Source organism: Podarcis raffonei, chromosome 8 (genome assembly GCF_027172205.1).
Source record: "Podarcis raffonei isolate rPodRaf1 chromosome 8, rPodRaf1.pri, whole genome shotgun sequence".
NCBI classification, from domain to species: domain Eukaryota; kingdom Metazoa; phylum Chordata; class Lepidosauria; order Squamata; family Lacertidae; genus Podarcis; species Podarcis raffonei.
Genome location: NC_070609.1, coordinates 161353 through 434257, shown reverse-complemented (window position 1 = coordinate 434257; position 272905 = coordinate 161353). Strand labels below are relative to the sequence as shown.

Genomic DNA, 272905 nt, shown 5'->3' with positions numbered 1-272905 from the left:
GAGAAGGGCAATGACAGGCCTAGACAGCATCTTGAGAAGTAGAGACGTCACCTTGCCAACAAAGGTCCGTATAGTTAAAGCCATGGTTTTCCCAGTAGTGATGTATGGAAGTGAGAGCTGGACCATAAAGAAGGCTGATCGCCGAAGAATTGATGCTTTTGAATTATGGTGCTGGAGAAGACTCTTGAGAGTCCCATGGACTGCAAGAAGATCAAACGCATCCATTCTTAATGAAATCAGCCCTGAGTGCTCACTGGAAGGACAGATCGTGAAGCTGAGGCTCCAGTACTTTGGCCACCTCATGAGAAGAGAAGACTCCCTGGAGAAGACACTGATGCTGGGAAAGATGGAGGGCACAAGGAGAAGGGGGCGACAGAGGATGAGATGGTTGGATAGTGTTCTCGAAGCCACAAACATGAGTCTGACCAAACTGCGGGAGGTAGTGGAGGACAGAGGTGCCTGGCGTGCTCTGGTCCATGGGGTCACGAAGAGTCGGACACGACTAAACGACTAAACAACAACAACAACAACATTAGAAATACCTTGACAGAAAATTATGAAATTCTGGTGAGGTTTCACAAGTTAACTGTTTATATTTGGACAACTTTTCTGCTCTACTTGACTGGAAGGAGAAAAAAATAATCATTTCCCTAATAACAATTTATTTAACTAAAACAATAGCATTATAGCATGTGTATCCACGTTTGTTAACTGATGTGGTTAAACTTTTTTTTAAAAAAACCCCAACAACTTAGACGGAGTTTTAGCACCCATGAAAAACTTAAAACAAATCCTTATTTCCTGATGAATCTTTGGACTATAATGGAACTTAAATAGAAAACTACCTTTAGAAAGATTTTCCCTCCCAAAGCATTTTATTTTAAAAATCTGATTTAAATTTTTAAAAATCCTATTTTTTTTTATTTTTTAAAGAAATCATTGATTTCCATCCACCCTGGCCTAGCTCCTTCTGACTGTGGGGAGCAGAGCATAAGAGCCACGGGGGCCGGCAGCCAGCAAGACCCGTCTCCCCCCACTCCCCGTGATGCCAAGGCCACCAGGCTTCCATGCCAACACTAAAAGGCTGGCGGAGACCTGGATTTGGCAGCGGGTTGGTCTAGATGACCCCTGGGTATCCCTGCCAACTCTACAAGTCTCTGATTCTATGAAGCTGCTCAGGGCCCTTGGGACGCACCAAGCCCCCCAAAAAAATGGCCTTTTGGACAGCCCCCCCTTTTCCAAGTGTCAGGGTAGGATCCGGAAAACCAAAGTTCAAATCCCCCCCCCAGCCAGAAAGCTCATGGGGTGCGACTTTGGTCCAGTCGCCGCCTCTGGCCCAACCCACCTCCTGGGCCGTGTGAAGATTCCACGAAGACCAAATTCAAGATCCCTCCTCCACCTTTGAGGCTCACAGGGGGCGACTGGGGGGCTCACTCTCTCAGCCTACCTAACCCCCTCGGAGGGTCGTCACAGGGATTAAATTGGGGGGGGGGACACACCCACCTCCAGCTCCTTGGAGAAAAAGGCAAGGAATAAGTTAATAAAAATAAATGTGATCCCTGAATGTGGCTTCCTATTTGTGTGTCTGAAGAATCTACTCTCCGCACCCCCCCACCCACCCCCTTTGAATAATTGCACAACATTTCCATGGAGGGAAGTGGCCAGGATTCCACCAGGGAAGGGCTGGGGAAATTCCTACAGAGACTCTCCAGCCTCCTTCCCTTCCGCCCTTCTTTCCCAGAATTGCAGCCGCTCCTCGCTTTGGAGCCCAACTCACTCCCACCAGCTCTGGCCACCCGGGGAGGGGGGGAGAATAATAATAATAATAATAATAATAATAATAATAATAATAATAATAATAATAATAATAATATATAATATATTATGTATACCCAGCCACTCTGGGCAGCTTCCAACAAAATATTAAAATACAATAGTCTGCCACACATTAAAGGCTTCCCTAAATAGGGCTGCCTTCAGATGCCTTCTAAAGGGAAGGGGAGAACTCTCCTCTTGGGACATTGGGGGGGGTCTGCCCCGATCCCTGCATTCCTGGCCCAGCAGAAAGGCAGCTGCGCCCATTTCCCAGGCCAGTTGAATGTTGCCAGGGAGGAGAAGGAGCAAAATCCTCCTCGTTTGGAGGGGAAATGCTTACGATAATATTTTGTTCTCTTGTTCATTATGCCAGTTTAAATGTGCATTTCATATTTGACTTCACTTAGCAATTTTTTTAAAAAAAAAGTTTAAGGTTTTTTTTTTTTGTTAACTTTGTGTCAAATATGTACAGTCAGGGACTTCCGGCGAGGCAGATGGCGGCTGCAAGAGCAGAAAAGATCTCCTGAAGCCAGCCAGAGTAAAAGGCTCTGTCTGGCCGATTCCCGGGCTCCCAGGACTTCTGCTGCCAACACTGCCAACGGAGAGGAATCGGGGGTGCCCGGGGCGTCTTTCAAAGGAGCCAAACCCCCCCCCACGACCTTGATTGAGCCGGAAAGGCACCCGACCCCCCCCCCCAACAGCCGAGAGGAGCTCCAAATCCAGGAAGACAGTGGAGCTAACGCAGAGAGGGAGAAAAAGAAAAGGGGGAAAGAAGAAGAAAAAGAAAGGAAAGGGAGCCCTAACTTTACTTTAACGCTGCTGCCCCCATCTCTGCCGACAAAGAAGAGGGGAGGTAGGTGAGCACGGGAAGGCAAAAGAGGCTCCGAAAAAACACGTGGCTGAGCCGACTGGAGCCTACCCCTTCATGCAAAGCCGCATGACAAAGGAGATCGCAGAAAGGAAGAAACTACCCCCTTCTTTTCTCCTTTCTTTTTTTAAAAAAAAATATCCTTTTTTTTACCCCTTCCTACCCCTCTCCCTTTCCCCCCTTTTTTTAAAAAAGAAATTATTTTTTATTCCCCCCCCCATATACCTACTTTTATCATTTTTCTTTTTACAAGAGGGGCCACTGCTGCTGCAGCCACCCTTTATTTGAATCTTTATTTTTATTGCTATCTTTTCTACACACTATTTAAAGACACACTTCTCCACACACACACACCCTCAATTTAAACCTCATTTTATTTTCACCTCAAACTCCCCTCTTAAGAATTAAAATGGCAGTACCCAGAAAACAGCCCTGAACCATCACAGGCCATTTCCTGGGACTGCCACTTCGCCCCAGACTTTCCACTCTCTTTTACCTATCCTGTTTTACCTATACTTTACTCATTTTTTTAAAAAAATAAAAAGCTCTATCTATCTATCTAAAGACAACACCTCTTTTTTTTACCTTTAATTCTCATTTTTATCTTTTACCTGTACATTTTGAAGTTGCTTCAGGTTGAGGGTTTTCGGGTTGCGCTCCACGGCGACCTGGAAGTAATGGAATGCATTACTTCCGGATTTCGCCGCTCGCACATGCGCAGATGGTAAAAATGACGTCATGCACATGCGCAGAAGTGGCAAATCGTGACCTGCGCACGTGCAGATGCAGGTTGTGTTCTGCTCAGGATGCAAACAGGGCTCCGGAACGGATCCCGTTCACATCCAGAGGTACCACTGTATTCTGTAGCTGACCTCCTTTGCCATATTTTGAAATCTTTAAAGATAATATTTTAGATTTCTGTTAGTTATGTTGTTTTGACTGTATACTCTATACAGTGGTACCTCGGGTTAAGAACTTAATTCGTTCCGGAGGTCCGTTCTTAACCTGAAACTGTTCTTAACCTGAAGCACCACTTTAGCTAATGGGACCTCCTGCTGCTGCCGGAGCACGATTTCTGTTCTCATCCTGAAGCAAAGTTCTTAACCCAAGGCACTATTTCTGGGTTAGCGGAGTCTGTAACCTGAAGCGTATGTAACCCGAAGTACCACTGTATTTGACTTTCTTTGGAAATGTTTGATTCTGGATTGTTTCATTGAGGTTTCAATATGCTGCAAACCGCTTTGAGACCCTGAAAGCCCAGAGAGCCGCTGCTGCTGCTGCCAGGAAGTGGGGCAGAGGGTCAGGCTGGCCATGCAGAGAGGAGGACAGGCGCATGCAAGGGGCGAGAAGAGGGAGCAGCCAGGAGGTGGCGCTGCAGAGCCAGTGCAGGGAGACAGAGAGGTCCTTGCGCCCCATGCCAGGGCCGCCCCGCAGGGAGGGCGCCCGCTAGAGCCCGCTGGGGGGCAGCTTACAGAAACGCACCCGCTGGAAACCAGTGATCTCCACCGCGCCGGACGCAGCCGCCGGGTCCTGCTCCATGGCAGCGCCTGGGGGGGGGGGAGAATAAAAAGGGCTTCAGTCCCCGAGGGAGAGGCAGGTCTGGCAGAGAGGGGTGGGCAGGGGGGGTCCTTCCTTGCCCCTCGCAGCACCTGGCTCTCCAGGCTCCTGGGCAGCCACGACTTGGGGGTCCTCCTCCTCTTCCTTCTCCTCTCTCGCCACAGCCGGGGGGGCCGCTATGGGGCCAGGAGGGGCCGCCCCTTCTGCTTGAGGGGAGCCCTGCTCAGCTGGAGGGTCTGGGGGCTTCATCCCTGCAGAAAGAGAAGGAAGATGGTATAGCTGCACAAGGTGGGGGGGGGGAGACAGAGGATTCCCCACCCCCCTCAGTTACTTTATGCGCTGGGAGGACCCAAACCGAGTTCTGACCAGGGTGGATAAAAACCAGTGATTTAAAAACAAAACAAAAAAATCTGATTTTTTAAATTTAATTTTGATTTTTAAAATTTTAAATGGATTTTTAAAATAAAATGCTTCTGGAGGAAAAATCTTTCTAAAGATAATTTTCTTTTTAAGACAAAAAAATTTTTTCCTTCCAGTAGCACCTTAAAGACCAACTAAGTTAGTTCTTGGTATGAGCTTTCGTGTGCATGCACACTTCTTCAGATACACTTTTTAAGTTTAACACTTTTCTTTTTAAGTTCCATTTAAGTCCAAAGGCTATTCAATAGGATATAAGGATTTGCTTTAATTTCTCATGTGCGCTAAAACTCGGCCTAAGTTGTTTTTAAACCACATCAGTTAACAAACATGCTATAATGTTATTGCTTCAATTGTTATTAAGGAAATGATTATCTTTCTCCCTCCAATCATCTACAGTCATACCTCGGGTTACAGACGCTTTGGGTTGCGTGTTTTCGGGTTGCGCACAGCGCTGAACCCTGGAGTACCAGAAAAGGTTATTTCCGGGTTTTGGAGCTTTAAAAATGCGCAGAGCCGTCGAATCGCAGCCCATGCGTGCGCAGATGCAGTGCTGCAAGTTGCAAACGTGCCTCCCGCACAGATCACATTCGCAACCCAAGCGTCTACTGTACAGTAGAAAAGCTGTCCAGATATAAACATTTAACTTATTAAACCTCACAATTTCATAATTATCTATCAAGGTATTTCTAATAGTAGAACCAAATCAGTCATTTTTTATATAACTGTAAAAACTACTCTGAAAATTTGTTATTCCAAAAGTGAAACCTTCCTCTGGTTGTAAATATTAAAATTAAACAAGCAAGAATAAGTCTTTCTGTAAAAAAAATGATTTAAATCGAGTCTTACTGACTAGTGATTCAGATTGTGATTTAAATGGTTTAAATCAAATCCACCCTGGTTCTGACCCATGGAAACAGCAGCGCTTGGGACCCAGGACCCCTGAACCGGACCCCCCACCCCACCCCGCTTGGCTCCTCACCTGCCGTGGGGGGCGGCGCCTCCCCAGGGGCGGCCAGGGGGTTCTTGAGGGGGTTTGCCCGGGGCGAGCTCAGCTCCATCTCCTCTCCCCAGTCGGAGACGGGGCAGTAGCCCTCGGCTGGCGAGAAGGGGGTGAGTGGCTTCCCCTCTGCGCTGGGGGTCTCTGCCTGGGGGGCAGGCATGGTCAGAGACAGCTGTCCGTTTCGCCCCGGGGGCCGGGGGGCCAAGGCAGGCCCTTCCTCCTCCTCCTCCTCCTCCGGCTGGCTGCCGCTGCCTTGGGCCTCCTCCTCCTCTCCCTCGCTGACGTCCTCCCACTGGTCTTCCTCCTCCTCTTCCTCCTTCTCCCCGGCGCTGGGGGAGGCGGGGGCCCCCGCCTGCGGAAGAAGAAGAAGGACAAAGCCGGGGGTCAGCGGGTGAAGGCCCGGCGCTTCAAAGAACCACCCGAGAGAGGCACGGAAGGCAGGACCTGAACCCATGGCTTCAAATTTGTAAAGCACAGAATTGCAGAGCTGGAAAGCGACCCCCAGAGGTCATCCATTCCAACCCCCTACAACGCAGGAAGCTTCACTAAAGCATTCAGGGCAGAAATGGCAAGATTCTGATTCAACATTAGAAAGAACTTTCTGAGGGTAACAGCTGATGGCGGTGGAAGGGGAAACCCAGCCAGGTGGGCAGGCTACAAATAGTAAATTATTATTATTTTATTATTACTATTGGACTCTTTGCTTCATTGGAGGCTTTTAAGTGGAGGTTGGACGGCCATCAGCCACGGATGCTTCAGCTGATACTCCTGCCTTGCAGGGGGTGGACTAGACGGCACCTTGGGGTCCCTCCCAGCCCCGACAGCCTATCATTCCCTGGTCCTGTGCTGCTTAGTGGCAGCAACTACGATTGAGAGATGTCCTTCTCGCTTTAGGACAGTGGTTCTCAAGTCTTCTCGATGGAAGAGTCGAGGGCAAGCAGAGAAACATTTATGCGTTTCAGTGCAGTGTAGTCTACAGTCCGACCTTGGAAGTCAAACAGAATCTGTTCCGGAAGTCCATTCAACTTCCAAAACATTTGGAAACCAAAGCGCGGCTTCTGATTGGCTGCAGGAAGCTCCTGCAGCCAATCAGAAGGCCAGTCAGACGTTCAGCTTCCAAAAAGAGTTTGCAAACCGGAAGAGTCACTTCTGGGTTTTTGCGGCGCTCAGGAGCCAAAACGTTCAGGAACTAAGCTGTTTGGAAACCAAGGTATGACTATATACTATAAAAACATTTTTTTTGTATTTCCAAGACATGGATAGCCATTTTTTCAAAATGCATCAAGTGATATTATTATTATTATTATTATTATTATTATTATTAATCTGAGGACAATTCTAGTTGTCTTTCCTGATGTATTTCTTATTAAAAGGTTGGTGTGGCACAATCGTGGAACATTGCGTTCAGCGCCAACCTTGTGGATATGAGCACTGCAAGTGTATTGCGAGGGGTCAGGCTGTTAGTATTCCTGCTCCACGATTGCAGTCATGGGATTGTTGTCTATCACATGACAGTGCATGTTTTGACTCCACAGTGTGGGAAGTGACAGAGACAGGATGTTTGTGTTCCTGTGTTCCATGAAGTGGGACTCTTGTCCTTTGTTCTTTTTCTCTTTGCTGTCTGATGCTAGAGAGAGAGGGAGCCATGTTGCAGTGCTCCATGTATGTTTATATGTAGATAAAGTAGATTAGCCAACATGCTGAGTTGCTGAGGTCTGTCACGCAAGCTGCGCAAACTCTGCAGATCCCTAAGTGTGCCGGTGTCTGATGGCATCGGTTGCTGTGACGTTCGGGCAGAAGAAAGCTTTTGAAGCTCCCGAACGATCAACCAGGAGGGAGGGAACATGCCAGTCGGGCATGCCAGGGTCCTACTCGAGTGTAGGCTGAGCTCCTGACACAGACTAGATGGCACTTGGGACCCCAAATCTAGAATCCTATGGTTCTTCAGGTGTGATTCTTGCCTGGCGGTGGGGGGGGGGCTGGACTAGATGACACCCTGGGTGCCCCTCCCAACTCTTAAGATTCCTTCGGATTCTTATTCTGAAAGGGGGGCCCAGAGAAAAGAGTTTGAGACCCACTCTTTAGGGGAAGCCGGTGGAAGACCAAGACCCCACCCCCCAAAAACCCCTCCCCTCCCATCTGACCTGCTGGGCGGCAGCCCTGCCTGCCTCCTGCTGCTCCGGGGCTCGATCCGCCGCCGGCGCCGGCTGCTCCTCCTGCTCCTCCCAGCGATCGTCATGCATGCTGCGGGGAGAGAGACCCGCAGTTGAGACTCGCCCCGATAGCTGAACCAGGACGGAGGTGCCACCCCCACCCCCCAGGGGGAGAATCAGGGGGTCGGGGGTCTGCCCCACTGATCTCCGCAGAGGCCAGCCTCACCTGTAGGGCTTGGGGGGTCCTGCTCCCCCTCCTCCTCGCCTGCCCCCTCCTCCGCGGCCACGGCCCTTCCTGCGTCGCTCCGGCTGCGGCTCGGCCAGGAACTGCCCGAAAGTGGGGGGCTTGGGGGGCCGCCTGGGCTCATCTGTGGGGAAGAGGAAGGGAGGAAGGAATCAGGAGGGCAGAGGACTGCCTCCGAAAAGCTGGTTACTTTTTTCTCCTGCCAGCAAATGGTTAAAGAACAGCAGCCTCTGATTGGCCGTGGTTCCCGGAGGGACGGCTTAAAAGGAGAGGCTTTGGAGAGAGAGAGAGTCAGTTGAGTGCAGGTGGGTGAGGAGTCAGGCTGAAATATAAAGTGTAAAGGTAAAGGGACCCCTGGCCATTAGGTCCAGTCATGGCCGACTCTGGGATTGTGGCGCTCATCTCACTTTACTGGCCAAGGGAGCCGGCGTACAGCTTCCGGGTCATGTGGCCAGCAGGACTAAGCCGCTTCTGGCGAACCAGAGCAGCGCACGGAAATGCCGTTTCCCTTCCCACCGGAGCGGTACCTATTTATCTACTTGCACTTTGACGTGCTTTCACAGTGCTAGGTTGGCAGGATATATATAAAGTGTGATTTACCATAAATCAGGGGTCGGCAAGGCTTACTGAGCATGAGCCAGTACACTCCTGCGGAGATTCTCCATGGGCCAGACCAGGGCAGCACCAGAAATCACTTCTGCGCACGCCCAGACGCCGGCAATTGCGCACAGAAGCGGTTTCCGGTGCTGCAAACATGAGCAGATGCGATTTCCGGCGTCTGGGCTTGCGCAGAAGTGATTTCTGGGGCCGTGGAAGGAAGCCCCTGTGCCGTGCTGTACCGGTTTAGCGCAGCGCGCAGGGACTTGCTGAGCAGGTGGCTCGGTTTGGGGATGGCTCATGGGCCGGCTAAGCGACCCTCATGGGCCTAAGGTTGCCGACCTCTGCCATAAATAAAGAGGTCTTAAAAGGATTAAGGGACACTGGAGTGGAAGTTTCCCTCATACACTCCAAGCTGCTACAAAAAGAGATGGCCTAACAGTCCAAGCTTCAAAATGCCAGTTTGCTATGAGGCAAGTCAAATATTTCGGTCCCGTCCCAAGGGGTGGAAATCTACAACCTGATTGGAGCAAGGCAAAGGTCCTTCAAGAGGGGCCTGGACCCTCCACAGAAAGAGAAAGAAGAGCTTTTCTGGGGGGACAGGGATATTGTCCTCCATTTATTCCTCCTTTTAGCCCCCATGCTGCTCCTTGACATGACTGGGAGAAGAAAGACCAGCCAGACCTCCAAGAAAAGGAAGCGGAAGGAGACATCTGTCCTGAAGCAGAGCGGACTGTCCAGCAGGTCCTTAAGGAGGCAGAGGGGACAAGGGGGCCCAGGGAGGAGCTCTAAGAAGGGGGCCAAACACTCTAAATCAGGCTTCATTTAGGTACATTTTTCCTACTGAGTTCCTATTGCCACTGCATAAGACGCACCTGACCATAAGACGCACCTAGTTTTTAGAGGAGGAAAACAAGGGGGAAAATATTCTGAACGAAACAGTGGATGTATGATTTTTGTGGTTCATGCTGTGGCCACAGACATGTGATCTGACAGTGAGTTTGGGGTAGTCAAGTGCAAAAATCCTGAGGATCCATGGGCTTTTACCTCCTCCCTCCCAGGCAGCCTCCTTCATCTCTAGAGTCCCTTATCTCCCTCCCGATTGCTTCAACACCCACTTCCCTCTTTAAAAAAAAAAGAGCATGATCTGCTTTTCACCCCTGGACAATTCAGCTCTAGGGACCACGCATTTGCTCCATAAGACACACAAACATTTCGCCATACTATTTAGGAGGAAAAAAGTGCGTCTTGTGGAGCAAAAAATACGGTGTTTCCTGCTTCTGGCAAAATTAATCACGTGGGGGGGAGCGGGGCTGCAGAAAATGAGCTGCTTGGCGGGTGCGCAACTCCCCCAACGCTGTTGCATCCGTCGCATGCTCCCATCCACAGTGGCTGCTCCCTCTGACAACCCCCAAGAATGGAACTGCTGGGCCGATGGCGAGCCTGCCAAGCAAGAGGGCTCTGGGTGCCCACTCTGGCACACGTGCCGTGGGTTCACCACCACTGCCATAGACTATTACTGAAAGCACCTCAGGAGCAGGATTTGTTAAAGGGGTGGGGGGTAACTGAAGGAAGGTTTTCCCAGCAGTGATGTATGGAAGTAAGAGCTGGACCATCAAGAAGGCTGATCGCCAGAGAATGGATGCTTTTGAATTATAGTGCTGGAGGAGACTCTTGAGAGTCCCATGGACTGCAAGAAGATCAAACCGATCCATTCTGAAGGAAATCAGCCCTGAGTGCTCACTGGAAGGACAGATCCTGAAGCTGAGGCTCCAAGACTTTGGCCACCTCCTGAGAAGAGAAGACTCCCTGGAGAAGACCCTGATGCTGGGAAAGATGGAGGGCACAAGGAGAAGGGGACGGCAGAGGACGAGATGGTGGGACAGTGTTCTCGAAGCTATGAACATGAGTCTGACCAAACTGCGGGAGGCAGTGGAAGACAGGAGTGGCTGGCATGCTCTGGTCCAGGGGGCCACAAAGAGTCGGACACAACTAAACGACTAAACAAACTGAAGGAAAGTGCCATCTGAGAAAGGAACCAAACTAGAAAGCCAAAACCTCTGAAAACGACTTGAAGTGAACTAGCGTATTATTATATATTGAAGTGAGAGTGGGCAGGTCGGCTTGAGCGGTGACTGAGACACCTGAGCTCGTCACAGGGGTCTGCGCCCAGGAGCCCACCCAGAGGGTCTCCCCAAAGCCCCTTACCATGCCTTCCGCCGCTTGGACCGCTGGGCTTGGCACCCTCTTTAAACCTGGGAAAGGGAAAGGAGGACAGTGAGGAAGATCAGCCAGGGGTTGGGCTGGATGACCCTTGGGGGTCCCAATTCTACGATCCTGTGATTCCAGGAGGCTGCTCAGAACCCTTGGAAGGCACAAAACCCCTCCAAAAAGTGGGTTCTGCCCAGCCCAGCCCCCCACTTCCAAGAGGAGATGGCCAGAAACCCCCTTTGCCTTCTGCAATGTTTCATTGCTGATTTTTTATTAGGGATGATTTTATTGCTTTGTAAACTGCTTTGAAGTTTCGTTTTTTAAATATAATTTCATGAAACAGGTAAATAAAGGGCCCCCTCCCCCTCTATTTCCTGCTCTGCAAGTAAGTGGAGCCCAGGGTCACCCAGTCCCCTCCCCCCCCAGGAAAGCCCCAAGGCCCCCCGCCTCCTCCTCCCGCACCCCCTGCCCCTCTGACTCACGCGGCCTCCATCTTCTGGGCGTCCCACTCGCGGCGCCACTCCCCCGTGGGCTGGCGGTGCCTGGCCAGGCGCTCCTGGTCAATCTGCTCCCGCTCCTGCTTCCACCGGACGTACTCTGCGCGCTCCCGGCCCGTCATGGAGAGCGTCATGTCCATGGGGGACGCAACCGGAACCCCCCGGCGCCGGGCGCCACCGCGACCCTGCCAGGGAGAGCCAGTTCTCAAGCCGAGGTCAGACCCCTGCGCTGCCGGGACCCCCACTCTAAAGATCTATGATTCTAGACGGAGGGAGGGAGGTCAGGTACCCAGGGCAAAGAGGAGCAGGCAGGTGGAGGGACCCCTTGCTGCAAGGATGCAGCCCCCAAAACCAGGAAAGCTGCAAAGGGGGGATCTGGGGCACCAAGGCCAAGGAAGGGAGGAGCCCCACAGAGGGCCAGGGGGCCACACGGCACACCCACATCCCTGGGGCAGAAACGTATCTTCTCCGCCTGCCAGAAGCTCCTTTCCTTCTGGGATGGTGTTCCGTATTGGGGAACCTTGATTCTCAAAATTAATCCGTTCCAGGAGTCCGTTCGACTCCCAAAACTATTCGAAAACCAAGGCGCGGCTTCTGATTGGCTGCAGGAGCTTCCTGCACTCAAGCAGAAGCCACGCCGGACGTTTGACCTCCGAAAAATGTTCGGAAACCAGAACACTTACCGTATTTTCCCGTGTATAACACGCCTCCATGTATAAGACGCCCCCTATTTTGGGGGACTCCACATTGAGAAAATGGTGGGAGACCGTATCTGTGTATAAGATGAGCCACAATTTTGAATATTTTTTTTCCAATTAAAAAAACCTAGTCTTATACACAGAAAAGTACAGTACGTCCAGGTTTTCGGCATTTGGGAGCCAAAGCATACGAGTACCAAGGCGTTTGAGAACCAAGTTACAACTGTACATAGTATCCTTAATGTTAAGACTTATTGCGTATAGGTGACTGTAAGTTTAAGCTAAGTCTGCTGCAACTGAACAGGGCCAATCCTGAATGGATGGGATTTGTGCCCATTCTGCAAAGCTCTGCTGGACGAAACGCAATGGCCTCTGGTCTATTTTGGGGGAATCCTGCAACGTGTTTAAGTTGTTACTCTGCCAACTCCACTGGATCTACCCTGGATCAGCAGCAGAATTGGGCGACGTACCGGGGGCGACCACTGCTTGCCCTGCTCCATGCCCGTCTTGACCTTCTCAAAGTCGGCGCCCCCCCAGTTGCGGACGTGGCGCCGGCTGCCCTCCCGCCGGTCCGTCTCGGCAAAGGCGCCGCTGCGCCGCGGGTCGTCCAGGAAGTTCCGGATGGGATTCTTCTCCTGGGCACCGTCCTGCTGGGAGGAGAGAGGGGGGAGACCCCCAGGTCCAGGCCAGGCCAGAGGCTCTTGCCCCATACGGACCCCACTTCCCAGCAGCACAAGCCCCCTCCCCGCCCCCCAGACTCACCCGCTGGCTGCGTTCGTACTCCGCAATCTTTTCCATCTCCTCATTCATCTTCTCAATGTTTTGCCGGCGACGCTCTTCCCACTCCTGCCGAGAAAGAGGGGCTCAGGGGGGGGGTCCGGTCTCCCCGCTTCCCACCCCCCCCTAGGCCCCAGACCCCTCACCTTGGATCTCCGGTCAGGCCCGGCGTCGCCAGCGGGGGCCCCCCGGCCCCTCGCCCTCTGTCCGCGGGCCCCTCGCCCTCCCCCTCGCCTGCTGGCCCCTGGGCCGTCCGGGCCGGCCCCTTCCCATCGGGGCTGCTCCGGGGGTCCCTCAGCTCGTGGGGAGCGGGGGCCTGGGTAGGGGGTGCCTCGGACGGAGCCCCGGGGGGTGCCTGGGCCGGGGCGGAAGGGCTTCCTGTCGCTGCTGACCAGGCGCTTCTCCTGCGGGGAGACAGAAGTGGGAAATGGGTGAGAGGGGAGCCCCTGTTGCCCCCCTCCCCAGCCACGCCCCCCACCCTTCTGCCTCTCCCCCCTGCACAGCACCCACCTCTGGGGACAGCAAGACCTGCACCGTCAGGGTGGGGGTGTCCAGCTCCCCCCGCCGGCGTTCTGGGCCCTCCCCCTCTGCAGAGCGGGGGTGGCAATGATGGACCCCCGTCACGGCAATGCCCTCCTGCTCAGCCTTCTTTCGGTCTTCTTCTATCTCCTGGGGGGGAGGAGAGAAGAGTGCGTCAGGTGGGGAGGCAGGCAGCCCACCCCCCCAAGAAATCACAGGCCTCTCAGGGGACCCCCCCCCCCGCTGCATCTTCGGGGCAATTAATTCCAACGGCAGAGAAGGGGAGTCTTTGGGGAAGGGGCTGCCTTGGAAGACTCTCCTTCCTGCCAGGGGTTCTTGAACTGTGTTCCCTGCACTGCAGGGGGTTGGGCTAGATGACCGCCGGATCCCTCCATGATCTTGGAAGGTGGTGGACGCCCCTTCTCAGGAAGCCTTGGAGCAGAGGGGCCCTGGCCCCCGTCCCCAGGGATTCCTGAGGCGCAATGTGAGAGGTTTTACTTTCTTGGACTCCATGATCACTGCAGATGGGGACAGCAGTCACGAAATTAAGATGCCTGCTTCTTGGGAGAAAAGCAATGACAAACCTAGACAGCATCTTAAAAAGCAGAGACATCATCTTGCCAACAAAGGTCCGTATAGTAAAAGCTGTGGTTTTCCCAGTACAGTGGTGCCTCGGGTTAAGAACTTACCGTATTTTTTGCTCTATAAGACTCACCTTTTCCCTCCTAAAAAGTAAGGGGAAATGTGTGTGCGTCTTATGGAGCGAATGCAGGCTGCGCAGCTATCCCAGAAGCCGGAACAGCAAGAGGGACTGCTGCTTTCACTGCGCAGCGATCCCTCTTGCTGTTCTGGCTTTTGGGATTCAGAATATTTTTTTTCTTGTTTTCCTCCTCCAAAAACTAGGTGCGTCTTGTGGTCTGGTGCGTCTTATAGAGCGGAAAATATGTTAAGTGTTAGCAAGCCTGGGACAGAACCACGTGTCACTCCATCATGCCACTTCTTTTCAGGGTGGTGTGATGTTGATTAGTGGTCTTTCGGGACAGTCCATTAGGATTGCCATATCTTGAAGAGCAAAAAAGAGGCCCGAGTGGCACAGTGGTACCTCGGGTTAAGAACTTAATTCGTTCCAGAGGTCTGTTCTTAACCTGAAACTGTTCTTAACCTGACGCACCACTTTAGCTAATGGGGCCTCCTGCTGCTGCCAAACCGCTGCCATGCAATTTCTGTTCTCATCCTGAAGCAAAGTTCTTAACCGGAGGTACTATTTCTGGGTTAACAGAGTCTGTAACCTGAAGCGTCTATAACCCGAGGTACCACTGTAGTGATGTATGGAAGTGAGAGCTGGACCATCAAGAAGGCTGAACGCCGAAGAATGGATGCTTTTGAATTCTGGTGCTGGAGGAGACTCTTGAGAGTCCCATGGACTGCAAGAAGATCAAACGTATCCATTCTGAAGGAAATCAGCCCTGAGTGCTCACTGGAAGGACAGATCCTGAAGCTGAGGCTCCAATACTTTGGCCACCTCAGGAGAAGAGAAGACTCCCTGGAAAAGACCCTGATGTTGGGAAAGATGGAGGGCACAAGGAGAAGGGGACGACAGAGGACGTGATGGTGGGACCGTGTTCTTGAAGCTACGAACATGAGTTTGACCAAACTGCGGGAGGCAGTGGAAGACAGGAGGGCCTGGCGTGCTCTGGTCCAGGGGGCCACGAAGAGGCGGACACGACTCAACAACAGCAGCTGTGCCATGGCAGGAGGTTGGCTAGAGGACCCCTGGGTGCCCCTTCCAGCTCTGTATGCCTGGCCGCCCCTGGCAAGGTCACACGTAGCAAAGGCGCCCGGGCCTCGCTAAGCCGCTTAGCCGGGCGACGCCTCTTCCTCCCCCCCGGATCAGCCGCCCGCGGGACTCTGCGCACGTGCAGAGCGCCGGCTCCCCTGCCCGCCCCGCGCGGCCCACCTGGTAGCGCTTGATGAGCGCCTGGTTCTTGCGCCGCAGGGCCTCGATCCGCTTGTCCAGCTCGGCGTCCTTCTCCTCCTTCGACTTCAGGTCCAAGGAAGCGGACTGGGCGGGGGGGGGAGACAGAGAGATCAGGGGGCTTCTTCTCCGGCTGCGCCCCCGGACCCGGAGCGGGCGCCCCCTCGGGCAGGACCAGGCGACGCGGAGGCGCCCCCGGCCCGGGACAGGCTCCGGTCCGGCCCGCAGGAGCCTCGGCGGCCAAGGCGCCGCTCCCCCCCCCCCGCCGCCGCCCTTCCTCCCCTTACCATTGCGCCCGAAGACGCCGCGTCCGGAGAAGGGACCCAGGCGTCCGGGAAACCCAGGCGTCCGGGCGCTGCCTCCCTCGCCGCCCTCCCCCGCCGGGAGACGCGGAAACTCGGCCGCTCCGCCCTCCCCGCCCCCACGTGGGTCCCTCTTCCGCTTCCTTCCCACGGGCGGGGGGAGGGGCTGGTCACGTGGCTCCCGCCCCACCCCCACCCCATTCCCGGGACAGGCGGTTGCGCAGAAGGGCTGCGCGCGATCCTCCGCGTCCCTTGCGCCCAGGCTCGGAGCTGCTGGTGGGGTGCGGAGAGGGGAGCCCCGCAGCGAGGTTGGGGGGCGGCAGGCGCTGGGTCCGGGCGAGGAGCTTCTCCCTCGGAGCCGCGATTCTGGGACCGGCGCCCGTCCATCCATCGTGGGCGGATCGGGCGCAGAACAATGGCCCGGGGCAGCCTCGGTGGCCTCGCAACCTTAGAATAGGAGAGTCGGAGTGGGACCCGGGGGTCATCCATCCCAACCCCCTGCAAGGCAGAAATCTCAGACTGGGGCGGATGGAGAGTCCGAGGGAGTCAGCGGGGGGAGGAGAGCAGCAGGGCTCCTCCACTGCACCAGTTTGACACCAGAACTGGGCAAACTGGCCATTGTGGGGACAGCCCTTTCGCAATTTCTGCCAGAGTTTTTGTTTGGATTCATTGTAATTGTTCGTGTATTTATTACATTTAAATACCACCCGCCATCCGAAGGTCACACGGTGGCTGTCAACATAATAACATAATAACAAGAAACAATGAATTGCCCCCTCCCCAGTCACATTTAAGAGGCCATAGATTGTTTAATCCAGTGGTGGCCAAGCTTGGCCCTCCAGCTGTTTTGGGACTGCAACTCCCATCATCCCTAGCTAACAGGACCAGTAGTCAGGGATGATGGAAATTGTAGTCCCCAAACAGCTGGAGGGCCGAGTTTGGCCACCACTGGTTAATCAGGTTTTCCTCTTCCCTCCCAGTCCCTTTTTCCTTGTATGCCGTCGTTTCTTTGTGTGGTTGCGCTTTAGATTGTCAGCCCACAATGCAGGGACCTTCTTGTTTTGGCTGCATTTTAAACTGCCCTGGAAGATTTTTCAGCTGAAAAGGAGCAGGGGACAAATGCTCTCAGTAATAAGCATAAGAATAACTGAATTCATCCGAAGTTTGGGGAGGGAGCATGGGGACAAAGAAAGGAGCCAGTGGCTCTCAAAGGGTGTCCCTGTGCTCCACTGGTGTGGCAGGAGAATCCCAGAACAAAGAAACATTTTAAAAAGATTTCAGTGCTGTACAGTCCAGCATCAAAATATTTTCCTTTATTTGCAAAATATGGCCGGGTGTCTTTTCAAAAGGGGAGCAAAAGCACCAAGTGAGACTGAGGACAACCCGAGGTGTGATCCCGATTCAAACACAGCGCTGGGGAAGATCCCTTTATCCTTATATTTGGGGAAAGAATCACGTTCTTGGGTAGCTGCAATGTTCTATAATTTCTGAATGTCCCAGGGATAGAATCATAAAGCAGTTGTTCCTTTTCGTTTTCTTATCAATAAAAAGGTTGGTGTGGCACGAGCAAATTTTTATTCTGAAAGCGTGGCCCAGAGAAGAACAACAATGTCCTAAACCCCAAATTATATATATTTTAGAACCACAATGTCCTAAACCCCCCAAAATACATTTTTAGGCGCCAGGCGAAAACTTTCTTCTTTGACCAGGCCTTGGGCTGATTAATATTCCCCAGCCTTTTAAATGTATTTGTGGGAGGGGGGATTGTTTTGTTGTTTTCCTTTTAACTGTTTACTTGTGTTTGTACCTTGTATTTTACCCTGTCAATCGCCCTGAGATCTGGCGTGTGATAAAGTGTGGCATTTAGGGAAGTTTTTAATGTTTGATGTTTTATCGTGCTTTTAATATTCTGTTAGGAGCCGCCCAGAGTGGCTGCGGTAAATATATTATTATTATTATTATTATTATTATTATTATTATTATTACTATTACTATTACTATTAAAATCAAATAACATTGACAACACTTCCTGGTGAGTCTTGCCTGGTGCTGCCTTTCCAGACCACGAGATGGCAGCATCCGCCAGCAAGGATTCCCCTTGTGCCAGGGCAAGGCGGCTGGCAGAGAGGCTGGCGCAGGCCGCCTTCCTTGGCTGCCCCCTGATCTGCTCCCCCACCAAGAAAGTGCACCTGTGATTTGCCCCCCCCCTATATTCCATGGAGTTCTGGGAAGCGGGAGGGGGCACCTGTGGCACATCAGTAAGCAACATCATTATACAAGAGGCAATGTGGCGCAGTGGTTAGAGCAGTGATGGCCAAACTCAGCCCGCCAGCTGTTTTGGGACTACAATTCCCATCATCCCTGACCACTGGTCCTGCTAGCTAGGGATGATGGGAGTTGTAGGCCCAAAACAGCTGGAGGGCTGAGTTTGGCCATCACTGGGTTAGAGGGTTGGATGAGGACCTGGGAGACCAGGGTTCGAATCCCTGCTTGGCACTCACTGGTTCCAAGAATTTGGGCCTCTCTGCCTGACCTGCCTCACAGGGTTGCTTTATCCTTGGAGGAAAAAGTGGGTTGTGGATTGAGTAGATAAATGTACAGGCAGGATTTGATTTTTGGTGGATTATTGTTCCAACCTTGATGGCAGAAAGTGAAGAGGAATTAAAAAACCTTTTAATGAGGGTGAAAGAAGAGAGCACAAAATATGGTTTGAAGCTCAACATCAAAAAAACGAAGATCATGGCCACTGGTCCCATCACCTCCTGGCAAATAGAAGGGGAAGAAATGGAGGCAGTGAGAGATTTTACTTTCTTGGGCTCCATGATCACTGCAGATGGTGACAGCAGCCACGAAATTAAGAGACGCCTGCTCCTTGGGAGAAGGGCAATGACAGGCCTAGACAGCGTCTTAAAAAGCAGAGACATCACCTTGCCAACAAAGGTCCGTATAGTTCAAGCTCTGGTTTTCCCGGTAGTGATGTATGGAAGTGAGAGCTGGACCATCAAGAAGGCTGATCGCCAAAGAATGGATGCTTTTGAATTCTGGTGCTGGAGAAGACTCTTGAGAGTCCCATGGACTGCAAGAAGATCAAATGCATCCATTCTTAAGGAAATCAGCCCTGAGTGCTCACTGGAAGGACAGATCCTGAAGCTGAGGCTCCAAGACTTTGGCCACCTCATGAGAAGAGAAGACTCCCTGGAAAAGACCCTGATGTTGGGAAAGATGGAGGGCACAAGGAGAAGGGGACGACAGAGGACGAGATGGTGGGACAGTGTTCTGGAAGCTACCAGCATGAGTTGGACCAAACTGCGGGAGGCAGTGGAAGACAGGAGGGCCTGGCGTGCTCCAGTCCAGGGGGTCGCGAAGAGTCGGGCACGACTAAACGACTAAACAACAACAACAAATTGTTCTAAGCTGGGTCTCTGCAAGTTTCCCTCCCTCTGGGACTTTAAGGCAGCTCTGCTGCTCCCCAGTCCTCCAGATAACAAGTCCCGCACCCCCTGCAGCTGGCGTGGTTCCCTCTCCCCCCAGGGACCAGGGCTTGGGTTCCGATTCCTCGCCATGATTTCCCCACAGTGGTCTTTGCAGCAGGCCAGTCGCTGCCTCAGTTTCCCATGTGAGGAATCGCAGGGAAGGAATTGCAGGGTTGTGGGCACACAAAACAGGAGAGGCCAGGCAGTGGGGTTTGATGCCCCAGGCTGTGAATGGGCACCCCCACGCCAAGGGCACCCAGAGAGACTCACAGCAGCCAGAGGGGCACAAGGACCCCTCTTCCCTGGCACCTTGTCTCTCCTGGGGACCAGGCAGGTGCCTCCCCCCCCAGAAGCCCCAGGCAGGGCTGGATGCCAGCCTCCCTCTCCTCTGAACTGCATCTAGCCAGGCTCCTGGGAGAGCAGGGCAGCCTCTGCCAGAAACATGGTTGTTGTATAGCTCTTCTTTTGCTTCATATTTATGTACTTGGGGATTGGGGGGGGGCTTTTTGTCATGTATAATTCATTCTGTGGTTGCCAAATTGTCATTTTTTAATTTATTGACATGCTCTGTGTGTTATATATTTGTATTTCCAATGCTCTGTATTTAGTTGTTTTCAATGTTTGCTGTAAGCAGTTTTGTGTGCAGCTTGGGGTGGGAAAGCGGCATCTAAGTATTAATAATATTTATTAAGTATTTATTAAACTCAATCAATCAAACTTATGAGTAACGGTTGACAGATCTGGGTATGTTTATCCTGGAAAAGAGAAGACAGAGAGGAAGCATGATAGCTATCCTCAAATATCTCAAGGGTTACCACATGGAAGGGGGAGCAAGTTTGTTTTCTCCTGCTGTGGAGACTAGGACTTGAACCCGTGGCTTCAAGTTAATAATAATAATAATTTGCCAAGCAGGGGGAGGGGCCCTTTATTTACCTGTTTCATAAAATAATAATAATAATAATTATTATTATTATTATTATTATTATTATTATTATTATTATTAATTACTTATATCCTGTCCATCTGACTGAGTTTCCCCAACAGAATTAAAACCACGATAAAAAGATCAAACCTTAAAAACTTCCCTAAACAGGGCTGCCTTCAGATGTCTTCTAAAGGTCAGATTTATTTCCTTGGCATCTGCTGGGAGGGCGTTCCTGCCTGGTTACAAAGAAGGAAATTCCAACTCAGCACCAGGAAGTACATAAATATGTAAAAACTTTCTGATAGTAAGAGCTGTTCCGCAGTGGGTCAGCAGGTGGCGCCCTCCCCTTCCTTGGAGGGTTCTCAGCAGAGCTCGGCTGGCCTTGGAGGCTGAAACTGAGATTCCTGCATTGCAGAGAGATGGAGTGGAAGGCCTTCCGCATCCCGTCCACTTCCACGATTCTGTGAAACTGTTGCCAGAATTGTTCTTGTTGCGAATATGCCGCCCATCTGACTGGTTGCCCCAGCCAGTCTGGGCGGCTTGCAGCAAAATATAAAAAGACAATGAAACATTGAACATTAGAAACTTCCCTATCCAGGGCTGCCTTCAGATGGTATCCCTTGAGGGATACAGGGGTACCTCGGTTTTCGAACATCATCTGTTCCGGAATACTGTTTGACTTCCGAAATGTTCCAAAAACAAAGCGTACATTTCCGGAAGCATTTGCGTCCGGAAAACTCCATACGGAAGCTGCGTGGCACATTCGGCTTCCGAAAAGCATTCAATGTTTGATTTCCGAGACATTCGGAAACCGAGGGCCCACTGTACACAGACGAGGCCATTTAGGAGGAGAAGTCCGGCAGCACCTTTGACGCCCTGGGGGACAACGAGGGGGCTGGGCAAGAGGCCGCTTTGGGCTGGCCCACCCATGTGGCAAGTGAGGCAAGCGCCTCAGGCGGCAGAATCCACAGAGACAGCAGATCCCATGTAGACCTTTATTCCTCCCTTGTTCCTGATTTAGGTCTACACTCTCCCCTGGTGAGGAGGGGAGGCATGGTTCTGTGTTTGCTTCACAGAATCATAGTTTTGTAGAGTTGGAAGGGGTCCCCAAGGGTCATCTAGTCCAACCCCCCCTGCAACGCAGGAATCTCAGGTGGCCGTCCAAGCTCTGCTTAGAAACCCCCAAGGAAGGAGAGGCCACAACCTCTTGAGGGAGTCCATTCTGCCATCAAACAGGTCTTGCTTTCAGAAGGTTCTTCCTGATGTTGAGTCGGAATCTCCGTCCTTGTAACTTGAAGCCATGGGTTCGAGTCCTACCCTCCAGAGCAAGAGAAAACAAGCTTCTTCCCTCTTCTATGTGACGGCCCTTGAGATATATGAAGATGGCTCTCATATCTCCTTCTCAGTCTCCTCTTTACAAGGCCAAACATACCCACCTGCTTCAACCGTTCCTCATCAGGCTTGGTTTCCTGACCCTTGATCATCTTGGTCGCCCTCCTCTGCACATGTTCCTCCTTAAATTGTGGCGCCCAGAAGTGGACACAGTGTCCCATGTGTGGTCTGACCAAGGCAGAATAGAGTGGGACTATGACTTCCCTTGATCTGGACACTGGACTTCTGTGGATGCAACTGAGAATAGCATTAGCTTTTTGGGCTGCTGCCTCACCCTGCGGTCTCATGTCCAGCTTGTGGTCCACCAAGACCCAGAGATCTTGTTTCACATGTCCTGCTAGTAAGCCAGGTGTCCCCCATCCTATATTGGTGCTTCAGGTGCCAAACTGTCATGGGCCGTCCCTGCCTTTGGGGGTCCAGGAAAAGGAGCCGTCCCACCTGCAGAGTCCCAGGCCCTGGGAAGAGCCTGGGGCTGAGTCGGAGGGGAGCTTGCTCCCTTAACTGGCCCTCCCCGTCTGAATCTGGCCCCTGAGACTTGCAACCAAGGAGGGTAGGGCTCAACCATCCCAGTGGAGGCTTTTGGTGGCTACAGGCCAGGGGGGGCCCGCTCGCCTCCATGGTCCGGTTGCTCTTGTGCTGGGAAACCCCAGGCAACTGTTCGGCCCTGATCCAGCATGCTCTCCTTGCGCTCTTATGGGCACCTCTGAGCATGTGCAGACTCCCCCCAGCCGCAGCTACCGAGGCCAAGCCGGGCAGGCTCCGGCCCAGCAGCAGCAGCAGCAGCGCCTTCCGCTCATTGGCGCGCGCGCTGGGCTCGGCTGCCCCCGTGGCTGTTGCTGAGCCCCGTGATGTATTTCCCAGGCGCGCGCGCGCTCGTGCTCCGGCCCTGGCCCTCCTCCTCCCCCTCCTCGCGGCGCCTGGCTGGGCTGCCCGGGCCCCAGTGCCCCAGTGCCCCAGACGTGCCCCCGCCAGCCTCCTGGGCACTGGGCTGGGCGCGAGGGCGCCGCCGCCTCCTCCTCCGCCGCGGATGCTGTGATGCTCTGCTGCCTCCGCCAGCCGCGGATGCTGTTTCCATGGCAGTTGCTTTTCCTGCTGGGATGGCGGGCGCTGATTGGCTGCGCCGGCCCGAGTGCAGGAGATGGTTGGAAGGGACGGACCCAAACGCGGCGGCGGCGGCGGCGGCATCGGCTGTTGTTGCGACGGGGCCGAGGCGAGAGGGCGGCGGAGGAGGAGGAGGAGGCGGGAGGGGAAAACGCCTCCCCTCGCTCTCGTGCGATGTGTTTTCCTGGTGCTTTTATTTATTTATTTGGGGGGGGGGCGCGAAACTTAACTTTTGAGTCCTGCCGGCTGCCATCCCTCCATCTGGGTGGGGAGGAGAGGTGAAGCCGGCCAGGGGGGCCGGGGAGGGCAGGGAGAAGGGGGGAATCCCCAGGATGAGGTCAGGGGATTTCCCTCCAGCCCCTCGCGGGGATCCTAATCTCCCAGGGCCAGCCTTGCACCAGCAACCGGGGAGCCGAGGCAGCCGCCCTCGGGGGAGCGAAAGAGGCTCCGGGGCTCACGGCCAGCAGCCCCCTCCTCACTGCCAAGCAGGGCCCCGCGACCCCCGAAAAGCAACCGACGCTTTTGGGGCAGGCGAAGGGGCGGCCCTCGGGCACTCCTGGGCCCAGTGTGGCCGCTGCGCTGGGGAAGAATGGCAGAGCTGAAGAGTTGGGAGGGAGCCCTGCGGTCATCTAGTTGAACCCACTGCAATGCGGGAATCACAGTTCCAGAATCCCTGGCCGATGGTTGAAGGACCTCCCGGGGAAAGGATCTTGCCGCCAGAAAGTTCTCTCCTCCTTCCCCAAAGCCTCGCCAGACAGGCCGAATCCAGCCCGCCGCCCCTGCCTCGACGTGGGGCCTGACGTGCCCTTAGAGGGCAGCTTGGAGGTCACCTCGCCCAACCCCGGCGCAGCCCAGGATTAGGAGGCAGCTCAGGCGCGCAGCTGCGTCCGCACCTGGCCCACGGAGCGCCCTGAACATCTGGGCATCGCCTGCGCCACCAGCCTGCTCCCCCCCCCCAAAGCTGCCCCCGGCGGGCTGAGCTGGGGTGCTGCCTTGGCGCATAGCTGTCAACCTTCCCCTTTTTGGGGGGAAATTCCCTGATTCCAGAGCCTTTCCCGCTGCTATCCCGGATTGTTAGATATCCCGTCGACTGTCCCCGGGACAGGGGAGGCTGCGGATCCCTTCTTTTCGAGGCTGCTGATCCCTTATTTTCAAATCTGAAAGTTGACAGCTATGCCTTGGCGCCCATGGATCATAGCCTCATAGAAGCCGGAAGGGACCCCCAGAGCCATCTAGTCCAGCCCCCCTGCGCCATGCTCCCCTCGGCCGAGCGCTAGCCTGGCTGCTTCGCCCCACCGCTTGTGAAATGGGGCGACGGGGGGGCTACACCGTCGGGGCCTGTTGGGGGGACAGAGGGGGAGAAGGAGCACCGGGCTCCCCACGCAGCAGCCCCACGCAGGGCAACGGAGGCCGGCCGGGGCGCAGCAGGCGTGCCCGGGGAACCCCACCCATCGGGGGCGCGCAAGCCAGGCCGGGCCTCCCCAGGCTGCCTCCCGTGCCCGCGCCCCGTCTCGGCCGCGCCTGCCCGTTGGCCCGCCTGCCCGGCCGGGCCGTGTTGCCGTGGCTCCGCGGCGCGCGTGGCGCTCTTCCTTTGGAAACAGGCGCCTCCTCGGCGCTGAGTGGCTGCGCGCCGCCGCCGCCAACAGCCAATGGGAAGGCAGGGGGGCGGGGGTGTCCAGGCAGCCGAGCGGAACCGGCGGGGGGTTAGACACGCTCCGCTGCCCCTGCTGCAAAACAAACCCGCGCAGGGGGGCTCCTTCCTCGCGAGTAGACGGGGAGCCCCGTGCATTGCGCGGGATCCGGGAGCATTTGGGGTGGGCACGTGGGGGCGTCCCGACCCTCCCCGGGTGAGGAGCCCGACGGCCAGGCAAGGACGTCGCCAGCCTTGCTTGGGGGGCACGAGGGACCCCCCCGAGCGCGCAGGGGAGCCCACAGGCAGCTGGGCTGGAGACCTGGGGTTGGAGAGCTGGAAGGGTCCCCAGGGTCATCCAGCCCAGCCCCCTGCAATGCGCGGGACTGCGAAAGGGTCCAGGGTGCAGGCTGTGGCGCAAAGGGGCGCCCGCCTCTGGCCTTGCTGCCCCTCTTGCGCCCCTTACCCCGAGGGAGAACTGAGGCAGGGAGACGGGGCCCCGCTGGGAAGAGCCAGGGAGTCGGGCCCGGGGAGGAGAGCCCCCTGCCAGGCCTACCCGCCGGAGGAGCAAGGGCAGAGGCGGGCTGGTCCTCGGACGCCCCCTCGGGCCGCCTGGGCCTCATCCAGGCTCAAGGTGGAGCAGGGCGGCCCCCTTCGCAGGGGGCTGTTGCCTGGCTGGAGACAGAGAGGGAGGGAAGGAGAAGGCGGAAAGCGCGTTGCTAAGCAAAGAACTCCCCGTCGATGTTCCGGGGCCGAGAAGCACGCCCGGGACGCCTCTGGAGGTCCAGAATTCCAGGACGTCCTTATTTCATTCGGGGATAAGGAGAGAGGAAGAGACCCGCGGGCTTGACTCGCTCCGAGCTGCGAAGCGGGATGCGCGCAGCCCTGCCCTGCTCTTGCGAGGCCCCCCTGCGTGGCGCTGGATCAGGCCAGTGGCCCACCTCGTACAGCATCCTCTGCTCTCAGTGGCTCAGTGGCTCACTGCCCCTCCCTGCCTAGAGCGAGATAGACTGTCTCTGGGGCTGGTGGAGGGTCCACCAGAGCGAAGGGAACTTGGCAGAGGAGGCTGCCAGCCGCGTGGGCCACCGGGGGGGGGAGGAGGAGGAGGACAAAGGGGTGGCGCGGGGCGGGATCCTGGCAGCAGGTGGGTCCCTCCCCTCCCCGCCATCGCGCGCGGGCCTCTGCAACAGGAGCGTCCTGCGCTGCGCGCGGGGCCATCCGTGCGCTTTTGGCGCTGGCGCGTCCGCCCCGTCGAAGGAGCGCTGCCTGCTGCCCCCCCCCCGCCTCCCTCCTGCCGCCCCCAGGGGTGACATCATCGCGAGGCGGGCATCTGCTGAGTGGCTGTCACTGGGCAAATTCGCCCTGCGCCGCAGCCGCCACAGCGAAGCGTTACTCATGCCCGGCCGAGCGCATGTGCCAGCCCAGCGCCCCCCCCCCGCTCTCGGCGAAGGAGGAATAAACAGCCAGTGATGTCAGCGCGGGAGGGAGAGGGGGGGCAATAGAAACAGCGGCGAAGGCGCTCCGACGGCCCGACGCCTCGCGCTGCCATTGGCCGCGGCCCGCCTGCTCGTCCCGGCGACGGCGCGCTCGTTGGCTCCGCGGCGCTTCGGCTCAGCCAGCCACGCGGCGGGATCCCTCCACCGGAGGGCACGGGGGGGGGGCAGGGGAGGAGCAGCAGCAGGGAAGCGGGAGGGGCGGCGCCACTCCAGCCCCCCCCCGCCCGCCTGGCACTCGGGCCGCCTTGCCCATGCTCACCCGCGGAGATCCAGCTCAGCCAAGCTACTAAGCATGGGGGGCTGGCACTCTTCGCATGCTCAAAGGCGCCCCTGTTCATCCTCATGTTAACAGGTGTCTCCGGGAGGAGCCCGGGCGAGGTCCTCTTCTTGGTGGCGGCAGTGACCTTCCCAGGTGAAGGGGAAACAGCTTCACGGCTGGTCCTGAGTTCTAGGATGATGAGGGAAAAGGATCCCTTTATTCCCATGGACTGTCTCCAAGCCATTCATCATTTTAGGAACTTCCATTGTGCCCATTTGGTCTTCTGATTCCATCTGAAAGACCCCAAACACGAACTGTCCTTCCTTAGCACAGAAGGCCGCCCAGCCCCTTCTCTGAGGTGTCAGTCTCCCTGCCCCACTGACCTCTTCGCTGGGCCCCTTCCTCTGCTGGGGGCCCCCCTGCCTTTCCCCCCTGGTCCCTTTTGCTGCTTGAGTCGGGCTTGTGTCCCCCACCCTAAATCCTCTAGTTTGAGGCTGGGGCTCCCTCAGTTTGGTGGGAGTTTGCACAGCCGGTGGGATTTCAGCCTGTGGAACTCACTCCCACAGGACGGCCACCAGTGCGTGGCTTTCAAAGAGGACTGGGCAAACCATCCAGTGGCTCCAGAGAGCTGTGCTCTTGTCTTCACAGCTGGAGGCAGCCATGCTTCTGAATCCCAGTGGCTGGAAACTGTCAGAAGGGAGAGGAGCTCTTGGTCCATTTGGGGCACCTGGCTGGTCACTGAGAGAACAGGACGCTGGACTAGGCTGCACTTAGGTCCTTAGCTGACAATGGGCAGATAAGCAGCTCTGCTCTGCAAAGAGTGACTTGAAGGCTCCTTCTGCCTCCTGGAATATTCTTCCCTGCTTTGGTCCCTTACAGAAACATGCATCTCTTTGAACCTGGGTCCCGAGCATACGTAGGTGCTGGGTGTGCAGGATGGGGCCTCAGAAGGTGAAGGTAAATGACCCCTGGATGGTTTTGTCCAGTCAAAGGCAACTATGGGGTTGTGGCACTCATCTCGCTTTCAGGCCGAGGGAATTGGATATTTTCCCACAGACAGCTTTCTGGGTCATGTGGCCAGCAGGACTAAACTGCTTCTGGCGCAACAGAACCAGAGCGCTGTTCACCTTCCCACCACAGCAGTACCTATTTATCTACTTGCACTGGCATGCTTTCAAACTGCTAGGTTGGCAGGAGCTGGGACAGAGCAACAGGAGCTCACCCCGTTGCACAGATTTGAACCGCCAACCTTCTGATCGGCAAGCCCAAGAGGCTCAGTGGTTTAGACCCAGCGCCACCAGCATCCCAAGGGCCTCATTATGCCACAATGTCCCCACCCACCATATCTTGGAGTCAGGAAGGACTAATAATAAGAATAAGAATAATGCTGTAGTAATGATGATGATGATGATGATGATGTTACTCTTGTCAGCCTGTTCTGCCATGGGACCTCCATTCAGGCCCCTATTTCACTGTGAGTCAGAATCACAGCGAGGACCTGTGAGTGAGTCCCACCAACATCTTCATACATGACATTCTGCTCCAATGCGCAAGCGGACACACAAGCGCACAGCTTTGTACACCAAAGCCAGGCACCTCCGCCAATGTGTGCATTGGCAGGCCATGGATGACACTCCCTGCCATAGGCCAGGCCAAAAGGTTCAGCTAGAAAACGCCTCCCCTCCTCCCTCCCCTCCCTCCTGCCCAGCTGTGGGGTTGACCCACTGACCCAGAGCCCAGCACGGGGCCCTCTGATGGGGAAGAGGCCCACAGCCCAGCTCCACAAAGGGTCAGCTGCTGGAAATCCCCCGGCCAGCCTCCTTCAACAAAGGCTGCCTGACTCGGCTTGCCAAGGAGGCCTCCTCTCCTCTAAACGCGCCCCCCCCCGCCCCCTTCCAAGCCTTGGGAGTTTGCCTTCTCCTTTCCCAAGAGTCCCAGGCCTTGTCCTGGATTGCTCACCATGGAGGAGAGTGCTCTGGGCGGCTCCCAACAGAATATAAAAAATAGAATGAAACATTAAAAACTTCCCTAAAGAGGGCTGCCTTCAGATGTCTCCTAAAAGTCAGAGAGTTGTTGATTTCCTTGACATCTGCTGGGAGGGCGTTCCACAGGGTGGGCGCCACCACCGAGAAGGCCCTCTGCTCTTCCTCCACAGCCAGAGGCAGCCGTGCTTCTGAATCCTAGTGGCTGGAATCTACGGGAGGGGAGAGGGCCCTAGTGCCGGATCCTGATTGCAGGTTTCCCTTTGGGATATCTGGCCATTCACTGGGAGAGCAGGAGGCTGGACTAGATGGGCCAGTGGCCTGATCCAGCAAACACTTCCAAGACCCTGCATTGCTTTCCCAAAAACAAGTCACGCCAGACAAATGAATCTCATTTTATTTTTGGATAGAGGTACAAGCTTGGTGGATCAGGGGAATGCTGTGGACATAGTGTATCTTGATTTCAGGAGGGCTTTTGACAAAGCTCCCCCAGAGTCTATGATTCTATGACTCAGTAGGGGACCCCTTCTGGTGGAGGAGCTGGTGAGATGTGGTCCGGGCCAGGGAACAGGTCAGTGGATTTGTAACTGCTTGACTGACCAAACCCCAAGGGGAAAGGGCTCTTGTGCTTGGATCCTGCATGTGGGCTTCCCTTTGACAGGATGCAGGACCAGATGGGCCACAGGCCTGATCCAGCAGGCTCTCTGCTTATGCTCTGGTGCCTGGCGGGGGAGGGCATGGGGAGTGACCCTGAGCAAGGCTGATGTCTTGGGAGAAGTGTCCAGCCTCTTTTGGATAAGGTTGCCCCTCGCTTCAAGCAATGGGTGGGTAGCACCTGGGTCCAGACCTTCTGATGTGGCCTGGAGCCCCTTTCCCCCACCCCAGTTGCTTTGCCAGCGGCGCCCTGTCCTGGGGAGCTGTGCCTCTGTCTGACCCTCCGCGCCTGAAGTCCCTGGCAGCTTAGATTACGGCAGCCAGGAACGATCTAGGGGGGGCCGGGTGCTCTGATCTGGCTGGGGGAGCTGCTTGCCAGGCTGCCAGGAGAGAGGTGCCCCCCCTCATTTTTGACCCTGGAACTTCCTGGTTGCACAACATACGGAGGCCTGTTTCCAGTTGTGGCCCTGAAGCGGAGGAAAGCTCTTTTCTCTCGGCGCGCAAAACACTTAAGCCTGTCCGTGTTCCGTGTCCTTTTCTGGCTGGAGCCCCTCCGCATGGCGCTAGTCCGCGGGGAGGCGGGTTCCGCCTGTTTGTTGACTCCGAGGGAGGCGGGGCGGAGGTTTGCCCGCCAAGCGGACCCGGGCCAGCCTCAGTTGCCCGCGCGGGGAATGGGTCGAGCGGGGAGCGCGAGGGAGGGGGCGCCTGCTGCGCGCGGTCCCGCCGTCCGGCCGCGCCCCTCCGGGGATCCCCGGCTCCCGCACAAGCCCGAACTTGCCTCCGGGAGGGGGCGGGGCGCGGTGACGTCAGGGCGGGGGCGGGGCCGGCTCCGGGGAGCGCTGCCACTGCCCGCTCGCCTGGCAGAGAGACTCTGGCCGCCGCCGCCGCCGCCGCTCCACCTCGCCGGGGTCGCTCTCCTGCCTCGCCCGCCGCCGCCGCCCCCGCCGCCGACGGAGCCCCTGCGCTGCCCCGAGACCCCCGACCCGCCCCCGGAGGGTTCATGCAGCTGCAGTAAGTGGGGCGGCGGATGCCCGGGGAGGGACCGTCCCGTCGGGGAAGGCGGGAGGGCGCACGTGGCTGCAGGGGGCGGCAGCCCGGATCGGGGCGGGGCGGGAGGAAGGGAGACGGACCCCCCCCCCGCGAAGCTGGCACGGCGCGGTTTGTTTACAAACACGAGCCCGGCGCGCGGACGCTGCTCCGCCCGCCGCTTCGCCCCCACCGACCGCCCCGTCTCGGCTCGCCCCGCAGACCCCGCCGAGCGCCATGGCCAGACCACTGCAGGACGGGAGCCGCGCCGAGCCGACAGCAGCTGTGTCCGGGAGCCCAGCCTGCCCTGTGGGGGGGGCGCTGGCCCTGCCGCCCCCCCTCTGCCGCGCACCCCTCGCCTCGCCCCCCCGGCTGAACGGCCTCTGCCGCTGCGGGATCGGACACGAGACCTTGCGGATGCGCTCCGGGGCCACGCGAGGTGAGTGCCTGGGGAGGGGGCTGGAGGGGGCGGGGCGCCTGCTGCTGGGCGAGGGGAGGGCGGCGGGACCCCCAAAGCGCCTCTGAGCATGGGCAGAGCTCCTCCCCCAACCCCGGGGTCCCAGCCAGGGCGGTGCTTGTTCCGCAGGAGCTGTCCCGCAAGGAAAGGGCTGGCGCGCCCCCGGGGTGCGGGGCAAGAGGGGCGCGGCTCAGCCCCTCGGTCTCCCAGCCGCAGGTGCCCGCGGAAGAGGGGGCGGATCTTCCGCTCCTCTCCCCACCTGAGCAGTCCTGGGGGTCGGGCACAGCCCAGCCCCTTTCTGCGCCTCCGCCCGTCAAGGACAGACCTTTGTTTTTCCGCGACGGGCGCTCCTCCTTCCGGAGCGCTGCGTCTCCTGGCGGGCAACACGCGGTGGCTGCGAGCACGCGGGAAGGACTCAGGCCAGGCACCCAGATCGGGCGCCCCCCTGTTCTCCGAGGGGCTCCTTTTATTGCTCCCCCACCGAGACCAGACCACTTTCCGCACCCCCAAACTCCCGGGAAGCGTGCGCGCAGGTGGCAGGCATTGGGCGGGGGTCTCGCGGGTACCCCGTTTGCCCCTCAGGCTGCTTTGGTCCCGCCCCACTCGGCCGCACTGCGCGCAGGGGGTGCCCCCCAGCGCCCTGCCCTCTGTGAGCCTGGCGTGGAAACGCTGACTCAGGAAAAAAAATTGCGTGTATTGCGGGGGGAGCAGACTATGGGAGGGGCCGCCCCCAGCTAAGCGCGGCGAGGAGGAGCATCCCTGGCGGAGAGCAGCGAGTGGCAGCCCCCTTGCAACCACTGCCCCCCCCCAGTCTCCCGGGGTGGGGGCTGCAGGGCAAGAGGCAGCTGCAGGCGAGCTCCCCGCGGCGCCGCTCGCCCCAGCCAGCCAGCCAGCCGCCGGGGGGGCCCGTGTCCTGGAATGATCCCTTTTCCCTCCGCAGTTGCCAAGGAGACAGGAAACGGCCCCCTCCCGCCCCTCCTCGGCTTGCTGCTGCCCTCCCCGCCTGGCCGCCCTCATCGCCGCTGCCTTCCTCCCGCAGGCGACCCGCCCGCCGCCGCCCCCCGCCCGGAGGAGCCCCCCGTCCAGCCCCGGAGCCCCGCGCCCGGCCTGGAGAGAGCCATCGGGGCGCGCCTGCGAGTCCTGGGAGACCAGTTCCAGCGCGAGTACGCGCACAGGGTAAGTCGGTGCCGGGGGGGGGGAACCGAGGGGTGTGTGTGTGCCCGGGATGCTGGTGGCACGGGGGGGGGATGCCGGTGGCCCCACCGCCCAGCCCCGTCCTCCGCCGCTGCTTTGCCCAAGGAGCTGGGCAGGCGCCGCCGCCGCCGCTGACTCATCTCCTATAAATAGCGCGGGATGGCAGGCGGGCGGGCACGGGAGCCTGGGCAGGGCAGTGCCCGTCCCTCGGCCGCCTCGTGCCCCGCTCACCTGCGCCCTCTCTCCTCTCCCCGCAGGAGCAGCGCCGGCCGCAGGGCGCCCTCTGGGGCCACGTCTCCCACTTCGTCTTCCAGCTGCTGGGCATCTTGTACAACCTGCCGGCGGAGGGCCTGGCCGGCCTGCGCCCCAACTAGCCGCCTCCTCCGCCTCCTCGTGGTCCTCCTGCTGGCCAGGGGGGAACCCAGCCGGGACTGGAGCCGCCCCCCCGCGCCGCCGGGGGCCGTGAGCCAGGGGGGCGCGCCGGGCTGCTTCCTTCTGCCCCCAGCCCAGCAGTGCCTTAAGGAGAGCTGCTCAGCTGGGACGCCAAGCAAGTTAGCACTATGTCAATACTGTTCAATGGAGCCTGTACAGGGGGGGGGGAGGCGGAGGGGGGGAGACAATTGCACAGGGCCCGGTTTCCTTCTGGGGGGCGGGCCAAGCTGTAAATAGGGGGCGTGGCCGTCTTGTACATAGGGGGCGGGGGGGGGGCTGTACAGCGGAAGCTGCTGTTATGTATATACATCCTGTGGACAATCTAGAACTTGTACAGGAGAACTTGGTGCTGCCTGTAGATACTTGAGGGGGGGGAGGAGGGGGGCCCGGGGTCTGTACTTTGGGGGGGAGGCAGAATTTTGTATGTTTCCTTTTCAATAAAAACTGGACTAAGAAGTTGTATTGTCAAGGCCTACATGTGATTTTTGCTTGTAAACAGAGGACATAGGAAGTGGCTTTGGCCCCCATGGTCAGGCCTGGCAGCAGCGACTCTCCGGAGGGGGGGGGAGCCTTCTCGGTGGAGCTGGGGGGCTTTGAGCCACAACTTGGTAGGTACAACTGGAGAGGGGAAGGCCCCCCCACTGGAGCAGGCCGTGTGGGATATTGGTCAGTGGGGCTGGCTGAGCTGTTGTGATCAAGAGGGCTGCCCCACGGAGCCGGAGTGGGCCAGGCGGTCAGCTCAGGGCCCAGAGGGAGACCAGCCCAGGTCTTTCGAAGCCCCCCCCCGGCAAGCGCCAAGGTGACCTTTCTCCCCAGGAGGAATGCAGAGCTGACCCAAAGGGACCTGCGGCCTGCCTTGGCCAGCCTCCCCTTCGCTTCTTCAAACAGCAGGGTGGGCATTCTGCTGACCCTCTGGCTGCTTGACCACAAAGCAGCCCCACCCTCCCATGATGCTGCGCCAGGAGCAGAGGACCCTGTCGGGAGCCCCTGGCTAGGACCCCCCCCCCGCCCGGCTCTGCCAAGCCACAGAAGAGCACCTGGCCAGGTTAGCGGGGGGGACCACCTTCAGCCCCAACAGCTGCTGGGCACAGGCCATTGCCTGGCCCCCAGACCTCCCGTGCCCAGCCAGGCAAGAACAGTCCAGGGCCCCCTGGGGGGAAACAGGAACAGAGGGCCCCCCCCACTCCTCTCCATTGAAGGACAAATAGGCTCCAGTCAAATGGTACTAAAAAAAGTTTATTAGTGCTAAAGTAACACACACACCCCCATCCATGGCAATGCAGGAAGAGGGGCATCAGCAACAGCCCCCCCATCTCCCAAGGCCAGGGGTGTCACAGAGGGAAGAGCCCCGTGGGGCTGTGGGCAGCTGGTCCAGGACTAGCAAGGCTCAGTTGGGGGTCAGGCACTCCACCATCCCGTTGCCCCTCATGCCGTCAAAGAAGAAGAAGTTGTTGAGGGGCGCATCCCGCTGAGAGAGGGCCTGGAGAAGGGGGGGGGGAGGCAGCGTGAGCAAAGAGGGAGAGCTGGGGGCCTGGAAGACCCATGCTGCCAGGGCCCAGGGGGCAGCCAGGATCCTCCCCACTCTTCTCTCCAGGAACGTCCACAGTTGTGGGGCAGGGGGAAGAGACACCAGATATGGCCTGCAGCTGTGCTGCTTGTGGTGGGGCCGCAAGCAAGAGCCGCCCCCCGCCCCCTGGGGAATCCAGGGCCACGGCCTCACCTTGACCACCTCCTGGCCCAGCACTCCTCCGACCACAGCGCAGACGGGAGCCACTTCGGAGCAGCAGGAGCTGAGAGAGAGAGAGAAAGGGGTGTGTCGGAGGGGGGCCCTGTGGAGACATCTCTTTGCAGAGCCCCCACAGAAGCAGCATGCCAAGGGGAGCGTTTTCGGCAGAGGGCAGCCACAGCCCAATGTAGTCCGGGCAACCCAATCCCGGCCTGGTCTTGTCCGTGGGCATTCCACACAGTCCTGAGGGGGCTGGGCAGGCTGCCCCCCTCCCATGCTCCAGACAGCCTTGCTAAACATAGTCCCCAGCCGCCGCCGCCCCCCCACATTCTTCCTCTCCCAACATTCTCCGTAACCCCTGGTGGGCCGCAGGCAGAGACATGCCAATGTGGTGGGGGGCTCAGAAGCCTCGCCTCGCCTGAGGGGCACAAGAGGGCCTTCCGCTGCTGCCCCCCCAAGGTCACAGAGCTGCCCCCTCCATCCCCACAAGCAGCAGTGCAGCACTGCGGCACCCGGGATTGCCCAGCGACTGAGGCCCTTTCAGGATTAATGGCCTGAACTCGCCCAAGGGAAAGGCACGGCAGCCGCTCCCTCAGCCACGTGGAGCGGAATGGCCAGCGCTCAGAAGAGCCCGGCAGCTGAAGGCAGCACAGGCCGGTCCCTGCTCTGGCCCTGCAGACCCACGTGAGCCTTCAGAGGGTCGGGTCAGCCCTCCCAGAGGAGGAGGAGACCAGTGTGGTCCTGCCAGGGTTGAGCCACCGCCCTTCCCAAAACGCTGGAGGTGGGGCATTGCAGCCCGGGCATTCAAGGTCCCACAACTCGGATGTGCCATGGGGTACACAGGGCCGACTCAGGGGAGCGCTGACGACAAGGCAGCAGCAAAGCCTAGCGGTGGGGGTCCGTCCTCAGGGGTCGTGGCCCCCGGGCAGCCCCTCCTCTGTGGAGCAGGCTCAAGGGGCCGCCACCCACCTGGCAAAGTCATCCGGGAGCAGGTCAGCCGCGACCCCGAGAGAGGCCAGCACGTCAGCGCGCATCTGCAGGAGCACCTCGGCGTCCTCTGAGCAGCTCTGCAGGGAAGGGTCCCGGCCCTTGAGGGTCCGGAACCTCAGGAGCACTGCAAGAGGCGGCGGCAGAAACAGCATCACAACCCGTCGCAGCCGGCAGCGCTTCCCAAACACCCCCAACCCAGACCCCACACCGTGTCTGCTGTTGGGGGCAGGTTCACATCCAAACGACCAAACTCTCCCTTGGCTTGGCTGGGCAATGAGACCCCGTCTCATGGATCCCAGGGACAGCCACCTCCAGAGCCCCCGCCACCCAGACGGGTACGTGGGGGGCAAAGAACATGCAGACGGTCCCGTTTGCGCCCAGTGCCCAGCCCACTTGCTCCCAAAGGCCAAGGCAGCTCCTCCCAGGGCCAGCAGGCAGCCTCTTCCTCCTCCGCAGGGCTGCTCTCTGGAGGCCCCCTTTGCACCCCCGGAAGGAAAGGCCTTTGCACAGACCGCCTCCCGCCTGCAGAGGCTGCGCATGGGTTCAGCCAAGGCAAAGCAAGAGCAATCTGCTTAGCGCTCGGTTGCACGTGGGCCAGAGCCCACAGCTAAGCAGGTCCGCTTCTCCCACCCGATGATGGGGAGGGACAGCAATCCTGTTCAGTTCCTTTAGGGATCTCTCTGGTGCACAGGATCTCGGCAGGATTACTTTCCCTCCCTATCAGCTGATGTGAGTGTGTGTTGGGGGAGGGAAGCATTCCTGCTGCAATGCTGTGGCCGGCCTCCCTCTTAAAGGCGACACAGAGCAGGGCTCTCTCCCCCTTCCAAAGGAGGGGAAGCTGTTTCAAAGGGCTCTTTGCAAAGTCACAGCCCCACCCACCTGCCAAATTTGGCTGGCGGCTGCACCAAGGTCAGACCTGGCCTCAGGCAAAGCCCCACCCAACAGCAAACACAGCCTACTTGGCCCGCCCAATTCCTTTCTTGCCCTGCTGGGAGAGAAGTGAGATCACCCAGCAAGGACAGGTCAGCCAAGCCAGAGCCACAGGGACCAAGGGGCAGCTGATGTCGCAGAAGACTGAATCGGGATTAAATACGACCATCACAGATTGGAGAGCTGGGCCCAAACAGCAGAAGGAATCTCAATAAGGACAAATGTTAGGTTCCGCACTTAGGCAGGAAGAACCAGATGTGCCAATGTAGGATGAGGGACATGTGGCTCACTAGCAGGACATGTGGAAAGGATCCCAGGGTCTTGGTGGACTACAAGCTTCACATGAGTCCACAGTGTCAGGCAGCAGCAAAAAAAGCCCAAATGCTAGAAGTCTAGTGTCCAGATCAAGGGAAGTAATAGTTCCACTCTATTCTGCCTTGATCAGACCACACCTGGAATACAGTTCTGGGCGCCACAATTTAAGGAGGAACATGTGCAGAGGAGGGCGACCTAGGTGATCAAGGGTCAGGAAACCAAGCCTGATGAGGAACGGTTGAGGGTGTTGGGTATGTTTAGCCTGGTAGAGACCGAGATGGAGATATGAGAGCCATCTTCAAATATCTAGAGGGCTGTCCCATGGAAAAGGGAGGAAGCTTGTTTTCTGCTGCTGCTCTGGAAGGTAGGACCTGAACCGATGGAGTCAAATGGCAAGAAAGGACATTCCAACTGAACATCAGGAAGAAAACTCTGGCAGTAAGAGCGGTTTGTCAGTGGAATGAACTCCCTTGGGGGGTTGTGGACTCTCCTTCCTTGCAGGTTTTAAGGCAGAGTTTGGATGACCACCTGCCATGCGTGCTCGAGATGAGATTACTTCATTGCAGGGGGTTGGACTAGATGACCCTCGAGGTCCCCTGCCAGCTGTAAAATCCTACAATTCTGTGATAGCAAAGCCTCACTGGCACCCCAGCAACAGAAACAGAACTCCAGGGTGGCCGGAAGAGGGGACTGGCTAGCCCCACTGCTGTTATCCTAAGTTCTCACAGTCCTCAATTATTATATATATATATATATATACACAGGCAAGAAGCTGGCATCAACACCGACTGGCTCTCTGAGGAAATGGCCCACCTCCTGATGCCCCCTCCCTCATGCTCTGAGCCCAGGAGCCCAATGAAACTGGCACCAACAGCCCACGTAGTCCCCTGTCCAAACATGCCATTGCTGCCCCTCCTCCCAGACCCCTCTCAAACACCGATTAATTCAGAATACCTCCACTTTGTGTAGCTAAACCCCAAGATGCAAGAATCTCATTGCACTGATGCCAAGCATTAGTAGAATAGCAGCAGCAGCAGGAATGGCAGAACAGGAGAGTTGAAAGGGACCCTAAGGGTCATCTAGTCCAACCCCCTGCCACGCAGGAATCCCAGCTGAAGAATCTCTGACAGGAGGGAAGGAGCTGTGTTTGAGAAAAGCCAAGGAAGCAGAGAAGTCGGGGGAAATCTCCCCTGAGGACCTTCCTCTCCTGGTGGGGTTCTTGACAACCCCTCCCTCCCGCTGCCCTGGGACTGTCTCCGCACTCTTCCCAACAGGGGCTGCCTGCGCACACCAGGCCCACACAAAGGCCTTAAAGCTTCCCCCATTGGGGAGGGGGAAACCGTGAGGGCAAAGGAGAAAAATGAGCTTCAGAAGCGACACGGACTGGAGCGAGACCAAGACACAAAGCAGCTCTTTGACTTGTGCAGTGCCCCAAGAACTAGGCCTCTTACCCAGAGCAAGGCTGATCAATAAGGACACACATGAAGCCCCACTGGCTGGAAAGAGGGCTCCCACTTCCTCCGCCTGGGGCGGTGGCAAGGGGCAGAGCGCCTGCTGCTTGAGCCCGGCAGCCTTGCCCTGGCAGGGAACCAGGTGGAGCCGACGGCCGCCCACCCCCCGCAGGCCCCGCTGAAGAGAGCTGGGTCCTTGTGCCACCAAGCAGATTTGTCCCGGGGATGAATGCCGGGCCTGTTCCAGAGACAGCCCCCCAAGCCCCTCTGCCCCCCACCTCGGCTGCACACGGGTAGGACTCTCCTTGGGAGCGCAAGGGGCTCACGTGCCGGCAAGCGGGACACAGCTTCATTGTCTGCTGGGGACCAGGAGTCATGTGGTCCTAAGAGCAGTCAGGTGACCAGCTGCAACACCAACTGCCCTCCTGCTCACACTCCCCCCCCCCATAGACGCTCCCGCTGGTCTCACCTTGAAGAAGGAAGTAATCGGGGGCCGTGCGCTTCAGAGCAGCCTTGGCCTTCTCGCCGCTCCAGTCGACAGTCAAGGCCTCTTTCAGGAGGCAAAACTTCACACACTGGGGGGAGAGGACAGAGAGCCCCACCAGGGTCACGTGTGCAGCTGCCTGGCTTAGCCACAAGGGGATGCCCCTTCCAGCAGCTCAGGGCGGCCCCATTCCCTCTTCCTCCCATTATGGCCGCCATTGTTTTCAGTGTCAAGAGAGCAGGTGCTGCCTTTCTGTTCTCCTTTTTCACAGTTGCTCCTTCTGAACGGCCCGGCTGCCCCACCCAGAGACCCCCACAGCAAAGGGTGGGAGGTTGAGGAACGGCATTTGGGCAGGAAAAGCAGGCTGGACCCCTTGCAAGGCCCCTGCCATGGATGCTGAGTAGCAGCGGGAGGCAGCGGCTGGGAAGAAGGCTCAGAGCCCGGGGCGTGGGGGCGGGACAATGATGCCCGGTCAGAGGGAGAAGAGGAGGCAGACGGGGAGGAGGAGGGTCGCAAGCTGAAGAGGCAACAGGGTTTGGTGAGCAGGGAGAGGCTGTGGCAGAGAGCAGACCAGGATCAGAGGCAGGAGACAGAGATGAGGCAGCTTGCTGGAGAAGCCTGTGGGTCTCTCCCTCCTGCTGTGACCAGCTCCCCTCCCCGCTAGTCTCCTAGAAGCCAAAGAGGCATGAAGAAGGCAGAGCAAAGGCAGGCAAGAAGAAGGGACTCCCCTGTGGGAAGGCAGGGGTCTCCAGTCCTTGAAATTGCCTCACTGGGGCAAGATCTACCGGGAGGAGATCTACCAGGAGGCCTGGCCTCCTGAGCTGTGTTGTCTCTTTGAATAAAGAGAGTGAACTTCACTGGCACTGTGTGAGTTATCGCTGGCTTGATCCTGACACCCCCCCCGGGGCAGGGGGCTGAGGAAAGATGGGGCCTGATCTGACAAGCAGCAAGGAGAGCTGCCTCCTGACGCCACGCTGGGCCAACTCATGACTTACAATGTGCTTCCTGCCTATTCAGGAAGGGGCTGTGGGACTGCTAGGATGCAGACAGAAACCGCCAGGGGGAGCTCAGTTGCACAAAGGCACCACGAATGGGGAGCAGAGCTCTGCAAGAGAGCACCCCAATCTGATCTCTGGAGGCCACGACCTGTGAAGTGGATGAAAGAGGCAAGAAGCAGCCATTGGAGCTCTGAGCTGTGCCTGACACTCTGGCCTCCATCCTCCAATACCTGCGGTGGTATAACCAGGTGAGAACCATGAGGAGGCTGCACATCTGGCAGCCCACACGGAGGCTTGGTTTGAGGAGAGGAGATGGCAGCTGCTTTGCCCCTCTCCAGCCAGGGTTTGGCTTATCTATGCTATCAGAAGCCAGGCTGAGGGCTTGGCTGTCCTTTACAAACCTGGGTCACAGCCCATGGGGAAAAGCAAAGCAGCTGTGATCTCCTCTGTTGGGAGCTTCACTAAGCCATGGTGTCGCTTAAACTAGTAGTCTATAGCTAGCAGCTTGCCATGCTAGCTCAGAACTGGCAGGTTTATGTATCTAAAAGACATAGAACTGGCCAGAAACCTGGTTTCTGCCTCTTCAGTTGTAGAAAGGCTTCAGAAATCCATGGGCGCGGACTGGAGATGGCTTAGATTATGAATGGCCCGGGCACTGAGCGCGGTGTTTGCTAACAGACAACTATCAATGAACCACCAGTTCTTTATTTGTTACAATTAATAACCCATCCTTTCTCTTGGAGGACCCGACAACCACATGCACCCACCATCGCCACCACAGCCCCACCCCCTCACACAGCCCACCACTTCCGGGGGCCTCCCTGCCCCTCCCTAAGGAAGAATCCCAAAATGCTTCCAAGATATCAACCCTAGAAACCTAGCTATATAGGGCAGAGGCAAGTTGACTCAATGGGCCTTCTCTGCTCCAGTCAGGGTCTGCCCAGCCCAGCTGAAGCGCAGAGCTTTCTGCAAGGATCAGTCCTTACAATGCACTTAGGAGCCAGAAGGGCCTTGCTTTTGTCCATATAGTGAGCAACAGGACACAACATCCTTTCCTTTATCGTTTTGCACAGAGGCATTCATCTGAGGCAGAGGCCATGGTCTGCCCAATGCCAGGGCTAGATGGGCTTTCCACATGAGGCTCATTTACCCCCCTGAACTATTCCTTCTCATCTCGGCATCTTTTAATTCAGGGATAGGACAGCTGTGATGCTGAGACTCCGATGGTCAGGAACAAGGGGAATTCTAGTCCAACACCACCTGAAAGCCCACATGGTCCCCGCCCGGCTCTTAGGGGAAGGCTGGGACGGTGAGCTTGTCTGGAGCCCAAGCAAAGAATGAGAAGCACCTGACAGACTGAGAGGGCTGGACTGGGCCAACGGCAGACCTGCCTGAGGGAGAGGGAAGAGGAGGAGAAAAGGCAGACTCAGCTCAGAGGAGTTTTGGGGGTGAAGACCAGGAATGCAGCTATGTGGCCACTGCATAATGTGGCGTGGGGGGGGGGGGGGAGGAAGCAAGGCACAGACCCGCTCCTGCCTCTGTTCCAAATGGCCAGAGAGCTCTCCCAGCACACACCTTCTTCACCAGCGTGGTCTCTGTGAAGTCCAGCTTGGCTTTCTTTGCGTCCGGTCCATCCTCCACTCCCTGGCTGGCTTTGGCAACCTTCGTCTTCTCTCTGCAAGGCACGGAAGCAAATTAACACTGTGCCCCCCTCCCCTCCGGCCAGTGGAGGAGCCCTGCTCCACAGCGGCCTGAGTTTCAACTGGTTCTGAGTTTCAACTGGTTAAGAGTCGGTGCAGCGCTAGAGAGGAACCTGGAGAGTGGGCACAGGATGGCTCTCGGGCTCCCTCCAGTGGCCAAACTCCAGAGAGGTTTCCCCAAGCAGCACCTGACAGGCCTACAGCCCCCCCCCTCCACGAAGGGCACTTCCCAGCCCCCTTCCCAGCTCCCAGGCAGACTCACTCCACAAATTCGTGCTCGCCCAAGTTGGCAAACATGTAGCCATGGTAGCCAAAGACGTCTCCCGCAAAGAACTTGACGCCGTTCTTGTGGCATATTTGGTCGATCTTCACCAGGACTTCCTGGGAGCAGCACGTCACGCAGACCTGGAAGGCGAAAGCCCCGGGGCCAGAGGTCAGCTGCCTGAGCATATTATTCAAATTGTTTATTCAATTTGTATGCTGCTCTTCGTTGAATGATTACAGGGCAGCTTACGACATAAAAACACAAAATGCAGAACATAATATAAAAAAACCCAATAGCCGCTCTGTACAGACACAGTTTAAAAGGCTACAGATTTCATCAGCCCAAAAGAGGAACCCTTTCACCCGGCACCTGGAGGTGTCAGGCGAACCTTCCTGGGGACGGCATTCCACAAACAGGGAGCCACTGCAGAAAAGGCCTCATTCTCATGTCGCCACCCTCCAGACCTCTCATCTAGCTCAGGCTGCCAAGTGGCCTGTGGGACAGAGACTTTCTAAGAAAGGCCAGAAAAGCCTTCATTGTCATCTCCTCTCTCCTACATGCCGGCTGGCCTCTGCTTTAAGACCCCCTCTGACAGCACCAGAGAGGGCAATCTGGGAGCAGAGGCACTGTGAAAATGGTGGCCCAAAGTGTGCCATGGGTGCCCACCGAGGCCACTCACTCGGACTGCCTCGCCTCGCTGGCTTCTCCCGCCAGAACTCACCACGTCAAAGCGGGTGAAGAACTCCTCGGGCTTCTGCTCGACGTTCCCTGGGTCCGCTTTCACGTCCACCATGGGGTTGAGGTCCTGAGCCCGCTCCAGCGAGGCTTCCGCCCTGTTCTTGCCCAGGGACCCCCCAGGGATCAGAAACTGAGCTTGCGTATCTTCCGGCGACACCTGGGAGGGGAGAAGGAAGTAATCAGAGCTGGGCAAAACCCCAGGCCTCCTGGGAGAAACAGCAGCATCAGGACAAATGAACCTCACCCGAAGCCACACAGCAAAAGGTTTCATTTATTTACTGCATCTACGTCCCACCTCTTCCTCTAAGGAGCTCAAAGTGGCGTACATGGTTCTTCCCCTCCTACAACAACCCTGTGAGGTAGGAACTTCTGCCAGGGACTTCTAGCAATTTATCTCTGGAAAGCAGAACCACGGGAGGGAAGCAAGATCTCAGCGTGGTTCATGTGCATGAAAATGCAAGCTAAAAAAGCACGGGAGGGAAGAAGGGGAAGAAGACGAGGGGGTATTGCTGCCCTTTGCTATTATTATATTAAGTAACTGGAGTTTTATGATTTTAACTGCTCTGTGGTCTCTTGATGAAGGGCGGGCCAAAAAGTTAATGAATATTAATAGTAGTAGTACCCACAGGGCCTCCTGTTCCAAGCTCATTTCATTCACTTCTTTAGGTTCAAGGATGCCTAAAAGGTTCCCGTCCCCATTTTATCCTAACAACAACAACACAGTAAAGCAGACAAAGCTAAAGCACAGTGATTGAGCCCAGGCGGCCCCGTGAGCTTCGTGGCTGAGTGAGGGTTTAAAAGTGGGGCTCCCTTGCTGCAGTCCTGGGTTCTGCCATTTATTATCAAATTTGTCTATTGCTCCTCTTCTGTAGATCTCAGGGTGGTTCGTTTACATGAAAATGCAAGCTAAAAAACGCAAAATACGTAACAAAAACAAGAACCAAAACAAGCTAACAACCCCCTCCCCCAACACATGCAAAAGGGTACCAGATGTTAATCAGCCCAAGGCCTGGTGGAAGAAGGTTTTTACCTGGCACCAAAAGGTGTCTTATGAAGGTGCCAAGCGAGCCAGTCCATTACCGAGGGAAGACACCAGTCCAGCACTTCCACTGATGTAGAGAGAAGTAGAGCTACGTGTCATCAGCACATTGCTGACAACGCCAAACCTCTGGATCAGGCTTCCTCAACCTCGGCCCTCCAGTTGTTTTGAGACTACAGTTCCCATCATCCCTGACCATTGGTCCTGCTAGCTAAGGATCATGGGAGTTGTAGGCCAAAAAGACCTGGAGGGCTGAGTTTGAGGAAGCCTACTCTGGATAATCCCACTCAAGAGGGTTCATGTTAAACAGCACAGGGGATAAAATCAAACCCTGAGGAACCCCCCACTGAAGGCTCCACTGGACCAGAGAACACTCCCCCAGCAGCACCCTCTGGGAACAACCATCGAAGCAGGACTGGAACCACCGCAAATAGGTGCCAGCCACCCTCCACTTGGACAGCCGCTCCAGAAGGATTCTTTCTTCTTTGGTGATCCTTCATAGCTGAGCAAGATTGTCTTCCATGAACACAGCTTAACAGTGAGTCCGTAAGTGACAGTGGAGCCAATTCTGGATCCACATGTCCTTCCACAGTGGGAACATTGGTTCCCAGGCAGGAGTTGGTCCCAGTGTGGATTCACCAAGCGTGGCTTCCTCTTCGCACGTTTCTCCCTTGCGTCCTGAGTTCAAGTGTCTTCAAAGCCCAGGACACCTTTGGGAAAGGCTGTTCTCCAACAGGAGCACTTGCAGGCCAGTGTTTCCCAGTTGTCAGTGTTTATGCTACATTTTTAAAGATTTGCCTTGACAGTCTTTAAACCTCTTTTGTTGACCACCAGCATTACGCTTTCCATTTTAAAGTTCGGAATAGAGTAGTAGCTTTGGAAGACGATCATCAGGCATCTGCACATGACCAGTCCAACGAAGCTGATGTTGAAGAATCATTGCTTCGACACTGGTGATCTTTGCTTCTTCCAGTACACTGGCATTAGTTTGCCTGCCTTCGCAAGTGATATGTAAAAATTTTCTGAGACACTGTTGATGGAATCTTTCCAGGAGTTGGAGATGGCATTTACAAGTGGTCTGTGTTTCCCAAGCCACAGTAAAGTGACTGCCTGGGGTGACCCTACTGGGACCACCTGCTCGAGAACTTTACCCAGGAAGGAAAAATGAGTCACTGGTCAGTAGTTACTATGGTATCCCAAAGAATTTCTGCCCCTGACCGTGGAGGCAGAGCGCACACATCCTGGCTAGCAGCCATCAACTGCCTTCTCCTCCATGAATACTTATTGCCTCTATACCAAAGAGCTCCTGGGAGGTACCTTTTATGTCAAGAGCTTATGCAGCACAAAAGAGGAATGGGGGAGGGAGTTGAATTCAGTTCCGCCACATCCAGGTGGAGCTGAGACCCAGAAAAAGCCCCGTCCAATCCAGCTGCACACTCTGGCAAAGCACGTGCCTGGTCTCCCAGCTGCTGCCACTCAATCTGTCCTTAGCGACTGATTTAAGAGCATGGGGTGGGGGGAATCAGTTGAAGCCATGGCAAATGGAGAGCTGGCACATTGTTCTCTGGCAGATCTTCTCTCTCACAGTTCAATGCTGCACAGGAAGTCAACAGGCTCAGTTTTTTGTGCAAACACAGAATGAGGAAACTTCCAGCTGCTGAAAACTCATGCAGCCATCAGAACCACAGGAGCGACTGAGGAGTTAGAACACCTTGAGGACGGCTCAAGAAAGGGAAACGCAGGCTCTCTCTTTGCTGTTTTCTCTGAGGGGACTATATGTGCTGGCTATGTACTTTGGCTCTCCCACCCTGATCCTTGCACACTTCCTTCTCTACAAATTCTTGCTCCTCTTCTGGCTAAGAGGCCCGTTTGCATCCTCATTTCAGCGCGAAGGAGCTCCACCTTGTGGCCCAAAGTCGCAAGCACTGCCGTGTAGTGGGAAAGTTAAGCCTGCTTTCCACACCCAAAACTTACACAGGGGCAGTGCTTCCCCCCCCCCAAAATGTTTAGGGGTACTCTCATTTTGACTCAAGAAAATCACCATTTTATAGTTCAAATCACAAAAAATAAATACGGTAAATGGACAAAAGTACAAAGATTCACAAAATGTTTAGGGGTATGCGTACCCCCAGAAAAAGCACGACAAAGGGGTTACATGCCAGGGGTTTGTGTGCAAAGGCAAAATCATGCAAAGTCAGGAAGACCCCCAGAATGGCCCTGCCACAGGTCCATCCTTACCTTACTGGACTCTGGAAACTGGGAGGCTCCTGCAAGATCTCACAGAGCCCCCCGACATCTTGCAAAAGCACCTCAAGATATTGCAGCAGCCCCTCACAGCCTTCCAGAGGCCTCATGCGACCTTCCCAGAGCCTGACAAACAAGGCGGAGGTCTAAGAAACTCTTTGTGCAGCAGGAGAACCCAGAACAGAAAGATCTTCTGAAACCCTCTGGCGTTACTTATAGGGCTCCAGGAAGGTTGAGAGATCTTGGTTGAGAGGTTGAGAGCCCCTTCTAACTGTCTCGCACCCACCCACCTTCACTCTCCATTTCTTATTTGTTTTCCTGCCACCCATGCAAGGTGCAATCACATAAGTAAATCACAAGTTAAATTGGGGGTCTACTGTACTTATCTAATCAAAATATCTCCCCCTCCAAATGCTTTTTCCCTCATGCCTATTTTGTTGTTGTTACTGATTTCTAAAGTCTTTGAATCTCCAGATTTTTTCAATACTTGATTTACACCTGGTTACAAGCATCTCTCATCGGGGGAGAGTGTATTTCTAGACTGATTTGTGTTGTATTCTGTGTTAGTCGTCCTCAAGAGAAGACCCACTTAAATTAAAGTTCTCGAGCCACAGCCAATGATTTCAGTGGCTCTACTCCAAGAAGGACTAACACCCTCAGGAGAACTAATGTCGGCTGCAGCCCTTCATTGGCAGAAAATACGCACAAGGAAAGGTTGTGGCTGGTGCCACCAGGAAGAGACTGGGCGGGAAATGCCACAGGAGAAACGCCACAGGAGCCCTGAAGACTGAGAGCCAGGGTGGCAGAGTGGTTAGTGTCAGACTAGGACCTGGGAGAGCAGGGTTCAAACCCTCATCTGGTCATGAAGCTTCCTGGGTAACCTTGGGCCACTCACTCACAAGGCCTAACCCACCTCACAGGCAGAGAAGCCAGTAGGAGAACACTTCACTCTCCCAGCACATTCAATACAAGATCTCAAAGCAGCTGTCTTATTACAAAAGAATTTCAGAAACAGACTTGAAAGAGAAGTCGCTGAATTACAACTTATTACTAAATTGAAAGCTATGGAGAGCCCTGGATTCTTGTCTCATTACACGTGCTAAAGCTATTTTTGGTCATCTGCATACTATCCCTTGCTTTTTCCTGTAGGACTAATTGCAGTTTTTACATGAATAGAATCTTTCCTTTTATTTAAAATGCATCTCTGGGCTATTTGTGGGGCATAGGAATTCGTTCTTCTTTCCTTTTTCCAAATATAGTCTGGCCCCCACAGGGTCTGAGGGACAGTGGCCTCAGGGGTCCCAGGCAAGGACATTCCTTTCTTGAGAAAGTCTCCATCTCCCGGCTTGTGACATACAACCCTCTCCTCGCCACATATGCGCTCTCTGTGGGGCTTCCCTTGCGCTTGATCTGGAGGCCGCAGTTGGCGCAGAATGCTGCAGCACGATTGCTGACAAGAGTGAGGCCTTGAGGGAAAAAACACCCCAGTGCTCAGAGATCTGCACTGGCTGCCCATTTGCTACCAGACTGAGTTAAAGGTGTTACGACCAGTATATGAAGCCCTTAAGGACTTGGGACCACTTATTTGTGAGATCACCTTGCCCCCGTGGGCCCACTCAACTGCTTCGATTGAAAGAACTGGCACTCCTACAGGTGCCACATAATACTTGTTCTGCGTTTGTAAGAACTCAGTCATTTAGTGAGGTGGCCCCTACACTTTGGAACTCCCTGCCTATTGACATCAAACCCTCGCTGTATTCTTTTCGGCAACTGCCAAAAATATAATTGTTTAGACAAACCTACCCAGATCTTTGGAAAGTTGAAGTGAGTTTTAATTGGTTTCAATCTATCGTTGTTTTAAACTTTTTGTGTGTTTTAAATGATCGCTGTAATTTTTTGTAGGGTAATTTTTATCATCTTTTCTGTAAACCGCTTTCAGGCCCCCCCCCCCCCAGTAATCAAGCAGTGTTTAAATTTCATGAAATAAATAATTTTATGGACACGCGCTTTTGAGTACAAAGGGGCAAGATCACGTATATCCTATTTCCCTTTCCAGGATCAGGGGACACACAGGGCGGCCACAGGAAGCCCAAGGGAGGAGGCCCCCCAGGACCCGCTCCCGGCCCCTTGGGCAAGACTCACCTGCTGATGGTCGAGCATTGTCAGGGCTTTGACTCCTGCCAGGATTAGGTTCTTGGCCACTTCTGCCCCCAAGCCTTTCATGCCCACCAGCAGCACCCGAGACGCCCGCAGGCTGCAGAATACAAGAGGAAGCCATCAGTGTCCCGGTGCCCATAGCAGGGCCTCCAGGAGGCAGAAAGGAGGCAGTTCAGCCCTCCCCCCCAAAGGCACAAGATGCTGGTCAAAAGGAAGTGGCCCAGGATGGAGATGAAAGGGTTAATCCAAGGCCAGCGGACGGGATCCTTTTGCCAAAGGATCAAATTAACCTGACGGGTTTTGATCTTCAAAGCTCTGAAAAGAGCTATATTACCCCGGGGGTTCTAATGGCAAATTTTATCCCTGCTATTCCTTCTTTTTATTGCAGCTTTTCTCTCCTGTCTTTGCTGTTCTAATCCAAAGAGGTTGCAACGAGAAAATGGCAGTACGTGTTGCTGAGGGTGATATTTATAATTAGAATCATAGAATGGAAGGGTTCCCGGGGGTCATCTAGTCCAACCCCCTGCAATGCAGGAATCTCAGCTGAAGAATCCCTGACAGGTGGTCATTCAAATCTATGCCTAAAATCTTCCAAGTGGCCACTTGCTTACTGGAATAAAGGGGGTTGCCCCTCACTCCCATCTCCTCCCCTCTTGAATTTTCCCAAATGCCAACCTCTAGAGAGGATTATGCAGTGATTTATGATAGCCAGGGAGAATCCTGGTATCACACTCCCCCTTTGACAAGAGGGAGATTAAATGGAATAAACCTCACTGGCAGTTGCCCTGAAGGAGCCACTCCTCACATGGAGACAAGTTGCTCTTTGCGGATGAGGAGCGTCTGGGTGAGAAGAACTGCCATCGGGCCCTTCAGGGTAGCTCTTAGGGCAGGGGTAGGCAAACTAAGGCCTGGGGGCCGGATCCAGCCCAATTGCCTTCTCAATCTGGCCCACGGACGGTCTGGGAATCAGAGTGTTTTTACATGAGTAGCATGTGTCCTTTTATTGAAAATGCACCTTTGGGTTATTTGTGGGGCACAGGAATTAGTTCATTCACACCCCCGTATAGTCTGGCCCCCACAAGGTCTGAGGGATAGTGGACCAGCCCCCTGCTGAAAAAGTTTGCTGGCCCCTGTCTTAAGGCACCAGCTCAGCAAAACCTCCCTTCTATTTTTGAGGCGGGAACTAATTACGACTGAGGCGACCCATCTGCCTCTTGCCCAGGGCGCAAATTGGCTGCTGGCTTAATAAGAGACATTAATTAACAGGCAGAAGAACAAAAGCAAAAAGCTTATCTTAACTATCAATCAACCCCATTGATTGTTGGTATTGCGCTGCAATTATTGGCTAAGCGATGGCAAGAGATCAGAATGAAGAAGGTGCGCAGAATGAGGAAGGAAAAGAGATCAGAGAAATGCCAGGCTGAAGAACCCATAGGACCTGGGGGGAGGGGGAGCACCGATCGAGATGTGCCTGAAAATGAGAGTGGAATGGAAAAGAGGGAGATGGCAGAGGATGGAAGGGAGGACTGGAATGGAGGACTGGAACAGATCAAGGAGGAGAGAAATGGGACCGAGGACAGAAAAACCCATGAAGGAACCTTCTGAGATGGCCAAGCGAGAGCCGGGAGAACAAGGATCTTGTGTGCAAGTGGAGGAAGACTCAGAGGGATAGGCCACCCAGACTCTGGAGAAAGAAGGGGGCATGGAAGGCCCTTCTTCCTAAACACAGAAACTCTGGGACTGGGAGATACGGAATTGGGTATGAACTAATGGACATACAGTAAGTAAAGAGTTAGGGATCATTATCCTAATAAGGGAACCTCTTGGAGATAAAACCGTTATACAGTCAGACCTTGCGTTACTTCCGGGTTTTGCCACTAGTGCCTGTGCAGCTGCTAAATCACGCCACACACAGTGCTTCGAGTTGCAGGCATCTCACGTTATGGACGGGCCTCCGGAATGGATCCTGTCCGTAACATGAGGTACCACTGGACTGGACTGGAGGAGGACTTTTCTGGATATCGAGGGATAATAGCAATGGAAGATCCCCTTTGGGACTTTTCCCACGGAAAGGAAACTGAATGAACTTGAGGTGACTGAAGACGGGGGAAATGTCATCTAACAGACTGAAACCTGCAATGAATGGGGGGAATACTTTGAATAACCTGGATATACCGTATTTTTCCGTATATAAGACTAGGTTTCCCCCTAAAAATAATGTCAAAAATTGGGGGGCGTCTTATACACGGATACATCTTCCCCATTTTCTTAAACTGGAGTCCCCCAAAATAGGGGGCGTCTTATACATGGGACGTCTTATAGACGGAAAAATACGGTATATCGTGGGCAGATGGAGAATCTAAGGTCCCTGCTACTTCTTTCCTTTATCTCTCTTTTTGATTTTTTAAATGCCCCTTTGAATGATATGCAGCTTTTGGCCTTTATGGGGGACTCATTTTATTTTTGCATTTGGTTTTTTTCTTGCCTTCTAGTTTAGGTTGACAGGAAGGGGATGAAGGAGAGACCAAGAGGCAGTGAAGGCTCCCGTCTTTGCCCCCCCCTTTCGTTCCTTTTCTATTTTCTAAGTTTTATTTCTATTGTATTCTATGTTGAAAACTTTCCATAAAAAATTCAGATAAGAATCCCACCCCCGATGCGAAGGCAGGCGGACATTTTGAAGGGGCAGCTCTGAAGAGGGTGGAGAGAGGGGCAAGGGGTGCACTTGTGGGGCAGAGCCAGGAAAGGGGGCAGGGCAGGGTGGATAAAAATCAAGGATTTTAAAAAAATAAATAAAAAATTTCAGATTTTAAAAATTGAATTCAATTTTTTTAAAATTTAAATTGGATTTTAAAAAAATTAAAACTGGATTTTTAAAATAAAATGCTTCTGGAGGAAAAATATCTCTAAAGATAGTTTTCTATTTAGGTTACGTTATAGTCCAAAGGCTGTTCGTCAGGAAATAAGGATTCAAGTTTTTCATGTGTGCTAAAACTCAGTCTAAGAGTTATTTTGTTTTTTTAAATCGTTTAACCACATTAGTTAACAAACATGGATACATATGTTATAATGTTGTTGTTTCAGTTAAATAGTTTAAATTGCTATTAAAGAAATGATTGTTTTTCTCTTTCCAATCAAGTACAGCAGAAAAGTTGTCCAAATATAAACAGTTAACTTATGACACCTCACCATAATTTCATAATTATCTGTCTACATATTTCTAATAGTATCACCAAATCAGGAATTGTTGATATAAATGTAAAAACTACTCTGAAAATTTATGATTCCAAAAAGGAAACCCTCCTCTGGTTGTAAATATTAAGGTGATACCAGCAAGAACGAGTCTTTCTGTAAAAAAAAAAAAGATTTCAATCAAGTCTTACTGACTAGTGATTTAAATTGTGATTTAAATCAATTTGATTTAAGTCAAATGCCAGCCTGCATGAGGGGGCAGCCCTGAGGCCCCGCTGGCCCCCCAAGCCGGCGTCTGAGGGGCCAAGAGGAAGGAGGCCCCGCTCCCTTCAGGCCCCCACCAAATGGCCACGGCAGCTTCTGAGGGAATTTCATATCAAAAAACCAGTAATTGTTGATAAAACTGTAAAAAACTACTCTGAAAATTTATGAGTCCAAAAAGGGAACCTTCCTCTGGTTGTAAATACCAGCAAGAACAAGTCATTCTGTAAAAAAAGAGGATTGAAATCGGGTCTTACTGACTAGTGATTTAAATCAAATCCACCCTGCTTGAAAGCAACCAAGAACCCCTCACAGAAAATGCTGAAATGCAGCTGGGGGGCTGGAAAGGGGGGCTCAGCGGCCCCCTCATAAAAAGGGCTCCCCTTGGAAGGAAGGAAGGGCCCAAGGCCTCACCCCCAGGCCTCTCTGAGGGGAGCCTCCCCCCCCGGCCATTTTGTGGAGCCTGAAGGGAGCGGGGCTTGATTGAAATCATCTTTTTTTACAAAAAGACTCATTCTTGCTGGTATCATCTTAATATTTACAACCAGAGGAAGGTTTCCTTTTTGGAATCATAAATTTTCAGAGTAGTTTTTTACAGTTTTATCAACAATTACTGATTTTTGATATGAAATTCCCTCAGAAGGTGGCCTGGCCATTTTGTGGGGCCTGGAGGCAGAGAGGCCTCCTTCCTGTGGCCCCTCAGATGCCGGCTTGGGGGCCCAGCGGGGCCTCAGGGCTGCCCCCTCATGCAGGCTGGCATTTGATTTTAATAAAATGGATTTAACTCTCAATTTAAATCACTAGTCAGTAGGACTTGATTGAAATCATTTTTTATTTTTTTTATTTTTTTTTACAGAAAGACTCGTTCTTGCTGGTATCATCTTACTATTTACAACCAGAGGAAGGTTTCCTTTTGGGAATCATAAGTTTTCAGAGTAGTTTTTTACAGTTATATCAAAAATTCCTGATTTGGTGATACTATTAGAAATACCTAGACAGGTAATTATGAAATTCTGGTGAGGTTTCATAAGTTAACTGTTGATATTTGGACAACTTTTCTGCTGTACTCAATCGGAAGGAGAAAAAAATAACCATTTCGTTAAAAAAAATGTAAACCATTTATTTAACTAAAACAATAACATTGTAGCATATGTATCCATGTTTGTTAACCGATGTGGTTAAATGACTTTTTTTTATAAAAAACACACTTTAGGCTGAGTTTTAGCACACATGAAAAACTTAAATCCTTATTTCCTAACAAACAGCCTTTGACTATAATGTAACTTAAATAGAAAACTAGAAAGGTTTTCCCTCCAAAAGCGTTTCATTTTTAAAAATCCAATTTAAATTTTTTAAAAATCTGATTTTTTGAAATTTTTCTATATAAAAACCATTCATTTTTATCCAGACTGGTTTAAATGCCAGCCGCTCGCCTGGGGCCCCTCACAGGCCCAACCAGCCCCCCTGGCAGCCATTTTTTGTGGCCCTCGCGCAGGAGGCGGAAGGCTGGGGCCCAGAAGCTTCCATGACCGTTGAGGGGGAGGGGAGGGACCCCCAAAACCAGGGGGCTGCCGCCCCAGAAGGGGCAGGAGAAGCCCAGGGGGGCAGCTGGTGTGGGAAGACCCCCCCATGGCCAGCCCAGCGCTCCTGAGGGGACCCCGGAGGGCAGCCATGACCCCCTTGCTCCGAATGGGGGCCAGAAAAAAGGGGCCTGCCAAGCACCTGCCCCCCAACAGGCCGGCAGCAAGGGAGCTGGCGGGATCCAGGGGGCCCGGCAGCAAGGGCCCCGCTGTCTTGAGGTGGGGCAGCACCACAAACCCCCAAGGCCGGTGTGGGGCAGGCTGGAGCGGCGCGCTGGGAGCCCGCCAACAGGTAAGCCCCCCTGATCTGCTGGGATCTGGGGGTTCTTTGTGGGGTATTTACGCTCCCCCCCATTTTTCATAGCCTGCAGCCCCATGAGACGCCTCCTTGTCAGCGAGAGACGGGGCCTTCTCTGCGGTGGCCCCCATGCTGGGGAAGCCCCAGGAGGCTCAGGCGGGTCCCCTCTCAGCCAGCAGAGGGCCTTGGCCTTGCCTGGCAAGACAACCCTTCCAAAGACGGATGCCCCACTCTCTTTTAAGGGCATAGGAGGGGCCCCGGCGCTGAATCCAGCCCTGTGCCCTCACAGCGGCCAGCGAGATGCCCCCAAACAGGAGCCCCCTGGCAAATGCCGGAGGGAGACCACAGGCAGCACTGGCCATCTCTCTCTGCCAGGGAGGCTGCCACTGAGCCTGGTGGCAGGGAGTTCCACAGTCCCTGTCTGCCTTAGATTTCGATTCGTTTTGAGACCGTGTTTTCGGAGGAGCCACCCGATGTAGCGCTTATGCAACCGCTCTGAGCTCAGTTTTGGCGGGGAGGGCGGGGTATAAACAAACTTTATTATCATGATTTTTTATTATTATGCATTTGGAAGGGGAGGAGCTTTTGTGCCTTTATCCTGTGTTTTGTGTGCTTCTCTTTTCTGCTGTGAGCTGCCCTGGCCTCTGTGGAGGAAGGGCGGCATACGGATTCAATAAATGATTGGCTGGAGTATTGTTCACGGGGGGTTGAGAGAGCTGTTGCTGTTATTGATATTATTGTTGTATTTTTAGTTTTGGATCTTACGATTTACGTTGAATTTGTTTCCATTTGGTTGTGTACTTTTTGATGTGTTTTATTTATTGTTTATGACTTCTGTTATGTCTGTAATGATGTAAATCTTGTCATACTGTAAGCTGCCTTGAGCAGTTTCAACTATGGAAAGGTGGCATACAAACAAAATGATGATGATGATGAAATGACAGGGCGGCAGGAGCTCCTGTGTTTCCCAGACCTTTCACATAAATCGGTGGCTTCCACCCGCTTTGCCCTGATGGCGCAGCTGCACTTGCTTCTCTGCCCTGAATCCTAGGGATGCGCCTGGAGCTTTGTTTTAAGCCGCCATTGGGGAGAAGGAAAAAATGCTCCCAAGGGGGGGGGGGGTTCGCCACAGGACTGGGCAGGGTAATGGGACCATCGAGATGTCCAGCTGTCCTTTGTCAACAACAAATGCTCGCTGTTTTTGGTGTTGAATATATGCTGGATGGTCATTGATGGACCTCATAGGCATCTCAAGCCATTTGCACATCTTGCCCTGCAAGCAGTCCATGCAGAATGTGGGCCCCCTATATATAGAAAGAAGCAAACCAGGGATATTTGAGGGGGCAGGCTAGCGGGGGGGGGCATGACTGACATCATAGCAGGATCCTATACAAAACACTGTTGCTGTTTGTAGGTTTTATTTCATTTGTTTTTATCTTATATTTTGGAAATGTACATCTTTTTTTCCCCTTTAATTTTTTTTGGGGCCCCCAAGAGTGGTGCCCTAAGCTAGAGCTTCTTTAGCTTATACACCTGTGGAACGCCCTCCAATCAGATGTCAAGGCAATAAACAACTATCTTACTTTTAAAAGACATCTGAAGGCTTTCAGGGAATTTTTTAATATTTAATGCTGTACTGTGTTTTTAACATTCGGTTGGGAGCCACCCAAGGTGGCTGGCAAAACCCAGCTAGAGGGGCGGGGTATTAATAATAATAATAATAATAATAATAATAATAATAATGTGTAAATCTGGCACTGCTTCCCCCCAATGGCAAAGCTGCGCTTGCTTTTCTGCCCTGAATCCTAAGCATGCGCCTGAAGCTTTGTTTGAAGGCGCCTCTCCCCGCGACTGACAAGGGCCATCTGGGAGAAGGAAGGTGTGCCACAGGACCAGGCCTTCTCCAAGATGGTCTCCTGCTCCCAGGGAGGAGGGACCTCACTCATTCGGGGCCCTGGAAAGCAAATGGGGTTGGCCAGGAGCGCCAGGGGGCCCAAGCATCCTCCCAAGGGCAGGATTCAGGTTTGATGTGGCCCTCAGCTCCTGAAGCTCATGGGGCCCTTTCTATGTCCAGCTGTCGCTGGTCAACAACAAATTGTCACTGGTTTTTTGTGTTGAACAGATGCTAGATAGTCAGTGATGGACCTCATAGGTATCTCAAGCCATTTGCGCATCACAAAAGATGTATTTTATCAAAGTAATTGTTGAACTGAAATACAATTGAGAAGAAGTACATTAATGGTGAAATACAATTAAGAAAAAGTATAGTAATAGTGAAATAATTATTAAGTTCTAATTTAAAATGTCTGGGGGTCCATGACTTACATCATAGGAGCCTACACAACACAAAACACTGTTACTGGGTGTTGGTTTTATTTAATTTGGTTTTTTAAATCTTATATCTTATGTTAATACTGTATTGTGTTTTTAATGTTCGGCTGGGAAATAAATAATAGATCATCATCATCATCAACTTGTATTTTGGAAATGCACATCCAGTTTTTTTGGGGCCCCCCAGAGAGTGGGGGCTTGTAAGTAAAACCGGCGCTGGGACGGGCCTCGTGCTCCCCGGGAGGAGGCCTCTCCCCCGGCTCGGGGCCCTGGGCAGCAGGCGGGCTTGTCCGGCGGGGAGCGTGGGCGGCCGAAGGGCCCCACCATCCTCGGGGCTCCCGGGCCAAGCGGCGCAGGCAGGCGGGCAGGCGGCCTTACCGTTTCTGCGCCTCGAGGCCCCAGAGGCGGATCTGGCGGTCGTACTGGGCCGCCTCCTCCTCGCTGATGGCGGCGGCGGCGGCGGCGCTGGCTCTGCCGGCCTGGTCCTTCTCCTCCTTCTCCACCATGGCTGAGACTCGCCGCCGCCGCCGCCGCCGGCCCCGCCCTGGCCCCGCCCCCCGCCTTCCGGCCGCGCTCGGGCGTTTCCGCCAGTTGTCGGGCTGGGCCGCCGCCTCGGCCCTGGCGGTGCGTGGGGCGTGTCGGGCGGCGCCGGGCGGCTGCTGCGTGTGCGCGAGCGAGGGCGGCGCCGGGCGAGTGTCGGGCGGGCGGGCGGGCGGGGAGGCGCCGGGCGCCATTTTGTGTGGTGCAGCCTCGGCAGCAGCTCGCCAGCCCGGCAGCAGCCCTCCGTGCGGCCGGCGCCCCGCCAGCCAAGCCCGCCAGCGGAGCGCGGCGCCTCAGGCCCGCCGAGTACAGTGACTGTGCCCCGTCCCGGTGCGCCTCCTCCCGCTCCCCTCTTCCTCCCGCTCCTCGGCGGCCGCCCGGCTGGCTCCCTCGCCCGCTGGCGCCGCCCCGCCAGCCCCGGCCTCCCGCCCGCCCGAGCCCCGGCCGCCCCCCATGGCCGTGGAGAGCCCCGGCGTGCCCCCGCCCAGCAGCCCGCACGCCAGGCCCCCTTCCCCCTCGCCGGCCGCCTCCCTCCTCCACAGCCACCACCACGGCAGCAGCCTGGGCCTCGGCGGCGCCAGCGCCCGGCCGCTCCAACAACACCACCACGGGCCCGGCCCGGACGAAAGGTCCAGTACCCGCCTCTCTCTCTCTCTCTCTTTCTCTCTTCTAGCGGGGGGGGGGGCGGGAGGGGCACGAGCGGGGGGGGGAGTGGGCAGCCAGGCGGGGGAGGGCAGCGCAGGTGGCCCCCTCCCTCCTCGCCCCCCCCCCCACATCCCGACATGGCGGGGAGGCCAGGAGGAAGAGCAGGAGCAGCAGGCCCCAGAGGGGGGAGCGGGCCCGGCCTTTGTGTGCGCCCCCTCCCGGGCCAAGCCGGGCATTTGGACGCCCCGCCACGAGGGACGGGGGGGGGGTGACAGTGTGACAGGCAGATCCTCCTCCATCCATCCTTCCCTCCCCCACTCCCTCGAGGGCAGGTGGGCAGCGCAGGGTCGCCGTGGGTCTACCTTGGCGCGCGCACGTGTGTATGCTCGCACACGGGGCGCGTGCCTCCTTCCCCCCCTCCTTCTCTTCCTCCCTCCCTGTGGAGTTCTCTCTTTCATGTGATGCAGGGGTTGGGTTGGTAAGTAATCTCTTTTATTGAATAATTCAATTTGTACCTTGTTCCTTTCTTTCCCCGCCACAAACAAAAGGCCAGAAGTCAGTAAGCATTTCGTTTAAGGAAACGAGCAGAACGGTGTCCCTTTCTGTTGGGCTGGTTGGTGCCCCTTACCTATGTGACCTTAACTTAGGAAAGTACTCACAAAAGCACACACCATCCTGGAAAGAAAAAGGAGATGTTTCGGATTACTGTATTTTTAAAAAATAGCTCAAGCCCTGCTGTAAGCTTTGCAGGGTGAGGGCCGCCCCCTCCCGCCTCCCCCCCAGCCCAGGGCTATGGAGCTCCAGCTGGGATGCCACCCAGGCACTGTGTCTGCAGACTCCCTCTTCATCCGGCTATCTGGAAAGTGGACACACGCTGCACTTAGTGCAGGTTTGCAAACTTGTTTCCAAAAAGGATAAGCAGTTCCAAAGTGTAACAAATCACAGTCTCCCCAAAGTCATCAAACACTTCCACCCTCTCCCTCATTTGGTAAGCAATAACCATGTACAGTGTAAGCACCTTATTAGCAACCCTTTTCTTCCTGTTTCCATCGTCCTTTTGTTAACTACATGTTCTGTGCAAAGTTCATGTTTGTACCTCACACAAGACAAGTGAATCCAAATAACAGTAACTCTGTGTTGTGTACATTAGACTCCTTATCCCGTAACCCAGCGCTTTCCAAATCCCGCTGCTCCTGTTCTTCATGTAAAACAAGGCCGTACACTGGGTCCCATAGCGAGTGCAGTGTTTTGTCCTGTTTATTCTGATGAAACGGGAAACGGTCTACGAGGGCCACACACTCACTTATGCAAAATAGCATTGGCTTGTGCTTTCCTGCACTACCAAAAAATACTTTTGTACACATGTGCTAGAAAACATCTACAAAACAAGGAAACTACTAAGTTGTCCACTAAAGAACAGTATGAAATTTCTGCTTGGGGTGACAATAATTATAATAGTAGCAATTTATTACTTGTACCCTGACCATCTGAGTTGCCCCAGACACTGGGCAGCAAATGATAGTTTAAAAGCAAATTTCATAGTGAAGTGTTAAGTTTAGAGTTTTTTTTTAAATCACCTTAGCATGCAATGCTAAGCTCCCTGATTCTGATTGGCGGGTAGGCTGGTAGATAGGCTGCCTCTTCCCCAACCTTCATTGGAGGAGAGGAGGTAGAAGATCTACCTGAAGGAGCGTCTCCATCTCCATCATCCAGCCCAGACACGGGTCCAGCTCCAAGTTCCCTTCAAGGTGTGAAGCTACAGTGAGCCAGGCAGAGGGTCTTGTTGGTAGTGGCGCCCTCCCTGTGGAATGCCCTCCCATCACGTCAAACAGATAAACAATTATAGGACTTTCTGAAGGCAGCCCTGTTCAGGAAAGTTTTTAATGGTTCATCTTTTATTGTGTTTTTAATATTTTGTTGGGAGCTGCCCATAGTGGCTGGGGCAACCCAGTCAGATGGGCGGAATAATAGTAGTAATAATAATAATTAATAGTAGTATTGGGCAGAAAGCTACTGTTATTGGGCAGAAAGCTACTGCCAGCAAAGGTCTGAAAAGGAGGGTGTTTGGGGAAAGGGGTGTTGGCAGCTTTGGATGCAAAGCGCTGAGGACCCTGAGCCATTAGGCCTCAACTACCTGTACCTGGCGCTGCAAAATGGTCTCTCCCACCCATTTCTGCCCTGACCACCTCAAGCAGGCAGGGCCTGGGATATGTCCCTAGACCCACCCCTCTCTGGTCGGACTCATCTGCTGCTAGTGCTGCAGTCACACACCCCGGCTCTCTGCGTGGTTTGACAGTATTCACTCAGCGACATTGGTGGCAGAGGTACCACTGCTGTTGGTCTGGTTGAAATTTCCTAGTCAAACTAACAGGAGAAAAGGGTTCCTTTCTCCATCACTGGTCCAGCTCTGGTGGTCAAAAGAGGCGGTTTATCCGCATGTTGGTAGCTCTGGCAGGGACCTTAAAGCACGAATTCGGACAGTAACTGTTACAAAAGCCCACCTTTCTGCCAATTAAAAGCTTGAGCCATTTTATTTCTACTTGTGACTGATCTAGCTTGCAAGCTCTGAGGTGGGCTGAACTTAGGCCTGCTGACCGTGTCCTGGGCAGCCTGAATCCATGTTCAGGGAGTTTGCGGTGGCTGAATGAGGCAGCCAAGGCTTGGCCTGATGTGTTACCAAGAGTTGTGCTACCAGGTCAACAGACCTGCTTCAACTTTGAACATAGATTATTATCTACCTGCTGTGACTTTATATTCCTCAATTCGTAAGAATTTACGTGGCACTTCTGAGTTAAGTGCATTATTTCAGCACTGCCAACAATAAGCCATTGTTGAGGCAGGTCTGGCAGTGCTTTGTAAGATCTGCTGGATTTTTACATTCTTCCTATTGACAAAATTAGGCTGGGAGTCAGAGGGAGAAAGACAGAATAAGGATGTGCACACTTGGAAAGTACGAAGTCCTGGGCGCTGATCCTCTTGCCGTTTTGCTTGATGTTCAGTGGGAAGGGATTAAAATACAAACTCTGTATCAGCATTTTATGCTGGTTACAGTCAACACATTTTTACGGGAAGTGTTCTTGTGCCGTTAGTAGTTGGATGGAAAGGGAGAACTTTTGCAGATGAGAGTTTCTTCTCCTGCCACTGAGGACACCTGCTGAATTTCTGCTTCTCTCCCATTGCTGGCAACGTAGGAGGCCGCCCCCTGTTGAAACTCATGGGCATTCTTGGGTGAATGACGTCAGCTTAGAATGCCGTGAGTCAACAGCGTGACCAGCAAGGAAGATGGGGGAGGAAACATGGCTAATTTCCATTACAGAGCTAGATTGCATATTAACTTCTTTGTGAAATGACCTTTTAAATTAAATATTTGGCAGGTGCATATAGCGCTTCATGCAACCAAGAGTGACTCGCAGAGCAGTTAGTGGTGGTGGTTTTTTACTGTCTTCTGATTTTTTTTTGCCCATGGAACCTTGAAAGCAGTTTTGGTAGTAAGAGCAAAAGGTGGCCAATTCCTTCGGAAGAAGGTGTCCTACATTCTTCCATGGCAGCCTCTCTTGACGAAGGGATCTTTTAATAGCCAGCTCTGCGGGCTCCACTCTCCTCTGAGATATGCCCTTGCGCTTCATTTGGCTCATCAGTCCATAGCACCTGGTTCTGCTGCAGGCTCTTGTTTTGAAAGGTGCAGAAATGATATTGGGCTGAAAGCCGTGCTTTTGGGCAGGTTGAGGTCATTGAAATAATTCCAAAATGTTTAAGTCTCATCTCTCCCCACCCCCTAGCTGGAGGGTGGGTTTTTCAGAGAGGTCCAAGTTAGCTGCCTGCCTGAATTAAAGACGTAGTTTGTCTTGATCTCCTTTGCATATACAGTTATCTCTAGCTTTAAGGAGCTGGCGTTAGGAAATCCTCCACAAGAGTTTCCGGTGTCTTCACCCTGCAGTGTATGCAGGGAACTCCCCCTCCTGCAGGGTTGAGGTTAAGAGTCATGCCCTAGATTATGAGTGTGTGCTTAGGGGTAGGTCCCACTCCTGCCAAATCCCACAGGGCCGGCTCCCACCCCAAGGCGTGTGCGTTGTCGCACCGATGACAGGTCCCATTTCGTTTCGGGAGAGCTGAGCTCCAAGTGTTTGCCTTTTTCCAGATTTCTTAGTGAGCTCCTTCATAGCATTTCCCCAGCATTCCGAGTTCATACTTTGGGTGAAGAAAGGTCATTGTTTCAATCCCCAACTGCATCTCCAAGCAGGGCTGGGAGCAGCCCCGGTCTGAAACCCCAGAGAGCTGTTGCTAGTCAGTGTGGGCAATACAGAGAGAGAGAGAGAGAGAGAGACCACTGGTTTCACTTGGTAGAAGGGAGATGCTCAGAAGATTCATTAAGGTTTTGTGTAATAATGCCAGAGAATGGCGTTTTGCCTGCTGCAGAAAGTGCATTTATACTCTAGTGGGCAGGGACTCGCGTTCCACCTGCTGACTAGAGTTCCCCGTGGCTGGTTAGATTTCCTTAAAATGTCATTGGCCAAGAGTTTTTTGTTGTGGAGTTCCTCACTCCAGGAAACACCCTGGCTTTTTTGAATTCATAGTTCACAGCACCCCAGCTCCTCCCCAGTTTTGCTTTCACAGGAATCATTCACTGGGTAATTACAGTTTGGTGTTCTTTCCAACACCTTTTTCTGCTCCAGTGTGTGAAATGGCCTTTGCTGTGGACCTGCAGCTGGCACAGATTTTAGCTGATGTTGTAGAAGGCTTCCATAATTGCAGCTAAGTTCTACTCAACAATAAATCCTTCCAAATTAATGAACCCAAGTTACACTCATTATCGTTATGGCTGATGTTGGGTCCAACTGTGTTCCCTTGAAGTAGACTCATTAAAATTAAAAAACTTGTTAGTTTGCTGGTTTCAGTGGGCCTACTCTGAGCATGAGTAAAGTTGAGTACAACCCTGGGTTTCAGCAGTCTCCTAGGTAAGCAGCAGTGCTAGAAATTATCCAGGCGCTTTTTGCGACAGGCACGGGTCCAACTGTGACCACGTGGAGATCTCTGGCTGCCAGGTGGGCGACTGACATCTCCGTCTGGCTGGCCCCTCCACCTTTCTTAAGCAGGTCAGGAGCAGAGCTTATTTGCTGCATTTATATCCCACCTCTTTCTCCAAAGAGGACATGGTGAAGTAGGTGGAGGCCGTGGCTGCCCATAGGTCACCCAGTGGGGATTTGAACCCTGATCTCCCAGGTCCTGTACCACACCGGCTTCCTACAGTCCTCATGTTATGGGTCAGCTATATAAATAAATATAGGGCAAGCAAAATGTCTGAAATATTTTTCTTGAAGCTTGAATACGTATGTTTTTTCTGGATTGTTCTATTTGATTTTAATGTGTTGTAAATTGCTTTGCTATTTTTTCTTTAGATTATCAAGTGGTATAGAAATGAAATGAAATAATAACAACAAACTCAATTGGAGGGGTGTGCCTAGACCAGGGGCCTGAAACCTTTAAGACAAAAAGAGCCACTTGGACCCGTTTCCGAAGGAAAAAAAACTGGGAGCCGCAAAACCGGGAATGTGACGTCGGGGCGGTGTGTGACTAGCGCACGCACCGCCCCCATGCGACGTCACAGCCAGTACAGCGCCCGCCACAGTGGGGAGTGTCGGGACGCACAATGCGCCTCCTCCCCTTGCTAGTATCCGCCCCGGAGCTGCGGCAAAGGTGTAAAAGAGCCACATGCGGCTCAGGAGCCGCGGGTTGCAGACCCCTGGCCTAGACATACCATTGTGGCAACCATAACCTAGATTCAAGGTGCCATTGGCAATCGGCTCATGTAGCTGAGTGTCTAACGCTGGTAAGCAGGTCAGGGGAACGATATCAACCCTATTTCATTTTAACATTGTGTTTGTTCAATCCAAAGTTTAGAGACTAAGGTGGTTTTTCCGTGGCTTTCCCATTTCCCACCATCAGGGGGCAGCAGAGACACTGGCCTTGATTTTTGACCAGAAAAGGTCTTGCTATATCTATTAAGTTTCAGACACAAAGTAAGAAGGCAGAAACCATTCTCATATAGAGAACTAACATGTTTCAGTTGCAGTAATTAAATAAGAGCTTGATATTTCTGTGAACGGTCCAGTAAAGCAAAACCACATACCACTTGCTCTGAGGCCCTTCTGTCATGCAGTGTTTCTGTTCCTTAATCAACTTAGAATATTCTCCTAAAATTACCTTTCTGCCTCATTGCCTTAACAGTGTGGCTTCTCTCTTTACGTCTGTGCGCTGGATCCCTGTCATGTTTCATTCAAGGTTACATGTCAGGCTCAGTGGCTTCCCTTTTGTTTCCGTCTGGTCTTTTCTTCACGCTCATCGCCTGCTGCCCTCCTTCAGCACCTGTTCCCACTCCCACTTTTCTGTTCTGTGCCAGGCATCTCCCTGTATATATGCCTGGAGGAGCCCCCCACGCCCCCCGTGGGCCTGTTGAAGCCGGCTCCTTCTCTTGACCGCTCAGAGGTGACCTTTGTCTTGCTGATCTCTGCCATTACGCAGCCTTCTCCTGCCATGGCTTCTTTCCTCAGCCTGGTATTCTTTCTCTGTCTTTGTACTCTTGGCACCAAACACCTGCAGAAGCATGAGCACCCTCCCCACATGGACTTTCCAGGAGAAGCTTCTGTGCTCTTCTGATCCAGGCCTTGGAAGGGTCTGTTGTCTCCTGCAGCAGGTTCTGGTCACGTGATCTGTGAGGTCACACAGGGCGACTGTGATGTAATACTTTGCATGAAGCTCAGCATTCTGCTGCAGAGATAGCAAAGGGACTGGCTCCCGAGGAAAGTCCCCAAGAGCTGTGCTGGGCCTGTCACAAGGCTAGCGTTTCCCCCAGTGTCAACTTGATTCTCTGAAAGCCCTATAGCCACATGGCAACCACGCTGCTTTGCCCTATAGCCACAGTGAACACGTATGGCAAGCTCTACTATGAAGTTGACAGAGCCCTGTAGCTTTTAGTATTAATTACTTTACTCAGAGTTGCTGGTTAATAGCTTTTCACACAGCATTAAGCCACCAAGTTTTAGATCATTTTGACTGCCAGAATAAGGCTACAATCTTAACCACACTTACTAGGGAGTAAGCCCCATTAAACACAGTAGGACTTACTTCTGGGTAAATATGCATGGGATTGCACATGTATGTTGCATGCTGAAGCCCTCATGGCGTTTTCTATTACCAGACTAAGCACGGTCAAGGCGAAAGCAGTGTATTTATGCCCAGGTGGAAGAGGTTTAGGTGAAGGGATCAGTGCTGCCATTGGAAAGTGGATGGCAGAGATGAAGTCCAGCTGCCCTAAAAGTCAAGGCTGTGGCTTCCCTTCTGTGCCCCCCCCAACTTTAGGCTGTCCAAACCCCCCCTCTCCCAAGCATTCATTTGGAGGGATGTGAGGTGTAGGATGCCGTTTTTCTTCTAAGTTATTTTGAGAGTTGGAACAGTCATAACTAGTAAATTGCAGTGCCAGATTTGGCTCTGTTTAGGTCTTGGAAGCCCCTATTGCACGCGCTTCCAGTTGTGGAAGAGCTGCAAATAATTCTGAAGGTTGCTGCCAGCTTTAAACTGTTCCCTGTCTGAGATGCAAACGCTCAGCCTGGAGGTGGTGGCTTTGCCCTGGCACTGCCCTGGCTGGCCACACACCACAGTCAGCACCGCCCCACTGTGTCCTGCTTACAGAGAGGAGGAGGCACCTGAGTGAGGACAGCCGAGGGGCTGAGCTGTGTGCAGGGCCGTGTCGGCTGGCTGGCAGGCTCTGGGGAGAAAGTCAATAGTTTCTGTAGCAGCGGCAGCAGCCCGGCTTCCACCATGTGTGCTGCAGAGGCAATTTGACTAGCAGCAGACTTTTAGTGTCAGGTGGAGGAAGAGAGGCTTCACTGAGGTGAGGCATGAATATACCTGACGAGCAGGCAGCCTTCATCCCCCTCTCTTCCCCCACCGCCCCCTGAGATCAGGAGAACAACCCTGTTTGCTGTACTCAGGTAGCACCAGTAGCTCCCTGCAGGTAATGCTGGCTCACGCCAGAAAGGATGTGAGCTTGTCTCCCCCGGCAGCTCTTCCTTTCGTGAAACACATCGCTTCCTTGAGTGCCTGCTGTTTCTTAGCCCTGGAAGTCAGATAAACCACATCCTTTACCTATTGCCTTCAGTTTACAAGCACACAACATGGACTAGCATAAGACAGGCAAATTGAGGTGGTTCTTTATTTGAAATACATTTTGAGTCAAAATGTAGTGAGTATTCTAGTTTTAAGTGTGTGTGAAGTTTGTGAGTCCAACCTTCCAGCAGAAAAGTGGGCATGGTTGCGATTTCCACATCTGACGCTCTACACTGATATGGGCTTCTTTTCTTAAATGAAGATTACGTCCATTAAAAATGCCATATGGGAAGCCGGCCCCATTGCCAGCTTTGTATCTTGGTCTATAATTTGCTGTATGTCCTTGGGTCTCACTATTGTGCTTGGCTCACGGATACTGACGGAAGCAGCTAAACCGATTGTGGCCTGGAGAGTGCCAGCCGAGAAGTTTTGCTTTCGTAGTGACTGGCTGGCCTGGAGCCTGCAGGGCTTCTGCCTTAGTGGTGGTGGTGCTTGGAGTGGTGGTCTTCAGAGCACCCGCTGACCTTTCCCCACTGCTGGTGCCTCTGCACAAACCGCAGTAGGCAGCCAAGACAAAATAAAAGCCTGTGTGTCATTCCAAGTAGGAGATGAGCCCCTTTAAATGGCTGTTGAAGGGCTCAAGCAGATGTTCAGAAGATGTTGGTTTCGCTTTAGAAATAAGATTCCCACTCAGGAATTTGGTCGCATGTAAGGAAAGCTTATAAGCTGTTGTGGCAGAGGGATGGTGAGCACGACGTATCAGCTGAATCCTCGGTTCTCAGTTCACGCTGGGTCTCACCGCCAGGCTGCCTTGGGTCAGCCCATTATCATCACCCTCCTAGCTGTGTTATGGAGGTGATAAAAATGGAAAATCTTTTTTAGTAAACACTTAATTTATGAAATGAAAGCATGTCATGCATGAACTCCTTTGAGCAGTTTTGGGGACTTGCTTTAGAAATAGGTGCGTTATTTATCCATTCAGCCTTGCAGAAGAGTGCAGGGTTCCTCAACAAATGGTTCTCTGGCATTGGAATGGGGATGGAAGTTGTAGTGACTTTTGTCTTTGGACGGGAAGAAGTGGCACTTCAGCTTTAGGCTCAGCTCTGGGCTTTCTCAGCTCTTCTTGCGTTGCCACTTTGCTGTATTCTTGGGCTGGGGAGGAGTAAATGGGTGACCTTGCGGTGGCAGTGTAAAAAGGCAACGCTTCATTTCTGTGTAGATACCGAGCAGTTGGAATAGCCACGTCTCTTTCTTTTATTTAACTCTGAGGTTTCCAGTCACAAATGTGTTTGCGTAGTCAGATACGTAGCCAGCCACTTGATGGTTGCTTTTGCTGGTGTGTGCATGCATGTGTGTGTTTCTATCCTCTCCCGGAATACAGTCCTAGGGCTGGAGCTGCATTCATTTTTGCACATACTCTGCAGAATAAGGACCTGTTGTGGGAGGAAGCAGGACTGGTTTGGTTCTTTTCCAATGCACTGATCAGGCCTGTGACCTTTGACAGGCAAGCGACATGCGATTTAGCACAGTTTCCTGCTTTGAAACTCCCCTCTGCCCCCTGCCTTGCTCCTTCCACCCAAGTGATTCTGGTTGTGTGTCTTTACAGGGAGGATGGGGAGCTGGAAGAAGGGGAGCTGGAAGATGACGGGGGCGAGGAGCCGCATGACGCTTCAGAGTCCCGAGAGAAGAGTCGGAAGGACAAAAACGAGAAGCATCATAGTGACTCGGATGAAGAGAAGACTCACCGGAGGAAAAGGAAGCGTCGGAAAGAGCGCGAGAAAGAGAAGCGGAGGTCCAAAAAGAAAAGGAAATCGAAGCACAAGGTGGGTGAGGCCAGGCAAGCTTCAAGAATATCAGTTTCAGACCCCTCCTCAACCTTTCCTTTGATGTTTGCCCCGGTCTGGGGTCAGAGAGCTGGGGACGTAAAGGGGAAGCCAAGCACAGACTGCCTCCTGCATTTCTTAACAAGGATCTTGGGGGCCCCAGAGCCTGCTGTGCCAATGGCATGCTGGACTTCAAAAGCGTGGGGGGCCACACAACTGCATGAATGAGATGAGAAGTGATGAACTAGAATCAAAGGTGGCAGAAACGATTGGAGGCTAGAAGAGATCGCTCTTGATTAAAAGCAACTGCTTCTAAGGTGAACAGATGATACGAGGAACCAAAAACAGTTAGACTTGTATGTAGAAATACCAAAGTATCTGAAAAATCATGTAAACTAGAGTGCATGTGCTGGAAGCCCAATTTCAAGTTGCATTTGATGCCTTTGAAAACTGTCTGCTTGCTCCAGGCAAGCAGTATCTTCCAGCTATCTATCATCTGTCTATTTTCAACTGCTACCCATTAGCCAGAGCTTTCAAATCCCTAAAAACCAAGGAGGGTCATTGGCCTATCAGGTTTATAATCTAAAAAGACACAACACAAAAGAAAAGGGTTGGGAGGGAGGAGGAAATAAGCAATCTAATGGCCAGCTGACATGAAAAAGTTAATAGAGAGGAGGCACAAAAAGTTGCTTGTCTCCCTGTTGTGCCGATGGGTGTCCCTGCTTCCCTTGTCTTCTGTTGGCTGTTACAGCCTGATGTAGTGACTGCTGCTTCATAGATAGTTGGAATTCCCTCCTGTGTAGAGAAGTCTGTGCTGAAAACATTAAAGCTCCTTGTAAGCAGTAGCCAGAGCTGGGGGAATGAAAAGAGCACGATCTGGGGAGTAGTCGGTAACAGCCTTGCCCTCCTTTGCAGCGCCATGCCTCTTCAAGTGACGATTTCTCAGACTACAGTGAGGACTCAGACTTCAGCCCCGGCGAGAAGGGGCATCGGAAGTACAGGGAGTACAGCCCTCTCTACTCCTCCTCCGTAAGTGCATTTGGAAGTTCACCGGGAATTGGGCTGGGGCCTCAGTCCCACCCTGCGGCTAGGCAAAGGCTCCCACGCAATGGGCCAGCGGGACTTGTGGCAGAACTGGCAGGTGGCAGTGGAGGCCTCTGTGCCAGAGGGGAAAGCGGGCAGCTGGGTGGTGTCTGCTCCCGGAAAGGTTGGAATGGAGGAGAGCCTCCCCCAATGTGGTGCCCTCTGTACTTTTTGGACTACAGTTCAGCCTCAGCCAGCATGGCCTGTGATCAGGGATGGCCCTCTGGAGAGGCTGGTTTAGAAGATGCACAAGGAGCCCATTTGTACCTAAAGACCCTGTACACGAGAGGACCAGGTGATGTGAGAGACCGCCTTATTCCTGCGGTCTATGGGAGAGTTTCTCCTGCAAGTCCCCAGGATCTCAGCAGCCCTCCTCCACAGGAACTCAGGCCAGGGTTTTTGGTGTGGCTGCCCCTGTGGTGTGGAGCAGCATTTGTGTTGAGAGACGGGCGGCTTTCCCAGTTGGCTCAATGGGTCTTTGCCAGGAGTGCCTACGGCACCTTGTTTCCAACGTATTTGCTGTTTTCATTGTACATCTCCTTGAGATGATGGTGATCAGTTTGTGATGCCTGGTAATAACTCTGTGTGCGTTCGCTTCCAGTCTCATCAGCAGTATTCGTCATCTCACAGCGCCCCCAAAAAGGGATATTCCAAAATGGAAAGCAAGAACTATCCCATGTACGAGGAATATGAGAACGAGGGCTATTGTGACTATGAGGGAGAGGATGACGAGGACATGGGCAAAGAAGACTACGATGACTTCGCAAAGGAGCTGAACCAATACCGGAGGGCCAAGGAGGGGTCACACAGGGGGAGAGGTACACACCTGCCTGTGCTTAGCCCTCATTCCAGATGCTGGGAAAGTGTTTGCTCCCCAGTACAAAAGTGATGCCCATTGTGAAAGTTAGTCAGCATTCAAAGGGATTAAACTTGCCTTTTTAAAAGGCACTTCAGGCTCAGTGCAGATTTTTGTTCTGGGTTCAAACTCAGAAAACAGGTTGGCATCAGGGTTGTGTTCCTGCCTGCTTTTTGTCATCAGGGAGGAGTTGAACTGTCTCTGCCTGTTGGGCTCCCTTGAGGCCAGCTGCATGTTTTGAGTCAGATTGACTTTGGTACCGAAGGTGCATTAGCTCCTTGGTTACTCAGCATCCTCCCCTGGGACTGAGGTCCCTTGCCACAACATGGCTGCTTTCCTTTCCCTTGAGATCTTAGTCATAGAAAGGCAAGACAACATATTCCCCCCCCCCCCGGGTGTGCTGTGTCCTCTGGTCCCCAGAATCATGGAGGCAGCACTGTGCGCCATTGCATGGGAATTTTGCTGTTCCTGATAGACAGATGCAGAATGCTTTGCTGTTCCTGCTTACAGGGAGCCTTGGCAGGAAGCTAGAAGCAGCGTCTCTTTATGCCCCAGAGTCTGATCCGTTTTTGTTTTGTTTGTCTTGTGTCCACAGGGGGTCGTGGGCGAGGCCGAGGCTACCGTGGTCGTGGAAGAGGCGGGATGCGAGGGCGAGGCATGGGCAGAGGCAACCGTGGCAGGGGAAGAGGAGAGCATCTGGAGGAGGAGGAGGAGGAGGAAATGTATGAAGAGGAAATGGAGGTGAGCTGGCACGGTTGGCACTTGCAGCCAGCCCAGCTTCTGCATCTTGAGTGGCATCTAATCAAAACATACACAACTGTATACAATGGAAGTATAATACATACTGAATGTCCCAACGCAATTGGTATCATGACCCAAATTAATATCCACTTGAGGCCTATGTGTACAGTGGCAGAGAACTTGGAAAAAACATATATGCAATCTTGCAAATTGCTTTTCAATATAACCAAGAGTTCAATAGTTCGACTATGTAGTGAATCTTCTAGATAAGATGAAGGACTCTGGCCGACAAGATGCCTGGGTATTGTCTTCATTTCGCATGTCATCTTTGAGTCGGTTCAGACACGTTGCTAAATAATACATGTCATGCTGTTCTTACAATGTACATTGCGGCTGTACATTATTTTGTCCAGTTGCAGAATATCAATTGCATCGGGACATTCAGTGTGTGTTATGTTTTATTATATACAGAGTTGTGTTGGTTTTGGTTAGATTCTATTCTCTGCATTCCTTCATTGCTGGATCCTCCTTGTGTGGCATTTCATGAGCCAAACCCCACTGTGCTGATTTCTCCTCTTTCTGAATGCCAGTACTGCGAAGGAGAAGAGCCTCCAGGGGGAGATGAGTATGACGACTATTCCAAAGAGCTGAACCAGTATCGCAGGAGCAAGGAAGGAAGGGGAAGAGGTAGGTGGGCCAAGACTCCAGTCACCCCTCTGGCCGGCAGGCTGGAGCCCTCACAGGCCTCACTTTCCCCTTTGTTTGCGCTGGCACTGCTGTGATCCAGTTGCCTGTGTGGACCTGAAGGGACGGTGTGTCATCTGTCGCCATTTAAGAAAATGTTGTTGCTTGACTTGTTCCAGGCTTAGGTCGTGGCCGAGGCCGTGGCTCCCGAGGGCGAGGCGGCAAGGGGATGGGCCGAGGAAGAGGCCGGGGGAGAGGAGGCATGGGCAAAGGAGGGGGGATGAATGAAGAGGACGACTACTACGATGACGACATGGGGGTGAGTGACTTCCCTGACCCACGTTCCTTAAGTCTTCCCCTACAGTTTGTGTGCCTGGATCAGCCCCCTTCTGATTCCATGGGGCCAAAAGCCTGATTGGTCGAGATGCAGTTGCAATCAAAATTACTCAACCGCCATTGCAAATCAAGTTTACAGTCGAACCTCGGTTTTTGAACGTAATCCGTTCCGGAAGACCCTTCCATTGAAAAAATAGAGAAATGTGCCTTAGAAGCCGTTTGACTTCTGAGGAGTGTTCGAAAACAGAAGCAATTACTTCCAGGTTTTCTACGTTCTGGTTCCAAATTGTTCAGCTTCCGAGACGTTTGAAATCCGAGGTTCCACTGTATTATCAAAATTTGCAGACTTTCAGCTGTTTGCAATGAGCAAATCAAACAAAAGCATTTGAAATAGCTCAGTGCAGCAGATGCTTCATGGTTCCCCAAATTCAGCTGAAATTGCAACTTATACTGGCTTTTCCAGTCTCACTATTATTCAACCCCCTGTGTAGAACCCCTCACAGCAACACAAATACATCAGGTGTTGTCTCAAGCGCACCTGGTACAACTGATCAAGGGCTCCACCAGTTTCACTAGGTGTGCTTGAACACATGGAATACCTGAGCTGATGGTTGCAGAGTGTCAAATTTGGCTGCATGGTAGAAATACGGCTAAGTCAGGAGAATGGTCCAAGAAGGTAAGAGAAGAGAACATCACCCTTCACAAACAAGGATCAGGATACAAAAAGATAGCAAAGGCACTGCATGTTCCTAGAGACACTGTTGGAAGCATAGTTTGCAAGTTCAGAGTTAAAGGAACAGTGGTTACACAACCTGGATGGGGCAGAAAAAGGAAGCTATTTGCAGCAGCGGCCAGACTTCTGAGAAGGCAGGCTGGGAAAAACCCCTGAGTGACTACAGAATTGTTGCAGCAGGACTGGGTGGCAGCGAGCAATATTTACAGATTGTTTTGTTCTAAAATTATGTAAGCTACTTTCCGAGGCTTTGCATGAATAACATTGGTAAATAAAGTGTCTTGTGATTGCCATAGGATGGAGGCGGAGGCGGGAATTATCGGCGGAACGACCACGATAAATCTCACCAGCAATCAGATAAGAAAGGAAAAGTCATCTGCAAATATTTTGTGGAGGGAAGATGCACCTGGGTAAGTGTTCAGGACCAGCTTTCGTTCCTGGCTGCCTGATGTGGTGACCATGCACTAGGTCTGCAGGCGTATGTGCCATCGGAGTCTGTTGGTGGTGCCCATAATGGCCACATTTGGTGGTTCACCTGCTGGTGGTTGAATCGTGGCGACACGGAAGCTTCCATCTCATTCCATCTCTGTCTCCGATTCCTGTGGCCTCATTTTTGCTCTGATCCTGTCAGGAAAGGGGGACATGAGTATTTGACTAGAATGAGCAGCAGATGAGGTGAAGTGCCTGTTGTGCTCCCCTTCACTGCATTTGGGGTTCATGGCTGATGGGGGCCCCAGGGCATACTTGCCCTGTGTGGAGGACGCAGTGGCTACCTCTTGGGGTTTTTTTTAATATATATACATTTTTTATTTTTTACCAACCACCAAAACACAAACAGTGAAACCCCCCCAGGCGGCTGATACATTGGGTATACAATATTCAATAATATACATATTCAATAATTACATATTCAATAATATTCAATAATAACATATTCAAATTAACCATGCGTATACTTCTATATACCTTAACACTCCTCCTTCCACAAGGTTTATTTAACTTTTAACATTTTAATTGCCCCAATTTGTTCAAACCTACTCAAATAATATTTTCTCAAACAAGTGGCTACCTCTTGAAGGAGGGATAATTGTTTCATCACTATTCTGTTTTGTTGGTTTATTTTGTGTGCCCTTCACAAGATCTCAGTGTGGCTATAAATGTAGAAATGCAATAAAAGAAAAGAAAAATTGGCAGCCAAAGAGTTAAATTATGCACCATTCCCCATCGCCAGAGTCAGACTTGGGTGCTCCACGTTCTCTTGGGAGGAGGGCAGAGCAGTGTGGCCCCATTGCATGTGCCTGGAAGTCTACAAGGCATATGGTGTTCTGTGGCTGGTTGCAGAGGGAGGGCAGCAGTGGGCACCTGTTGCTCTCTAGAATTTGCTGGACTCTGGTTCCCATCAGCCCCGTCCAGCACAGCCGGTGGCCAGGGATGGTGGGAGTTTTAGTCCAACAGTACCTGGAGGGCCATGGGTTCCTGAACTCTGCTGTAGGGGAAGAGATCACCTTGGGCTCTCCATTGACTTGGAGCATATTAGATTTCACCTCTTTTGCAGGCATAATGTTATGCCGCTAGATGCCGGCTAAGTCCCGCTTCTGTCTTGCTGTACCACCAGCTCTGCCCATTTTGGCCTCCTGTGCCAGCAGTTTACTGCTGATGTCACAACAGCACCTGCCCTTCCAGGGTCCGTCACAAAGACCTTGAGTGCTGAGCCCGTCCTTGTAACTTGGGAAGGTGTTCGTGGTTGTACGTTACTCCTGTTGCTGTTCTTTTCAAATGAGAAGTTCTTCTTTTTCCCTCATTGTCTGATTGTGTGAAAAGGTAGCTCATCTCACCTCTGGGGTTGATGGGGGGGTGTGTGTTTCCAGGGATGAACTGCTAAACATCCTTTGTGCTCAGGTGTCACACTGTGCAAAAGTCAGCTCTTTGCACCTTCTGCTTTTTCCTGGCAGGGTGAACACTGCAACTTCAGCCATGACATTGAGCTGCCAAAGAAGCGGGAACTGTGCAAGTTTTACATCACTGGCTACTGCGCCAGAGCCGAAAACTGTCCCTACATGCACGATATCCTTTCTGGTTGCTTCCACGCCGGGGTTTCTTAAATTTGCCTCTGAGTCCTGCATTTTTAGAGGAAAGCTAATATCAAAGGGTAGGTGGGGAGGTTTAATCTGACTCTCCATACTGTGGACAACGGCTAAGCTTCACTCAAAGTTTTTGAGCTGGGCCAGGGTTGCTCTAGGGAGATCAGCCCCGCTTCCTGGGTGTGAGAGCCCTGAGTCTGGGGGTGGGCCTGCTGCAAGCCGAAGCCTGGCCTGGGGTGCGTTAGTTCTCCTGTGCCTTTGCCCTTGGCGTGATTTACTTTCTTTAATGCCTCGCACGGGACTTCCCTTGCAAGCTGTTCCACACGACTGGGAACTGCATCAACGGAGACGACTGCATGTTCTCCCACGAACCTCTCACAGACGAGACGCGGGAGCTTCTGGATAAGGTGAGTGGGCCGGGGGGCTGCTGAGATTTGCTTCCAGCCATGGAAGCCCTTTGCCGAGGGCAGTGCCTTCTCCTTAACAGTTGTGGGGGGCAGGGATGGTTCGGGAGCCATGCAGTCGGCGTGTGGGGATAACGGGAGATGACTCCTGCCTTGCCACCCGAGGCGGCCCCTGCCTTCTTCGCCCACGACCTTCTTTCGCTTGCCCCTTAGATGCTGGCGGACGATGCTGAGGCCGGAGCAGAAGACGAGAAGGAAGTGGAGGAGCTGAAGAAGCAAGGCATCAACCCCTTGCCCAAGCCGCCTCCCGGAGTAGGGCTGCTGCCCACCCCCCCTCGGCCGCCGGGGCCGCCAGCTCCAACGTCGCCCAACGGCCGACCCATGCCTGGCGGGCCACCTGCTCCGCCGCCCCCACCGCCTCCCCTCCCGCCCCCTGGGCCCCCGCAGATGCCGCCTCCGATGCACGAGCCCCTCTCGCCGCAGCAGCTGCAGCAGCAGCAGGACATGTACAAGAAGATCCCCTCCCTCTTTGAGATTGTGGTGAGGCCCACCGGCCAGCTGGCGGAGAAGCTGGGTGTGAGGTACGTACCGGGGATCTGGTGAGGGGCAAGGAAGGGGGGTGCGCCTGGGGCCTCTCCCTCCCTCCTGGTGGCAGCCAGAGTGCTTCAGGTCCAGGCCTGGGAGGGTGGGCTGGCTCCTCTTTCCAGGCCACGCTCCTCCTCTATGTCCTGCTGCCTGGCAGGGAGCCACATGCGGCAGGTTTGGCTTGACCTGCCTCACCCCGTGCTGAAGTGAGCTGCCTCTGAAAAGGCTCCTCTTCCTCCTCGGCCGTTTTCTGACCCTCGCTGTGTTCTTTCCTCTAGGCACCCAGGCATGTCTCCGCCTATGTTCCCTGGGCATCCCGACATGCCCCCAGACATGCCCCCCGACATGCTTCCTGACATGTGCCCTGACATGTGTCCCGACATGCCCATGGGCCCCGGCATGAACCCTGGTGCTCCCATGGGCCCCGGGCCCCCAATGATGCCCTTTGGGCCCGAGGAGATGCCCCCTGGCCCACCAGCACCCGACTTCTATGACGGCTTCTACCCGCATCCAGAAGGCTTGGAGATGGACCCCAACCTGATGGGTGGCCCAGGTACTTGATCCTTCCTCCCTCCCTCCCTCTCTTCCAAAGGAGCCCAGTGGCAAAACAACACCATTCCAGGCATTTAAAAGAAAGCATGTGAAAATAAGTCAACATCTGTGTTTACTCATTTTAAAAAAGCAGTTAAAAATAGGTGAGCGTCAGCAGTGTGGCTAAAGAGAAGCTGTGGGCAGTAGGCCTATCATCATCATCATCATCATCATTAGACACCCCACCTTTTCCCCTTATGGGACTCAAGGCAGCTTCCGTATGAAAACAAGACCGTTGGAATACAACTCCCATCATCCCTGACCACTGGTCATGCTGGCTAGGCATGATGGGAGTTGTACTCCAAGAACATCTGGGGACCCACAGGTTGCTAGAGCATTGAGTCCAATGGGCCCTTTGGCCCCTGCAGCGGCCCAGTGCCCCCAGGGCCACAGTTTGCTGGGAGGCGGCCGCTCCTGGAGGCTCCTCCGTCCCCTGCAGCAGGGCTGTGCTTGCTCTCCCCGCCCTTGTTTCTCACGGCCTCCTTGCCTGCGCTTTCCCTGACAGAGGGCTACGGGAACTACGATGAGATGGACGAGCTGCCCGGGGAAAACATCTTCCCCGACCCTTCCCTGGAGCCAGACCCCTTCTGCGACGGAGGGGTGCCCAGGCTGCAGAAGCCTCCCACCAACGTCCCCAACTTCCTGCCGTCCACGCAGCGGGCTCTGTACCTGCGCATCCAGCACAAGCAGGAGGAGGAGGAGGAGAGGGCTCGGCGGCACGCGGAAGGCTACAAGCCGGATCGGGAGCACGAGGAAGGCAAGTGGCTCCGGCAGCCCCGACTCCAGGCTTGCTTGGAGGGGCAACTCTCGTTCTTGGAGGGAGGGGGCAAGCTGCTCTGGCCGTTCAGCCTGGCTGTCTTGGTGTCCTCCTAGATCAGAGGTTGGGAAGTGGAGCCCCAGGACCCCCTCCCTCCATGGACCACTTTCACAGTTGGGCAAGGCTGCCTACCTGTCAGTCACCTCCTGTCATAGGACGTCAGGTGACTCAGCTACAAATCTGCAGCTTGCAAAGGAAAAACCAGGCACTCACCTAAGTCGTCGTCCCCCCGCCCCACCTTCTGAGTCTTCCTTCTTTGCCAGTGGCAGAATTTGAGACTTTTTGAATTGGATGCTTTTTTCTGCAGGTTTATTTGCCCCGTCCCACCCTGTCACATGACTTGAGGTGATGAGCAGGGGGTGGTGGATGGGGCCAGAGGTTGCCCACCCCTCTCTTAGAGCCCCTCCTCCTGGGGTTCTTGAGCTGCAGCTGTTGAGAAGGAAGTGGTCTCTTCATTTAGGCCGAGGACACAGTCTGCTGCCATTCATGACTGAGTCAGGCATAGTCCAGAGCCCTCACTGACCTCTGAAGCTTGGGTGGTGCATGTCTCAGAGACAGACAGAGAGGCAGACGCCATCCTCTGTAGCTGCTCCTAGTGCTTTGTCAGAACCTAAACAAAGGAAGACCAGTTTGCATTTAATGTTGCCTTAAGCGCTTCGGCCAGGCGAGGTTTGCGTTTTGCAGTTTCAAGTATCTTGTCAGTTATCCCTGATTTGGGGGATACTACAGCCAGGAGTGATACTCCAGCTTTGCCTCGTGACTCATTCTATTGCCCCTTCTCTCTGCTCCCCTCCCCCCCAGGTGATACTGGCAATTGGTACTCCAGCGACGAGGACGATGGCAGCAGCAGCGTCAGCTCCATCCTGAAGACTCTGCGGCAGCAAAGTTCCAGCCGGCCCCATGAAGACGCTCCCAGTGGCGCTGGCCCCGCCTTGGGCAGGAGCGACCCTCGCCTCCAGAAAAGCCAGCCCCCGGGAAGCGGCCGGCCGGCCGACCCTCGCCTCCTGCGTGACCCCAGGCTTTCTCGAGGCGTGGAGCCTTCTGCTCCGCCCGGCGTGGGGGACGCAGGGCCCACAGATCCCAGGCTGGCGCGGCACATTCCCCCCTCTGCCCCTAAAACAGACTCTCTGCATTCCAGCCCCTCCGTTGGGCAGAAGGGTGTTCCGGTTCCGGAAGAGGAGGAAGGGGAGAGAGCTCTGAGGGACAAGCCGGTCACGATTCCCCTGGATCCTCTGCCAAATCACACCCTGAGGGACCCTCGGGGTCAGCTGCAGCAGTTCAGCCACATCAAGAAAGACACTGTCCTGGTCATGCCCGGTTTTGCCCGCATGGTCCTGTGGAGCCCCGAGGACCTCATCCCGCTGCCTGTCCCCAAGCAAGAGTTTGTTCCCGTCCCGGCAGCTCTGCAGGCTCTGCCTGGTCTGGATCCGCGCCTGAACCGGCCTCAGAACTCCACAGGCCTCTCCGACCCCAGGCAGCGGGCAGCAGCCCCAGCAGAAGCCTCGGCCGGCTCTGGCTCCAGCCTCCCGGACTTTGAGCTGCTCTCGAGGATATTGAAGACCGTCAACGCAGCAGGCAGCCCCACCCCGAGCGACAAGCCAAGCGATCCCCGGATGCGCAAAGCCCCTGCTGACCCCAGGCTGCAAAAGGCTTCTGAGCCAGCGCCCTCGGCGCCCTCAAAGCCAACGGAGGCCGCCAGCACGTCGGCAGCTGGCCCTGCTGCCTCCTCGGAGGCAACCCCCAGCATCGCTCCCTACGACCCCCGGCTGCTGACGGCGGGAGGGCTGAGCAGAGGCACCAGCCAGAGCAGCGTCCTGAGCGGGATCAGCCTCTATGACCCAAGGACTCCGGGCTCAGGCGGCAAGGCTGCGGAGCCAGCTGGGGAGGGCAGCAACAGCAAAGGCAGCGCCAGAGGGAAGGAGCCCTTGTTTGTTCGCCGGTCGGCCCTGGACCAGCTGGAAGCGGAGAAGCCCAGCGCAGAACCGTCGACCGACAGGTACAACAGCTACAACCGGCCCCGGCCCAAGGCTGCCGCCGCCACCACCACGGCCACCACTGCCGCCACCACCACCACGCCTGCTGCCACAGAGACTGCCGCACAGCCCGGCATCCACAACCTTCCGGTGCCCCCCGTCTATGGCATGGTGAAGCAGGCGGCCAAGTCCGGGGCAGGCAGCCCCTTTGCTGGAAACAGCCCTGCGCAGGACGGGGACCCGCAGGACGCCGGCTCCTTAAAGGATGTTTTTAAAGGCTTTGACCCCACAGCCTCCCCGTTCTGCCAGTAGTATTAAAGACTTGCCCCTGCAGCCTTGTGCCCGAGAGAAGCAGCAGTGTTCGAAACTTGTTCTCTTCTTTTCCTTTTATTCCATTAATCCACCCCCCCCTCCACCCCAGCCATATAACTTGTATATACATCCTTTGGGTTTTGCTCAGTGCTGTAGCGTGTAATATCCAAGCTGCATTGTAAACAAGTAATCAGAGTATCTTAAGTAGTACTAGCCAGTATTGTCTGATGCCCTGGGCCTTTGTTTGAGGCTCACCTGAAATCATTCATTGTCTTCAAATCCTCTTTGGAAACCTGGGCCAGCAATCCCTCCAGCCCTTAGCCTTCCTTTGCACAGTGGGCTACGTCCGAACCCCTCCTGCTGCTCCTCCTCCTCCTCTTCAGGTGTTCTCTGCGGGGTGGAGGAGAGGCTGGGGAGAGAAAGGTGGTTCTTTCCTGTTGCGTCAAGGGATGATGCTGTCAGCCATGCTGATCTGTAGAATATATGTATCTTCATTTCTTAGCTGTAACAAAATAAGTGTATCATAGCCTTTTTTTAAGAAGGAAAAAAAATCTAGTGCGGTGAAAATTACCATGGAGAAATAACCATGTTGGATTATTTTTGTAATTGTGTTGGATTTTAAGTACTTGTTTGCCATTTCCTGGAGGTTGCTGGATCCAGATCCAGCTGAACTAGAACAGGGCGCTACATCCGGGGTGTTGGGGCAGCCTCTCAAAAAAGTGATGCTTTCTACCAAAACAGAATTTGTAGTATTGAAATTAAATTATTAATATCCCTTTGATTCCACTTGTCTGTCTTCTGCACTTGTCTTAAAAAGCAGGCACTGCCAGGGCTCCCAAACGGCCTGTAGATTATGTAGCTCCTATGAGAACAGGCACTTTCGCAGGCATCTTAGGGAGGTGGAACGGGGCAACTAGAGCAGGCAGGCCAGGCCCAGAGGCTCGGCTGCAGAGCAGGTTCACTTAAAATCCAGACTGAATAACTCAAGATTCCACATGGCTTTAGAAGTGGAAATGTTGCTGCAGGTGGACAGTCCTTTTGGAAGCATCAGAAGAGCAGGTGTCTGGCATTGGTGCTTCAGAAGCAGCTGGTGAGGACCAGGAGCAAGAACCAGAGATTGCAACGTCTGTTCTTGAGAGATCATCACAGTCAACTTGCCTGCGGGCTGTTTTAAAGCCCAGCCAGAATGTCTTCTCAAAGGGAAGAGGAGTTTGGGGCCTGCACTTGCTTCGTAGCCCCCCTGCCCTGCATAGTACTACTGCCTCTCCCCTGCCGGCATCTCACCGTCTTTGTGTTAAAGCACACAAAGCTGTTTGGCCTGATCCTGTCAGCGCCTGCTGCCTCTTGGCAGCCTCCTTCAGGTGGGGCTGCTACTCTTCGTCGTCTTCCTTCTCACTTGTCCTCCATCTGCACTTGAAGGCAGGAGAGAGACTGGATGCTGGCCTGGAAAAAGTATTTCTCAACAGCAAGGGTATTTCGCAGCTACTTGCAGTGTTCTGAAAAAAAGCATGAGCTCTGTCAGCTCGGCAGAGACGAGGTGCTTGTGCCCTTTCTGCACAAGGAACCTACCCAGAAAACGAAGAGGCAGCCGAAGCTTCCCCTCTGCTTTGACTGAGTCCTCGTGACCCAGCGTGGTCAAAGGACGCATCCTGCAACCTTGCTCAGCACACAGCATCCCCAAAGATTTGGAACGGGTCTCTCCCCCTGCGTGGAGGTCATAGTCTTGAGTGGTGAAGGCGGTAAACACCCTGAGCGGAGTGTGTCTTAGCTGAAACTGACTAGCTGTAAGAAGGTCTTCTCTCCCTACCGTGTAGTATATATGTATGAGAAGGTGGTGGGGTGTCTTTCATTCGGAGAAAAAAGTAGGGTTGGGAAAACAGCTTTAAGGCATTTGCATTGCTGGGAACGTTGTGGGTGCTGAACTTGGCAGTGTTTACTTTATAAAGGGCCATCAGGACACCTTGAAAGGTTGGTTGTTCCCCCAGACCTGTGCCGCTGCAAATCCTCCTGTTCCAGGCACATTCATTTAGTGGAGATGTGGCTTGGCTCTTACCCGGGAGCATAAAAGCCACAGTGTATTAGAGGAACTGGTTTAATAATAGGAGGGACGTGTTCCATCTCACTCCAAACTTAAACCAGTTTTCCTTGGTGAAAGCCGAGACTGTTAAGCCAATTGTCCGTTCTACAAACTTAGCAACCATTTCACCGTTCTGACTCTGTGCACAAGCATTGAGGTCTAGCTGCTGTAGGTCCTGCGGGAGGGACAGTGAACTAGAACAAAATTCTCAGCAGCCTCCCCAAACTATCATTTCCAGGGCTCCTTGGTGCAGCTATGGCTCTCAAACTGGTGTAAAGTTTTTGAGTGTAACTTTAACCAGGGAGGTTCTTTGTGAAGTATTCTGTCTTGCGCGCTTATTTAGATAGAGATGCTCAGTGACATTTGTATAAAAAAAGCTGATCTTTTGTAAAAACTGTAAAATCACTTCAATAGACACAAATGGCAAAAAAAATTAATTGATGAAATTGGTCATCTACCAGAGCTTTATAAACATGCTATAAAATGTAAATACTATTTGAAATGGGGTTTGTATATATTGTACCGGTATTTTTACAGTGAATCTTTGGTTGCATGGCTCTCTACTTTCTTTTGTATCACACATTTGTCTTCCAACAATGTCATCCAGACTCAAGTCTCCTATCATTGTACTGCTGACATTAAATGATGCAGTGATTTTAAAGGCTGCTGTTGTTTGGCTCTGGTGTGGAATCCCTTTGTAACAGAAGTGACGCCCCCCCCCCCAGCTGCAGTTTTTCAGCCAGAGGATGCTTGGAAGAGACAGTATGCAGGGGAGGGGAGGGGGCCCAGGACGGTGTGGTGTAAGATAACAGAGAAGGAGGGGGCCATTTGCGAAAGGAAGGTGGCAAGGCTGGCTGGCAAGCTTGGCATCTGCCGTTCTTGGATTTTCCAAACTTCTCCTGAATGACCAGCCCGCCGGTCCTCTGCTCTGAGATTACAGTGACAACCACTTTGCACACATCCTGAACCAGCTGTGTTTTGGGCTGAGGGGCTGCGCTGTGCAATGTCATTGCGCGGGGGGACTGCTACTTGGAGAAAGGAAGCGAATGGGACCTCTTCCAGCCAGACCAGGAGAGGCTGCAGAATGTGGAGCAGGAAGGAGGGCTTTTGTCTAGGCCAAAACTCCCCCCCTCCTGGGCAAACTTGGTTGCTGCTATGGGGGCCAGGGTAGAGCCCCAGCAGCCTGCTGGGGAGAGCCCAGGAGGGTGGGTCTGCAGCCTCCGTCAAGGGCATAGCATCACAGACGTTGGCGTACCTTCGCCTGAGGATCAGAACAGCACCTGCTGGCCTGCCTGGTCCAGGATCCTTTGGGTGTCCTCCTTGGGCTTGCCATCTCCAGCAACTTGTATTCAGACGCATGCTGCCTTTGATACTGGCGGGAGTGCATGACCAAAAGAAGAAGTCATGGTTAGCCTTATTCTCTGTTAATTTGTCTAATCTTTTGAAGCATCCCTGTCGGAGGCACTCGGGACACCTTGCGGTCCCTGGGTTTCCAGGCTGGCTCCTCACAATCTCTCCCTGAGGGCAGGCTGGGCTGACACCAGCAGGTAGTGTAGGGGGCAGTCCTCAGGTGAGGGTGGGCGGGCTTGATCCTGCCCCTTTTGCTTGGATACGTGGCCTGGAAATGGCAGCTTCCCACTCTTCCAGGCACCAGGAATGTCAAGCGTTGAAACTAACCCTCTGCTGCAACTTAGGTCTGGAAAGAGCCGAGCTCAGAAAGGTCCTTGCAAGGTGGAAGAACACGCCGCTCATCTCCCATTGAAGACAGGAAGCTGAAGATGCTGGCCGTGTGGGCAATCTCGCCACCAGCTGCAGACCTCGGTCGCTGCCCTCTCCTCTGATGGTGGCAGCCCAGCCAGCTGCTCTGCTCTTCATCCTCCTAGACGGGTAAGTGCTAGACTTTCCTTCTTGTGTGGAGAGCGTTCCTTGCTGCCTGCGCGCTTGTGTTGGGGCAGCACAAAGCTCTGCAACGCAGGAGTTGATGGACCTGCACCTCCAGAAAGAGGGGAGCAGTCTGGCCTGCCAAGCCCCAGCATCCTGGTCTCACAGGGGCCAGCCAGATGCCTGTGGGAACCTGCAAGCAGGATTCGAGCACCAGAACTCGCACTCTCCCTGCGCTTTCCAGGAATTGTCATTTGGAAGCGCTGCTGCTTCTGACCGCGGAGGCAGAGCTTAGCCATCGTGGCTAGTGGCCTTCGGTAGCCCTCTGAATTTGTGTAAACCTCCTTTGAAACCATCCAAGTTGATGCCTATTGCAGGCAGTGATAGTTTTACATGTGCCCAATTGACACGGGCACACACTGCTCGCCGCGGCCCCCCCAAAAGGGTGGAGCAGCCTTATGCACGCTCCTCCGATGCACATGGGGACCAGGAATGCAACTCCCACAAAAACGGGGAGTTGCCTGGACTGCCTCCTGTGGGAGCCAAATTTCCCAGAGTTATGCGCTGCCTGAATAAGTACTTTTATCTCAGTGGAATCTTCCAACATTCAGCTTCATTGCTGCAGTGGAGGTGGGCCGCCCTGGGTGTCCCAACTGAGAGGGGTGACAAAATGCCAGGGGGTACTCACTGCGGGGCCTGCAGCACACCCAAGCCACCAGGTCTCGCCCCGGCTGGCCCTGCCCCTGGGTGAAGGGCACATGCACTGCCGCAGGCGCCCGATCTGCTTGCTCCGCCGCTGCATTGGTGTCCATGAGGAGCAGTGGAACGGACTCCCTCAGAAGGTGGTGGCCTCGCCTTCCGTGGAGCTTTTTAAGCAGAGGTCAGGTGGCCTCTGTCAGGGATGCTTTAGCTGACGTTCCTGCATTTCAGGGGGTTGGACTGGATGACCCTTGGGGTCCCTTCCAAGTCTGCAACTCTATGATTCTGTGAGTTCTAGCCTTGTGAGAGAGGGAGAAAAGCTCTTCTTTATCCACTTTCTCCATTTTTTTAAACTTCTGTCATTCTGCAGCCTCTTGCTTGCCTTTTCTCCTAGCTGGAAAGTCCCAAATGCTGTCCCCTTTAAAGGGGAGTCACTCTGTTCCCCTGGTCATTTTGGGCTGGGCCTTTGAGTGCCTGTGCTTGCTCTCTCAGCGGGGACACAGTCCATTGACAGGCGACCTTGGGAGCCTTGTGTGTGTGCACTATAAATAGCTGTGAATCGGCTTATGGTGAAAATGGGTCAGGAACTTAGAGGCTTTATTGCCTGGGGCTGATTAGCGCAGGGCAAAGTGTTCTGGCTAATCTGTGTGCGCTGCACTTCCTTGAAAGGGAGGGTGTGGCCTGGCTTTTGGCTGCAGGGGTCAGTGGGTGGAGCTGCCTGCCCAGACCCCTCTGCCCCACGCCAAGAGAGTGGTTAGCACTCTGGCTGCTGGCAAGCCTGTCTCACAGTTCAGGTTGCAGCCTGGTCCATCCAGCTGCCTTTAAGACATTTCAAATCAAAGCATAGTTGCTGCTGATTTCCAGTAGATTGATTGACTGTTAACATCATTCGCATCTGGCTTTTTAAAATGTTTTTCTTCTGGAGCAGCCGGCAAATTGTGGTTAACCGTGGTTAATCCATCACAGGTGAATGCCTGAATTTAATAAATGGTTTAAATAGTTGCCTTTTAAAGTCCCAAAGCAAAGGAGGGAGAGCCCTGGGCAAGACCAGGGGGGGGGCATGGAGGGAGTGGCGCCCCTCCCATCTTTCACTAGTAGAGGCCAGCCTGGGAATGGCTTCAGGAGGAGGGGAGGGGCCCTCACTGGCATGCGGAGTTGCTCTGATAGGACTCTCCGTTGTCCATGGAGGATGTGTGCCTGGGAGCAGCCTGCTCCTGCCTGGGGACGGGGGGTTGTCAGCACAAGACGGGCCTCTCTCTTCACCCCCCAGTCTGCTCCTGCCGCAGGTGGGCTTTCCAGCTCCTGCTTCCTGGCCTTCTGTCCTTGGGTACTGGTCTCTCAGGCCCTCCTGGAGACGGGAGACCCGGCTGGCTGGCAGGCCCAGAGCCAGCATCTCCAGCCAGAAGGCATTTGGGTGGCCGGCCTGGGAGAGGCCCCTGCCCGAGTCCTTGCAGAGCAGCAGCTCCCAGTTCAGGCGGGGAACACTACTGGGCTGTTTCTTTTCCTTGTGCCTGGCATGTAACAAGGTACAAGGGGACAAGTCTCTGCCCCAGGGAGCTAACAGTCACACTTCCATGTTCTCCACACCATTCATCATTTCAGAAGCCTCTTTGCCTGCCTTTTTCTACCCACCGCCAACCCTGAAACCTTTCATCATAGTTGCTCCATCTCCCTGATCATCTGGGTGACCCTTTTCTGAACCTTTTTGCAGCGCTGCAATGTCCCTTTTGAGTTGGGGCAACCAGAGCTCTACACATTATTCCAAATGCAATCACCCCCTGAATTTGCATAATGGCATGATGTTGGCAGGTGTGCTTTCAAAAGTATTCTTTGGGCTAAAGTCTGATTGTTCTGCTTTTTAAAAAATAACCCCAAAGCATTCGGGAGAGATTTGGCCCTCTTGGCTTTCCCTTGCAGCCTCCTTTTTACCAATTTCTTCATCTTTGGGAACTTTCCTCTGTCGGGCTATCTTGGCCATTTCTGACTTAGTATCCATTGAATTGAGCAGCACTGGGGACCGGCTGCTCCCAGCTAGCTGCACAAGGCTGACGTTTCACAGGAGGTCCTGGGCGCAGCTTCAGATTAACCCGCAATCCTCTCACATTGGTTGCTTCTGGGCCACAGTCGTCCGAGGTATCTAAAACCCAACCTCTCTGTTGTGGCTGGAACACGGATGTGCCAGTCGCTCTCTAGGAGAGGGCGGTTGAAGTCACGTTCCACCTCAAGATCTTCATCACCCTGGGTGTTAGGCCTGCTTGGGAGGTGACCGTACTTCCTGGTACTAAATGAATTTGGGGGCCTGCCCTTGGGCCCTGTGGAGCAGCAGTCTGACCACCTGAGATTTGACAGAGTCTTGCCTTGCACTTCCTCTGGAGGGTTCTGCCGGTTCTCTCAGCTCCTAAGTCCACCGTATCCATGCTCTGCTTTCAAGCCAGGCCCTCCAGCGCGCCCACCTTGGAGGCTCCTAGCAGAGAACACCCTCTGCAGTGTCCAAGAGCAGAAGGACAATGGCCAGCAGCCCACCCAGTCCAGCATCCTGCTCTCTCAGACGCGCCAGTCAAAAATGTCCCTCTTTAATCAGGCCTTTGAGGGTTATTGGGTTGTTTCTGTTTTTATTTTGATTATGCATTTTGTGTTTTCACGTTGTGATTTTCCTCCTGCGAAGGGCCCTGAGACCTGCAGGTACAGGGCAGTATACAAATGGAGTAAGTCACAAGTAGTAATAATGGCCAGATGCCCCGAGGGGAATGCTAAGAAAGAGAGGCCCCCCTCCCCTCCTGTGGCTTCGCTGCCTCTCACTGTGGAGGCAGAACAGAGCCATGGTGAGATGGCCTCCATCGCCCTCCGTCTTAAAGCCATCTAGGGCCTTCTCTGCGTGAAGAAGGACTTTTCTGTCCTGAATCGTCCAAAATTCCGCTTCTGCTGGTGTTGGGAGAGCAGGGCCGGACTTAGGTTTGATGTGGCCCTCAGCTCCTGAAGGGAATGGGGCCCTTTCTGTGTCCAGCTGTCCTTTGACAACAACAAATTGTCGCTGGTTTTTGTGTTGAATATATCCTAGATGGTCATTGATGGACCTCATAGGCACCTCAAGCCGTTTGCACATCACAAAATGTGTATTTTATCAAAGTAATTGTTGAACTGAAATACAATTAAGAAGAAGCATATTAATAGTGAAAAACAAGTAAGAACAAGTATATTATTGAAATAGTTTATTGTCACTTGTACAACTTGTATATAGTGAGATTACACAAGCACCCCCCACTCAGCTTTCTTAGTCTTCATTCCCCTCGTTTACTGACGCACACCCACAAAACCCAAAAGTCAGTTGCCCTGTTGTTATCTTTTCATTTAACAGCCTAACAGCCCACGGATAGAAGCTGTTCTTTACACTGTTGGTGCAACTAATAATGCTTCTATATCTTCTGCCTGAGGGCAGGAGATCAAGAAAGTGCTGGCCAGGGTGTGAATAATCATCCCTGAGAATTTCCCTCACTCTCCTGAGGCAACATTCTTCCACTATTCCATCCAGCAGATTCATGGGACAGCCCATAATAGCTTGTTATTAATATTAATTAATTAATATTAATAATATTCCTTACATCATAGGAGTCTACACAAAACACTGTTGCTGGATGTAGGTTTTATTTTATTTGTTGTTACCTTATATTTTGGAAATGTACATCCAGTGTTGTTTTTTCTTTAATTTTTTTGGGGGGGCCTCAATAGAGAGTGGGGCCCTAACCTAGGTAAAGGTAAAGGGACCCCTGACCATGAGGTCCAGTTGTGGCTGACTCTGGGGTTGCGGCGCTCATCTCACTTTATTGGCCGAGGGAGCCGGCGTACAGCTTCCAGGTCATGTGGCCAACATGACTAAGCCACTTCTGGAAAACCAGAGTAGCGCATGGAAACGCCCTTTACCTTCCCGCCAGAGTGGTACCTATTTATCTACTTGCACTTTGACGTGCTTTCGAACTGCTAGGTTGGCAGGAGCAGGGACCAAGCAACGGGAGCTCACCCCATCGTGGGGATTTGAACCGCCAACCTTCTGATCGGCAAGCCCTAGGCTCTGTGGTTTAACCCACAGTGCCACCCGCGTCCCTATAGCCTGTTTAGCTTATACATAAACCCGGCACTGTAGGAGAGAGTGGGAATTTTTTTTCTCCCTCCACTTTCTCTAGGCCCTGCATAACTTTATATACTTCTCCTTTTCTCTCTCTCTCTCTCTCTCTCTCTCTCTCTGGCCTGTGCTTCTTCCGCTGTGGCCCTTTGGCCTCTTGGACCAGCTGCCACATCCTGTCCCTTCCTGCTTCTCCCCAGGGCCATGGGGAGACCAGCTTACTGCCATTGATTTGTGCAGCAAAGGGCTGATGTTTTCTTCTCCCTCCATGTGGACAGAGCCTCTCTGCGCTGGCTGGGCTGGGCTGGGCTGGGCGGAGCGCCTGTCTGCAGCCCCTCCGGGGAGGGGGGGACGAACGAGGCAGCCTAAGCTGGGCTTTGGCTTTGCGTCAGAGGCCGGCTCAGACTCCTCCTTGGACTGGGGCTGGGTGTTCTCACAGGCTCCCTCGTGTAGCGCGGAGCAAGAAGGTGCTGGGCAGCTCCAGGCAAGTGCAGCCCTCGTGGGATGGAGCTGGGAGGGTGGGGAGCCTGCCAAGAAGCAGGGCAGGGCAGCAGGAGAGAGGTGGGGGGGGGACTCAGCCCTGGGTGCAAGGAGGGGAAAGGGGTTGGCAGGCTGCAGGCGGGCAGGAAACAGGAGGGAGGGGGTCCCTTTCACAAGCCCCTTGCAAGGAGGTTTAGCTAGCGGGGGGGGGGGGGGCAGAAACAGCAACCACACCATCTCGTCTGGTCCTTTGACTCTTGACTTCCTGCCCTCTGGATGTTGTTTGCCTCCAACTCCCAGCACCCCCCCCCCCGGCCCCTGTTGGCCCCATGCCGGCCGGGTGGCTGGGAGTTGTCATCCAAAACATCTAGGCGAAAGCAGAGCAGAGGTGGCACATTTTCTGGCCCCCACAGACCCCTGCTGCTCATCTCGGTTCACATGTGGAGATGCTCAGGGCTTGGGCACTCGGTTGTCTCTCTCCCCATCTCTCTCTGGCTCTGCAGGTGAGCCTTGCATGGGGAAGGGGCTCGCTGGAAGTCGTTGCTGCCGGGTGGCCAACTTTGGGCAGGAGTTTGTGGTGAGGTCAGGCTTCCTTTGGCGAATGCACCCTTCCCCACCTGTGTACCCAGAGACTTGCAGGGTGGTGGGTAAGGGGTCAAGCCTTGCCTGCACCCTTGCGGAGGGTTGTTGCTTGGGAGGGGCAGAAACTCCAGGGGGCCCGTCGTTACCCTATTCCTTGTTTAGTGCCACTTGCCAAAGGAGCCAGGGCCTCATCCAGACTTGGGATTTGTCGGGGAGCAGCTATTCAGAGAGCAAGATCAGAAGAAGGGCAGAGGAAACTGATTTCCACGATAAGCCTGTTACATAAGGGAGCAAGTGCCGCTCTGGGGCTGGCCTAGGAGGCATCTCTGAGCGCTGCCCTTGAGCCCTGGCACGGAGGCTGAGGGAGGGGCAGGCCGGCCGGCCGGCTGGCAGAGCCCTGAGACTTCCTCCCCTCCTCCTCCTCCTCCTCCTGAGGGGGGGGCCCTTGGGTGCACTTCTGAGTTGCCCTTTGCAGAGCAGGAGGCTGCAATAGCTGTCCCTCCCGGGAATCTCTGGGGTCTGCCTGGCTCCGGGGGGGAGCAGGGGGCTCTGTGGGGAGCCCTAGGGGAGCAGCCTTGGCATTGGGGTCGAGTGAGGAGAGCTGCTTCTCCCCTGAGCCAGCTGCTGGGCGTGGCAAAGAGGCTCCCTGTGCCCCAGTCACCTGGCAGCAGGTTATTCATGGCTGCTCCTTTCCCTGCTTGTTGACCCCCTTGGACAGGCAGCCCAGTTTTCCTGCTTGGCTGCTGCACTATTGATCTCAGCTGCTGCTGCTGCGGCTGAAGTGCTTTGGGCCAAGCGAGTCCATAAATCATTCCAAACGCATCTGGGATCAGCCGGGGGGTGACCCTGGCCCTGACCTTGGTCTGATGCACCATCCCTCGGGGGTCTCCCTCCAGCTCTTCCCTTGACCTCCTCCTTGGATAACCTTTCAGCCTCTCCGGGGGGGGGGTGAGGGAGAAAGAGGGGGCGGGCGTCCTTGTTTGCCTGCCTGCTCATTTGAGGCATTTCCACACAGCAGTTCATTAACATCCATCCCTCCGTATTTTACGATAACATTTTCAATCCCAAACAGCAATAAGAATCCACAGCAGCTCCTTGCAAGGACAGCAGGCTGCTCACCCAGACTTTTGGGGGGTCGGCGCTCCTTGCCCTCCCGGCCCCTTGAGGGTACGAGGCTGAGGCAAGCAGCTTTTGCTACCTGGCAGAGCAGCCCAGCGGCTGGAGGAGGCAGGACTCTCTGTCCCACTGGGGGAAGGAAGCCCTTCGCCTCCATCCCTGCCAGATCCAGGCCACACCGAAAGGCCAAGCTCGCCCTCCTCTGCCCAGGGCTCCTGCTGCGGCCTCTTGGCCTGAGGAGCCCTCTGGGTACCTGAGGCTGCCTCCAGCCTCAAAGCAGGGCAGGTCATGGCCCTTGGCTGGGCACCAGAGGTTGGGGGGGGGGCTGTGCTTTGGCTGGCTTTCTTCCTCGACTGACTGGCTGGGAGGGGAGCCTTAGAAACCAGCAGCCTCCACTCTCCCCATAGGTAAAGCTAAAGGACCCCTGATGGTTAAGTCCAGTCAAAGGCAACTTATGGGGTGCGGCACTCATTTTGCTTTCAGGCCGAGAGAGCCGGCGTTTGTCCACAGGCAGCTTTCCAGGTCATGTGGCCAGCAGGACTAAACTGCCACTGGCGCACGGAGGACTGTGATGAGTGCCGGAGTGCACGGAAATGCCATGTACCTTTCCGCCACAGCGGTACCTATCTACTTGTGCTGGCATGCTTTCAAACTGCTAGGTTGTCAGGAGCTGGGACAGAGCTCACCCCATCGTGGGGATTCGAACTGCTGACCTTCCAATCAGCAAGCCCAAGAGCTGAGTGGTTTAGACCACAGCGCCACCCACATCCCTACTCTCCCCATAGCAGGGCTCAGCCCCAGATTTTCTGGGGGAAGAGTCATAGAATCATAGAATCCTAGAGTTGGAAGAGACCACAAGGGCCATCGAGTCCAACCCCCTGCCAAGCAGGAAACACCACCAGAGCACTCCTGACATATGGTTGTCAAGCCTCTGCTTAAAGACCTCCAAAGAAGGAGACTCCACCACACTCCTTGGCAGCAAATTCCACTGTCCAACAGCTCTTACTGTCAGGAAGTTCTTCCTAATGTTTAGGTGGAATCTTCTTTCTTGTAGTTTGGATCCATTGCTCCGTGTCCGCTTCTCTGGAGCAGCAGAAAACAACCTTTCTCCCTCCTCTATGTGACATCCTTTTATATATTTGAACATGGCTATCATATCACCCCTTAGCCTCCTCTTCTCCAGGCTAAACATGCCCAGCTCCCTTAGCCGTTCCTCATAAGGCATCGTTTCCAGGCCGTTGACCATTTTGGTTGCCCTCCTCTGGACACGTTCCAGTTTGTCAGTGTCCTTCTTGAACTGTGGTGCCCAGAACTGGACACAGTACTCCAGGTGAGGTCTGACCAGAGCAGAATACAGTGGCACTATTACTTCCCTTGATCTAGATGCTATACTCCTATTGATGCAGCCCAGAATTGCATTGGCTTCTTTAGCTGCCGCGTCACACTGTTGGCTCATGTCAAGTTTGTGGTCAACCAAGACTCCTAGATCCTTTTCACATGTACTGCTCTCAAGCCAGGTGTCACCCATCTTGTATTTGTGCCTCTCATATTTTTTTTTGCCCAAGTGCAATACTTTACATTTCTCCCTGTTAAAGTTCATCTTGTTTGTTTTGGCCCAGTTCTCTAATCTGTCAAGGTCGTTTTGAAGTATGATCCTGTCCTCTGGGGTGTTAGCCACCCCTCCCAGTTTGGTGTCATCTGCAAATTTGATCAGGATGCCCTTGAGTCCATCATCCAAGTCGTTGATAAAGATGTTGAATAAGACCGGGCCCAAGACAGAACCCTGTGGCACCCCACTAGTCACTCTTCTCCAGGATGAAGAGGAACCATTGATGAGCACCCTTTGGGTTCGGTCAGTCAGCCAGTTACAAATCCACTGAGTGGTAGCATAGTCAAGACCGCATTTTACCAGCTTCTTTACAAGAATATCATGGGGCACCTTGTCAAATGCCTTGCTGAAATCAAGGGAGGCTACATCCACTGCATTCCCTTCATCTACCAGGCTTGTAATTCTGTCAAAAAACAAGATCAGGTTAGTCTGACATGACTTATTTTTCAGAAATCCATGCTGACTATTGGTGATCACAGCATTCCTTTCTAGGTGCTCACAGACTGTTTGCTTAGTGATCTGCTCCAGAATCTTCCCTGGTATTGATGTCAGACTGACTGGGCGGTAATTATTTGGGTCCTCTCTTTCCCCCTTTTTGAAAATAGGGACAACATTTGCCCTCCTCCAGTCTGCCGGGACTTCGCCTGTTCTCCAGGAATTCTCAAAGATGACTGCCAGTGGTTCTGAGATCACATCTGCCAGTTCTTTTAATACTCTTGGATGCAGTTCATCTGGCCCTGGAGACTTGAATACATCTAGACTAGCCAAGTATTCTTGTACTATCTCCTTAGTTATTCTGGGCTGTGCCTCCCCTGCCCAGCTCCCCCATGACCCCCAGCAGCTTGCTTTCCACCCCCTCCTTGCCCAGCCTGGGCAGATCGATGTGGCTGCCTAGATTTTGCTGGCAGGGATAGGAGCAGGATGTGGAGCATGGACCCCTGGCCTGCGAATGTCCCCCGGCCAGAAAGGCAGAAGGAAGGGGATGTGTGTGCAGATTGGCACTGGCGAGAGATCCCTACGGCCTCTGCCAGGCTCACCTGTACCTGTTTGCTCCTCCTACAGGTCTCAAAATGCTTCCCAGGGCAGAGGGCGGCTGAGCAGAGGAGCTCTGCGCCCAAGAAAGGTGTCTGGCGCCACGGAGGAGGAGGAAGGGGCACCTGCCAGTCCTGTGAGAAAAGGCCCCTCTTCCAGCCACGTCATCAGCTGCCCTTCCGAGGAGCCTCTTGGGAGAAGTGGCCTTTGACCTGAGGGCGCAGCCAGCCCAGCCGCTGAGGGTCACTCCCTGCGCCCCCCGGAGATGCCAGCCAAGACCCCCATCTACCTGAAGACCTCGACCCCCAAGCGGGGCCGGAAGCTGCGCCTGCGGGACGTGCTCTCCAGCGACATGATCAGCCCCCCGCTGGGCGACTTCCGCCACAGCGCCCACATCGGCCTGGACGGGGAGGGCGACATGTTTGGGGAGCTCTCCTTCCTGCAGGGCAAGTACGACCTGCTGCCCCGCCTGGGCCGCTGCGGGGGCTCCCCGGGGGGCGGCTACCGCACCCTCCTGAAGAGCGCCGTCTCCCTGCCCGCCTTCAGCGGCACCCAGGACCAGGCACCCCCCAAGCCCCCCCGCCTCCACCTGGAGGAGATGCCCAGCGGTGGGGGCCAGGGGCGCTCCATGTCGGTGGGCTGTGCCAGCGCCGCCGAGGGCCTCTCCTTCTCCGCCGCGGCTGCCCCCCACTACGAGCCACTGGCCTCTTCCGTCTCCTTCTCGGCCCCCCCACCAGAAGGCGGCTGTTTTGTGGGGGACAGCGGGTACCACGCCGTGGGCAGCCAGGAGTGCCCCTGTGGGGGAGCAGCCCCCCTGCCTCGCTCGGAGTCCCTGCTGCGCCTGGACCTGGACCTGGGCCCCTCCATCTTGGATGACGTCCTGCGCATCATGGAGGAATACCAGCGGCCTGTGCCCAAAGCCCTGTAGAGCATCCGCCTGCCCACGCGCCCCTCCCCAGCTCCACCGGTGTGGGTGCGGCCTTCCTGCTCAACGTCCCCAGAGGGGCTGGACCTGCGGGGTCCTGGGGTAATGAGGAGAGGCAGCCCCATTTGCCTGCTCAAGGGCCCAGGCAGGCAGCAAGGAGAGGCAGGGGCTTGGCCAGGAGCCGAATTGAGGGGGGTCTTTGCTGAAGGAGAGCGGGGGGCAGCTGGCTGCTGTTGCCTTCTGCAACGCCAGAGGAGAAGCGGCTCCAACCACGCCAGGTCCCACCCAAGGGACGGCAAGGAGGCACCACCTTGCAGCTGCCCCCTCAGGCCACGGCCAAGGTCCACCTGGCCCAGCCACAGGGGCCATGGAGGCACGCAGGACATGAAGGCAACAGCCTTCCCCCCCCCCCCAGCATCTGCTATGTGGAGATAGACTTCCTCTGAATATGGAGGTTCTGCATAGCTATCGTGACTTATGAGCCACTGGACAGACCTCCCCCGTCTCCATGATGGTTTTATTTTGATGGCACCCTGTATTGGGACCCAGAGCGATGTTTTGGGACAGTGGATTCTGTGCATTAAATACTGTCCTCTTGCCTCAAAGGAAAAGTGCTCCGGCCCCCTCGTCGCTTGGGTGGCCCCTTTCTCAGGTCTACAGACGTGCTCAAAGCATTCCAACGTAATAAGATTTGTTTCAGGGCATCATCATAGAATGGTAGAGTTGTAAGGGATCCCCAAGGGTCCTCTAGTCCAGCCCCTTGCAATGCAGGAATCTCAGCTCAGGCTTCCCTGACAGGTGGCCCTCCAGCCTCTGCTTTAAAACCTCTGAGGAAGGAGCGGCCACAACCCCCCAAGGGAGACTGTTCCACTGCGGAGCAGCTCTTGCTGCCAGAAAGCTCTTCCCAGGGTTTAGTCAGAATCTCCTTCCTTGTGACTTGAAGCCTTTGGTTCAGACTCTCCGGAGCAGCAGAAAACAAGCTTGCTCCCTCTTCCATGGGACAGCCCTCTACAGGTGAAACTCGAAAAATTAGAATATCATGGAAAAGATCCTTTATTTCCGTAATTCAACTTGAAAGGTGAAACTAATATATGAGATAGACTCATGACATGCAAAGTGAGATGTGTCGAGCCTTGATTTGTTATCATTGCGATGATCATGGCGTACAGCTGATGAAAACCCCAAATTAACAATCTCAGAAAATTAGAATATTCACGGAAATCAGCAAAAGAAGGATTGCAAATTGAGCAAGATTGGACCTCTGAGAAGTAGAAACCTATCTCGCTTTGCATGGCATGAGTTGATCTCATATATTAGTTTCACCTTTTAAGTTGAATTACTGAAATAAATGAACTTTTCCACGATATTCTAATTTTTCGAGTTTCACCTGTAGATATTTGAAGATGGCTCTCATATCTCCATCTCAGTCTCTTACCAGGCTAAACATACCCACCTGCTTCAACCGTTCCTCATCAGGCTTGGTTTCCTGACCCTTGATCATCTTGGTCGCCCTCCTCTGCACATGTTCCTCCTTTAATTGGGGCGCCCAGAAGTGGACACAGTGTCCCGTGTGTGGTCTGACCAAGGCAGAATAGAGTGGGACTATGACTTCCCTTCATCTGGACACTAGACTTCTAGCATTAGGGGGGGGTTTTGCTGCTGCATCACCCTGTGGACTCATGTTCAGCTTGTGGTCCACCAAGACCCAGAGATCCTTTCCACATGTCCTGCTAGTAAGCCAGGTGTCCCCCATCCTATATTGGTGCACCTGGTTCTTCTTGTCTAAGGTTCTTTACGTTTGTCCCTACTGGAAATCATTCTGTTAGCTTGCACCCAGTTCTCCAATCTGTTAAGGTAATGTTGAATTCTGATCTTGTCTTACCTGGCATTAGCTACCCCTCCCAGTTTGGTGTCTTCTGCAAATTTGATGGGCATCCCCTCAATTCCTTCATCCAAGTCATTTATACAGACATTGAGCAACAATGGGCCCAGGAAGAACTGGGTGGCCCCCCACTCACTTGCCCCAGGATGGCGAGGATCCATATCATACTGGCAGTCTTATTTTTGTCCCTTCCCTAATGCTCCTTAATGCGAAATTAGCCTTGTTCAAAGCTGCTGCACTCGGGGTTTATGCTTTCCCTGAGCTATCCACTGTGACCCCAAGATCTCAGACAGTGATGGTACATGATCTCCCAGGAACCTGTACAATGGGCTTATTTTGCCCCAGTGAGCATCCCTGTCTGGTGTGCCAGACATCCATGCAGCACGGAGCGTCCCTCCCAGTCTGCTTTTATTCCGGTTGCAAATAGTTTGGAGTTACCTGCCACCTTCAGACCGATCATGAATAAAAGATCCCAGTACCAATTTGTGGGGGACCCCACTGGCTGCTTGCATTGCTTCAAAATGTTTTTCTTTTTAAATGCAAATTCCATCAGGTGTTTGGGCTGATAATTAAAGTGGTCTGTAGCAGGTGTGGAAGGAGAAATTAACCCTGGATCCGGAAGTGGGATTTTCCTCAGGCCTGCGTGGAAAAGAGAAAGGGCTAGCTTCTTCCTCTTCCATGCCTGGGCTGATCCCATCTGTTACCCGACGGTCAGGAGGATGTGATTTGCATTTTCAAAAGCCTTTGCATTAGGAAAATTGAAGCGTCTGGCCTTAAGTGTCCCCAGCATCTAGTGACGACCTGCCTCAGAGCCGTCCTTCCCTTGCTTTGTGCAAACCTTCCCTGCACCCCGACACTTGCTTGATTTGGGGTGGGGGGCCTGACACAGTTGAAGGTGCAGAGAGTTTTTTTCTTCCTGAGCCAGAATGGAAGAGGCCTGTGCAGCACCTCCTGCAGCCACCAGGGGGCGGCATCTGCCCACTTATCCAGCAAGGAGGCAGCACATTAACCCTTTCTGTGACAGCCAGGGTCAAGCAGGAGGGTTTGCTGAGCAATCCGCTGCCAGGTTGCAAATTCAGAAATCAGAGAGCGAGTCGGGGAAACCAAGTATGGAAGTGAGGGTGCAAGAGAGAGTGGTCCTGGACAAGTGATACCACTGACCACAGGAATAGCGGGGGAGGGGGAGGGACCCAGTAGCTAATTAAATGCCCCTTACGGGAAACCCACAAGAAACTCCCCTCTGGTTTCCAGCATCTGGGATTCATTAATGCTTCCAGCTGTGTGGTGAGGAACCATCCTTAAATTTGTCTCTTCCTATTTCAAAGCCATCCAAGTCATCGGCCATCATGGTCTCCTTGGGGGGTGTGAATTCCAGCTGCTGCCTGTCAGCCCACACCCCCTTTTCCTAGGCTGGTGCTGGGGGTTAACCCTTTGCCTCCACCCACCCAGAGGTAGCATCCTGGCCTCCAGCTTGCCAGGGCTCTCTTGTGGGCTGCCCCTTCCTGTGGTCGCCCCCTTGGGGCTGGGGCCAATTATGTGACACCCTCCCCAGCCCCAGTGTGCTGGAAGAAGCACAGATCACCAGTGTTGAAGCAATGATTCTTCAACATCAGCTTCGCTGGACTGGTCATGTGGTTCAGATGCCTGATGATTGTCTTCCAAAGCAATTACTCTACTCCGAACTTAAAATTTGAAAGCGTAATGCTGGTGGTCAGCAAAAGAGGTTTAAAGACTGTCTCAAGGCAAACCTTTTAAAATGTAGTATTAACACCAAGAATTGGGAAACACTGGCCTGCGAGCGCTCCAGTTGGAGAACAGCCTTGACCAAAGGTGTCCTGGGCTTTGAAGACACTCGAACTCAGGACGCAAGGGAGAAACGTGCCAAGAGGAAGGCACGCTTGGCAAATCCACACCGTGATCAGCTCCCACCAATGTCCCCACTGTAGAAGGAGGTGGGGATCCAGAATTGGTCTCCACAGTCACTTAAGGACTCACTGTTAAGGCTGTGTTTATGGAAGACAATCTTCCTCGGCTACGAGGGATCGCCCAAGAAGACGTCGCCTGAATCTGCCGGAGGCAGTCCAGAGAGCCCGCCACCGCCATCCTTTGCCTCTTGCCAAATAAGGAGATCAGAGCCAGGCTCCCCAGGGAGACATCACTGGGTGCAACCGGAGCCAAGGCTGGGTGGGGAGCCTGGTGCCTTTCTCCACCCAGGCAAAGAAGGGGCTCACCACCCGCAGCAGCAGAGGGTCAGGCTAGCCTGCACTCCCTGCACAAGGGGGGGGGGCAGAAGAAAGGGCTAAGTTGCCCACTGCCGGTCTCTCCTCCTTCCCTCCCCCCCCCCGGGTGGCCAAGAATCCATTTTTCAGCACTAGCCAAGGGCACAGAATCATGGGCTTCTTGTGGCTCTCGCTGGGCTCCCTGCAAATGCAGGAGTCGTGGCGGAAGCCTCATAGCTGGGGGGCCATCAGAGCTCTGCACAAGTCAAAGTGTTGGTGCTGACCTTGAAAGCCCTAAATGGCCTCAGCCCAGTGTACCTGAAGGAGCGTCTCCATCATCCAGCCCAGACACTGAAGTCCAGCTCCGAGGGCCTTCTGGCGGTTCCCTCCCTGCAAGAAGTGAGGTTACAGGGAACCAGGCAGAGGGCCTTCTCGGTGGTGGCGCCCACACTGTGGAACGCCTTCCCGTCAGATGTCAAGGAAATAAATAACTATCTGACATTTAAAAGACATCTGAAGGCAGCCCTGTTTAGGGAAGCTAATATTTGATGAATTCTTGTATTTTAATATTTTGCTGGAAGCTGCCCAGAGTGACGGGAAACCCAGCCAGATGGGCGGGGTATAAATAATAAATTATTATTATTAAAAGCCACCCCCCTGAAGGAGAGTCTACCACCTTGAAGGTGGGAGGCGAGTTTCTCTCCAGCTGCCTGCGATGCGGCAAGAGGCCTCTGGGCAGAGGGTGGCACAGGTTGGCACAGCAAACCACAGAGCGCCATTGAGGGAGAAGAAGACAATGGGCACGTGTGCTCTTTGGGGAGGGGGGCAGGCAGGAGGGAAGCGGCAAAGGCATGAATGCCCCACTGTATCTCCGCTGGGAGCGAGGACAGGGCCGAGCCAGGGAGGCCGCCGTGGGGTTTTCATTGTTTTTGGAAGGACAGCCTGAAAAGAGTTCATTTCCAGTCATTAAACCTGGTAGTTAAACGGTGTCTGCCGTGCCAGTTGGGTCCGTGGCTGCAAGCTAAGCAGACCATAAAAGGCCCTCCGCCCCCCAGGTCCCTGCTGCGCTGGGGGTTGCCAGAGGAACTGAGGAAAACAAGGCGCTGAGAGGAAATTGTGCAACTATGAAGGCGCATCAGAGAGTGCGGGGAAGCGAATGCCAGTCGAGTGTCCAGATCAAGGGAAGTCCGTTCCCCTCTCTTCTGCCTTGGCCAGGCCACACCTGAAATACCGCGGCCGGTTCTGGGCAACACATTTTAATCTGGGTGATTAAAATAATCCAGGGTCTGGAAACCGAGCCTTATGAGGAAGAGCTGAAGGGCTTGGGGGGGTGTAGCTTGGAGATAGGAGAGCTGTCTTCCAATATCTCAAGCGCTGCCACATGGAAGGAGGAACACGCCTGTTTCTCCCTGCTCTGGAGGGGGGGAACTGAACTGATGAATTTAAGTTACAAGGAGGGAGATTCTAAGAACCAAGAACTTGGTGACAGTAAGAGCTGCTTGACCCCCTCCAGAGGTTGTGGTCTCTCGGAGCTTGCGTTGGCCACCTGCCAGAGATGCCTGCCTTGAAACCAGGGCCCCTTCCAGCTCTGAGTCTATGGGGAAGACAACTGGGGCAGGAGAAGCCTGTTTTAAAGCTCTCTAGGAGGGGACTCCCCCACTGGTGAAAAGGGCAGCCTCCCCACCAAGGGAGGAGGGGTACCTGCTCCCCCTCGCTGCCCAAACCCTGACAGAGCTGGAAATGCAGGAAGAGGCGGCCTGGGAAGGTCAGGAGAGGCCAGCGGAGAAGGCCGCCTTGTTCCCATCCAAAAGGGATGTGCTGCGTGCAGCTGTTTATCCTGAGCTGTAAACAAGATCGGCAGCTGGGAGAGGCTGCGTCCCAGAGACGGCCACTGGGCCCACGCAAGGCTACTACCCCCCAGCCCCAAAGGCCGCCGGAGGCCAGGCTCACAGCCTCCAAAGGGGGAGGGCAGCAGGGGGTCACAGAGGCAGCAGCAGCAGCAGCAGCAGCCATCCTCAGAGCCCAGCCACGCTGGCAATTTTGAGCTGGAGACGAGCCCAAGAGTTTGCCCCTGGCAGAGAGTGGGGCATGGGCAGACTCTGGTTCACAAGAAGCAGAGCTGGAGGCCGGAGCCCCAAAAGAGGCTTCTGGGCACGTGAGGGGGGGCCAGCAGGATCCAAAGCAGCAATTCCCGCATTGCAGGGGGCTGGACTAGATGGCCCTGGGGGGTCCCTTCCAACTCCATGTTTCCCTGATGGCTTTGGGGGCCACAGGCTGCCTATCCCTGCAGCCGATGTCAGTAGCAGGTGTGCGACAGGTACCCCCTCCCCAAAAGAAACCCCACCTCCGCAGCCGAGGCAGCAGCTGACCTGTGAGCCGTTTGAGACAGAGTGCTTTATTGCAGGATAGACGGAAAGCAGACAAGACTGTTCACTGTACAATGGGGAGGGGGTTCAGAGGTGCTGCTGGGGGCGCAGGGGTGCAGCAGCTGGGGGCTGGGGGACGTCCCTGCAGCCAGAGGCAACTGGGGGGAGATGCGCCTCATCCAGACACCATTGGGACCCTACCGTTGCTGCTGCCGGCAGCCTCACCTCTCTATTTCCCCCTCCCCCGTCCTCCCCCAGGAGTCCACCCCTGAGGCTTTCGGCAAAGCCTTCCGCAAGACCAGGCGGCTCTCACACTCGCTCCTCGGGGCTCCCCGGGCCCTGATCCGCTCTCTCCCGGCTGCCGCCGCCTCCGCTGTCGGGGCTGGTCCGGCGGAGGACGTGCTCTGTCCGGAGGCCCCTCAGCTTCCCCAGGAGCTCCTGGATGAAGTCCTGCGACAGGAAGGAAGGAAGGAAGGGGTGAGTCCCGCCTCTCTCCGGCCGGTGGGGAGAGAGGGTCAGAGGTCAAAATGGCCGGCAAGGGAGGGGGAAGCATTCCCAAGGAGAGCCAGGCTGCCAGATCAGACCAGGGGCCCATCCGGTCCAGCATCCTCTTCTCAAAGGGACTAAATATCCGTCTACCTAAACCACAGAGCCTAGGACTTGCCGATCAGAAGGTCGGCGGTTCAAATCCCCGCGACGGGGTGAGCTCCCGTTGCTCGGTCCCTGCTCCTGCCAACCTAGCAGTTTGAAAGCACGTCAAAGTGCAAGTAGATCAATAGATACCGCTCCTGCAGGAAGGTAAACGGCGTTTCCGTGCGCTGCTCTGGTTCGCCAGAAGCGGCTTAGTCCTGCTGGCCACATGACCCGGAAAAACTGCAGACAAACGTCGGCTCCCTCGGCCAGGAAAGCGAGATGAGCGCCGCAACCCCAGAGTCGGCCACGACAGGACCTAATGGTCAGGGGCCCCTTTACCTTTAGGAGTCCAGGTAGACTGCCTGTGGAGCTGGGCGTTCCATAAGGACATCAGAAAAGCCTGGCTGCGGCCAACGCCTCCCCCCATCCAGCGTCCTCTTCTCACAGTGCCCCCCCCGGAAGCTGCCCCCCAGCTCCCTGCCCTGAGAGCAGCCAGGCTGGCTAGCCCTGGGGGGAGGGGCTCCGTGCTTCTCAGCAGAAGGGATCCAGTGGGGGAGGCCGGGGATGCTCTTAGGAGTGACCAGCTGGGATTGGAACGCCAGGAATCCCCGGGAGGATCCAGCAGCCATCCCAGCAGCCACCAGGGGGGGGGGAGGAGGCTGTGTTGTGTATCTGGGTGGGGAGGGCTTTGCGCCAGCGCTGGGAGCTGCATCCCCTCCTCCTCCTCCTCCTCAGACAACCACTCCTGCTGGGAGAGGCTTCATCCGGCAGGTGCTCTGGGGGGCGGCTAATTCCCCTCCCTCCCCTTGCAGGGTAAAAGCCAGAGGGGTCCCTGGGGGTGAAAGAGCAAAGGCACCCACCTCCGTGTCCTTGTGGCAGGACTCCAAGATGCTCTGCAAAGAGAGGAGAATGAGGAACGGCTGGGGGAGCTGCCTTGCATCTCGGCCCCCTTCTCTGACCCTGGAATTTGGGGAGGGGGCAGGAGGAGAATCCCACTTCTCTTTGCTCCCGGTGCAGCTGCAAACCCCACCCCCCAAAAGCCTCCCTCCCTCCCGCCCAGGCCCCCTGCCCCTCGGCCTGCTGCAAACCCATCTCCCCTTGGGTAAACTTCGGGTGCCCTTCCCCTTTAAGCTCTTTGGGTTTCGACTTATTACTATTTGGATTTCTTTCCAGCTGGCGCGGCAACATGGCAGGCGTGCTTATCAATGGCACCAACGGTCTTTACCCCGCGGATCCCTGGCTATTGCACCCAGGCCAGAGGCAGAACCCGCTTGCTCACAAATGCGCAGAGGCTGGAAATCTTGTCATCAGGAGCGCTGGATCCTGCCCACCAGCCTTGGGAGAGGACCGTAAAGAAGCCACCTTATACAGAGTCAGACGATTGGTCCATCTGACCCAATACTGTCTACACTGGCTGGCAGCACCTCTCGCCCAGCCCCACCTGGAAATGCCAGGGACCTTGTGACCTTCCACACTCCGAGATGGCTCTTTCAGGGATCTCATCCAGAGGGGGTTTCCTGCACAAAGCTCCCTCCCTCCAAATTTTGGGCAAAGGAACATGGGGTCCTGCCTCAGCCTGGGTGAGAACGCCGCTCCACCCAGCGCAGTCTCCACGCTCACTTGGGAAAGGCTCTGCAGGGCTGCCAGGCTAGGATGGGTAACCTCTTGCAAGCCACGCAGCTGCCCTGGCACTGAGACAGAGCCCCCCCCCCGACGGCAGCAGCCCCCTGTGCCAACCTGCAGCTTCTTGGCCCGCTCCTCGTCTGCGGCCATCTCCAGCAGATCGTCAATGTTCACCTCGTCCGGCATCTCGGCTTCCTGCAACGAAAGCCAGGGGATCAAGTTGGGCTCTGCGGGACCAAGGAAGCGCCCCAAACCTCAGGAAAGGGATCTTGTGCCCAAGCAAAGCCTCACCAGGGACTAGCCCCTTTGCAGGACTCTGGAATGGGGGGGGGCAGCCACCATTTGTGAAGATCACAAACAGGCTCGCTAGGAGATCCTAAGAACAGAAAATGGGCCAAAGACCCATCTGGTCCAGCAGCCTGTTCGCACAGTGGCCAAGCCGACTCACAAGCGAGACCCGGGTGCAAGAGCAGCTCTCTCCCCTCCAGTGGTTTCCAGCAGCTGGGATTCAGAAGCATCACTGCCTCTGACCAGACAGGCAGAGCGTAGCTGCTGGCCAGAGAGCCCTCCCTGTATGCTCTGCAAAGAGCAGAGACCGGAAGCTCCATCCCATCGCAGTTGACCCCTCTCCCCCTCCCAAATGCCCCCTTTGCCACCCTCCTTCCTGAGTCTGCCCCTGCAGCTTCGTGGAGGTAGAAACTGTCTCTCATGCCTTGTCACGCTGCCGTTTCTGCGGGGATCTACGCTCGGTATTCATCACTCCTGTTATAAAAAAATCTCCAAATGTGTCCGAACTTCAATGTCTAAAACTCCTGGTAGAGAACAAGGATCTGGAGATCACACTCAGGGTGGCCAAATTCTGTGCGACTGCCATAAAACTTAGGGAACAAGTGGTACTACCAAAGTGATTAAGGTTTTAAATGATAATTTTAGGTTATATTTTAGTGATATATATATAACTGCCACTATGTCTGAATTGTCTCTGTTGTACCCAATTGCAATTGTGTTTTGTGTTTTATGATTTTCCTGATATTGTAAGTGACCCGGAACTGGTCTGTGACCGTAATAATAAAATTCATTCATTCACCATGCTTCCTGCAAAGACTTGGCTGGTGGCGCCACTCCCAAACTCCCTCCAGAAGGAGGGAGTGCTGCCCCTCTGCCTTCCTCCAGCCCTGGGCTGCTAAGAGGGGTCTTGCAGAGGGGGCTGGGGAAGGCAGAAGAGACCAGGCCACGCTTGTGCCTTGGCACCCAGCGCACCCAAGGCCCTGTCGCCCACGGAGGAGTGGGTCAGCTTTTATTTGCTTTCATTATCTTCGTTCATGCTGGCTGAAAGGGTCAAAAGCCTTCTGGGGTGGCTTGCAAAGTGGAACCGTGCTACACACACACACACACACACACACACACACACACACACCCCAAACATTAAAATATCCCTGAAAAATAAAAGGGCAAGATCAGTTAAAGGCAGACGACTCCCTCCAGGCCTGTTCAAGACCTGTTTGTCAAGGCGGGAGCCTATTCCGTAAGGATCAGGCATCCTGTAGGGATCGGGCCCTGCCGGGAAAGGCCGCCTCCTTCCTCCTCTGCCGGCCAACCGGACAGACCTGCACTGCAGGGCCTCCTGATCGGAGGCCTGAGCTGTTGACACGCCTGCAGACAGCCCTGGAAGCCAACCCAGCCCATCGGGGCCCCAAAGGGAGATCAGCAGCGCTGCCCACTGGGCTCAGCCAGGGCGGCCGGCAGAGAACCAGCTCTCCCCATCGCTTGCCCCGGGAGCTGCAGCCTCCCAGGGCGTCCTGACCTGAGCAAAGGGGTTCAGGGGGAGGCCTGCAGGCAAGGCGGGGGCAAAGGCTGCTGTGTCCCGGCCCCCACTGCTGTGCGGCTGCAGAATTCGCCGGCCAGCTGAGTCCTGCTCCTCTCGCTGCTACTCCCCTGGGATGCGCCAAGCCAGCCGGGCTGGAAACTTTCCTTTCATGGCAGGGTTGCGGGCGCCTCTTTTATAGATGGGTCTGGCTCCTCTCCGCCCCCCCGCCCCCCCACCTCGCTCCCTCCCAGGCCTCAGGCTGCAGGAATGCATTCTCTTCCTCTCGAAAAGCCACTCTTTCGTGGGACCAGCTGAGGTCTGCCCCCCCCCCCGCAAGCCACCCCAAAGCAGCCCCTTCGTGGGGGGGGGGACAGGAGGAGAAGATCCCCACTGACAAACCGCCCTGTGGGCTTGGGATGAAGGGCAAGATAATAATTCAATTAATAAAGGCAAAGTCAATAGCTCCAGGTCGCCTCCAAGAGCAGCAGATATGGTCTTAATTATTATTGTTGCTCTTATTATTAATCACAGGGGCAGCATCCTTGCGTACTTCCAGGGGGGTCTGGGAAGGGACCCGAGTTCTGATTCAGCCTTTCATTGCTCTGGAATATGGGGAGGCAGAAGCCACGCTGGTGGGGGGGGGGCACCAAGAGCAGGCAGGGGGCCCCTCCAAGAGGAGCTGGACTGAGGTGGGGTGGCAGCAGGGGAGGGAGAGAGAGGGGGTGGGCAAGCAAGACCAGCCCCATGGCGGGTGGGCAGGGGCCTGTGCATGTGGGGTGGGAGGAGCAATGTGGGATCCACATTGTGGGATCCACAGGCCTGGATGAAAGAAGGACCACCAAGGAAGGAAGGATCCAGACTCTCCAGCCAAATCAGAGCAGAAAAGGATTCCCATTAGGAGACGGTGCAGAGAGAGACAGTGTGGCATAGTGGTTGGAGTCGGACCTGGGAGACCAGGGGTCAGAGCCCCACTCAGCCATTAAGTTCACTGGGTGACTTGGGGGACAAATCACTGCATCTCTCAGCCTAGCCTGCCTCACAGGGTTGTTGCAGGGTATATACCCTATGCCTTTTAAAAATGTGTTTTTCTGTTGGGGGGGAATTGGGTTGTTGTTTATATTTTTATTATGTATTTTGTGGTTTTATATCTTGATTTTATTTTGTGAACCTCCCTGAGACCCCTGGGTATAGGGTGGTATATTATTATTATTATTAATAATAATAATAATAATCAATGGGGAGGAGAACCACGCGCCCCACTTTGAGCTCTTTGGAGAAAAAGTTGGGAAATGAATGCAAGGCATAAATAGACAACGCAGACCAGTTTCCTTCGCCAGAATCTGACCGGCTGCCCCATCTTCTTAGGACTGGGCCGGGCTCTCTGGTTCCCCCAGTCCTGCCTGGGGCCTTGGCGGTTCCCTGCCCCTGAGCTGAGACCCTCTCCCCTCATTTCACATCCTGGCACCATATGTCTTGGGCAGTGCCTTAATCCTGCCTGAGGGCAAGTAATCAAGAAAGATCAAGAAAGGGATTTGGCGAGATTAATGGGGATTCTGCCCATCGGAGAGCCACATAGAAATATTGGGGTGGCAGGAGAAGAAAATGGAAGGGGGGCCAGGAGGGAGAAGGGGCTGCAGCCCCCCAGGGGGGCCAGGAGGGAGAAGGGGCTGCAGCCCCCCAGGGGGGCCAGGAGGGAGAAGGGGCTGCAGCCCCCCAGGGGGGCCAGGAGGGAGAAGGGGCTGCAGCCCCCCAGGGGGGCCAGGAGGGAGAAGGGGCTGCAGCCCCCCAGGGGGGCCAGGAGGGAGAAGGGGCTGCAGCCCCCCAGGGGGGCAGGAGGGAGAAGGGGCTGCAGCCCCCCAGGGGGGCCAGGAGGGAGAAGGGGCTGCAGCCCCCCAGGGGGGCCAGGAGGGAGAAGGGGCTGCAGCCCCCCAGGGGGGCCAGGAGGGAGAAGGGGCTGCAGCCCCCCAGGGGGGCAGGAGGGAGAAGGGGCTGCAGCCCCCCAGGGGGGCCAGGAGGGAGAAGGGGCTGCAGCCCCCCAGGGGGGCCAGGAGGGAGAAGGGGCTGCAGCCCCCCAGGGGGGCAGGAGGGAGAAGGGGCTGCAGCCCCCCGGGGGGCCAGGAGGGAGAAGGGGCTGCAGCCGACCTGCTCCAGCTTCAGGGCTGCCACACAGCCGGGCGATGGCATCTGGGGCAGGAGAGGAGCAGGCCTGGCTGGATCACAGATCCCTGGCACAGGAAGAGAAAGGATCACAGACCTGTAGTGTGAAAAGGGACCCCATCTGCTCCCACCCCGGGCAATGCAGGAATCTTTTGCCCAAAGGGGGGCTCAAACCCACGAGCCTCACGCTCTGCCAAGGGAGCTGTGGGGGCAGCTGGGTCAGGGCGAGCAGCTCCATCCTGAGGCTTCCTGGAAACAGCGACTTCCTTCCCGGTGACCTACAAAGAGCCCACGCAGTGGCTGGGAGTTCCGCAGGCTAAATGAGCCCTGCTTCTTCCGTGAGAGGATTCTGCTGCCACTCTCGTCTTCTGAGCTGGGAGCATCTCTTTGGCCCGACCCTAAAGCCTTCCTCCGGGCGTGAGCAGCGGGTTGGGCTCGATGACCCCTGGAGTTCCCTTCCAGCTCCTCGGATGCTAAGCCCACACGCCGCCCCATGCCGGGCCCCTCGCTCTCCGGGGAGGACGGCAGAAGACCCCCGCCTCCAGCCCCTCACCAGATGCGCCTCTTTCCCCAGATGGCAGCCCGGATCCTGCCCCTCCTTCCCCCCCCCTCTGTCGAGGCAGCGCCTGCAAGGGGAGCGGCACCAGCAGCCGCGCCGAGGAACCCGCGGAGTCTCCCCGAGAGGCTTCCGACGGGGCGGGCGGGCGGGCGGGCGTCCCCCCGGCTGGCCTCCCTCGGCCCGCTCACCTGTCCCCGGTAGAGCTCCTCCAGGCGGCCGTCGATCCACTTCTCGGTGTCGAGGCGCCGCTGCAGCTCCCGCCGGTCGTACTTGACGGTGACCCTCGCCTGGCGCCGCTGGATGCCCGGGCTGGGCGTCCTCTCGGCCGCGCGGCCGCCCCCCGGAGACAGCCCGGCCGGGCGCGCCGGCGAAGCCCGTCCCAGGCGCCGCCCCACCCGGTTCGCAGCCATCTGCCCGACGGGGCGCCCGCCGCCCCACCGCGCCTTATAGCGGGCGAGGGGCGGAGGGCGGGGCGGAGGGCGGCGGGGCGCCCCGCCCCACGGCGGGCCCGGACGGGGCGGGCGGCCCCCCAGCGCCACCTCCCGGCCGGCGCCGCCAGGGAGACCCGAAGGCTCAGCGTCCCGTTGCGCGGGGAAGTCTCCAGCCAGATGCCTCGGAGAGGCTGCCCTCTTGGCAGGTAGGCTGCCCTGGACGTGGAGGCTCCATGCACACACACCCCAAATATATATATATGCCTTTCTTCCGTGCATTTGTCTTTCAAGGCTGCCCATCATCTCACGGCGAGGGATTCCTCAAGAGGGAAGGTGCACAAAAGACCTTTTGGCCCCTTTATTCTTTGGGTCCTTCCGAACTGGGAGGCGAGAGTTTGGAGTGATGGGTGCCCAGTCCTTGGGGAGGGGCGGGGGGAGAAGGCGGGGTTGGAGTAGAGGGCAGAGGATGATTTGGGGATGGGGGAGTGGGAAGGCGGTGAGACCGCTCTAGGTCTTGAGCGGGGGTCTCCGTGCTTTGCCCATCCCCACAATTGCTCACAGCAGCTGAGTTCTGCCCTGTGGGAAGCGAAAGAGCGGGGGGGGGCAGCCCGGGAGGTGGGGGCCTCCTCCGGGAGAGGCGTGGGTCTCCCCGACCCACTTCTGAACCAGACAGCTGGGCAGGAAGGAAGGAGGGAAGGGAGGGAGACGCGCAGCTCCTCTGCCTGTTCTCGTCCTTCTTGCCAACGTGACGCCCACGGGCTGCAGATGGGGCTCCTCATCCGGGGAAGGGAGGCCTGTCACAAAATTTCGGGGTGCACAAATAGCAAACACACAGCCCACAGAAAACCAAGCCTTCACCCTTCGGATTTTAGGAAATATTCCCTAAGAAAACTACACTTTTAGCACACAGAAGAATCCCAAACAAGCCATCTTGGCTCTCTTTGTGACTCCAAATATTTCCTTAGAGCCCATTTAGGAGAAGGAAATAAAACTCGCATCCTAAACCTCGCTGCCTTGTGGGATTTTCCAGCAGAAGAAAAAGCTAAGGAATAAAAGCTGCACAAATCTGGAGTGGAGTCCCTGAGACGGTTGGATGGCACCTTGCACTGCGACTACTCTTATTATTATTTATAATATTTTTTATTGAATTTTCAATTTTACATTTCCAAATAAACATTTTACAAACTGAAATATCCAGTGACGTCCTTTCTTCTCTTTCCATGGTTCATTTTACATATCATACATCCCTGATTATTTTACTATAACTATTCAAATCATTTCTTCACTTTTACATCCATCAGAAATAATTTACTCTGTTGATGCTGCCAGCGTTTTGAGCTGCATAGGTATTTTCCATATATTCAATAAACGTTTTCCAATCTTCTTTAAACCTATGTTCTTCTTGCTCTCTTATTCTATATGTTAAATCTGCAAGTTGTGCATATTCTGTCACTTTAAGGTCAGCGGTTCAAAACCCCGTGACGGGGTGAGCTCCCGTTGCTCGGTCCCTGCTCCCGCCAACCTAGCAGTTCGAAAGCATGTCAAAGTGCAAGTAGATAAATAGGTACCACTCCGGCGGGAAGGTAAATGGCATTTCCGTGCGCTGCTCTGGTTCACCAGAAGCGGCTTAGTCCTGCTGGCCCCATGACCCGGAAGCTGTACGCTGGCTCCCTCGGCCAATAAAGCGAGATGAGCGCCGCAACCCCAGAGTCAGCCACGACTGGACCTAATGGTCAGGGGTCCCTTTATCTTTAACTTGTGCTAGCAAGTTCCTTTACTTAGCAGAGTTTACATTCCCCTTTTAAATGCACAGTGGATAACGGGTTGCAAGCTTGTGTAAGCCTCTCACTATTAGGTTCCTGGTAAGTTCCCTTATGTCCCTCTTAAAAGAATAAAAACGCCACAATCGTATGTAAAATATATAAAAAAGGTTTACTCACATTCAGTTCACAGTTGGATCCCTGAAGGCAGACTTAGTTACAAAGGATAAACATGTGGATCTATCCCATGGTGATAATCCCAGTGCCCTCTGTTGGCTGGAAGCTAACAAGGCATCTCTAGCTAAAAACTGCTCCAATGACGGAGGAAGTCAAAGAGAGGGGGGGGGAGCTGTGTGCCTTGTCCTTTTGTCACCTGGACAGGTAAGGTCACGCTCACCTCTAGTCACATGCAAAGGACGTATGTCCCAGCCAGGAGGAAACAGGAAGTTTTCCACTGGCTGGACCAAACATTCCCCTGCATGTCCACTCTAGGAAAACAAGGAATGTTGTACTTGACTGCTTGTACATTGTCTGTCCATATTAACTCTCTTAATTGTGATTGCTTCAATGGGAGATAGCCATAAAGGTGTTTTTCTTTCCAGCATATTTTTATATTTCTCCTAAGAAATATATATTTATATTTTCTTACTAAGAATGTGGTTCATAAAACTCTTGCAGATTTTAGCCTTCCCATACCAGACATGCATGCCAGCCGAATTTTTAATCTTGACCCTCTAAATCTAAGATGTCTGCATTATCCAATACACTCCATTCTTTTAACTAACACAGGCAAGCTGCCTCAAAATACATTTGCAAATCTGGCAGAGCAAAGCCTCCTCTTTCATTTGTATCTATCATACTTTTATGTTTAATTCTTGGCTTTTCCCCGTCAGATAATTTTGAGATATCTTTTTTCCATTCTTTGAAGCAGCTTAAATTATTCACAATTGGGATTGATTGGAATAAAAACAGCATCCAAGGCAATAAATTCATTTTCTACCTAACACGGGAGAGTTTCATTCTTCCCCATATATCCAACTCTTTCTTAATTTCTTTCCACAATTTAATATAATTATTTTCAAACAGGATGAGATTTCTTACTGTCAATCAAATTCCCAAATACCTAACTTTTTTTGCCTATTTTTAGACCAAACATCCTTTCTTTAAAAAATTTCAACTTCTCATCCATGTTTTGAAACAACATTCTGGTTTTATCTGAATTTACTTTAAAACCTGCCACTTCTCTTTGTGATAATGATATAACGTTTGTAAGTTTCCAAGAAGCTCTGTAGGAAGGTTTGGTAGAAATATTGTTTAAATAACATGGTAAGATAAGATATACATAGTGCAATATAAATGAAGAAATGTGAAGATATGTAATAACTACGGAAAATTATCAGACATGTTGATGGAAGTCTAAAAGAAAAAAGACGTGTGATGAATTCCTAATGTTTAATTGTGTTATAAATTTGTTTTTATTGGAAAATTAATAAAAATTATATACAAAAACCCCCCCAAAAAACCTGCCACTTCTCCAAACCTTTTAATTTCTTCTAATGCTTTGGGAACACTTTCCAAAGGTTGTTCTAGTGTCAGCACCACATCATCAGCAAATGTTCTTAATTTATAAACTCCACGTCCCACCTCAAGACATTTAATTTTCCTATTTCTCCTTATATTTCTAATGTCATAATAAACAACAGTGGAGACAGGGGACAGCCTTGTCTCGTTCCTTTTTCTATTTGGCATTTGTCTGAAAAAATATTATTTATTAATATATTTGCAGATTGATCTGCATAGATTGCTTTAATTCCTGCTAGGAAAGAATTTCCTATTTCCATTTTCTCAAAAACCTTGTTCATAAATGACCACGAAATATTGTCAAAAGCTTTCTCTGCATCTAAAATGATCAATGCAGCCTATTTTTCATTTCTTACTTCCAAATGCTCTATTAAATTAATTACATTTCTTGTATTGTCTTTCATTCTGCTAATCTTATTATTTGCACCCAGCCTGATTGGGTTGTACTCCGTACGCCTCCTTCTGGCAACTCCTGCAGCCCAGACGGTGCCCAGGGTCCTGCTCTGCTGTCCTTTGGGCCACGTCCGTGAGGCTGGTGGACCGATCCTTGAACTCGGTACAAGGCAGCTTCCTGCGTTTCCACAGGGAAGGGTCACCACTTACCAGTTCCAAAAGGGGAGCTCCTCTTCTTGGACGTCCAGCCCTGGGAATCAACACAACAGGCAGAAACTCCGAAGGGGCTTTTGGCATTTCCCTGACATTGTGGCGTAATTCTGGCATAATTCCTCTGAACCACAGCCCAAAATCTTTAGGCCCAGCCAACTCCCTCCCTCCCTCTTTCCCGTGGTCCTTCTTATCCTATTGGGGGCAGGGGGCCCTCCAAGCTGAATTTCCCCCTCTCTTCTGTTCAATTGTTCCTTTCATTTGCAAAAGCACTTTGTCCAAAGTGCTTTCCATAGAAGCAAAACACCATCAGAGGAAGGGAGGAGAGGGAGGTGACCAAGAAGAGGAGGACACCAGGATTTCCCCCTGCCCCAAAACAGGACCTTCTAGCGCCAACTGACCCAGGATGCTGACCCCTTGCTGACCCCTTGCTCTAGATACAGTTATTAAGATTTCATGGAGACCTCTTTGCTGTTTGAAGCCACCTGGGAAAGATCTGTATCCCAAAAAGTGCTAGATTTACGTATAAGCTAAACAAGCTACAGTGGTCCCTCTGGTTACAAACTTAATTCATTCTGGAGGTCCGTTCTTAAGCTAAAACAGTTCTTATCCTGAGGCATGCTTTCGCTAATGAGATCTCCGGCTCGCGATTTCCATTCGCATCCTGGGGCAAAGTTCGCAACCAGAAGTAGCTACTTCCGGGTTAGCAGAGCTCGTAACCTGAAGCGTTCATAACTAGAAGTGTTTGTAACCAGAGGTACCACTGTATAGCTTAGGGCCCCACTCTCTTGGGGGCCCCCCCAAAAAAATTAAAGGAAAAAACATTTCTGAAATATAAGATAAAAAACAAATAAAATAAAACCTACAGACAGCAAAAGTGTTTTGTGCTGTGTAGGCTCCTATTTATTATGTGCAAATAGCTTAGGGCCATCAATGACCATCTAGCATATATTCAACACCAAAAACAGTGACAATTTGTTGTTGGCAAAGGACAGCTGGACATAGAAAGGACCCCATTACCTTCAGGAGCTGAGGGCCTCATAAAATCTAAATCTGGCCCTGTTCCCGAAATGTGAAATGTAAATAATCGAAACATCAAAGCCAGGTGCCCTAATGGGAAGTCTGGAAGCAAGACTTTCCCATTACAGCCAGTCAGTCCCCCCCCGCCCCCCCCCCCGCGGATCATGGCAGCTGGCCTTCAGAAGAACTGCTGCCTCCAAGGACCCTGGAGCCAGAGGGAAGCCATCTTGGCTAGCCGTCATTGATAGCCTTCTCTTCCTCCCTGAATTTGTCCCACCCCAGTGGGCTGCCGTCCCTGCATCCTGTGGCAGTGAGTTCTGCAGTTTAATTCCTTTTCCTCAGCCCTGTTGGCATCCAGCTCCAACGTCTGACCCCACTGCCACCTGCGGTTTGGGAGAGGGAGAGCAACGGTCCTCTCCGCTTTCTCCAAACCACGTGGCGGCATTGTATGCTTGTGAAACACGGACCACTTATAAACGCCATCTCCAACTCCTCGAAAGATTTCATCAATGGTTTCTCCGAAAAATTTACACATCACTTGGGAAGACAGGAGAACTAATATCAGTGTACTGGATGAAGCAAAGATCACCAGTGTCGAAGCAATGATTCTTCAACATCAGCTTCGTTGGACTGGTCATGTGCAGATGCCTGATTATTGTCTTCCAAAGCAACTACTCTATTCCGAACTTAAAAATGGAAAGCGTAATGCTGGTGGTCAACAAAAGAGGTTTTAAGAATTTCTCAAGGCAAATCTTAAAAAATGTAGTATAAACACCAACAATTGGGAAACACTGGCCTGCGAGCGCTCCAGTTGGAGAACAGCCTTTCCCAAAGGTGTCCTGGGCTTTGAAGACACTCGAACTCAGGACACAAGGGAGAAACGTGCGAAGAGGGAGGCATGCTTGGCAAATCCACACCGGGATCAACTCCCGCCTGGAAGCCTATGTCTCCCCACCGCGGAAGGACGTGTGGATCCAGAACTGGCCTCCAAAGTCACTTACGGACTCACTGTTAAAACCGTGTTCATGGAAGACAATCTTATTCGGCTAAAGAAGATTGCCAAAGAAGGAGAAGAAAAATCAGACTCACCATAGCCAGACGGGAAACCCACCTCCAAAGTGGAATATGACCCAGGCTGAAAAAATAAACGGACAACCAGCATATAAATGAGGACTGCCATATGCCTGGAATTTCCCGGACACTGGCTCCACAGAGACGCCATAGTCCAGTGGCCTCCAAACTTTTCCAAAGAGGGCCAGATTGGATGAAGTGAAGGGCCATGAGGGCTGACCAAAGGGCCAAGCCAAGTTGTTGAGCTTTTTGTAGGATTGACGTTGTTGAGGATTTTACCCCAGGAAATAAACTGCCACGGGGCCGGATTAAGCCGACCGGCGGGCCGGATCAGGCCCCCCCCAAGGGAACTTTGGACATGCCTGGCAGTCTCTTGCGGACTCACTCTGAAGACCCTGTTGAGGGAAGACCATCTTCCTCCGCCACAAGAAGAAGAAGAAGATGTTCTCTTGCCTTTGTCTCCCTTCCGCCCCGCGGGAGCGCGCCAGCCCCACCGCCGGGATCCCGGAGTGCTGCTTCGGGGGCGCCTTCTTCCGGCGGGGCAACCCCCAACTCCACCTCCGCGGCCGCAGGAGCCGAGGGCGCCGGACACGGGCCGGCAGCAGCCGGAGGGGCGCGGCCCCGCCCAGGTGCAGGTGCGCCGAGGGGCGTGACTGGCCCTCCCTCCCTTGTGACGTGGGGCGCGGCGATTGGCGGCCCTGGCGCGGGGGCGGGGCTCACCTGCGGGGTCCGGGGGCGGCGGGCGCGGCGGGCGCAGTTGGGGCTTCGCAGGCGGCCAGGATGGGGCGCAGCGCGGGGCTGATCCTGATGGCCGCGATGGTGCTGGGCGCCGCCGCTGAGGCGCTGCCAGGTGAGGAGGGGGAATCACAGAAAGAAAGACGGGGGGGGGGTCCTCTCTCTCTCTCTCTCTCTCTCCCCCCCTTCCTGATGTGTTTTTTGGGGGGGCGCCGCCAACTGCCGGCCTCCCTCCCCCCTCCCCCCGGAAGGGGGCGGGCCTTCTCTTCGAGCCCCTCCCCCTCCCCGAGGGACAATGGCTGCCCGATCCCTTGTCTTTTTTGGGGGGGGGGTCCCATCCCTGGCCGGCCCCCCACTCCGCCCTGCTGCTCCTGTGGCTCCATGGGGCCCCGCGGGGCCTGGGAGGGGGTGGCCCCCTTGGGGTGGGGAGACCCCGGGGGGAGGGAGGGGCGCAGGCGGGGCGCGGCTCCCGGCGGCGCAGGTGGGCAGCTTCCCCTCCCCCCCCCGGAGGAGGCGGAGGAGGAGGAAGTGCTCTCTCTGCCCAGGTGTGTTTGCCAAGCCCCCCCCCCGCCCGTGCCCCTTGTTCCCGGTTCAGTCCCTCGGTGCCAGGTGCGAATTCTGCGCGAGGCGTGGGAGGGCTGGGAGGAGAGAGACCCCACTGGGCAGGGGCTGGCTGGCTGGGGGGCGGGTCTGTGCCAGGGGACGGAGCTGCCCCCCTCGCCCTGGGCTGCTCCAGGAGGCTGGCCTGCTGCCCAGATCGTGCCTGCTCTTCAAGTCGAGGAAGTTGTCTGTTTACAATCATAATAATTTAGTATATATACATCTGGCTGGGTTTGCCCCTCGTGGAGGGAGGAGTTGGGTCCCGAGTGTGGGAGCAAAAGCCGGATTGGCAGAGGCAGGGATGGCACAATGGGCCTAGTGTTGTGCCCCCTGGCATTCTTGCCAGTTTGGGCATTACCTGGGACAGCACACCTGTCTGCCTGCAGAACTCCTGGCTGCTTTGGTTTTATTTCCGGAAAGCCTTTTCTTGCCTGCCACCCCGGGATGGGATTTTGAGGCTGTGCTCCCTGGACCCAAGTGGGCAAGATCCCAGAACTGGAAAGTTGGAGGGGACTCCAGAGGTCATCCAGTCCCACCTGCGCCTGGTCCAGAGAGCTCTTTGTTTTCTTAGCGAGGAGAGAGAAACCTCCCTTCCCTGCTTTGTGGGCCAAAGAAAACAGCCTTTCTGGGTCAGGCTCCTCCTCCTGAACTGGCCTGACCGGGTGCAAAGGCAACCTGATCTGCCTGAGCTCCGCAGGGCTGGGCGGCCAGTCTCAAACTGGTTCAGCCTGTTTGTGGTGAGGTCACCGGAGCCGCTCTCCCTGAATCACCGGCCAAGGGGCCTGTCTGGCTCGGAGTTCGAGCTCTGCCCCATGGAGACCAGACTTCCTGGTGGGGAGGGGGCATCCTTCCTTTTTATTATTATTACTATTATTATATTTATTACATTTAAACAAATCCTTATTGTGCTCATTACATATTTGCTCAATCGAGCTTCGACTCCCCCCCATATGGTTGCCATAATTCATTATTACTTCATAGCATTTATACATTTTCCCATTTACGTTTCACTTAATCACAAATTTTAAAATAAATATTAAAAGGTACAAATTCTTAACGTTGCAAGTTTGTCTTCCGACAACCCTGCTAGTGGGGTATTGGTTATTCCTTCCATGTCCTGCTCACCTTCCTTAAACCTGCAAAAGAGCAGAACAGGACTACCCCCTTCTCTTAATTAAAAATAATAATTCTTTTTTTGTGTGTAAAAAAAAATTACAAAAACAAATCCACAATAATAAAAAGGAAAAACTTTTACCATATCCATATATGAGATTCTCTGAATCTTGTGACTTATCCCCTGCATCTCATTACATTCTCCACATTTTTCATTCTCTAAATTGTCCATATTAGGTTTTTTTTTATTGTCCAGCCAGCGTTTTTATTTGATTACAATGGTCTCCTAAGTAAACTATAATTTCTCCCTATTTTTTAAAAAAGTCCTTATCTTCTTGATTCCTGAGCCTCCCAGTCAGTTTTGCCATTTCAGCATAGTTTGGTTTTTTTAAAAAATCTAATTCTTTCAACATAGAACAGCATCACACTGGACGGATAAATAGTGGAATATCCCATCCTAACCCAGAAGGTTAGTCTAAGGCAATACATGCGAATTAGCAACCAAATGATGCAAATTCTTCTCCCCAAACTGCTGTTTGTACAGAAGGCGATAAACAATTTTAAGTTAGCCGAAAAGGTTTTCTGTTGTGAAGGGTGTCCTCTGATTTTCATTTCTTGGCCTTGCCACTTGCATCATGAAGCTGTGAGATTCAGTCACAGAAGAGTCTTTGTGCTTCAGGCCTTGGGCCAATTTCATTTTATGATCTGATTTTTCCACAAGTGCTTTTTTATGGCCAGGCTTTGTTGGGCCAGTTTGCCAGAGAACTTGAGCAGTTCTTGTTTTCATCCGTGAGCTGCCTTGAGTTCCTGGCGGGGGAAATGGTGGAGTACAAATAAATATGTCAATAATAATCCTAAGAGACGCCCCCTAAATTCTCCCAGCATCTCCTAAGAAGAGGACTTGTTAAAGTTTAAGCTGTTAAATTAATATTGTCTCCTTGGAGGTTGAGAGACATTTTGCCCAGTAATTGCTTTTATTTGGGTTCTTTCTCTCCTACATCCCCTTCTTTTAGGACGGACATGTCCGGCTCCCAAGAGACTGCGATCTGCTCCCAGTATAAAAAAACTGGCAGTGATCTCTCCATTGTCCTTGCCAAGAGCTGTTGAGCTTTGGATAGGGGGGGGGGAATGCAAAAAATTGCTGACACCACAGTTCACTGCCCTCCCCCCTCCTCCCCCCATTGTGGGGGTGGGGACATTCTTTTAAATTTTTTTATTTATTTTCAATGCAAAATTACAACAAAATTACAAACATTGAATCCGAAATAAAACAGTACAAACAAGAAAAAAAAGAACACAAAAGAAAAAAAGAACAACAAAAACAAAAACACACACCTACAAATAAAACCATATCATTCTAATCTGGTCATTACATACCTATATGGTGGGGACATTCATTGTCCACTTGATTTAATCCCGAGATCAGTCAGGATCTACCTGTCGAGGGTTGAACATGTCTTCTCTCAGAGGGTAACCCAACTGAGCTGAGCCCCTGGGACAGCTGCCCGGCGTGTAGAAGGAAGACTTCTCCCAGATGTGGCCTCTGTGCAAAAGGACACCCCCCCCGGACTGCTTCGCATGGAGGGAGGAATTGACTCCCCTTGCCTCCCCCCCAGGCAGACTGGGTCCCACCGCAGTCGAGGGCGGCTCTCCTGCAGCCCTCCCTTCCCAGCAGGAGGGTAGCTGTGCCTCTGCCCATGTGAAGAGTTCTGCCAGTGGTTGGGGAAAGTGCCTTTGAGGTTGCTGCTGCTGCTTTGCCACAAAGGGAGGAGGAGAGTTTTGCCTGGAGCGTCACCCTGGGGGCCGGGCTAAGGGAAGGCAGCCTGCGTATGCTCAGAGGCACACTTTCCCTCTCCTTGTGCCGCAGCATCCCCAGCAAAGCCTTGAACTCCGGCTCGCCCTTCTTTTGTTATTGAGCTTTTATCTTTTAATAGCTGGGAATGTTATAAAAACACACACACTGTGAGCCTGAGAAGAGATTAACTCCAAAGGGCCGCCCAGCTCCATATTTAGTTCTGCATTTAACTCCTAAGTTAGAGAGAAAGCAGAAAACTCCAGTAGCATAAACAGGAAGCAGATACTCTGGGTAGCTGTGCAAACTTGGCTTATCTGTGGGAGAAGCAAATGGGAATCGTCCGCCCCAAGAGGTAGTTGAATCCTGTTTAAAAACAGCGGCTTTCCTGTGGAGGCCGTGACTTTGGTTCACGGAAGGCTCCAGAAATGGGTGCCAGTTGGCCAATTGTGTTGGCTGTCAGGTGTCAGTTGGAGATTGGCAGCTGGAGCAGTCAGGGAAAGAGGGAGACAGAAATATCTATCTATCTATCTATCTATCTATCCAGGGCAGGATTTACATATAAGCTAAACAAGCTCTAGTTTAGGGCCCCACTCGGTTGGGGGCCAGAAAAATTTAAAGGGGAAAAAACCTGGATGTACATGTCCAAAATATAGAATTAAAAAAAAAGATTAAACCTACATACAGCAGCAGTGTTGTGTGTTGTGTGGGCTCCTATTTGTTATGTGCAAATGGCTTTAGATACCTCTTAGGTCCATCAATGACCCTGTAGCATCTATTCAACACCAAAAAACAGTGACAATTTGCTGTTGACCAAGGACAGCTGGACATAGAAAGGGCCCCGTTACCTTCAGGAGCTGAGGGCCTCATGAAACCTCAATCTGGCCCTGGGTTCGAGTGCTGGACCAGGACCTGGGAGACCAGGATTGGAATCCGCGCTTCAGCTGGGAAGCTCACAGGGTTCAGCTTTCTTCCCCCCCCCCCAAATAGGGAAGGGCCTGAAAGTTTGGGGAGCGGCTGCTATCATATTCCTTGTAGCGACTCACTGGTTAAATCTGGCTATATCTATCTGTCTGTCTGTCTATCTGTCTATCTATCTGGATTAGCAAAAAGCCTTTTATTCATTAAGTAGATCCCATCAGGAAAAGAACAGAGTCTTGTGTCGCTTTTGAGACCGATGGATTTATCATGCTGTGACCCCCCCTTTGGGGTGCCAGGTCCCACACTCATTTTCCCTTCGCCCCTCTAGGTAGGGCAGGGAGCCCCCCCTCTGCCTGAAACCCAGAGAGGCACTGCTGCCGGTCAGTGCAGGGAGCAAGGCGCACCAATGGCCTGACTCTGCGGGAGGCAGCTTCTGGTGTGGGTGGGGGTCCCGCTTCCCCACGAAAGAGACCCAGGAAAAGCGGCTTCTCTCGCACTGCTGCACCACCAGCTGTGCCATCATCCTGCAGCTCCGACTTTGTGACGTCGCCGTCTGGCGGGGGGAGAGCATTTACGGCCCGTGGGGGAAACACCACAAATTCTCTGGTGGCCCTTTGAGCGCCAGAGGCGGAGCGGAGTTAATTGAAACACCCGAACTCCTGGGAATGTCAGTCTCTGGCGTCTCGCTCAATGCAATGGGGACATCCTCTCCACCGCTCAGGAGCAGCTGCCAGCAGAGTTTGCACCTCTGGGCCTGGAGCTGCCACCCTCCCTAGCGAAGAGGGTGCAGCTGCTTCAGAGCGCCCCCCCCCCCCGGTCTGTGGGGTGCGCATCTTGCCTCCTCTCCCCGGTGCCCCGTTTTGCTGCCGCGGGGTTGGAGTCGAGCCAAGTTCCTGGGCTGGAGAAGGAGGAAGTTTTGTCTCCTTCACTTTGGTTGCTTCAAGGGCAAGTCGGCCAAAGCTGGTTGCAGGCAACTTGCAGCAAAGAACACAAAAATTAAAAATTGTGCCAGCAAGCAAGACACTGCAGTGAATTGCTACGAGAAATACGATAGCAGCCGCTCCCGAAACTTTCAGGCCCTTCCTCATTTGGGGTGGAAATAAAGCTGAACCCAGTGAGCTTCCTGGCTGAAGCGGGGATTCGAATCCTGGTCTCCCAGGTCCTGCTCCAGAACCCTCAGCCTCCCCTCCTTCCCCCTGCCCCTCTGGATATGTCCCCTCCTTGTCGCAATAGCCACTGAGCCTGCTGGCCCCTCTGCTTCCTTCCAGACGACTGCTACCTGCCCAAGGTGGTAGGGCGTTGCCGCGCCGCCTTCCCTCGCTGGTGGTTCAACGCCTCCAGCCAGGCCTGCCAGGAGTTCATCTACGGCGGCTGCCGGGGAAACGCCAACAATTTTGTCTCGGCCGACAAGTGTCGCCAGATCTGCGCTGCAGGTGAGTGGGGGGTGTGGGGTGTTATTTTTTATTAAGTTTTGCATGACATTTAAATTCAAACACACCCATCGCCGCCTCTCCCTTGACTTCCCTCCGCCCTTCCATGGTTACCATTATCAACCCAATTTTCCATCTGCTTCTCTTTTTTGCTCTAGGAATATTATCCATTTTTCCTTTGGGGGGGTATATTACAAGCATTACTCTGACCCTGCTAAAGTTTTTAGTTGTTTACAATTAAAATTAATTGTATTAATTGTTATATGTGTATATATAATTAGATTTCTTACCCACTGGCCACCAAAAGGTCCCAGGGCAGGTTGCAACGATATACGCACAAATGATTGCAAAACATGAAACAAGGATATTAAAAATCAATTTGCAACAATCCGTATGTTTGCCCCTATTTTGGGGGACTCGGTATTAGGAAAATTTCCACTCTACACTATCTATGTATAAGGTGGCCCCCAATTTTCAACATTATTTTATCAGAAAAATGCATAGTCTTATACACAGAAAAGTACAGTCAATAAACCACAACAACTGCGATGATTTGCAAGCCCCCAGGTGGACTGGAGGTCCCTTTTGAGATACCTCTTCAGGCAAGACCCAAATAGAATGGAGGACATTTTTTCCAAAGTCTGCCTGGCACCTCTGGTGAGGTGGACTTTCTGGCTTCATCATCATCATCATAAATAAATATTTTTTTTATTTATACCCTGCCCATCTGGTTGGTTTCCCCAGCCGCTCTGGATGGCTCCCAACAGAATGTTAAAAATACAATAAAATATCACACATTAAAAACAGGGCTGCCTTCAGATGTCTTCTCAAAGTCAGATAGTTGCCTATCTCCTTGACATCTGCTAGGAGGGCGTTCCACAGGGTGGGCGCCACCACTGAGAAGGCCCTCTGCCTGGTTCCCTGCAACCTCACTTCTTGAAGGGAGGGAACCGCCAGACGGCCCTCGGAGCTGGACCCCGGTGCCCTTCATCTTCTCCTGCTTTTCACACATTGGGAGGGGAGCAGACTCGACGTCTCCCCCTTGCCAACCCAGGAGCTTGGGAATATGATCTTCCCCTTTGCTGAAGAGCTGCTGTGTCCTGGCGGTCTCCCCCCGGGCTCAGGGCCCACCTGGGGGGGGGTCTTGACTGCGGCCGCCTGACACTCTCTCTTGGCTTTCAGATGGCGGCCAGGGGGGCACAGAGGGAGAAGCAGCAGCACCCACCAGCAAGGGTAAGGAGATGGGTGAGAAGGTCTCGGGGGGGGGGGGAGGCTGCCTTCCCCCAGGGCCTGGGAGCTCTGTGCCCTGACCCTCCTTGCACAGGGAGACTCATGGCACCCTGCCCCCCCCCCCAGAATGGGTGGCCTTCCTCGCAGGGTCCAGTGTGGGCTCTGAACTCTGGAGGAAGGGAAAGGAGATTGTTAGCCGCTTTGAGACTCCTTAAGGAGAGGGACGTGGGTGGTGCTGTGGGTTAAGCCGATCAGAAGGTCGGCGGTTTGAATCCCCGCGACGGGGTGAGATCCCGCTGCTCAGTCCCTGCTCCTGCCAACCTAGCAGTTCGAAAGCATGTCAAAGTGCAAGTAGATAAATAGGTACCGCTCTGGCGGGAAGCTGCTCTGGTTCGCCAGAGGCGGCTTAGTCCTGCTGGCCACATGACCTGGAAGCTGAACACTGGCTCCCTCGGCCAATAAAGCGAGATGAGCGCCACAACCCCAGAGTCGGCCACGACTGGACCTAACGGTCAGGGCTCCCTTTACCTAAGGGGAGTGGAAGGTGGGATACCAAGTCCAAACTCTTCTTCTGGAATGACTTGCTTTGCCTTCCCTCCCTGACAGCCGCGTCTGGATCCAGCCACCGCCGTCTGCCAGGAGACGACCGAAAGGGCTTCCAAGGTAACTGGGTGGGGCGGGGGTGGCAGCTGAAGGGGGAGAGGTGGCTCCAGCCCCCCACCAGTTCTGGCCTCTCTCCAAGGGCACCTCTGAGTCTCATTTTCCTCTCCCCCCCCCCAGAGTTTTGCGCTGCCCCCCCAGAGGTTGGGCGCTGCCGCGGAGCCTTCCCTCGTTGGCACTTTGACCTGGAGACCCGTACGTGCAAGATGTTCATTTTTGGCGGCTGCGGGGGCAACAAGAACAACTACGACTACGAGGAGCACTGTCTCCAGTGCGCCAGAGATGGGGGTAAGAAGGGGCAGGCTGGGCGCCCAGGCCAGACCCCCCCCAAGGGCTCACATCCTTGCCCCGGGTGGAAGGGCAGATTCCCCCCCTCCCCAAAATCCAAGGAGATTTGGAAAAGTTCCAGAGCCTCCTCACTCCCTTTTTAAAACTTTTATTGATTTGTTAGCCAAGGGGAAAAGGGCAAACTTAACAAAAAGAGAGAAAAGGGAACCGAAAATTTAAACCACGGAAGCATCACGTCATGGAGGGACAAAAGGGCACAGATCCAGCACTGCTCCAGAGTATGTTCCCTTAGCAAAGAGTAAAGATTTATAGAAATAAAAGCCTTCTCCGCCTGGGAGTCTCATCCTAAAGGAGATTAGAGGTTCTCCACCGTCTCAGGTGAGCCAGGTCTTTGTCCTGGTGGCTCTGAATGTGCCTCCGTGTTTGTCGAAGGCGTATCTTGTCATGCCTTGTCACAGAGGAAGAAAACCGGTCCTTCGGGCTCTGCCTTCTCGATCCTATTAGTTCCAGGAGGGCCATTTGCCAAAGCCTTGAATGTGGGCTGGCCGGTTTATTAAGACTCGAGGTTTCCTGGATTTGGCAATGCGGCCCCCGGCTGCTGCTTCGAGGTGTTTTAGAATTCAGCTCCTTCCTTCGCTTCTGCCCTCCAGAGACCTGCCAGGAAGGCCCCGATCCTGTCCTCACCAGGCCTCCATTTGGGCTGGGCTCTGAGGACTCACAACTCCCCATGGCTTCTGCTGGAGCATGGATTGATGGATTGAATTTATATACTGCTCTATACCCAGAGGGCTCAGGGCAGTTTACAGAAAAGATCACAATATATAAAATCAAAATAAGAACAATAACCCAATAATTACCCCCCCCAAAAAAGAGCCACATTTTAAAAGGGTATGGGATGTCGATCAGGTCAACCAAAGGCCTGGTTCAAAATGAACGTTTTTGCCAGGCGCCTAAAGGTGTATAATGAAGGCACCAGGTGAACTTCCCTGGGGAGAACATTCCAGAGATGGGGAGCCACTACAGAGAAGGCCCCGTTCTTGTGTTGCCACCCTCCCCATCTCTCAAGGAGGGCCTCAGAGGATGATCTCAGGGTCCGGGTAGGTTCATATGGAAAGAGCCGGTCCTGGAGGTATTGCGGTCCTGAGCCATTTAAGGCTTTAGAGGTCAAAACCAGCGCATTTGGCCCTTGGCTCCCCAGGACAGGGAGGCAGTGGGTGCCGCCCAGCCCCTTCTCACCCGCTGGCCTTTGTCCTGGAGGAGAGGGCTCTGTGGGGCTCCTGGGCACAAGGCCCTGCTCTGCCCCACAGCCAGAGGAAGGGAAACGCCAGGAGGGGAGAGCGTTGCTCTGGTGCCCGGATCCTGCTTTGGGGTTCTCGATTGGAGCACCCAGTGTTTCCCCCTTGGGCCTGATCCAGCCGCAGGTCTCCCCTTCCATTCTGACACGTCTCCCCACTTTTCAGAGTTAACGGAGGAGCCGTTGGAACCCAAGCAGCACAGCCACCTCTTCCCGGACCCCATGATCCACTCCACCAGAGGTAGGTGCCTGGGGGGGGAGTTGGGGGGGCAGGGGGGGTCGCAGTGCCAGGCCTCTGACTCTCCTGGAAGAGGCCAGGGGCTGCAGTGTTTGTCATTTAAACTCTACTCAATGGTGCTCCAGAGCAGAACTCTGAGATATACCGTATTTTTCGCACCATAGGGCGCACCGGACCATAGGGCGCACCCAGTTTTTAGGGGGGAAATCAAGGGAAAAAATTTTTTTCCCCAGCCCCAAAGAGCAGCGTACAGGCTGCGCACAACCTCTCCTTGCTGGAGGGGTTGCGCCCAGCTATGGAGCAAGCCAAGGCAGCCAGCGGGATGGATCCCGCTGGCTGTTTTGGCTTCCCCTTTAGCCCCGTGCAGCCTCTACTTGCCAGGAGGGGCTGCGTGGGGCTAAAGAATCCATAGCCCCGTGCAGCCTCTCCTTGCCGGAGGGGATGCGCGCAGCTATGGAGCAAACCAAGGCAGCCAGCGGGATGGATCCCGCTCGCTGTTTTGGCTTCCCCTTTAGCCCCGTGCAGCGTCTCCTTGCTGGGAGACGCTGCGCAGGGCTTTTCTGGCTTTACTGGGAGGTGGGGGGATTCACCCACCTCCCGCAAAACCGGCAGAAGCCGCGCAACTCCTTTAAAGAGATCGCGGCTTCTCCTGGTTTTTCTGGGAGGTGGGAGAAGGGACTGATGCGGCCAGTCAGTCCCTTCTCCCTCCTGTGGAAAAGCCCGCAAGAGCGCACGGAGCTTGTGTGCAGCTCTTGGGGGCTTTTCCCGCCTGCCTCCCCCCTGCATTCGCTCCATAGGACGCACACACATTTTCCCTTGCTTTTTAGGAGGGGAAAAGTGCGTCCTATGGTGCGAAAAATACGGTAGTTGGCCTCGGTGAAGATTTGACATTTTCATCCCCAAAAAAGTTTTTGATTTGAGTTTCTACTGAAATGAGGCTTCATTTTAATGTTGTATTTTAATCTTGTTTTTAAGTTGTATTTTAATCAATTGTTTTTATACCTGGTGTTACCCGCCCTGAGCCCAGTCTTGGCTGGGGAGGGCGGGGCATAAATACTACTACTAATAATGATAATAATTATATAGTTAGCAGAGTAGAAACTTAAACACGTTGTAGGATTCCTCAAAAATAGACCAGAGGCAGTTATATTTCAGCCAGCAGAGCTTTACTGCTACTGACGGCAAAGGAGCATAATGGTCACAAATCCAATACAAAAAATAAATAAATCCTTCCTTTGAAGAAAAAGTGTGCATGCACACTTCTTCAGATACCATAGCATGCACACGAAAGCTCATACCAATAACAAACTTAGTTGGTCTCTAAGGTGCTACTGGAAGGAATTTTTTTTTTTATTTTGTTTCAACTATGGCAGACCAACACGGCTACCTACCTGTAACTAGAACAAATACATTCAGGGTTGGCCCTGTCCATAAGAAATCCACTTGCAGCAGGCTTAACTTAAACTTACCATAACTTATAATAAGACTAAACTTTAAGCATACAATGTACAGAACACCAGAAGGAAAAGAGACAGAGAGAGAAAGTGAAACCCAGGCTCACTCCTCCTGGCCTAACCATTATAGTTTGCACGACCTTGACTGAAAGAGATAACAGGACCAGTTTAAACCAGCTGTATTCCTTTTCTGAAGGAAACCCAAACACCAGGAGCTTTCTGCTTGCCTCTTTCAAACAGAGAAGCTTCCTGAACCCTCTTGAATTAAGGAGAATAGGAAAGACCTCGAGACATCAGATCAATACTTTCTGCACTAAGAAATGCAAAGGGACAGTGTTTGGGGAGCCTCTGAAATCCAGAGGAGATTTGCCAGGGGGGCTGGCGAAGCCTTTTCCCTCGGGTCTGTCGCTTGGGGGCATCTGCTCCTAGTTCCCCCCAGCTGGCAGGTTTCCTGGCTCTGCCTCCAGCCTCTCCCAGGAGCTTCCCATTTGGGGAACTGGCCTTAAGAGCGGCGCAGTCAGAAGGGCGTCTCCAAAGGCAGAAATCGCCATGGAAGATGCAACATCTCTTGGTTTCTCCTCCTGGGGGCCAAGAAGTCTCGGCTGCAACCAGTCATAGATGTGTTCTCTGATCTCTTCAAATTCCTCGAACTTTAATCTGTTTCTGTTAATAGATCTCTATATGTAGGCCATTTCACTATTTATTTGTTTTATTGAGGTTGCTTCTATTGGAGACCACCGCCATGGGGCTTTTTGTTCTAATTAATCTTTATGTCCCCCCCCCCACGCTTTGAAGAGTGATATCCTGATAATATGGTTATGAAATCCTTCGTGTATTTTCCCTTTGTTATAGCACAAATAAGCATGTCCTTCCAGATCTAACAGATCTGCATTTTCTAACTTAATCCAATCTCGGATCCAGGTAACGCAGGCAGCTTCATAATAACTTCCCCTGACACTTTAACCCTTTCCCCTCCGCAGCGGTGGTGCTGGCGGTGCTTCTGGCCCTGATGGCGGCTGCCCTGCTGGGCTCCATGGTGCTCTTCCTGGTCAAGATCTGCCGGAAGAACCCGCAGCTGAGCCTGGGGCCGGTCTGGAGCACCCTGGACGACAAGGAGTACCTGATGAGCAACGCCTACACCCTCTGAGCCCCAGGGGCAGGCGGGCTCCCTCTGGCCGGCTGGGGCTCCAGCTGCATGTAAATAATGGAGGCGAGGGGCTCTCCCCCCGCCCTACCCGCCCCCTCTCTGGGGCCAGCTTTGTAGAACACACTTGGATCATAAATCTCCCCCAGGGAGGGGGCTCCTTTCTCATGACGCTGGTTGTCTCTCCAAGTTTGCTAGCCCCTTCTCTTCTAAGCACAGCCGCCGGGAGCAGGAACACGGTCGGGGGGCAGGGGGGGCTATATCTGGGGCCCCACCTCCCCGGAAAGGTTACTTGGAGCATGGGGGAGGCCTGTGCCCCAAACATGGAAGGGAAGGGCGCCTGGGCAAACGCAAGAGCCCCAGGATGCACGGCCTGCCCCTCTCCCCCCATTTATCACAGCCCCCAAGCAGTGCAAGTCGGGGGGGCACCTCCCCAGCCTTGGGATCCACTGCTGTTCCCAGATTCCTGTGGGTCTGGTCTGTGGGAAATGCTCAACGCAGGCGGTGAAGCCCAGTTGTTACAGCAGGTGGTGTGGTTTTTTTTGGGGGGGGGGCACAACGCTGGAGTCCCTGACTCTGTGAAGCTGTGACTCCTCACTGCAGGGTAGAGATGTGAAGGTAGAGAAGGAGAAATTGGCCAGGTGGGGGCCCTCTTATCCCCCCCCCAGTGGTACGAAATTTTGCTTTGTAGGGCAAGGAGCGAAGCATCTCCCACTGAATGTTCATTCCCCTGCCCCAGTCTTCACAGCGCTGCTCCTGGGAGTTGGGGGGGGGAGGTCAAAGTCTCTGTGGGGTCCGGAATGCCCTGCCTCTGCCTGGGCACGGTCTTTGCTGCAGGGAGCGGCCTGTGTTTTTGCGGACTTTGCCGTCTGTTTTATGGCCTCTTGCTGCGAGGGGGTGGAAAGGGACGGCGGCTGCTGTTTCTGCTTCCAGGGAGACTCCAGCCATTTTTCACAGCCCCAGACAGACCCCCCTGGGTGTCCCTGAGCCCCACAAGCCACAGGTGCTGTGCTTGCCCGGAAGGGGGCTGGCCCTGGCCCTGCTCTCCGCAGAAAGACACTCCCCAGGCAGGCAGGATGATCCCCCCTTCAAGGCCGGCTTTGCTTTGGCCCCTTCCGCTCCTCCCTGAGCTGCTCCTGCCTTCTTCAAGGTTTCTGTTTTCCGTGTGTGTCCAACTCTGCTGGCTACGCTCTTTTGTTTTGGATCAATTGAAGTGAGTTCTAGTTCCACGTTTTCCGGAGAGGCCTTTCCTCTCTGTCTGAGCTGCTGCCGCAGCCGCCTTCCCTTCCCTCCACCTGCAGCTTCTCCATCCTGGCCCCTTTCCTGGCCTTCACAGGTGTGCTTTCCAGGTGTCCCTGCCAGAGTCATTGCAGCAGGAGGAGCTTCAGGAGAGGGGGAAAAAAGGAGGCAGGTTTTCAGTTTGGTCCAAGTCCTCCTGTGTGGCCTTGCAATCACCTTCTGAAACTGGCTGCCCTGAACATGTCTGCATCTTCCTGATCTTTGGGGGACCATCCGGCTCCCGCTGCAGGGCTGGCCGGCAGGAGGAACAGGCAGGCCACTTAGCTGAGAGTCGTGAGGCCTGCCTGGCTCCTCCCTGGGAGCTGAGGCTGCTGGACCTCCTCCTTTGGAGAAAACAAGGAACTGACTCCCATTTATTCCCCCCTCCCCCTGATGGGCAACCAGGGCACCTCCCTCTGAGCAAAATCCGACTTGTGTGTAGCATTCAGTGGGTTTTTATACTTTTTTAAAAAATTGAAACTTGATTGCGTCAAATCTTTTGGAATTGTTCTTTTAATTGCCTTTTTAAATCTGGAAGGTCTTTGAATAAAACAGATCAAACTCTTGTGGTGCTTGGAGTCATCTTGTGCTGGACACCCTGTGTGTGTGTGTGTGTGTAGCTTTCAGGGGGGGGGGACCCCTGGCTCTTGAGAGGGAAGGGAAGGCAGAGAGGCAGCAACCCCTGTACCCCACCTGGGGGAAAGCCTAAAAGCCTCGTCTCTCTCTGTATCCCCCTTAAGGACAAAGCCATTGGGGGCAGCTGCCTGGGTACCATTCCTGCTCCAGGCCTGTTCTGTGTGTTCACCTGGGGTGACTTCTGTGGCGGAGAGGGGAGTCTAGCCCAGTAGACCTGAAGGAGCATCTCCACCCCCATTGTTCAGCTCCAAGGGCCTTCTGGCGGTTCCCTCCCTGCGAGAAGTGAGGTTACAGGGAACCAGGCAGAGGGCCTTCTCGTTAGTGGCACCCACCCTGTGGAACGCCCTCCCACCAGATGTCAAGGAAATAGACAACTATCTGACTTTTAGAAGACATCTGAAGGCAGCCCTGTATCGGGGAGTTTTTAATGTTTTATGCATTTATCGTGTTTTTAATATTCTACTGGGAGCCACCCAGAGTGGCTGAGGAAACCTGGCCAGATGGGCTGGGTATAAAATAATAATAATAATAATAATAATAATAATAATAATAATAATAATAATAATAATAATGTTTTTTTATTACCAGGACAAGCCTCTCTGGCCTCTGTCACATTACTCTGCCCAAAGGAGGGACTTGTGAGAACTCTAGCCTTCCCCTGCCCCACACCCACCAAAAGCCCCACTTTCAGGGAAGGCCCCAATTCTGCCACATGCAATTCAAAGCTTTACACTGCAGCTGGTGCAAGGGAACATTTCCTGCTTGGAACAGAAAAGGCCTGGCAGGCCCAGCCGCCTCCTGGCAGGTGTCCAGACCCACAGCTTAGGGGCGGTGGCTGTGTGTGTGTGTTGTGTTTAGTAAGCAGAGGGATCTACTATCTCTCTCTCTCCTCTCTCAGAAACCAGCAGAGGGGAGAACAAAGAGGGTCCACATGCTTCCCTCCTGTGTCATGAATTAACCCTCTCCTGCCTGAGGCTGGACCAAGCAGGAAGCAGCTGCTCTGCAAGTCAACCAGCTGGCCTGTTGCACCACTGGGCGGGGGGGGGGCAGCCCTCAAAGATACAGGCACCCCAACCCCCCAATTAGCAGAGCACGGTAGCATGCAGGGCTGTAGCTGCCCCACTGCACAGAGCGAGCCCAGTTTCTGCTGCCCAGAGGGCAGGGCCCTAAGCAAAGGATTCACCTCACAAGGGAAGATACTACCTCAAAACAGGAGGAAGCGCTGCTGGACAGGTGGGCCTGGGAGGCAGTGTGCTCTTCTTCGTGGAGGGTTTTTAAACAGGTTGGATGGCCCCCTCCCAGGGGTTCTTGGTTCCTGGGGTTAGAGTAGATGACCCTGGGGGTCTCTTCCAGCTCTACAATGTTATGTCAGAGCATCCTATTGCTACAGGAATTCTAAGGTCTTATATATATATATATATATATATATATATATATATATATATAATAAATTTTCATAAATGTACAAGGCAAACCCCGTGTCTGAAATAGTACAGGGGAGCAACCCTGAAACCATTTTGACTCTCCCAAATAGACCTCAAATGTTTCTCTGCAAGGAGGAAGGAAATGGGAAAAGCCTCCCCATTGTCTCTTTGCTCAGAAATCCTGTCTTAAAGGCATATCTGTGTGTGAATAGGGTGAGCCTGTGACCTGGAGTCAGGAACTGCCCAGGTAAAAGCAATCAGTGACCATTATCAGGTAGCCTGGCAGACAGGTTTTCTGCTGTAGACCGCCCTTTCAGTGAAGTATACATGATGTTGTGTGTTTTTTTTGGGGGGGGGCTTGAGCTACAGGGGAGGCAAATTTCAAATCTCTCTATAAGGCCTTGCACACCAATGTTCTGGGTTCCTCTCCTCCCTCCTGCGTGTGGTGAGTGGGGACCCTGTTGCAACAGTTTAATAAAGATCAGGCTTACTAGCTGCTTCGCTTCTCAATATTCTCTGCTTGGCCTCTGTTCTTTTCTCCTACCAATGGGGAACCCACTTAAGGACTCTGTGCGGCCTCTTGTGTCCCCCATAAGGGAAAAAGCAGTTTTTTCTTCTAACACTGTCTAAGCTCGGGACCTCTGGCCAGGCGGGCAGGGGGTGTGCGCGCCCTATGCCCCCCAAGCTCCGGCCTCCGGAGACCCCCCTCCCCGTCCATTGGCCACTTCTGTACTTCTGCGCCCGGAGAAGCCCCTGGCGCCCCCGACGGGGCGGACGTTGCCCCGCCCGGCCGCCCAGGATGACGCTCCCGACGGGGCGGCTCCCTCCCGAGCCAGCGCGCCGGATCCCTCCTCTCCGGGCGGCGCCTGGCCTCGCCTCTCCGCGGAAGCGCCCCGTCGTCGTCGCCCCCCGGAGCAAGGGCGCACCTGGCGCGATGGACTTCGACCTGGCGGCAGGTGAGTCGGGGCGCGCCTGGCCAGACGGCTGGGGTCTCTCCCTTTTTTGTCGGGGTGTCCCCAAGGGCAGGACGCCTGGGTCCCCTCCAGGTGAGGCCCCCTGTCACCCCCTTTCCCTCTCTCATCCGCCCGCAGCGCTGGGTCCCGATCCCCCGAAGCCCGACCCCGTGGCGGAGATGAAGCCGGGCCCGCGCAGCGGCGACGCGCCTGCCCAGCCGTCGGGGGCGCCTCCTGCGGCCGAGGGCGCAGCAAAGAGCCTCGCGGTGAGTTGGGGGGTCCCTCCTCTCCCCCTCCCCGCTTCCAGGGGCCGCGGTCTCGCTGGAGCAACTGGCGGAGACCCCCTTCTCACTCCCGCTTCCCCCTTGCAGGAAGGCGGGCCCCGATCCGCATCCGACTCCAGCAGCAGCTCCTCCTCCTCCTCCAGCGACAGCGACCAGGAGCGCAAGGCAAGAGGCGGGGGCGGGAGGTGGGCGGCGGGAAACCCCCGTCCAGGAGAAAGAGGCCTGACCCCCTCCTCTCGCAGACCCGTGTCGCCTTTGTTCCCCTACCTTCCCAGGAGCCTAGAAGTGCAGCTGGAGACCAGACCTGGGTCTCCCATCATGGCCTCCTGGCTGGCCCTCGTGAGGAGGGGGGCGGGATGGACTAGGTGGCCATGGGCCTCTTCCCGACCTCCCACCCAGGTTAAGATGGCCTCTTTGGCCAGGTTTTGAGAGATTGTGAGGGTCAGGCTTCCTGCCAGTTCTGCGTGCCTTTGGGCGTGGAGATGCTTGGTTGCAAGTCATTCTCAGGTGACAAGCAATAGCTCCCTCCATGTCAGGACTGTGGGCAACGCCTGGCTCCACCCCCATGCTGGGTGCTTTGACCCCTTCGCAAGGCTCATGTGGGGCAAAAGATTCCTGCTGCCAGGGCCCCGTCCAACTCTACCATTCTAGGGCTCCACTCTCTGGGCAATGTAAAAACCTCTGCATGATGCCAACTGGCATTTGATAGTCAGTGGTAGCAGAGCCCCCTTGAAAGCAGTGTCCACAGGCGCTCTTCTCTTCCGTGTCCCCCTCCCCATTTCCTGGCCAGCCCTATCTCATTCCCCCACCCCACCGGGCCTAGGAGGGGACACAGCCTCCCTCAACACACCCGCCCCTGGACTGAGGGCTGGCTCCTGGTCGAAAGGCAAACTTCCCTTGCCTGCTGCAGCTGGTGGGAAATGTAAGTTCTTCTGCCCCCCCCCCCCTGCAGGGACCTGGCACTGGCCGCCAGAAGAAGCTGAAGAAGCCCAAGAAAGAAAAGAAGCCCCATAAGGAGAAAAAGAAGAAGAAAAGCCACTGAGCTCTGTACACCCCAGGACTCCTCACCGCAGACCCGCCCAAGCCCCAGCGGAGCCGTCATGGATAACGAACTAAAGGACTAACGAAAGGGGCTGCTTTCAGATTGTCAAGCATGTTGTGCTCCCTGGTGATGGTTCAGCAGGGGAAGGGCTTTGCATTTTGAAGGTGGGCGCATCAGGGGTCTCGCACTGTATGCGGAGGGGCTTTGTTTTCTTCTGCTGGCAGCAAGAGCACCAATTGGGATGGCTTTGAAAGCCTGGACCAATTCACAGAGGAGGAAGAGAGGGCCAGCCAGGGCTCCTGGCCACAGAGGCAGTCAGTGCTTCTGAATGGCAGGTGCTGGAGACCGCAGGAAGGGAGAAGGCTCTTGTGCTTGGATGCTGCTTGCTGGCTTCTCAAAGGAGGCACCTGAGAACAGGATGCTGGACTTAGATGGACCCCCTTTGGTCTGATCCTGCGGGCTCGGCTTATGTTTTTTCCTACTTTATGCACTATTGGGACAAATAAAGGGAGCTGCCTTTTGTGTTGCACTGGAATGTCTATGGAAGGAAATGGAAGGTCAAACTTCAGCAGAGTAAAAGAATTAAATCCTTTTGGTGGGAAGGAGCTGTGAGGGTGTGTTAGTTGGCAGACCTGGAATGCATCCATCTGGGCCAAAGGAGAGGCGTGAGACTCTGGAGGGGGTGGCTGAGCCGGAGGGGGGCACAGGTGGGCAAAGGAGGATGTTGCTCTGAGCAGATTCAGCCTCGCCTTCTCTCCATGCCAGAGAGGAACCACAATTCAGCCCCAGGCCCCACTGGTGGAACAGGGAGCGTGGCAGGGGGTGAGGAGTTAGTTACAAGGAAGAGGGCGGGAAGGACTGCCATTCTTCTGCAAGGGCCAAGCCCTAGTGCTGCGACCCCCCTGCCCCCAGCCCCTCCTCCCCGCTTTGCACCCAGTGAGCAGTGGCACGGTGTTGCAGGCTGAGCGAGCGACGCAAGCTGCATACTCCGCCAAGAGGAACCACCGCAGCCTGCAAGAGCCTTCTTGCTCCAGAAAGAAAGCCCCACTCCCCCCCCACACGCAGCAGAGAGCGACCCCCAGTGCAGGTTTCATTCTTTATTGGCCTGGCGTTGTGTGTACAGCACCAAAGGCTGTGAAGTTGAACAGGGAAGCAAGCAGCTTGTGGGCTGGGGGGGGGGCAGGCGGGTGTTGGGCAGCTGCTCCAGGAAACCCCCGCAAGAGCCTCTCCCCCCCCCCTGTAGTAATACTGAGTCGCTCGGGAGCAGCAAAACCTGGCGGCACGGGTGGAGAACGCCATGCGCTCTCTGGTGGGGGGCAGTGATGGCAAGGGCTCTGGCCTGCATGCAAAGGGGGTGGGAAAAGGATGCTGCCCCCAGGCAGAGGGAGCTGAGCAGAAGCCTGCTTGGGACCCCGCCGGAGCCCCTCCCCAATCTACAAACCGGCTCCTGCTGCCCCCCCCCCTGAGGTCGCTGAAGCCAGAGCCACAGTGGCTCCCGGCCAGGTCTATGTCCAGCCTGCCACCCAGACCGCAACCAGGAGTGAGGACCCCCGCCCTGCCCCCTTGGCAGACCGGTCCATCAGTAGATGAGGTGAAAGGTCAGCCAGTACATGATGAGTGGCTGCAGGCCGGCCACAGCCATGGTCAGGTACATGCGCAGCTGGTTCTTGGCTCCCCGCACCAGCACCCCCTCGGCCGCTGCCTCCGACAGGATCTTCAGGCGCAGGGTCCTGATCTGGAAAAGACACAGAAAAAGGCGAATCAGGGGCAGAGCGCAGGGAGGGACACGGAGGCCCGGCCTGCCTGGGGCTTCGCCAAGCAGGAGGGAGGGTTCTTGCAACGGGCGCAGTTTTATTTAAAGGCCATCTGTATACTGCTTTTTCACCTCGGAGGGGTTTGCAGTAATAAAGCCATGCAATAAAACCCACCAAAAAAGTTGCAAACTGACAGCAATTGGTTATTCTAGAAAGAAGTATTCTTAGTTGCTGGCATACGACTGGCGGAACAGAAAAGGTTTCAGCGGGTGTTTAAAAGCTGGCACAGAAGGTGCCTCTTGAATCTCCAGTGGCAGAGTGTTCCACAGGACTAGGCGCTAAAGGCCCAGTTCCTTGTTATCAAGTGAGGATCTCCAACTTGGGGAATGGCCAACGACACTCCTGCAGGTGATCTCAGTGACTGAGCTGGGACCAAAGGCTTCAGGGCTCTGCTCAGTGTGGCAGAACCAGCCTCCCTGCCCTAAACCCATTAACCAAGCTGGTAAAAGGCTGCTTTTACTGGAGGCCAAAGCAGAGCCCAAGACGAGGCCTGCTCCTGCTGGGCAAAATGCTCAACAAGCGCAGAAGAATTTGGGAAATGACCCCCCACCACACACTTCCTGGAAGTTCTTACCATGAAGACAAAGATTGTGATGCAGCACCAGCTCAGCAGCAGGTAATAACCCGTCTTCCCAAAGAGGAGCCCAGCCAGGAGGCCGACAATCATCCTGTCACAGGAGGGGAGAAGCGTCAGGCCCAGAACCCAGCTCTTCCCCAGCCCAGAATGAATGAATGAATGAATGAATGAATGAATAATACCCCACGCATTTGGCCAGGCCTCCCCAGCCACTCTGGGAGGCTTCCAACAGGATATTAAAAACAATAAAACACCAAACATTAAGAGGGGCTCAGTCCCGCCCCCGGCTGGAGCAGGCTGCCCTCGCCTCCTGGTTACTCACCCAACGTACTTGTACCCTGAGAAGGCCACCAGGTCAATGGTGGAGAGGTCGGTGTTGACGGTGACCAGGTAGAGGCTGAGCAGAATGGCCAGCACCTCCACAATGAGCCAGGCCAGGGCTGAGCTCGCCTGCAAGCCCAGCAGGTCGGGGGAGAATCTGCAGGGGGCGGGGGAGGGAGAGTATTGAGGGAGGGGCTCCCTGGCCACCCAAACTGGCCAGGCCTCACAGCCCCACACCCTCTCACGCCTCTTCCGTGATTCCAACTAAACTTTCGGGAAATATTCTTGACAGTAAGAGCCTGTCCACAGCGGAACGGACTCCCTCGGAAGGCTCTCCTTCCCTGATTCCTGCACTGCAGGAGGTTGGACTAGATAGAGGACTATTCTAAGGGAACTGTCAGGAGACCCCTTTTCCCCTCTCAGAGCTACGGGGTCCCCAGAGTTCCGAACAACTCTCAGCCTCCTTCACAAGCTACACATCCTGGGATGTTTTGCAGGATGCCATGCCTGTTTGGGCTGAACCGGCCAGGAAACGAGGATGGGGTCCAGGTCTTCCAGGGAAGCTCAGCAGCGTTTGGGGCAGCTCCTTGCCCCACCTTCCCTAGGAATGCCAGCAGAAATGTGACCCCTGAAACCTCTCACCTGTTCTGGGTCCCCAGCGCCAGCCCTGCCACCAGGACATAGGTGATGAACGCCATGACTGCGGAGGGAAAGGGCTCCTTAGCCACGGGAGAGACCGGCGCTCAGCCCTGCCAAAGCAAGGCCTCCACCATTTTCCTCCCGGGGGCATCTCCCCCCAAGCCACCTCAGGGCTGGAGCCACCCCAGGGACCCCCAGAGACCTTGTCGTACCTGGAATGTAGAGGTCGGGAGCATTGACATCAAACCGGGGGGCCACAGGGGTGTCCTGCTGGTACTGCACCTGCCAGTCCTGCCAAAGACAGCCAAGAACCCCCACAGGCTACCAACGGGCTCCCTGCTGCCAAGGGGCCGGGGTGGCACAGGGGAAGGCGCCCTGGCCTGAGCCTCAAAGCCACACCAGGGGGCAGCTTGGAGCAGGCCGATGCCCCACAGTTCCCCCCCTCCCGCCTTAGCCGGGGCCCTTTGCGGCTCACCTGGTGCAGGAAGGGGAAGAGGAGCAGCCCCAGCTTCCTGCCCACATAGACGGTGTCCACAGCAAAGTAGTACTTCAGCTTGGTCACGGGGACAAAGCGGTCGATCTGGGAGGGCAGGAGAAGCAGCAGAAGCAGAGCGTGAGCAGAGAGGAAAGAGGAGCTGCTGAAGGAGCGTCTCCATCCCCATCGTTCAGCCCAGACACTGAGGTCCAGCTCTGAGGGCCTTCTGGTGGTTCCCTCGCTGCAAGAAGCCAAGTTACAGGGAACCAGGCAGAGGGCCTTCTTGGTGGTGGCACCCGCCCTGTGGAACGCCCTCCTATCAGATGTCAAGGAAATAAATGTCTGACTTTTAGAAGACATCTGAAGGCAGCCCTGTTTAGGGAAGCTTTTAATGTTTAATAGGTTATTGTATTTTAGTGTTTTGTTGGAAGTGGCCTGGAGTGGCTGGGGAAACCCAGCCAGATGGGCGGGGTATGAATAAATTATTATTATTATTATTATTTTTACTACTACTACTACTACTACTTCAAGTGTCTCAATGGGATTTCCTTTGTTGTATATCACTGCCTCTCTCTGCCCAGCCTCCCTCACAGGACTGTGGCGAGGACTTAAGTGACGAGGCTGGGAGAACCGCAGCTGCCCCCCTGCACTCCTCAGAGTAAATGCCCTGCAACCATTCATATGGATGCGCGGAGTTGGGATTCCTGCCTGGCAGGGGGCTGGACTAGATGGCCCCCGGGGTCCCTTCCAACTGTAGGTTTTATATTATTTGTTTTTTCTCTTATATTTTGGAAATGTAGGTTTTTTTCCTTTAATTTTTTTGGGGGGCCCTCTTGGGGCCCTAAGCCTTAGCTTGTCCTCTGTTGCGGGAGGGCTTTAAGGAGAGCTCCGGGGGTGGACTAGAGGACCCCTGGGGGTCCCTTCCGCCTGCCTGCTTCTTGGGTTCTGGGCCAAGGGGCGGCTCCCCGGGCCCCCTCCCTCCCCGGGGCCGCACTCACGTTCCTGCCCACGATCTCCTTGCCCTGGCTGGCCAGGCTGCTCCCGTAGGCGGCGGCGAAGCTGGAGACGGGCTGGGCCAGGAAGGCGCCGGCGCTGGTGTCCTCGAAGAGGCGCGGGGGGTCCGCCCCGAGGGCCGGGCTGGAGGCCGAGGGGCCGGGCGGGCGGCGCTTGGTGGCTGCGGGGAGAGAGAGAGGGGGGGGGCGTCAGGGGGCGTCGGGGGGGGCGGGTGGGGGGGGCTGTTGTGTCGCGGGGCCCCCCTCCCCTCGCTCCCACGTGACACCCACGCAGGCGGCCGGGCGGGGCTCCTCCCGGCGCGGCGCCGGCGCGCTCCATGTCGGCGAGGGAAGGAAGAGAAGGCGGGCCGCGCGGCGCAGGCGCACTCCGAGGCCGACCCGCGGCCAATCACCGTGCCCCAATCGCGGGACGCGTAGCCGAGCGCGCGGCCGGCGCCGTGCAGGAAGCGCGGAAGGGAGGGAGGAGAGCGCGCCGTTGCCATGGGGACGAGAGGAAGAGCCAGCGGCTCACGTGACCCGAGAAAAAAGCCGTTTCTGTGAGCGGAATGCGCATGCGCCGGGGGAAAGGCGCGGAAGGAGGGCCTGGCGATCCCAGAAGCCTTTGCGTCTTCCGTCCCAGAAGCCTTTGCTGCGACTTTGGAGTCCTGAGGGGAGTTGGGGGGTGGGAGGCCCTGCGCGGGCCCCGGACCCTGGCAGCCGGGAAGGGCCTGGCTGGAGCCCGGAAGCAGCGGGAGAAGGAAGGCCCCGAGCCCGGGGCTCCAGGGCAGGAGCGCCAGGCGGTGAAGCGCCTCAAGGGCCCCGCCAGGCCGAAGAAGGTGGTGCTGGGGGGGAAGGAGCCCGCTCAGCAGCCCATCTGGCCAGGGGGCGAGTCCCGCGAGGGACCACGAGGTCAGAAAAGGAGGAGGTTCCAGCCAAGTGATTTGGAGCAGAAGAGCGTGACCTTGATTCCCACACGGAGTAAGGAACCCTGAGCATGGAGGGACATCCTCTTTTAAACCTCCTTCCAGAATACACTTCGAGGGGCATCACTGATACATCATCACTACATCGCTAGCATGTCACAAATGGGGAGGGGTACACAAGGGTTAGGGGCGCGGGGGGCGCTGGGGGTTAAACCACAGAGCCTAGGGCTTGCCGATCAGAAGGTCGGCAGTTTGAATCCCTGCGATGGGGTGAGTTCCCGTTGCTCGGTCCCTGCTCCTGCCCACCTAGCAGTTCGAAAGCACGTCAAAGTGCAAGTAGATAAATAGGTACCGCTCCAGCAGGAAGGTAAACAGCGTTTCCGTGCGCTGCTCTGGTTCACCAGAAGCGCCTTAGTCATGCTGGCCACATGACCCGGAAGCTGTCTGCGGACAAATGCCGGCTCCCTCGGCCTATAGAGCGAGATGAGCGCACAACTCCAGAGTCATCCACAACTGGATTTAACGGTCAGGGGTCCTTTACCTTTTTACACAAGGGTTACACAAGTTCAACATGAGGTCCCTTGATCAGACACCTTTCCCAACACCTCTTAAGTCCCCATCACAGAAGGAACAATGAAACTCTTGACATTGTCTGGAGATGGGCTTTCAGAACACCTGCCTTGCTCAACTGCCTCTGCGGATGTCTAGTATTGCCCCCTTGGTCACTCCCTGGGTGGGGGGCCCTGTATGTGCTCTCACGCTTGGGGAATTATGGCGGGATGCCCTCTTCCTGCTGCCCACATGACTTCTTGGTTCATGGAGAGAGGTGGAGCCCAAATTCACCTTTCAGGGTTCAAATGGTATTGGAATGGAGGAAATTGGCAAAGGGGTTGATTTTATATGATTTATACGAAAACTAGGTATCTTCCCTGAGCTGTCAAGTCAAAAGGATACATTCAGGCATAATATTTGTAGCATTGTAACAACTTTAAAGATGTGCCCCCCTCCCATGTCATTTCCGTAACAATGGGAATCCGCAGGCACAGAAGTGTCCCCTGGCGGGCCGAAGAGGCTGCCGCACGCAGCAGTGGGCGTTGTGCAGGGCGAGGGATGCCTTTCAGAGGAAGTCTTTGACACAGGCGAGACGCACCTGTTCCAGAAGAGGCCTGACTGGACCTACGTGGCCAGAGCACAGGAAGCAGCCCCTGGATTCAGAGCAGCGAAGGATTGGGTGACTGCTGCTCTGTGGCAAGGTGGCCGGGCATTTGATCAAGCTGGGCAAGAAGTAGGATGAGAGAGCTGAAAACAATGCCAATATATTTCACATCTGGCAAACCAATACACCCCTTTAGTTTCAGATAGTACGTAAAGGTACCCCTGACCGTTAGGTCCTGTCGCGGACAACTCTAGGGTTGTGGCGCTCGTCTCGCTTTACTGGCTGAGGGAGCCGGCATTTGTCCGCAGACAGCTTCCAGGTCATGTGGCCAGCATGACTAAGCCACTTCTGGTGGGTAAAGGTAAAGGGACCCCTGACCATTAGGTCCAGTTGTGACCGACTCTGGGGTTGCGGCGCTTTATTGGCCAAGGGAGCCGGTGTACAGCTCCTGGGTCATGTGGCCAGCATGACTAAGCCGCTTCTGGCAAACCAGAGTAGCGCACGGAAACGCCGTTTCCCTTCCCACCGGAGTGGTACCTATTTATCTACTTGCACTTTGACGTGCTTTCGAACTGCTAGGTTGGCAGGAGCAGGGAACGAGCAACGGGATTCGAACCGCCGACCTTCTGATCGGCAAGCCCTAGGCTCTGGTTTAACCCACAGCGCCACCTGCGTCTGGTGGGTAGATGAGTCTAAAAAGCCCAGGACATCAATTTTCATGTCCCTCTAGTGGCTATGGTGGCTAAGTTACCAGAAGTAATGTATTTAGTGTTAACTCTGGAAGCGTATACTCAATTCTGATCCAACTAGGCCTCCTGATGTATATTGTGCTCTAGGAAGACAACAAGCTTCCCATGCTCTGCAGAAAGGAGGCTCTGGCTGGGGCCAGTTCGAAGTGGACTTGTTTGCAAGCAAAGCCACTTGTCAATTACTACATTAATTTTTGAGATTTCAAGACCCTCAAGCAGAGGCATGAGATGCCTTAGTGTCCCCGTGGCCTGAAGGCCTCCTCTATGCATTCCCACCTCAATCCATCCTTCCACGGTCCTTCGCAAGATCAGACAGGAAAAGACAGAGGTGGCTCTGCTGCCTTCTTTTTGGCCCTGCCGACTGTGGATGTCAGAGCTTCAGGCCCTCTCATAGAATCATAGAATCATAGAATCATAGAGTTGGAAGAGACCACAAGGGCCATCGAGTCCAACCCCCTGCCAAGCAGGAAACACCATCAGAGCACTCCTGACATATGGTTGTCAAGCCTCTGCTTAAAGACCTCCAAAGAAGGAGACTCCACCACACTCCTTGGCAGCAAATTCCACTGTCAAACAGCTCTTACTGTCAGGAAGTTCTTCCTAATGTTTAGGTGGAATCTTCTTTCTTGTAGTTTGGATCCATTGCTCCGTGTCCGCTTCTCTGGAGCAGCAGAAAACAACCTTTCTCCCTCCTCTATGTGACATCCTTTTATATATTTGAACATGGCTATCATATCACCCCTTAACCTCCTCTTCTCCAGGCTAAACATGCCCAGCTCCCTTAGCCGTTCCTCATAAGGCATCGTTTCCAGGCCTTTGACCATTTTGGTTGCCCTCCTCTGGACACGTTCCAGTTTGTCAGTGTCCTTCTTGAACTGTGGTGCCCAGAACTGGACACAGTACTCCAGGTGAGGTCTGACCAGAGCAGAATACAGTGGCACTATTACTTCCCTTGATCTAGATGCTATACTCCTATTGATGCAGCCCAGAATTGCATTGGCTTTTTTAGCTGCCGCGTCACACTGTTGGCTCATGTCAAGTTTGTGGTCAACCAAGACTCCTAGATCCTTTTCACATGTAGTGCTCTCAAGCCAGGTGTCACCCATCTTGTATTTGTGCCTCTCATTTTTTTTGCCCAAGTGCAATACTTTACATTTCTCCCTGTTAAAATTCATCTTGTTTGTTTTGGCCCAGTTCTCTAATCTGTCAAGGTCGTTTTGAAGTGTGTTCCTGTCCTCTGGGGTGTTAGCCACCCCTCCCAGTTTGGTGTCATCTGCAAATTTGATCAGGATGCCCTTGAGTCCATCATCCAAGTCGTTGATAAAGATGTTGAATAAGACCGGGCCCAAGACAGAACCCTGTGGCACCCCACTAGTCACTCTTCTCCAGGATGAAGAGGAACCATTGATGAGCACCCTTTGGGTTCGGTCAGTCAGCCAGTTACAAATCCACTGAGTGGTAGCATAGTCAAGACCGCATTTTACCAGCTTCTTTACAAGAATATCATGGGGCACCTTGTCAAATGCCTTGCTGAAATCAAGGTAGGCTACATCCACTGCGTTCCCTTCATCTACCAGGCTTGTAATTCTGTCAAAAAACGAGATCAGGTTAGTCTGACATGACTTATTTTTCAGAAATCCATGCTGACTATTGGTGATCACAGCATTCCTTTCCAGGTGCTCACAGACTGTTTGCTTAATGATCTGCTCCAGAATCTTCCCTGGTATTGATGTCAGACTGACTGGGCGGTAATTATTTGGGTCCTCTCTTTTCCCCTTTTTGAAAATAGGGACAACATTTGCCCTCCTCCAGTCTGCCGGGACTTCGCCTGTTCTCCAGGAATTCTCAAAGATGACTGCCAGTGGTTCTGAAATCACATCTGCCAGTTCTTTTAATATTAGTATTATACTAATAATACTTTTAGTAGCTCCTCCCTTCTGGCTGACCACCTGAAAAAGGTTCAGCGGAAAGGTTTACTTTAGAGGCAGCATCAGCGTTCCAGGGCTTTAGGCACAGGGTGCGCCTAGCAGCTACCTAGGATGTCATTGCTCTAGCTGCAAACAGCATGGAGTCCAGGGAGGCGCTTGCCATAAAAGCTCGAGCTTTAAGGAGTTTGGCCAGAATCTGGTGCTGTCGAGCTGGATCTTGGGGAGGAGATTGCAATACATCCTCAAGCTGGAGCACGTGAGGATGCTACGCAGGCAGCTCTCGTAGAGAGGGCCGTTGCATCATGGGTCTTACATAAGGCAAATTCGATTCTCCTATCAGTAGTGTCCAGAAGTTGAGCATTTCCTTCCTTGGGGACCAGATGTCACAATGACAGATTTAAAATTGGTCTGTCTATAGTAGGAGTCTTAATATGTGCCATGATTCAGGATCCAAGTCATATAATTTGTCAGCTAAGGCAGGTGTTTTTTTAGAGTGTATAGGCACATCAAGCTCAGATTTAACTACTGCCTTAAGCACTGAGGGAACCAACAGTTGGCTGGGGTACGGCTATTAGTTCTCCCTCCCTGTGTGGAGTGAGCGGGGGACCCTGTTGCAACAGTTTAATAAAGATCAAGCTTCCTAGCTGCTTTGCTTCTCAGTATTCTCTGGTTGGCCTCTGTTATTTTCTCCTACTGATAGGGAACCCGATAAAGGACTCTATACGGGCTCTTGGATACCCCATAAGGGAAAATGTAATGGTTATATGGGGTTGCTCGTGTGTAAGTTGCCGCCACTCCTGGCTAGGTTGCCTGGTTAAACCTTTTCCTGGCTGGACAGCCCTTCACTTCGTGGCTGTTTCAGTCGCTAGCAGAATCCGTCAGTGGGCGTTTCTTGAACTTCTTCCAGCAAAGAAGTTCTTTGACGCCAAGTCTACGCCTACTTTCCCTGCGCGGAAGTCTTCTGCGCAGGGTGGGTGTGGGTAGCGGAGGACTTGTGCTCTCCCCGCTGGTCTCCGGCGAAGAGTCCTGGAGCCCCCTCTCCGATTCCTCCATCCGCCCCCCTTTATCCCTGGTGTTACGCTGATTTCCTTCCCCAGCCGATGATTCCCCTCTCTCCCTGCTGGGCCCTTCTCCGGCATCGCTTGGGAGCCTTGCCTCCACTACTGGCTCCGATGGCAGTTCCCTGACAGAAAAGGAACAGTTTTTTTCTTATAGCAGTTAATTTATGTAAAGTTTATTTGGAAGTTGCCCCTCCAGCAGACATCATACACCCCCCGACTACCAAACTCAACACAATCACTCCTGCAAATGTCCCCACAAAACACTTCATCACACAATTTTTTCCTATCTCTATTCAAAGGGCCTCTACTGCACATTAACAAATGCAACAATTCACTGATAAATGTATCTGTCTACTGGCTCAATGGGAAAACTTTAGAAAGTCATATAAAATTGCTCTAGTATTGTATTTGCACTGTCCCAACTTTGTTCTGTTCAGGAAAGGAATGGCTACCAAGGGGGGAGCCTGGGATGTGGGCAGCCGTAATCCCCCAAGGCTGAGACCAGGTACTCAGCAGCCTCCTTGCCTGGGTGATAACCGCTGGCCCCTGAGTGCCAGACAGGTAGCCATTCCAGAAACAATAATAAACCCAACCTAAGTTTATTAGGATCTTGGTCAAGACAAAGGGGTATGATTATCTTGACCAGGAGAACAGGAACATGTACATACCTTTTCTTTTACTTAATGGGTATGAGGTGGAGGTCAAGGGAGGGATGGGGAAAAACCTGATGCTCATGTTTCTGCCAGGAGACCCCTCCCAGATTATGACATGGCTGTGATGTATATATGATGTCCGTATGATGCTTCACTAAGGGTGATATGGGTAAAAGGGGAAGCTTATAGAAAAGGGAGCCATCCTTTCGTTGGGGCTTCTTTCTGCTTCTTCCATGCGGTAGGTGGAAGTCCTGTTGCAACAGTTCCTTGAATAAAGACCAGGCCTACAGGCTGCTGTTTTGCTCCAATATTCTTGGCTGATATCTTTGTTTGGCAAATCCAAGTGAGCCAGGAATTTTCCTTTAACAATACCATCGGCCATGGTGTCCTTCTGGAGCGGCTGTCTGAGTTAGGGGTTGGTGGCACTTTTCTGTGGTGGCTCCAGTCCTACTTGGATGGACATTTTTAAGGAAGATGTTTCAGTCCTGTGGAGCAACCCCCAATCAGGGATTGATTTTATCCCCTGTCTACACAAACTCGCTGTGTGGTGTCATCCGGAGCTTGCTGTCAGCAATTTGCTGACAACACACAACTCTACTTCTCCCTTACACCTGCAGGTCAGGCAGGGGAAATGCCGGACCAGTGTCTTGCCTCAGTAATGGACTGGATGAGAGACAACAAACTGAAACTCAGTCCAGATAAGATGGAGGCAGTTAGTTATACGTAGGGCTGCTTCTGACGGTGGTTCAGAATCTTCAGCTGGTGCAGAATTTGGTGGCCTGGTTGCTCACTGGGGCAAGATGGTTGGAAGATATTTCACCATTCATGGCCCAACTTCACTGGCTGCCAATTAGTCTCCAGGCCCAATTCAAAGTGCTGTTTTTGGCCTATAAAGCCTTAAATGGCTCACGACTTCAAGGGCTGCCTCTCCCCATAAGAATTGACCCAGATCCTCCTCCACCAGAGGTCTGGAGGGTGGCAACATGAGAATGGGCCTTTTCTGCAGTGACTCCCCATTTATAGGATGCTCTCCCCAGGAAGGTTCAGCTGCCACTTTCAGGCAGAGGGCCTTCTTGGTGGTGGCGCCCACACTGTGGAACACCCTCCCATCAGATGTCAAGGAAATAAACAACTATCTGACTTTTAGAAGACACCTGAAGGCAGCCCTGCTTAGGGAAGTTTTTAATGACTGATGTTTTATCGCTATTATTGTTGTTGTTGTTGTTGTTAGTAGTAGTAGTAATAATAATAATAATAATAATAATAATAGACACCTTTAGGAGCCAGGCGAAAATGTTCTTCTTCAACAGGCCTTTGTCTGATTTACATCTTACAGCCCTTTTAAATGTGTTTGGGGGAGGTGGGGGTTATATGTGTGTGTTCTTGTTTATATTATGTATTTTGTTTTATTATGTATTTATGTTTTTATCTTGTATTTTTATGTGGTGACCTGCCCCGATATCTACAGATGAAGTTTGGTATTCAAATGAAATGTATGTATGTACATTTATAAGCAAACTGCAAAATATCAAAACTCATTTATCTCCAGAGGAGAGTAGATGTGAGGACGGACCCCCCTCAGACAGTGTTGGGCCTGGTTATTATTATTATTTATTGAATTTATATACCACCCTATACCCGGGGGTCTAGATATTTATATACTGCCCTATACCCTGCCTGGCCAGGGCAAGTGTGATGCTTGTAAGCCAAAGTGCATGACTTGGTCAGAAATCCGGACTTAACTGCTCCCTGAGCCGCCAGCCAGCAGCCTTTGGCCGCCCTTGAGTTCCGCCTGGCTTTGCTGAGCCCTCCCCACCAAGCCTTTCCCCGAGAGCAAGGCTGCTGGAACAAGCCACTCACCTCTTCCCCACTTCCTCTTGTTTACCCAGAAGCTGTTTCCTACCAGGAAAGACAGGAGGGGAAGCCCACTTGCTCCGAGAGCCATGAAGAAAGAGGTGGGGATTTGGGAGCAGCAGGCAGTTCTCTGGGTCAAGCAAGAGAGACGCGTGACATCCCATCATCGCAGGTGAAATCCAGTTCACGTGCCAGAGGGGAGAGAGGAGGAGACGGGATGCCAGGTCCTTCCAGGTGGGGCACGGAGCGTGTCTCATCTGTCGCTCTCTGGGCCCCAGCGACATGCCCAAGGCAACCTCCCGCTCCTGCTGCTCTCACCTGTGGGTGCCTCCTCCTCAGTCCGCCGCCAGAACGGGGTGCAAGCCTCTTGCCAGCTCCAGCTGGTGCCCCTGCGGCACTCTTCCCCAGGGAGAGGTTGGCCCCAGCTCCACCGGTCGGGTTTTCATACCCTCCAGACTTGACTACCGTGACACGCTCAATGTGGGGCTGCCCTTGAAAAGGGTTCAGGAGCTAAAACGTTCTCTGAAATGGCCCATTAGGTACTTTTAAGAGCTGCACTGGTTGCCGATCCATGTCCAGGGTCTGTTTCAGGACCACATGACCCTGTGTAGTAATAATAATAATAATAATAATAATAATAATAATAATAATAATAATTATTATTATTATTATTATTATTATTATTATTAATACGCCACCCATCTGGCTGAGTTTCCCCAGCCGCAGCTCCCAATCGAGTGTTCCAACAATACAGCATTAGATATTAAAAACTTCCCTAAACAGGGCTGCCTTCAGGGCTAAACAGGGCTGCCATCTGAAGGGAGGACGCCACTACCGAGAAGGCCCTCTGCCTGGTTCCCTGTAACCTCACTTCTCGCAATGAGGGAACCACCAGAAGGCCCTTGGCGATGGATCTCAGTGTCCGGGCTGAACAATGGGGGTGGAGACGCTCCTTCAGGTATACAGGACTGAGGCCGTTCATGTATGTCTCCTCCCCGCCCCAGCTCGCCTGGGCATTCTGTTCAATATCTGAAGTCTTGCTAGAGTGCCCTGATGATTAGATGGGTGTGTTAGATTAGAGACATCCCCGTTGCTGAGCAACTCTCCTGCCACCCAGATGCCCACCCCAATGCCCAGCAGACGCCATGCTGCCCTACAGCTCCCTCCCTCCCCTGCCCCTGCCTAGTTACACTACTGGATGGGCGTCTTCTCTGTTGTGGCACCAGCCTTACGCAGTGGAGCCTGGCAGGCAGCCCCGAAACATTTGGGCTTTCAGGTGCCAGGTCCAGCCCAGCTTTTCAGAAAAGTTTGTTAGGGCTGACTGCTGAGGCTTCCATATGATGATGATGATGGCGATGGTTTGGGGATTTTGCATTATTTGTTTTTCTTCCCTTGCTTGGTTTTATGAGTTCCTGCTGGGAGAAAAGCGGATATCATTTTTGCTTTATTTTGATGTTTTCTATAATCCGCCTTGGATACGGCAGAGGTTGTCGGGGGTGTGGAGACTGGATGGAGGGAAGTTTTTCTCCCTCATTCAGAATACATCATTAAGAAGTGCCGAGCACACATTTTAAAAAGAAAATAAAAATAGTATTTCACCCACATTCTCCTTGGCTGCCCTTCCTCAGAAAGCGAAGCAACTCAAGCATCTCTGGGAAATGACCAAAGAGCCCTGTATTTAAGCTGAATCTTGTAGCACCATCAAAGACAGGTAACTAATTGATTATGGTATGAGCTTTCATGGACTGGAACATGCCATAAAAGGTTGGTTAGCATTGAAGGCGTCACAAGGCTCATTTTTGCCGCGACAGATGTTAAACAGCTTCCCTTTTGAAAGGTGAAGTTGTTAAGCGGGTCTTTCACACCAGTGTTCATTTATTAGATTTTTATTCTACCATCTTCCACTGAACTGTACATGGTTCTCCCCTTCTTTTCTTCTACCTCTCCACAACAGCCCTGTGAGGCGGGTTAGGCAGAAAGATGGTGACACTCTCAAGGTCGCCTAACCCAGTGAGCTTCCTGGCTGAGTGGCAATTTGAACCCAGGCCTCTTGGGAGGAACATTTTACCCCTGCACCTCCCTGTCTCTCCACCCCAGTGCCAGAATTGGGGCCTCTTTTAATCTGGCCAGCCTGTTCCTAAACAAGGTGCCTCTTGCTTCTAAGATTATAAACACCATCCAGCAACAGATTCACAGAGTGCAAATGCCCCCGCAGCCCAGTTTCCTGTATTCTGGACCCAGCCTCTGGCAAAAGGCAGAGGGTCCAGACTGGCCCCGATCTGCGTGACTTGCAGGACGGTGCCAGAGCCTGGCTGTGACCCAGTTCAGGGCCCTGAGAAGAACAGGCTGTACTTGTGTTCCTCCGTCAGCTGCCCTCTGTGCCCCCTTGTTGAGCAGTCAGTCTCCCCCTCGGCTAAGTCCTCTCTGTCAATAGACCATGGACTGTCGGACTCACTTCGACCAGAATGGGCTTTGCGAGTTGGAAACGGTTCCTGCCCTGCTGTCCTAGCAAAAGAGGACCCTGGCCATGTCTGGCGGCTGAATTATCTGTTCCTGGCCTCTCCTGCATGGCCAAGGGGCCAGTCACCCCACTCTGCTGGGCCTGCTTATCTCCTGCCTCCGAGGTCCATTGCTGCTCCCCCCCCCTGCTCTGTGCTGCAGTTGAAATGGGACTTTTCCTTCTTGCAATGTGGGGCTCCTGAGCTCAGCAATGTTATAAGGAAAATACTGCTCTCTTTCCCTTATGGGGCATCTAAGAGTCCATATAGAGTCCTTAAGTAGGTTCTCTATGGGCAGGAGAAAATGACAGAGGCCAACCAGAGAATATTGAGAAGCAAAGCAGCTACAGTGAGGGGGGAAAGTATTTGATCCCCTGCTAAATTTGCCCGTTTGCCCTCCGATGAAGAAATGACCAGTCCATCATTTTAATGGTAGGTTTATTGTAGCTGTGAGAGACAGAATAACAACAGAGAAACCCCCAGAAACCCAGAAGACAAAAGTCAGAGATTGATGTGCATTATAATGAGTGAAATAAGTATTTGATCCCCTATCAACCAGCCAGGTGCCTGGCTACCTGATATCTTCACTGTATGTAATGAGCTGAGATTAGAAGCACCCGCTGTAAGGAAGGGGTCTTACCTGTAATCCCAGCTCGTTACAATAGCTGTGCAAAAGACACCTGTCGACAGAAGCAATCAATCCTGCAGATTCCAAAGTGGCCACCGTGACCAAGCCCAAAGAGCTGCCCAAGGATGCCAGGGACAAGACTGTAGACCTGCACAGGGCTGGACTGGGCTACAAGGCTATTGCCAGGCAGCTTGGCGAGAAGGTGACCACAGTTGGTGCAATAATTCGCAAATGGAAGGAACACAAAAGAACTGTCAACCTTGGGCTCCCTGCAAGATCTCGTCTTGTGGAGTTGCAATGATCAGGAGAACGGTGATGAAGCAGCCCAGAGCTACACCGGGGGGGGGGGACTTGTCAATGATCTCGGGGCAGCTGGGACCATAGTCACCAGGAAAACAGTTGGGAACACACTACGCCGTGAAGGACTGAGATGTTGCAGAGCTCGCAAGGTCCCCTGGCTCAAGACAGGCATGTACAGGCCCACCTGCAGTTTGCCAGTGCACATCTGAATGACCCAGAGGAGAACTGGGTGAAAGTTGTGGTCAGATTATTAACTCAACTTGCCATGTTTGGAGGAGGAGGAATGCTGCCTATGACCCCAAGAACAAACATGGAGGGGGACATACTATGTTTTTGGGGGTGTTTTTGCTAAGGGGACAGGATACCTTCACTGCATTGAAGGGACGATGGACAGGACCATGTATCGTCAAATCTTGGGTGAGCACCTCCTTCCCTCAGCCAGGGCATATCATACACAGAAATGCCCTAAAGTCAGGATTTGTGAGCAGAGACAATGGAGAGGCTATCCCATTTCCTTCCTCCTTGCAGAGAAACATTTGAGGTCCATTTGGGAGAGTCAGAATGGTTTCAGGGTTGCTCTCCTGTACTATTTCAGACACGTTTATATGCTTACATATGTGTTTGCCTTGTAAATTTATGAACATTTATTTTCTATATATGAGACCTTAGAATTCCTATAACAGCAGTGTCTACAGGTCTCCCCAGCTGAGCCCTCCTCTTCCTCCCGTCTAGCCTGGAGCAGAAGCGGCAGCAGCCCCCTCCCCTCTGGCACTGCCCCACATATCCTGACCCCGACTCTGACACACAGGCTCCCTCCCCACAAGGCCCAGGGCACCCTCTGCTTCAGCAGAGCACAAGAGGCCTCAGAGAATGGTATCCCTGGCAGCCTCTTCACTCAAGGTGAGGCCAACAACTTCTGAGGGAGAACATTTCACTGCCACACAGATCTTATCATCAGAAAGTCCTTTGTAATGTCCAGTTGGAGTCTCCTTTATTGTCATCTGAAGCCATTGGTTTGGGTCTCCCCCTCCGGAGCAGGAGGAAACAAGCTTGCTCCATCTTCCATGGGGCAGCCCTTCAGGTATTTGAAGATGGCTATCAGAAGACAGAATCAGGCTTCAAAATGACCATAACGGATTGGAGAACTGGACCCAAACGAACAAAATCAGTTTCAGTAGGGACAAATGTCAGGTTCTGCACTTAGGCAGGAAGAACCAGGTGCACAAATATAGGATGGGGGACACCTGGATTACTAGCAGTACATGTGGAAAGGATTGAGGGATCTTGGTGGACCACAAGCTGAACATGAGTCAATGGTGTGAGGCAGCAGCAAAAAAAAGGGAACTGTCTTCTAGGCTGCATCAACAGAAGTCTAGTGTCCAGATCCAGGGAAGCAATAGTCCCACTCTATTCTGCCTTTGTCAGACCACACCTGGAATACTGTGTCCAATTCTGGGCACCACAATTTAAGAAGGATGTGGACAAGTTGGAAGGTGTGCAGAGGAGGGCAACCAAGATGACCAAGGGTCTGGAAACCGAAGGAGATCCCCTGATGTTTATTCAGATGTTTATTATCCCAGCAGGAACTCTCAAAACAAAACCAGTGAAGCAAGAGGAGGTTTGTGCTCATGATGGGATGGCGGCGTTTATATGCCACTCCACTTTCAAATGTTCAGGGCAGGCACCCTACATGTTTTCCTATCAGTCAGTGCTACTGCTGCAGCCCTGTAACCTTCTGTACCACAAATGTGGGTCTGGTATATATCTGCCACTAAGGCACCATTAGGGCATCAGTGACATGCCTCAGAAGACACCCCCTTCCCCAAGTCTGGAGGGGCCGGCAGTGTTACCGGGGAAATTGAAAGGAGGGTGAGAGGCCTCCCCCCCCAGCCTTGCCTCTCCGCATGACCCTACCCCTGCCCAAGAGTGTCAGATAACCATCTCACTCACAATGCCTACCCACCCCAGAGTGGGATGAAGCCTGGACAAGACAAAGGGGTGTTTTTGACAAGACTCAGGTACCAGGGAACTGTAAATACTTTCCTTTGTACTGTGATGGAATATGCATGAAAGACTATATTTGAGTGACAGGGGCATGCCTGGATCTCAGGTTCTACCTGTGACCACACCTTTTCTGTGATGCTTCTGGAAATGTATTATGGGAAACTCTTAAAAACTGATGTAAGTGGGCTTTTGCCTGCTTCGTGTTTGTGGTAGTGGGAAGTCTTGTTGCAACAATAAAGATCAGGCTTCCAGGCCGCTGTTTTGCTTCTGTCTCCTGGCTGAAGTCTCCAAGGTTAGGCAATTGTGGGGTGCTCCAATGACTCCCTTATGCACCAGGGACAGGCAATTCTAGAAAAGACTGGCGGTAGCCCCAAGGGGAAAAGCCCTCCCCATACCAGTGAAAGACACCAGAAAACTCCTCCCTGCAGGAATATCAGCCCTGCTGGGAATACCGACCTGCTGCCCACGCCAAGCCTCCTATTGAGCTCATTCGCAGCCAGTGTGGTGTAGTGGTTAAGAGCAGTAGACTCGTAATCTGGGGAACCGGGTTCCTGTCTCTGCTCCTCCACATGCAGCTGCTGGGTGACCTTGGGCCAGTCACACTTCTCTGAAGTCTCTCAGCCCCACTCACCTCACAGAGTGTTTGTTGTGGGCGAGGAAGGGAAAGGAGAATGTTAGCCGCTTTGAGACTCCTTCGGGCAGTTTGGATATCAAATCCAAACTCTTCTTCTTCTTGTTCTGAAAACGCGCTTCATTCGGGGTGGGATGTGAAAAGGAAAGACTTCATAACTGCACGTGAGAATCTCAAGGCGATCTCTCCGCGCCACTCGCTGCCCTCCTTGCGCGCGGGGGTCGCCGTCGCTTGGGGCCGGAGCAGCTGTTTGGAAGCAGAAGCCGGGTGGGGCTGAGAAAGGCGCTTCCCCCCTGGGTGCTCCGGGGGCAAAGAAGCAGCGTCCCTGAGCATGGGCAGAGCGCCTCCCGACTCGGCTTGGGCTGGCAGGGGCGCGCCGAGGCGCTTCCGCGTGCCGATCCGGGCCCCTCGGGGCGCTGGCTCCCTCCCCTGGGCGGCGCCGGCTGCGGCTGCTGCCAGGTGCGACGGGAGGCGGGCGCGGCTCCGCCCGACGGGAGGGGCTTGGCCGGGCCGCCTAAGAGGCTGGCTCGCCGCGCCGCCGGGACGAGTGGGGTGCGTGGCGGCCTCCACCCGCTGCCAGAGCCGCTTCCCGCAGTGCCCCGCTGCCGGCCAAGCAGGCAGGTGCCCCCGTCGTCGGGGCGGCCATGCGGCGGTGCGCCCTGCTGGCCGCCTTCGCGCTGGGCTACGTGGGCTACCTGCTGCTGGGCGCGCTCATCATCTCGGCGGTGGAGCGGCCCTACGAGAGCCGGCTGCGCGCCGAGCTGCGCGCTCTCAAGGCCGCCTTCCTGCGCGAGAGCCCCTGCCTGCCCGAGCCCGCCCTCGAAAGCTTCCTGGGCGCCGTCCTGAGCGCCAACCGCCACGGCGTGGCTCTGCTCCGCAACGGCTCGGCCGCCCCGTCCAACTGGGACTTCGCCTCCGCCTTCTTCTTCTCCAGCACCTTGATCACCACCGTCGGTGAGTCGCCGGGCGAGACGGGCGGGGACGGGGTGGAGGCGCCTGCTGACCTCCTCTCCGTCCCTTTGCGCCCCGGGAGACTCCAGCGGGGCCCCCAGGCTCCCTTCCCGCGGGGCCCGACGCCAGTCCCCGCTAGGGCGGCCGGTGCGCCGAGCCGCTTTCGCTGCTTTCTTCCAAGGGGAAAGTTCTCTTTGCGCTTATCGCACCGCGCAGCCGTCGGCTTGTTTGCTCAGCTTCCGCAGAATTCAGTGTGACTTACTCCCGAGTAAGCACGCACTGGAATAATGCGCCCTGAAGTGAGTCCTCCTTCCAGCTAAAGGAACCTGGCAGTCTGGGGAGTGGGCGTCCATGCAAGTGCCAGGGCCTGCGGAGGCAGGCTGGCAGGGTGAGGCAGGCTGTGGTCCTGGGCACAGAGTTGTAAGGTTGGAAGGGGCTCCAAAGGGGCATCTAGTCCAACCCTCTGCACTCCAGGAATCGCAGCTAAAGGAGGGGGGGCTGGGGGAGGGCTGACAAGTTTGTTGGGGGGGGTCACCTGCAGGATGGTGATGTGGAACCCCCCCCCCAGCACCTTGACACCCAGACCCCCATCCTGCTCCTGGGAGCTCAGTCCCAGGCGTAGCACCAGCTGTTCCTCCAAGATGTGGCATCTGGGTATCCCTTACAACAACCCTGTGGTGCTGGTCTTACCAAGCCAGCCAATGCCAGGACTATAGCCACGCTGGGGCAGCTGTGGGGCTCAACATGTGGCTTAAGACATGACCCCCCCCCCCCGCCAGCCTCTGCAGCTCGGCTTCCTTGTTCCTGCTTCCTCCAAGAGGCTCTGGTGGCCAGCCTTTGCCGCTCACTGGTTGTTTCTTTTCCAGTGTTTCCTGCAAGTGAGGAGCAAGGAGGAGGTGGGGGTTGCAGAAGTTAACTGCAGCCAGCTGTGGGGCGGGAGAGCCTGGCCCTCTCTGGCCGTGCTCTGCCCAGGACTCGCCTGCCAGCGCAGCTTTCTGATCCAAGTTCCCTACATCCTGTTTTTATCCTGGTGGGTGTGGACACAACAAGGACTGAGTCACTCCCCAGCTGTACAGAAGTCCTGGACTGCAGAGCTAGGCCCAGTTCCTAGAGGGAGGGGGCTGGGGTGACATTTGGGAGGAGAAGCACCCATCTCTTCCAGCACTCTGGGGAAGAAGGCTGCAAGCTGGACCACGCAGGGCGCAGTTGAACTGGGGAACTCCCTCCTGCATGACTTTAAAAGAGGATTAGACAAAAGGGGCCTCTTGGTGGCTCCACAGCTGGAGGCACTGATGATGCATCTGAATCCTAGTTGCTGGACCAAGCCACAGGAGGGGGGAGAGAGGGCTGCTTTCGCACTCGGATCTCATAACCTGCCTCCATCTGCTCAGCCACTGTGAGAGCTGGAGGCTGGACTAGATGGGGACCCCTTTGGCCTGACCCAGCAGGCTCTTCTTCCGTCCTTCTGACCAGCAGTGACCCCACCTGGTTCCCCCAAGCAGCTGGCACTGGGGGCCCTTTCCTGCCTCTGACTGCCGAGGGAGAGACAGGGCCAGCGGAGCTAGGAGCCATCGGTGTTGCCTCTCAGTTGGGGCAGTTGAGTTGGGATCCCTTCCTTGCAGGGGGTGGGACCAGAGGACCCTCGACAGCCTTCAGGCTCTCAGAGGCCAGGGGAAGCTGCAGCCTGCCCTTGGTTCCTGGAGGGGGAAACGCTGAACACCATGGAAAGTGGCAGGCAGCATGTTCTCTGCAGGAAGTCGGGCTCCCTCCCCGCTCTCAGCGCATGCGGTGGCCTCCCTTTGCTCTGCTCAACCGCAACCCTCCAGAGACATTGCCCCATCTCTGTGGGGATGCTGTAGAGCTGGGAAATGGGGAACCTCTCCCGGGCTTTGAGCAACTCCCCTGGGGGGGAGCTGGCCTCATTTTGGCTCCCAAGTGGCTTTAAAAGGTAAAGGGACCCCTGACCATTAGGTCCAGTCGTGGCTGACTCGGGGGTTGCAGCACTCATCTTGCTTTATTGGCCAAGGGAGCCGGCATACAGCTTCCGGGTCATGTGGCCAGCATGACTAAGCCGCTTCTGGCGAACCAGAGCAGCGCACGGAAACGCTGTTTACCTTCCCGCCAGAGCGGTACCTATTTATCTACTTGCACTTTGACGTGCTTTTGAACTGCTAGGGTGGCAGGAGCAGGGACCGAGCAACGGGAGCTCACCCCGTCGCAGGGATTCAAACCGCCGACCTTCCGATTGGCAAGCCCTGGGCTCAGTGGTTTAACCCACAGCGCCAGCTGCGTCCCATTGGCTTTAAAAGAGGATCAGACAAATTCATAGAGGAGGAGGACTGTCAACGGCCAAGATGGCAATTGTCTCTTGGTCTCACTTGCTGGAAACTGCAGGAGGGGAGAGGGCTGCTCTTGTGCCCAAATTCTGCTTTGCAGTTTCCCATGAGGGGCATCTGGTTGGCCTCTGGGAGAGCAGGATGGGCCATGGGTCTGATCCAGCAGCCAGGCTCTTCTTATAGTCTTATGGAACCTCCAGGTCCAGAGGCAGTCTATCTGGATTCCTGGGTTCTTCAGGGTATTTGGCCACTGCAAAAAGATGGGCCATGGGTCTGATCCAGCAGCCAGGCTGCCTCTCCTTAGGTTCTTATTTTTGGATGACTTTAATTTAGGGGGAGAGGCAAAGAAGGGGCGCAGACATGGCAGAGATGATGCCTGGAGAATGTGGGTCAGACTCCCACCCCACATAGAGGTCATCCACCACAGCTGAAAGTTTAGAGATTTGGGGTGAGCAAAAGGAAAGACTTCTTTGCCCTCTGCAGAATTAACGCTGGTCTTTGCTGCTCTGGGATGTCAAGGGGCCCATCAGTTTGGATTAGGCAAATTGATTGGAGGGCAGAACAGGGCTCTCAGTGGCTGAGAAACTGGAGGACGGCTCTGCTCATCTTCTCCTGGGAGGGGCAGGAGAGGCCTCTGCACACCAGTAGCTGAGAAGCACCAGCACTGCTGGGCCTTTGGTCTGATCTGGCTGGGGACCTCAAGGATCATCTAGTCCAACCCTCTGCGGTGCAGGAATTGCAGTTAGAGAATATCTGACAGGTGGCCATCCACCCTCTGCTTCGAAACCGCCAGGGAAGCAGAGCCACTGCTTTCCCCAGAAAACGGCCCTTTTTGTGCCTTGTCAGGGTGAGAAAATTCCTGGTCTTGAAATCCCTGCCATTGAGCTTCTTTTAAGGGCCTCTTGCGATTGGAGCTGGACAAGGAGGCCGGCCAGATGTGCTGCTGCAGCTGCTGCCCCTGCTTAGCCCACGCAAGTAGACTGGCACCCTGCCAGCCCTGCTGGGCTCATGGCTCTCCTCTCTCCCCATCTGAGGTGAGGCAGCGCCACGTCTCGCCTTTAACAGGCGGGGCATTAAAGGAGGGCCATTGCCCAGCCAGGGCATCTCCCCAGTGCGGCTCATCAGGTGGAACTGGCTGCCCATTCACGGGGCGGGGGCTTCCCATTTGGCACAATGTGTGAATTGCTAAGACTGCGCTGTTATAATAATTGGGTTTCCCCAACCACTCTGGGCAGCACCCAACAGATTAAAAACAGAATAAAACATCAAACATTAAAAACTTCCCTAAACAGGGCTGCCTTCAGATGTCTTCTAAACGTCAGATAGTTCTTTATCTCCTTGACATCAGCTGGGAGGGCGTTCCACAGGACAGGGGCCACTGCTGAGAAGGTCCTCTGCCTGCTTCCCTGTAACCTCACTTCTCGCAGTGAGGGAATCCCCAGAAGGCCCTCGGCGCTGGACCTCAGTGTCCAGGGGTGGAACAATGGGGGTGGAGACGCTCCTTCAGGTATACTGGACTGAGGCCGTTTAGGGCTTTCAAGGTCAGCACCAACACTTTGAATTGTGCTCGGAAACATACTGGGAGCCAATGTAGGTCTTTAAAGACCGGTGTTATATGGTCTTGGCGGCCGCCCCCAGTCACCAGTCTAGCTGCTGCATTCTGGATTAGTTGTAGTTTCCGAGTCACCTTCAAAGGTAGCCCCACATAGAGTGCATTGCAGTAGTCTAAGCGGGAGATAACCAGTGCATGCACCACTCTGGCCAGACAGTCTTCGGGCAGGGAGGGTCTCATCCTGCGTACCAGATGGAGCTGGGAGACAGCTGCCCTGGACACAGACTTGACCTGCGCCTCCATGGACAGCTGTGAGTCCAAAATGATTCCCAGGCTGCGCACCTGGTCCTTCAGGACACAGTTGCCCCATTCAGGACCAGGGAGTTCTCCACACCTGTTGTTGGAGGCTGCCTGTCTTCAGCATCACTGGTCAGAAGGATGGGTCACAGGTATTACTTAAAAACTAATAAATTAAGGTGTAGCCCCATTGCAGGTATTTCTTGTGTGATATGTTTGTGTGCATTTCAATGAACTGAATAGAATGAAAGTTTATGAGTCATTTGGGGCAAGGAGGCAAGAGAGGGAGGGTGTATGAACTTCTTAAAGTTGCTGTTTTCACATTATGGTTTTATAGATTATAAATGCCTTATTGATTTAATCGTGTAATATGACTTATGCTGTCATTGTGACCTTTAGCTTGCTTTTTTTAGTTGCTGGTTTGTTAAACAGTGTTTCGTTTATTCGTTGATTCCATTTGTATACTGCCCTTCATCCGTGGATCTCAGGGGTTCACAACAGAACAGTGCAAGATAAAAAAATACATCATAAAAACAAGAGCCCCAAACCCTGCACAAGCCCCTCCCAAAAAGACAGAAGTGGAGTCTAGGCAAGTTCATATGGGAAGAGGCTGTGCTTTACGTTTTCTGGCTTTGTAGATTGTAAGTGTTTTACTGATGATTTGCTAATTATAGGATTTATGCTGTACTTTGAATCATATAATTGTAGAATTGGAAGGGAACCTCAGGGTCATCTAGTCCAACCCCCTTTCAATGCAGGAACCTCAGTTCTTCTCTGCTTGAAAAACCTCCAAGGAAGGAGAGTCTACCACCTTCCCAGGGAGTCCGTTCCCCAGTCCAATGGCTCTTTCTGTCAGTTGCCTAGAGCCCGGTGCTGAGAATGCCCTGGTTGCAGGTTCAATCCCCCTCTGGGACAGCTGCATATTCCTGCGTTGCTGCGGGTTGGGCTGGATGACCGCTGGGGTCCCCCTTCCAAGTCTACAAATTCTGTGATTCTACCAGATTTCTTTTTGAGGGCCTCCTGGATGCCAGCAAACCTTTGGCTCCTCTCCCCCTGGCAGCCTTGGCTCTATTTTCCTTGGCTAAAAATAGCCTCCTGCTTCAGCCGTTTGTTCCTCATATGATCGGCCTTTATCTCGCACATGTCAGTATCCTTTGTGCGCTGCTGGGAGGGGCAGCCTTTGCCAAAGCCCCCGAGCTTTTGCCCTGCTGTTGCTCTGAGAAGAAGCCTCCTCTGGATCATGTGGCCGACCCAAGTCTCGAGGGCAGCGCAGCCTCCCTGGCCCCAAAGTGCCTGTTTACTGCATTTCTAGCTCACCTTTTTCCTCCAGGGAGCTCCAAGTGACATACATATGTCTCCCCCCCCCATCTCATTTAAACCGCACAACGACCCTGTGAGGTAGGTGAGGCTAAGAGGCAGGGACTGGCCCCCAGGGTCGCCCAGTGAGCTTCATGGCTGAGGGGGGCGGGATTTGAACCCAGGTCTTTCCAAGGTCCTAGCTGGGGAAACCCAGCCAGATGGGCGGGGTATCAATAATAATTTTTCATTATTATTATTATTATTATTTATTATGCCTAATGCATATCTGCCTTCTGTGGGGTGGCAAAGATCTGATCTGATCTGCCCAGGTCCTCCCCCAGGACCCCTAGAAGCCCCCCTCAGCCCCCCTCTGCCCTTTCAATGATCCTGTTCAAGGTCAGATATCCAAAGCGCCCTGTTCCCTTTAAATCAGGTATTCCCAAAGTGGGCAGTGGGGTTACCTGGAGGTGGGGTTGCGAAGAGACAAGGGGGCGGCTGAAAGCTGTTGGTTGAATTAATTCAACCGAAGAGTGTCAGTTTTCCCTTGCCTGGGTTGGAGGTTTTTAAGCAGAGGCTGGAGGGCTTCTTTTGAGCTGGGACTCCTGCCTTGCAGGGGGGCTGGACTAGAAGACCCTTGGGGGTCCCTGTGCCCCCTCCTGCCAGCCCTTGCCCTTCTCCCTCCCTCCCTGCAGGCTACGGCTACACCACGCCTCTCTCGGACGCAGGCAAGGCCTTCTGCATCTTCTACGCACTGCTGGGCGTCCCCTTCACCATGCTGGTGCTCACGGCCACCGCCCAGCGCCTGCTGGGCACCTTCACCTCCGGCCCTCTGGAGTACCTGGCGCTGCGCTGGGGCCACAGCCGGCGGGCGCTCTCCTGCGGGCACCTCGTCTTCCTGGCGCTGGTGGTGCTGGCGGCCTTCTTCCTGATCCCGGCCGCCATCTTCAGTGCCCTGGAGGAGTCCTGGAGCTTTCTGGACGCCTTCTACTTCTGCTTCATCTCCCTCTGCACCATCGGCCTGGGCGACTACGTCCCTGGGGAGCAGCCCGGCCAGCGCCTCCGCTCGCTCTACAAGGTCTCCATCACCGGTGAGCAGCTCTGCAGCAGTCGAGGGCAAGGCGGGCAGCGGGGGTGAGCATGGCTGCCTTGAGGTTTGATGAGGCCCTCAGCTCCTGAAGGTCATGGGGCCCTTTCTATGTCCAGCTGTCCTTTGCCAACAACAAATCATCACTGGGTTTTTTGTGTTGAATACAGTCATACCTCGGGTTACAGACGCTTCAGGTTGTGTGTTTTTGGGTTGCGCACCGCTCCGAACCTGGAAGTATCAGAACGGGTTACTTCCAGGTTTCGGCGCTCGCACATGCGCAAAAGCACTAAATAGTGCTTTGTGCATGCGCAGAAGCACCTAATCGCGACTAGCCCATGCACAGACGCGGCACTGCGGGTTGCGAATGTGCCCCCCGCATGGATCACATGCGCAACCCAAGCATCCACTGTATATGCTATATGGTAATTTATGGACTTAATGGGTATCTCATGCCGTTTGCACATGTTGCCCTGCAACCAGTCCATGCAGAATGTCGGCACCCTATATACGTATAGAAAGGAGCAGACCAGGGATATTTGAGGGAGCAGGCGGGGCCCACGACTGCCTAGGAGCTGACACAACACAAAACACGGTTGCTGTGTGTGGGTTTTATTTTACAGTGGTACCTCTGGTTGCGAACAGGATCTGTTCCGGAGGCCTGTTCGCAACATGAAAAAAGTGCAACCTGCAGCAGCGCGTCTGTGCACGTGTGGGTTGTGATTCGCTGCTTCTGCGCATGCGTGTGATGTCATTTTGCACTTCTGCGCGAGTGGCGAAACCCGGAAGTAGCCCTTCCCGGTACTTCCGGGTCGCTACGGGACGTAACCTGGAAAAACATAACATGAAGCGGACGTAACCGGAGGTATGACTGTATTTGTTTTTTATCTTATGTTTTGGAAATGTACATCCAGTTGTTTTTTCCCTTTAAATTTTTTTGAGGCCCCCAAGAGAGTGCGGCCCTAAGCTAGAGCTTGTTGAGCTGATACATAAATCCGGCACAGGGGGTGAGGATAGTTACAACTGCGGGACTCCCTGCTGCAGGAGCTGGCAACAGCCACCGACTTGGATGGCTTTGAAAGAGAACTGGGCCAATTCATGGAGCAGAGCTGGCTCCCCGTCAGGATGGCTTTGCTCTGCCCTCCACCATTGGAGGCAGCCGTGCTTCTGAATATCAGTCGCTGGAAACGGCAGGAGGAGGGAGGGAGGGGCTCACGTTCTGCTTTTCCCACTGAGGCGCCTGGATTCTGGGACAGGTGGGTCCTTGATATAGCAGGTTCTTCTTGCGGAGCCTCCATGCCCAGGGGCAGTCTACCTCTGAAACGGGGAACTACAGGGGAGAGACCGGGGCAAGGTTTTTGCCACAGCATCCAGAAGCTGGTGCTGGTCTTTTTGGGGGAAGGGGGGGGGTCCTCTGAGCTGCTCCAAGCGCCGCAGCCTTGGCTGGAGGAAGCCCCAAAGCGGTGGGTGGGTAGGCCGACGGGCGCTTCTGCCTTGCGCAGCCCTTGTGGGGAGGGGGGGCGCTGGTTCCGCCTGCCCCGCCCTGCTACCCCCTCTTTCTTTCCCCCCCAGTTTACCTCCTGCTGGGGCTGATGGCCATGCTGCTGCTCCTGCAGACCTTCCACCGGCTGGCCGAGCTGCACGGCCTCTCCGACCTGGTCTTGCTCCCCCGGGAGCAGCCCTGCCAGGAAGACCACCAGTGCATCCTGGACGAGCCCCCGCCTCCCCCGGAGCCCCGCCAGGCGGAAAAGACCCCCGTGCAGCCCAGCCCGGGGGGGCAGGCCAACTATTCCTCCATCAACAGATGATCAAGCGGCAGAGAGAGGGGGGCGGGGATTCCCCACAGAGCCCCCTTTCCTGGGGGGTGTGCCTGTTTTACTCCCCCGCCACCCCGTATGCTGAGCCTCTGCCCATGTACAAAGCTTCCTTCTCCTTGGCCCTGTGCTCTTGGTGGGGGGGGGGAGGAGATAGCCCCTCTCTGTGGGCAGGGCCTGAACAAGACCCCGGCTGCTTCCTTTGGGCTTCCAGATTCACATTTCTCGGGTAGTGATTTTATTTGAAAAAGAACAAAGAATGACGTTGGAACTCACGGACACTTGATTCCACACAGGGATACGAGATTCTGCCGCTGGGGGTGGGCCTCTCTCATGTCCCCCACCCAAAGGGCACAGGCTCTGTTGCTACCCCACCCCTTGCCTGAGGCTGCTAGGATTTGCCCCTGAGCAGATTTGACAAGGCCCCTGGGGGGCAATGGGTCGCCCCTCGCCCTGCCCCCCCATGGCTGGAACGGGTTTGCTTTCCACCCTTGCCTCCCCCCACCCCCCCAACCTGCAGAGAGCAGCTGCTGGGTTTTAATTTGAACTACCAAACAGGGGCGTCCACCTTGCAGACCTCATCTCCGGCCAGGACCACCTTTGCAAGAGCTGAGCTGCTGCAGCCACAGCCCTGCTGCTGTCGGAGGGGAAACTGGCCACAAACGAGACTGAAAACGGAGCCAGGGGGAGCATGTTTTGGGGTGGGAGGGAGATGGGGGTCAACTCGCCAATATGAAGTGCCTTTTTTCCTCTTTTGCTTTTAATGTACACTTTAATACTTTGTGGAATGAATGGAGAATATTTAAACGGATGGGTCTGGCTTCTGTGCCCTTCAGGGCAGTTAGCGGACGGGGGGGGGGCAGGTTGGAGTCACACACACAAGCCCCAAAACACACACAAACACAACCCCCTGGCTGATTTGAGAGCAGGAGACTTCACAAGCGACGAAGGGAGAAAGGGCACCCTACAAGTTGCTCTGCAGGCCCTCGTCGCCCCCCAGCCCGGGAACTGGGCTCTTTTCTGCCCCCCCACCTCAAACCACCCCCTGCCCTCCCCCCTCCTTGCCCCACCTCTCTTCCCAAGAGACACCCACTCTGCCACCTTTTGTAGAAAACCTTTATTGTTCTAGTAACAGCAGTGAGGGGGTGGCGATGCCCCGGGAGCACCCATCTTGGGGCGGGCGAGGGGGGCAGCCTAAGCCAGGCAAGCGGGGGCTGGCCCTTGTTGCCTCAGGGGGTGTGGGGGGGTGTCTGGATCTCCTAGGAAGGATGTGGGGCTGGTGGGGGGGGGGTTGAAGCCCTTCTCTGCCAGTTCTGGAAGACCAAAGGGGCACATGCACCCAGTTGGGAATGTATTTTTCCAAAACCAACCCTCGGGGGTTTCTTCTCCCCACCCTCATTACAGCTTTGGGATAGGGTGGGGGGCACTTACCCCACATCCCCGCAGGGGGTGGCGGCCCACCCAGCAAGACATCCTGGTTTTCTTTGGCGAACAGACTGGGTTGCCCAGAGGGCACCAGAGAATTTGGGGCGAGATCTGCAAGGCTCCAGCATCTAAAGGCCCAGGAGGCTGAGGATGTGTGTGGAAAAGAGGGCACAGGGCCTCGCGCAGAGTGCAGAAATAGCCTCCGTGCCCCCCGCCCCCCCAGCTGGCGAGGAAAGTGGCCTGGCCTCTACAAAAGCATCTTCCAAAGCCATAGGAGCAATGGGGCAAATCCAGTGGGGCAGAGTGGAGGCTGTTTAAATTGGGGGGAGGGGACACAAAAAGCTCAGTTTGCTGAATGCCACCCCCCCTTCCCAAGGCAGGTTCTTTTTTGACTACAAGTATTTCCTCAACGATGGGCAATTGAATCCTATTTTGCGACTTCTGTGCTGACGCAGCAGGCCAGTTGGGAGTGGACAAGAGCTGCTTCACGCCCCCCCCCCAATATAAGTGCATTTCCAGGCCGCCTCCTCTGGGTCTCCCTGGGTGAGGAGCCTCCATTTGCTGGGGGGGGGGAGAGGACTTTGTCCCGGGCCGCCCCTCCCCTCCCAGTCTATACAGGTAAATAAATACTTTTCCCCAGCCTCTTCCTCCCCGCTTGCTCAGGCTCGACTGCGGGGGGCAGGGACGCAGCGGGGGGGCTGCCCAGCGGGCACGGTGCCGCGGGGGCACAGGCAGCGGTAGGAGCCCTCCATGTTGAGGCAGCGCCCCCCTGGGCAGAGGTGCTCCGACTCGCCACACTCGTCGACATCTGCGGAAGAGGGAGAGAGAGACGAAAGCTTGGCAAAGGGGCAGAGGCAAGTGGGGAGGCGCAAAAGGGGGTTGGGCTGGATGGCACTTGGGGGTCCCACCCCCAGGCGTGCCAGGATGGCGGGGTGGGGGGCAGACTCACCCAGGCAGGCCATGCGGGCAGGGTCCAGGCGGTAGCCCTCGTGGCAGTCGCAGGTGAATCCATCGCCAACGCGGACGCAGCGCCCGTTCTCGCAGCCGCTCAGGATCCCACACTCCTCGGCCAGGAGATCCCCAAATCCCTCAAAGGGGCCTGGGGAGGGGGGCAAGAGAAATGGGCAAGCGGAAGAGGAAACGTGCCCAAGTCTGGTCTCCTCGCCACTGGAAGGATTTTGTAGAGTTAGGAAAGGGCCGCGCAAAGGATCCGGGGGAAGGAGCACAGCCCATGGCGCTTCCCAGCTTAGGAAAAAGCAGTGCTTTTTTCTGGGGGTACACATACCCCGAAACATTTTGTGAATCTTTGTACTTTTGTCCATTTACTGTACAGTGGTACCTCTGGATACGAACGGGATCCGTTCCGGAGCCCCATTCGCATCCAGAAGCAAACGTAACTAGTGGTGGCACGTCTGCACGCGCGTCGCTTTTTGCCACTTCTGCGCATGACGTCATTTTGAGCATCTGTGCATGTGCTAGTGGCGAAACCTGGAAGTAACGCGCTCCGTTACTTCTGGGTTGCCAAGCAGCGCAACTCGAACACGCTCAACATGAAGCATATTCAACCCGAGATATGACTGTACAGTCATACCTCAAGTTACATCTGCTTCAGGTTGAGCGTTTTCAGGTTGCGTCCCACGGCGACCTGGAAGTACCGGAAAGGCTTACTTCCGGGTTTCGCTGCTAATGCATGCGCAGACGCACAAAATGATGTCACATGCGTGCGCAGAAGCGGCAAATCGCAGCATGCGCAGACGTGTGTTGCATTCTGCTCATGTTGCGAACGGGCCTCCGGAACGGATCCTGTTCGCAATCAGAGGTACCACTGTATTTCTCCTGATTCGGACTACTGTATTTATTTTTCCTGGTTTGGACTATAAAACGGTGAATTTCTAGAGTCAAAATGAGAGTACCCCTAAGCATTTTTTAAGCAAAAAAAAAAAGCACTGGGGAAAAAGGCAAGGGAGTTGTAGATGAACTTAACGCCCAGCCTGGAGAAAGATTTCCTCTCTCCTAACACTAGAACTTGCGGACGTCCCATGAACAGATCCAGGGCAGATTTAGAAAAAAGGGCCAATTCCTTTGGCACAAAGTTAAACTGTGGAACTCCCACCCACTGGAGGCAGCTGCGGCCACAGGTCTGGATGGCTTTCAAAGAGGATTAGACCACATCCACGGTGACAGGTGGCTCTTAGGCATGATGGCTCTGCTCTATCAGAAGCAGTCACTGCTTCTGGTTCCCAGTTGTTGGAAACGCAGGAGGGAAGAGGGGTCTTGGGTGCGGATCCCGCTTGCGGAGGCTTCCCCCTGGGACACCTGGTTGCCCACCGTGTGAAGAGGATCCTGGACTATACAAGCCACAGACCTGATCTACTAGCCAGGCCCTTCTGATGGAACCTCCAGGTGCAGAGGCAGTCTACCTGGGTTCTTAGGGGCACCTGGCCCCTGTGAGAAGAGTTTGGGGGAGACCCTCCACTCACCATAGTCCTCGCTGGCCCTTCCCGGCCGTTCCAGGTAGGAGCTGGAGCCGCTGCGGGGTGGGGGGAGGTGCCATTCAGGCTCGGGGGGGCTGCGGGGCCGGTACACCCCCCGGGGGCTCTCTCCAGGGCCCTCCCGCCTGGCGTCGCCGTAGGGCAGGTCCTCAAAGTCGGTGGCCTCGTAGGGCGAGGGGCCGTACAGGGAGTCGCGGGGGAAGAGGTCGTAGTCCGGCAGGCGGGGGGGTCCGGGGCGCGGCGGGGGGGCAAAGATCTCTGGGCCGTAGGGCAGACCCCCGTACTCAAAGGGCGGCCCCACACCTCCCGGGCGAGGCCCCGCTCCGTAGCCGGTGGGGGGGCGGAGGACGTTGCAGAGGGTCTCAAAGTCATCTGGTTGGGGAGAGAAGGAGATTGTTGGTCAGGGAGGGTCACAAGGCCTCTTCTCTCCCCCCTTCCCAAAGGTCGGGGGGCATCTGCAAGTGGGCCTGGGGGGGCGTTACATGGGATTGGGTCCCAGCCAGGGCCGGATTGAGGTTTGATGAGGCCCTCAGCTCCTGAAGGCAATGGGGCCCTTTCTATGTCCAGCTGTCCTTTGTCAACAACAAATGGTCGCTGGTTTTTCTGTTGAATATACGCTATATGGTCATTGATGGACCTCATAGGTACCTCAAGCCATTTGCCCATCTTGCCCTGCAAGCAGTGCATGCGGAATGTCGGCCCCCTATATATAGAAGGGAGCAAACCAGGGATATTTGAGGGGGCAGGCGAGTAGGCAGGACCCATGACTTACATCCTAGGAGCTGACACAACACTAAACGTGGTTGCTGGATGTAGGTTTTATTTTTTATCTTATATTTTGGAAATGCACATCCAGTCCCCCCCCCCATAAATTTTTGGGTGGCCCCAAGAGAGTGGGGGCCTTAGCTAGAGCTTGTTTTGCTTATATGTAAATCTGGCCCTAGTCCCAGGCCTCCCCCTTGTAGCGCAAAGGAACTCAAAGGGGGAAAGAGGAAGCCTAACACTTGGCAATGTAAGAATTGCAACTAAAGCAGCATTCGAACTCATGACTTTGGACTAAACATTAGGGGTACAGTGGTACCTTGGTTGTCGAACGGCTTGGCTCCCAAACAATTCAGCTCCTGAACGCCACAAACCCAGAAGTGAGTGTTGTGGTTTGCGAACGTTTTTCAGAAGCTGAACGTCTGAGCTGCCTTGGTTTTCAAATGGACTCCCAGAACGGATTCCGTTTGACAACCAAGGTACCACTGCCTTTGGCCCCTGGGAGGCCAGGATGCTGGGCTTGATGGGCCTGATCCAGCAGGACTTCGGCTGCACCGCCTTCCCCCCGCCCCCCGGGTCTTACCTGAGTCCGGGGCTGGGCACAGTGCGCAGTCCATGCTCCAGGCCTCGCCATAGAGGCAGCAGCACTCTGTGTAGGTGACCTGGCGGTCCAGGAGGGGGCGGCTGCAGACCAAGTCGGGCCCCACCTCTTGCCAGCACACGGCCAGGTTGTCATCTGGAAGGCGGGGAGAGCAGGAGAAATGGAGAAACCGCCCCAAGGCGCATCTATGGGGGCCAGGCCCCCTCCCCCCCAGGCCCCAAACCTGCGCGGATCCTGTTCACACGGATCCGGCGGAGTGGTGGAGAAGTAAACATGGAGAGCCCAAATGACCAGATCTGGATCTGGGGCTGAGTTTACAGAACCAAGGAGGCAGATCCTGGAGAAAGTTTGGGATCCGCTGAGCTGGAGCATCAGCCCTCCGCAGGAATCTCACTCGGAATGATCCCTTCCAAAATCCTGAGGGATCAAACCGCAAAAGAACTGGTGAGGCTGAAGATGGCCAAAAAAATTAGCCTCTGGAACCTACCGCCACAAGATTTTGGCCCATAACTTTGGGGAAAGAGGTGAGCCCAGAAGGGGTTGGGACTGCTTCCCCCAGGTCCACGGACTTAGCACCCAGAGTTAAGTACGAGAAATGGAGACCCAGCATACCTGCCCCCCCAGGTGCCCCCTACCTGCAAATGGGACGCAGAGGGGCCCCCAGGCCCTTAACTGCCTTAGATGCAAAGTGGGGAGGGAAGGGGGGTTGTGCATTGCATTAGGGGCACCCCTAAATTGTTCCCCTCACTTGATTCCTGGGTTTTCCCCAAAACCAGGATGAGGAGTTGGGTTGAGCAAAATGCTCCTGATGAATGAATCTGGGATCTCTGGAGAAGGATCACGGAATGGCAGAGTTGGAATCAGGGCCGTCTTAAGCATATCTGGCGACATGGTGCAAAGATCCGTCCAGCGCCCCCCTTTCCCAGAGTTGACCTTTTTTAGGGCTGGAGGAGGCGGGCAGCGGCTGGAGGGCAGCTCCTCTGGCAGGGAGGAGGTGGAGACTGGACGGGGCACCACCTGGCTCAGCTGGCCGCTTCGTGCCCGGTGGCCACAGCAGGCAGCACGAGTGAGGGTGCGTGTGCCACCCCTGCCAAGCATCAGCTGGGTTTTTTTTCCCTTTTAGCCTTCTGGCACGCAGCAGAATTCGCCGACTAGAGGCTAAAAGGGAAAAAACCGAGTTGTGATGGCCTGGGATTCGGACTGGGATGCTGAACCTGAGGGATCCCAGCCTGCACAGGATTCCCCGCCTCCAGAACCAGCTGAGCCAGGGCTGGGGCCTGAGCCTGAAGGGTCCTCACCTGTGCTGGGTCCTCAGGTGCAGGCACCAGCTGAATCTGCTCTGGTTCCTGAGGTGATGGAGGACCCATTGCCTGCAGGTGCTCCACTCTCAGCCCCGTCAGAGGAAGCTGAGGTTGCCTCTGGGTCCGGGAACCCTCCAGCCTCTCCTGAGCTGCAGAGGCTCAGGGCAGAGAGGCGGAGGGAACTAAGTTCCCACAGGAGGAGTGCTTGCCTCCAGGCCAGGAGAGGCGAGTCACCTGTGGACCAGGGCCGCCCTGTGCCTCGGGGCAGATAAAAGCCGGCCAGCCCCAGTCCCAAGTTGCGGGAGCAACATTGTTGGTTGCTAGTTCCTGCCTGGACCCTGTCCTGCTTTCCTGCCTGAGCTCCTGACCCGCCCTGGTTCCCTGCTTGCATGCCTGTTCCTGACTTCACCCGACTCCCTGCCCTCACCCAGCTCCAGCTACTACAGACTGCCTCCACATTGCACCTTTGACCACCGATCAGACTTGGACCACGCCTCTCGGGTATCCCACATGAGCACACGAGCCAACGCTTGGAAGGAGCGGCGCAAGCATCCTCGCTCACTCAGCGCGCTCATTTGGTGTTCCCCAGACTCTCGCCTGGCGCCCTCCAGAACTTGGCGCCCTGCGCCACTAGCCTCTATGAGTAAGATGGGCCTGGCTGGGAGGGCGCCCATGCAGGAATTGAAGGGAGGAAGGGAGTCAGAGGGAGGGCAGGATGGGTCAAGGAGAGAGAAACAGCCGAGGGGGGAAACTGGGAAGCGGGTGGGTGTGGGGAGGGGAGGGGTCTGCCCCATACCTGCGCTTTGGCTGTCGTTGGTCACACAGCGGCGATGCGAAGCGTCCAGCACCAGAGGCGCAGCGCAGGAGCAGTAGTAGGAGCCAATGGTGTTGATGCAGCGCCCCCCCACGCAAGGCTCCGCCTCCTCGTCAAGGCACTCGTCGTTATCTGGGGAGGGACAAGGGGGGGGTCAGAGGAGCGGGGGGGCCCTTCGTTTTGCAGAATCACAGAATTGTAGAGTCGGGAAAAGACGCCAAGGGTCATCCAACTCTGCAATTTAGCTATTTCCTAAAGTTTATATGCTGCTTGATTGTAAAAACAACAGCTAATATAGTTATCAATAATAGTTTAAAAAGTTCAGAAATTTAATAGGCTTAAAACAGATTGAAACCTGCACAGAATTTCTGAACATCTGGGTTAGGCTCAGTGCTTTTTTCTGGGGGGACGCAGACCCCTAAACATTTTGCAAACCTTTGTACTTTTGTCCATTTACTGTATTTATCCCCCTGCCAAATTGAATTATAAAATGGTGATTATCGTGAATCAAAATGAGAGTACCCCAAAACATTTATTTTTTAGGGGAAAAGCATGGGTTCGGCTTCTCTAAATGGGAATGTTTCAAGCAGAGCGAAGGGGGAACGGCCTGATTTCAAGAGGCAAGGAGTTCCAAAGGGTCAAGGTTAATTGATTCCTTGCCAATGTGGGCAGCCTGCGGCTCCTGCAGGAGTACCAGGTCTGCTGATGCAGCTGGTCAGGTGGGCACGTGTGGGTGCGAGGACGGACCTGTTTACCTGTGGGTTCCCTCAGGGGCATAACTGGGGCAGAAGGGGGTTCAGAGGCGGACAGATGCTCTCACCAATGCACTCCAAGTGCTGCGTCTCGTAGTAGTAGCCGTTGGGGCAGTAGCAGGCGTAGCCGGGGACCTTGTTGACGCAGACGCCCCCCTTGCACACCTGGGCGTTGAAGAGGGCACACTCGTCCACATCTGCCCAGGACAAGGAGAGGGTCAGCGAGAGAGAGCCCCCAGGACCAAGGGCACTGCGCCCAGAAACCCCAGTGCCTCCCGGGCGCCAAGGACAGACCCAGGAGGGTGGGCAGGGCACAGGTTCCCCCTGACCAAAGCCCCCCGAGAGCAGCAAATCTCACCTGCGAGGGCAGAGAGGCTTCCGGTGGTGGGGGCAGCAAAGCCGTTGCCGTGAGGACACAGGGCCAGGTACTCAGCTGGGGGGCGGAAGGAAGAGAGGACCCGTCAGCGGCGCCCAAGGACACTCTGCTCCTGCCCCGCTTGCAGAACCCTGCAGAAGCTCACCCACCCACCATAACAGGCAGTGTGGACTAGTGGTTGGAGTGTCAGACTGGGACATGGGTCGGCAAACTAAGGCCCGTGGGCTGGATCAGGCCCATTTGCCTTCTAAATCCGTCCTGCGTGCCGAAATCTCCGTTTGACTGAGCTACTCCTCCAGTCAAGCCTTTGGAAACTCCGAAGATGATTAACGACCTAAGCCTTTGATGAGGCTTCAGGCACGTTCACTCATTGCACAGAGTATCCAAGCGGCAGAAGGACGAGAAATATGAGCTACATTGCTAAGAGTTTTATTTCTAACTACACAGACAGAAAAGAATATACATCCTCTCTCTGTGAAAGGCAGAGAACAACTGGTACAAAGAAACAGTTAACCAGTAACATCAACATCTGTCTCCCGTGAGACAGTCTGGAATGTAAACAGAGTCTTGTGACTCCAAGCACTGCGCAGGGCGGACGGTCTAGGAATCGCCGCCTGGATTGCCAGCACGCGTGTTCTTTCCCTCTCCCTCACAGGGCGGTGGCGCTGGTGCCTCCTCCCTCCCTCCCTCCTCCTGACTTCTCCCCGTCCTGCCTAGAGGAGGAAGGGGCTAGGCTTTGTTGGTGCCAGCCCCTCTCTGGAGCCGTGGTTGGCTGAGCGCCCCCTCAAGCAACCGCCATTTAAAGCAGCCCCCACGTGGAGCCCTTTCGTGCGCTGCTCATCGTCCCTCCATCGCTGTTCATTCCCCCCCCAAATAGTCCAGCCCCCCCAAGGTCTGAAGGACAGTGGACCAGCCCCCTGCTCAAAAGTTTTGAGGACCCCTGGACTAGGACATGGGCGAGACCATGAAGCTCTCCCTGCGTGACCAGGGTCAGTGACTGCGTCAGCCTAGCCTACCTCACAAGGTTGTTGAAATGAGACGAGGGCTTGAATCCCCCCTCAGGCTCTGGGCTCAGTGGACCCTTCCTGGCCTCTGTGGGTTCCTTACCTGTCCCTGGGGTGGGGCAGGCCTGGATGTGGCAGTCGACCCCCCAGCCATGGCCCAGGCTGCAGCAGCACTCCTGGCGCGTGGCGTTCCAGGCCAAGACGTTCTCGCAAGCCTGCGCTGCGTTGGGGTCATAGTAGCATTCTCGCCGGACGCCCTCGCCGGTCCCAGAGGGCCAGGTCTCGGGCCGCGGAGGCTCGGGGCGGCGAGGGAAGGCCGGGGGCCGCGCTGGAAAAGGCAGAAGGGGGGAGAGTTGGAGGAGGTCCGGGAAAGAGCAGCCAGAGTGACTGAGGGGGGAAGCGACTCCCCTATGGAGAAAGGACCCCCCCAGCCCAGCTCCAAGCCTCTCACCGGCTCCTGGCACAGCAACACAGCGCCCGGTCATGGGGTCAAATTCTTCGCCCGCCCGGGGGCAGATGCAGAGGAAGGAGCCCTCCACATTCTCACAGGGAGCAGTGCCACACACTCCTTGCAGCATCTCACACTCGTTCATGTCTGTGGGGGGCAGCAAAGGGGGGGGTGATGGCGGAGGGGCTCACCGGGGACCTGCCCCCACCTGCCCCGTCCCCTCTGCCCCTTGTCCCCACCCGGCAGCATGCCAGGTCCCCTACGGAGGCAGCCCTTTCCCCAGGAGACCTTGGTGGAGAAGGCGGGCATCGCCAACCTCCCTCGCTTGCCCTGGCCACGTACCCAGGCAATGGCGCCCATCCCTGGCGCTCTCGTAGCCCTGGTCACAGATGCACTGGAAGGAGCCGGGCAGGTTGTGGCAGACGGCGTGAGCACCACAGAGGGAGCTGTTCTGGCACTCGTCCACGTCTGGAAAACACCAGGGCAACCCACTCAGCGCTCGCTCTCTCCCTCCACCCACCGTAGAAGTCAAGTACAACATTCCTTGTTTTCCTAGAGTGGACGTGCAGGGGAATGCTTGGACCAGCCAGTCGAAAACTTCCTGTTTCCTCCTGGCCTGGAGCATCCTTCTTCTTGCATGTGACTAGGGGTGGGCGTGACCTTACCTGTCCAGGTAACAAAAGGACAAGTCACACAGCACACCTCTCTCTTTGACTTCCTCCATCGTTGGAACAGTTTTTTAGCTAGAGATGCTCTGTTAGCTTCCAGCCAACAGAGGACACTGGAATTATCCCCATATGGGACAGATCCACATGTATATCCTTTGCAACTAAGTCTGCCTTCAGGGATCTAACCGTGAACTAATGATGTGAGTAAACTTCTTTCATATACTTTACACAAGACTGCTGTTTGTTTATTATTTTAAGAGGGATACAAGGGAACTTATCAGGAATATACAATTCAATAGTGAATTGTATATAATAGTGAGAGGCTCACACGAGCCTCCAACCAGTTATTTGCTGTGTATTTAAAAGGGGAATGTGAAACTCTGCTAAGTTAAGGAACTTGCTAGCGCAAGTTAGGAAAGATGTGAATAAACAATATATCCTCTCCTGCCTCCCTGAACATTCCCATAGCTTGCACCCCTTTGCCAGCCCGACCCAGGGGCAGGAGGCGCCCCCTCCCATCTGATGGGTTTGCCCCTTGTGCCCCCCCCCGTGACTCACCCACACAGTCCCCGGTGGCTGTGGCCTGGTAGCCCGTCTGGCAGCTGGCGACACAGTGGTAGGACCCCGGGGTGTTTTCGCAGCGCTTCTCCCCACAGAGGCTCACGCCATACTCCTGGCATTCGTTGATGTCTGAAGGAAGGCCCCATAAGTCCATGTTGTGGGGCAGGGGAGGAAAGAGAGGAAGGACCACGAAACTGGATGTCAAACATAAGAGCGTCCACAGAGCTTGCTGCATCAGGACAGCAGAGCAGAGAGTCCAGCGTCCTGATCGCAAGGGGTCAATAAATACGACCTGAGAGCAATGGGGACTCTCCCCTCTTGCGCTTTGCAGCAACCGGGACTTGGAGGCAGAGCCATTGTAGCTGAGAGCCATCCATAGGCGTCTCTCCTCCTCCATGGACTTGACTAATCCTTTCTAAAAGCCATCCAGGTCGGTGGCCGTCACTGTGGCAGGGAGTTCCACAGTTCAACTCGGCGAAGAAGGACTTTCTTTCCCCTGCCCTGAACCTTCCAGCATTCAGCTTCATTGGAGTCAAGAGCCTCTCAAGTCAGGAGGAATCTCTTCAGGAAAGAGCTTTTGCTCCCATTATTATTATTATTATTATTATTATTATTATTATTATTATTCTGCCCTATACCCAGAGGTCTCAGGTGGTTCCCAAATAATAATAATAATAATAATAATAATAATAATAATAATAATAATAATTTTTATTTATACCTCGCCCTCCCCGGCCAGAGCTGGGCTCAGGGCAGCTAACACCAGTAAAATCACAGTAAAAACATAATAGGGGGGGAAAGCAATTTAAAATGCAGCCTCGTTTTAAAAGTAGCCCATAGATCAAGACCATAAGGGGAGGGAAACATAAGGGTCAGACTGAGTCCAAACCAAAGGCCAGGCGGAACAGCTCCGTCTTGCAGGCCCTGCGGAAAGATGTCAAGTCCCACAGGGCCCTGGTCTTTTGTGACAGAGCGTTCCACCGAGTTGGGGCCAGTACTGAAAAGGCCCTGGCCCTAGTTGAAACCAATCTAGCCACCTTGTGACTTGGGACCTCCAAGGTGTTGTCATTTGTGGACCTTAAGGTCCTCCGTGGGGCAGACCAGGAGAGGCGGTCCCGTAGGTACGTGGGTCCTAGATCACAATATATAAAATCAAAATAAAAACAATAACCCAATAATAGCGCCCCCAGGCAATAAAGGAGGAGGTGACTCCTTGGCAGCCTCAGAAATCACAGAATCGTAGAGTTGGAGGGGACCCCAAAGGTCCTGTAGTCCACCCCCAGCCGGCAAGGCAAGAATCTCAGCTCAAGCATCCCAGACAGATGTTCCCCCAGTGAAGCCCCAGAGCAAAAGAGAGGCTTCCAGACCCCCCAGACCCCCCTGCTTGGGCCCTGCAGCAGCTCACCAATGCAGTCTCCCGTGGTGCCAGCCTGGTAGCCAGCCTGGCAATCTGCCACGCAGCGGTAAGAGCCGGGTGTGTTCTCACAGCGCTGCGTCCCACAGAGGGCTGTCCCGTACTCCTGGCACTCGTCGATATCTAGGGGAGTAGAAGGTCAGGCCCAGGCCAGGGTTTCCTTGGCCCTCCCCCCCGTCTCCCTCTTGCCCCCCCCGGTGCCCCTCACCTTCACAGGAGGCCTTGTTGGCGCTGCTGCGGGTGCCCGGCGGGCAGTAGCAGTCAAAAGAGCCCTCAGTGTTGGCGCAGTGGCCCCCGGCACACGCTGTGCCCGGTTGGCATTCGTCAATATCTGTGGGGAGGGAGGGAAGGGCGGGTCAGCGTGGCAGGGAGATGCCCGCCCCCCCCTGCCCAGCCCCCAAGGATGAGATCCAAGACAGGAAATTAGCTAAAATGTATAAAATAAGTAATAAAGGTTGGAAATGTAAAGAAAAAGGAAGGAACATGTTATCACATGTGGTGGGAATGTAAAAAAGTGAAAAACTTCTGGGAAATGATATATAACGAGATGAAAAAGATGTCAAAATATACATTTATTAAGAAACCAGAAGCATTTTTTACTTGGCACTGTAGGAGATGATATAAATAGACAGGACTGTAAGTTGGTTTTATACGCCGTGACGGCAGCAAGAATATTATTGGCACAAAAATGGAAGCAGGAAGAATTACCGACGAAAGAAGAATGGAGGATGAAATCGATGGACTATGCAGAGTCAGATAAACTAAGAGGAAGGATTCGAAACCTACGGGACCAGAGATTCTCAGAACTATTTGAAAAGTAATTGTAATGGACAGATTATGCTAATAGGATTGCAAGAATATTGAAATATTGCAAAAATGACTATGAGGAAAATTACTAGTTAATGATAATTAAGAGTAATAGAAAAATTAGGAAATGCAGAATAAGTGATGAAAATGGAAAATCACCAGAGGAGCTGACGGAAGTAAAAAATATTGTATAAGGTAAGAAATTATGTTATATGAATGTTGGAAATGATATGTTAAAAAAACTAATAAATAAATATATATAAAAAAGGAAGAGATCCAAGACGACCGCCTCCCTCCGTCTCCAGGCCACATCTGTGCCAGCCTGCATCCCGCGCCAGGCGGCCCTCGGGGTCCGGGGCTCCTTACCGATGCAGGAGGCCCCGCTGGGGGCGATGGTGAAGCCCTGGGCACACAGGCAAGTGTAGGATCCCTCGGTGTTGAGGCACTCGCCCCGCGGGAAGCAGAAGTCGCCCTCCAGGCACTCGTTGACGTCTGGGGGGCAGAGAAAGAGGCGGGGGCGTTGGGGGTGCTCAGCCGGGGGAGGGAGAGGAGGCTCAGAGGGGGCCGGGGGGCCACCTTCAAACTCCAGAAGGGCTGCCCCATGGAAGTTTCTTTTTGCAAGGAACCCCTAAGGGTCATCCAGCCCAACCCTGTGCCCTGGCAGAGCACACCGGAACACGCTGCCAAGGGAACAAGCAGAGGTGGGCAGGGTCTGCCCCCAGGGGTACCCAGTGCCAAATCCCCCGCCCCACCCCAGTCGCCCACCCCCTGCCCCCCTCACCCATGCAGGACGTCCCCGTGCCCTCTGCGCGGTACCCTCGTCCACACTGGCAGCGGAAGGAGCCCTCCGTGTTGATGCAGCGCCCTTGAGGCCCGCAGGGCGTTCCCGTGGCGCACTCATCCATGTCTGGAAAGGGGCAGACAGGGAGAGTCAGGGGCCCCGTGGGGCTGAGCCCAACCCCAAAGGCCACCCCCCCCCAAGCAAGGCGCCTCCGCTCTCCGCCTCTCACCCAGGCACTGGTTTTCCGTCAGGCTGGCACGGAATCCCGCAGGGCAGAGGCAGCGGTACCCGCCGGGCACGTTCTCGCAGCGCCCAGACCCACAGGGCGGGGGGCTCTGCTGGCATTCATCCACATCTGTTGGGGGGGGGAGAAAGAAGAGACACACACCAGAATTCCACCATGACCATTTTTTTCTTCTTTATATCTCACTTACCCGCCCAGGTGCTCAAGGTGAGTTCTCCCAGTCCCTTCCTTATTCTCCCAACCCCCCCGCGAGGTGGGCCAGGCTGAGCGGCAGCAACTGGCCAGAGGACCCCCCCAGCAGGCTTTGTGGCCGAGCGGAAGGATTCGAACTCCGGTCTCCCAGGTCCCTAGCCAACGCTCAAACCGCTGCCTGCGCCGCACCAAACATCTCCAGAAATCCAGAGCTCTGCGCATGGTCAGGGCGCTCTCGTCTTGCCATCCCCCTGCCCAGCCCTGGAAGCAGTCTCCGGGGAAGGGGGCGGACCTGAACCCCAAGGCAGCGGGGCGTCTCCGCGCTCTCCTTGGCCCTCTTACCTATGCACTGGGTGCCCAGCGGGTGGGGCTGGTAGCCGATGGGGCAGCTGCAGCGGTAGCTCCCAGGGACGTTTTCGCAGCGGCCGGGTTGGCAGATGGTGGGGGTCTCCCGGCACTCGTCCACGTCTGCAAAAGAACAGCGATGGAGGTCTGGGGGCTGCTCTGCGACCGACACTCCCTCCCTCCCAGGGGACTGGGGGCCAGGGTGGTCTGGAAGCCCCCCACTGGGCATGTGGAGGGGGGGTGGGGGGGCTGGGACCAGGGTGGATAAGAATCAATGATTTTTTTAAAAAAATAATAATCAGTTTTTTTGATTTAAATCAGATTTTTAAAAATTTTAATCGGATTTTTAAAAATAAAATGCTTTTGGAGGAAAAATCTTTCTAAACATAGTTTTCTATTTAAGTTACATTATAGTCCAAAGGCTATTCATCAGGAAATAAGGATTTAAGTTTTTCACGTGTGCTAAAACTCAGTCTTAATGTGTGTGGTTTTTTTTAAAAAAAAACCTGTTTAACCACATTAGTTAACATTATGCTATAATGTTATTGTTTTAGTTAAATAAATGGTTGAAATGGTTATTAAGGAAATGATTATTTATCTCCTTCCAATCAAGTACAGCAGAAAAGTTGTCCAGATATAAACAGTTAACTTATGAAAGTTAACCTCACCAGAATTTCATAATTACCTGTCTAGGTATTTCTAATAGTTTAACCAAATCAGGAATTGTTGATATAACTGTAAAAACTACTCTGAAAATTTACGATTCCAAAAAGGAAATATCAAGATGATACCAGCAAGAATGAGTCTTCCTGTATAAAAAAAAAATGATTTCAATCAAGCCTTACTGACTAGTGATTTAAATTGTGATTTAAATCAAATCCACCCTGGCTGGGACCCCCGACTTGCTCTGCCACGGGGCCCCAGGAGGAGGCAGGTTGGGGGAATGTTCAGCAAAAGGGCTCTGTGTCTAGAGCAGTTGCTTGGCATGTAGAAGGCGCCCGGGCTCCCTCGCTGGTGGCAGCATCTACAGGGAGGGTGGCTGCCACTGCTGCCAGCCTGTGTGTGCAATACTGAGGCAGGTGGGCCCAATGGTCTGACCCAGGGCAAGGCAGCTTCCCCCAGGAGGTGGTCTTTGGGGGCCGAGGGCGTGGACCCCAACCTGGCTGCCGCGGGAAGGGGGGCAAGGGGGCACCCTCTCTCACCCAGGCATTCGGTGCCCGTGGGGCCGGGCTGGAAGCCGGAGGGGCAGCTGCACTGGTAGGAGCCGGGCGTGTTCTGGCAGCGGCCGCGGGCGCAGGGCGGGGGGCTCTGGGAGCATTCGTCGACGTCTGGGGGGAGAGAAAGGGGTCACATTCAACTTTCGGCTTGGGAAAGGCTGCGGGAAACTGATTTGAAATTTTCTTTTTTCTTTTTAACTTCATTGTAAAACAATTGACAGACAAAGACCTTGAGGACAACTAAACATTAACTAACAACACATTGCCTAACATCACACACTTTTGACTTCCGATTCACTTCATTGTGCTTTCTACGTATTCTTAACCTTGACGCATTTCCTATTAAATCTGTTACATATCCAGAAATTTTCCTACATTGATAGTTTTCCTTAATATTCAAGATTCAATCTTGACCTGTCAGGAGATTTACATTTTCACAATATTGTTTTAGATATACTTTGTGGGGATTACATCACCTTCCTAATTTTTTGGCTATTAAAATCCTCACCGCTGTGGTTGCGTACATGAAAAGGGTTCTGTGGGTTTTTTTGTATATCAATGTGACAACAAAAAGACTTCAGGGTTTTTTTGAAATGGGAATTTAAAGATCTTTTGGAGTTCATTGTATGTTATGTCCCCAAATTCCTTATCTTTGCACAGCCCCACCACGAAAAGCATTAATTAAGGGGAGGGAGACCCAGAAGGGCAAGAAAATGGGGGAAATGAAACGGGGCCCAAAAGCTTGGTGGGAATGTAAAAAAGTAAAGAATTTCTGGGAAATGATATATAATGAGATGAGAAATAATAATAATAATAATAATAATAATAATAATAATAATAATAAAATAAATTTTATTTATATCCCGCCCTCCCCAGCCGAAGCCGGGCTCAGGGCGGCTAACAACAAGACATTGAAAAAAGACGTTGAAACATACATTTTTTAAAAAACCAGAAGCATTTTTACTTGATATGATAGGTCAGGACATTAATAGGCAAGATGTTAAATTGTTTTTCTATGCAACAACTGCGGCAAGACAATTGTTAGCCCAGAAATGGAAACAAGAAGAAATTCTGATGAAAGAAGAATGGCAGACGAAATTAATGGACTCTGCAGAATTGGACAAAATGACAGGAAGGATTCGAAACCTGCGGGACCAGAGATTGACAGAAGATTGGAAGAAGTATATGAATTATTTGAAGAGCAACTGTAATCAACAAATTACGCTAGCAGGACTACAAGAAGTTTTGTAAAGAGAAATATATGAAGTGTTACAAAGTAGAAAAAGATAGAGATCTTGGTTATGAATTTGAAATGTAATAGGGAAGATAAGAAATGCATACTGAGAGATGAGATTGTGAGATTGGAAAGTTTTCAGACAGGATTGATGGAAGTCAAAAAAATTGAATAAGATGTAAAAGTATGTTTAATTACTGTTGAAAATGAGAGGTTTAAAAACTAATAAAAATTTTATATATATATAGAAACGGGACCCCAAAAGCTGCCCCCTCCACCTGCCCCCCTCCCTTGCTTGGAGGGGCCTCAGTTTCCCCTTCAGCCTCTCCCTTCCTCCCCCCACCCCCCCATTACCTCTGCATTCGAAGCCAGTGGGGCTGGGAACATAGCCGGGGGGGCAGGAGCAGCGGAAGGAGCCAGGGGTGTTTTGGCAGCGCCCGTTGGCACACGGCGGGGGGGTCTTGGCACATTCGTCAATGTCTGGGGAGGAGGAGGAGGAAGAGAGTGTTGCTTTGAGTCTGAGGGGGGCAGCAGTCCATCCCAGCCCCCTCCCCCTTTGCCCCACACCCACCCTGGCACTCGGAGCCGGAGGGGTCCGCCTGGTAGCCGATCCGGCACCTGCAGCTGAAGCTGCCCACCGAGTTCTCGCAGCGCCCGTTGGCACAGGGGCGGGGGCTCCTCCGGCACTCGTCCACATCTGGGGGGGGGAGGGAGAGAAGAGAGGGGGGTGAGGGGGAAGGAAAGCAGTTGTGCCATGGAGACACGCAGCCCAAGCCCCACCCCACATTTCCGCTGCCCCCAATGCCAGATTTACGTATAAGCTAAACAAGCTCTAGCTTGGGGCCCCACTCTCTTGGGGTTCCCCCAAAAATTAAAGGAAAAAACCCTGGATGTACATTTACAAAATATAAGATAAAAAAACAAATAAAATAAAACCTACATACAGCAACAGTGTTTTGTGTTGTGAGGGTCCTATGATGTAAGTCATGGACCCCCAATCATTTTAAGTTAGAACTTAATAATTATTTCACTATTACTATACTTCTTCTAAATTGTGTTTCACCATTAATGTACTTCTTCTTAATTGTATTTCAGTTCAACAATTACTTTGATAAAATACACATTTTGTGATGTGCAAATGGCTTGAGATACCTATGAGGTCCATCAATGACCACAAAGCATATATTCAACACAAAAAACAGCAACCATTTGTTGTGGCCAAAGGACAGCTGGACATAGAAAGGGCCCCATTACCTTCAGGAGCTGAGGGCCACATCAAACCTCAATCCGGCCCTGGCTGCCCCCCTTGGCCAAAGCCACCTGCAAAAGCTGAGCTCTGCAAAACACTCCAGGAGAGGCTACCTCTGAGCATGTACAGCCTGCTTTCCTAAGCTGAGCTTACGGGCCACAGATTTCCCCGAGTGCCACAACGGTGAGCTCCACTTCCTCTGGGGGAGGCAGAAAACGCCTCTGAGGGGCAGCCGCGATGGCTGCTGTGGGGCTCAGTTGGGGCTTGTGGGCCCCTCTGGCACCCAGTTCCTTGGGGCACCTGGCTGGGGGAGGCGGGCACCTTGGGCTCTTCTGAGGCCGCCTTCTGATGCCATGCGCACCCTCAAAGCTTCCTAAGAACAGAAGAGGATCCTGCAGGATCAGGCCCATGGCCTGCCAGCCTCCTGTTCTTGCAGTGGCCAACCAGATGCCTGCTCTGAGAAACCTGCAAGCAGAATTTGAACTCCAGAGCCCCTCTCCCCTGCTCTGGCTTCCGGCAACTGCGATTCAGAAGCATTTCTGCCTGCAACTGTGAAGGAGCCTTCGGTAGCCCTCTCCACCTTCATGAATTTCAAAGCCGTCCAGGTTGGTGGTCTTGTGGAAGGGAGTTCCACAGATTAACAATACACTGCGTCCTTCCTTTTATGCAACCGAATCTCCCTATGCTCAGCTTTGGAAGCTGAACTCTGGGCAAGCGCCTCTGCATCCCCCAAGGGTTGCCTTCTCCCTGCGCCCCCTCAGAGCCTCCTGCTTCTCTTGCCACCCCCCTGCGCCCCTCACCAATGCAGTGGGTGCCCTGAGGACTCAGCCAGAAGCCGCGGTCGCACACACAGGTGTAGCCACCCTGGCGGGGGATGCAGCGCCCGGGACCACACACTTGGGGGCGCCGTTCGCACACGCCCTGCCCAGCGTCTGGTGGGGAGAATAGTAGTAGTAGTAGTAGTAGTAGTAGTAGTAGTAGTAGTAATAATAATAATAATAATATTGCCCCAGCCACTCTGGCCAGTTTCCATAAATTATTAAATTTTATTATCAAATAATATTTAATAAATTATATACACACACCTATATATACATATATATATATAATTTATTAAATAATAATATTAAATATGTTTTCCATTTTAACCATCCAATAAAAATCACATTAAAACATTCCAAATTATAATACAATCAAAAAAGACAAATATTCAGTGCCATATTATATATCTTTTGGGCGACTTCCCGTGCTCTGAAGTTCAGGGAGGGATGATCTAATATCATACTGCATTTCTTCATTAGTCCAGCTTACAGATAATATATAAAAACAATCTCGGAAAGGTAAAATAACCGTGAGACCCAAATAAGGACTAATCTATACTGGTGAGTTATAATGTTTAAATGTGCTGTATAAAAATGTGTCACCAGGGGGCGCTGCACAGCAGTCAATGGGAAATTGCATTGAGAGCTAAATCACGTCCATAAAAACCACTGTAAACAGTTGAAATTGTTAATAGGAGCTTCACACTCGACCGACTGAGCCATCCCAGAGCCTATGAAACGACGGAGTTCTGGCTCCCACATTGAGACGCAATGCCCCCTCCCCCCTGACTTGCCCGCTTTTCCTACCTGGCACAGGTGGGTCAGGAGACTGGGTTGGCACACGCCGGGGAGGCTGGCGCTCCGGCAAGGAGGTGGGCGGGGGGCTCCAGCGCACTGCAAGGCGGGGAGAAAGCTGGCGTGAGGAAGGGAGGGGGCAAGGACCCACCCAATGCCCAGCCCTGCAAGATGAGAGGCAGCACCAGCCCACCTCGTCCCAACGGGCACAGACTCTGCCAGCCTTAGAAAGAAAGAACTGTACAATTGGAAGGGATGCCAAGGGTCCTTGCGGGAGTCGCAGCCGGGGGCTGGTTCTGTGCCAGGCAGCACCGGTAGAACTGCCCGCTCTCTGTCCCCCACTTCCACAAACTGGCATGCCAAGGCTCCCATTTCCCCCAAACATCCAGATCAGAGAAGCCACCCTCACTCTGCCCCGAGAGGGAGAGTCTGTCGTGGGGAGAGGGGCAGAGCAGGAAGGGGGGGCTCTGGCTTCTCCCCAGGGAACATACGGACGGCTGGAGCTGTGGTTGTTGCCAGGGTGGGTCTGGCGGCCGGATCCCGACCCCCTTGCTGGCGACCGACGGGCACCCGGGGCAGGTCCTGGCCGAGGAAGCGGGTGTCGTAACGCAGGTCAGAGGCCGAGTAGTGGTAGCCGGGCCCCGCCGGGCAGATCTCCTTGAACCCGTCTGCCAAAGAGAAGGAGATCAGTGTGAAGAGAGGGGTTTATTTTTTGGGGGGAACCCTCAGCACCCCCCACTCCACTCTGGAGCCTGCTGGGCATTTCCCTGACAGCCTCACCCCACTTAATCCCAGGCTGGGGCTGGTTGCCCTGGGCAAAAGGTCCTCTGCTCTCATGAGCTGAGAGAAAGCTTATAGAATGATGGAATTGGAATGGGACCCTCAGCGGTCATCTAGCCCAACCCGCCATCACACAGCATTCTGTTCCAGCCCAGGCAAAGCTGGCTCCCCTTCCAGCCTTTGCTTCCGCCGTCCGGATGTCTCCCCATCGCCCTCCTCCCTGGGCGCCCTCACCTGAGCCAAAGGGCGGGCATCGCTCGCAGGCATGGCCCCAGGCCTTGCCCACGCGGCTGCAGCAGCAGATCTGCTTGGTGATGTTGCGCAGGATGGGCAGGGAGCAGCCGCCCTCCCTCAGGACGCGGAAGCAGGGGCCCTTGGCCTCCGAGATCACGTGGTGGGCTGCGGGGGGAGAGGGGGGCGTCAAAATCTGCACGTATGTGGTGGACGTGCAGTATAGTTAAAGCCTGCTGGGATATGATATACAACAGGGCTCCACAAACTTTTTCAGCAGGGGGCCGGTCCACCATCCCTCAGACCTTGTAGGGGGCCGGACTATATTTGGGGGGGAATATGAACAAATTCCTATGCCCCACAAATAACCCAGAGATGTGTTTCACCATATTTTTCGCTCCATAAGACGCACCTGACCATAAGACACACCTAGTTTTTAGAGGAGGAAAACAATAAAAAAAAATCTGAACAAAACAGTGGATGTATTTGTGGTTCACGCTGTGGCCACAGACATGTGATATGACGGTGAGTTTGGGGTAGCCCAATGCAAAAATCCTGAGGATGCATGTGGATCCGTGCTTTGTAACCACATATTTACGCCATTGCGGCCTCAGGCAACAGTGGGTGCATGGTTTTTTTGGTGCAAACTGTAGCCATGGACATGCTATGTGATATGATGGAGAATTTGGGGTGACCCAATGCAAAAATCCTGAGGATCTATGTGCTTTTACCTCCCCCTCCCAGGCAGCCTCCTTTATCACTAGCGTCCCTTATCTCCCTCCTGACCGCTTGCTGATCAGAGGCTTTGTTTCAACACCCCCTTCCCTCCTTCCAGGGACCATGCATTCGCACCATAAGGCGCACAGACATCTCCCCTTACTTTTTAGGAGGAAAAAAGTGCTTCTTATGGAGCGAAAAATACAGTAAATAAAAAGACACATTCTACTCATGTAAAGACCATGCTGATTCCCAGACAGTTCCCAGAAGGTGATTAGGCCGGATCCGGCCCCTGGGCCTTAGTTTGCCTACCCATGATATACAGTGAATTGAAAAAAGATCTTTAAATATACTTTTATTAAAAAAAACCCAGAGGCTTTTCTATTGGGTATTGTGGGAGACGAAATTCCAAAAGTAGACTTAAATAAGTTTATGTATGCCACCACGGCTGCAAGGACACCTTTAGCCCCAAAATCTAAGCAGCAGGAACTTTGGAAGAACGGCAGATAAAAATTATTGAATCTGCAAAACTGGCAAAGCTGACAGGAAAAATCCGAAACCAGCGAACTGTTTGAAAAGGACTGGCGTAAATTTATACAACATACTGTATGAAAGAACATTTTAATTTGAGAACGTTTGTTGTTTTGATTTAAAATATTTTGTAATGAAAATTTTTGAAACTGATTTACAGATACTAAAGTAATTTTAAAAAAAAATATATTAAGAAGTTAAATAGGATTATATATCAATGCTAAGAGGATTGTGATTACTTAAGAAAGCTTCAGGGGAGGGAGTCGATGCTCAGTATGAGCAAAGTTGTATATGATGATATGATTTGATATGAATGTGACAAAGGAAAAATATGAAAACTTGTGCATATATATATGTTCTGGTCTCCTCTGCTCAAAAAGGAGGTGGAGATAGCAGCGTCAGAGGAGGTTTTCAGAAAAGGGCAGCCAGAATGAGAAGGGGGCAGCTGGACTCCCCTGCAACAAAAGGCTGCAGCGTTTGGGGCTTCTTAGTTTAGAGGAAAAGCGAGTGAGAGGCGAGAGCGTAGAAGTCTGTAAAATTATGCCCGGCCTGGAGAAAGTGCAGAGCTTTCCCCGCTCACTCTCTCAAAACACCAGAACTGCTGGACATCCCACGATTGGGAAACGCTGTGGGAATTTGCAGGCAAACGTAAGTGCTAGTTGGTGCATGAAGGGGTTAAGACCACAGAGTTAGATTCCTAGATGCAGCTAGGCCACACCCCCTCTTATCCGATGAGGGAGGAAGTGAAGCCTTCTCTTCCTGTTCTCTCTCTCTGGAGCCATGTAACGGCCCAAGGAAGTCCTGTCCAAGCAAGTGCCAAGCTTGTTTGGAGCTATCTTTCTGTATTTCCTACCCAAGCGTTTTCTGCCTCTGTTTTCCTTGCTGCTGCTTGGATAAATGCATGAATCTGACCTTTGGAACATTTTGTAAGTAAAGCATTTTAAACTTGGCTGGACTAGGTGAGCCATTGGCCGGATCCAGCAGGCTCTGCTCATGTAATCAGGAACAGGAGGCGGGTTTGGAGGCCTGCCACCCCCCCACCTCCACCCCCCAATGCCCCACGCTGGTGCCAGGGGTGCCCGACTTACAGATGCAGCTGCTACGAGACGAGTCGAGGATGTACCCCTCGTGGCAGACGCAGGCAAAGCTGCCGCGGGTGTTGGTGCAGTCGCCGTTGTGGCAGAAGCTGCCCTCTGCGCATTCGTCCACATCTGGCCATGGGGGGGGGGAAGAGGGTGTCAGAAAAGGCCAGCGGGGGGGGGGGGTCAGATCCAGGCCTGTCTTGGGAGGAAGCCTGGGAGCCAGGGGGTGGACTTTTTGGGGGCTCTGCCTTGGCCCCTAGAAGGATCCGGGGGTGGAAAAGCCCCCCCCCCACAAACCAAGGGGTCCTTGGCCAGGCCAGCCCCACTCACCAATGCAGGATCCGTTCTGCCGGCGGAAGCCTTTGGGGCAGGCCACTTCGTTCCTCCCCACGGGGCTGGCGTCCCCTTTGAGGAGAGAGCAGGCGGTTGGAGGAGCCCTTTGCTATATCCATGCCCCCCCTCCAAGACCCCCCACCACTGACACTTCCAGGGCTGCACCAAAAGCCACATTAAAGGGGTGTCCCATGCCCCAAAAGGGCAGGAGTTTGGGGCACCCCTCCCCAACCGGCCCAGGAGGGTGCGAGCCACGTCCTCCTTCCCAGCCCCCCCCAAGCCACTACCCCTTCTTCGGAGAGGGTGGGGGCCCAGACGGCAACCTTACCCATGTTGCCATTGGCGCAAGGCAGGCACTCGTGGACCCCCCAGGCCAGGCCGGCCCCCCGGCAGCAGATCTCTCGAGTGCGCAAGCCGGGCAGGGGGGCACTGCACTGAAAGAGGAGGGAGAGAGTCAGTTGGGGGGGTCCTAACCCAGGAACACCCCCCCAGCGTCGCCCAGACCTTGGCTGTTCCAGAGAGGCCCTAAAAGCCCAGTTTTTGATCCGCACCTGTAGGATAAGGCATGGTTTGGCCCATGATATTCCCTCCATAGGGCAGCCCCCCCCCCAGAGCAGAGGGGCTCCCTCCCCCGCAAAGCCACGGCGACCCCCAGGGCGTACACAGTGCCTTCTGCTCACAAGTGTGCAAAACCTTCACGCCTAGGAGCCCGTGTAGTGAGAATGTCAGACTAGGAGAGACGCGGGTTCGAATCCCCCCACTGGTGGGGTGACCTTGGGGTCAGTTTCCCTCTCAGCCTAGCCTACCTTACAGGGCTCTTGTGGGGAATATATGAGGAGGGAGGACCATGAATTTGAGCTCCTTGGTGAGGAAAAAGGCAGGCTGTGATAATGCAATAAAATAAGATAGACCCCATCCTTTTCCCTTCCTTCTTCAAGCCCTAAAGGGGGGGTCACCAAGTGCACCCCTGCCTTGACAGAAGACAAGAGGGGTCCCGTCTTCCTCTCCAGGACAGAACCAAAGAAAATCCTTATTAACGGCACCACAGAGTTAAACTGTGTTCCTGGAATCGGCATAGAGAAGACGACTACGATCTCCCTCTCTCTTTCTGCCTCTCCCTCTCGTCTTTCTTTCTTCTTTCGTTCTTCTCTCTGTGCCCCTCACACCCCCCCCCGTCCAGCCAGTCCAGCTGCTGCCATTTCACAATCGCCTCTTTTGGCACAGACGGCGGCCCCCTCCCTCCCAACACAATCATCTGCGAGTCTCTTGGCCTCCGGTCAACCCAAAGTGCTGAAATCCAGCCATTTCGCTAAAGAGAAACCCCTACCAGGGCTTGCCGGGCCCCCCAACCTCGCCCTGCTGGGGCCGAGGCCTCCAGGCCCCCTTGCTTTGCTCCCGGCGGGGGGGGGGGAGAGAGACCCCCATCAAAAGGGCCCCATAAATTCCCGTTTCTCCCGGCTTTGGAACGGCACCTGCTGCCTCCAGCCAAAGCAGATGAGTCAGCCGGACCTCCTTGCCAAAGAGGCAGCGGGGGGCTCAGCCACTCTCTGCCCCCTCTCCCCCCCCCCGGTCTCCACTTCACATGAATTCACAGCTGTGCTTCCCTTCTGGCAGCACAGAGCTGGACTGCGGAACTCCCTCCCACTGGAGACAGCCATGGCCACTAACTTGGAGGGCTTTGAAAGAGGATTCTAGACCGGGGGGAAGCAACCTTTTTCAGCCGGGGGCCGGACCACCGTCCCTCAGACCATGTGGGGGGCCAGACTAGATTTTTTTTTGGGGGGGATGAACAAATTCCTATGCCCCACAAATAACCCAGAGATACATTTTCAATAAAAGGGCACATTCTACTCATGTAAAAACACACTGATTCCTGGACCGTCCGGGGGCCGGATATAGAAGGCTATTGGGCCACATCTGGCCCACGGGTCTTAGGTTGCCTACCCCTGTTCTAGACAAGCCCATGGATGAGGGGGGCGCGACCCACGGCCAGGACGGCTGTGTTCTTCCCCGCTGCCAGGCCTTTCCTACAGAGGCCGATGTTGACCGCAGAACCTCCATGCCCAGGGACAGTCTACCTCTGAATGCTAGATAATGGGAGAAAGCCCTCGCACTCAGGTCCTGCCTGTGGGCTCCCTATGGGGGCATCTGGTTGGTCACTGTCAGAAGAGGAAGATGGACCAGATGGGCCAATGGCTAGGCTCTCCTTCTGCCAACTTGGGCCCTGGGTTCTGGGTGCCCAGTGCATGCGATGCCATGCCATGAGCTCACGCACCCAGCGCCCTTAGAACCTAAATTCTGGTGGCACCGGAAGTCCGGTTCCCAGTTGTCACAGTTCTCGCCAGGCCTCCGACCGCAGCTCCAAGGTCTTGGTTGGCCTCAGACGTGACTTCCAGGGCTTCACGAGGCGCCGGAGGTCATGTGGGGTCCCTGCGGACTGGGTGCTGAGCAGCCACAACCAAACATTTACGGGGTGCTCGGACCCCCTATAGTTGATGCCCCCTGCTTCTTCCGTTCTTATGGAACCTCCAGGTCCAGAGGCAGTCTATCTGGATCCCTGAGTTCTTTTTTTATGCTTTATTGGTTTTGAAAACTGTACAACAGAAATGATCAAGGAAAGTTGTTATCAAAATAAAAACTCATTGGTTGAGACTTGTTTTGTATATCATTCTGAAATTCAATTTGACATGACCTGAATTTCTAAGTTCTTGGGGGTATTTGGCCCCTGTGAGAATAGAAAGCTGGACTAGGGGGGCTGCTGGCCTGATCCTGAAGTCTCCCCTTATGTTTCTAAGAACGGAGAGCTGCTGGCTTTTTTAAGGAACAGTGGGAGACCCCTGGATTGCACCCATTTACAGAGGGTTTTCTAAGCAGACCCCCTTTTTTTGCCCTAGAGGGCTGAGTTGGAAGTGAGCTGATGGGGTGTTTTTGGTCTTCTGCATGAGCCACAGCTGCCCCCTGCCCCCCTCTCCCCCCCAAGTAGTACCTCTCCTCCGCGAAGCTGCCGGAAGCAGTATCCGAACCCGGCCCCCTCTCCGTAGCCCCCGCTGGGGGTGTCTCGGGGGCTGCTCTGCGCCAGGACGCTGTAGAGGGCCGGGCGGGAGAGGGGGAGGGCGTTGGCTTCCCCCGCCGGCTCCTCACTCACGCGCTCCACCTGGTGGATGGTGACTGAGGCCTCGGGAGGGTGCTCCACGTGGACGCTGGCCAGGGAGGCCACACCTGGGGGGGGGCAGAGAGGGAGGCTGAAGGGCCTTTGAGCCCCAGGAAGAGGGGACAGAGAGGGATCCCCAAAGACCGGGAAGGCAGGCAAGACCCAAACCAAGGGATGTGGGGAATCGTAGAATTGTGGAGCGGGAAGGGAGCCCTGGGGGTCATCCAGCCCACCCCCCACCCAAGCGCTGTGCCCTGTGGCTTGCTGTTGTTTTAGTGACTGGAGTTTAGAAATTACCGTATTTTTCACTCTATAGGGCGCACCGGACTATAGGGCACACCTAGTTTTTAGGGAGGGGATAAAGGAATTTTTTTTTATTCCCGCCCAGCCCCAAAGAGCTCCCGGAGCTTGTGGGGCTGGGGACGGGGGAAGCCCAGCCCCCAGAACAGCTCCAGGAGAGGCGGCGAGATTGCGCGCAACCTCGCCGCTGTTCCCAGAGCTTGCGGCGGTTGGCGCTGCGCTCCCCGGGCTTCAGGCTTCAGGCTGCTATCCGCAAGCCTTCGGAGCGCTCCGACCCCTCTCCCTCTCCAGGCTTCAGCGAAAGCCTGCATTCGCTCCACAGGACGCACACACATTTCCCCTTCATTTTTTGAGGGGGAAAAGTGCGTCCTATAGGGCGAAAAATACGGTACTTATTGTAACTGCTAAGAGTGGATTTCTGTTTCATCTTGAAGTGCTGATATTTAATAGTATTGAGCCTCTTGGACTTGCCGATCAGAAGGTCGGCGGTTTGAATCCCTGCGATGGGGTGAGCTCCTGTTGCTCGGTCCCTGCTCCTGCCTGCCTAGCAGTTCAAAAGCGTACCCAAAAGTGCAGGTAGATAAATAGGTACCACTCTGGCGGGAAGGTAAACGGCGTGCGCCACTCTGGTTCGCCAAAAGCGGCTTAGTCCTGCTGGCCACATGACCCAGAAGCTGTACGCCGGCTCCCTCGGCCAGTAAAGCGAGATGAGCACTGCAACCCCAGAGTCGGCCACGACTGGACCTAATGGTCAGGGGTCCTTTTACCTTTACTTATATTATTTTAATGAATGCAGAATGTTATTTTATTTGCATATTGTATATTGCATTATGCATATTACTGATGTCAGCCGCTCTGAACCCAGCTTTGGCCGGGGAGGGCGGGATATAAATAACATTGATTATTAATCAATGTTATAAATAATTGATGGATTATTAATAATTGATTATTAGTCAATGATATAAATAACATTGATTATTAATCAATGTAATATTATTATGATGATGATGATTCTCCCCTCTCCAACTCCCAGCCAGGGAAGCAAGGCAGAGCCCTACCTGCTGCTTCTGCCCCCCTCCAGCGCCTCTAAGGTAGACTGCTCCTGTCCATGGAGGCTCCACGGAGCCCCCGGCCCTCAAGAGTCCTCTCCCCTGCCAAATTCCTCCTCCTGCTTCATCTGCGCCTCTGAGGCTCCAGCTGCGTCTGGGCGGCTTTGGCTGGGCAGGGAGGAGGAGAGACGACGCGTCCCATTCCTGCCAATATCTCCTCAAATATTTGCAGGCAGGCAGCGTGTCCCTCTGCCTTCCTCCAAGAATTCCAGGCGTCCCTCCAGCAAACATTTATCTCCTCTGTCGCTGGATGTCTGCTCCGTCCCTTCCTGGCTGGCAGAGATCCCTTTTCCAGGAGCTGGGCCCCAAAAGGAGCCCCCTGCCCCACCTTAATGGGATCTCCTGCCAGCGCCAAGCAAGGGAGCCTCTTGCCCCCAGTCGCTGGGAACCACAAGTCGGTCTTGTGTTCGAATCCTGATTGCTGGTTTCCCTTGGGAGCACCTGGTTGGCCACTGTAAGAACGGGAGGTTGGACTGGGGGGCCTGATCCAGCAGCCAGGCCCTTCTGAGGCTCAAATGGAGCCTCCAGGTTCAGGCGCAGTCTATCTCAAATGCTAGGCTCTTTGGCGACTGTGAGAAGAGGAGGCTGGACTAGATGGGCTCTTTTGGGGTTCTTATCCCTGAGCTGTAAGGCGTGGGGGTGTCTCTCCTGCCAACTCAAACCAGAATGGTCTTGGCTGCACTTGACGCAGCATGGCCCTGTGGGCACCCAAGGGTCCTCATAGCAAGGGAAGCCGCGCAGCGCAGGATCCGGCCTCGCACTCGCACCGGCTTCCCAGCTGGGTGTGTTCCCCCTCCCCAACAACCACACTACAGTGGTACCTTGGGTTACAATCGCTTCAACTTACGTTTTTTTCAGGTTACGAACAATTGTAATCCGGACGTAAGTCGTCCAAGCTCTTGGTGGCCTCACCGCTGCCTGGAGGCAAACCCGGACATCGGCGGGGCCTCCGGAGCTCTCTGAGGCCTCCGTGAAGGCCGGGAGCCAAGCCGGTTGTGATTGTGGAAGAGGAGCCTGAGCCCCCTCCAAACAGTGAGTGTGGAAATAAATTTTAATTTTTTAATCTAAAATACTGTCTTATTTATTTTATAGCACTGTGCATTGATTATTGCCTTCATTTTATGGATCAATGGTCTCGTGAAACAGTAAAATTCGTGTTAAATTGCTGTTTCCGGGGGTGTTTTTTCATCGTCTGGAACGGATCAATCCACTTTCCATTACTTTCAATGGGAAAGTCCGCTTCAGGTTAAGAATGCTTCAGGTTAAGTACAGACTTCTGGAACCAATTAAGTACTTAACCTGAGGTTCCACTGTATTTAACTCCGAGATTCCCAAAGGGGGTGGTGCAACCACGAAGGGAGGCAGTGGCGTAGCAAGGGCAGGGGGTACCCGGGGCAGAAAACTTATTTTCACCACACTGAAATTATTAAAAGAAGGAAAAATAAGATACTTATGATCTGGGGGAGGGCGCTAAGAGGCAAGGGGACAGCGGGGGGGGGGGTCCTCTCAGACACCCAAAACTCCCTGCTTTTAATTAGATCTTGCCGAAATATGCAACGAATTGTTCCTGCTTAGAATTTCACGGTGTTCTTTCCTCAACGAGTCGTGCAACGTGCTCTTCTGAATAACTGCTGGAGAAACCCAGCCAGATTGGAGGGGGTAGAAATAATAAAAATTATTCCTAATTATTTCTATTATCGATGCTTTTTTGGGGGGTGGGATTACGAATCGAAGGCGGGCAGGGTGCCCAAAATGACTTAACTGCACCCCGGAACCTCCTGCCCCTTCGGCTTCCCCTTCTCTTACTCCTAGAATTACAGGAGGGGAGGGCGGGAAGGGACCCCCCAAGGCCATCTAGCCCAACCCGCCGCCCTGCCGCCCCTCTCCTGGCCCCCGTCTTACCGTCACGCTCCTCGCGGTGGTTGGCGATGGGGAGGGTATAGGTGGACTTGGCCATGGGCTGGGCCCCCCCCTCGGCCTGGGCGCTGGTCTCGCGGCGGGAGGGTGCCTGCTGTCCGTGGGGCCGAGGGAGGGCTGGGATGTGGCAGAACTTCCCCGTCCAGCTGGGGGGGCAGAGGCACTTGTCCTTCTTGAGGCAGACCCCCCCATTTTGGCAGATGAGGGGGCAGAGGACTGGGGGGCAGAGAGAGAGAGAGAGAGAGATATCAGGTCAGCAGCCAGACCTGCAGACAGAATCCAGGGGGGTGTTTTCCTTTTTCGCCTAGTTGGAAGAGAGTGTTGCCTAGTGGTTAGTGGAGGACTAGGACCTGGTTTGAAATTCTGCCCTCAGTCCTCAGGTGTCTTTGGGGGCCAGCTGCTGCCTCCCAGCCTGGTCTCCCTCGCAGGGTTGTTGTGGGGGTCAAGGGAGGAGGGGAAAAGACAGGGCTATAAATGCAATAAAATAAATGCAGCAATAAAATAAATCCCTCCCCCTTCCCCATCTCTCTCATCCCTCCTCCTTGAGAGGCCTGGAGGAGGTCAACACGAGAACGGGGCCTTCTCTGCAGTGGCTCCTCGTCTGTGGAATGCTCTCCCCAGGGAAGTTCGCCTGGCACCTTCTTTATACACCTTTACGCCTTCCTTTTAAGCATCTTACTGACATCCAACACCCTTTTAGAATGTGGTTCTTTTTTGGGGGGGTATTGTTTTTGGTTTGATTTTATACGTTGTGGTCTTGTTTGTGAACCACTCTCAGACCTCCGGGTACAGGGTGGTGTATAAGTTGAATTTAATAATAATAATAATAATCCCGCCTCCCCTTTAGGTGCAGCTGCTTCCCAGGACAGAGGCCCCCCTGGCTCTTTGGACCCCCCCCCCGCGTGCGCAAAGGCCGACTCTCCGTCCAGGGTGCAGACTCTCCCCTGGGGAGAGAAAAGCCTCTGGGGAGGGGGAAGGAGGAGAGCGCCCCGGGGTCCCTGACTGCTCTCAGCCCTGCCGCTCAGGGGAGGGGGCAGCTGACGACTTTGCACCCCCCCCGGGTCCAGAGGTTGCAGATGCAAAAGAGGAGCTGCTCTGTCCCCAACCCAGGGCTCCCCCCCTCCGGGGGGTGGAGGGTGCCAAGGAAATCGTGTTGGGAGTTTAAGAAAGGTGCCTCACCCAACCACAAAATGCTTTTGGGGTAAGAAAATTTCCCGAGGCTTTCTGCAAATAAGGGTCTCCTTTCCGTAGCCCCCTCCCCCTCCCCAACAGGGAGGCGGCAAAATACCTGGAGGGGGGCTTCCAGGAAGGTTCCGTATCCCAGCGGTAGGCACCTCCACATTGACCAACCCCCCCAAATAAAAGTCTGTACGTGAGATGCCCCATATTGCCCTGCAGAGTCGTAGGAAGGGCAGGTGGTACCCGGTGCAGAAAAATTCTTGTCACCCCCCGTCATTGATTATTCTTTTTTGCCTGCAAAAATGGTTTTGTTATTTCATATTTTCTTACAAAGGAATAATAATAATAATAATAATAATAATAATAATAATAATAATAAAAATAAAAAACTTTTATTTATATCCCACCCTTCCCATCCAAAGTCGGGCTCAGGGCGGCTAACATCAGATGCATAACATTGGTATAAAATCAAACAATAATTAAATCACCTCCTAAAAACATGTCAAAATCAAATCAAAGTCTAATTAGATGGCTTTCCACAGGCTTAGGGTTGGGAACAGTAAGTGCTCCACTGAATTGAAATTTCAGCCTTCGCAACACAGGAAAACGGCCAAGTAAACAGCTATTTTCGTAGAGGAGGGTCAAGATATGAACTGATATGCATGAAATTTCAGATATAGTTATATAATCCCTAGTGTGGTAAGATAAGACCTTTGGAGCAGGCATTTTTAAAAAGAAGATTTATGAACTGCCCTAGCAGGGCAGTAATTGTTCCTTGCTAATTTGTCACCCCCTCCATGATGGCACCCGGGACAGCCCCCCCCCGCCCCCCTTCCTACGCCCCTCTTGCCCTGAAAAAGATTTCCAAAGAGCGCCTTTTAGGGAGGGTTGGAGGTCCATTCCGGAAGCCCCCTTTCCCTAAATTTATAGTATCACCTCTGGGTATCGTGCCTAAAAATGTACCGGGCGAGGTCCGCACAATTCCTAACTTACCCAAAAAGCAGATCAGTAAATGACACAATTCAATCAAGCTTATTAAGGGAGGCGGCAGCCCTGGTGCTCTTACGGCAAAGTGTGATGCTGAATTGGCCTTTCAGCTGCTTCCAGTCCACCCTCATGCCTTCTGGCTGCTGGGCTTAAAGTTTCAGGACCAAGGGTACTTTGCCCATGCTATGCCCATGGCTGTTCCATTGCATGCGGCCCTTTTCAGACTTCAAGCACATTTCTGGAGAGGGCCATGAAAATAAGGTCAGGATCCCATTACATCATGCACTATTTGGATGATTATTTGATAGCCGGGCGGCAGGAGAACCTGGGTTTTTAACACCTCCCCCCAGCGCCGCTGCCTCTGCCACCAGAAATCCCTTTTATTTATGGTGTGCTAATTTTATGGCCACCTTGCAGGAGGCCAAAAACGCTTCCGAGTGGCAGCTGCTGCAAACTGCAAGAGGGGAGAGTTGCTTTTGCTCTCAGCTCCGGCTTGTGGACACCTGCTCAGCCGCTGTGAGGACAGGCTGCCGGACTGGACAAGCCCCCATTGGCCTCATCCAGCAGCCAGGCTCTTCTGATGGAACCTCCAGCTCCAGAGTCAGTCTATCTAGATTCCTGGGTTCTTAGGGAAATTTGGCCACTGGGAGACGAGGATGCCATTGGCCTCATCCAGGGCTCTTGTTAGGTTCTTAAAGTGGGATGTAATTAAAAATAAAATAAACAATGACTTCAATCCTAGACACACCCACCTTGGAAATGGTCCCAGCAGGACGAGAGCTCCTTACCCAAAAGGCCCCCACCTGACTGCTTTGATTTGTGCTTTTAAGAACTCGGTCATTTAGTGGCAGCACTGACCCTTTGGAACTCCCTGCTACTTGAGGCACCTTCACTGGACTCTTTTCGGCACCTGCTAAAAGCACCGTAACCCAGATGCTTAGAAAATTGAGGCAACTTTAATCGGCTTTTGTATTTTAAGTTTTGTACATTTTAAAGCGAACCACGCTTGATTTTTCTCGTTTGATCTTCTTGCAAACTGCTTTGAGGCTTTTAATGTTCTTGTCTTACAGTCAAACGGCACATAAATTTTACGAAATAAATAACAAGGACATTCGCTCCCCGCTGCAACGCAAGAGAGATTCCTGCAGCTCCCTGGGGGCCGAGATGCCCCTTTGCCCCCATTCTTGTGCGAGTCTCTGAGGGGAGACTCTGGAGAAACTTCCTGGCACTCGCTACACGTGGTACCAGCACGGTGACTCCAGTGTCCCGATCCGGTTGCCAAAACTCAGCCTCATCCCGCAAGTCTTCTGCTCAGCTGCCTGGGGTGGGGGGGTGGGAGCTGTGTGTTTGTGTTAGGAAAAGTCTCTGGCTCCCCCCCCCCCGGGTGGGGTCTGGGCTGCCAAGTCAGCAGGAAGTCTCTGCTCTCAGGACACCCCACCTTCCCCTGGGGGGACGGGGCAGGGGGCGCGTGGCCTCCGTCCAGAGCGTGCGGCTTGGCTCGCTTGCCAGAGTCACGGCGAGGTATGTGCTTTTCTAAACACTCGGGGGTGGGACGCATCTGCACAGCAAGATCTGAACTGATTTGGGGGGTGGAGAATATTCAGGAACAGAAGGTTGTCCTTTAACACACAACGCTGCCTGGCACTGTGGGGTCCTGAGCCAGCTCCCTGCTGGGAGCAACGGGACCCCATGCCCACTCGGCCTGCAATGCAGAGCCCCCCCCAATCCCTGGGGCTGGGCGGGAGCCAGATCTCTTGGGGGGGCCACTTGCCCCACATTCCCAGGCGCAATCGAGGCCGGCCAGACAGTCTCGGTTGTTCTTGGCTGCCCTGTGCCCGTCTGGGCGGTGTTGAGAAGGGACAGATCCTGCCAGGCCTTTGAGAGGGCAAGTCTGCAGGCCGGCCAGCTGGGCCGCGGTCAGAGGGAGGGCGAAGTTGGCGTGGGGAGAGGGCAGGGCGGGCACCAGCGACGGAGCAGATGGAGAAAGCAGCGTGGGGGCTTCTCTTGCCAACCGATCCAGAGCAGGCACAGCATAGTCCAGCCCCAAGCTCTCCCTCTTTTTAAAGTCCGAAATGTGCAAGCTTCTGAGCCCCACAGAGTCCTTCAGTGGCAGAACACCATCCTGCACTCCTTGTCCTCTCTGGAAAAGCTGTCAAGGCAGGAAGCAGCCAGCAAGAGGGGTCCTTGGAGAGGGCCACGCGGACACCTTGTCCGACCCCCTCCTGCATGGCAGGACACTCATGCCCCCCCCGCCAGGGTCAGCCTGAGCTGAGGGTAGAGGAAGGGACAGGGTGGTCCCCTCGCCATCCTGCCCTAACCACCTGCTGCCCCTTTGATGGAAAAGACTCCCGCAAGGACTGGGGCTGCTGGTGTTGCCTCTTTCCAAAGTTCTCTGGAACCAAAACAGTCCAAGTAAACGGGTTCAGCAAAGTCCAGGGGGCAGCACCTGAATCAATGGATTCAAACAGCAAGAAAGGAGATTTTAACTAAACAATAGGAAGAGCTTTTGGACAGCAAGAGCTGTGAGATGGAGGAATGGGCTCCCTCGGGAGGGACTCTCTTCATCGGACGCTTTTAAGCAGAGGTTGGGTGGCCCTTGGTCAGGAATCCTCTTCTGTGGCGATCCCTCGTAGCCAAGTAAGATGGTCTTCCACAAAGAGGGTCTTCACAGTGAGTCCGTAAGTGACTGCGGAGGCCAGTTCTGGACCCACACGTCCTTCCACAGTGGGGACATTGGTTTCCGGGCAGGAGTTGATCCTGGTGTGGATTCACCAAGCGTGGCTTCCTCTTCACACGTTTCTCCCTTGCGTCCTGAGTTCGAGTGTCTTCAAAGCCCAGGACACCTTTGGTCAAGGCTGTTCTCCAACTGGAGCGCTTGCAGGCCAGTGTTTCCCAGTTGTCAGTGTTTATACTACATTTTTAAAGATTTGCCTTTGGAGAGTCTTTGAACCTCTTTTGTTGACCACCAGCATTACGCTTTCCATTTTTAAGTTCGGATGCCAGGGATTCTTTAGCTGCAATTCCTGCATTGCAGGGGGCTGGACCAGATGATCTCCGTGGGTCCCTTTCCCACTCTACAATTTTAAGATCCTGAGATTCTATGAAAACTTCCCCTCCTGCTCCACCAGAGGGGGGGTGCGCTTGGACTCTACACGGCCTGATCCCCCACAATGCAGGAGCCACAGGTGGAGCCCCTGTGGCAGACCCCCCCAACTTCTGCTTAGCAACCTTCCCAGGGGGTCCGTCCCCCGTCCAACGGCTCTTGATCTCAGAAAGTCCTTCCTGCTGCCCAGGCGGCTGTATCTCTCCCTCTTTCTCCCGCCTCGCTGGACATATGGAAGCTGTAATTGCAGCCTCGAGCCCAGTTTATATTATCTCCGTGTTTATTTCTCCTTACGTAAAGAAGAAACTGTGTCTATTTATGCTACGTCCTGCAAGATTATTTTGGCATATTTTCCTCGTCATTTTCGTTTTGACCTCCGCCCAGGTCCTGCCTCCGGTATCGGCTTGTCGGTTTTCTCACTCTCAGTTTGTTTCGTTAGCTGCTCCAGCTTTGCACCGGGACACTCGAAACCTTAATCAATGCTATCTTTGGGGGGGTGGCAGGCAGCCTTGACAAAACAGGGGCCTGCACAGCTCTAAGTTGCAAGGGCTGATGGGAATTGTAGTTCAAAACACTGGGGGAGGGGTTTCCAGGTTGGAGGGGGCCCCTTTGGGGCGGGGGCAGAGCACAAGGTCAGAGGAGCCTCCTGGAATCGGGCCCAAGGGGGACCCATCTAGTCCTGTTCTCACAGTGGCCAAATACCCCTAAGAACACAGGAATCCAGGTAGACTGCTTCTGGAGCTGGAGGTTCCATAAGAAGAGCCAGAGTGCTGGATCAGCCCAAGGGGGGGGGGCGCTTCCCACAGTGGCCAACCAGATTCCATTGTGGGAAAGTCGCAAGCAGGATTTGAACCCAAGAGCGCCTCCTCTCCTGTGGTTTTCAGCGACTGGCATTCGGAAGCACTGTTTCCTCCAACCATGGAGGGCAGAGCAGAGCCATTGTGGGCATCAATAGCCTGGTTGGTGGCCACCTCTGTGGCAGGGAGTTCCGTAAGTTAACTGTGCCCTGAGTGAAGAAGGATTCCTGCCCCGGACGCGACTTCCGGCTGCCAAAGGAGGCTGTCCTCTGTCTACTTCTGACAGTCAAAATTTAGACCTGGAGTGACATAAAACTCCCAGGACGCCCACGGCGTACTCCTTCTCAGGCCTGACCCCATGGAGACGCGAGGAAGGGGAGAGGCAGGGGGCAGCCGGCTCAGTCCCTGAGACCCTTTGCTGCCAGCCCCTCCCCACCCCTTTGGGAAACTCAGGGCGACAGGAAGAGGAGGATCGGGGCCAGGACTTGGCCTTCTTGCTCACCAGGAAAGGGCCAAGAAAGGGTGTGAGGAGGAGGAGCAGACTCCCTTGGGCAGCCATTATTAAGAGATTCTTCAGCTGTGATTCCGGCAGTGCGGGGGTCAGACTAGAGGACCCTTGGCTTCCCCCACAACCCTGCAATTCCGCGATGCCATAAGGGGCTTCTGTCCCTCTGCTGGGCTCTGGCATAATGGCAGCCCCACATGCCGTCCACCCGGGATCAGCGCTGCAATCGGCACCCGGGGCAGCGGGGGTGATCCGACCAGGGGGATTTTGCCACCCCCCCTCAGGGATGACGCCCGGAGCAGTCCACCCCCCCATTCCTATGCCCCAGCTGGGGCTGCAGAGAAAGGCTTGCATACTTGCCCTGCGTACCTGAGGGAGCGTCTCCACCCCCATCGTTCTGCCCAGAGGTCCCCCTCCGAGGGTCTTCTGCTGGTTCCCTCCCTGCCAGAAGCGAAGTTACAGGGACCTGGGCAGAGGGCCTTCTTGGTAGTGGCACCCTCCCTTCAGATGCCAAGGAGATAAATTACTCTCCGACTTTTAGAAGACATCTGAAGGCAGCCCTGTATGGGGAATTTTGTTAATCTTTGATGCTTTATTATGCTTTGATATTTGTTGGAAGCCATCCAGCATGGCAAAGGCAACCCAGTCAAATGGCTGGGCGATTATTATTATTATTACTACTATTATTATTAATATCAGCAGCATCATTTGGAGCCCCCACTGTAGAAACAACATGGTAGCCGCAAAACTGCTGCAAGTCTGTGAAGTGCAAGTGCCTTCAGTAGCAGGAGAGATTTTGGGGGGCTGGGCAGGCAGGTCAGGCCTGACCCTCCACAGGCCATAGGGAGGAGCCATAGCTATGGGGCAGAAGGTCCTGGGTCCCATCTCTTGGGTACTGAGAGAAACTCCTCCTCTGCCTGCAACCCTGGCGAGCCCTTTCTGCCAGCCAGGGTCTTCGGAGCTAATGGACGCGCTGGGCGGATTCCTATGTTCCTGGGAGTGCAAGAGCCCCCCCACCCCCGTGGGCTGTGGACTACGTCAATGAGCATGTGGTGCTGCGTCCCGTCCTGGGGGGCCGCTGCCTCCCCCCGCGCAAGGACCAGGCGCTGCTCCGAGGCACGACACGCGGGGAAAGGCCCGCCAGGACACGCCTCGCTCTGCACACCCACCCACGCGCAGCCTGGGGATCATCACAAGCACAACAGGGAGGGGAGGACGGGGAGGCGCCCCCCCAACAGCCCCCGCCCCTCTCCAAGCCCCCAGCGTGCAGGACGCCCCTCTCCAAGCCTGCCCAGGGAAACTGAGGCACAGGGCGGCCTGTCTGCCTGCCTCCTCTGGGGCTGGAGCTCAGCCCCCCTGGCCCCCCGCCAGAGGCAGCTGGGCCCATCTGGCAGAGAGAGGGCTCCGCGCCAGCTGGCCGCCTGCTCTCCCTTCAGCCCCCGAAGGAGCCTCTGCCGGCATCCGGGGGCCGAGAGAAGACCCTCGTGGGGCGCCAGGAAGAGACGGCGCTCGCAGGGTTAACGTGGGTGGGAGGAAAGCAGGCAGGCCCCCCACCAACCCTCAGCGCCTTCTGGGAGGCGGAGAGGACACGACAACGAACCCCCGGCCCCCGAGTCCCTGCCCCCCGTCCTGCAAGGTGTCGCTCAGCAGCCGCTCATATAATTCCCAGGAACATCAGGTTTTCTGGGGGGTGGGATCTGCACCCCCAGGCCCCCTCCCACATGCAGGCCTCCCCTGCAAAGTTTGACCGTAGGAGTGGCAGCTGGAGAATCCCATCTGCCCGCCTGACCGCAGAGGCCATGACCCCCAGACCCATTTGCTGCCTTCCACACTCCAACACCCAGCTGCAGGCGGGGAAGGGGGAGAGGGGAGCGTCCCTGTGCCAGGGCAGCAGCTGGCAGGTGGGCGGGAGGGAGAGGAGCCATGCACTGGGGGGGGACCAGCTAGGGGGGACATCTGGTCAAGTGGCAGGAGGGGGGGAAGCGCAGCCCGTCTCTGTTCCTGGGAAACAGAAACCACATTCCAGGAAGGGGAGGGAAAAAAATGCCCATCGAAAGGACCACATGATGCGAGGGCACCAGGAAGCCCCCCCCATTTCTCTTAGCCCAAATGGGGGGTGGGGTAGCCACAAACCTCAGCAACCAGACCCAGAACCAGGCGAGGGGCAAAGGTGTGCCTGGCACAGCAGAGAGAACCACGCAGGAGGCTGTGACCTGGGCAGGAGCGGGCGCCAAGCACCCAGGGTGGCACATGGGATCCAGGAAGGGCGCTTGATGCAAGAGGCTGCCCGCTTTTCATGCTGCCCGCTGCCCAGGGCAGAGTGCTGCAGCCCCTGCTCTGTGCCAGCCCCCCACAAGCCCCCCTGCTGCCATACTCACAGACACGGAAGCCGGGTCCCCCTTCGGCCGGGCCGGCATCCGCCCCGCTGTACAGGGTGGTGGCATTGCCCCTCTCGCAGTGGTTGGTGCAGCGGCCCTCGCTGCTGCAGTGCACCCGGCAGATCATGGGGGTGAAGAGGACCTTGACCCTCTGGGCACCGGCGGGCAGGTCGTCCCGGCAGAGCAGGAGCAGGAGCAGCAGCAGGGAGACGGCCGGGGGGAAGAAGTGGCGGCTGTGGATCATGGCCCCGCGCGGAAGAGGGCGCCACGGGCGGAGGAGCAGGCAGGGGAGCCGGCGACCCACCGCAGAAGCTGACGGACCCACCAGCTAATTGGAAGCAGTCGGGTGGGCGGTGGGGTGGGGGGGTCTCGGGCGCCAGGCCAAGCACAATGTTTACGAGGGGCGGCTGGGAGCGTTAACTCTTCGCCTGCTCTGCGCAGCCCAGATGGAGCGGCGCTGCCTGGGCTTGGCACCCACCCGGGGGCCGCCCTCCTTGCCTCCGCCCCCCCAAGCCGGGTGCCAGCAGGAAAGCAGCCTCCGCCAAAGTTCCCAGAGCAGCCACATCCCAGCCCCCCCCCACAAAAAGGCGTCCGGCAGCCCTGTCCCTTTCGCAACCCGAACAGCAGCGCCCCCCCTGCGAGGGAGAACCGGCCAGCTCTTGCTCAGCGCTGCACTTGTCAGCTCAGAAGGAGACCCCCCCACAAGAGTCCTGCTCCAACCCACCTCCTGGGGTGAGAGACCTCTTCCCCCTCCCCAAGAGAGGAGGCTCTCTCCTTCTCCGCTCCCCCCTTGCCGAGGATATGAAAGCAGCCCCCCCGACTTCAAATGCACCAAGAGGGGCCCATGCAGCGGTGCCCCCCCATCTTCCTCCAGCTGCTAAATCTACTCAAGCTTTGCCTTGGAGTCTCCCCCCCCCCGCTGGCTCCAGCTGTTCAACGCCCCCCCATAAAAAGACTCCCGGCAAATGCAGCTGGGTGGGGGCGAAGGAGGCAAACATCTGTGCCAAAGGAGCCACGGTGCCCCTAGCTCCCCCCACCCCAAATTCTCTAGCTTCCCAAGTCTTGCGTTGTTCCCCCCCTCCAATGATGGGGCTGCTTGCTTCACAGTTGAAGGAAAAGGAGCTCATCTTCCCCTCCAGGAAGAAAAAAAGAGGTTGTCCAGAGGGTGACAAGGTGGGTGTTCTCCTTCTGGAGGGAGGGGGTGCGTAAAAGGCCTTGCAACCCGCCCCCCCCTCCTGGAGTGGCTGAGCAGAGCACTCCTAGGCAGCAACAGGGGGTGGGGCTTCCGAACAGGCTCCCCAGGGAGGAAGCTGGCTGGGGGGGGGGAGAAGAAAGCAGAGCTGTCCTGCTCCCCCCCCCCCAGCCAGCCAGGCCTCACCCTCCCATCGCAGGCCAGGCTGACGTCATCTGGAAAAACTCAGGCAGAAGGGGGGGGGCAGAACAATTGCCGGATCCGGAGGGGTGGGGACTGCGCTGCACATGGGAACCCGTCTGAAGCTGCCTGGGGCAACGGGGGGGGGGAGGTACCCAGAATAACGTCAGGGCTCTGGCCCTCCCCCTCCGCAATTGCAAGAGGCTCGTTGAAGAAGCGAAGGGGAGCCTCTGGGTCAGGCAAAGGGGAATCCTGAAGTCAGGATTCGAACGCACGAGCAACACTTCCGGCAAGTGGGATTCAGAAGCGTTGCTGCTCCCCGGGGGGGGGGCGGCAGAGCAGAGCCATCCTGGCTAGGAGCCCCCCAAAGCCCTCCTCCTTCTCGCTCTTTCAAAGCTATCCAAGTAACTCACTGTGGCAGGGAGTTCCACAGATTAACTCTGCACGGCGCTGAGGATTTTGCACCCTGAGCAACAGGGCCAGGAAACGCCAGATAGAGCCCACCAGCTTCCACGCTCCCCTCTTCCCCAGAGGAGGAGGCCCCACGCTCTTCCAGGCCCCGATCCTTGCATAGAACAGATGGCCATTCCAGGGCCTCCCCCCCCCCCCGTGCCCAGTACCTTGGGGCCTTGGCGTTGCTGGGGGGCCGTGTCCAGGAGGGCCGTTGCTGTCCCCGCTCGGCCGGGAGGCCAGGTGCTGCGCCAGGATCGTGGCCATCTTCTCAGAGGGGTCCAATGTCTTCCGGCGCCGGAGAACCACATGGAGCTCAGCCAGCCTGGGGGGAACGATCCTGGGGTCAGGGACACACAGGCAGCAAATCCCCACAGAAGTCAGGACCGCCCCGACCTCTCTCTGGCGCCATGACCCCTCCCTCCAAGCCCAGCCCCACAGAAGAAGCAGCCGCTGGATCAGGCCGGGGGCCCATCAGGTCCAGTCTCCCGTTCTCACTGGGGCTGAACGGATGCCCCAAAGGGAAAGCAGAAAGCAGGATTCGAACACAAAGCCTGCGGTCGCCGGCAACTGGCATTCAGAAGTATCGCTGCCTCTGACTGGGGAGGGCAGAGCAGCCTTAGAGAAGTTTGCAAAAAGATGCTTTGCATGGGAAAAAATAATGGAGAGAGTAGACATTTCCTCCCTCTCTCATAAAGCCAGAACCTGTGGAAGCTGAGATTCAGGGAGACAGAACCAAGTTAAACTGTGGAACTCCCTGCCACAGGGACGGCCACACTCCTCGAGGGCTTCCAAAGAGGCTTTGACAAATCCATGGCTGCTGGAAGGATGGCTCTGCACAGCCTCAACCATCAGAAGCCATGGAGGAGAGAGCGCTCCTGTGTTCGAATCCTGCCTCCAAGTTTCCCGCAACGGGCCTCTGGCTGACCAGGGTGAGAAGAGGAGTCTGGACTAGACTCTCTCTCTCTTTTATGTTAAATAATTTTTATTAGTTTTCAATTATTAAAAATCCAATATATGCCACATTGTAGCAATACCATATTACGCCGCCCTTTCTCATGAACATTAAAAAATAACCCAAAAGAAAACATATTTTCCCACCTGCAAACCCCCGGACTCCCCTCCACTCCTTCTTCTGGCTCTTTAAATACACCAAATCATCTTATATTCCAGATCCCTTTACCCAATTTCCCAACTGCTAAACAATTAAACTTGTGATATACTGCACAGATATTTTAAACATTCAAACCACTTTATACTTTGCACATCTCTGTTTCAGACTATTTCCCCTTTCAAAATGATCCTTATTGTTGCTTCTTGCAAGCGTTTAATCCATGTCTGCCGACGTCCCAATTTATTTACAACCGCTGCCCCCTAGACTAGACTCTCTTGACCTTCGCAGCTCTTGCTCCCCACTTCCGTAAAGAGCCCCCAATCTCCCTTCCCGGCCCTTTTCCGACTCTGCAATATCCCTTTTGAGACGAGGCAACCAGAACCGTGCGCAGGATTCGACTGTGGCGCCCTGCAATGCGTGCGATGGGAGGGGGCAGAAAGGGAAGCCCCCCGCCCGCCCGCTCCAACTCACGTCAGAGGCTGCCAGCGGATGGCCATGGGGCGCAGGGGCGCCCGGGGGGCCTGCGGAGTCATCGTGGGGCCGGGGGGCGCGGCTTGTTCGCAGCGGGGGCCGGAGAAGCCTGAGCGGCAGGCACAGCGCTGGGGGGCCCTGCACTGGCCCCCGTTCCGACATCGAGGAAGGCAGACGGCTGGGGAAGATGAGAGAGAGGTCAGAGCAGGTCCATCAGGAGCCCCCTTCTGCCCCCCTTAGCCACCCTATGGCTCCCCACAGTTCCCGGGGGAAGGGGGGCTGCTGGGCATGCAGAGCACCCCACTTTCCACCCCCCCAAGTCTCTCCTGGAGAAGCCAGCATGGGGATGTCTAGATGTTTCTTGCGAAACCCAAAACCTTCAGGGACGGTGGGAGTTCTAGTCCAACAACAGGAGTGGTGGAGTGGTCAGGGTCAGACCAGGACCCGGGAGCCCAGAGTTCGAATCCCCACTCACTGGGTGGCTTTGGGTTTGCCTCTCTCAACCTCACCTGGGTGGGTGTTATTGCGTTGTTTTTATTCTGATTACTGAATTTTTCCGTGTATAAGACGATGCTTTTGGCCAAAGAAAATTAGGCAGAAATTGGGTGTCGTCTATACACAGATAGTGAATGCGGGGGGGGGGGGGCGTGCGATTAAAGGCAGCAGCGACCAGGAGATTGGCAGCGGCAATTGGGCAGGTGATTGGTGGCTGCGTCAAGTGGGTGGGCGGGCTGTTGGTGGCGGCGAGTGGGCAGACAATTGGCGGCTGAGCAAGGTGTAAGATCGGCAGTGGCTCTGGCAAGCGATTGGCAGTGGCGGGCAGGCGGGTGAGCGATTGGCAGACGTCACATCCCCCCCCCACCAGCTTAATTTCCTAATTTTGGGTTTATTTGTTTTTTAAAAAATAGGGGTCGTCTTATACATGGGCGCGTCTTATACATGGAAAAATACGGTATATGTGTTGTGATCTTTTCTGTGAACCACCCTGGGACCTCTGGGCAGTATATAAACTCAATCAATCAATCAATCAATCAATCAATCGCAAGCTACCTCACAGGGTTATTGTGGGGTTTAAATGAGGAGGGAGGGAACTCTGCACGCTCATTTGAGCTCTTGTGGGGGGGGGGAGTGGGCCAGAAATGCAATGCAATAAAATAAAACTAAAGAATCGGGAGGGCATCCTTGGGGTAGACAGCACTGCATGGCATTGTGGGGGGCTGGATGAGCCTCACTTGTCCCCCCCCCCCCCGTCTACAATTCTATGATTCCACGATCTGGATGGACCCTCAGGGCCCGACTCAGATTCCTGCAAAGTGGGGAGGAGAACGCCCACTGGGAGGGCAGCTCCCGACCCCTCTCTTGCCCCACAGGGAGGCAGCCCAGAAGGCAAGGCAGGTGCTGAGAGCTCCCCCCCCCCCCATGGCTTGGAGCCATTTCTGGCTGGCTGCTCTGTGTGCGAATCCCTGTGGCTCCGAGACAAGGGGTCTCCCCCAGGGGAACTGGGGTGCTGCAGCAGAACACCCTCGACCCGTCCCCCAGGGATCAAAGCCTCGCCTGGCGAAGGGCCATTGCAACTGGCAGAGCAGCTGTCCTGCATGCAGAAGGGCTCCACTTCAATGCATGGCAGCGTCTCCTGGGAAAAGCCTGAAGGCCCATTGCTGCCAGCCAGTGTTGGAGATTACAGTGGTACCTTGGTTCCCAAACCCCCAAAACCCCAAAGTGAGTGTTCCAGTTTTCGAACGTTTCGGAAGCCGAACGTCCGATGTGGCTGCTGGCTATTGTTTCTGGGGCGCCTGCACCAATCAGTTTTTGAACATTTTGGAAGTCAAATGGACTTCAGGAATGGATTAAGTTTGGCACTTTTGTTTTTGCTATTTATTTTGCGTTTTTGTTTTTGAGGCTTTTTCGGTTCATTTGATTTTATAACTGTGTGGAACCCAGTTCAGCTACTGATTGATGGATTGTGTGCCTGTGGAAATGGATAAAAGCCCCCCATCCAAACACGGACTATCATTAGCACAGGTAAGGGAAAAAAATAATTTATATGTTTATAATCTACAGTACTGTTTTATTAATTTTATAGTACAGTACATGGATTATTGCTTTCATTTTATGGATCAATGGTCTCGTTAGATGGTAAAATGCATGTTAAATTGCTGCTCTAGGGGTTGTTTTTGAAACTCTGGAACGGATTAATCCATTTTGCATGACTTTCTATGGGAAAGTGCTCCTTGGTTTTGGAACGGATGAAGTTTGAGAACTGAGGTACCATTGTAGTGACCTAGCAGGTTTCCCAGGGAACTCTTGCGCAAAGGCAGCTGCTGCCACCTGCTGGCCAAGCGTGGAACTGCAAGATGCTTTGAAGCCTGGGGAGCAGCGAAGGGGAGATAAACTGAGGCCTCTGAAGACCCTGCTGGGAATGGCAAGGGAACCCTCTCCTCCTCCCTCAACTGGTCCCAGGCTTCCCACAGGGGCACCTGGGCAGCCACTGTGAGAAGAGGGTGCTGGGCTGCACCCAGCAGGTGCTTTAATTATTATTATTATTATTATTATTATTATTATTATTATTATTTATACCCCGCCCTCCCTGGCCAGAGCCGGGCTCAGGGCGTCTAACACCAATAAAATCACAGTAAAAACATAATAGGGGGAAAAGAGGGGGGGGACCCGATTTAAAATACAGGTTAAAACTCAATTTAAAATGCAGCCTCATTTTAAAGTAGCCAATAAATCAAGACCATAAGGGGAGGGTAACATAGGGGTCAGGCCGAGTCCAAACCAAAGGCCAGGCGGAACAGCTCTGTCTTGCAGGCCCTGCGGAAAGATGACAAGTCCCACAGGGCCCTGGTCTCTTGTGACAGAGCGTTCCACCAAGTTGGGGCCACAGCCGAAAAGGCCCTGGCTCTGGTTGAGGCCAGCTTAACCTCTCTGTGACCCGGGACCTCCAAGATGTTTTTGTTTGAAGACCGTAAGGTCCTCCGTGGGGCAGACCAGGAGAGGCGGTCCCGTAAGTACGAGGGTCCTAGGCCATATAGGGCTTTAAAGGTTAAAACCAGCACCTTCAACCTGACCCTGTACTCCACCGGGAGCCAGTGCAGTTGATCAAGCACTGGATGAATGTGATCCTGGGGCGAGGACCCTGTAAGGAGCCTCACCGTGACATTCTGCACCCGCTGGAGTTTCTGGGTCAGCTTCAAGGGCAGCCCCACGTAGAGCGAGTTACAATAATCCAGTCTGGAGGTGACCGTCGCGTGGATCACAGTGGCTAGGTCAGGGCAAGAAAGGTAAGGGACCAAATGCCTGATACGGCGGAGATGGGAAAATGCCACCTTTGCTGTGGCCGCAACCTGCGCCTCCGTGGAAAGGGAGGCCTCAAAGGTAACACCCAAGCTCTTGACAGAGGGCACTGGCACTAATTGTGCCCCCGCAAGAGATGGGAGATGGGACGGATGTTCTTAACGAAGTACAGGTCGTCTCTTCCCGGGAGGCGATTTGCATCCGGCTCTTCCAGCCCTGGCTCTGGTAGATGTCCTCTGCAGAGCCCAGTCTCCTCTCTGCTGCCCAGGCTGCTTCCTAAGAGCATCTCGGCCGGGGGCTGGACTAGATGAGCCCTGGGGTCCCTTCCGACTCCACTGTTCTGTGGTTCTGTGACCAGGAGAGCCCTCCTGCCCAGCCAGCTCCCCCCGTGGCCAGCCAGGGACTGCAATTGCATAGAAACAGAAATGTGGACTTGGAAGGGACCCGGGGTCATGTGCTCCAACTCCCTGCAGGGCAGGAATCTATTTATTTATTCCATTTCTAGACTGCCCTTCATCTGAGCATCACAGGGCAGTTTGCAATATGAGCAAACTCCGTCAGGAAAGCTTATCAATAATAATAATAATAATAATAATAATAATAATAATAATAATAGTAGTAATAATAATAATAATAATATATTTCATTTATACCCCGCCCTCCCCGGCCAGAGCTGGGCTCAGGGCAGCTAACATCAATAAAATTTCAGTAAAAACATAATAAGGAAAAAGGAAAACAAATAATTTAAAATACAGGTTAAAATGCAATTTAAAATGCAGCCTCATTTTAAAAGTCAAAACCGTAAGGGGAGGGAAACACAAGGGTCAGAGTGAGTCCAAACCAAAGGCCAGGCAGAACAGCTCTGCCTTGCAGGCCCTGCGGAAAGATGTCAAGTCCCGCAGGGCCCTGGTCTCTTGGGACAGAGCGTTCCACCAAGTCGGGGCCAGTACTGAGAAGGCCCTGGCCCTAGTTGAGACCAACCTAACCACCTTGCGACGTGGGACCTCCAAGATGTTGTCATTTGTGGACCTTAAGGTCCTCCGCGGGGCAGACCAGGAGAGGCAGTCCCGGAGGTACGTGGGTCCTAGGCCGCATGTGACTCCAATCCCCTTGTGTCTGAAATTTGCCTAAGGCAAATGATGCGCCATGTAAGGAAACAGCAAGCTCCAAAGAAACTGCCCCCCAGAGATGCCCCCCAACCCCGTGGGACCCCTTCCAGTCCTATGATTCCATGAAGATGGCTGAGGTGCAAGTCCCAAGTCCAGGCGGTGGAGAGATGGGCAGCAGTGGGTGCAGGATGAGGCCTGCCTTTCAGGAGCGGGGAGGATCCTTGTCCCTGAAAATCTGCCTCCGTCCTCTCCCTCCCACCCCCTTCCCTCCCCCATACCTTTGGTGCACTTCCCCGTTTTGGGTGCCAGGGACCATCCAGGGCAGCAGACCTCCCCACAGAGGTTGGGCCTGGAGAAAGAGAGAGAGAGAGGCTCTGAAGGAGGAGCCAGGATTGGGTCATGAGAGGAAGGGGGCACGGGGGGGGGTGACTGCTAGCTGCTCCAAAAAGCAGAGGGATTAACTGGGGGTGCAGGAAGAAGGGGGAGGCGGGGGGCCAGGGTCTCCCAACACTTCCACATGTGATCTGTGCCAGAATGACTTTAGCAGACAGTACATGACCTGTATGTGGAGAGGGGAGTTAGCCACTCCCCCCCCACAAAAAAACCTCTTGGGGGGCCTGGAGATGGTGGAGAAACTCAGTCCTGGGGGTGGGGTGTACCCGTAAGAGTTTGGACGTGCCAAAACCATGGCATTTCAGGAGCCAAGCCCAGATCGTGTGGCTTTTGGGTGGGTTTGAGCCCCAGCACCTCTGGCACTGTGGGTTAAACCACAGAGCCTAGGACTTGCTGATCAGAAGGTTGGCGGTTCAAATCCCCACAATGGGGTGAGCTCCCGTTGCTCGGTCCTGCTCCTGCCACCCTAGCAGTTCGAAAGCACGTCAAAGTGCAAGTAGATAAATAGGTACCACTCTGGCGGGAAGGTAAACGGTGTTTCCGTGTGTTGCTCTGGTTCGCCAGAAGCGGCTTAGTCATGCTGGCCACATGACCCAGAAGCTGTACGCCGGCTCCTATGGCCAATAAAGCGAGATGAGTGCCACAACCCCAGAGTCGGCCACGACTGGACCTAACGGTCAGGGGTCCCTTTACCTCTCAATTAAAAATAAATACATTTTGGCCCAGCACCCACTGACCACCACAAGCTGGACTGTCCTGGGAGGATGCAATGGCAGTGCCCCCACGTGACTTCCTGGGATCCCCAGAAGGAGTTACTCCCCCCCACCGCCCCCCCACGGGGCCAAACCTTCCCTTCCCTCCCCGCTTGGGGAAGAGATGTAGCTCCTCAGGAGAGCCTCTCCAGAGACAACCCCCCACGGCCTCTCCAAATGGGGCTGGAGGTGAGCCCTGCCTGCAACCCGGAGGAGCGGCTGCCAGCCAGTGCAGACAGGGCTGAGCTCAATGGACCCAGCAGCCTGACTCAGTCGAAAGCAGCTTCCCACGCCCTCTTCCCACAAGGGAAGGCTAATCCCAGCCGGCCGCGCATGTGACCGGCAGCTGGGTCCACTTCCACAAAGCTTCTGAAGGACAGGGGCTGCTGAACCCCAGCTCCCACCCTCCTGCTGCTGCCTGGCCGTGCTTGCTGGGGCTGAGGGGAGCTGTAGTTCGGCCGGCTCTGGAGAGCCAGAGGTCCAGGTCTGCCTTGGACTCCTGCTCGCCCACCCGGAGGCCCTCCTGCCTGGAAGCTGGGATGATGGTGAGAGGAAAACTCTCTGCATAAGGGATCAGAAGAGGGGGCTGGATCAGGCCAGTGGCCCTTCTGGCCCAGCATCCTCTCCCTCCTGTGGCCTGGCGGCCTCCAGCCCTGGAAGCCGAGCATCCTGGCTGGGAGCCCTCGAGAGCCCTCTCCTCCTCCTGGCAGTCCTCTTTGCCTCCAGTGGGAGGGAGTTCCACAGTTTAACTCTGCGCTGTGTGAAGAAGGACTTTCTTTATCTGTCCGGAATCTCCCAGCCTTCAGCATCCCTGGGTGAGGCTCATCTCGCCCCCACAACATTTCCCTCTTCTGCCTGCCAGGGCCCCATAGGCAAGGCAGGGGGGGTCCTCAGAAGCACCCCACTTCCACGGTTCCTGGAGGGAAGCAGCAGCCATCCTGCCTTGACCAGACGACCCTTTGGGGCCCTTCAGATCCTACGAGGAGCAGCCATTAGTGGTCTGATCCTGTTCTTGCCCTCCAAGCTGCTGGGCGTCTCAACCCATTAAGGATGCTCTGTGAAGAAGGCAGTTTTTGTCTGTTCTGAAACATCCCACATCCCGTTTCCGTGGAAGACCCTGAATGAGGGGGAGGGAGGGAACACGCTCTCTCTCGGCGCACTCTGCACATGTTCAGAAGCGCTCTCTCTCCCCCAGGCTGGTCCTCCAGCAAGGCTGCAAAGGCTGCTGCCCCCCCCCCCCAGCTCCCGTCCGGACACCCACCTCTGTGTCACCCAGACTCCTCTTTCTTCTTCTTCTCTCTCTCCCCCCATCTAATTCCTGACATTCTTGTCCTGACCGGGACTCAAGTTACTAAGTGGATTTGCAGGAGACGGAGATTGTTTCTCTGGAGCTCCATGAAGCAGAGGGAGAGAAGGGGGGGGGACCACAAGGCCCCTTCTTCACTGCTTGGCCTAGGCTTGTCCCCCCCTCACTCCGAGGGGCTATGGGGCAGGCACATCCAGGCACAGCCCCCCTCCACAAAGTGCCTTCGGTGGTCTCCTGCCTGACCTGGGCCAAAAAGGAAGGAGGGCACCTCTGAGCACGTGCAGAGAGCCTCTCCCTCTCGGCTTGGCCTTCTGGGTTTCCACCTGCCCGCAGCCTGCCTGGCAAGAGGAGAGTCTGCCACCAGAGCCTCAGGCAGAGGATGCCAGCGCTGGGCAAAGCTCATGGAAAGAGCTGGTGCCAGCCTCGGAGGGGGAGGGGTCTTTGCTGGGAGATGCAGAACTGGAAGGGGGGAGGAGGGGGTCAGCCCAGCAGCCCGGGGGGGGGCGCTGGCAAGAGGGGTTGTCCAGGTCGCTCCTGCCAAGCTGAGCTCCGCCCGGGTTCCAGGGAGTGGGAGGAGCAGCGACCCACCTGGCAGGGGCGTTGTTGCGCCAGCACGTGAGCCTGGCTGGGCGCTCCAGGCCGGCGCTGACATTTCCAGATGGGGCCTCCAGCCGCCAAAGCCGCCCCCTCCGCCCTGATGAGAAGACCAGGCGCCGGGGGCTGGCCCGAAGGGGCGGGGGTCAGAGCGAGCGGCGAGGGCGCGACGGCGCTGCCAGCGCCACGGGGCAGCCCAGCTCGGCCTCTCCGGGCGGCCGCGGCGCCGGGCACCGCCGGGACGCCCCTCGGGGCTCCCGGGAGAGCCCCTCCAAGCCCCCGGGGGTCCTGGGCGGCGCGCGTCCTGCCTGGGCAGCCCCGTCGGGGAAGGACAGGGCAGGCTGCGGGGCGGGAGGTCCGAGGCGCGGGGTCCCCGACTCACCTGGCCGCCTTGGGGGCGCGGCCCGCGGGACTCTTCCTGCGCTTCTCCAGGGGGGGCGGCCCGACGGCGGGGGTGGGAGCGGCCCGACGGCGCGGCCCGCGGGCTGCGCCCAGCGCCGGCGAGAGGAGCGCGGCGGCGGCGAGGAGGCAGAGCGCGGCCAGTGCCGGCGGCCGCATCCTGCCGTCGACGGCGCGGCTAAGAGGCAGCAGCGGCGGCGCTGGGCTCGGCTCGGCGGCCGCCAATGGGCGCCCAGCCCGGCCCGCCTGCCCCTCCGGCCCCGCAGCCAATAGCCAGCCAACCGGCCGCCGGACGGGGAGGGGCTCCGGCCGCAGCGCAGGTGCCGTCGGGGTGGGCTCGCCGCGGGGAGGGGCGGGACTGGGCGCCCCCAGAGCAAGGCCGCCCCGTCCCTCGCGCCCTGGCCGGCTGGACCGGAGCTTGGCTGGGCGCAGGGAGCCAGAGATGGGCTCTGCCCGGAGGGGGGTCCCTCTCTCCCTCCCTCGGCCGCCGTCTGCAGTGGGGGCTGCTGGATGAGGCCCAAGAGAGGCCCTCCGGCCCAGCATCCTCTTCCCGCAGTGGCCGAGCAGGATCCGAGCATCCCAGAGCCGTCTCCCCTCCAAGGTAGTCAGAAGCACTGCCTGCCTCCGACTGCGGAAGCAGAGCCCAGCCATCCTGGCCGGGAGCCCCCCAAAGCCCTCTCCGCCTCTAGGAATGTGCCCAGTCCCCTTGGGAAGCCCCCAGGTGGGTGGCCCTCCTTGCCTCCAGTGGCAGGGAGTTCCGTAGCTTCGCTCATTTGGACAATGAAACGCGGCCGATTTGCTGCAAGCATCGCTGGAGCAGGAGGCGGCGCGTAAAAGCCAAGCAGGACCCGGGAAGCAAAGGAGGGTCCTGCAGAGGCTGGATCGGGCCCAAGGGGACCCATCTCGTCCAGTATCCTGTCCTCACAGGGGCCAAAATGTGCCCCAGTGGGGAGAAGCCGCCAAGCAGGCGCCGAGCAGCGCAGCCGGAGTCTCCCCACACTCACCGCGGCGAGGAGCTCGGGATCCCTCGCCGCCTCTCCTTCCCTGACTTTGCCTGATCCTCTTCCAAAGTCTCCTCCAAGTCGCTGCCTCCTGCGGAAGGGAGTTCCAGGGTTTAGGAGTGCCGTCCATTTACAGACAGACCTCCAAACCCTGAAAGCGCATGGCTTCTCCCGAAGAACTCTGGGAACTGTAGTTTCCTCTCTACATCCTTAAACAAGACTTCCCAGGATTCTCATGGGCTGCCAGGGGGAGGGGCTGTGGCTCCGCCCCCAACTCTGCCTTGGGCGAAGAAGTCCCTCCCTTTGTCTGCCCTGCTAACCTTCTGCTTCTCTCCGCCTTCTCCATGCCATGTGGGGGGCGGGGGCATGGTGAGAACCAGATGCCAGGCTAGATGGGCCCCCTGTGGCCTGATCCAGAAGGCTCTTCTTGTGGTCTACCTCTCCTTTAAATCAGAACCAGTGAAGGCGGTGAAGGTCCTGTGTGAGTGTCTAGAGGCGGTTGGAGGATGGATGGCGGCCAACAGATTGAGGTTGAATCCTGACCAGACAGAAGTACTGTTTTTGGGGGACTCCCTGGTCCTGAATGGGGTAACTGTGCCCCTGAAGAACCAGGTGTGCAGCCTGGGAGTCATTTTGAACTCACAGCTGTCCATGGAGGCACAGGTCCATGCTGTGTCCAGGGCGGCTGTCTCCCAGCTCCATCTGGTACGCAGGATGAGACCATCTCTTGCTGCAGACTGCCTCGCCAGAGTGGTGCATGCTCTGGTTATCTCCCACTTGGACTACTGCCATGCGCTCTACGTGGGGCTACCTTTGAAGGTGACACGGAAACTGCAACTAATCCAGAATGCGGCAGCCAGACTGGTGACTGAGAGCGGATAACACCGGTCTTGAAAGACCTATATTGGCTCCCACTATCTTTCCAAGCACAATTCAAAGTTGGTGTTGACCTTGAAAGCCCTAAACAGCCTCTGCCCAGTATATCTGAAGGAGCGTCTCCACCCCCGTCGTTCAGCCTGGACACTGGGGTCCATCTCTGGGGGTCTTCTGGCTGTTTCCTCGTTGCAAGAAGCCCAAGCTACAGGGAACCAGGCAGAGGGCCTTCTCAGTAGTGGCACCTGCCCTGTGGAACGTCCTCCCACCAGGTGTCAAGGAGATAAACAACTACCAGACTTTTAGAAGACATCTGAAGGCAGCCCTGTTTAGGGAAGTTTTTAATGACTGATGTTTTAATGTATTTTTAATGACTGATGTTTTAATGTATTTTTAATCTTTTGTTGGAAGCCACCCAAAGTGGCTCGGGAAACCCAGCCAGATGGGCGGGGTATAAGTAATAAATTATTATTATTATGGTCTTCTGTTCTGAAGCTTGCAAGGACCCCCCTGGACACCAGCTGGGCAACTCTGTGCATTGCAGATGGTACTTGGGTGTGTTGGAAGTCCTTTCCGCCCCTGCAGCTCCTGAGAGGGATCCAGGGCTGGGCTGCCTTGAACTTGGCATGTGGCTGCCTTCCTTTCGACTCGTCTTCCTTTCAATACGCTTTGACCTCTAAATCTGGGTTGCAGGCTCAGAATCTCTCATTTTGTGATGCCACTGCAGTTCCGTGACCCCGAGCCCACTGCCTGCCCCCTTGCTGAGGAGTATCTGAAAGGCCCGTGGTGCAGAATCAGGTCTTTCCACAAGGGCCAACATTGATGCTGAAATCCAGCATCTCCTGAGCTCTGCGAGTGCAGCTTTCTCCCGACTGAATTGCAGAGTGTTTGAGGACTGGGACATTTGCAGGAAAACCAAAATGCTTGTTTACTAACCTATTGTACTACCAACCTTACTGTCTGCGTGTGAAACAAGGACATCTCCAACTCCTCGAAAGATTTCATCAATGGTTTCTCCGAAAAAATTTTTACACATCACTTGGGCAGACAGGCAAACTAATACCAGTGTACTGGAAGAAGCAAAGATCACTAGTGTCAAAGCAATGATTCTTCAACAGCAACTTTGTTGGACTGGTCATGTTGTGTGGATGCTTGACGATCGTCTTCCAAAGCAACTACTCTATTCTAGACTTAAAAATTGAATGCATAATGCTGGTGGTCAACAAAAGAGGTTTTAAGATTTTCTCAAGTTAAATCTTGAAAAATGTAGTATAAACATTGACAACTGGGAAACACTGGTGCCTGCGAGCGCTCCAGTTGGAGAACAGTCTTTACCAAAGGTGTCCTGGGCTTTGAAGACACTAAAATTCAGGACGCAAGGGAGAAATGTGCTAAGAGGAAGGCACGCTTTGCAAACCCTCACCAAGATCAGTTCCCGCCCAGAAACCAATGCCCCCCCTGTGGAAGGATGTGTGGGTCCAGAACTGGCCTCCACAGTCACTTATGGACTCATTGCTAAAACTGTGTTCATGGAAGACAATCTTACTCGGCTACGAGGGAGCGCCAAAGAAGAAGAGAAGAAGCAGTCATGGCTTGTGGCAAGGAAGGCCCAAAAAGGAAGCATGGTCCTGCCAGGGAAATTTCCAAGAATCTGCCTTGGGAGCAAGAGGAGTGGAGGGAGAGGGCTCAGCCGCTCCTTGGAGCAGGAAGCTCATTCTGCGAAGGTCAAAGCTGCAGAACCTGGCCTGCCTGCGCCCTCTTTGGAAGGCAATTGTGGGGAAGGTGGCGGCAACAGCTCCAGACCTGCCTGGCTTCCTCTCCCGTTTTTTGCAAGCCAGAGGGCAAATGCCCAGAAGTTGGAGGTGCTGGTCACCCAGGAAGACACGCAGAGGCCTAACCCAGGCACACAAACACACACAAACACACACTCCTTGCGATGGCATCCTTGCGAGGCGAGAGCTGCAGGCAAACACATGGGCAGACCCCGACTTTTACGTCCATAAATATTTCCTTGTGATTATTTCAAACTCGGTTGCATATAAAATTTCACAATTACAACATGGTTGTTAGAAAAGCACAACCCCTCCCTCCCTGCTTGGCACGGTGCTGGAGTCAAGAGCGGCCACCTCTCGCCCCCCCATCACCACCCCCGTAGTGTTGCTGTGGCACAAAGGTGAAGACCCCAGAAGTTGGTCCCAGCAGGAGACTCGCTTGGGAAGAGGAAGAAGACGATTGAGGGGTTTCGAGGGGGGGGGTTGCTGTTTTGTTTTCCTAAAGAAAAGATTCCTGGGTTTGGGCACCTTCCAAAAAGTCTAGGCTACACTGCAGCCCCCCCGCCAGCCCCAGGGCCCCCCTGCAGGGAGTGTGGAAGCGCCAAGGGGGCTGCCCCTCCCAGGGTCTTGTACGGATGGGGGCAATTCCTGTACCAGCCCCTCCCCGGAGAATCCAGGTGGCCGGGGGTGCTATGGCCGAGTTCCCTGCGACACCCACCTCCTACAAATCTCTCCATCTTGCCAGAAATGGGGGAGAAACTTGGCAAGGAAACCAACCCCAGAACAGGGCCCTCTGCCCTCCTGCCAGCTGCTGGGCATTTCCCCTCATCCCTGGGGCACCTGCTCTGCCTTGGAGCCAGTGCCAGGCCTCCTCTGGGCTCCATCCTGCACAGGTCTCCATCTGCCCCATAGGGGGCGCTGTTCCAGGGGCGAAATTTCACCAGGAAGTTTAATAAAGCACTTTGGAGTTAGGGGGTCTGGCTGAGCCCTCCCTGCCCCAAAGCCTCCCCATATCCTGCTCCAGAATGTACTTTGAACGGAGCCTCCAGGGGGAGGGAGCTGTGTGTTAAGGCTGGGGGTGCACAAGGAAGACCATTCCAAAAAAGCCCCCCCCGCACCCCCGTGCACTGAGGGTCTTTCAGGCAGGAGGGGAAGGGTCCCTAGGAAGCTCTGAGGGGTCTGGTGGGGGTGGGCAGCTGGCTTGGCAAGGGGGCACGCTCAGCGCCAGGCTACAGGACCCCAACCTCAGAAGGGGCGCCGGTGGCTGCAGGAGCTGCCCCCCATGGCTGCAGGTGGGGAGGCTCAGGGAGGCTGGTGTCAGATTTGCAGGGGTCAGGGAGGAAGACCCTGGGCAGGAGGCGCTTCTCCCGGCCCCTCCCCCAACCTTCCTCGCCCTCGGTGGCAGTGGGCAGCTTGCAAGGGCAGGTGTTGTAGGGGGAGAGAGAGAGATAATTCCTTGTGCTTCTTGGTGTTCGAGGTGACAGGCATGGGGCACAAAGGCCAGGCAGTCAAGGCCCCCCTCCCCAACTCAGCGTCCGCTGCAAGGGGTGGGGGCGGCAGGGTAGAAGAGGCCTCTGGCAGGCGCTGGCATCGGTGGGCCAAGTGCCCTGGAAAGGGTCACCCTGCATCGTCCCCAGATGTGCCACAGCTGGCAGCCTGGCACGCGTCCAAGGGGGCGTCACACAGAGCTGGCATCACCCAGCCCCACTGGGCGGTCACAATCCCAGCAGCTTCGTGCAGCTGCAAAGCCAAGTCTCGTCGGCAACTTCCTGAAGTCGGCAAAGGCAGGTGGGCAAAGTCCCTCCAGCGCCCGGCTGGCACAGGTCGGCACCAGCCCAGGCGCTTCTGCCCTCTGGCCGCGCACAAGTTCCCATCTCGCTGTGCCCGGGTGGCAGAAGAGGAGGCACTGGGGCTCAGATGGTGGTGTAAATGTAGACAAAGATGATCACGAGGAGGTTCAGGATGGTGCCCACGATGCCCAGCATGGCCAGGACCTTCTCCTCCCGGTCTTCCTTGGACTCCCGCGGGAGCCGGGGGCTGGGGCCGTCACCCGGCCCAGCGGCGCCAGGCACCATCCTCACGTTCAGCTTCTCCACCCGCAGCTTCAGGTCAACCTGCTGGTGAGAGAGAAGGTCAGTCCAGCATGCTGTTTCCCCAGAGATTGGAACCTAGGAATCTAGATAGACTGCCTCTGGACTGGGAGGCTCCCTAAGATCAGGCCAATGGGCCATCTAGTCCAGCATCCTCACAGGACCCAGCCAGATGGCCCAAAGGGAATGAAGGTCATTTCCTTAATGCTTTGGCGGGCATTTTGCTTTGATGTATTTGCTGCCTGCATTGAAATGTAAGTAAACCTTTTAGTTTATCTTACTAAAACGTGTGGTTCATTCTTAGCAACGGAGACAAAGAGGGCAAGGTGAGGAAACCACAAATAAACAGGGATAATTTACTAATTCTTTGCTTCTAGTAAGCTGCAAAAGCACACGTGTTTTTACTCTGCTAAAAGGTCTTCACAGCCTGTTTACTCTCATATTTCTCTCTCACAAACAGAAGAGGTGGTTTACATTTTTAATTTACAAATTTAATCCTCATTCCATCTCCATCACATCTCATCTCCTCTTGCTTGCCTTCTCTTTAGAAGGATCTCCGGGTCTTAGCAGACCACAAGCTCCACGTGAGTCAACAGTGTGATGCAGCAGCAAAAAAGGCGAATGTTATTCTAGGCTGCATCCACAGAAATTGAGGGTCCAGATCAAGGGAAGTAAGAGTCCCCCTCTAGTCTGCCTTGGTCAGACCACACCTGGAATACTGTGTCCAGGTCTGGGCACCACAATTTAAGAAGGATGTTGACAATTTATCCTTATGAAGAACAGTTGAAGGAGTTGGGTGTGTTTAGCTTGGAGAAGAAGACACTGAGTGGAGATATGAGAGCCATCTTCAAATATCTGAAGGGCTGTCACATAGAAGAGGGAACATGCTTGTTTTCTCCTGCTGTGGAGGTCAGGACTCGAACCCATGGCTTCAAGTTACAAGGAAGGAGATTCCAGCTAAACATCAGGAAGAACTTCCTACAGTAAGAGCTGTTTGGCAGCGAAATGGTCTCTTTACTCTCCTTCCTTGGAGATTCTTAAACAGAGGTAGGATGGCCATTCCTGACCTCCACCTCACCCTACCAGATCCAGAAAGGTCATTATTTTACTACAGAAAGCTAAAACACACACACATGGTGCCCCTCTTCAGAATCACGTTCCACCTTCTGGGCCAGTGGAAGGGGGCCGGGAGAGACTTACCACGCACTGCATCAGGACCGGCAGGAGGGGAGTCCCATGAGTGCCTCATGTGGCTCAGCAGGGCCTCTGTTCTCCTCTGGCTCAGTCCAGGCTGGACACAGCTTCTGCTGGAGGCTGGCAAGGCAAGACAGTCCTCCGTTAGGGTCCACCCTGGGCACCAGGACCTCCTCTGAACACACAGCCTTTGCGTCTGCCACCCATTTGGGAAGGAGGCTGGAGGCAAGAAGGTCAAACGAGGATGGGTGGGGCATAGGCCACAGTGGCCGACTATCTGGTACGCAGGATGAGACCCTCCCTGTCTGCAGACTGTCTTGACAGAGTGGTGCATGTAGACCCGAAGGAGCGTCTCCACCCCCATCATTCAGCCCAGACACTGAGGTCCAGCTCTGAGGCCTTCTGGCAGTTCCCCCCCTGCGAGAAGTGAGTTTACAGGGAATCAGACAGAGGGCCTTCTTGGTGGTGGCGCCCGCCCTGTGGAACACCCTCCCATCAGATGTCAAGGAGATAAAAAAACTATCTGACATTTAGAAGACATCTGAAGGCAGCCCTGTTTAGGGAAGTTTTTAATGTCTGATGTTTTAATGTATTTTTAACCTTCTGTTGGAAGCCACCCAGAGTGGCTGGGGAAAATATTATATATAATAATAATAATAATAATAATAATAATAATAATAATAATACGGTATCAGCCTATTTTGGGAAACCCACAAGCCGCAGGATCCAAGCCCAAGAGCCACACTCTCCCTTCTTGTGGTTCCCAGCAGCTGGGGTTCAGAAGCACCTCTGCCTCCACCTGCGGAGTCACAGCAGAGCCTCCATCCTGGCTAGTGGCCAAGCCCTCTCCTCCTCCGTGAATAATAATAACAACAACCATAATAATAGCAGTGAGGGAACCAGCAGAAGATCCTCAGAGCTGGACCTCAGTGTCCGGGCTGAACGATGGGAGTGGAGATGCTCCTTCAGGCCTACTGGGCCTTTGAAGCTGTTTAGAATGTGCCTCTTCTAAAGCCATCCAGGTTGGTGGCCATTCCTGTCTCCAGTGGCAGGGAGTTCCAGAGTTTGGCTCTGCGTTGAGTAAAGAAGGACATTCTTTTCTCTGTCCCGAAACTTCCAACATTCAGCTTCATTGGATGCTGGCAAATCCCAGAGTCAGGAGAGAGGAAGGAAAACCTTTTCCTCTGCACTTTCTTCACACCACACACAACTTTAAAACTCCTGTCGTGTGGCCTCTTTCTCATCCTTCCTGTAAACTATGAAGTCCCAAAGGCTGCAGCCTTGGCTGTTCTTCCTAAGCCCAAGAGGCTGTAACTCAGTGTTTCCCCAAGTGGGAATTCCCTAGGGGGCCCTCAGAGGCCCTTAAGGGGGAAAGCCGGGTGGGGGGTTTGGAGGTGCCAATCACTACCAGAAAAGTTGGCATCCCTGGATCAAGTCCGTCAGTTTTGTTGAAGGAATTAAACAAAATAGCCTGAGTTGGATTTTGAATAAATGTGCAATTAGTTTGTTACTATTTGGGATTTTATGGTGTTATCATCTTCCTTAGGGGGTTATGCAAACCACTATTTTGGTTTTTTTAAAAGAGGGTAGGAGGCAATGAGGATGACCTTTTGGAACCGAAGGGGCAGCAGCCACCCCCCCCCCGAGTTTGGGAACTGCTTGTGTGGCTGTCCAAAACAACACCCACCCACCCTGTGCCCCCCTTTCCCCACCCCACCCCACTTTCTGTTTCCTCCCCTACTTAGGTTCAGATGCCCCACCCACTAGCACTGCCTGCACTGATGGGACATCCTAAACACCCCCCTCCAAAACTGCATTCCAGGGGGGTAAATATACAGTAGGCAACTCACAATTAAAATGAAATTGAAAACACCACTGACAAGTTCAATCAGACACAGTGGCCCTAAAGCTCCCTTCACAGGCAGCTACATGCAGAAAGGGAAGTGGTGGCCCCGGGGCAGGTTGCCTCCTTAGGAGAGGCTACATTCAAGACCTTGAGGAGCCACCACAGAAAAGGCCCCGTTTCTCAGGCCCTGTGTGCCCTACTTCAAACACCAGGACAAGGTGGAGCAGGCTCCCCGGGGGTCTTCTCTAGGGCTGGGCAGTCTCCCTTGAAGCTTTCAGCAGGGGGTTACTGGGGGAAGGGATTGTGGGGGCTGTTAAATCAGTGCATCAGCGAGACAATAATAGCAGAGGTGTGTTTGTGCACAGGGATGGGAGTGCATAAACGCCAACACACACATTTGGCATTTCACAAGCACAATCAAGCAGCATTTAAGTTCCATGAAATAAAATTAATCAATAGAATAAATTTGTGTCTGCTATTCGCTGGGATTCCTGCATTGCAGGGGGCTGGAATGGGAGACTGTTGGGGGATGCCTTCGAACTCTCCAATTCTAGGATCGCATTCTCTGCATTTAGTGCTGCTGCTGCTGCTGCGTGTTGCTCAGCCTCACTCCGTGTGGTGCTGGGAGCACCTACACAACTAGGGTTCAGCCCCGCAGCCTGTTTGGGTGCCCAAGCTGCAATCGCGGCCTCTCCCTCCAACCCACCCTGAGCCTGCCCGTTGTCCTGCCCCTGTGACCGCTGCGAATCCGGCCGGCCTGCGGGTGCGGGGTCCGCTGCCCTCCACGCACCCGTTGCTGCGGCTGTGCCAAGGCTGCCCTCCCGTTGGGCGCGGATGTGCCCTCCCCTGGCAAGAAGAAGGACGTGCAACGGGGAGGCCTTCTGCTGCCCACTCGAGGGCTCCTCCGTCTCCAGTGACACCCACCTGTTTTGCGCGCACACGCGCCTTCCTTCCCTCTGCGGGGCAGAGAAAGCACCCCACACGCACCCCTTTGGTGGTGCTCCAAGGCAGGGGCCCTGGTGCCCTGTGGGTGGCGCGTGGGTGCCCCTGAGGCGCGCGCACCCCTCCTGCCCGTGGCGCCCGGAGGCCCGCGCGTCCGGAGCTGCCCGGGGCCCTTTTCCCCGCATGGCGTGGGCTGGGTGCCGCGGCAAGGCCACGTGAAAACGCACTGTGGCGTCTGCTGGCTCCGCCGGCCATGCTCGGCTCTCCCCACAGCGCCCGTCCCCACGGCTGGCGGGCGGGCGGTCAGGCAGGCAGGCTCTCGCGCGCGGCCGCCGCCGCCTCCCTACCTGCGTGGCGGCGATGGTGGTGGCAATGGTGGCCTCTCCCGACACGTCGCTCCCGGCTTGCCCACAGCCGCCCATGGCACCGGGGACCGGGCTGGTGCCCTCGCCTCCTCCGCGCTGAATCTTCGCCTGGAGGGGGAGGACAGGCGGGGGCTGGCACGGTGCATGGGGCGGGGAGCGGGGCAGGCAGCCTCTCCCCATGCCCGCTGGCCAGCCCCCCAGGCGCTCGCCCTAGCCAGACCCTGGCACCCCCCAGCTGGAAGCTGCTCTCATAGCCCCCCACCGCACCCCAGATGGCAGCCCTCCCCCTGCCACAAAGCACGCTGTAGAAGCACCTAGAATGGCAGCCGCGACGCCTTCGCTTCTCCTCCTCCATCCTTGAATGCCAGCCCCTGCCCTATCCACGCCTGGCAGCGGGAGGGGGGAGCCCAGCTGTGCCCCCTCCAGACTGCTCACTTACCCCAGCCCCAGCAGGTGGCTCCCGCCAGCCCCTCACCGCCTCCTCCGCCTCCTGGTGATGCTGCTTCGGTGTGAACCGGGGGCTCCCCTGCTCGCCCCCCCAACCCGCCACGATCGCTCCTCGCCAGCTGAGCGCCTCTGCATCGGCCGGAGACAGTTGCTAGGCAACCGCCTCCAGGAGTTACATATTGCATCTCCAGCAGGGCCCTCGAGATGGGGGCTGGGGAGTGGGGACACCCCTCTCTTAGAGCTGGGGGGATCTGAGGGGGGGAATACACCCTCGCATCTGGTATGGGGGGAACCCTTGCCCCCCAATTGGGCAGGCGCATCCCTGCGCACAGCTCATCTCCTCGAAGCGGGCGTTGGGGTTGCAACAGGAGAGGGTCTTTGCCCCTGCCGAGAAAGCACCCAGGCGCCAGGTGGGGCTGCGATAAGGGCAGGGCTTGCAGTGCCAACCTTGCCCACTTGCAAGAGAAAGCATCTCCGGCTCAGGCGCTGCGCATTTCCCCTCCCGCCCCCCGCGGCCCTGGATCTCCCCACTGCTTTGGGGTTATAGGGGCACGGAAAAGGGTCTCTCTCCCCGCAGCGGCCTGGCCTGATCCTGGCTGGCCAGCACCACCCAGCCAGCCCATTTCCATCTCTAGCCACCAGGTGGTTTCCAACCTCTGAATCTGGAGGCAGCCTCAGGTGGGAGAGATTCCCCATCCTATGCTGTCGCTCAGGCGCAGATCCGAGGAGGCGCTTTCTAATGCCCCCGTTTGCGCAGCTTCGCCCTCCCTGGAAGAGATCAGGGGCCGCTGAGCAACAGGTAACGTGGCCCTTTCGGCTCTGGAGGCAAAAAAATATGAGTGCGAAGGAGCGGGATAAAAGCGCCATAAATTGTCCGGGAGAGGAGGCGGTGTGAGCTGGAAGGCGGTGAGCGCAGCTGCGTGTTATTCCTGCTGTCGGTTATCTTGCAATCTATGGCCACTGTTTTTATTTGCAGCCGCTCGAGTTATATTTTAAACTGATTGCATGGCTTTGTCATGGCCTTCGGCCAATGCAATAAAATTTATTGGAGGAGCGGGAGCCCTGGCTGCGGGCGAGGCGGTGTCTCTGCTCGGCCTCCACGCTCCGTGGCAGCCGCGCTCCGGAATGCCACCTGCTGTGGGGACCGAGGCTTATTTGCGTTTATTTCATAGAATACATACACCGCTAGATTGCAAAAAAAAGGAAAGGAAAAAAGCTCAAAGCGGTTTACAAAAAGATTAAAAACCGAAATCCATAAGAAGAGGTTTAAACCCCACCAACTCTCTAAGCCTCTGGGTTCGGCTGCTCTAAAGAAGGATGCTCTGAGCAGGTGCGGAGCAGAGTCCAGGGAAAGCGCCTGCCTGACGTCCAGAGGCGGGGAGTTCCGAAGGTTTGGTGCTGCCACACTAAACGAAGGAGTTCTTACAGGGACCCCCGAGGGTCTTCTAGTCCAACCCCTCACAGTGCAGGAATCTATATCTCCGCTCAGTGCGGACGTGGCCATGCGTGGCACTGGTGTCCCGGTTCCGCTGACGGACTGGGCGCGCGGAAGGAAACTGGCCCAGGGGGGCCACTGGCCTCATCCATCAGACTCTGGCTCACACCCCGGGAAGGAGGGCGCTGGCCCCCTCTTGCCCAGCATATGGGAGGGGCGAGGGGGCCGCTGTTCCCCTCCCTACGCCAGGCTCTGGCAGGCAAAGGTAGACTTCCCCTGGGGCTGGAAGCTCTGTCTTGTCGACGTTCCTCCTCCGTCTCCACAGGCACCCAAGGGAGGTGCTGGGGCTTCTGGCGTGCCTTGAAACACCCCCCCCCCCAGGGCGAAACATTCAAACTCGGTCGTCTCCCCCCCCCCCTTATGAGTCCTGCATGGCTGGGGGCTGGACTGCGTGGCGCTTTGTGTCCCAATCAGTGCCGGATTTCCGTATAAGCTAAACAAGCTATAGCACAGGTTCCCGCTCTCTTGGGGGCCCCAAAAATGTAAAGGAGAAAAAAAATTTCCAAAATTTTAAGTTAGAGCTTCATAAATTATTTCACTATTAATATACTTCTTCGTAATTGCATTTCAGTTCAACAATTACTTTGATAAAAACATATTTTGTGATGTGCAAATGGCTTGAGATACCTATTAGGACCAGAAATTGCCACCTAGCATATATTCAATACCCAAAACAGCGACCATTTGTTGTTGTCAAAGGACAGCTGGAGAGAGAAAGGGCCCCATTGCCTTCAGGAGATTAGGGCTTCATCAAACCTAAATCCGGCCCTGCTCAGGCACTCTGCACATGGCCAGGGACTCTGCTGTCCGAGAGAGAGAGAGAGAGGAGGGAGGAGGATTTAAGGCAGCCCAGTTAACCCTGCAGATGCCATTCATGCCCCTCCCTCTCTTACACACGCGGGGGGGGGGGGAGGAATCGCAGAAATTCTGCGAGGAGGGAGCCCTGCGTGTCGGGGTCCGGGGGTGGGCTGCTCTGGAGGCCAGCGGGGCGGAGGCAGAGCCGGAGGCGGCGAGCTCTCTCCCTGCAGCTGCAACCACTGGACCTCGCTGCCCCCAGGCCAGCCGCGGCCATTCTGCCGGAATTACATAAGCCTCCGAGGTGGGGAGGGAGCGGCGCCTAGGGGGTGCAGCAGGGTGGGGACAGGAGCAGCGGCGGCGGCGAGGCTGACTCACAGGCAGGCGCTTACATAAGCCAGTCAGTCTTCTTGGTCCAGGGGGGGGCTGGGAAAAGGGGTCCCCTGCTCGCCCTGGGCTGTGCAGCGCCCCCCCGCCCCGGCTCCAAGGCAGGCGCCCCTCTCGCACGGAAGCGGGGCCGGGGGGGATATGCCGCCCCTTCGCACGCCCCCCCCCCGCATCCTCCAGAGCTCAGCACGCAAAGCAGGCAGGATGGGCAAAGAAGGTCTGGGCTCCCCCAATTGCACTGAAATGTGATGAGAGAGAGCACGGAAGCTGTTTGGGAAGGAAGCCCCCCTCCGAAGACCGTGAGGGGCTCATCTACCCCCGAGCCGTTTCCCCCCTGGCCCACCAGGCGCCCCCTCCTCCTCTCGCAGAGTCCAGCAACTGGCCTGATTGGGAAGCCTCGCCGTGGAGGCAGAGGCTGCCAGGGACCGCCTCCTATCCAGGATTTGATCCAATCCTCTTTCAAAGCCATCCAGCCTGACAGACCTCACTGCCTCCAGTGGGGGAGAGTTCCACAGTTGAACCATGCAAGAGCTCCTGGACTACAATTGTCTATCAAAAGCGTCAGGACTAAAATTATCTATCAAAAACTTCACTCTTGTGGTTTATCACCACAACAGCTACTCACTTTGGGTTTTAGTAAAGCAAACAGTTGAATTTGTCAGCGCCTAAATGATACCAAAAGCGCAAGTAGATAAATAGGTACCGCTCCAGCGGGAAGGTAAATGGTGTTTCCGTGCGCTGCTCTGGTTTGCCAGAAGCGGCTTAGTCATGCTGGCCACATGACCCGGAAGCTGTACGCCGGCTCCCTTGGCCAATAAAGCGAGATGAGCACCACAACCCCAGAGTCGGCCACGACTGGACCTAATCGTCAGGGGTCCCTTTACCTTTAAATGATACCAAGCGTCAGAACAGCTTGGCCACAATCTGGAAATTTTGTCCATGGTGTGGCTATTTTCCACCTTCCCATTTCGACTCTCTGGCACCCTATCTGCATAACTGAGCAATCCTAAAATATAGACGCGCTTTTACTCTTGCAAGATTTAATGTCTTGCCCTCAGCTGTACTGGAGGGACGATTCCACACGAAAAACGCTTATGTCCCTGTCCAAATCGGTGGCACATGCCCTTCTGGCTTGCACTCTTGATAAAGACTTGAGGACTGAGATTATCACCCCTCCTTTATTGTCCATTTTGGGTCGCCAGCCACTGCCCCAGGGTCCTTTCTCTTGGAAGTTCAAGATGAGCAGGTGACAACAAAGGTTGCAAGGTTTTTAGCTGGGGCAATTAGAATAAGATCCACTATTTGACTGCTGCTTCAAAACCCCCAAATGTATTTGATATTACTGACTTTCTATTTCTATTCTTTGTCTATTGTATTGTTGTTCTATTGCTATGGCCGATGGCGGACGCAAATATTCATTCATTCATCATTCACCCATCCCTGCACTGTGTGAAGGAGGCTTCCAGCCTTTTCTCCCTGGACTTCCCTACTTGTGCTCTCTCCCACTCCAAACACCACATTCAGCTCTGAGTGTCCTTCTGCCCCTTTCATCCTGCCCCCCATGTCTAGGACTCGCACATGCCCAGCTCAACATGCTGAAGCCAAGGCCTCCGTGCTTCTGTGACATCACAGCAGCTCCACAGGCGGCCGCGGAGCTTGTTCCTCCATCCCCACTGCACAGGCTGTGAGGTGTAGCGGTTAGTGTGCCAGGCTAGGCCCTTGGGGGACCAGGGTTCAAATCTAGCCCTTCAGCCGAACACCTGGGACCTTGGGGGGCAGCTGCTGTCTGTCTCAGCCTGGCATGCCTCGCAGGGTTGAAGACGGGATTGAAGGAGGAGGGGGAGAGAACCATGTGCGCCCCCTTGGAGGAAAAGGAGTGGGGTGTAATAAAATAAGGATAATAATTTATTACTTATACCCCAGCCACTCTGGGCGCCTCCCAACAGAATATTAAAAACATGATAAAACATCCAACATAAGAATTTCCCTGAACAGGGCTGTCTTCAGAGGTCTTCTAAAAGTCAGATAGTTGTTTATTTCCTTGACATCTGGTGGGAGGGCGCCACCACCGAGAAGGCCCTCTGCCTGCTATGAATGTAACAATAAAGAAGGAGGTATTCTGAAGCTAGAATTCCTTCTTTTTCTTTTATTTCTTCTTCCTTTCTCCAGCCCCCCCAGACACCCACAGAGGCAGCCTTCCACATTTTATTGCATGGCCAGTATCAGACTGATACAAGAAAGAGAGGCATTAATGAGCTTTGGCTTGTCAATGGGGGGGGGGGGCGGGAGGGGGGAGGGAGACAACAGCCACCCCCCACGCCCTGGGCCTTCCCCACGGAGGAGGAGAAGGGTCCTCCAATGGATGCTGCTGCAGACCTGTGCAAAATCCCTCGCTGGGGAGAAAAGCGCCCAGCGCTGGGGGAGAAGGGGGCAAGGAGACCCTGAGAGGACTGGAAGTCACTTGGGGAGAGAGGTGCAAGCGTTTTGGGGGGTGGGCAGGAGGAAGAGGAGGGCTCAGAGGCCAGCCCTGCGCTCCTCCCCACGGCGGCACAGGAGGCCGGAAGCAAAGGCTGCCCCCCCGGCTGCACAGGGGTCTTTGGTCGGAGAGACGCCTCCTTTTGCGGAGGGTCAGAAGGAGGTCTCGCTGAGCCGCACTTTGGACGGGGCCAGCGGGATGGGGGGCTCGCCGGGAGAGGGGCTTGGGCTGGGGGGTCTCGGGGCCGCTGTGGCCCCCCCGCCAGCAGGGCCCCCGGCGCCACGCCTGGCCTTGGCCCCCTGCTGCTCCCTGGGGACCCACCGGGGGTCCGGATGGGCCAGCCCAGAGGAGCGGGCGAGTTCCTGGCAGCGCTCCACAAAGTTCCCGCTCAGGCGCCGGCGGTCCGGGTCTCCGCGCTGCAGGTGGGGGGAGTCCAGGGGGGGCGGGTTCTCGCGTCCGAAGCGGCAGACGGGGGCCGGGGAGCCCCTGGCCGCCTTGTCCCGGGGGCCGTCCGAGTCTTGGCACTGGAGGCTGCTGGGAAAGAAGAAGAAGCAAAGGCAGGTTATGGGGAATGAAAGGAAGGAGACGTTAAAATGGGCCGTTCCCCAAAGACCGGAAGCTCCAAAGAAGAGGACAAAACTATTTTTGTTACTGTATTTTTTGCTCCATAAGACGCACCTGACCATAAGACACACCTAGTTTTTAGAGGAGGAAAACAAGAAAAAAAAATATTCTGAACGAAACAGTGGAGGTATGATTTTTATGGTTCATGCTGTGGCCACAGACATGTGATTTGACGGTGAGTTTGGGGTAGCCCAATGCAAAAATCCTGCATGGATCCATGCTTTGCAACCACATTTTGTGCCATTGCGGCCCCACGAAACAATGGATGCGTGATTTTTTGGTGCAGGCTGTAGCCATGGACATGCTATGTGATCTGATGGAGAATTTGGGGTGACCCAATGCAAAAATCCTGAGGATCCATGGTCTTTTACCTCCCCCTCCCAGGCAGCCTCCTTTATTGCTAGTGTCCCTTATCTCTCTCCCGATCCCACCGATCAGCTGCTTCCTTTCAACACTCCCTTCCCTCTTGTTTGCCCTAGTGTCTTTTCCTTAGCTGGAGCAGTTTTTTTGCTCCTCCTTTTCTTCTAATTTCTCTCCTTATTGCTTTAGTCTTCCTGTTCCCTTTGCAAGTTTGCTGTCTTTACCTCCCGCCTCCCAGGCAGCCTCCTTTATTGCTAGTGTCCCTTATCTCCCTCTGATCTCTTGCCGATCAGCTGCTTAGCGGCTTTGTTTCAACACCCACTTCCCTTTTTCAAAAAAAAAAGAAGCACCAAGGATCCATGGGGCTGCCCCTGAATAAGTCTGGCCCAACCCATAGCTGCGGACATGCCTTGGACCTGGTGTTTACAACTAATCCAGAATGCGGCAGCTAGACTGGTGACTGGGGGCGGCCGCCGAGACCATATAACACCGGTCTTGAAAGACCTACATTGGCTCCCAGTACGTTTCTGAGCACGATTCAAAGTGTTGGTGTTGACCTTTAAAGCCCTAAACGGCCTCGGTCCAGTATATCTGAAGGAGCGTCTCCACCCCCATCATTCTGCCCGGACGCTGAGGTCCAGCGCCGAGGGCCTTCTGGCGGTTCCCTCATTGCGAGAAGCAAAGCTACAGGGAACCAGGCAGAGGGCCTTCTCGGTGGTGGTGCCTGCCATGTGGAACGCCCTTCCAGTAGATGTCAAAGCGATAAACAACTACCTGACATTCAGAAGACATCTTAAGGCAGCCCTGTTCAGGGAAGTTTTTAACGTGTGATATTTTACTGTATTTTTGGTTTCTGTGGAAGCCGCCCAGAGTGGCTGGGGAAACCCAGCCAGATGGGCAGGGTACAAATAATAAATTATTATTATTATTATTATTATTATTATTATTGAGGAATGGAGGCCTTTTGTGGACTATCTTGAAAAAATATTACTGCCAAATGAAATTGCGGACAGGAATTGAGATAAAAGCAGCGGGCGGGGAAATGACAAAATAATTGTAATAAATAATGCCGTAATAAAGATTTGAGTATAAACATGGTGGAAGTGAGGATGGGAAGTCAACTTACGAAATAATATAATTATTTGATTTGAAGGTTATTGTGAAAATATGTGAAAAATTTAATGAACCTTATATAGATATAATCTACACCCATGAAGGCTAGAGTCCCCTGAGGGAGGGCCAGGACGGCGCAAGAAGGGCCTGGCTGCAGGATCAGGCCGGGGGCCCATCTCGCCCAGCCCCCTCTTCTCACAACCAGACACCTCCAAGAGAAACCCCCAAACAGGACCCGAGTGCGAAACTATTCCCCTCATGTTCCCCATTATCTGGTATCCAGAGGTAGACTGTTCCTGGGTGTGGAGGATCTGCTATCCCAATAGGTCTCCATAGGAAGAGCCTGGCAGCTGGATGAGGCCAAGGGGAGCCCATCAGGTCCAGAATCCTATGCCCCCCGTGGCCAGCAAGCGGGGGCACACCAAGGGGGTGGTCAGGCTGGCCAAGGCCACCCAAAGCAAACTGGTTGCGTTTCCTCTCCATGGTCTCTCCTGGCTTCAGAGGCACCAAGACATCTCCTTGCCAAGGGGGCAAGGGGTATGCCTCTGCCAACCAGATGCCCATTAAGGGAAACCTGAACACAGGAGCCCCCTTCCCTCCTGAGGTTTCCAACAACCAGCAGTCAGAAGAGGCCCAGCACAGCCAGCTGCCCTTTGCCCGCTCCCCCTCCATGAATTTGTGCCGCCCTCTTTCGAAGCCACCCAGGCTGGTGGCTGCCACTGCCTCCGTATGCCTTGCTCAGGAAGATGCCACGCGGAGCGAGTGACCCACGGGGGTGCAGCTGCCCTCCACTGCCCCTGGGGAAGAGCCGCTAGCCTGGACTTGTGAGCCCTCGGCAAGGAGGCTGGGCTGGGGGTCGGCTTTCTCCGCCCTCCCTCCACACAGAGTGCCAATCTCTACCTGGTGCTGGCGGTCCAAGGAGTGCTGGCGGGAGCCAAAGGCCTGGCCGGGTGGGCCTCGAGGGAGTGGGAGAGAGCCAAGTCACACTGCTCCAGTTCCTGCAGAAGCTCCTCCTCCGAGAGACCCCCCGCGTCTGAGGAAGGCAGGAAAAAGGAGAGGGGGGGAGAGATGGAAGGAGGACTTTATTGGCCCAGCAAGTGATCAGCCTGACTGTGCCAGGGGCTGGTGTGTGGCACAGCCATTGCAGGAAAGTAACCCTGGGGAGGAGCGGCTGAAGCAGGTGGGGGGGTTTAGCCTGGAAAAGAGGAGACTGAGAGGAGATCCCCACAGAAGAAGGAACGAGCTGGTTTCCTCCTGCTCTGGAGGGGAGGACTCGAACAAGTGGCTTCAGGTCACAGGGAAGGAGAGTCCGGTTCAACATCAGGAGGAACTTTCTGAGGGAATGAGAAGTTTGACGGTGGAACAGGCTCCCTCAGGAGGTGGTGGTCTCTCCTTCCTTGGAGGTTTTTAAGCAGAGGTCGGACGGTCATCTGTCCTGGATGCTTAAGTGGAGATTTCTCCACTGCAGGGGGCAGAACGAGACGACCCTTGCCTTGGGGGTCCCTTCCAACTCTACAACATCCAACTTCGTTGGACTGGTCATGTTGTCTGGATGCCTGATGACCGTCTTCCAAAGCAACTACTCTATTCCGAACTTAAAAATGGAAAGCGTAGTGCTGGTGGTCAACAAAAGAGCTTCAAAGACTCTCTCAAGGCAAATCTTAAAAAAGGTAGTATAAACACCAACATTTGGGAAACACTGGCCTGCGAGCGCTCCAGTTGGAGAACAGCCTTTCCCAAAGGTGTCTTGGGCTTTGAAGACACTCGAACTCAGGACACAAGGGAGAAACGTGCAAAGAGGAAGGAAAGCTTGGCAAATCCACAGAGTGATCAGCTCCCGCCCGGAGACCAATGTCCCCACTGTGGAAGGACGTGGGGATCCAGAATTGGCCACCACAGTCACTTACAGATTCACTGTTAAGGCTGTGTTCATGGAAGACAATCTTACTCAGCTATGAGGGATTGCCAAAGAAGACAATTACATGATTGTGATCTCGGGAGTGTTAGAATTTCACTCCTCCGTTGCTGGATGTGTGATTTTTACATCACACGTCTGTGTTTACTATCTAGGCTTGGAAAGTGTGAGAACGGAAGTCAGTCTTATCTCTCTTCCGCTGTGCTGTCCTTTTGTACTTTTCTTTATTCTCTCACTCGTGGGGAAGCGAGAGGACGCCATGCTTGCTCTGTCTTGTATATGTTGTTTAATAAATCCCTTAGAATTCTACGTTCACTCTCCACGTTTCTTTCTGCTATACTCTGCTGAGTGAGCATGGGCATGTCTTTTGATATGTGTCGCTGGTGCGCACCAGGACTGATTTGTGAATGTCCCAGGCTGTGCTCCATCAGGAAGACGCCCGGAGAGGTCTGTCCCATCCCAGGCGCGGTGGACTCTCCTTGGAAGTTGGGCGGCTGCCTGTCAGGGATTCTAGAGCTGTGCTCCTTGCATTGCAAGGGGTTGGGACAGATGACCCCTGGGGGGCTCTTCAAACTCTACGAGAAAAGCCCCAGCCCAGAGAGGAAGCAAGAGAGGGCCAGAAGTGCCCTGCGCTGCCTGGCAGAACCCGGCCATGGCACCCGGCCTCCAGGCCCCACATGGCTCTTCAGTTGATTCCTCCCCGCGTGACAGGCACCAAGGCAGCACCTGGGCCCTCCTGTGGGGGACGACCAGCCCCGCTGCCCCCGCCCCGCCTGGCTCACCTGCCGGCTGGCCCACCACCTCCATGGCAGTGGTGAGGTCCCACATCTGCAGGCTGCCGTTGGTGTGGCCGGTGAAGAGGTAGCGGCGGGGGCGGGAGCCGATGCGGCTGGAGCCCTCGCACTCCTGCACCGCGAAGGCCGTGATGGGGGACCCGTCGACAGAGCGCACCTCGCAGATCCTGCGGAGGGCAGGGGGGAGAAGAAAGAAGGGGTCAGGGACAAGGGGGCCCATCCAGTCCAGCATCCAAACACCCCTGAGAAGCTGGGAATACATGTAGACTGCTTCTGGACCTGGAGGCTCCATAAGAACAGAGAAAGAGGCTGGCTCATGTAGGCCAGCATCCTGTTTCACAGAGACCAACCAGAGGACCATAATAATAATAATAACAATAATAATTTATACCCCGCTCATTTGGCTGGGTTTCCGCAGCCACACTGGGCAGCTCCCAACCAAACATTAAAATACAATAATTCATCAAACATTAAAAACTTCCCTAAACAGGGCTGCCTTCAGATGTCTTCTAAAAGTCAGATGGTTGCTTATTTCCTCAACATCTGATGGGAGGGCGCTCCACAGGGCAGGCACCACCACCGAGAAGGCCCTCTGCCTGGTTCCCTGTAACTTGGCTTCTCACAGTGAGGGAACCGCCAGAAGGCCCTCGGAGCTGGACCTCAGTGTCCGGACAGAATGATGGAGGTGGAGACGCTCCTTCAGGTATACTGGACCGAGGCCGTTTAGGGCTTTAAAGGTCAGCAACAACACTTTGAATTGTGCTCGGAAACGTACTGGGAGCCAACGTAGGTCTTTCAAGACAGGTGTTATGTTGTCTCAGCTGCTCCCAGTCCCCAGTCTGGCTACCACATTCTGGACTAGTTGCAGTTTCCGGCTCACCTTCAAAGGGAGCCCCACGTAGAGTGCATTGCAGTAGTCCAAGCGGGAGATAACCAGAGCATGCACCACTCTGGCGAGGCAGTCTGCGGGCAGGGAGGGTCTCAACCTGCTTACCAGATGGAGCTGGGAGACAGCTGCCCTGGACACAGAATGGACCTGCACCTCCATGGACAGCTGTGAGTCCAAAATGACTCCCAGGCTGCGCACCTGGTCCTTCAGGGGCACACTTACCCCATTCAGGACCAGGGAGTCCCCCACACCCGCCCGCCTCCTGTTCCCCCAAAACAGTACTCATGGGATCCCCCAGTCTCATGGGATCTGAGCACGAGGACCCCTCTCCCCTCCTGCAGTTTGCAGCAACAGCGATTCAGAAGCATCCCTGCCTCCGACCGTGGAGGGCAGAACAGAGCCGTCCTAGAAAGTGGCCCTCGATAGCCCTCTCCTCCTCGGTGAATCTGTCCAGCCCTCTTCCCAAGCCACCCTGCTTGGTCCCTGCCTCCTGGGGGAGGGAGTTCCGCAGGTTATCTCCGCACTGCTGCTGCACCAAGGAGGGCTTCCCCTGACCCACCTTTTGCCGGTGGAGGAGAGTCGCACGTAGAGCTTGCTGGCGTCTGGCACCACCCTCTGGAGGAAGACTTGCTGGTCGTCCCGCTCCCCAAAGGGGCCTGCAAGAGAGGAGGGAGGGGGGTCACAGGCCTGGCAAGGCAATGGCGGGGAGCTCCCTTCGGGGGGCCCAACCCTCCCTCCCTCCCCCCAGCCAGCCCCCACTTGCCAATGTCGGTGCCGGCGCTGCAGCCCCCGTGCCCGTCCACCGACTCCAGGGCGAGGATCTTGAAGGAGGCCAGCGGAGTGGAGCCGGGCTGCGTGGAGATCATGCCGCGGAAGCGGGTCACGGTCCATGTGCGGACGTGGTTGTTGTCAGCGCAGACTGGGGAGGAGAGAGGAGAGGCCTGGGGGAAGGAGCAGGGGGCGGCAACGTGCGGCCCATGGGCCAGATGTGGTCCACAAAGACCATTTTACTGGCTCCTGAGCTGCCCCCAAACTGAGCCGCCCACTCAGCTGCCCACTCAGCGAGTCCCCCAGGTGCAGGGACTCGCCGAGCGACGCCTGAAATCACATCTGCACATGCGCAGATACCATCACCATCATCATTTTAAATTTGTATACCGCCTTTCTATCTTACAATACTCAAGGTAGTATACAAGCTGAAAAAAACAAAAAATGTACATCTAACAATCTAATGCAATACAAAGATGTGATCATAAAACATAACTTTAAAATAGGCAGCCTACATCAAAAAAGTAACATTCAACAATCAATTAGAATAGTATAAAATAAATATATCAACATATAAAAGTTAAACAGAAATCCACTCAACGGTTACAATAATATCTAAACTATAATCAATAAAACAACGGCAAACTACAGTACGCAAAAGAATACAATACACATTGAGAAGCAGAGGGGGGGCAAGGCAGGTGCAAGGAGGCCTTGCCTGATGGAGTCTCTCCCCTCAGTTCTTCCTCCAGGACCAGCTCCCTTATGAGGACTCCGAGGGCCGGAGGGTGGGGCAAGATACCAAAAGTCACATCTGCGCATGTCCAGACGCCATGAATTGCGCCTGCTCAGGCGCAATTTCCGGAGTCTGGGCATGTGCAGACACGATTTCCAGCGTTGCACTGCGCCAGTCTGGCCCACGGACAATCTCTGTGGGAATGATCCGGCCCCTGGCCGGCAAACCTTGCCAACCCCTGTTTTAGACCCTTCCATCTGCTTGCCTCTTCCTCTCCTTTTCCCTGAGCTAAACAGCCACCTTTCCTCATCCCCTCGACCGTTTCGGCTGCCAGACCCCCCCGGCCGCCCTCTCCCCTCCCCGGTACCTGAGATGAGGTGTCTTTCGGAGAGCATCACCTTGGTGACGGGGCTGCGGTGGACGGCAAAGGTCTGGAAGAGCTGGGGCCCCGAGCTGACCGTCTCCGGGTGCTGGACGATGACGCGGACCGTGCCGGAGCTGGTGCCGTAGGCTATCTCTATCCAGTTGCCGCTGTTGCCTGGGAGACAAGGAAGCGCCCCCGGGGTCACCCAAACTCCATGGCTCGCTGCGGCCCCTGGGCGATGGGGACCCGGAGGGGGATCCCCACCAGGCTGCGACTGGGGGGCTTTGCTGGATGGAGTGGGGCAGGAGCCCAGGTCCTCTCCAGGACACACTGCAGGGAGGCTTGGAGGCCTCTAGAGGAACAGCTCAGGGCGCTGGGGGTGCTTAGCCTGGGAAAGGGGAGACTGAGAGCCATCTTCAAATATCTGAAGGGCTGTACACAGAAGGAGATTGTATCCTCCATCTCCGGAGGGCAGGACTCGAACCTGTGACGAAGGGTATGGTTTGTTTGGGCCTAAAGATGGCTGAAGAACACCGCAAAATGGATACGATGTCTTTGAGCTGTCCGTGTACTGTGTTGTAAAAGCACTAATGGAATGTGGAAGACATCGTGATGTTTTGGCAAAAGCAGTGTGTGCTGGGAACGGTACAAGAACAGCACATACAAGGAGGCATGGAGATGGGCTACACAACATGACCTTCGAGGTATAACAGCAACAACAACAACAACTTCTTATTTATACCCCGCCCATCTGGCTGAGTTTCCCCAGCCACTCTGGGCGGCTCCCAATCAAGTGTTAAAAACAATACAGCATTAAATATTAAAAACTTTCCTAAACAGGGCTGCCTTCAGGTGTCTTTTAAAGATAAGATAGCTGCTTATTTCCTTGACATCTGATGGGAGAATGTTCCACAGGGCAGGCGCCACCACCGAGAAGGCCCTCTGTCTGGTTCTCTGGAACCTCACTTCTCGCAATGAGGGAACCACCAAAAGGCCCTCGGAGCTGGTAAGATAAGAGTTCTGAGATGATGCCAAGGATGTGAGATGCCAAAAACAAGGAGTAAGGAGTTGTGTAATGCCAAGCATCAGATGAACAATGAGGTGTATATATGGCAAAGCTCTCCAGCCTAAGTTGTGTGCCAGACATTTGACAGCGCTGTCGTGTGTGTACTGAACCTGATCAATTCAGAGAAGAGTGAAGAGTGGTGAGTATGAAAGGCGTATGAATGGATGTCTGGCTGAGTCCATATTCCTTGTCTTGACAGGTGAATTACTTATGAATCAATAAAGCAATATTACAGAGAAAATCCAATACTGGTTGTCTGAGGTTGACTTGTGCTTTCCTAGGGTGTACTGGGTCTCATCTACATTAAAGACCTAAACAGATTAAAAGAACCTAATTGGTCATTCCAAACCAACAGATTCAAAAGGCAATAAAGGAGATTCCGGAGTCATGGAACCACAGAATCGCAGAGTTGGAAGGGAACCCCAGGGGCTCCATGGTCCAATCTGACCAAACATTAGGAAGAACTTCCTGACAGCCGGAGCTGTTTGGGAAGGGGAGGTGGTGGCTGCTCCTGCCGTGGAGGTTTTTAAGCAGAGGTTGGATGGGCACCTGTCATACATGATCCAGCTGAGAATCTTGCATTGGAGGGGGTTGGACTAGATGGCCCCCGGGGAGGGCTACATTGCTGAAGCAAGTAGAGGAGAAGGGGGCAGAAGGGCTAGCTGCCCAGACCCCCCTTGCCCAGCTCTGAAGGCAGAGATGGGGGGGCGGGGAGGAGGAGGAGGAGAGCCCCTTACTGCTCTTGGGCGTCAGGTAGACACTGAGTGCGGTGATGGCATCCTCCGAGGGATCGCGATAGAGCTCCGTCACCAGAAGGTCGTTGTCCTTCATGCGCAGTGGGAACTTCTGCACATCTAAGAGGACAATAATAAAAATTTATTATTTATACCTCGCCCATCTGGCTGGGTTTCCCCAGCCACTCTCGGCGGCTTCCAACAAAAAATTAAAAATACATTAAAACATCAGTCATTAAAAACTTCCCTAAACAGGGCTGCCTTCAGGTAATTTCTAAAAGTCAGATAGTTGTTAATTTCTTTGACATCTGATGGGAGAATGTTCCACAGGGCAGGCACCACCACCGAGAAGGCCCTCTGCCTGGTTCCCTGTAACCTCACTTCTCGCAGGGAGGGAACCGCCAGAAGGCCCTCGGAGCTGGACCTCAGTGTCCAGGCTGGATGATGGGGGTGGAGACGCTCCTTCAGATCTACTGGGCCTTTGAGGTTGTTTAGGGCTTGAAAGGTCAGCACCAACACTTTGAATTGTGCCCAGAAACGTACTGGGAGCCAATGTAGGTCTTTCAAGACCGGTGTTATGTGGTCTCAGCAGAGAGGAGAAACCGCATGGAGTTTGGGTGCCCTGTCTGCCTGGCCCTCGTTGGCCCTGGAAAGGGCTGGAGGAGACCTCCGTGCCAAGGAGCCCCCTCCCCATCACTCACCTACATAGTAGATGGACCCGTTGTTGCACCCCAGGAGCAAGAAGGAGCCGGCCGCGTCGTAGCTGTTGATGGGGACCATGTCCTGAGTCTGTGGGGGCCGGAGGGAGGGGGAGAGCGGTCAGAAAAAGAACTGGGAGGCGAAGAGGAGGCAGACGGCAAGCTCATAGCCCTTGCCAAATCTCTGAAGGGCTTGTTTCTTGCTCTCCCGGGGGCAGGACTTGAACCAATGGCTTCCAGTTGCAAGAAAGGAGATTCAGACTAAATCTTAGGACAAACGTTGGGAAGATGCATTTGACAGTGGAACGGACAACCTGGGAAGGGGATGGGCTTGAAACAGAGGTCAAGTGGCCCTCTGTCGTGGGTGTTCTAGCTGCAATCCTTGCATTGCAGAGGGCTGGGCCAGGTGGCCCTCGGCTCCCTTTCCACTCTACAATTCTCTGATTCTATTTTGAGGACAGCAAATGGGGAGCCAGTGGAGGCCCCCCCGCAATGATGCACCTGTGAGGCTGTGGATGAGGTGAGGGAAATGTGGGATGTGATCCATGAGAGGCAGTCAAGTACAACATTCCTTGTAATGCGAGAGAAGACATGCGAGGGAATGTTTGGTCCAGCCACTCAAAACTTCCTGTTTCCTCCTGGCCTGGAGCATCCTAGAGGTGCGCGTGACCTCACCTGTCCAGGCAACAAAAGGACAAGTCACGCAGCACCCTTCCTTCTTCTTGACTTCCTTCTTCGTTTGACCAGCGTCTAGCTAGGACTGCTCTGCTGACTCTCAGCTAGCAGAAGCACTGGGATTATTCCCCTGTATGGTGTAGATCCACATGTACATATTTGTAACTAATACTGCCTTCAGGGATCCAACTGTGAACTGATGTGAGTAAACTTCTCTTATTGACTTTGAATAAGATTGTGGCATCTTTATTCTTCTAAGAGGGATTCAAGGGAACTTACCAGGAACGTGCAATTCAATCTGAGACAGACTGAATTGTATAATAGTGAGAGGCTCACACGAGCCTGCAACCGGCTATCTGCTGTGCATGTAAAAGGGGGAATGTAACTCTGCTAAGTAAAGAAACTTGCTAGCGCAAGTTAGAAAGGATATTAATAAACAATATATCCTCTCCTGCTACCTTGAACATTCCCACAGGAGAAGTCATGGGAAACAATTCACAAAATAAATATATCAATAGACACTTTTGGGGTGGAAAGACTTGACCTGCTTAGGGTTATCCCAGAAACTGCACATGGTACTCAAGAGGAGCCGAGACCCCGAGACCCCCCCCCCACCTACCACCTTTTTCTCCCCTGACCAGATGCTGCCGACAAGCTCTGGAGGCGGCTTCCAGGAGAGGAAGTCTGCAGCCGCAGCCCCTGCCACCCTTCACCCAGAGACCAGGCGCCGGGCCGCGTGCCCACCTGCCAGTGTTTGGTGACTGCGTTCCAGACGCCAATCTTCCCTGTGTGGCTGGTGGCGATGAGCTGGCTGCCCACGAAGAACAGACCCTCCACAGGGACTCCCAGGTGGAAGACACCTAGAGGGAAAGAGAGAGAGTCCGAGGAACATTCCCACTGGATCAGACCAGGAGAAGAGGGCCAAAGGGGCAGTCCCAAAGTGGGGCATGGAAGGCACAAGGGGGGCCTCCCCCCAACCTCCAGAGGCAGGAGGGGGAGCCTTTGGGGCCCCTACAGACCCGCCCAGCCCCCTTTTAAAGGTCTCACGGGAGATCAGTGTTTGTGGGATGTGACGCAACACACAGAGGCACTGCAAGAAGGGAAATTTCGAAGAGACAGGGTTCCCTTTCCTCTCATGTACCAATGAGAGGATGAACACCTTCCTGGTGCCCCCTCTCCAGGCAAAATTGAGGATAAGATAAATCAAACAGAAACCTTTATCCATCTACTTAAAATATATACTCTTATGAAACTGCAGGTTATTACAATAATCATGCCAATGTTCTGATCTGTTTACAATTTATCTGTCTATATTTCCATAAAATTTACAGCATGTTATGGTCTAAATGAAGATGATATTAAAATGATATATCGCTATCCAGCCTTGGAGGGGGGAGACATCTAATCCAGTGGCTATCCCCACATCAGCTGCTAGACCCCAGGACTGGGAGCATGCCAGGGGGCAGCAGGGCTTGGGGGCTGAAACTCCCCGAGGCTGGACCTAAGTGCCCATCGGAGGGGCCATTCCACTTGGCCCTGGGCAGTGCCTGTGAGCTCCCCCAACTGGCGGCTGCCTCTTCCCGCCCTGAAGCGACCCCCGCAGGGGCTGCCAGGCCTCACCAATCTCTGTGCCGTTCCCGTCGGGCTGCAGAGCCCAGAGTAGGATCTCGCTGCAGGAGGCGGCCGCCACCATCTTGTCGCTGTCCCCCAGAGAGCCCCCCAGCACCCGGGCGTTCAGCGCCAACCGCTCAATGACCCAGTCCAGCCGGGGGCTGCAGAAAGCCAGCTGCCAGCCAGACGTCTCTTTCATCCTAGGGGACAGAGAGAGCAGTCAGGAAGCGGGGTGGGGGCCTGGGAAGGAGGGGGCTCTTGGACCCCAGAGCATCCAGCTGAACCTCTGGGCTGGAGAGGCCCAAGAGCAGGGGTCAGCAAACTTTTTCAGCATGGGGCGGTCCACTGTCCCTCAGACCTTGTGGGGGGCCGGACTACATTTTGGGGGAAAAATGAACAAATTCCTATGCCCCACAAATAACCCAGAGATGTGTTTTAAATAAAAGGGCACATTCTACTCAAGTAAAAACACGCTGATACCCGGACCGTCCGTGGGCCAGAATGAGAAGGCGATTGGGCTGGATCTGACCCCCGGGCCTTAGTTTGCCTCCCCATGCCCAAGAGGGCCACTCACCGGTAGCAGACGAAGAACTGAGCAAAGGCCACCGCAATCCAGTTGTGGTGCCCACACACCAGCCGCACCACGCCAGGGTCACCGGTCCCTCCTGGAGGAAAGAGGTGGCCACAAAGAGAGACGCTGAGCAAGGCCCCCTCCCCTTCCTGGCTGTTCCCTTGTGGGACATCCCCCTTCTGGCACCCGGGGCTAGTGGAAAAGGGGAACTGGGATCACCACAGGCCAGCTCCCCAGCCTCGCCTGGTCAGATCCCAGGGGATAAAGATGCCCCATTTGGGATGCATGTGGGATGTGATACATAAGTAGCAGTCAAGTACAACATTCCTTGTTTTGCTAGAGTGGACATGCAAGGGGATGTTTGGACCAGCCAGCTGAAAACTTCCTGTTTCCTCCTGGCTGGAACATCCTTCCTTTGCATGTGACTAGAGGTGGGTGTGACCTTACCTGTCCAGGTAACAAAAGGACAAGGCACGCAGCACACTCTCTCTTTTTGACTTCCTCCATCGTTGGAACAGTTTTTTAGCTAGAGATGCTCTGTTAGCTTACAGCCACCAGAGGACACTGGGATTATCCCCATATGGGATAGATCAACAAAGAGTTTGGAGAAGAGTTTGGATTTGATATTCCACTTTATCAGTACCCGAAGGAGTCTCAAAGCGGCTAACAATCTCCTTTCCTTTCCTCTCCCACAACAAACACTCTGTGGGGTGAGTGGGGCTGAGACTTCAGAAAAGTGTGACTGGCCCAAGGTCACTCAGCAGCTGCAGGTGGAGGAGCGGAAACGCGAACCCGGTTCCCCAGATTACGAGTCTACCGCTCTTAACCACTACACCACACTGCCCCCCACAGGACCATGCCACCCACTCAGGGAACCACTGACCCCGAAAATGGGAACATGGGAGGTGCGCAACTCCCTGGTTGTTGCCCCCGTTTGATAGCAGAGAGGGTCGGGCAAGGGAGACCCCCCCACAGCACCTGAGACCCAGACCCAAACTCCCTCCTGCTGGCAGCCCCTGCCCCTTCTTCCCCCATCTCCCCAGAGTGGCACATACCTGTGGCTGAGGCCCTCTCCTCCAGCAGCCGCCCCAGGAGCCCCGCGTTCCCCAGGTTGGGAGGCATGGTGTTGCTCCGGCGCACGAGGCCCCGCTCCGAGAGGTTCCCCGCGCGGGCCGCCAGCTGTGCTCCCGTGACGCTGTGGCGGTTTCTCCGTTTGGCAGGGAAGACTGGGAAGGAGAGGAGGAGGGGTGAGGGTGGCTGAGCAAGAGGGCGAAGTGGGGGGGGGGGAAGGCAGAGCCACCCCAGCCTTAGTCATGGGGACCGGCACCTCCACCCCCAGCCCAAATTACTGCAGCACGAGGGAGGCCTGGCCAGCATATCCCGCTTTTGGTGCTCAGAGGTCAGCGCTGGTTGCCCATTTGCCACGGGCTGCTCAAGGTGTTAGTATTAGTACGCAAAGCCCTTAACCGCTCAGGACCAGTTTACCTGCAGGATCTCCTCACCCCTCTTGTGCCCACCTGACCACTTAAACTGGCAGAACTGGCACCACTTACAGGTGCCATATAATCCCTGTTCCGTGTTTATAAGAAATCAATCTTTTAGTCTGGCAGGACCTGCACTTTGGAACTCCCTGCCCCTTGACGTCAGGCAGACACTCTTTCGGGCACTTGCTAAAATCAAGCCTGCCCAGGCGCTTAGAAAGTCCATGCAAGTTTTAATCTGCTTTGTATATTTTAAAGCAGGCATGTCCAACAGATCACTGGACGTCTGTGATAGATCACTGGCTCCCCCCCCCCAAAGAAGCTCACTGCCAGTTTTTAATTTTGTGAGTAGGTCGCAGTCTCTTGGGAGTTGGCCAAGTATTGTAGATTTTGCTTGATAACGTTGTTTTATCCTTTGATAAACTGCTTTGAGGGTTACTGATCAATCAAGTGGTGTGCAAATTTTATGGAATAAATAAGTAAACCCAAAGTCCTGCAAAGCCCCCCTCCCTTCCCCAGGTGTGCCCTGCCTCCTACCTGGTGGCGGCAGGTAGCCATTGAAAAGGACACTCCCGCAGGACGAGCGCTCCAGCTCCTCACGTAACTGCAGGCGGCGCACTAGAGACAAGGGAAGCAAGGAAGAGGATCAGATCACCGTGGCCTTTGACCCTGGGGGGCACTGGGGCCCCTTGCCCACCCAGCCCTGCTGCCTCTCTGGAGGTGGCTCAGAGTGCAGCGGGGGTGGGGGGTGGGGCTGGAACAGAAAATTAAACCAGGAAGAGCAGAGACAAATCACCAAAGCGCCAAGTATTTGGGACCACAACATGGTGCAAGCCCCACCCACCCCCAAAATCCAGACTTTGCAAAAACAACAACAAACCAGGTGCTGCCCAGGCAAGTCTGATCCCCCTTTGTGCATACCTAGCGGTGTGATCCCGTAGAACTGCGCTTCGTGCAGGAGCAGTGAAACGTTGGTCCTCCTGGGGGCACAAAGAGAAAGGTCACCAGGGAGCCTCATCCCCCCAAGTCTGCATGGAAGACACCCACCCATCCGCCAAAAGGGCCAGAGGGAAACTGAGGGCTAGGAAGAAAGCTTGAAGCATTCGGAATTTTTTGTTTAGAGAATTGACAAGAAAGAGGTGGCATGACAGAGGCTTATAAGATTAGGCATGGCCTGGAAGAAGTGGGGACAGAGAAATTGTTCTCCATCTCTCCTAACTCTAGAACTCTTGGAGATGCAGTGAAGCTGAAGGCTGGGAGTTTCAGGACAGAGAAAACGAAGTCCTACTTGACGCAGCAGAGTTAAACTGCGGAACTGATGGCCACCAGCCTGGATGGCTTAACAAGAGGAGAGGGCTCAGATTTCACTTGTGGGTTTTCCAAAAGCGGCATCTGTGTTCGGTATCATTCGTCACAAAACAGGAAAAGGGTGCAGGTAACTTTAAGGACATTTTCTATGAATTCTGGGTGTGGTTTTCCAGGCTAATTAGGCACAGCTGGTGATGTGAATGAAGAGAGAAGAAGTTGCAGTTTGCAACTGCCTGAGAAAAAGAACATCCACATGCTTTGTGTTTGTTGTTTGTGTAGCCGTAATAAAACTCTTGTTTGAGTATTTTACATCAGTCTCGTGGTTCTGTCGTCTGCCACCAGGGAAAATTCGCCTCCAATAATCTGGTCAGCCACTGTGAGAAAAGGATGCTGGACCTGATCCGGCACAACCTGCCTCCCAAGGAATCTCAGAAGAAAGTGCTAGAACAGCAGAGCCCCAACACAGACCCCCCTCCAGCCCCCGGCTCCATGCCCAGCCTAGAGAGGCTGCTGAGGTCTTTCTTCCACACCTGATGTCAAGCTCTTTGGTCCGGAGGAAGTTGAGGATGGGGGCAAAGATATCGGGGTCTCGGTCGATGAAGATCTAGGAGGAAAGAGACAGGGGGTGTTTGGCTGCAGACTTGCACCAAGGCAGCTTGCAGTGTGTCCCATAAAGGCCGAGCCAAGGGATTCTCCTGCCATGCAATGCGACTGCAGTCTCATTCTCCCCATTTAGGCAGATGTGATTCCGCAGACGTGCTGGGTGTTCATTTCACTTAATTTCTCACAGCACGGACAGGGAATGTGGGGCCTCCAGACATTAGGAAGAACTTTCTGACGGCAAGAGACATTTGGCAGAGGGACAGACTCCCTGGGAAGGTGGCAGACTCTCCTTAAAGTTCTATATTGGACTCCAGCTCCCACCAGCCCCTTGCTAGGGGGTCAGGGATGATGGGAGCTGCAGTCCAAGAAGGCACCAGGTTATCTACCCCTCCTGCCACCCTCATCCTGCTCTCCAGGAACAGAGCAAGGAAAAGGATCTCAGAGCCACTCACCGCCCCCGTTTCATCCTTCAAGGTGGAGATCCGTCCGCTGAGGAGGCTGCAAGTCAAACAGATGCAGGTGAGGCTGCTGCTGAATCAGGGCAAGCGAGGCTGGAGAGGCAGAGCCACCCTGAAGGCCTGCGCTCAAGGCGGCCCAGGCGGACGAGTCAGGCTGGCTTCCCCTGCCGCCACTGAACATGCGGCCTCTCCTCTCACCATGGAGACCCTTGGCTGCTCAGAGGCAGCTCTGCAGGGCAACCCAGGAAATGGGGCTCTTGGGGGCCGAGCATCCTGAGCCTCCTCCCATCCACAACCCTCCCCCGAAATGCTTGACGAGGCCTCCAAGTCCAGGGGAGAGACGCCCCGCAGCCCAGCCAGCATTCCCTGGGCAGGGGGTCCCAGGCCTTCCCCCTTCCTCAAGGACCAGAGCGGATGGGGCTACTTGGACTACTGCCATGTGCTCTACGTGGGGCAAATACACACAGCACGCAAGAGGACAAGAAATACCTGCAATGGGGCTACACCTTAATTTATTAGTTTTTAAGTAATACCTGTGACCCATCCTTCTGATGCTGAAGACAGGCAGCCTCCAACAACAGGTGTGGGGGACACCCTGGTCCTGAATGGGGCAACTGTGTCCTGAAGGAGCAGGTGCGCAGAGTCATTCTGTACGCACAGCTGTCCATGGAGGCACAGGTCAATTCTGTGTCCAGGGCAGCTGTCTCCCAGCTCCATCTGGTATGCAGGATGAGACCCTCTCTGCCCGCAGACTGTCTCGCCAGAGCGGTGCATGCTCTAGTTATCTCCCACTTGGACTACTGCCATGCGCTCTACATGGGGCTCCCTTTGAAGGTGACCCGGAAACTACAACTAATCCAGAATGTGGCAGCTAGACTGGTGACTGGGGGCGGCCTCCGAGACCATATAACATTGGTCTTGAAAGACCTACATTGGCTCCCAGTATGTTTCTGAGCACAATTCAAAGTGTTGGTGCTGACCTTTAAAGCCCTAAATGGCCTCGGTCCAGTATACCTGAAGGAGCGTCTCCCCCCCATTATTTTGCCCGGACACTGAGATCCAGCTCCGAGGGTCTTCTGGCGGTTCCCTCCCTGCGAGAAGTGAAGTTACAGGGAACCAGACAGAGGGCCTTCTCAGTGGTGGCCCCTGTCCTGTGGAACGCCCTCCCAGCTGATGTCAAGGAGATAAACAACTACCAGACTTTTAGAAGACATGTTTAGGGAAGTTTTTAATGACTGATGTTTTATTCTGTTTTTAATCTGTTGGGTGCTTCCAAGAGTGGCTGGGGAAACCCAGCTGGATGGGCGGGGTATTATAAATAATAATAATAATAATAATAATAATAATAATAATAATAATAATAGCCTGCCCATCTGGCTGGGTTTCCCCAGCCACTCTTATAATTAGGGGTGTAAATGCTCAAAGACGATCGAAGGGGCTCTTCTCCCCCCTCCCCCCCCGGGCACCTGGAAAAGAAGGAATCCGGGATCCAGGTGAGGGTCTGGCGGGAGGTGCTGAACCTGCAGAAAAAGGAGGAGGGGCCGTGAGCGCGGGCGGGCAGAAGGTCCCCGCCACCCCCGGTCCCGGCAGGAAAGCGGCTGCCCTGAGGACTAGCGCCTTGGCTGCCTTTCGAGGGCCTCCCCCCCGTCAAGGGGGCGTGACCCGGCGGTCTCCATGGCGACGCCGCCCCCCCCCGCACTCGCCTCCGGCCGCCCACGTTCAGCTGCACGAGCTCCGCCCCGCCGCCCGCGCGACTCGCCGCCATCGCCCCTCGCCGCCGCCGGAGCCGCCACCGGCTCCCTTCCGGGCTCAGGGCCGCTTCCGCGCGCTGCTCCGCCTCCGCCGCGACGCCATTGGACGCAGGGCAGCTCTAGTCCCGCCTCCCGCCGCATAGTCCCCGCCCTCCTCCAGAACCTATTGGCCGGACCGCGTCCTCGCCGCCGCATTGGCTCCCTGTGGTGGGGGAGCCCGCCCTCCCTCTCTCGCCATTGGCCACGGGCGGACAAGCGGTTGGGTGCGGTTCCTCGGGGCGGAGCCCTTGGCGTAAACAAACGGCGGTCGCCTCCGCTGATAGGCCCGGCTCGCTATTGGCCGCCTCGCTTGGGGCGTCTTTGGCTTCGATTGGGCATCGGGCTCGAGGGCCCGCCTGCTGTGCGTCTTCATTGGGCCTGGAAGACACAATAAGGGCAGACTTTGCTTACAACACTCCCGAAATATCATGGCTGTTCATTGAATTTCTATTCCGTCCTTCGTCGGGAGACCAAATGCCTGGATCATCCAGTTCCCAGTCGGCATGCAGGGGAGGCCAGGGAAAAGAACAGTAATAGTTGTAATGGTTGATTAATAATAATAATAATAATAATAATATATTTATACCCCGCCCACCTGGCTGGGATTCCTCACCACTCTAGCCGAGGGGGGGCAGTAGACTCCCCTGGTGCACATGACTCCCCAGCCCCCCCAAAAGAACCGCAGGAGCTGTAGTTGAATCAGGGTGCCGGGAGTTGTAGCTCTGGTTACGGAAATTACAGGGGGGGGGCACATCTTTAAAGTCGTTACAATGTTACAAATATTTTGCCCGAATGTATCCTTTCAACTTGACAGCTCAGTGAAGATACCTACCTTTTCAAGTTCGTAGAAAATCCACACTTTAAGCGACTCTCCTCATTCCAACGCCATGTTGATCCTTAAATGAGGTGAATTTGGGCTCCGCCTCCGTCCATGAACCAAGAAGCGGGAGGTCACTGCAGGCAGCAGGAACAGGGCCTCCCGCCATCATTCCCCAAGCGAGAGAGCACAGACAGGGCCCCCCCCAGGGAGTGACCAGGGGGCAGCAAGAGACAGTTGAGCAAGTCAGGTGTTCTGAAAGCCCAGCTCCAGCCAAGTCCTGAGGGCAAGGAGGTGTCAAGAGTTTCATTGTCCTTTCAGTGATGGGGACTTAAGAGGTGTTGGGAAAGGGGTCTGATCAAGGGACCTCATGTTGAACTGGTGTAACCCCTGTATGTTGTTGTTGTTGTTGTTGTTTAGTCGTTTAGTGGTGTCCAACTCTTCGTGACCCCCTGGACCAGAGCACGCCAGGCCCTCCTGTCTTCCACTGCCTCCCGCAGTTTGGTCAAACTCATGCTGGCAGCTTCGAGAACACTGTCCCACCATCTCGTCCTCTGTATACCCTTGTCTACCCCTCCCCATTTGTGACATACTAGTGATGTAGTAATGATGTATCAATGATGCCCCTCAAAGTGTATTCTGGGGGAAAGAGGGAAGGTTTAAAAGAGGATGTCCCTCCATGCTCAGGGTTCCTTATTCCCATGGGGAGTAGTTGCGCAGCAATAAAGATCATGGTCTACTGCATGGGTAGGCAAACTAAGGCCTGGGGGCCGGATCAGGCCCTATCACCTTCTAAATCCGGCCCATGGACGTTCCGGGAATCTGTGTGTTTTTACATGAGTAGAATGTGTCCTTTTATTTAAAATGCATATCTGGGTTATTTGTGGGGCATAGAAATTGGTTCATTTTTATTTTTCAAAATATAGTCCGGCCCCCCACAAGGTCTGAGGAACAGTGGACCAGCACCCTGCTGAAAAAGTTTGCTGACCCCTGGTCTACTGACTCCTGTTTTGCTCCAAATTACTTGGCTGGAACTTCCTTCTTTTACTGACCTCATGGACCCGCGGGGGACTTGCACCCTGACCAGCTGGGCTGTTGAGTAGGTTCTCCCCCCCCAATTTTTCCCTTTAAGAGGCAGGAGGAGCAGGAGAGGCCAGGGAGAGCCTAGCAGATCCTCCACCTGGAGAGGATGGGGGGGGGGAGCAGACTCATTTGGTGCACGACTCCCCACCCCCAAAAGAACCGTGGGAGCTGTAGTTGAATCAAGGTGCTGGGAATTGTAGCTCTGAAACTACAGTTCCCCCCAATCCCGAATGCCAGTTTCAGGGGGGTGGCTTGCTCCAGGCTTAGACCACATGCCTGTAACAAGCTTTTGTCATGCTGATAATTTAGAAACTTTCACCACTGCAACTAAACCAAATTTCACTGCCTGTGTTTTATGACCAATGGGAAAGCACATGAATCAGACCTTTGGAGACTTTGTAAGTAAACAATTATTAACTCACTAAATGTGTGGTGTTTTTCTATGCTGTGGAAGAGGGGAACTTTGGAAGGAACTCACAGGGGCATCTCTTAAAGGTCTAACAGCCGATATTTCCACACTTTACCTTGCTGCATGCTTTGTGATTTTAAAGCTTTGCCGGGGTTCTCCCACCAAAGGGGACTTGCTCCAAACTTTGATCTTGCAATCTAGGAATTCTCCTTTGACATACCCATTTCTTCCTTGCCACCAACAGATGGACCAACGGTCAGACTTGGTAAAAGGCAGATTCCTATGTCAAGAATGTAAGCAGAACCTGCTGGATCAGGCCAATGGCCCATGTGGCCAACATCCTGTCCTCCCCATGGCCAAGCACATGTCCAGAATGGGAAACCCACAAGCACGACCCAGACACCAGAACCTTCTCCCCTCCCCTGGTTTCCAGCAATTGGCATTTAGAAGCATTCCTGCCTCCATGAATTTGTCCAATCCTCTTTTAAAGGACCTAGCAGGAAAGAGGCCTGGCAACATAGTGGAGAGGGGCACCCAGAAAATGCAGAGCAATAGCAAGGGATCGAGTCTAGCACAGAGTGTGGGATGTGATATGTAAGTAGCAGTCAAGTACAACATTCCTTGTTTTCCTAGAGTGGACATGCGAGGGGATGTTTGATCCAGCCAGTTGAAAACTTCCTGTTTCCTCCTGGCCTGGAGCATCCTTCCTCTTGCATGTGACTAGAGGTGGGCGTGACCTTACCTGTCCAGGTAACAAAAGGACAAAGGCATGCTGCCACTCTCTTTGACTTCCTCCATCGTTGGAACAGCTTTTAGCTAGATATGCTCTAGCCAACAGAGGACACTGGGATTATCCCTATATGGGATAGATCCACATGTATATCCTTTGTAACTAAGTCTGCCTTCAGGGATCCAACTGTGAACTGATGATGTGAGTAAATGTCTTTTATTGACTTTAAACAAGATTGTGGTGTGTTTATTCTTTTAAGAGGGATATAAGGGGACTTACCAGGAACCTAATGATGAGAGGCTTACACAAGCCTGCAACCAGCTACCCACTCTGCTTTTAAAAGGGGAATGTGAAACTCTGCTAAGTTAAGGAACTTGCTAGCACAAGTTAGGAAGGATATTAATAAACAATGTATCCTCTCCTGCCTCCCTGAACATTCCCACATGGTGGGGGCTGGACTACAACCTTAATCCACTTCAGGGAGCCTAGCCAATGGGCGTTATATAGTCCCAACCACAGAGGGCCACTGGTCCCAACCACAGAGGGCCTGTTCTGCCTCCGCTAGCACATTGCCACAGATGGCCTGTTCTGCCTCCGCTAGCACATTGCCATGGAAGCCTGGCAAAGAAATGGGACCCCAAAAGACAGATTTGGTTGCAGCCAAGGTCTAGGACCACTCCGTTCCCCTTTATTGGACACCAAGGTGGCACAGCTCATGCTTCCCCCATTGGTCAAGGCCGTGGAATGACCAGGATCTGCCCGGGAGCAGAAAGAGAGCTACTAATCTCTGTGCAACTGAACATGGGTGGAGAAGTCTGAGCAGCAGACACCTGCAGCCACGTTGGAAGAAGACCCATCGTGGTGCGTGGGGGATTCGTGGCTTCTCGAGACTGGACGTGGTGGGGACCCACACGACGAGGCAGCAAGCAAGTTGATCGCTGGATCTCATGCAACCAAGATCTAAGCTCTTTTACAAATTGGTCTCTGTTTGAAAAACACAGTTCTTCAGAAAGATTTACAGCCAAACAAAATGAGAGAATGCAAAACCCCAAATGCTCCAGTTTTTTGGTGGTTCTTTTTCTATACAAGACAAAGAAAAAAAAACTTATTTAAAGCAATTACAATATCTTACAGGCTTCTGAACGGTTAGGGGAGGCCGAGGGGGTTGCGGAAGCGTCAACAGATAAAAGTGCACCAGCTCCAGGAGAAGCACCGTGGAGACACACCCGGGGCGAGGGAGGCCGGATCGGGCCCATCTCAGGCTGGAAATGTTACGAGATTGGGAAAAGCTGCCCCAGAACGGTCTGTTCACAGGCATGACGATTAATCTGAGCTCCACCAGGCCTTGGCTCTGAGCACGCCGGCCCCGGACGGATCAAGCATGCGGCTGGACGTGGGCAGGGAGCATCTCTGTGGCTGAGAGATGTTTGGGGACCGGTGCCAGCTGCACTTGAGACTGTCTTCCTCTGGACAAGGGTCACGTTTTAAAGTTTGGGTTTTCAAATCTTCAAGGTCACCAATCATTGCAGCTCAGGATAGAATCATAGAGCTGGGAGGGACCCAAAGGGTCTCCAACCCCCTGAAGAATGTACAAAGCACAGCCCCCAATCTTGGCCCTGGGGCTGGCAAGAGCATCCCCTTTCTCCACCTGGTCTCAAAGCTCGGGCTGGAAATGGAGGCGGGTATTGACTTGTAGGAAGGCGTTTCACACTGGGAGGGGGGCTTAAGGGAGTCGCTGGCCGTCCTGGGAATGGGACACACTGGGCAGGAAGGCCACAGGTCAGTGGTCAAGCACCTGCTGTGGATACAGAGAGCCTGTCTGAAATCTCAAGAGAGCCACGGTCGGTATCCAAAATACGGATGGAGCTAGCTGGACCAGGGGTACGACTTCAGCATCTCCCTGAGCTCCCAGGCGGAAAGGATAGGAGCTGCTGACCCTAACCTGCCCCCCCGAGCTGCACAGCTGGCTTCCAGGACAGATGTTGCCTTTCCGTTTCCTCTCTGCACTGAATGGGAAGAAGAGCTGGAAGCCAGGCAGGCGGACTTGAAATCAAGTCTTCAAGGGGACAAAGAAGGGTCGGGGTGAAACATCCAGCTTGAAAAACCCTCGCCAGGACCGGTCCAGCCTCTGCAGAGTAAAGACCCACAGAAACCTCCCTTCCCTCTCAGGCTGACCTCATCATAGGGAACCCAGGGGTCATCTGGTCCAACCCCTGGCAAGGCAGGAATCGCAAGATAAAGGATCCGAGACGGTCTCTACTCTCCGAGGGCGCAGGCAAAGCGGATGTGCTGTTCTGGGGCAGAGGCTGCCTGATGGAGGCCTCTTGGGGCCTCCGCTCTGGCTGGGGACCAGCTCTCCAAGCCCCCCCCCCCGCACCTCCTGGGGCCGTCTCCAGGTGCAGTTCCTGACTCTGCTGTTTATTGCATAAAAGCACACCTCCGTGCGTGACGGGTGAGCCCCCTCCCCGAGGTGCCCCTCCCCAATAGCAGAAGTCATGATGGCAAGGGATATGGCTTGTTAAGAGCAGTGCCAAAGCGGTGCCCGCGGGCTTCCCCCCCTTGTGCTGCTGATGTGAGTTTGTGCTCCGAAGTCCGGGCGCCGTTTGCGCCTCCTTTGTGGGCTCCTCCTTGGAAGCTGGAGCCTGTTCTGTCTCGGATGCCCCCCCCGAGCCCCAAAGATGAGGCAGCAGGAGCAACAGAGCCCCAGGCAGCTTTGGAAAAGGGGGGAGCAGGCAGCCTCCCCCCCTTGGCCCCTCCACTCTCCGCCTCTCGAGGGACGCAGAGGAGGTTTCTGTCCGGAGGGCATCGAAAGGGCGCGCAGAGAGAGAGGCGCAAAGGCAACTAAGGGGCAGATGGCTTTGCGAGGGAGATGGGAGCAGAGCCAGACACAGATGGGAAAGTGGCCAGGGGCCGACACACACACACAGCACCCCAGACGAGACGTTTTTCCGGGTGGGGGGCAGGGGAGCGGCGTGGGGTCATCTCTGGACTTGAGTAATGCGTCGAATGCAGTTCCTAGGAGTCTGATTGCTGACAAAGCAGGCGGCGAGGCGGACGCAGGCCGGGGGGGTCTGGAGCGATGCCCCCGCAACCGCCCCCCCAACTCTCACAAAAAACTGCCCCCACTAGAGCAAGTTTTGTTGCTGATCGGAAGACAAGAAACTGGAAGGAGAAATTCTTGCAGAGAAAGCAGAAACAGCCAGTCGCCACCTTCGACACACCTCCCTTGAGGGCCGTTGTCAAGCAGTCACTTTGAGCTCCTGGGGAGGGATGGGGGGGGCGAGCTGCCTCTTTCCCCTGGTGGCAGCAAAGGGGGGTGGCCCTGCAAACCCCCTCCACTACCATGGCGCGTGGCCCTCACCTGGCCTGCCTCTGCTTCTGCCTGGCACGGGTCCCATTTGGAGGACATTTTGGAGCGGGGAGCGGGGGGAGAATATGAAAAGGGGGGTTCCCTGGACACAGATTGGACAAAAGCAGAAGATGTGACTCCGTGGTTGACGGGGGCGCTGTTTGTTCCTGGGCACCAGCCATGGGAAAGCAGAGCAGCCTCCTGGGCCCCGCGCATCCGCCAGGGTCACTTGGGTGCCTCTTGGCAGGAGCAAGGGTGGCAGGCTCTGGGGACCCTCTGGGGCACCAGCTCCCCCCCTCTGCGCTGGTGGAGCCTCACCCCCCAGCAATTCACTGTCTCTACAGTCTTGGCTGGTTCAGCAGATACAGAGGGATCAGGCACCCCCCCACCTCGGGGCCCCTGGAGTGCCTTGGCGCCTGGCCGTGGCCCTCCCCAAAGACCCCCAGAGTCTGCCCCAGGAAGCTCTCCTCCTCGCGTAGGCCGAGGGCCACGGGGACCATGGGCCCAGAGTGTCCGGCGGCGCCTCCGTCTCCGGGGGTTCCTCACAGCAGCCTGAGGGCCCTGCGGCCAGAGGGGCAGCCTCATTTCTTGCGGCCCGAGGTACTGGCCCTGCGGTCAGCGTCCCGATGTTTGGGGTTGCCCTCGTCGGTGGAGGAGGTGGTCAGCAAGGCCTGGCTCCAGCGGGCGATCTCGGCGTGCTCCGCGATGGAGGCAGTGAGGGCCTCTAGCCAGGTCTTCAGCTCCTCCTGAAGGAAGGAAGGAAGGAAGGAAGGAAGGAAGGAAGGAAGGAAGAGAGTTAAGGCCAGCAAAACTTGCTAAAATGTATAAGGTGAAAAATAAGGAATGTTGGAAATGTAAAGAAAAAGAGGGAAATTTCTATCATATGTGGTGGACTTGCAGTAAAGTAAAAACCTTCTGGGATCAGATACACAGTGGATGCTCGGGTTGCGAACATGATCCGTGTGGGATGCATGTTAGCAACCCGCAGCGTTTGCAACCTGCGCCTGTGCGTCTGCGCACGTGTGGGTTGCGATTCAGTACTTCTGCGCATAGTGCGATTTAGCGCTTCTGCGCAAGCGCGACCGCCAAAACCCAGAAGTAACCCGTTCTGGTACTTCTGCGTTTTGGTGGTCTGTAACCTGAAAAAATGCAACCTGAAGCAGCTGTAACCCAAGATATCACTGTATCCCGGTTTGCTACCTTATTTTGGATTAAAGGTAAAGGGACCCCTGATCGTTGGGTCCAGTCGCGGACGACTCTAGGATTGTGGCACTCATCTTGCTTTATTGGCCGAGGGAGCCGGCGTACAGCTTCCGGGTCATGTGGCCAGCATGACTAAGCCGCTTCTGGCGAACCAGAGCAGCGCACAGAAACACAGTTTACCTTCCCGCCGGAGCGGTACCTATTTATCTACTTGCACTTTGACGTGCTTTCAAACTGCTAGGTTGGCAGAAGCAGGGACCAAGCAATGGGAGCTCACTCCGGTGCGGGGATTCGAACCGCTGACCTTCTGACTGGCAAGCCCTAGCTCTGTCGTTTAACCCACAGTGCCACCTGCGTCTTGATTTTTTGGATTGGAATGGTTTGTATCGGCCTAAAATGGTTGAAGAACACCACAAAATGGATGCTGTTGAGGAACTATTAATGAACTGTGTTGATCAAAGAGCTAATGGAATGAGCACGTTCTGGCAAAAACAATATGATATGAATGGTACATGCAAGGAGGCGTAAAACTGGCTATAAAACACTAGTCTCAAACAATGCCAGGAGCTACACAACACCAGGTTCAAAGAAGAAGAATCATGAAATGCCAAGAACATGCCAAGGACCAGAAAGTCTGCCAAGATTCAGATAAACAGATGAGATCTGACCTTATTTCATTTGTAAGCCAGGAGGAACATGGCCTGGGACCCCCTTGGCCCATGAATGAATAGGATTGATACAGTGACTAAGGGTATTTGAATCAGTTAATTACATTGCCCTGGTATCACAGGGTCCCTGTTTCATAACCCTGCCTTGTTCTGTCTCTGCTCTGGGACCCCTGGACAGTTAAGTCCAGTCGAATTCCATTTTGGGGTGCAGCGCTCATCTCTGCTTTCAGGCCGAGGGAGCCAGAGTTTGCCCACAGACAAATAATCATATATGGGATACGTATATTGCTGCCAGATCCAGGATTTTGTATGAACTTTTTTTGGAAAAACAAATAAATTTAAAAACACCCTTCTGAGAGAGAACAGAGAGCTCACCTCGTCCTTGGCCTGCAGGAGGAACTCCCCACCTTCGCTAGTCCTGGAAGAGAGGAGAAGCAGCGGTTAGTCCAGAACAGAGGAACAGCCTTGGGCTGGATCCGGCCAGTGGCCCTCCTGCGCTGCACTGCCATTCAGGGGCAACTATGGAACTCCTTGCCACAAGAGACAGCAGTGGCCAGCAGCCTAGATGGCTGTAAAAGAGGATGAGGCAAATTTAGGAAGGAGGAGGAGGAGAGGGCTGTCAATGGCTCCTGGGCACAATGGCTGTGCGCTGAATCTCCGTTGCTGGGAACCACAAGAGGGAAGAGTGCAGTCGTGCCTGGATCCTGTTTGCAGGCTTCCCATGATGGGCCTCTGGTTGGCCCCTGTGAGAACAGGATGCCGGACTACATGGGCCAATGGCCTAATCCTGCAACCAGGCTTTCCTTAAATTCTTATGGAACCTCCAGGTCCAGAGGTAGTCTATCTTGACTCCTAGGTTCTTTGGGTCATTTGATCACTGAGAACAGGATGTTGGGCTCGATGGGCCCGTGTCTTTGGTACTGCTGCCCCCCTTTTTGGATGCTTTACTGGTTGAAAACTTTATAATAGAAATGTACAATAGATGTTATAGGCAAAATGAGAAATAAAAAATAATTATTCATTCTTTAACTAATACTTGCTTTGTACATCCATCTGTGATTAAATTTGACAAGACCTCCGATCTTCCCCTTGCGTTCCCAAATTAAATTCCTTAAATATGCACTTAAACTTTGCTTTCTACATGTTATTTAACTTACTATAGATTTTATTTTACAAAATTATCCTATTTACACACCAAAGCTCAATCAAGACCTGCCAATAGATTGATCTTTTGACAATGTTCTTTTATATAGACTCAGTATAGATATCCCACTCTCTGATAAATTTTTCATCAGCAACGTCTTGTAACCTTGCTGATAATCTTGCCAGTTCAGCGTACTCTCTTATTTTATTTTGCCAGTCTGATTTAGATGGAATATCCTCTCCCTTCCAGTTTTTTCGATTAGAATTCTGGCTGCCACTGTAACATACATAAGACTCTCCTGAACTTTTTGGGGATTTCATTACCCATAATTCCTAGCAGGGGGCTTCAGGTTTCTTAAGGAAGGAGCATTTGCACATTTTCTTCAGCTCGTTATAAATCATTTCCCAAAATTGTCTGATCTTTTCACTGTTCCACCACATGTGGATCCATGTGCCTTCAGCCTCCCTGCATTTCCAAGAAGTGTTTGTCCTAGATCTGAATATTTTGGCTAGCTTAAAAAAAGGTAAAGGACCCCTGACAGTTAAGTTCAGTCGTGAACGATTCTGGGATTGCGGTGCTTATCTTTACTGGCCAAGGGAGCCGGCGTTTGTCTGCAGACAGTTTTTCCGGGTCATGTGGCCAGCATGACTAAGCTGCTTCTGGTGAACCAGAGCAGCGCACGGAAACGCCGTTTACCTTCCCACTAGAGCTGTACCTATTTATCTACTTGCACTTTGACATGCTTTCGAACTGCTAGGTTGGCAGGAGCAGGGACCGAGCAATGGGAGCTCACCCCGTCGCAGGGATTCGAACCGCCGACCTTCTGACTTTCTGATCGGCAAGCCCTAGGCTCAGTGGTCTACACCACAGCTCCATGCGCGTTAAGTTGGGTAGCTTAAGAGGCATTAAATGCCACCTGTAAAGCATTTTCATGCAATTTTCTTTTAAATCATAACATGATGTTAATCTAATGTCTTCCTTCCAAAGTCTCTCCCAACTTCCCATGCAATGTACTGCTGCCTTCTGACCTCCTTGCTGGCCTGGGGAGAGCCTGTACCCCTCGCCTTCATTCCGCACCTTGGTTCCCAGGAGGGGCACCATCTGTGCCCTGCCCCTGGGCACAGCCAGGAGGGGCTCCCTTGGTCTCCAGCTCCTTGCCCACTCCTTGGGCGCCCTCTTTGGAGGGAAGGAGCAGAGCCCCCACCCAGGGCTGTCTTTAGCAGATGGGCGCCCCCAAATTACCACAGATAGTGTTGGGGTGGCCGTAGCTGTGCACTGCCAGCCATCCGGGGGGCGCAACTCTCCCCCATGCCGCTGCAGGAGAGCGATCCCCACAGAGGTTTGGGAGTGAAGTTGCACGCCCACCAGCCTTATGGTTGGCGGGGCACAGCTGGTGGGCGTGCAGGGAAAGGGGAGGCAGCCGCCAATGCCGCGCAGCTCCCCCACTTGCTGGGGCCCCCTGAGAGGCCGGCGCCCTGGCGCGATGCACCCCTAAGCCCTATGGGAAAGATGGCTCTGCCCCCCCCCCATATCCCAGGAAGGAGGCTCACTTGATCCTCAGGACGTTTTTCTTCTTCTTGTAGGCGCTGGCCACCTCGCTGGTGGCGTTGAGGAGGCTGAGGAGGGGCTCGTTGGCGTGGGTGCTGCCCGACTCCCGCCCCTTGGAGTCCTTGTAGAAGCCCAGCTCCCCCTTATTGAGGACGCAGAAGAGGTTGATCCAGGACCTGCCAGAGAGAGAGAGAGAGAGAAAGCCGGCCGGGGTCAGCACCACCCAGGAGCCCCCCACCAAACACAAGTGGGGAGAAGATGTTCGGGGGGAACACCTGCTTGGCATGCAGAAGGTCCCAGGGTTGGAGCCCCTCAAATTCCTATTGCAGACCACCTCTTTCTGTGATGCTTGTGTGATGCTTTTGGGTGATCATTGGCTAAGAGGCCAGGCAATTGCTAAAGTCTTTAAATGAATAAATATTATAATAATACAGTGGCCCCTTGGTTCTCAAACACCCTGGTTCTCAAATGCCGAAAACCCTGAAGCAAGTGTTCTGGTTTTTGAATGATTTCAGAAGCCGAACATCCAATGCAGCTGTCGGCTATTCTTTCCTGGGCGCCTGCACCAATCAGAAGCTGTGCCTTGGTTGCCGAACATTTTGGAAGTCAAATGGACATCCAGAACAGATTAAGTTGGGCACTTTTGCTTTTTGCTCTTTATTTTGCATTTTTGTTCTTGAGGCTTTTCTGGTTAATTTGTTTTTGTGACTGTGTGGAACCCAGTTCAGCTACTGATTGATTGATTGATGTTTTGCATGACTGTGGAAATGGATAAAAGCCCCCCACCCAAACAATGACTATCATCAGCGCAGGTAAGAAAAATAAATTCATGTTAATTTTTATCATCTACAATACTGTCTTATTTATTTTATAGTACAGTACATTGATTTTTGCTTTCATTTTATGGATCAATGATCTTGTTAGACAGTAAAATTCATGTTCATTTGCTGTTTTAGGGGTTGTTTTTAAAAGCCTGGAACGGATTAATCCGTTTTGCATGACTTTCTATGGGAAAGCGTGTCCCGGTTTCGGAATGCTTTGGTTTCGGAATGGACATCTGGAACAGATTAAGTTTGAGAACCAAGGTACCACAATAATAATAATGATGATGATGATGATGATGATGATGATGTTCCTGCCAGCACCCTGGCTGCAGCATTCTTCACCCATTGAAGGCAGAAATCCACCCACCAAAGCCCACGGAAGCCAAGCAGAAGCTCCTGGAACTGGGGCCACGTCTGCCCCCCCCAGCCCAGCTGTGCCCACTTGCTTTGCCCTCCTCAGGGCCCTCGGGACTGGCCCTTTTCAGCAGGGGGACGCGGACCCGCCCCACCCCTTTCCTTTGCCAGTCCTGTGGGCGGGTGGGCAGGGAGGGTGCTGGCAGGAGCGTCCCCCCCCCGCGACTCACCTGTTGGAGGCCTTCTTGTTGGGCCCCTCCAGCTCCAGCTTGCGGAGCAGGTAGCCCTCCTGCTGGACGGTGTGGGTGGGGGGCGGCGGGGGCGGGGCGCTGGTCTGGGCGGGGGCCGAGCGGGACCGGCGCGCCTCCCCTGGCGGAGCGTTGGGGTCCTTGGGCCGGGGCCTCCGGCGCGGCTTGGGGCGGTCTCGGGCGCGGGGGCGGTCGGGGCGGGGCGTCCGGTCAGGCAGCATGTCCAGCCCGTTGGGCAAGCGGGCCGGAGACTCCCTCTCGCGAGGCTGTGGGGGAAGAGAGAGAGAGAGAGATGCTTTGACATCTTCGGGGCCAAGATGGCGGACTCCCAAGGAAGGTCTTGTCACCCAGGCTCCCGCAGATGTGATGTGAACCCAGGAACCCAGGGGTGGCATACCCAGGGGCTGGGTGAAGGGGGGACGGACTCACCGTGGCCGCTGCTGGCGTGGCCGCTGGGCCCGTGGACTCCTTCTCCTGCAGCTGCTCCACGATGTCTGCCAACGTCGCCTTCCTGCGGGTGACCAGGAAGAGTGTCAGAAGGGTGCCCCCCGGGAGATTCAGGAGGGCTGCATCCCGTAGGCATGCCACCCGTAGGCATTCCCTCCATAACACGCACAGACATTTCCCCTTACTTTTTAGGAGGAAAAAAGTGAGTGTTATGGTGCAAAAAATACGGTACATGAAGCCGCTGGGAGAGATCATCAGGGGGTTTGGGCTGGGTGTTCATCAGTATGCGGATGATACCCAGCTCTACCTCTCTTTCAAATCAGAACCAGCGAAGGTGGTGAAGGTCCTGTGTGAGTGCCTGGAGGCGGTTGGAGGATGAATGGCGGCTAACAGATTGAGGTTGAATCCTGACAAGACAGAAGTACTGTTTCTGGGGGACAGGGGGCGGGCGGGTGTGGAGTGTTAGGATATTTCCGTTCCACCTTAAAAGGGAGCAGGATGTTTGTGTCACAGCCTGCGCATTTCCTGTCTCACAGGCTGTTTCTGTTGTCTGTTCCTTTCGTTTTCGGCTGTTTGCCTGAGCAGTCGGAGCAGACGGTCATGTCTTCTTTTGTTCTGACCTACGCTGAATAAACTGCAAATATGCTGTCCTGCTGTGCAACTTTTGCTGTGTGAATTCTGCTGATAGAGTGTGCACAAGCCTGAGGCTTCATGTCGCCAAATTGCTGATACTGCGTGACTACGGGAGGTCGATGGATCGTCCGGCGCTGAGCTTGGGGGCTCAGATGGACTTTATCTCCCTGGCAGTATCCCAACATGGAGGACTCCTTGATCCTGAATGGGGTAACTGTGCCCCTGAAGGACCAGGTGCGCAGCCAGGGAGTCATTTTGGACTCACAGCTGTCCACAGAGGTGCAGGTCAATTCTGTGTCCAGGGCAGCTGTCTCCCAGCTCCATCTGGTACGCAGGATGAGACCCTCCCTGCCCGCAGTCTGTCTCGCCAGAGTGGTGCATGCTCTGGTTATCTCCTGCTTGGACTACTGCCATGCACTCTATGTGGGGCTACCTTTGAAGGTGGCCTGGAAACTACAACTAATCCAGAATGCGGCAGCTGGACTGGTGACTGGGAGAGACCGCCGAGACCACATAACACCGGTCTTGAAAGACCTGCATTCACTCCCAGTATGTTTCCAAGCACAATTCAAAGTGTTGGTGCTTACCTTGAAAGCCCTAAATGGCCTCAGTATAGTATACCTGAAGGAGCGTCTCCACCCCCATTGTTCTGCTGGACACTGAGGTCCAGCTCCGAGGGCCTTCTGGCGGCTCCCTCATTGCAAGAAGCCAAGTTACAGGGAACCCGGCAGAGGGCCTTCTTGGTAGTGGCGCCTGCCCTGCGGAACGCCCTCCCACCAGATATCAAAGAGAACATCAACTATTAGACTTTTGGAAGACATCTGAAGGTAACCCTGTTTAGGGAAGCTTTTAATGTTTAACAGGCTATTGTATTATACACCCTACCCATCTGGCTGGGTTTCCCCAGCCACTCTGGGCGGCTCCCAACTGAATATTAAAACCAGAATCAAACATTAAAAACTTCCCTTAACAGGGCTGTCTTCAGGGCTGCCCAAGCCTGAATGCTGCAAATAGCAGAGCTGGAAGGGGACCCCAGGAATCATCTAGACCAGCCCCCTGCTGCAACGCCACAGGAATGACAGCTGGAAAATATTTGGAAGTTAGCTATCTGACTTTCATTGAAAACCTCCACTGCCTTGCTAGGTCACAGAATCATCCAATTGTAGGGTTGGAAGGGACCCTAAGGGGCCATCTAGCCCAACCCGCTGTAGTGCAGCTATCCCAATGTTGCATCCCTTTTAAAAACCTAATTTAAAAGTCACTTGCCCAAATTAAGCAAATGCTTTCAGCTGAGCGGCTGGCTGGGGGGCACTGAGCTGTGCTTTCTCCCCCTGCGGCCACCAGACCTGCCTGCTTCGCCCGCCCCCCCTTGGCGGCTCCTCACCCTCCTCCCTTGGGGTCGTTGCGCTGGGCCTCCTGCTCGCTGGACTCCTGCCTCTCCAGCCGCCTCTCGTGCCGCTCTCGGCCCGCCTGCCGGGGCGCCTCCTGCTCGCTGGACTCCTGGCGCTCCAGCCGCCGCTCCCGCCTCTCCCGACGACGCTCAGGCTGCTCGTGGCGCGTCGGTGGCGCCTCCTGCTGCTCCACTGACTCCTGGCGCTCCAGCCGCCGCTCGTGGCGCTCCCGGTGGCGCTCCACGTGCGCCTCCACCCGCCCGCCCCCCTTGGTCTCCATCGCCTCCGGCCGTGAGTCCGGTCGGCGGGTGTCTTCCTCCACGGCGGTGCCAGCCTTGCCCTCCCCGGGCGCCTTGGCCTCCGGCGCCTCCTGCAGCCGGTCGATCCTGGGCTGGAGGCGCTCTGGCTTCAGCTCGTGGCGCACGTAGCCCACCTTGGCCTCGCCGCGCTCGGGGGTCTCCGGCTTCAGCCCGTTGACCAGGGCCTGGGCCTCCCCCCGGCCGCGAAGCAGCAGCAGCTCCTTCTCGTGGAGGGGCTGGCGCAGGAGAGACTTGTGGCCCAGCTCCGCCGGGTCGGCGAAGACCTTGCGGCCCAGGAGCGGCGTGGGGGGCTGCTTGCTCTGCTCGGCCCGCAGCTTCTCGATCTGTGGGGCAGGGCACAAAGGAGGGTCAGCCTGGGGAAAACTATGGACTTCTTCTTATTCTTATTTATTGACATACACATATTACACATCTTACATATACTCAATTAAATCAAAACTCCTTTGGGGAAGGTTCTCAGGCAGGGTGGAAGGAGAAAGAACTTGGCCATGTGAAGACCACCTGGTGGGAACCCTCACACATCTGGCTCTCAACTGAAAACTATATGCTGATCTCCGCCAGCAATTTCTAGATCAACTTTGTATCCCCAAATGGAAACCAGAGTCAGAGGTCATACATTTTCTATTACTGGGGAACGATCAGGAGCTCACCAAGCTAGTGACTAAATATCTCTGTTTGGTTTTTTGTCGTTGAAATACACTGCAGACGTCCAATATCCCTGGAGACCTGGAGATGTGACCATAGACTGCTCTGCCTCCTTTCTTTTAGCAAATGTTTTGTGCCACTGGGGAAGTGGTAAATCTGTATTGATTTGTTTTGGATGTTTGCATGCGATGCCAATAAAAGGTTTGATGATGATGAGAATCTGAAACGTAGGACCCCCCCAGGGTCATCTAGTCCAACCCCCTGCAAATCAGGAAACCCAGCTCAGGAATCCCTGCCCGGTGGCCGCCTGATCTCTGCTTAAGAACCTCCCCCTTCCCCAAGGCGACATTCGCACCCGCTCCCTCCGCCCCCCGTACCGTGGTGAGCCGCCGCAGGGAGCTGAAGCGCTCCTCCCAAGCCGCGGCCGCTTTGCGAAAGGCCTCGTGGCGCCGGATCAGCTGCTCCACCTCGTCAACGCTGTTGCCCAGCTCCCGGCTCTTCAGCAGCGGCTCCTGGGCGGTCAGCCAGGCGTCGGCCACCACCGCCTCCTGGGCAAACTGGTGGACCTCCAGCACTGCGGGGGGGGGGGGGAGAGGGGGAAAGAGCTCAGGGCTTTGCAATTCAAGAATCTGGAACCTGGCCGGGTACAAGACGGGCAGCCGGGGCAGCTGCTGAAAGGAGGGGCTCAGATATTCTCGGCCAGCTGCAAGAACCTCGAACCCAGATTGGTTGTGAGGGGGTCACGAGGCTGTTGCGTGGGCGCTATTGGGTTGCTGTTTTTATTTTTATTCTGCATTTTGTGGTTTTATATCTTGGTTTTATTCTGCCCTGAGACCCTGGGCATAGGGCGGTATATAAAGTCAATTAATAATAATAATAATAATAATAATAATAATAATAAATGATGTTCCTGCCAGCACCCTGGCTGCTGCATTCTTCACCCATTGAGGGCAGGAAGCCACCCCCAAAGCCCCACAGAAGCCAAGCAGAAGCCCCTGGAACTGGGGCCACGTCTGCCCCCCCAGCCCAGCTGTGCCCTCTTGCTTTGCCCTCCCCAGGGCGCACGGGACCAGCCTCTTTTCGGCAGGGGATGCGGACCTGCCCCCCACCCCGAACTTTGCCAGTCCTGCGGGCGGACAGGGAGGGCGGTGGACCCAGGGGCGAATGAAGGCATCGTGACACCTGGGACGGGGCGTCGCTACGTAGGGCACATGTGCGGCATTGCTATGTACGACGCATGCGCTGTACTTAGCGACGCCACACATGCGCTGTACATAGCGGTTTGCTGGTGGCGCCGCTCCAGTGCTGTATGGACAGTGCGGGGATCCTCTGCTGTAGTGGCGATGGAGGGATCCCAATGCCATGCATACAGCGCTTGAGCGGCGCCAGCAACAAACCACTATGTACAGCGCATGTGCGGTGTCGCTACGTACGGCGCACATGCACTGTACATAGCGGTTTGCCGCCAGCACCAGGATCCTCTGCTCGTGGCTGCAGCCGCAAACGGAGGATTCTTCACATGCGGCTGCCGCGGCGCGATCGCTGCTTGCATCGCCCCACCCGGGCTGGGGCGGCAGGGCAAGCACCCCGCAGGGTGCCTTCTTGTCACCCTCCCAGATGTGGAACCCGGGGCACACCGCCCCCACCCTCTGTTGCGACGCCACTGGGGGGGGAGGGAAACAGACCCCCACGCCCAGTCATTAGCCCCGCTGCTGGTCCTGCTGCCTCTCTGGGTGCCCCTGCAGGGCCTGTGTGGGGATGGCCTCAGAGAGACTTCCATATACACACACGCGCACACACACACACACAATTTTTATTGGTTTTACAAACTGATGGAATATGCAGAAATGGCAAGACTGATAAGAAAGGTCAGAGATCAGGAAGACCAAGTATTTTTAAAAGACTGGAATAACTTTCTAAGATATATTTGAGAGATCTCTGTAAACGGTTGCAATCATTGGCAGGAACACGATACTTGTAATGTAACGTGGATTTTGGATACTATGATTATGTAACAGATAGATTACAGTAAAAGATGCAGGAACAAAATTTGGAACTTCCCTGAACTTTAGAGCATGGGAAGTCACCCAAAGATATAAAAATTGGCATAAAATTTGGTCTTTTTGATTGTATTATAATTAGGAATATTTTTAATGTGGGAAAATTTAATAAATATTATTTTTTTAAAAACCCAGACAAAATTTAGAATTGGAATCCATGGAGGGAAGGAAAGAGGTCTCAAGATTTGAAAGAACTTTTTTTTAATGTGTGAAAATGTTACGTTTATGGTGTATAATTTTTATGTAAGGCCCCAGAGAGGCTCCTTTCTCAGCACCCAGAGAGGGCAGCCAGGAGTTCAGTCTGCAGGAGACTCCATGGTCTGTTCCCACCTCTGGCCAATGGAGGCTCTGGCACCCCACTCTGGGCTGTGAAATGAGATGACTCAAGGCGCTGGCGTCATTTACAAAGCCCCAAACAACTCGGGTCGAGGGTGCCTTGGGGATCACCTGAACCCCTCTATCCCCAAGATCCTCTGCAGGAGTCTTGTTGGGCGTTCTCTGAACTGGCAAGGCTCATTTGGCAACACCAAGAAACCGAGCCTTTTATGTCCTCGGCTCTGTCCTCTGGAACTCCCTGCCACTAGAGATTGCACCAATGACCCCAAAGGCTTAGCTTCTCCTTGTTCCCCGACTTGGTGAGGCTCATTTGACAATGAGAAGCTGAGCCTTTAGTGCTTTTGGCCCAGTCTGCTGGAACTCTCTGCCACTGGAGATTCAGCCGGCGTCTTCCACATGAACTTTTACACACTTCCTGAAAACATTTCTGTTCTGCCAGGGGATTAAGAAGACATTATTCCACAATGGTTAATTGAGTTCTGTTTTTCGCTTTCTTGCGGTTCTTATTGCTGTAGACCGCTTTGATATTTGTTTTTATTTTAATGACACAGCAAACGCCTTGGGAGTCGAACATTTTGGTTTCCGAACGATTGAAAACCGGAGCTGATTGTTCCCCTTTCCAAACATTCTTTGGAACCCAAATGTCCGAGGCGACTTCCATGGCTTCTGTGGCTTCGTTTCTGAATATTTTGGAAATCGAACGGACTTCCGGGACGGATTCCATTTGACTTCCAAGGTACCACTGCACATATGTTTCAGTCCATAAATAAATAGTATGTGTTGACAGAGAAACATTGGATCAACTCCCTCCCCCCCAAAAAATGTGAGGATGGGAGTTGGGAGGGAAAGGGATGTCCCCCACTTCCCCCTGGGGGGCTACAAAGCAAACCGTGAGAGGAGGAACAGTTTTGTGGGGTGGATTTTCAGGGGGATATTTTTTTGGGGGGAAGGGGCTGGCGTTGCACCTGGACTCACTTTGCTGCAGCCACTCCCAGTGCCTGTCCCATTTTTCCACCATCTCCTTCTTCTTGGTCATCAGCTTCTCCAGGTGAAGCTTGATCTGAAGCAGAGAGAAGACGAGGGGTCATGTCTCTGCCCAGACCTTGCCTGCCCCCCAAATTCCCAGCCCCCCCGAGAATCCCATTCCCTCCGAAAAGATCTTCCCTGTCCGTCATGCCACACGGTCCTTGAGTGCGGCAGAAGAGAGAAGGATGCCGCCCCCACTTGACCCCACTGCCCGGTGGCCCCCCTCCCGGCCACGGGGAGGGCAGAGGCGGGGCCACAGAGATGGGGCGGAGCCTACCTCCTCGGAGGCGGGGCTCTTGTTCAGCACCAGCGTCTTGCCCAGGTCCACGCAGGAGGCGATGTTCTTGCTGTGGGTCTCAATCTCGCTCTTCAGGCCCTGGTGGTAGTTCATCAGCACTTCCACGGTGGAGACGTCCCTGCGGGGGAGGGGGGCAGAGGTGATGCGAGAGGGGAGACACACACACACACACACACACACCCCGCGCACAGGAGTGGCCAGGGCCAGATTTAGGTTTGATGCAGCCCTCAGCTCCTGAAGGTGATGGGGCCCTTGATATGTCCAGCTGTCCTTTGTCAACAACAAATTGCCGCTGGTTTTGATGTTGAATATACAGTATGCTAGATGGTAATTTATGGACCGAATAGGAATCTCAAGCCATTTGCCCACGTTGCCCTGCAACCAGTCCATGCAGAATATCGGCACCCTATATATAGAAAGGAGCAAACCAGGGATATTTGAGGGGGCAGGCGAGCAGGCGGGGCCCAGGACTTACATCACAGGAGCCGACACAACACAAAACACGGTTGCTGGATGTAGGTTTTATCTTATTTGTTTTTTATCTTATATTTTGGAAATGTACACCCAGTTTTTCCCCCTTTAAATTTTTTGGGGCCCCCAAGAGAGTGGGGCCCTAAGCTAGAGCTTGTTTAGCTTATACATAAATCTGGCACTGGGGGTGGCTTGGACCAGTTGCCTGCCTCTAATTCAGGGGTTCCCAAAGTGGGTGGTGGCACCGGGGGGGGGGGATCTGATTCCTGCATGACAGGGCACTGGGCCCGATTCCTTTGGGGTGCCTTCCAACCATTCCCTGGGGGAGCTTGGGGTCAGCAGAGGTGCACATGACCCCCAGCTGTTGAAAAGGCCAGGGCCTGGCAGTCTGGTGGGAGGCAAGAGGTAGCAGGGAGGAGATGCCCCCCCCCGCCTCCCACAAAGCTGTGCTCCACCCTGCTGTCCTCCGAGAGCTGGTGGGACGGCCCAGTAGACCTGAAGGAGCATCTCCACCCCCATCGCCCAGCCCAGACATGGGGGTCCATCTCTGAGGGCCTCCTGGTGGTTCCCTCGCTGCGAGAAGTGAAGCTACAGGGAACCAGGCAGAGGGCCTTCTTGGTGGTGGTGCCCGCCCTGTGGAACGCCCTCCCACCAGATGTCAAGGAGATAAACAACTATCTGACTTTTAGAAGACATCTGTTTAGGGAAGTTTTTAATGTTTGATGTTTTGTCACATGATGATGATGATGATGGGAGCCACCCAGAGTGGCTGGGGATACCCAGCCAGATTGGTGGTGTATAAATAATAAATTATTATTATTATTACAGTGGTACCTTGGTTCTCAAATGCCTTGATTCTCAAATGCCAAAAACCCAGAAGTAAGCATTCCAGTTTTTGAACATTTTTCGGAAGCCAAACGTCCGATGCGGCTGTCAGCTTTTATTTCCGAGGCGCCTGCACCTATCAGAAGCTGCGCCTTGGTTTTCAAACATTTCAAAAGTCAAAGGGACTTTTGGAATGGATTAAGTTTGTCACTTTTGTTTTTGCTCTTTATTTTGCGTTTTTGTTTTTGAGTTTTTTTTGCTTAATTTGTTTTTGTGACTGTGTGGGACCCCGTTCAGATACTGACTGATGGATTGTGTGACTGCGGAAATGGATAAAAGCCCCCCATCCAAACAAGGACTGTCATCAGTGAGGGTAAGGGGAAAAAATTCATGTTAATTTTTATCATCTACAATACTGTCTTATTTATTTTATAGTACAGTACATTGATTCTTGCTTTCATTTTATGTATCAATGGTCTCATTAGATAGTAAAATCCATGTTCAATTGCTGTTCCAGGGGTTGCTTTTTAAAGTCCAGAACGGATTAATCCATTTTGCATGACTTTCTATGGGAAAGCACGCCTTAATTTTGGAACGCTTTGGTTTTGGAACAGACTTCCGGAAGTTTGAGAACCAAGGTACCACTGTTGTCTTCCTCTTCTTACCTGGGCTTCTCTCCGGTGCCGATCTGGGCGATGATGGTGTCCATCCAGGAGATGAGGTCCCTCACCATGTTGGAGAAGCGGATCTTGTCGGTCGTGGTGGTGATCTGGAGGCGGCAGTCCTCGCAGGAGCCCAGCAGCTCCTTCCAGGAGCGCATCACCTCCTGCTCCTTGGTGGCAATGGCCTCGGCGTTCTCCCCGGCGTAGACCGTCCGCAGCTGAGCCGCCACCTCCTGCAGCTGCCGCACCTGGCGGGGAGCAGGGGGAGGTTAAGGGGGCAAGAGGGGGCTCACTGCGCCCTGGGAGGGAAGGGGGCAGGGCAGGAGCGGGTCTCCGAAGGGGAGTGGGCTGGGTCAGGCCAATGGATCCGGTCCTCACATTGCCAAATCCCCCATAGAACCTAGGAATCGAGACAGACTGCCTCTGGGCTTGGAGGCTCCATCAGAACGTGAGAAGACTGGAGGCTGGATGAGGCCAAGGGTGGCCCATCTGGTCCAGCACCCTGTTCTCCCAGTGGCCAGCCAGGTGCCCAGGATTTGAGCACTGGAGACCTTTCCCCCTCTTCCTGGTATTTGCAAGCGTTGCTGCCTCCAACTGCGGACGGCAGAGCGGAGCAGAATTTAAGGTGCAATTCTTCTACTTTAAGCAGGCAGAGCTCCCCCCAAGGCACCCCAGGAGCTGTCATTTGTGGGGCTGCATGGCTTGGAGAGGAGGCAGGGAAGGGGAGTCCCCTAACAAGTCTCAGCGCCCTTAGAAAACTACAGCTCCCAGAATTCTTTGAGGGAAGCCAGGACTGTTCAAAGCAGAGTCATAGTGAAGCTAACAATATAGGAAGAGCTTCTGGGTCAGGCCAATGGTCCGCTTGGTCCAGCATCCCGGCCTCATGGTGGCCAAGGAGACACCCAAAGGGAAACCCACCAGCAGCCACAGATTCCAAGAACAGCAGCCTCGTCCCCTGAAGTGGATTGCAGCAATTGGGATTCGGAATAATTCCTGCCTCCAATACTGGAGAGCAGAGCCATTGGGGGAAGAAGCCGTTTGTCCAATCCTGTTTTAGAGCCATCCAAGTTGGTGGCCATCCCTGCCTCTTGTGGCAGCGAGTTCCATAGGCTAACTATGTGCTGCTTTAAATGTATGATGTGAATGACCAGAAGCTTTTTTACTGAGTATAGTGGGTAAAGAGATACTGAGACAAGATAAAAAACTGTTCATGTATGCAACAACTGCGGCAAGAATTTTGTTAGCCCCAAAAATGGAAACAGCATGAAATACCAACAAAAGAAGAGGGGTAGATGAAACTGATGGACTTTGCAGAACTGGAGAAACTGGCGGGAAGAATCCGGAACCAGCGAGACCAAGGATTCCAAAAGGACTGGAATAAATTTATATTTACCGTATTTTTTGCCCTATAGGACGCACTTTTTCCCCTCCAAAAATGAAGGGGAAATCTGGGTGCATCCTATGGGGCGAATGCAGGCTTTCGCTGAAGCCTGGAGAGCGAGAGGGGTCGGTGCGCACCGACCCCTCTCGCTCTCCAGGCTTCAGGAAGCTATCCGCAAGCCTTGGGAGCCCGGTGCGACTTCCCGCCAGGCTCCCAAGGCTTGCGGACAGCAGCCTGCAGCCCGAAACCCGGGGAGCGCACTCCGGGCTTCAGGCAGATATCTGCAAGCCTGGGGAGCCCGCTGTGAGTTCCCGCCGGGCTCCCAAGGCTTGCAGATAGCAGCCTGTTCTGGGGGCTGGAGTCAGGGGAAGCTCGGGCTTCCCCAGCCCTGCGCCTGGGGGGGGAAATAATTTTTTTCCCTTTATTTCCCCCCCCCAAAAAAAACTAGGTGCGCCCTATGGGCCGGTGTGCCCTATAGGGCGAAAAATACGGTATATTTGAAAGAGAAATGTAAGCAATTAACATCACTAGCAGGGTTATCTGAAGATCTGTAAGATGAAATTACTACCTATTCAGGTTGACTAATGTAATATCTTAGGTAACGATATAACGAAAACAGGAAAGGAAGTGAAATGAAAAGATGCAGAATTTAAGTTTGTACTATATACCACTAGACAGGAGGGAGGGAAGTCGATAGGCTCAGCTGAGCCAGAGAGGTTTAAAAAGAAGATATGATGTTACACAATGTGATTATATGTAAAACTAATAAAAAATGTTATAAACAAAATAAATAAATAAACGTAGGATGTGAATTAGTGATTTATGGAAGTGAGAGCTGGACCATCAAGAAGGCTGATCGCCGAAGAATTGCTACTTTTGAATTCTGGTGCTGGAGGAGACTCTGGAGAGTCCCATGGACTGCAAGAAGATCCAGCCTATCCATTCTGAAGGAAATCAGCCCTGAGTGCTCACTGGAAGGACAGATCGTGAAGCTGAGGCTCCAAGACTTTGACCTCCTCATGAGAAGAGAAGACTCCCTGGAAAAGACCCTGATGTTGGGAAAGATGGAGGGCACAAGGAGAAGGGGATGACAGAGGATGAGATGGTGGGACAGTGTTCTCAAAGCTACCAGCATGAGGGAGGCAGTGGAAGACAGGAGTGCCTGGCGTGCTCTGGTCCAGGGGGTCATGAAGAGGCGGAAACTATTAAACAACAACAGGATTACACACCTTACACACACACACTCTGCCTCACCTGCGTCACCAGGACCTGCACGTCGTGCTCGAAGGAGCTGAGCATCCTCTGGAGGGTTCCGGCCGAGGTCTTGGCCTCGCGAGCCGTCACCTCCGGCAGACGCTGCTTCTTCTCCTCGATCTGGGAGAGGACGTCCTTGCAGTCGCTGAAGAACTTGTGGAGCTCGTGGGAAGCGGCCAGCATCTGCGCCCGCGTCTCCATCAGCTCCAGCAGGTCGGCCCAGGCCTCGTTCACCCCGTCCTTCCACTCGGCGATGGTGGCGGCGTCGGCGTGGCCGTAGTCAATCAGCTCGTCCACCATCTGGTTGACGGCCGAGATCCGCTCGTTCCCCAGGCTGCCCGTCTCGCTGGCAAACTCTGTGAACTTCTCCTGCAGCAGCTGCAGGGAAGCAGAAAGTGGTACGGTACAACGGCGGCTAGGATTTTACTAGCCCCAAAATGGAAAGAGGACAAGATAATAATAATAATAATTTTTTATTTATACCCCGCCCTTTCTGCTTTAAAAAACGGGCTCAGGGCGGCTAACAGCAAACATTGATTAAAATGCGACTTAAAAACAGCATAAAAACAGCATAAAATACAACATCAATGTCAATAAAATTCAAGATACCAATGAAAGAAGAATAGCAAGTAGGGCGGTTCATAAAAAACTTTTTTTTTTTTAAAAAAATGCCTGCTCCAAAGGTCTTATCTTACTACACTGGGGGTTATATAGCTATATCTGAAATTTCATGCATATCAGTTAATATCTTGACCCTCCTCCACGAAAATAGCTGTTTACTTGGCCGTTTTCCTATGTTGTGAAGGCTGGAATTTCAATTCAGTGGAGGAGGGTCAAGATATTAACTGATATGCATGAAATTTCAGATATAGCTATATAACCCACAGTGTAGTAAGATGGAGCAGGCGTTTTCAAAACAAAGTTTTTTATGAACTGCCCTAACGGCAAGTCAAACTTATGGAATACGTAGAAATGGCGAAACTCACAGGAAAACTCAAGAGACAATAGTAACAGAGACATTAAAAAAGATTGGGAACCATTCATGCTGTATCTACAGAAATACTGTAAAGAAATGGACTCATTAGCAGGATTTGAGGAAACACTTGCAATTAAGAAAAGAAATGTAAAGATGAAGAAAGAACAAGTTGGAAACTAATTGTCAGATATAATTGGAAAGAAAATATGGTACAAATAAGTGATAAGAACATAGGAGCATTTAATTAAAAGATTAACAAAATGGGAGAAAATAAATTAAGCGGAAGTAACAAACATGTAATGAACTAGAAGGGGAAGTTGAGAGAAGTCATAGAGTGGGTGGATATTTGAATTATTTTATTTTTTCCCCTTTATATGATTGATGTGTGGAATATTAAACTGTAAAACTAATAAAATTTTAAAAAGAACATCTGGGGAGGGGGAACTAGACAGAGAAACTGCAAGGACTCTGTCCCCGAGATGCTGCAACTGTGCTGCCAGCGGAGCAAGGCACTCTGCACATGCTCACTGCAGCTGAGCAAAAGCACGGGGCTGTTTAAAAATAATAATAGCAAGACATATAAAACACAGAGAGTTGCAGTCAACTAACTTTTGCTCAAAATACACCCATGGAAATGAATGGACCTAAGTGAGTCATGGCCATTGGTCTCAATGGGTCTACTCTGAATAAAAGTTAGCTGAACACAACCCTTAATTTTTTACATATCTTCCTTTGCTTCTCTGTCCGTAAGAATATTAGAATAGAATAGAATAGAATAGAATAGAATAGAATAGAATAGAATAGAATAGAATAGATTACTGTTACTATTTATACCCTGCCCATCTGGCTGGCTATAAATCTGCAACAAATCAACCAAAAATAGATAAATAAATGCATAAATATTTAAGACATTTCATATATATATTTTATAATATTTTACTGATTTTCCAAAAATAACAAAAATAAAACAATAACAATACAAATTCATAACCAAAAATAGAAAAGTTGCCTTCCCCCTAGTCCCTTCCTTGGTTCCATTATTTGTCAACATACTGCATGTCCACTGTAAATTAAAGAACCATTGGAATTACCATATTTTTCGCTCCATAAGATGCACTTTTTTCCTCTTAAAAACTAAGGGGAAATGTCTGCGCGTCTTATGGAGCAAATGTGTGGTCCCTGGGGCTGGGGGGGGGGACCCGGACTTCCCTCGCCAGCCCCACAAGCTCCGAGAGCGGAGGCAAGGCTGCGCGCAACCTCGCCTTCACTCCAGGACCCGTTCTGGGGGCTGGGGTCGGGGGAGGCTTGGGCTTCCCCTGCCCCCAGCCCCACAGCTAAAAAGGAAGCAAAGACCAAAGCCGTGCGCAACCTCTCCAGCCGGCTAAAAACAAAGCCAAGGCAGCGAGCAGGATCCATCCCAAAGCCATCTGCAAAAGCCGCGCACAGCCTCTCATGGCTGGAGAGGTTGCGCGCGGCTAAAAACAAAGCCAACACAGCAAGCGGGATCCACCCTGACAGCCCCAGAAGCTCTGGGAGAAGCGGACAGGCTGGGCTGGGGGAAATAAGATTTTTTTTCTTGATTTCCCCCCCTAAAAACTAGGTGTGCCTTATGGTCCAGTGCGCCTTATGGAGTGAAAAGTACGGTACTTATAATCCATTCATCATGTAATGACAAGTAGTTCTAGAATCTTGCTAATGTTTTAACCTGTGTGCATTGCTTCTGTATACAGTGGTACCTCGGGTTAAGAACTTAATTCATTCCGGAGGTCATTCTTAACCTGAAACTGTTCTTAACCTGGAGCACCACTTTAGCTAATGGGGCCTCCTGCTGCCGCCGCGCCGCCGCTGCACGATTTCTGTTCTCATCCTGAAGCAAAGTTCTTAACCTGAAGAACTATTTCTGGGTTAGCAGAGTCTGTAGCCTCAAGTGTATGTAACCTGAAGCGTATGTAACCCGAGGTACCACTGTATATCAATATTGAAGACATTTCTTAAGACCTGTATAAAGAAAACTCGAGCTGCTCTTGTGAACTGCTTTGAGGTCTGTCTGGCTTTTTTGCAATCAAGCGGCAAATATTTTCTGGTGCCCCCCTGGTCTCACCGTGACGTGTTCGTAGTCCTGGCCCAGTTCCGGGGACCCGGCCACCACCTCCTTCTCGGCGATCCAGTGCTCCAGCTCGTCCACCTCGCGGCTCAGCTGGTAGAGCCAGTACTGCTGCTCCAGCCGGGCCTTGCGCTCCTCCACCAGGTCCTTCAGGGAGACGTAGAGGCGGTCCACTTGCGACTGGCGCCGGCTGATTTGCTCACTGCCGGAAAAGGGACCGTCAGAGGGGAGGGCACCAGGGGCCAGGCGACAGCCGCTTTCCAACATGGTGATACAGCTAAACATCGTAATAGGCCGATACAGTGGTGCCTTGGTTCCCAAACGCCAAAAACACGGAAGTAAGTGTTCTGGTTTTTGAACGATTTTCGGAAACCGAATGTCCACTGAGGCTGTCAGCTATTGTTTCTGGGGCACCTTCACCAATCAGAAGCCGCACCTTGGTTTCTGAACATTTCGGAAGTCAAACAGACTTCTGGAACGGATTAAGTTTGGCACTTTTGTTTTGCATTTTTGTTTTTGAGGCTTTTTCGGTTCATTTGATTTTGGGACTGTGTGGAACCAGTCCAGCTACTGATTGATTGTGTGACTGCGGAAACAGATCAAAGCCCCCATCCAAACAATGACCATCATCAGTGCAGGTAAGGGGGAAAAATCATTTTTATTTTTATCATCTACAATACTGTCTTCTTTATTTTATAGTACAGTACATTGATTATTGCTTTCATTTTATGGATCTATGGTCTCGTTAGATAGTGAAATTCATGTTCAATTGCTGTTTTAGGGGTTGTTTTTAAAAGTCTGGAATGGATTAATCCATTTTGAATGACTTTCTATGGGAAAGCACGCCTCGGTTTTGGAACGCTTTGGTTTTGGAACGGACTTCCAGAACAGATGAAGTTTGAGAACCAAGGGACCACTGTATCATGATATGGACTTCAAACCAGGGTATCTCGCTATATTGCTCAGGCCTAGTGGGGAGGGGGCTAGGGCCAAGTGGGGTGGGCTGAGAAGGGGGCAGGGAAGGAGGTGGGGCACGACAGCCGGCCTACCTGTCCGGGTGCCCCAGCTCCAGCAGCGCCCGGCACTGTCGTGACAGCTGAGCGATGGTCTCGGCGTAGTTCTCGACCGTCTGTTCCATCATCAGGTGTTTCTTCAGGAGCTGGAGGGTGCTCTGTTCGTCCTGAGAGGACAGAGGAGGAGGTGTAAGGACACCGGGAGAGTCAGAGGGGAGCCCAGCCAGCCCAGCCTCCTCTTCACACAGCGGCCTGAGATCCTTAAGGACCGAGGAATCCAGATAGACTGCCTCTGGGCCTGGAGGTTCCATCAGAAGAGCCTGGATGCTGCACTAGGCCAAATGGGGACATAGAGCGCAACATCCTGGTTGCACAGACGTCCCCGTGGGAAAGTTGTAAGCAGGATTCGAGCACCAGAGCAAACTGTGGGATGTGATCCGTAAGTAGTAGTCAAGTACAACATTCCTTGTTTTCCTAGAGTGGGGGATGTTTGATCCAGCCAGTTGAAAACTTCCTGTTTCCTCCTGGGCAGGAGCATCCTTCCTCTTGCATGTGACTAGAGGTGGGCGTGGCCTTACCTGTCCAGGTAACAAAAGCACAAGGCACGCAGCACACACTCTCCTCTCTTTCATTGGAGCAACAGCTCTCTCTTTTTTTGCCAGAGATGTCTGTTGGCTTTTTGAAAAAAACCTATCTCCATATGGGATAGACTCGCATGTATATACAGTGGACCCTCCAGATACAAATCAAATTCGTTCCCGGGGTCTGTCCGCAACCCGGAAAGTCCATAGGCAGAGGTGCCGCTTCTGCGCACGTACGCGGTGCGATTGAACGCTTCTGCGCACGTACACGGTGCGATTGAACGCTTCTGCGCATGTGCACGCGGCAAAACCCGGAAGTATACTCTTCCGGCTTTGCCGCGTTCGTAACCCGAAAGTTACGTATCCAGAGCGGTATTTAACTAGAGTGTCCACTGTGCTTCTGTAACTACCATATTTTTCGCTCTATAGGACGCACCCAACCATAGGATGTACCTTGTTTTAGAGGGGGAGAACAAGAAAAAAAAATCCCCCTCTCTGCTCAGCGCCCCTTCAGTGCAGCGACAGGAGAAACGGAGCCCCTTCCATTTCTCCTCCCGCTTGGCTGAAGGGGCGCTGCGCAGCTCTCCCTCTCTGCTGAAGCTCTGCTGAAGCCTCCCTCTCCCGGCTTCAGCAAAAGGAACCCGAAGCCTCCAGAGCGCAGCGCGAGTTCCCACTGCGCTCCGAAGGCTTCAGGTTCCTTTTGCTGAAGCCAGGAGAGTCTATCCCTGAAGCCTGGAGAGCGAGAGGGGTTGGTGCACACCGACCCCTCTCGTTCTCCAGGCTTCAGCGAAAGCAGTGCGAAGCCAAGGAGCGCGGAGGGAGCGCTCCCTCTGCGCTTCGGAGGCTTCGCGTTGCTATCGCTGAAGCCAAGGAGCCTGCATTCGCTCCATAAGACGCACACACATTTCCCCTTCATTTTTGGAGGGGAAAAAGTGTGTCCTATAGAGCAAAAAATACGGTAAGTCTGCCTTCAGGGATCCATCTGTGAACTGATGATGCTATGAGTAAACTACTTTTATATACTGTCATACCTCAGGTTACAGCCACTTCAGGTTGCGTTTTTTCGGGTTACGCACCCGCTGAAACTCGGAAGTACTGGAATGCGTTACTTCCAGGTTTTGGCGGTCGTGCATGCGCAGAAGTGCTAAATCGTGCTTTGCGCATGTGCAGAAGCGCCGAATCGCAACCTGCGCGTGTGCAGGCGCGCCACTGCGGGTTGCGAACACAGTGGGATGCGAATGTGCATTCCACATGGATCACGTTTG

General features: G+C 54.3%; 14 protein-coding genes and 1 long non-coding RNA gene across 28 annotated transcripts in view; 7 read left to right on the top strand and 8 right to left on the bottom strand.

Annotated features, from left to right (window-relative positions):
• The window catches only part of CCDC9 (coiled-coil domain containing 9), a 17810-nt gene extending 2025 nt beyond the window's left edge, over positions 1–15785 (bottom strand). Inside the window, exons 1-13 of one of the 2 annotated variants that reach the window (XM_053397607.1) lie at positions 15619–15785; positions 15314–15418; positions 13348–13506; positions 12984–13241; positions 12823–12906; positions 12531–12710; positions 11348–11547; positions 10863–10909; positions 8040–8181; positions 7805–7904; positions 5640–6012; positions 4333–4491; positions 4166–4230 (exon numbers count right to left, since the gene is read on the bottom strand). In XM_053397607.1, the coding sequence (XP_053253582.1) occupies positions 4166–4230; positions 4333–4491; positions 5640–6012; positions 7805–7904; positions 8040–8181; positions 10863–10909; positions 11348–11547; positions 12531–12710; positions 12823–12906; positions 12984–13241; positions 13348–13506; positions 15314–15418; positions 15619–15621 (1875 nt within the window). In that variant the 5' untranslated portion in view covers positions 15622–15785. The remainder of the gene's footprint in view (positions 1–4165; positions 4231–4332; positions 4492–5639; positions 6013–7804; positions 7905–8039; positions 8182–10862; positions 10910–11347; positions 11548–12530; positions 12711–12822; positions 12907–12983; positions 13242–13347; positions 13507–15313; positions 15419–15618) is intronic. The other variant, XM_053397606.1, reaches the window with a different exon arrangement.
• A 13638-nt stretch (positions 15786–29423) lies between these two features.
• On the top strand, positions 29424–32016 carry LOC128418180 (formin-2-like). The gene is made up of 4 exons (XM_053397621.1): positions 29424–29556; positions 29794–30010; positions 30969–31204; positions 31480–32016. The coding sequence occupies exons 2-4, from the start codon at positions 29809–29811 to the stop codon at positions 31594–31596; spliced, it is 555 nt and encodes a 184-aa protein (XP_053253596.1). The 5' UTR covers positions 29424–29556; positions 29794–29808; the 3' UTR covers positions 31597–32016.
• Positions 32017–32874: 858 nt separating this feature from the next.
• Positions 32875–54856, bottom strand: SAE1 (SUMO1 activating enzyme subunit 1). Of its 2 annotated transcripts, XM_053397612.1 has the most exons (9): positions 54729–54821; positions 46677–46788; positions 41235–41408; positions 40511–40653; positions 40124–40223; positions 37536–37641; positions 34350–34494; positions 33375–33444; positions 32875–33134 (listed from the first exon to the last, which is right to left on the bottom strand). In XM_053397612.1, the coding sequence occupies exons 2-9, from the start codon at positions 46755–46757 to the stop codon at positions 33042–33044; spliced, it is 912 nt and encodes a 303-aa protein (XP_053253587.1). In that variant the 5' UTR covers positions 46758–46788; positions 54729–54821; the 3' UTR covers positions 32875–33041. The 2 variants fall into 2 exon arrangements, with proteins under 2 accessions (XP_053253587.1, XP_053253586.1); XM_053397611.1 differs by lacking the exon at positions 34350–34494 and having other exon boundaries at positions 54729–54856.
• A 472-nt stretch (positions 54857–55328) lies between these two features.
• On the top strand, positions 55329–77438 carry ZC3H4 (zinc finger CCCH-type containing 4). Of its 2 annotated transcripts, none has more exons than XM_053397602.1 (14): positions 55329–55519; positions 65245–65461; positions 66377–66490; positions 67146–67362; positions 67996–68141; positions 68732–68828; positions 69005–69144; positions 70191–70304; positions 71847–71958; positions 72273–72382; positions 72593–72960; positions 73243–73517; positions 74061–74312; positions 75174–77438. In XM_053397602.1, exons 1-14 carry the CDS (start codon positions 55344–55346, stop codon positions 76655–76657), a joined length of 3822 nt encoding a protein of 1273 aa, XP_053253577.1. In that variant the 5' UTR covers positions 55329–55343; the 3' UTR covers positions 76658–77438. The 2 variants fall into 2 exon arrangements, with proteins under 2 accessions (XP_053253577.1, XP_053253578.1); XM_053397603.1 differs by having other exon boundaries at positions 71847–71963; positions 72278–72382.
• A 12922-nt stretch (positions 77439–90360) lies between these two features.
• LOC128418179 (cdc42 effector protein 2-like) lies at positions 90361–91391 on the top strand. The gene has a single exon (XM_053397620.1). It carries the CDS (start codon positions 90516–90518, stop codon positions 91176–91178), a length of 663 nt encoding a protein of 220 aa, XP_053253595.1. The 5' UTR covers positions 90361–90515; the 3' UTR covers positions 91179–91391.
• Positions 91392–97852: 6461 nt separating this feature from the next.
• PPP1R14A (protein phosphatase 1 regulatory inhibitor subunit 14A) lies at positions 97853–104831 on the bottom strand. Its single transcript, XM_053397622.1, has 4 exons — positions 104610–104831; positions 100013–100093; positions 99136–99168; positions 97853–98092 (listed from the first exon to the last, which is right to left on the bottom strand). The coding sequence occupies exons 1-4, from the start codon at positions 104829–104831 to the stop codon at positions 97952–97954; spliced, it is 477 nt and encodes a 158-aa protein (XP_053253597.1). The 3' UTR covers positions 97853–97951.
• Positions 104832–104970: 139 nt separating this feature from the next.
• LOC128418183 (uncharacterized) lies at positions 104971–106043 on the top strand. Of its 2 annotated transcripts, none has more exons than XR_008331674.1 (2): positions 104971–105058; positions 105818–106043. It is a non-coding gene; the product is annotated as an uncharacterized LOC128418183 (long non-coding RNA). The 2 variants fall into 2 exon arrangements; XR_008331673.1 differs by lacking the exon at positions 104971–105058 and adding an exon at positions 105109–105185.
• A 5569-nt stretch (positions 106044–111612) lies between these two features.
• SPINT2 (serine peptidase inhibitor, Kunitz type 2) lies at positions 111613–123957 on the top strand. Its single transcript, XM_053397615.1, has 7 exons — positions 111613–111737; positions 117317–117481; positions 118661–118711; positions 119315–119371; positions 119489–119656; positions 121117–121191; positions 123623–123957. The coding sequence occupies exons 1-7, from the start codon at positions 111668–111670 to the stop codon at positions 123787–123789; spliced, it is 753 nt and encodes a 250-aa protein (XP_053253590.1). The 5' UTR covers positions 111613–111667; the 3' UTR covers positions 123790–123957.
• A 3840-nt stretch (positions 123958–127797) lies between these two features.
• LOC128418836 (nascent polypeptide-associated complex subunit alpha, muscle-specific form-like) lies at positions 127798–129485 on the top strand. The gene is made up of 5 exons (XM_053398919.1): positions 127798–128080; positions 128216–128343; positions 128449–128546; positions 128637–128700; positions 129435–129485. The coding sequence occupies exons 1-5, from the start codon at positions 127798–127800 to the stop codon at positions 129483–129485; spliced, it is 624 nt and encodes a 207-aa protein (XP_053254894.1).
• Positions 129486–130918: 1433 nt separating this feature from the next.
• Positions 130919–134561, bottom strand: YIF1B (Yip1 interacting factor homolog B, membrane trafficking protein). The gene is made up of 8 exons (XM_053397614.1): positions 134513–134561; positions 134228–134403; positions 133230–133334; positions 132967–133045; positions 132758–132815; positions 132117–132272; positions 131792–131885; positions 130919–131138 (listed from the first exon to the last, which is right to left on the bottom strand). The coding sequence occupies exons 1-8, from the start codon at positions 134559–134561 to the stop codon at positions 130983–130985; spliced, it is 873 nt and encodes a 290-aa protein (XP_053253589.1). The 3' UTR covers positions 130919–130982.
• A 14605-nt stretch (positions 134562–149166) lies between these two features.
• Positions 149167–158340, top strand: KCNK6 (potassium two pore domain channel subfamily K member 6). Its single transcript, XM_053397610.1, has 3 exons — positions 149167–149560; positions 155734–156129; positions 157698–158340. Exons 1-3 carry the CDS (start codon positions 149251–149253, stop codon positions 157931–157933), a joined length of 942 nt encoding a protein of 313 aa, XP_053253585.1. The 5' UTR covers positions 149167–149250; the 3' UTR covers positions 157934–158340.
• A 1182-nt stretch (positions 158341–159522) lies between these two features.
• Positions 159523–209639, bottom strand: LTBP4 (latent transforming growth factor beta binding protein 4). 4 transcript variants are annotated; one of them, XM_053397599.1, is made up of 33 exons: positions 209604–209639; positions 205434–205504; positions 200750–200927; positions 199335–199489; positions 188379–188609; positions 184903–185135; positions 182245–182350; positions 181914–181988; positions 181590–181712; positions 179257–179421; positions 178734–178910; positions 178255–178341; positions 177427–177558; positions 175949–176074; positions 175732–175857; positions 174129–174254; positions 172924–173049; positions 172375–172500; positions 172146–172271; positions 171731–171856; positions 170766–170888; positions 170549–170680; positions 169141–169272; positions 168257–168382; positions 167918–168061; positions 167570–167794; positions 166445–166519; positions 166155–166283; positions 165317–165466; positions 163202–163354; positions 161845–162228; positions 160314–160463; positions 159523–160172 (listed from the first exon to the last, which is right to left on the bottom strand). In XM_053397599.1, exons 3-33 carry the CDS (start codon positions 200809–200811, stop codon positions 160024–160026), a joined length of 4500 nt encoding a protein of 1499 aa, XP_053253574.1. In that variant the 5' UTR covers positions 200812–200927; positions 205434–205504; positions 209604–209639; the 3' UTR covers positions 159523–160023. The 4 variants fall into 4 exon arrangements, with proteins under 4 accessions (XP_053253574.1, XP_053253572.1, XP_053253573.1 ...); XM_053397597.1 differs by lacking the exon at positions 209604–209639 and adding an exon at positions 208583–208730; XM_053397598.1 differs by lacking the exon at positions 209604–209639 and adding an exon at positions 208195–208342.
• A 3983-nt stretch (positions 209640–213622) lies between these two features.
• LOC128418823 (uncharacterized) lies at positions 213623–219601 on the bottom strand. The gene is made up of 5 exons (XM_053398895.1): positions 219460–219601; positions 219122–219340; positions 218665–218790; positions 215536–215649; positions 213623–214359 (listed from the first exon to the last, which is right to left on the bottom strand). Exons 1-5 carry the CDS (start codon positions 219599–219601, stop codon positions 214355–214357), a joined length of 606 nt encoding a protein of 201 aa, XP_053254870.1. The 3' UTR covers positions 213623–214354.
• Positions 219602–223934: 4333 nt separating this feature from the next.
• Positions 223935–242826, bottom strand: SHKBP1 (SH3KBP1 binding protein 1). 2 transcript variants are annotated; one of them, XM_053397604.1, is made up of 18 exons: positions 242754–242826; positions 242517–242570; positions 241045–241090; positions 240520–240593; positions 239603–239661; positions 239219–239299; positions 238256–238426; positions 237204–237294; positions 236639–236829; positions 235763–235878; positions 234347–234434; positions 233649–233765; positions 231849–232019; positions 230741–230896; positions 230537–230633; positions 229077–229255; positions 227280–227412; positions 223935–224816 (listed from the first exon to the last, which is right to left on the bottom strand). In XM_053397604.1, exons 1-18 carry the CDS (start codon positions 242813–242815, stop codon positions 224435–224437), a joined length of 2268 nt encoding a protein of 755 aa, XP_053253579.1. In that variant the 5' UTR covers positions 242816–242826; the 3' UTR covers positions 223935–224434. The 2 variants fall into 2 exon arrangements, with proteins under 2 accessions (XP_053253579.1, XP_053253580.1); XM_053397605.1 differs by having other exon boundaries at positions 223935–224813.
• A 6460-nt stretch (positions 242827–249286) lies between these two features.
• SPTBN4 (spectrin beta, non-erythrocytic 4) overlaps positions 249287–272905 on the bottom strand; it is a 92929-nt gene continuing 69310 nt past the window's right edge. For all 6 annotated transcript variants that reach the window (XM_053397593.1, XM_053397591.1, XM_053397592.1 and 3 more), the window contains 13 exons: positions 271096–271226; positions 270044–270248; positions 266967–267344; positions 264335–264579; positions 262353–262491; positions 262025–262109; positions 259031–259227; positions 257682–258331; positions 255647–255728; positions 255200–255483; positions 253794–253967; positions 251475–251517; positions 249287–249974 (listed from right to left, as the gene is read on the bottom strand). In XM_053397593.1, the coding sequence (XP_053253568.1) occupies positions 249810–249974; positions 251475–251517; positions 253794–253967; positions 255200–255483; positions 255647–255728; positions 257682–258331; positions 259031–259227; positions 262025–262109; positions 262353–262491; positions 264335–264579; positions 266967–267344; positions 270044–270248; positions 271096–271226 (2778 nt within the window). In that variant the 3' untranslated portion in view covers positions 249287–249809. The remainder of the gene's footprint in view (positions 249975–251474; positions 251518–253793; positions 253968–255199; positions 255484–255646; positions 255729–257681; positions 258332–259030; positions 259228–262024; positions 262110–262352; positions 262492–264334; positions 264580–266966; positions 267345–270043; positions 270249–271095; positions 271227–272905) is intronic.

What these genes read in the sequence shown, in the direction of transcription:
- LOC128418180 (XM_053397621.1), top strand. Translation starts at nt 29,809, where the DNA reads ATGGCCAGACCACTGCAGGACGGGAGCCGCGCCGAGCCGACAGCAGCT. An exon ending in GCGCTCCGGGGCCACGCGAG is followed by an intron (nt 30,011 to 30,968) that starts GTGAGTGCCTGG and finishes TTCCCTCCGCAG; the next exon opens with TTGCCAAGGAGACAGGAAAC. An exon ending in AGCGCGAGTACGCGCACAGG is followed by an intron (nt 31,205 to 31,479) that starts GTAAGTCGGTGC and finishes CTCTCCCCGCAG; the next exon opens with GAGCAGCGCCGGCCGCAGGG.
- SAE1 (XM_053397612.1), bottom strand. Translation starts at nt 46,757, where the DNA reads ATGAAAGGCTTGGGGGCAGAAGTGGCCAAGAACCTAATCCTGGCAGGA. An exon ending in CAATGCTCGACCATCAGCAG is followed by an intron (nt 41,409 to 46,676) that starts GTGAGTCTTGCC and finishes CTCCCCTCCCAG; the next exon opens with GTGTCGCCGGAAGATACGCA. An exon ending in TGGGCCAGGAGGTGGTCAAG is followed by an intron (nt 33,135 to 33,374) that starts GTGAGGCCGTGG and finishes CCCCTTCTCCAG; the next exon opens with GCCCTCTCTCAGCGGGATGC.
- ZC3H4 (XM_053397602.1), top strand. Translation starts at nt 55,344, where the DNA reads ATGGCCGTGGAGAGCCCCGGCGTGCCCCCGCCCAGCAGCCCGCACGCC. An exon ending in GGGGTCACACAGGGGGAGAG is followed by an intron (nt 67,363 to 67,995) that starts GTACACACCTGC and finishes TTGTGTCCACAG; the next exon opens with GGGGTCGTGGGCGAGGCCGA. An exon ending in AAACTGTCCCTACATGCACG is followed by an intron (nt 71,959 to 72,272) that starts ATATCCTTTCTG and finishes AATGCCTCGCAC; the next exon opens with GGGACTTCCCTTGCAAGCTG.
- LOC128418179 (XM_053397620.1), top strand. Translation starts at nt 90,516, where the DNA reads ATGCCAGCCAAGACCCCCATCTACCTGAAGACCTCGACCCCCAAGCGG.
- PPP1R14A (XM_053397622.1), bottom strand. Translation starts at nt 104,831, where the DNA reads ATGGCTGCGAACCGGGTGGGGCGGCGCCTGGGACGGGCTTCGCCGGCG. An exon ending in AGGAGCTCTACCGGGGACAG is followed by an intron (nt 100,094 to 104,609) that starts GTGAGCGGGCCG and finishes CTTTCGTTGCAG; the next exon opens with GAAGCCGAGATGCCGGACGA. An exon ending in CCTGCCACAAGGACACGGAG is followed by an intron (nt 98,093 to 99,135) that starts GTGGGTGCCTTT and finishes TTCCTGTCGCAG; the next exon opens with GACTTCATCCAGGAGCTCCT.
- SPINT2 (XM_053397615.1), top strand. Translation starts at nt 111,668, where the DNA reads ATGGGGCGCAGCGCGGGGCTGATCCTGATGGCCGCGATGGTGCTGGGC. An exon ending in CGACCGAAAGGGCTTCCAAG is followed by an intron (nt 119,372 to 119,488) that starts GTAACTGGGTGG and finishes CCCCCCCCCCAG; the next exon opens with AGTTTTGCGCTGCCCCCCCA. An exon ending in CATGATCCACTCCACCAGAG is followed by an intron (nt 121,192 to 123,622) that starts GTAGGTGCCTGG and finishes TCCCCTCCGCAG; the next exon opens with CGGTGGTGCTGGCGGTGCTT.
- LOC128418836 (XM_053398919.1), top strand. Translation starts at nt 127,798, where the DNA reads ATGCCCCCCAAGCTCCGGCCTCCGGAGACCCCCCTCCCCGTCCATTGG. An exon ending in GGACTTCGACCTGGCGGCAG is followed by an intron (nt 128,081 to 128,215) that starts GTGAGTCGGGGC and finishes ATCCGCCCGCAG; the next exon opens with CGCTGGGTCCCGATCCCCCG. An exon ending in TGGCCTCCTGGCTGGCCCTC is followed by an intron (nt 128,701 to 129,434) that starts GTGAGGAGGGGG and finishes TCCTCACCGCAG; the next exon opens with ACCCGCCCAAGCCCCAGCGG.
- YIF1B (XM_053397614.1), bottom strand. Translation starts at nt 134,561, where the DNA reads ATGGAGCGCGCCGGCGCCGCGCCGGGAGGAGCCCCGCCCGGCCGCCTG. An exon ending in GCGCTGGGGACCCAGAACAG is followed by an intron (nt 132,273 to 132,757) that starts GTGAGAGGTTTC and finishes CGCCCCCTGCAG; the next exon opens with ATTCTCCCCCGACCTGCTGG. An exon ending in TCACAATCTTTGTCTTCATG is followed by an intron (nt 131,139 to 131,791) that starts GTAAGAACTTCC and finishes TGTCTTTTCCAG; the next exon opens with ATCAGGACCCTGCGCCTGAA.
- KCNK6 (XM_053397610.1), top strand. Translation starts at nt 149,251, where the DNA reads ATGCGGCGGTGCGCCCTGCTGGCCGCCTTCGCGCTGGGCTACGTGGGC. An exon ending in CACCTTGATCACCACCGTCG is followed by an intron (nt 149,561 to 155,733) that starts GTGAGTCGCCGG and finishes CCCTCCCTGCAG; the next exon opens with GCTACGGCTACACCACGCCT. An exon ending in CTACAAGGTCTCCATCACCG is followed by an intron (nt 156,130 to 157,697) that starts GTGAGCAGCTCT and finishes TTTCCCCCCCAG; the next exon opens with TTTACCTCCTGCTGGGGCTG.
- LTBP4 (XM_053397599.1), bottom strand. Translation starts at nt 200,811, where the DNA reads ATGACTCCGCAGGCCCCCCGGGCGCCCCTGCGCCCCATGGCCATCCGC. An exon ending in GGATGGGCGCCATTGCCTGG is followed by an intron (nt 168,062 to 168,256) that starts GTACGTGGCCAG and finishes TGCCCCCCACAG; the next exon opens with ACATGAACGAGTGTGAGATG. An exon ending in CAACGACAGCCAAAGCGCAG is followed by an intron (nt 163,355 to 165,316) that starts GTATGGGGCAGA and finishes CCCGCCTTCCAG; the next exon opens with ATGACAACCTGGCCGTGTGC.
- LOC128418823 (XM_053398895.1), bottom strand. Translation starts at nt 219,601, where the DNA reads ATGCTTTCTCTTGCAAGTGGGCAAGGTTGGCACTGCAAGCCCTGCCCT. An exon ending in AGCCACCTGCTGGGGCTGGG is followed by an intron (nt 218,791 to 219,121) that starts GTAAGTGAGCAG and finishes CTCCCCCTCCAG; the next exon opens with GCGAAGATTCAGCGCGGAGG. An exon ending in CCACCATCGCCGCCACGCAG is followed by an intron (nt 215,650 to 218,664) that starts GTAGGGAGGCGG and finishes TTGCCTTGCCAG; the next exon opens with CCTCCAGCAGAAGCTGTGTC.
- SHKBP1 (XM_053397604.1), bottom strand. Translation starts at nt 242,815, where the DNA reads ATGGCGGCGAGTCGCGCGGGCGGCGGGGCGGAGCTCGTGCAGCTGAAC. An exon ending in TGGCTACCTGCCGCCACCAG is followed by an intron (nt 238,427 to 239,218) that starts GTAGGAGGCAGG and finishes TCTCCTTCCCAG; the next exon opens with TCTTCCCTGCCAAACGGAGA. An exon ending in CAGCGCCGGCACCGACATTG is followed by an intron (nt 230,634 to 230,740) that starts GCAAGTGGGGGC and finishes CCTCTCTTGCAG; the next exon opens with GCCCCTTTGGGGAGCGGGAC.